The sequence below is a fragment of the Pteronotus mesoamericanus genome, unplaced genomic scaffold (genome assembly GCF_021234165.1).
Source record: "Pteronotus mesoamericanus isolate MK-2021 breed Mesoamerican mustached bat unplaced genomic scaffold, CSHL_Meso_final scaffold_54, whole genome shotgun sequence".
NCBI classification, from domain to species: Eukaryota; Metazoa; Chordata; class Mammalia; order Chiroptera; family Mormoopidae; genus Pteronotus; species Pteronotus mesoamericanus.
The window spans coordinates 66,132,371-66,376,163 of record NW_026555321.1 but is presented as its reverse complement, the minus strand read 5'-3'; the positions used below and the strand labels follow the sequence as shown (position 1 = coordinate 66,376,163).

Sequence of the window (243,793 nt, the reverse complement as noted above, 5' to 3'; positions counted from 1 at the left end):
AAATCAACACTTTCAGGGGAATGGCATCACTAGATCCCACCAAGTCCCATTTACAAGGACCACTGAACACTCATTGACTTGTTCACAAAGTCCTCATGCGGTCTTGCACTGAAGCTCTGCGATTACAGCTCGGTCATCATCTCAGAACAGTTACTTCATGCATCAGACCCCAGCACTGCCTATGGATATTATGGTTGCTGAAGAGAGTGCAAGAAAATGGCCCCACATGAGAATGAGCGCTGCTTCCGCTACCTGGTGGGGTCACCTTGCTGTGGTCCTATCCTGGCTCACGTGGCTCGTGTCGCTTTTGGCCAGATCACGTCTCCAACACCCGAGACACCTGTTTACATCTCCTCTTGTGAGGCTGAATTTATAGTGAGGCACATGGATAATAAAACTATTTAAAATACCACTGCTCCTCAGCTAGAAGAATTATGGAAATGATTTAAAATATGAATTTATTCATTAGAAAAACTAAATGAGGGCAACTTAAGAAGGTTTTCTGATAATTACCAAATAAAAATTATTGGAGAATTGTTTCTGTTTTGTTTTTATTATGATAGTCTTCATGCTAGTAAAATAAATATTCAAAATACTTAATAGAATAATAGGATATGTCCTAATTAAGCACCAGAACACACACATATATATGTATATTGTATATCTATGTGTATATGTGTGTGCATGTGTGTGTATATATACATATACATACACATGTGTGTGTGTGTGTGTGTGTGTGTGTATAGTTTTGTTATTGGTTAAAGTGAGTAAATGCTCTAATTAGAAAAATGAAGATACAATATGAGAAACAAAGACAGTGACATGCCAAGGTTAAGTGTTATTTCCTGATGTTGCCTACCTACTGTTAATTAGCTCTCAATTTGAATTAATGCTTGAATTTTGAGGGTAAATAAATCAGTAATTTGCCTTTTTCCCAAAAAGGAGAGCTTCAAAAGCTTTCCTAGAACTAATGATGTAATTTAGTGCAGGGCAGGAATGAAAATTACTCTACAAAAATTACTTTTTTTCAAATTTAAAATTTCCTCAAACATTTCACATGAAACAGATTATACTTTCCTGCTGACTATATTTGGAAAATAGTAAAAGCAGCAGAAAAAATTCTCCTAAGCTTTAAAAATATTTGAACAAAGACCAAGATCCTTCTTTTAGGCAAGGTAAGTTTATAATTCTGATTTATAAGATAAAAAAAATATTTCCTAAAGCTTATTTTTATCCTTTTGTATAATTTCACTAACCTAAGTTATTATAATGGAATGTATAATACAGATGTTGGATGTCAAAACTGATTTTTAAAAATTTTCTGGCTATACTGCACAACCTGCATTTCAACACTTCTGAGGGGAAACTCTGATAATGGGATTTCAAGAGGACATTATTATTTATAAAGAGCTTCTGTCTTTAGATGGCTTTACACTTTAGAGAGGATACTCACTTCCCTAGCAATAAATAAGACATCATGAAATACAATAAAGTTTTGAGCAGTCAAGGTGCTCATGAAGGACATGATGCTGCAGGCATAGTGCTAGGAGGACCCAGGACAGGGCTAACACCACACACTGAAAGAACACCATGACACAGAGGCAGCTGGGTCAAACTCATTAATACTAAGCAGCGAAAAGCACCAGGCAAAACAGTGCTTACGTAGGATGTAAATTCTGAGGGCAAGGGTCTTGCACCATCCAGATAACTCCCTAATCTAAGGGAATTCTGCCATTATCTTCTAATCAATGGTGACTGTGCTCATGTGCATGGAGTCCTGAAGTGAGCGACCAGGCTGATTGAAAAATGACAACTAGTTTGCCTGAAGAGAGCTCATTTTATGATGTCAGAAACGTATTACAGAGCAGTCACAAATCAAGCTGTGATTGCGAGGAACGGACAACACCTTGCTGAGTGTAAGTGAGCTGGTCCCTACACTTTTCAAATGCTTCCCCCTCCCAATTGCATTCTTTGTCATAATGAGTGACAATAGCAAGATGATGCAATCTGAAAAGTCACAGGTGTCCCAGCAGTGTAGAATAATTGCTCGTCTCTCTGTTTTCCCTGTAACAGTGCAGGACAGCTCCCTTGCTGTAGCCCATACTGCATAATGACCAGGTTCCTTTTAAAATGAAAAGTGAATAACCTTCCCAAAGTTGGCCTTATAAAATCTAAAGAGATGATTAAATTCAAACCAGGCTCATATTCACTCTGAGTTACTACAAACACTGATTTTTGTAAAATGAAGGGGAAAAAAAATTCCAATACACGATTTGCATTTGCAAGTACTGGACTACAGAATTCATCATTGTTTTCTTCAAAATGTAACCAAACCTTAAGAGTTTTACCTTTATGAATAATTCACAGTCACCCTTAGTTATATTTTGTTCTTTCCATTTTTACCACTTCAAATTTTTCAATATTTCCCATCACAAACCAGTGAAAACTACCATTTATGATTATTCCACTGATTTCTCTGGGAGCTAGATGATTTTGATCAAGAGCTCCAAGTACCGTCTGACAAGTCTGAGTCTTTAAAAACCTTCAATGTTTTAAACACTTGCTTAGAAAAATGATAATGAATACTTGTAACTACCTAGTTTATGTGCTTTGTGGTGTCTTTTCAAAATGAAAGTATAAATCATTGTACATAAAATCAAAGTAGTTAATATACATTTTTTCTGGTGCTTTCTAGAAATTAGGCATTAAACATAAAACATCTTATAAATTTATATAACAAAAATAGATGTTTATATTTTAATCTAAGCTAGATTACCATAGGGCAGCACTTAACTTATGGAACTCATGCTGCTGGTGTGGCCTCACAGATCATCAGAAACACAGTCTAATCCACAGCCCGTCAGAGGCGGCCATCATGGGCTGCCCAGACGTGATGTCTGCGTCCCAACATGGACATTAAGGCTCTCTGTTTCGGAGGAGTGGGCCCTGGGCTAAAACAAGTACAGAAGTACCACAGCGTTCACCACAAATACTTCAAAGGTTCTGAAGTTTCAAATACTGGGAGGAAAATTGTTTTGACTAGAAAAATAAAATAAAGCATCTAAAAATGACTTCAAGTCCTTTGGAAGAAGCTGCTGATGTGGAGTGTCTGTATCAGAAGGCATGAAGACTCAAGACCCTTGAGGGGGGATCTGCCAGTACCAGCAACCATGGTTTCTTACCATCTGAAAACACCTATATTGAAGGCAAAGGCCAAGCCCTGTGGGTGAATTTACCCAGAATGAACCAGTAGAAATGGGGAGATTTCAAGGGGAAAAATAGCAGACAGCAACAAAAGAAGGAAGGAAGGAAACCTGGCTCTTCGGAATGGCAGTATTTAGCTGGGTGGAGTCGTGGTGCCTCCACTGATAGCCAGGATCTGTCCTGAGGACATGGGGACATGAGGACATGTGCTTGGGTGTGGCAGTGCCCGGCAGCCAGGTGTGCACCTTCCTGTTCATGAACTGTCCGGACAGCTTCACTGTCCTCAGTCACCAAAGTAGAGTGTAAAGTAGAAGGGATGCTGCTCCTTGTCTTCTTGTCCCTGACCAGCTGGTCCTAGGCTGTCAGGGACTGTCTTCTGAGCTTCTAGAGCCTGGTGACATCTCTGCATTGCTGCAAGTCCCCAATGCTCTCGTAGTCATTCTCCTTTGGGAAGGGGCCATGGCGACCACTGGTCTCCAGGGTGGCCTTTTCATCCTCTCTGCTCAGAGTCTGGATTGCCTCGTAGTCAGGCTCGGGCTCCTCCTGGGGTCTCCCGGCCGGTGGGAGTGTGCTGATGCTGTTGGGTGTTTTCTCAAAGTCTTTAACAGTTGCATAGAGATCATTACAGGAAGACAGGGGCCTTTGAGCAGCTCCTAAGCTGGACTCTGATACTTTAAGTGACTGTCCTGATTTATTCCCATGTTGTCCAGGTTTATTTACAGATGAATACATGGCCGAGATCTAGAAAACAAAAGTTGAATCAAATAAAAAAGCTTCAAGCTTGATCTCCCCTCCCACCTTTCAGTGATAAGCTAGATACTTAGCACTTCAGTGTATGTGTGTCCCTTTAAGGATTTTGTCCTGATTCCCCCACCCCTGGTTTCATTGAGATATGATTAACATACAACATAGGTAAGCTTAAGGTATACAACATTACGATTTGATACACATCTATACTGTCAAATAATTACCACAATAAGGTTAGTTAACACCTCCATTACCATGTTATCATTTTTGGTGTGTGGTGATAACATTTAAGCTGTAGTCTCAACAATTTTGAGTATATAATATAGTACAGGATCATTAACTCTAGCCCCATGCCGGACATTAGCTCCAAAAACTTGTTCATCTTACAGTAGGAAGTTTGTACCCTTTGACCAACATCTCCCCATCTCTCTCCCACCCCCCAGCCCCTGGCCACCACCAGCTTACCCTCTGTTTCTACAAGATCAGCTTTTTATTAGATTCCACATATGTTTGAGTGCATAAGTATCTGTCTTTCCCTGTATGGCTAATTTCACTTGGCATAATGCTCTCAGGGGTACAACAGACAGGACTTCCTCCTTTTAATGGCTAAATAATATTCCATCGTGTATGTACTATGAGGTCTGTTCAGATAAAGTCCAGCCACTGTTAATATAATGAGAATGGTTTGCATGACTTCGATGTAACCTGGCAGCCAAGGAGAGTGGACTAGAATGCATAGGTGTGAACAATGATGACTTCACGGTACTGGTCAGTGAGGGTGGTAGATGCTCTTTAAGTAAGTGTGTGTACTGTGTGGCCATCACATTCAAAATGACTGAGTAAGTAGAGCAACGAATCTGTATCAAATTTTGTGGTAGGCTTGACCATTCCTCTGTGGAAACTATTCGGATGATTAAGAAGGCTTTTGGGGACAATGCAATGAGTGCAGTGCAAATAAAAGTGCAGCACAAATGCTTCAAAGATGGCCTCTGTTGAAAGTGACCCACATTCTGGAAGGCCCAGAACAAACAGAACACCTGAGAATGTTGAACGTGTACAGGCTGCAATCAACAAAGATGAGAGACTGACAGTGCAAGAACTAGAAACTGACCTGGGGATTCCAAAAACTGTAAGTACTATGTCCAAGGTTTTGATGCAGGATCTTGGCATGAAACGTGGCAAAATTCATTTTGTGGCTTCTGTTACCAGAGCAGAAGGACCATCATGCTGCAGTTACTAATGACTTGATTCAAATCGTTACCAATGAACCAGATTTCCTCAATAAGATCATAATTGGAGATGAATAGTGAGTCAACGGCAATGGTCCGGAAACGAAGGCCCAGTTGTCCCAATGGAAGTCACCTGTTTCTCCATGCCCGAAGAAGGTGCAGCAAAGTTGCAGCAAGATCAAGACCATGTTAATTGTGTTTTTTTGATTGGGAAGGTACTGTTCATCATGAGTACGCCCCTGCAGGCCAAACAATTAATAAAGAGTACTACCTCAATGTTCTTGGTTGGCTGAGAGATGCAATATGATGAAAACAGCCGCAGCTATGGGCAACTGGTGACTGGCAGCTTCATCATGACAGTGAGCCCACTCATGTGTCACATCTCGTGCACAGATTTTGTGTGAAACATCAGATCACCCAGGTGACTCAGCCCCCCTATGGCCCAGATTTGGCGCCCTGAGACTTCTGGTTTTTCACAAAACTAAAATCACCTTTGAATGGGAAGAGATTTCAGACCATCAATGAAATTCAGGAAAACACAATGGGGCAGCTGATGATGAGTCCAACAAAGGATTTTGCAGAGTGTTTTGAACAGTGGAAGAGATGCTGGGAGAATTGTGCGAGGTCCAAGGTGCCTACTTTGAAGGGGACTGACGCGTCATTGTCCTATGTACAATGTTTCTTGAATCTTACATCTTCTTCAATAAATATTTGTTTTCCATAATATGTATGTATTTTGCACACATGTAAAATCACATTTTCCTTATCCACTCATCTGTCGACAGACACTGAGGTTGCTTCCAAATATTGGCTGTAGTGAATAATGCTGCAATGCACATGGGGCTGCAGGCTGAGAAAGTGATTTTATTACCCTCAGATAAATGCCCAAATTGGGTTCTTTATTGTCTGCACTAATCCTGTAGTACATTACTAGAGAGCTATTTTGTAGATTATCTTCAACTTTGTAAGTAGACCAGTCCTGTCAGCATAATTCCATGAAAACCTGGTTTTCTCTCGTTGGCTGAGGGTATGAGAGTGGGCAGGCGGGCAGCTCCGGGCCACCAGGACCAGACCGCAGCATCGTGTTTCATTTTATTTCTGTATTAGAAGGGTATTTCACCTGACAAGGGGCTCTATTGCTTTATTAAAAAAAGGCAGAAAATATGTACTAGATGAGTGATTTTCAAACTGTGGGCTTTGAACCAGGAGCAGCAGGATCTGGAAATTTATGAGAAAGGCAAATTCTGATCCCAAACCACTGAGTCAGAAATCCTGGGGCAGGGGCCCAGATTCTGTTGCTCATGTGACAACCACTGAACTGGACTTTGAAGCAGAGTCCTGGATTCTGTTCGGCAGTACACATACTTTTGTAAGAGTGTGGTCTTATTATTTTTTATTTAATCACATGCTGTTGGTTAAGTAATCATTTACAACAGGACTAAGTTTCTTTAGTGGGAAAATTCATTCTTATTTACAACTCAGAAATGAAACTGGAGACAATCCATTATGGAATGCTCTTTCCTACATGAGGAGCAGGGTGTTTTCTAAGCATACCTATTCAGTGTCACTAATATGTCCTACATATTCTCTAAAATAGAAAGTGATTTAATTTTCATTGGTAATGCTAGAGCAGATGTACTGGTTACGAGATTATCTGGGGAATTATTTTATTGTTAAAAATCATGGTTTAAATAAGTAAACATAGTCTTCATTACCTGTACGTATCTTGGCCACAGTGACTGACTTATGCAAACACCCAGGAAATAAATGAACATGCCTCCTGATAGATGCTCAGCTTTGCAAGCATGGAGCAAGCTTTCCCTTTTTCCACACTGCCACATGCTGTGGATGGAGCTCCAGCTGGGCTCACCAGCTCCAGTTTCTTAAGGCCGGCCTGCTGCGTGGGAGCTGGTCATTTGCACGAGGATGGCTTACCACAGGCTGGTGGCTCACTGTTGCCAGGCCATGATGATCCAAAGGTTTAGTGACAGAAATAATCTTTGGGCAACTCTGGCCATGGTGATCTGACCATTCTGATGACTATTTGATTAACATTTTCACCTTAGAGGTTTTAATGAAAAATGACTCTCAGAATGAAGCCATAATTTCTTTAAATTTAGGAAGAATAAAAAAATTGTCTGCTTTTCATAATGAAGTGCTAACATATAGAACTTTTTTTATCAAAATATTAGTCCAAGCCAAAATGTGGACAGATTATAAAGGGGTGAACCATGGCTGACAGTGGCGAGGGGCCAGCACAGCAGATGTTCATTCTCACCCTCAGCACCACATAGGACAACAGACCCAGCTCTACTGGGATTGTAAAGGTGTGGGCTGGCCCTTCACCGCTGGTTCTGTTTTTCTCCTCAAGTTCCTTCCCCCTGGGACAAATACTCTTTCTAAAAAAAATTACAGGCTCTTCCATTAACTTGCAACTTAATATTACCTCTGGGCAGGAACTTAATGTGCAGAGGGTGTCATTGTAAATTCTCTTATAAAAATTTCTCAAGTCTCCTGATATCCATTTTGAATATCTGTCTTCTAAGACTACTGTTTCTATTTTGTATACAAGTTTCTCTTCAAGCCCTTTGAATTTTCTCTCTCTAAAATTTATTTGGCTTTGCAATTTTTCTCTTTAAAATCTTTCATTTTTATTACTCAGTCTGTAAATTGTTACGTTCTCATAAATTATTCTCTTCCTAGTTCCCATTTCTCTGCTTTTGATAATCAATCCTTTCCCATAATTCTCTTAAATTGGGGTGACAGTACTTCAAACTTGGGTCTCAGTTTCAGTCTGAACTACGTAACATTACACAAAAACAGAAATAAATGATTTTCATGTTTATTTTTCTTAAATCTTCTTCCTCAAATGAATACACTTGAATCGCAGTTATTTCAGATTAAAAATTCATCAGTATAACTAGGTCCTATTTTCAAAAGCCACAAACAAATGTAAGAGAAGAAGAAAAGTAATTTAAAGTTTTGCATGGCCTTGGTTTATTTTACATAGGATTTGTTTCCAGAACTCCTATATATTCCGTTTTCTTGTCCCCATAGTGGTGGCTCTGGCACAGTGTGGAAAACACTGGAGGACGACGAGGGAGCCATCCTGGGCCCTGGTAGGAGGGCACTGTGGGATGGAGACGGGGATGCATGAAAACCACTGTCTGGAGGTGGAACTGAAGAGGCGGGGCTACTGGCTGTATCTGTGGGTGGTGAGGAAAATGGGGTGTCAAGGATGACTCCTACGGTTGTGGCTTGTGCAACCAGGAGGCTAGATGGCAAGTCCATTCCCTGGGGAGGACCCCTGGAGGGTGGCCGAGAGCACTCATGACAAACACTTCTGCTCCTTGAACTTTCCGCGTGGAGATGCAGTGTCTGCATATTTCAGGCCCCCACTCAGAGCCCCATACAGGATGTGATGCATCTGCAAATGTACATCGCTCTTGTACATGGACAAAATTTACTGTGCTAAGGATTCTACCCAGAAGCTACTTGCAGCCAGATCAATGAAGGCACCCAGCTCTATGTTTAAGCCTAGCTTGATATAATAACATATGTAATGGTTTTTACAATATTCATACTCCACTGAAGTTTAACCAGTGATTTTTCAGACCTGGTGCTTGGGAGAACCGGCAATCCTTTCTTGCTGGCTGTACGTCAGGCCCAGCCTGGAACTGCGTGTCCTGAAGTTCCCTGCTCTTTGCCTCTGGCATCCCCTGAGGAGAAGGGCTGCCTCAGTCTTCTGGCCTAGGTCAACACCTTCCCTTCCTTATTCCAGTTTCCTGGATTTTCCAGCCCACGATGAACTTCTTCCTCACATGGAGTTTCAGAGGGCTGACTAAACTCCCATATCTAAATTCCTATCTTCTCATTCCTCTTTCCTCCTCTCCCCTCTCGATTTTTTCCTGCTCCTTTTTTCCCACCCATTCTCCTTTATGTAGCTGACCTGTCCATCCCATCTTCCAGTTACTCCATCTGAGCCATTACAGAGCCAACGTCCGAACCCTGAATGACAGACAGGGGCTTCAGAGAGCATTTTAGCTTTTTCAGATAAAGGGTCATGTGACAGTGTGTTTATTCAAAGAGAGATGCTCTGTTTTTATTATAGGAGCTTTCTGGTGCTAAAGAAGCTACAAGACTCACCTCTTCTTCTGTGAGAGTAGGGTCTTCTTCGCGGGACTTGTATGAACTAAATCTCTGTTAGAAAAACAGAACCGAGGGAAGGTGGTGTAAAGTCAATATTCAAATTTTCTTTTGTGTATGTTTTGATGCACCTGTCTATTAAAAGTTTTCAGACGACTTTTAAGAAATAAATTATTTTCTACAATAAAGTTAAGCAGAGCACCAGAGGAATAAACACATAAACATGTATTGTGTGTTGTTTTGGAATACCCAGCAGTAGTTGAGAAATTTCTTCTTTTTATATTTGAATCTATAGGAATAAATAAATCAAGTAAACTACTGTTTATTTTTTTAATTTTTTTCTTTCACATACATTTGTCTCTGCCTACCCCCCCCCACTTTCCCTTGCCCCCTCCCTCCTATAATAAATAAATCAAATAAACTACTGTTTAAATTCCTGATTGTAACTGACTGATCATCAATGAAGAACCGATGATAAAATAAATTGTGTTTCCTTATAGAGTACCTGAATTTTGTACTTTTACAGTTTGCATGAGTCATCAGGAAGATTCTTAAGTCATCTCGAAACTTTTCAGAGTAATAGAGAAATCCACTCACATTCTGAGGTCTGCTCCCGGCCCCATTTCTCAGTGATTCTTGCTCCTGGCGCACTGATTGATTCTCTCTCTAACACATCTCCTGTCTAAATTAAAGTCTTCTTGATTTCAACAAATGTGAATCCTTTCAAACCTTGACCTTTAGATCCCAGACCTCCCTGCACTGCGTCCTCCACCTATACCCTCACTGCTCGTCTCCGGGCCACTGCCTGGACCTTGTTGTACCCTAAACAATAGCCCACAGCTGCTCCACTGTCTCAACTCCTCACAACCCTTTCAGACCAACTGTCAGCCTTCACACTCACTCCTTCCAGAACCCAGTTCCCACAATCCTTCCACACTGTTGGCTCCAACTCCCTTTTTTGATGTCTGCTTCTCCTGTGTCTCTCCTTTCTGTCCTATGGAGCATAGACTCCAGAACCAGCATCATAATCCCACTGTAAGCACCCAGCTCCCTTCCTGGTCACTGGAGAACTTGGCCCTCATGGAATAAAGCTTTAACAGCTTTAGGCAGCATAAATGTCCCATTTGTTTTATTATCTTTGGTTATATGAGGGCAAAAAATCAAACTTGTGTTTTCATATTTTACTTTCACTTTCATTGTTGAAACAACAGCTGATTTTATTGATAAGTGAAAAGAGGAAATACTACAAAGAATGACTTACTTGCTGTAATCCATATAATCATAGCCAGGGGTCACCTTTTGACCATGAACTCCAGACAGTTCTAAAGGCTACTATTGACAGACTAATACTTACTTGGCCTTCCTACCAAAACCTGAGAAGCAACCTTGCTTTTTTCTGTGTAGAAAATAGAGATTAGATATTAGTGGCCTAAAGAAGACTGAGCCTTGTTAAATCCCAAGGAAACAGACAGCTGGAGATGAGAATTTCAAGCTACTGTAGCTCTTGCATTGCATCATCGGACACAGAGAAGGCTCACGAACTGTTAACACATTTGAGCTTGGTTGACTATCTAAACTTGAGACACAGGTTGTTGTTTAGAAATTGTTGCAAAATAAAATCTCTTACTTGATTTATATAAGAGCTTATGCTTAACCAGATACAACCAGTGACACCTATGAGTTGCTTTCCTTGTGTATGCTCTTTGCTTTGATGTCTGGGGTCTGGAGTGGATAGGGGTCATCTCGCCATTGGAGGTGACAGCAAAGAGAAGAGACTAAATGAGTGGCTAAGAGTCTAGTCTACTTAATTATCATTCTTCAGAAGAAAAAAAAAGCAACATGTGGCCCCAATTTGACATGATGTAAAAACTGAAAAATATTCAGGTAAGCTGCCCAGAGAGAAACATTTTATAAACATGAATGTTCAGTCTTTTACTACCTGGATGGGAAAAAGTCGAACACAGCTTATGCCAACATAGCTTTCAACATTCACTGAATTCGAACCTGTTTTCATGAATTTCCCCAAACAATGTGCCTGAAAAAAACCCAGGTTTGCTAGATTCCTACTGTGACAAGAGCACATGAAACAACATCGGAACTCACCTTGTTGGTGTCACTGGTCTCTTCTGGGGTGCTTTCTTCTCCTGCCTTTCTGTCTTCCTTCTCTCGAAGATTCTCATTCTCATCCAGAAGTTTAATGGGGACGGGCGGTGGGGCCTCCTCCTCTAGATCATGGGAAGGTTCCAGAACATTGTCTGCATTCACGCTTTGTCGACACTTTTTGTTCCTGTCCACAGAGGCATATTCAGCAAAGTCGGCTCGGCCTTCGGCAGGGAGCTCCCTCAAAGCAGGGGTCACCTTGAACTGCCCACTGGGGCCTTTGCCCGCGGGGTCAGCTGCAGCTACTTCCTTGATTTCCTTCACGGTTTCATACAAGCAGTCCTCCACCATGTTCTCCTGGGATGAGCTGTCCTTGAGCACTTCATATGGCCCTTCTGTCCCCACCCCTGGGTCCCCATCCATGCTCCTCACACTGGCCATCGTGCCCACTGTGCTGTCAGGAGGAATTCTGGGTAGTTCCCGGCTCTGGTGACACTTGGGCTTCCCTGTACTGTCCTGGGAGTCCAACAGGTCGGAAGCTGAGGTCTGGACCTCCTCATAATGTTGCATGCAGGTCACAGTGCTGTCTTCTGAGACAACTAGAGCAGAAGAATTAAGGGGACAAAGACAATTCCTGGAATAATTATTTCAGGGACTCGGATCATGTCTAACACCAATAGGCTTATCTGTGTTTGACTCTCAGCTGCAAGTTACAGGTATTCTGAGTGTTAGTCGACATTCTTATTTCAATCACATCTTTCCAACACAATATTTAATAAGCTGTTTTGGCTATAGATTTGGTTCCTGGTTGCTTTCACTACCTGATGTTCCTCCTGATGGCACCCTCACAGGCAGAGATCTTCTGTGACCAGGGCATGAGAGTGACATTCACGGGGTTGCACAGTGAAAGGCCTGGCACCCCAAAGATGGGGGTGTCTGGTGGCCACTCTCCCTGGCCCTACTGACCCCCCATTTGGAGGAAATAATTACTGGCCATCCCCTTTCAAAGGTCAGGTTGTTTGGCAGACATCACAGGAATGATGGGGCAAAAATGCGCCCTCGACCAGTGTCATAAAGAGACCTTTAAAGGTTTCCCCACTCCCCATTTCCACCTCAAATTAGAAAACCCAAATGTGAAATCCTTCACTGGCCACAGAAATGTTGTGTATGGAGCCATGCGGTCATCCCTTTACGGAAGGCTTCAGAGCCCGCTGTGGCCTGGATGTACTGGAGGTCCACCAGCCAGCAGGGTCCGGCCCTCCTGGCGCTAACCCAGAAAGGGACGTCACTAAGTGCTGTGCCTCCATTACACAGACTTGATATTTAGGTATGAAAAGTGTGAGGGTAATTAAGTATAGATGCATGTTTTAATATGTATTTATGCCTCTATACTCATGCATGTGTTCATCTTGTATGCTCTTTATCTAGCATATTCCTTGCATATGATATATGGTCTTTGTGTGTGTGTGTGTGTATGTGTGTGTGTGTTTATAACTTGCCCATTATTTTTACTGGCTAGACTGAGACTCTATGAGACTGCTGGGGCCCAGGGAGTATTTAACACGTGGGAGGCACCATGATATGTTTTTGCCTGAAAAACTAAGTGAGAGAATGAATGAATACAGTGCTCAACTCTTATTTTGAAAACAAAGCAAAACAAAACAACAAAACTGTGTCTGCCTTTGTCGGGATTAGAAATAGTATCCCAAAGGGGTATCTGAAAAAAAATGATGATGGGCTCTGGCCTTTTGAACTTACCAGCCCAGCGTTCTAAATGCTAAGTCATCACGGTGGGAGGGGGGACTTTGGCCTCCTGGGTATAGTCATTTGTGTCGTGGTGGATGGACAGCAGGCACTGGAGTGAAGACTAGAGTCAATACTGAGCGCCTAGTTTCCTTATCAGTGAGGGTGCTGACAACCTCCTAGCTTTGGTGAGTGCCTTTGTAAACCAGAACATGCCAAACAAACATAGGAGCTCCTTTTGTCTGGGGAGCAACCCGTGGGTGGGGCAGCCAGCTGGTAGGGTGGTCCTAAAGGTGTGCCTGCAATGCAGATTGTCGGGTTCAGACAAAGACCCCCAGTGCACTGACTGTGTAGTCTCAGGCAAATGGCTAGCCTCTGTGTTGGAGGCAAAATAATGGCCCCCAGAGGGTCCACATCCCAATCCCTGGAGCCTGTGTGTGACGTTAGGGGGCATGGGAGGAACTAAATACACAGGCAGAACTGTCAGCTGAGATGAGATGGCCAGATCCGCCCGGAGTACCCAGGTGGGTCAAGTTCATTTCCAGGTGGGCCGGTGTCATTATGAGACAGGGAGGCAGGACAGTGGGGGAGAGAAAGGCAGGGACAAGGAATGCTGGAGCCTCAGAGGCTGGATCAGGCTAGGAGACAGATTTCCCCAGAGCCTCCAGGAGAAACACAATCCTGCCGACACTGATTAATAATAGTTAAGTTCCTTCATTTATGTCATTCTAAAGAGCTAAGTTTGTGGTCATCTGCTGCAGTAGCCATGAGCCACTCACTGCAAACCGTGCACAATAATACTGCTTATACTTCATATTCATCACAGGGAGGGGTAACAGCAACCTGACAGTGTGGCTGTGAGGAAAAATGAGTGACCATACATCTTGGAGCAATGCCACACAGAAGCCAATCAATACACTGTAGCTTGTCAACCAAATCAAATGACTTTTGATAAAACTGGTACAATAATTGAGCTAGAACACACTTCCTAGTCTCTGAACTACACTTTCTTCTTCTTTTTTAATCCTTACCCAAGGACTTTTTTTTTTTATTACTTTAGAGAGAGAGAAAGGGAGAGAGGAAAGGAGAGAGAAAAACATTGATGTGAGAGAGAAACATCGATTGGTTGCCTCCCCGATGTGCCCTGATTGGGGATCGTATGCACCTGGATCAGGAATCGTATGCATGTGGACTGTGTGGACCAGGGATCAAACATGCAACCCAGGTATGTGCCCTGACTGGAAATTGAACCTGTAACTTTTCAGTTATGGGACAATGCTCCAACCAACTGAGCCATGCTGGCAGGGCTGAGCTACACTTTCTCTGGTGATGAGTTCTGCGTGGAAAGCCAATGTTTGCAGGACTTACTATCCCCATTGGTGAGTGCCCCATTCTGCTCACTGCTGGCAGGGACATCTGTGGCCAGACTGGTCACTGAACGGCTGGTCACTTCCTTGTCCGAAGGCTGCAAGACAGACACACTACACGAGTCAGATTGCTTGGGAGAGGGAAGTACCTTCACCTTCTTCTAAAAATTAAAACAGCAACAACAAAAACCCAAGTCCAATACTTTGGTTTAAATAAAAGGAAATTAAATAAACTTCAGTTGCTCAGTTGTGCTCAGCACATTTCAAGTGCTCTGTAGCCACAAGTAGCTGGTGGCTCCTGTGTCACCCAGATCAGGACACGTTCATCCTGATGGGAAGTTCTTCTGGCCAGGGCTGTCTTAGCATTATCAGGGCATTGTGGATCCTCCCACCTGAGTCGTCAGGGGATCAGTCCCCTCGGTCCAGGCAAGGAGGGGACCATAAGCCCCATGCTGCTCATCACAATCGACACCAGCACAGCCTCATCCTTGTCTCCCAGGTGCCGTGAAATGCTATGTCTAAAAGGTGAGCCATGCCATGCAAAATGCAGAAAGGCATCCCCTGTTGTCACCTGACAGGAAGAGACTTAAATCTATCTGTTAATGATAAATAATGTCATCAATTGCTGAGACTGTTTCATAACCAGCCAAGTCTCTGTTTCAAGGTTCACAAAACAATCAGATGCAAAAAAGCAGGTCTGCAAACTTTTCTTATTCTCACAAATTCAGGGCACTTGGAGAGAAGGATGGCCTTGGAGACTGAAGGTTTTCTGCTGGACTTGAATGTGCAGGTACTACATAGACTAATATGCCAGGTCAAGCTATAGCTATGGGTAGTCAGCAAGTCGGTAGTTCCTGTACTTCTTCAAACACTGAGCCGGTCCCATGTGGCAGCCTGAACCACCTCTCACAGGCTCTGTCCCCTACTCATTCTTAGACATTGCTGATGGGACGCACACTGGAAGCTCAGCCTCTCGGCCTCACACATCCCAGCTCTGGATGGGGAGCCACATGACAGCAGAGAGCACATGGCTCATGCTGTCATGATCCAAAACCTCATGAGAGTCAGCTGTTCTATTCAGTGAAGGGTGTCTATGAGATAGATCACTGTGTTAGGTGGCCAGGAACTTGAGAAACAGATGCTAATATCATAGAAGGGATGTCATACCTGAGCAGGTGTCAGGTGTGAGGGAGGAAGTCTCCCAGGTAGGCCCCTACGAGCCTAATAACCTATCCCAGCTGAATTACCATAGCCTGGGCTCTATCTACCATCTCTACTCTTAGATTCTAGGAGAAAACGCCCATGGGAACCAGACAACCAGAGACTGTGATGGGGGTGAGGGGTGGTGCTGAGAGCCCAGGACAGCAGCAGGTGCACCAGAGCTGGAGGGGAGGGAATCCCCAGCCGCTGGAATGATTCAGCAGGTCAAGAGCATGCACCTGAGTGGAGAGCACAAGGCAGAACCAATACACAAGGGACCAGGCCACTCAGGCTGCTTCTCACCTGGTTGACCTGACACCCTTAGGCTGGTCAGGACCCATAAGGCACTGAGGGCTCGGAAACCCAGCAAGGCCAGGTCACATCTAGAGTGTGGGGGCTCCCAGGCTCTGGTTGGCTTGATGGTCAGCTGTTATGGGGTGAATTTTATGGTTTCCAAATTCCTATGCTGAAGTCTTATGCCCTGATACCTTAGGATGTGACCTTATTTGGAAACAGGGTCATTGCAGATGAAACTTGTTAAGATGAGGTCATGCTGGAATCCCTATAAAAAAGGGGAAACTTGGACAGAGACAGCACACAGGGCAGGGAGGATGCCATGTGACCATGGAGGCACAGAGGACACCAAAGATGGCCAGCAAGCCTCTAGTAGCTGGGAGAATGGCCAGAAAAATCTGCCCTCTGAACCAACCTCGCTGACACCTTGATCTTGGATTTCCAGCCTCCAGAGCTGTGGGACAATAAATTTGATATTTAAGGCACTTAGTTTGTGGTCCCTTGTTACAATAGCCCTAGTTAATGAATACACGGGCTAGAGCTAGGAGGATGCAAAAAAGAGACATCCCTGCTGTAGGCTGGAGCTCTCACAGGATCTTCCTGGATGAGCACAACTGCACCAGTGTCAGACACCCTCCCAGCAACCTGGCTGCATGTTCTAGCCTCCAGCCTCAGCGAGTCTGCACCTGCAGGGAGGACCCAGCCCAGGCACCCTGTGAACTCAGGTGCACACACACCGCACATGGGCTCACCACGTTCATCAGGTTCTCATGGTCTCCGCTGTACTGTCTTGGCTTCTTTTCTCTGAAATGGAAAATGAGACATTACTGTGATATCAAGCGTGCCATCTAAAATCAAACATGCACGTCCTTTCCTATCCTAATGTTTATCAACATTGACATCTCTTTTAAAAACCAAGTTTAGCTGCCAAGAAAACCAAGGCCGGACAGGCATTCATCACTCTTTCACTGCCAGAGGGTCTGAAGGGCCGAGTCACAGCAGGGACCTGTCACTTCCTGCTCTTCCCTTCTTCTGGAGTAGAAATTACAGGTTCTCAACAAGCGGACAGAGGCCAAATCCTGAGTAAAAACTGATCGTATCTAGTATACTGGGAGAGTGATGCCTTTAAAAAAAAAAATCCAGACATCTTTTCACTTAACTTGGAATCTTTGCAAAGTCACACTGCAGTGGGGCACAGAAAATAATCAAACAAAATACAGATTTTGGCACATTGGGAGGGGTGCATACTCTCAGGATGAGTCATATGTACTTCCAGTCTATGGAAAAGTCCGTAGGGTAAAAACAGAATTTATTTTTACTCCAGACATTCTTAAGGAAGCCAACAGTTCTGGAGTTCGTTTCCCATAGATGCATGAGGCAATAGCACCACCTGGTGGGAGACCCAATAACTACAGAGGCAGGTCCTCATCCCTGCCCCCCTCCCACCATTGCTCCCCCCCCCCCCCCGCCCCCACCACACCCCCGCCCCACCCCTCCCCTGCCTCCCCAGGGCAACCCCACTGCCCAGGGAACAAAGGTTCTCTTTCCTCCCAGCCACACTGTCTCAGCCCTGAGGCCTGGTAGGTAGGTAGGAGGAGGCTCTTGGGTTCAGAGAGTCCAGGGTTTCCCCCCTTGACAGAGAAATTAGGGTAGCCATATCAAGGCTCTTAAGTAACACTTGAGTCTCTTCTAAGGTTACTGGAAGGGGACTGGGGGTCTGCAGAGGCTCCCAGCAGCAGCCAACCAATCAGGAGTCGCACATACTGTGACAGTGTCTGGACACCTTGAAAATCACTCCTGGTTAGAAAGAACCTTGCTTCTCTTTGAGCAATGATCTCTTTTCTGAGGGTACATTTTATATGAGTGAGACATAAAGGAAGATGGGGGTGCAGAAAGAGGGAGAATTATAAGAAAGACAAGATGATTATTTCATAAACAGCATATATCTCTTATAGGAAAACTAGTCTGTTTCTTTAGAAACTGCAGCAGCCCTAGATTACAAATTTGTAATAAAATGGTCCCTCCAAAGCCAGGTAACAGCAGACACTCTCAGGAATTCTCAAGTAGTAGCAAAAAGCATATCTTCAATCCTTATCACACTTGGTTTTCTAAATGCGCACAGAAAAAGACAATGGAAACTTTGACCAGTGCTCAAAAGAGCAGCAGGGATGTCATTCTGGGAAGATTCATCCATAGGGCTCTTCCCGTTACTTCCTGGCAAAGTCATATAATATAGATTTCACCCAACAAAACAATGCCAGGATCCTCAGCAGCAGAGAAGTCAGTTAACCTGAACACAGGAATTTCTGTGGCCCCCTGTCTGTGCAGTGGGATCCGCTTACAACAGGCTTTTCTGCAGAGTCCACTGAGGGCGGGACCATGTCACTTTAACATTCCAGCAGATACACATGGCTCTCACCTGTTACAGCTGGAGCACAGGAAGATGAGGAAGGTGATGAGGAAGAAAGTGGTGGCAGCTGCCAAACTTCCCAAAAGGACAAGCTGCATGTGCTCACTGCCGAGCAGGCTCCCAGAAGGTCCCATGGTGGGAAAAGGAGGTGTCACTGGGTTGGTAAGTAGCTCAGTCCTTCAGAGCTGGTGTCACTGGGTGAGGGCTGCGTCCGTCCGTGGTCTGCCTGCAGAGAGACCAATCTGTTTGAAACGATGTCACAGGTGATAACAAGCCAGCATCCTGTTGGGAGGATGACTTTGCAGAGCAAGGGAGGCGAGTGCTCTGGATTCAACTGGACCTTTGTCCCCTCACTGTCGAGGACTTTTTGTCTCCTCACATCAAAAGATAAACTAGGTATGTACAAATGCTGCACAGTGTGTGAGGTGATGAGTGTTTGATCATTCTGGAATGTTTGGGGATAAATTTCTTATTGCTTTCAAATAAGGTAGGACTCCAGGTGCTCCACAGCAAACAAATAAATGTGTACCTGGATTCTTTTTTCCCAGGCAGTATAGAGCATTTATTAAATTTGCATCTCCCCAACTTGTCTCCCTAGCTCCCCAAACCCACTTATCTTCCATAAGGTTTAAGGTCAGTGCTATTAAAGAAAGAGAATGTCTTTACATTCACCTCGTTAATGGTTGTCTATTCCGGGTATATGACTATTTACTTTCAGGGCCTGCTTTCATAACGCTTCTATGAACATTCAGTAAGTACATTTTCAGGTGAATGGATGAAAGTCGTTGCTAAGAAACATCACCAGCAGTAAACAAGAAATTATGAACAACAACAAATGAAGGATAAGAGCTGTACCAAATATATATCACCACTTGGTAATGTACCTGGGCCTCTGCTAAATGTTTTCATTTAATCACTGCCCCAGCCTGTGAAGAAGGTACTAACTGACAATCCCTGCTTTTTTTTCAGACAAGAAAGTTGAACGGCAGAGATACTGAGTAAGTTCCCCTCAAGGTGTCTCAGGTGAGGGTAAGCTTGGTCTCTGACTCCAAAGCCTCTGGTCTCCACCCTTAGAAGGCGCTCTACTCTCTTCTTGCTACATTGTTTCTAACTGCACATAGATTAAGTTTTCTGAACTATTTCAAGTTATAGATTTTGAGAAATGGAGTAGTATAATCAAATTAATGATCTCTTGTCAGTGAGCTTGCATTTAAAGAACATTTGCTTTGATCAATTCTAGAACATTCTAACTTATAATGAATAGCCTCTAACTTAATCTCAAGTTTCACAAATAAGGTAAGCAGATAAATATTTTTGTCTTATAATAATGAGCCAAAGTTCAAAAAACTTACCTTCTTGAAAAAAACTGTCTATGTTTCCATTCTTGTTTGTTCCCTGAAAAGAGGTGTCACTGTTTTGCCATCATGGTGAGCCCGTCTAGCCAACACTTGGTGGCTTTGTGACACACAGGAGAGCACAGAGAAATGGAGGTACAAAAACCATTTCTGTAAAGGTGTTTCAACAAGACCAAATTTTCTCCATGTGAAATATTTCCCATATATTTGAGTATTTAAGGTGGAGGAATAATGAATGACAAAAAGCTGGAGAAAAAGAAAAAAATGCTATGTACACCTGCAATGTACACAGAGAATCCTAGAAGGCAAGGTAATTGTTTTCCTTGGCCCTTGAATCAACAGGGACACTTCTCAATTCTCTCTAAATACTTCCTGTGTACAAGGGGAATACTTCCTTCGTCCCTTGGTGATTTGTGAGTACCCCAAGCTCAGTCGCGGGTGATCAGCACCCCGGCTCGGCTGCCCTGGGCGGCTCTAACTGAATGAATGTCACCACCTTAGGACTTGTTGAAAGCATGATTGATTCACTTTAAATGTAGACGACAAACTGGCCCCACAGTAAGTTATTAAACAACATTCAAGCAAGCACATTATCATGGCAGCCTATGAATACCCATGGGATAAAGTTTAATGAACGGGTCCAAAGCACAACATATATAATCTGTGGTGCAGGCATCTGCTTGCTTCCTCCTTCATTCCCTCATTCACACACACAGCAGAGTTAATTAGTGTCTGTTAATGAACTGCCAGGTTCTGAGAAAACTGCTTGTGAATTATTCCAAAGCCAGATAGATATGCATCCAACAGTTATGGTGGGGGCTCTCCATTTCAGTACATTTCTCTTCTTACTCTTTCTACATGGGGGAGGCTGATAGAATATAATAAAATATGTGAGTTGCTGGCTGACAAAAACAATGTAGGGAAACAGACGATGAAAGCTGATCAGTATGAGCTTCTGAATAAAGCTGTAATTCAGAAAAAAATGTGTCTGAACTCCTGGCTCACACCCCTTCAGCTAGAATTGGCTGAAAAGCTACTAAAAGAAATACTTCTTCCAAAAGTTCTCATTGTGGACAAAAACCTCACAGTGAAAAAAATTGTCATTATCTGGCACATGTTTCTGAGTCAGATATATTGTAATCTCCAAGGCCAAGGGTGCTTCTACCTCCCAGAAGCCTCTGGTGTGGCTGGACAGTCAAGCAGGGATGGGGATGGGCAGGGGCAACTGCCCTGGGAGGTGCCACATGCACAGGACTTTGAGCTCACAGCACACCTCCAGCGGGATTAGTCCTGTTTTAGAGGAAGTGTGTGCCCGTTACTCTTCTCTCCGGCTCTCTTTTTCGGGACTCCTGTTTCCATACTTCTCTAGTCCATTCCTTCTGTGGGCATTGACTACTTAATTTTGGTGGCTTACCTACAACTGAGACAGATCTGTCCTCCCCCATGTGTGTGGCTGGACTTTCCTTCCCCCATGTGAGTAGACAGACTTATCTCCATGTGTGTCCCTCTCCAATTATGTGTAGACAGACTGACCTCATTTGTAGATGCACATATGTGGCTTCCACGTTCGTTCTTCTTGGTGGGGATGAGACTTGAGGCCTCCTGTGAATGGTCCAGGGCTTTCCTAGAAGTGCAATGGCCTTTTTCCCAAGGCTGGGGCCCTCGTGCAGTGGGGTCACTGAGATTAGACACAGTGCTCTGGGTCCTACTTTTGGTTTATTTTGAGCAGTGTGGGGGATCAATGTGTTTCTCCATGGCTGGAAGGCTTCTCTCAGGATTAGCGGTAGAGGGGGAAAAATAAGACAGGAGGCACAGTGTCTGGGAAATAAATAACCCTGAAAGGAAGGGCCCACCACATGAGGTGTGTTCCAGACCACACACTGCGCCCTTTATCAACTGGTGCCCTGCAGAAAAGATAACCTAAGGCTGCTAAATCAGTGATACTGTTACTGCCCTGAGGACCATCATGTCTTCTGCTAATTCCTATATCAAATAAGGTATTTTCTGAGTCTCCAGAATGAATCCATACCAGCAGAGATATGTGAGCAATTTGGGGATATTCCTCCTGCTGTGTTCATGCCTGTTTCTCTCAATCCTGTTCTTACCTGTCTCAATGAAATTGCATTCGATAACAGAATATTATTTCTTCAAAGTACAAAAAATACTCCAATGTCAGGCAACATGTGTAAATATGCAATGGGTTATTCACCACAGCGCAAAGGGGCGCTGCGCACTGCACTCGCACTTGCAGTTACACAGCACCAACACCCCACGAAGATGAGCTGCCGAAGGTGGGAATTCTTTTGTTTTAGGACAGACTCCATCATTGGCTGCACTGCTGTACAATCATGACCAAGACTACAATTCAATACTAATGTGTGATATTGCTGTAAAAGAGGCAATATGCCCCCCACCCCAATTTTATATAATTTTAGACTACAGTGGGACCTCGTACTGGGCTCTGAGCAAGGCCAGTGCATGAGGTTGCAAGACTTCTGTTGGGGATCCTTTGAAAAATTGTTCTGGAAAATCATTTTGGACTAAAATATTTTGGATGAAATTATTTTGCTCCATAACATCTTATTTTTTCATATCCATTCATTTCATGACTTTAATCAATATGTGACGCAGTGAGTAGAAAAACTGATGGTCTTTTGCTTTAAAAGCAGATGCATTTTAACCATAAGGTGGCAGTATAACATCATCCTCCGCCCTAATCCTCAGGCTCTTCAAAGCAGATGTTTTTGCTGTGTGTGCTGTTTGAGCTGTTTGTCATTTTAATAGCCTCCATCAGGCTAAACTATCAGCCTCCAAAATCCATTGCAACTGGAGAGAAAACAGACACAGACAACATTAACAAAAGGTGCAGCCCTTTCTGCACCTATTAACTGCAGCTATTTGTTTTTTTTATCCAACTATGGTTTTTTTAGACTAACTGCAGCTATTTGTTTTTTTTAGCTAAACACTCTTTAACAGGTAGGTGCTCTGATCATGGGAAATTCTGTAAATACCAATTTGGTGGAGTGGGATGGATGGATTGATGTCAGTGATGACTCATTCCCATCGCACAGCTGTCCTGGCTGACCCAGAATTACGCATGAGAGAAACCACCTCGCTGTGACCACACTGATGGTCCCAGCTCCTCTTTCCTGGTCATGACCAGGTGTGGGAACCACACAGTGAAATGACACTCTGAGCAACAGAGTTCCCAAGCACAGTTAACAGGGAGAGGAGCCGGATGCTCGGCTGGGCTCCCGTCCTGTGAGGCATGCCGGCCCGGCACAGGCCAGGCTACACTGGCCTCCCAACAGAACCCGCCAGTTTCCGAAGGGGTTTTAAGATAAAGTATTCAAATTCAGGCAGATCTCTCTTCAGATCAAAGGCAAACCTGCTGCACTGAACTTGGTGACTGAACAGGGCTGCTGTCAACACAGGAATCACCCAAGCAAATGTTCAGTCCATCCTGCGAAGGCGCAACGATTTTCTGCCAAATAAGCTCGTTACACGGATCTCCCCAATGCCCTTCTTCTCTGAGTCGGGGGAAAGACACCGAAGAGCAGAGGGGAGTAAGGACTCCAGGGTAAGAGTTTTTCATTCACGGTTTCTTCCATCATTTTGTAACATCACTAGGGAGCAGGGTCTTGACAATTCTCTGTGCAGCAGCTTCAGAGAAACACAGGACAAAGGCACCTGGAGAGCTTTAATGTCACCAAACTGACTCTGTTAGGGAGGCAACTAGAGGCAGAGGGAGCCGGCTTCCACCTGCGAGACATAAATCCTTGAGGCTGCTGTCAGCGTAATCTGATTACCCTCCACACAGACCAAACCTATCGATCCGCACAGGAAATGCGATGTTGGCCCTTGCAGGGTGGGGTGGGGGTGGGGAGGGCTCTGTGTGGCTGCCACTTGTCTTCAAAACCACATTGAACTTTTACTACAGAAGCCACATGGTTTACTGCCGATAAAGCCCTGCCACCACGTTGCTTCCACCTCAGAAAATCCAAGAGGTGAGCGGCTGTGATGGGTAAGGAGTGACTTCCAATGTGGCTTCTGCTCCTACCCTGACCTGAAAAATAATTCCTAAGTTTCACATTTTATTTTTAATGGCAAATCTCCAGAGAGAGGGAAGGAAGGAGGTGGGAGATACTGGTTGATTCTGAGTAACACAGGTAGGGGATTCCTTTTGCCTCAGCAGGTCTACTCAGGGGTTTCAGAGAGCGTGCGGTTTGGCTTCTGAGCCCCTTTCTTCCTGCCTTGTACGTCTGCCCATCTGATCTAAACAAAAAGTTCCTCAAGGGCAGGGATGAGTCCATCCCATTTCCCACCAGAGTCTCTGCATCTACGTGAGGTGCGAACTTGGAGCCAGCCAGGAAATTTTTGTTGAATACTTGTTCCTGTGGGAAGAATGATGAGTACACCCCCAAGCTGACTAATTTATAATGTAAGGGAGAGGAGGACACAAGAGATGAGCACGTCAAACTAATGATTAAAAAATAAGCCAAATATGTCTGAAGGCCCAACCTTAACTCTGGAATGAACACAATACCTGGTCTCTGTGTCTTGTCACCAAGCTGCTGACCATTTCCTGGGAAAAGTCAACACTGCACATGTCCATTTTTCTGTATAGAATCCTCACCAACTGCAGGCCTCCCAGCACTGGCAATCTGTGTCCCCAAGCTCAGTGTTGCTCTGACCCCTTCTAGGCATGACATCTCACGCTTTCACCATCCCCTAGGAGCCCTGACGCACACCCTTCCCCTCCCGTCACGGGGGGCTAGGCCTCCATTTCTCAGAGGAAAGAGGAACTGTAATCATTCTTGGCCTCCTCCCCACATTTTTGTCTAATGAAAGCCTTAACAACCTTTAGGTCTCCCTTTATATGTCATTTCCTCAGAGAAGCTTTCCTGATACTGTATCCCTAGTGTGTGGCACACAGTAGGCACTTAATAAATAAACTGAATGAATTAATAGGTGAATGAGCTAACAGTTCAGAGGAGTTAAAGCACCCAAGAGGAAGTGGATTTTGCCAAGTCTTCGGAGATTTTAAGAGTGAGAAGAAACTTTTTCTTTCTCAAATGACACTGAAATTCTACAGGGACACAGGAGTTACACAAATCTGCTTGTCCATTAGCTGGTAGACAGACCTCCAGGATGGCCTCCATCCTGCATGAGACCCACCTGAAGCCACTGGTTCTCCCAGGGTCCTGAACAGGTCACCGTACGCAGTTCTGACTCAAAGGCTTGAAATGGAAAACACTGAGAAACCCTAAAGGAGTAAATACTGTGTGCCAGCCACGTTTCCATACGTTATGTTATTTAATCCTCAGGCCCCTCTGATGTAGGTGCTGTTGTATCTACTTATGGATGAAGCTCACAGTCAAGTGCATTGTCTAGGGCCACACAGCCACAGGTGTCCTGACACTTTTTACTCCAGCATACCGCCCAGCAATGTGCTGCACTGAGGGGGACAGCATGTTTACAACCCCCAGGTGTCCAGGTGAGGTCATGGGCTCCTCACTCCCGGCCGCATGCCCATCACGGACCCTCCTCTAAGGGATGTTAACACTCAGAGCCCTTGCCCCATTGGCTTCATGTGAGTCCTGCGGGATGTGGTGTGCCCACAGTTGTTTACTGATAAGCCGGGGACAGTCACACTCTGGTGAGGAATGCTTTGCACTGTTTTTAGTTGGTTTCTTACTCATGGTGATTCAGCCACTTTTTTTTTGTTAATAGTGAAAGACTTAACCAAAAGCAAACTTCAGTTTGTTTGCTGAGAGGTTCAGAAACTTACCATTTGATATAAATGCCTCTCAAATCTTCTACTCAAGGCTCACGACATATAAAAGATCAGATTCACATTAACACTTGGTTGGACTGTGTGTGGTGGACAGCAGTTACAAATGCTCCAGTATCTGTCACACTTCAATTAGCTTCCCTCAAGACATTCCCCTAACTGCTGAGACCACGCACCCACCAATGCTCATTCTGGGAAAAGTGAACTCTCGAATGTAAGAGTTAGGTGGCACTGTAAGCCCCTCACACCAGAGGAAGGCTAACCTGTATCCCTGGTTTCATGAGCTAGGGCACAGCGGGGCAGGGTGGGATGTCTCTGCCATGCCATCTGGCATAACTCCTACATCACATGGATGCGCCGCTGCCAAGAACGCAGCTCAATTCATCACCCAGTGCTTAACTGTCAAGGGCATCTTTAACTCTCATCTTTACTGTATTTTAAAAGCATTAAGAATTCTTTATACTCTAGAATTGGCAGACAAAAATACTTTTTATTGGCTCCTAAAAACAGAATCAAAATCCTCAAAAAGCATTTCTGCAAGTTACTTGCTGGTGCCACTGGGAACAATATAGGGCTGGGAGATGCCACAGAGTGACCACGTTGATTAGACTAAGTCAGACGTTGTATTTGAAAATACATTTCCAGGGCTCACTTTCAAGGCTTTCTGCTGGGAGGGGCACAGGTGACTCAAGAGTGTGACTCCAGTGCCTTCCTTGTAGAGAAAGCAACAGGGCCCTAGTTCCTATGCAGCAAAGATTCTCAAAAGTGTCCTGGGCCAAATGCTTTAGCACCATCTGGAAACCTGGTAAAAATGCAGAATTCCAGGCCCTCCTGAGGCTTAGGAATCAGAGTCTGGGCTTGGGCCTGGTCCTCTCCTCCAGGAGACGGTGATGCATTGGGAAATTTGAAAAGACTGTTCCAGAACAGAACTTCCATCTGCCTGCAGATTCCTGGTGATCCTGTTAAGGTGCAGACTCTGAATTCTGCGTTTCTCACCAGCTCCCAGGTGGGGTCCAGGCTGCTGGTCTGAGGACCACATTGGAGTGGTACTGCTGTAGCTGTTCATCTTCCTTCCATCCAGGGTTGAAGGCTCATCTAGCCAGGCCCCTGGTGCTGAAACTTGGTCTTCATCTCATTTAAAGTTGTGTGAAGAGCAGGTCAGAGCTCTGTGTCTTAGGGGCTTTCTGGATTCCCATGTAAGTATTCAAACATAAGGTGTCTCTTCACAGACCAGAGTCTGATGACAGGGTAGTCCATGGACATGTCCCTAGTACGTGGAGGAACTGCCTGGCTTCTGATCTGTTCCTGTCCTCCCATGCCTCAGTTTCTCCTTCTGAAAAAGGAGGTCATTAATTCTCCTGAAAAATGGGTCATTTATAAGGTTTCTTTCCAGTTCTGAGGTTCTATTATTTTATAAAAGTAGCTGGGTATTCCTAAGGTTTAAAACAGAAATTCAGAACTTTCAGTCAAGGCAAATGTTGACCCAGCAAGAACCTGAAATTCACAGTGTGATCAACAGTTTGAACTCCCCAGAAAGCCTTAGGAAAGCCTGATGAGGTCATGCCAGTGACAGGAATGTTAGCACGTGAAATCAGTGTCCAGTGCCGGGAATCAGTCCCGAGAGCCTCCCCAGAATGCTACCCGCAATTCGACAGCCTCCCCCGAGTGCAACGCCACCAGAGCACTCTGACTCAGCGCTGGCTTAGGAGTCTCCACATTTTCATTAATGTCAAGTTGGTATACAAGTCACATTTATAACAGCTTTTCAGCACAATTTAAGGATGAACCAAAATATACAGACCGGCATGCCCTGGTAACACAGAGAGAGAATGCTGCAGCTGCGGCATGCTTCTGAGGCTATTTAAAGGCACATGCCCAAGTTTAGGTAAATCTTACAGAGAGAGCAACTCTGAAAGGGGTCCATCTAATTTCTAGTCTTAAGTACTTGATACACCTGAGGAGGTTCCAAATGTGACAGAACATTCTGGACACTTTCTCTGTCTGTTATTAAAGATGGTCAGCTCTTGCCCTGGCTAGTGTGGCTTGGCTGGCCTTTGAACTGAAAGGTCACTGGTTCAGTTACTGGTCAGGGCACATGCCTGGGTTGAGGGCTGACCCCAGTCAGGGTGTGTGTGGAAGACAACCAATTGATGTTTCTCTCCGTCTCATTCTCCCTCCCTTCCCCTTTCTCTAAAAAAACAAACAAACAAAAAAACCCAAACAAAAAACCCCATAAAATATTAAAAAAAGAAAAGATGGTCAGTTCTTTGGGTTGGTTTCATTAGTATCTTGACTAATACTTCTGATAATACTTTTTACTTTTTGACTCTAAGATATGAAGTGTGCATTAATCTTTGAAAATGTAATTCATTAAACAAATAATAGCTCAGTATGTCCTGTGTGTCAAGCACTATTTCATCATTTTAAAAATATATATTTTATTGATTATGCTATTAAAGTTGTCCCAATTTTTCCCCTTCATCCCGCTCCACCCGGTACCCCCACTCCCTCAGCAATCCCCCCTTGGTTCATGGCCATGGGTCATGCATATAAGTTCTTTGACTACTCTATTTCCTGTGCTGTTCTTAACATCCCCCTGTTTATTTTGTACTTACCAATTTGTACTTCTTAATCCCTGGACTTTCCCTCCCCATTCTCCTCTTCCCTTCCAGCTGATAACCCTCCAAATGATCTCCATAGTTATGACTCTGTTCCTGTTCTGCTTGTTTGCTTAGTTTGTTTTTTAGATTTAGTTGTTGATAATTGTGAATTTGTTGCCATTTAAATGTTCACAGTTATGATCATTTTCTTAAATAAGTCCTTTTAACATTTCATGTAATAATGGCTTGGTGATCATGAAATCTTTTTTACTTTGTCTGGGAAGCACTTATCTGCCCTTCCATTCTAAATGATAGCTTTGCTGGATAGAATAATCTAGGTTGGAGGTCCTTGCTCTTTAGCACTTTAAAAACTTCATGCCAGTCCCTTTTGCCTGCAAAGTATCTTTTGAGAAATCAGCTGACAGTCTTATGGGAACTCCTTTGTAGGTAACTCTCTGCTTTTCTCTTGTTGCTTTTAAGATTCTCTCTTTACCTTTACCCTTTGGCAATTTAATTATGATGTGTCTTGGTGTGGTCGTCTTTGTGTCCAACTTGTTTGGGACTCTATGTGCTTCCTGGACTTACTGTAAGTCTATTTCCTTTGCCAAGTTAGGGAAGTTTTCTTTCATTATTTTTTCAAATAAATTTTCAATTTCTTGCTCTTCCTCTTCTCCTTCTGGCTCCCCTATGATTTGGATGCTGGTATGTCTGGATATGTCCCAGAGGCTCCTTATTCTATTCTTGGTTTTTTTTTTGTTTTTTTTTTAATTTCTTTTTTCTTCTTGCTGTTCTGATTGAATGCTTTTTTTCTTTTTCATGTTCCAAGTGGTTGATTTGATTCTCAGCTTCATCTCTTCCACTGTTGGTTCCCTGTAGATTTTTTATTTCATTTAACGTAAACTTCATTTCTGCCTGGGTCTTTCTTATGCTGTTGCAGTACCCAATGATTTCTTTGAGCATTCTAATAACCAGTGTTTTGAACTCTGCATCTGATAGGTTGTTATCTCCACTTCATTTAGTTCTTTTCCTGGAGTTTTGTTCTGTTCTTTCATTTGGGCCATGTTTCTTTGTCTCCTCAATTTGGTAGCCTTCCTCTGTCTGTTTCTGTGTATTAGGTAGAACTGCTTTGACTCCATCTTAGCAGCATGGCCTACTGTAGGAAAGGCACCTGTAAATTGTGTGGGGCAGAGCTTTAGGTAATCACGCAAGTGGGGCAAACCTGTTTTGCTGCTTTGTGGCTCTGTGTGGGGAAGAGCTCAGAGAGCAGACAATGCCACTGCCTGGCCTCTGGAGACTGCCTGGGAGGAAGCTGTCTTCTGGCACTCGCCCTGTTGCCAGTCACTTACCTGTCTCCTCATATGCCACTTGTGCCCTTCCGGCTGTTGCCCTGGTATTGAATTCTGGCAGGGGGTGGGGATCTGTGTGAGCCCTAAATCTGCTGTAAACCCTTTAGAAGGAGTCTCTTAAGAATCCTACAGTTTCTTCCACTGCCCCAACTCCCACTGGTTTTTTACATCTAGGAGTTAAGGGGACTTATCTTCCTGGTGCTGGAACCCTGGACTGGGTGGTCTGGTCTGGGGCTGGGATCGCTCAGTCCCGAGGTATTCCTCTGAATTTTTATCCACCACACGTGAGGTGGGACCACCTGTTCTGCCATCTCTCCATGACACTTCGCTTCTCTATTCCTCCTAACCATCTGGATGAATGTGGCTTTTTTAAATTCTTGGTTGTCGGACTTCCATATAGCTTGATTTTTTGAAGAATTGGGGTGATATCTGTTCTGTAGTTTAGTTGTAATTTTTATTACAGTTGTGTGTGGAGGCGAGTCATGTTTACCTATACCTCCATCTTGACCAGAAGTCCTGCTTCATCTTGAATATGAGATTACCCTCCTCTGCTGCAATTCAGTTGCAAAATTCATTTTGCTAGAGGTGAGAAATATTTAGAATTAAGTTCCCAATGAGAATATATATTTTGATCAAAGATGAAAAACCCTTTACTGTTGAATTCCGAGTGTGTGGAAGCAGAACAAAACCCAAAAGCCACAAGCCTTTCACTCCCACTATTTTCATTAGAAACCACATTTGGTCACAACTGTAGCCTGATTCTGTTCACAGGGTGTAGCCATGATGCTGGATATAGCAGCTGCAGGTCTCTTGGACTGATGTGGTTTCAAGCTGAGAACTGGCCTCAATGTGTCCAGTGGATTCGAAAGACAGTCTGTGTTCATTCACAGGGTGGAAAGGACCGCCTGTCATGCGGACACTGCTTGTAGTGAGGGTCAACCTGCCACCAAGAGAGGACCCGTTGGATGCCAAGGACCTGGGAAGGCACTTGAGAGAATCCCCCATCCATCCTGAGTGGGAAGAACTGCGTTCACATTACAGTTAGAGCAAAACTTGAAAAAGCAGCTATTTGGGTGCATAGGGCAGAGAGGTAAAGGCAGTCACACGCATGGTGATGGAAGAAAACAAGATGGCCAATTATAATGTGGTGCACCTGAAATTTATATAATGTTATTAACTAATGTCACCCTAATAAATTTAATTAAAAAAACAAGGATTCATGGAAGAGCTGGCATGTGCATTTAAAATCCTACTAAGGCAAACATGACTGGGAAAAGTCATGTGGTGAGGAAATGGGAGGGAAGGAGAGGACGAAAGGGCTGGGGTCAGTGTGCAGGGTGTGTGTGCCTGAGGCAAGAAGGGCAGCAGACATGGGGGATTTTAATGATCATGTTTTTCTGCCTTTCCACTTTGTCTGTAGCTGGACTTAATCCATGGGTACCTTGTGAATTTAAGAATGACGCATAAATGTATGTCTCTACGTACTTTAATAAATTTATTTTCCTCTCCTCTACCCAATCCAGGGAAGATAAAACTCCACTGATGGGCAAGATGGGTGAATCAGTGTAGCAATACTTGTGAGGAGTCTGTTTGCATAAGCTCTGCCATGACTAAATGTGGAGCTCAACAGTCAGAACCAGTCACATTCTGTGGAAGAGGTCCATGTTCATTACAAAGGCTATGAATATCACAGAAAGCCAAAAAGACTTTGGACTAGATATAAAAGGCAACATGGAGTTAACTGTAGGGTCTCAAGTAGCCACACGGCAATAGGGTAGAATAGCATTTCACTTCTAAGCAAGAGAGTATTTTCTCAACTTCAGTGCATGAGTGTTTTGACTGTTCCCCTACCAAACAACTAGTCTTGATTTGCATCAAAGTGTATGGCCTCCAAAACCCTCCATCCATCAGCCCATGGGTTTCCTTCCTTTTTTCCCAGGCCATATGAGCATATCTGCCACAGCTCAGCCACCCTCCAGCGTCCCCTCAAGTCCTGCTCACAACACCTGGGTACACCTGGTATAATGCTGATAACCAGGCCTGACAGGCCTGAAAAATGTACCCTAAGTGATTCTGAGGTAAGTAGTTCACCAAAACCCTTGTGCTTAAAATTTGTTAGGAGCCCAGTTGGAACCCTGGTGAGGCAGGATTTTCTCATTTTACCAAGCTCTGAGAAGTGCAGAATTAGTCAGAGTTGAGATAGCATTTGACCAGGAGATTCACTGGAAAAGGAACCAGGAAAGGGTGGGAGGAAACACTGGGGTAAACTTGGTTTCTGCATGCTGTCTGTTTTCATCGGTTCATCCCGTGAAAGGAAAAACTGAATCCCTTATGGTGTCCCAGTGGGCAGAGGAAGTGAGACGGCAGGAAGTCCACAGGAGGTCCCACAGGGCCTCTCTTCTCCTCACAATGCCACATGCTAATGTGATGGCAAGACCTAATAGACTGAAACTAATGCCATTTTGAAAGTCTTCAAAGCTAATGAAAATCACATTTTCTCCCCCAAGACTTCCCATTTCTTCTATTTGTAAGTCAAGAATAAAATGGAAGTTATGTGACAGTTAAGGCTGTGTGTATGAAAATCCTAGTGTAACTTGGAGAATTTTAGTATGTGCTGAATGTCACAGTGGCTTTAAAGGATCACAACCGGGACTCACATTATTTGCCACAGTATTAAGAGCATTTTTGGAGAGACCTAGACTATGGATTCATAACACTGATATTTTAAAGACAGGCTTTTCCCCTGAGCTCAAACACTTTGTATGTTAGGTAGTAGTGTAGTCACTCTACACCAATTTCCATGTTCTTTGGAAAGCAGAGAACAAGAGTGTCTTCAGATTGCCCAGTGACAGCTAATGTCAGGGTATGGCCTTGACGCCCCCCACTCCTCCCTTCTCCATGCTATGTTTTCACCTCTTTTGGGAAAGGCACATTTTCAAAGGCCAATTTCAATTACATTGAGAGGCCGGGGGTGACCTTTGGTGGAGTGGCAAGCTTCACAGCGCAGGAGAGGCACTTCTTAGAGATGCATTGTGCTAAGCTCAGGAAAAACGTGCCAACCTCATCTTCCTGGGTGTCCAAGTTACTCAATGTTCATTTTCATTTATTAATAAAAGAAACAGATATTTATGCAGTATAAGTAAGACTATTAAGAATTTTAAAACTAGGCCAAGGGAACTCAATTTTACACAGGGAGTCAGGGATGGGAGGTCACTCTTCTCTGCCATTGAGGCTTCAAGTAGCTCTGGCTCTAAGAGCAGACAATGACATGTGAGTGGCGCCCCCTAGAGAAGTGGGTGTGCACTGCGGAGCTGCAACAGGCATCCACTATGGGAGGTACCGCAGTGGGGTTTGATCTTGAAAGAAGCACTTTAATAATTTCTCATGCCTCCAATACAAAAAAAAACCAAAACTTCAAAAAAATACACTTACAAAATGGAACAACAAGGTGTGTTTTCAGGACAAAATATTAATTTTATTAAAACTCCTGTTTTAATTCACTGGATTACTGTATTTTGCCATGTGTAATATACACCCACTTTTTTGTGCACATTATACATGGGATTATTTATACCCACGGTATATAATCATTATATTCATGTATAATGTGCATCCTTATTTCTCCCTCAAAAATTTGGGCAAAAGAGTGTGCCTTATACATGCAAAATATAGTAAATAATCTAAGCCAAGTGGCTTCATTCCAGTTCTTTTTGCAAGCCATTATTTATAAAGGTTATGTGATTTCTCAATATTAATTGTAAAAATATATTATTATACCTTAAATTTAAAGAAAATGATTTAGTCTTTCTTATGATTCAGTTACTTTTCTTAGGTCTTTCTCCAAACTCTTTGAAACCCTACTTCAATGCATCAGGAATAAGCAAATGTGAAGAACAACTGGTCCATTAGCAGTCATTGATGCACTGTTTCATCTGAGAACATGATTAAGAACAATCTTAGACATCCTGGAACATTCACTAAGCTGTCTTTTATTCTGTAGGCAGGACCCATCTAGGTACCAGGGTGTATGATTTAAGTATGGTCCCCAAACTGTTAATATTCTCCTGCAGACTGTGCCGTAATAATACTATCACTTGATAATTTAAAAGGGTAGGTATAGGACAAAAGATCAAATTCCAGTCTTTGGTGTTTTTTAGCATAACTGTAATCTGATATATTTCCTCCTAATTTATTACTGGGAATGTCTTTCAGATGAACTGAGGCTGACACTTCTCCCACTGCCACCTGGAATACTATCATCTCCGTGTGTGGCTGACACTGTCCTATCATCATGAGCAAGAGGCTATATTAAATAGCAGCTTAGCCCACTGACTAATTAATGTCATAAAAGGTGACTTTTATGAAATATTAATATAAGAAACTGTCATGATTTGTTTACCTGCTTTTTTTTTGTAAAACTATTAGTTACAATGTTCTATTGTGTAGTACATAAAGCTTTGTGTGTCTGAGTGATAAACTCGGAGATTTTAGTGCTTGGAAGGGGTATTTTTTAATCCTGACAAATTAGTTTGCTTTTTTTTTTTTCAAATAACAACTAAACTGTACATACGAATATCATATTTTCTTTTCCCTGCTCATATGCGAGGCTGGAAGCTCAAAGCTATAATGTCCTTCAATTATAGCGATTACTGTAGGCCACATCTTTCTTCCATTTCTCTGCACCAACCCCAACTACAAGTGTTTGATTTCATACCTTTTGAAGAGTCTTATATGTGTCTTTACCATAAAATCTAAATATTTCTTAGAATTAGGTTTTAATTTCTAAATATGGCATACATGAAGCTTTACATTTAATTACATGAACTATTCCTTCATAGTTTTAAAAGTTCTCATGACACATGAGATTAGGCTTCAGAGGAAGATACATTTTTGAAAGAGCAAAGGATGAGAAAAGGAAAAAGGAGGAAAGGAAGGAAGGTTAAAAAAAAAAAAAAAAGACTTTCCTGCTGAATTAACCTTTGGGAGCATATGTCCTGATCTCTAGTGAAATAATAAAAGTAGTATCCAGACGATGTGAGATGCAAAGACTATAAGATGATTAAAGCCAAACCAACTTTATCCTAAAGAATACTGAGAATTATTAAACTTCTTTGAATGAGACTAGGGTTAGAATCACTTGGGAAACTTTTTACAATAAACCAATGCCCGGGCCTAATCCCAGTAACTGGCTTAATTGGGCTGGGATAAGGGTCTGGACATTGATACTTGTAAATGTGTCCCCAGAGCATTTAAGAATCTCTCAGCTTGACTAGTCATTCATATTTCTAAATGCTTAACTGGCCAATGCTACTTCTTACAGTACTGGAACATGGCATGTTGAGGATGTGACAACATAAAACAGACACAGCTCCACACATAGTGTTGTTGGGAACCACAGAAACTAAGCTTTCTGCACACACATATCCTTAGAACCCTGGTCAAAACAAGGTAGGTATGGCGCCTACTTCAGAAGGTGGTGTCTGGGCTTATAGCAGAAAGACTCAGACTCAGAATCCATGAACATTGAGTCATGTTTTTGTCGGCTATGTTATCTCTACATTTTTTTCTGTATCTCTCAAAATGTTAAAGTGAAAGTTGTATGGCTAAACATAATTGATTAGATAAGCTAAAATAGCATTATTTTCAAATATAAAGATTTCAACAAAAGATATAAAAAAAAATCTCTGGTCTGTTATTGGTTCTCATGTACCACTATTTTTAGGTTGCATGTTGAAGCTGATCTAAAATATACTCACTTTGATCTAAAATGCATACATTGCAAAACAATTCATAATTCGTAAGATAAAGAGTGTTCTAGAAATCCATACATTATTATCACCATACTTTTCTCTATGCTTTAGAATACTTAAGCTTTTCTCTTGATCTTCATTGCTTACATGGACACAAAACAATGACATACATTTATTGAAGGACTACCATGGGCTAGGTGGGCCCAACCTCTCAAGCCTCAGCTGATTTCTTTGTTTCCTTGGCAATGACCTTTCAAACCCATGGGCGTTTTCCTTCTAGCTCTTGAACATATCGAGTTTGTCCTCACCCTGGATCTTTCATACTTGCTGTTTATCTTTAGCTCACCACACAGCTGGTTCCACTTTCATTTCTTCTGTTCTGTTCAAACATCATGGTCTCAGAGAAGCTTTCACTGACCAACCATTCTAAAGTCCTCCCGTCCACCCCCAACTCAGCCTTGACCCCAGTACCCCCTCTTCCTTTTCTGTCATCCCTACTCAAAAGCATCTTATTTATTGGTCTTTGTGCTTGTGGTTGCACGATGGCCTTCATAATATAACCTCTGTGAACATAGGCAGTCAGTCTTTGTCTATAGCATCTACAGAAGCAGCAGGTATACAAATTTAACACAGGGAATGAATGCGTATCTTTGCAGTCTTACTGAGAATAGTTCTGAATATAGTCTTGTATTCTTCAAGGTTGAAACTACGATGTTAATAGGTAAAAAATGAGTGTGCATGTTGCAATTTTAGCTTCTAGTCCTCCATGCAAATGCACATGTTGGGATTTTAATTAAACCCACAGAGCCAGCCACTTTGCAAGAAAGCAATTTGCACCCCATACCTCCCTGACCTCTGACTGGCTCTCAGCTTCTGCCAGAGAAAGCTTCTCCATTTGCAGATCTTGCAATCTTGGCTGTTCCTTTCAGTTCCCAGCAGGAAGCAGCTAGACATTACTATTTGACATTGCACTTCTAACCTCCTGTTGAGGTTTCTGTGGATTACCTTATGGTGTGTGTGGCGGGATCGGGGAGGGTGGGGGTCAGGGGGAGGTAACACCACATTTATTTGGTTTAGGATCCTCACTCTACCATAGAAAGGTTTGGGGGTCTCTTGCACTGTTCATTCCCGTGCCTGTCTGGCTTGGGAGGGGAGTTACATTGCAAAAGGCATCCACTTAATGTTGGTGGATTTACTAAAGCCTGGAAGCTTTGGTTAATAATCTTACCCTAGCATTATTATCACATGATACTAACAGTACTGGCCAGCTGTACTGTAATGGCTTGGGGGCAAATCCTACTGACAGCTGGAATTGACAGCTGGACACTACCTCTGTTTTGAAGTGCTTCTGTTTGGTCTAGCACTTCAAGGCATATTGATACCATACCCTGCCAGCTTCCAAATGTGTGCCTATGTTTGCATGCCAGATCCATCCAGTGTCTTCAGTATTTCAGTGACCCATCCAGTGTAGAGAAGGATATCTGATATCACCATCAAAATCTGCTACATTTGTATCTTGTGAAACATGCAGAGTTCAGTTCCCTTGCCCAGAAGAGACACCCACCTAATATAAGTTCCTTCTCTGCTTTCCTTGCTCTTTTAACCAAAACTTACTTTATTCAAAAATGTGCTTAAAGAAGAGCCTGTACTTTCTAAAAACTCGGTGTAGCTAAAGCATTCAAATGTACAGCTAATACCTGATTATTTGTCTTTGTTAGTTCATTGGAACCAACAGAGTCAAGAGGGAAGGGGGTGCGGGGAAAGGGAAGGGAAGGGTCAAGTCAAGGAACATGTATAAAGGACCCCTGGACAAAGCCAAAGTGGGGAAGGATTGAGGGAGGGAGGTGGGGGAGGGGGGAGGGGAAAGTGGTGGCAGGAAGGTAGAGACAAATGTATTTGAACAAAAAATAAAAATTAAAAGAAAAAAAAGAACTACATTAAATTCAAATGATGAATTGCCATCAATATCAATTCAGAATCAGTTGCTTTAAATGCAGGTAATGCATGACAGCATGAAGTTCTGAGATATGGTAGACCTTGCTTTAATCAAATCCAATGTAAATTTTTACTTATAAAAGAATGGTATTATGAAATAATGTAGATGTTTTATACAATTATTTTAAAAGATGATCAATTGAAATTCATTTAAAATATATTCAATTTTAAAGAGACTTATAGAAATGTATAGGAACCTATGTAATGCATCGAGTAGGCTGTAAACAGTCACAAACCCAACTCAGAGCCAATAATTATTTCTCAGTCATGACTGTCCAAGACTGTTCAAACTATCAGGTTGGGCTGAAGGGAAAGTGTGTAGTGGGTGAGTCAGGATGAGGTCACCCGAGGAATCTTAGTGCCATGAAAAGAGGTACAGACATGGGGTCATGTGACACAGGTGGACGCATTGATTGTAAAATCTTCTTGCTAAAAATGTGAACCTGAACTGATTAAGCCTCTATATAGAACCACCAGGCTTTATTTTTTTTAATTTAAATTTGTTTTTAATTGTTCAAATACATTTGTCTCCATTTTCCCACCACCACTTTTCCCTGCCCCACCCACCCCCAACTCCCACCCTCAATCTTTCCCCACTTTGGCTTTGTCCGTGGGTCCTTTATACAGGTGTCTTGATTCAATCCTTCCCCTTCTTTTCCCCATTACCCCCATCCCTCCTTCCTTCTCGTTACTGCTGGTTTCTTTTTTCTTTCAGTGTTGCTGGTTATATTTTCTTTGCTTGTTTGTTTTGTTGATTAGGTTCCATTTATAGGTGAGAGCATATGGTATTTGTCTTTCGCCCCCTGGCTTATTTCACTTAGCGTAATGCTCTCCAGTTACATCCATGCTATCATGAAAGGTAGTAGCTCTTTCTTTCTTTATGCTGAATAGTATTCCATTGTGTAAATGTACCACAGTTTTTTGATCCACTCATTAACTGATGGACACTTAGGCTACTTCCAGCACTTGGCTACTGTAAATTGTGCTGCTATGAACTTTGGGGTGCATAGGTTCTTTTGAATTGGTGTTTTGGGATCCTTAGGGTATAATCCCAGCAGTAGAACTGCTGGGTCAAAAGGTAGTTCCATTGTTAGCTTTTTGAGGAAATTCCAAACTGGTTTCCACAGTGGCTGCACCAGTCTGCATTCCCATCAACAGTGTACTGGGGTTCCCTTTTCTCCACAGCCTCGCCAGCACCCATTGTTTGTTGATCTGTTTATGATGGCTATTCTTACCGGTGTGAAGTGGTATCTCACTGTGGTTTTAATTTGCATTTCTCTAATGGCTAATTATGATGAGCATGCTTTCATATGTCTCTGGGCCCTGTGTATGTCCTCCATGGAAGAAGTATCTGTTCCGGTCCTTTGCCCATTTAACCTGTATTACTTACATGATCAAATAATAATCAAGGATTTTGTCTACCCATGTCAGTTAACTCATATTCACAAGACTGTGAGGTTCCTAAGTTTCTGTATGTGTCTGAGCAAAAAAGAAAAAGCAGAACACATTTTCTATGTGAAACTTGTATTAACTATCCATCCATGTGTCAATGAAAATGTCACCATGTCCTATGTAAGGAAATGAAAATGACAAACCATGGTGGTAACCACACATTTGAGAGGACACACCCAGAGCTCCGCTCTTCCTGGTTGTGAGGTATTGTGAGCTTTGTTCTTTGAGGTTCAGTCTAAAGCCCTTTTCTTAATTTGCAGCATATTTTCATGCTGTGTCTTACCTACACCATGAGCTCAGTTCCCTCAGAGTTGCCTTGATCCTCATTTGTATCTCTCCCCAAGCCTCTATTCTGAGGTCTCAATCTCATGCCTCGCTGCCATCTGACCCTCCCCCAGGACGGCTCCAGGCCCTCTCCACCTTCTCTGTGCACCAGACCAGACAATCTATTTTCCCCTGCACAGAGTCCTCTTCCAGGGCCCCTCTCTCTGTGAATGATGCCTCCCTTACTAATTGCACAAGGTCATACCCAAGTCCCCCGCATCTAATCTGATGCACTGAGCCCTCTTGATCTATTAGATGACTTTCAAATCCATCTCTTCAGTTAGTCCTTATCTCTGTATCCCCAGAGTCAGCCCCCTCATCCACAAAACCAGCATCTCCTGTCTTGGTGACCATGTTCACATGGCTGCCCTTGTCCCTTTGTAAACCCCAGCCAGAGGGGGTCTTCTCAAATGGCAAATATGATTACATCAAACCCTCTGCTTTAAACCCTTTAATGGTTTCCCACTGTTCAAAGGATAAAGAAAGTGAAGTTATATAAAATAGCCCACTACTTCCTGCAAGGTCTGCCTTTGACCTCCCCAGCCTCATCTCACTCTCCTCTCTCGCGGCTCCATCCCACTCACCTCCTCCTTACCTGGGACCTCTTTGCCTAGCTCAGCTCCCCCGCATCCAATGTCACTGCTCCTGGCTATGTGTGTTTCTCTTTCACAACACCTCATTTTTCTACGTCCACTTATTTGTGTGACAAATTTGACTAATGTCTGCCATACCTATGAGACTGTTGGTAACCCCTACTATAAAATCATACCTTAGCTAGTGGTCAGCAGACATTCTAGTCTGTCATCAGTGGTAATGGGGTGATCTCTCCTCCAGTTACATTTGGATGATCTTGCAGGATCTGGACATCCTGGCCTAGATTGTTTGTGCTTGTTTTTGTTTCCATAGTAAGTTGTGAAGTACGAGGACAGATTTAAGGGAGGGCATTCTTTGTTCCTACAAAAGCCCATTACTATAAATCATCACATAATTGTTTCAATTGTCTATGATAGTGCCATTTAATTTATGAACTTTCAAGTTCAAAGTCATACAAAACTAAAATAGCACAAGATATTAACTAATGTGTATGTGAAAAAGCATATTATATCAGTCTGACTTAGCCCTTTTATAGCAGACAAAAGAAAAAGGCAATAACGACAACATTGTAACAACAGTGGATGTGCCCCGACCCGAGTCTGACAGGTGCTGGATAAATCCCACTCTGTGGTGTATCACCCAGATCTGGGCTAACCTCCTAATCTTAAGGCCTCAGCCCTTCTGAAAACACCTGAGAGCCTTCTCCATCCTCCCTCACCCCATGGATTCAGACTAGTTGCTACTGTTACCTTACTTTTGTGTATTATTTCTGAGTTTATCAAACATTTTCACAGATACCACTTTCTGAGTAGCCTAAAGATATTGTTAGAATTTTAAGGTAGTGTTTTCAAAAAATTTTTTTAAATATGATTACTGGCGTTTAACAAATGAGAAAACAATAGGACAGAGAAAGGAAGTAGCTGCCCGAGACCCAGCCTAACCTAGGAAACAGCAGAGCCCTGCCTTCTACTCAAAATCTTACATTATTTCTTCACTGAACATCATATTATAAAAAAATGTGGTTCCATACAAAGTGAAGGTCTCAGCCACAAGCCAGGACAGCAAAGGCCATACAGCAGCCACAGTGAAAAACTGACGCCACAGGGGCCTGGCGAGGGCTGCGAACACCGAGGCGGCCAGCGGGGCATTAACCACAGGGAAATAGTTTCTCTTTCTCAAAGAAACACCAATGCTTCTCATTTTTCTTTAAAGACATGACTTGCTCATTCTATCTTCTGTTTTGATTTAAAAAAAAAAAAAACTCTACCTAAATTAAACCATGACACAAAAACAATGAGAAACGGTGATCCACACTCAACTTGATGGTTGGGGTAATACACACAGCGTGGCAACCGAGGCAAACTACTATTCCACATCTGCCAAGTGCGTGTCAGTTGAAATTCTTTTATAAAAATATGGCACCTTCAACAAGAAACAAAGTTCTAAAGTCTTAAAATGTGAGAGAAGAGGGCCCATTAATCATAGTCAACCTGTGAGAACTTGTTTAAATATACTACAGTTGTATGAGAAACTAGTATTCAAAGTTAACTAATCATCTAAAGTTTGAGGGGTGAAAAAGGTTATGCTTACTAAATTTGTGGGTGGCTTTCATTTGAATAAAGTTTCCAACAGCATTTAAGACATGCGCTTAATATAAAATGTTTAATATATCATACATTCTTTGCAGACTCAATATTAAAATCCTTAGAATGTCCAGGGGTCTTTGAGGTCTGGTCCACCGTAACTTGCACTTAATTTTTATATATTAAAAAAATTATTGCAGTAATGTAAGATCTCTTGCAAGGGTAAAATTCTCTTATCTTCAGTGCAGAAAGCTGTATACAACTTTTAGTTTGGCAAACAAGTGTCAAAAAAATATGGAATTCCCCACTAAAGACATTATGTCTAAATAGAGTCATCCAATTTAGAAAAGCAAGCCCCAGATGGTCTATCAGTATCAACAAAACCCACTTTCTTGCCAACATGACTTTCATAAAGCAGAAGTCATTCTCGGGCAAGCCGACTTAGACATATCAAGTCTGTGAATACTTATTACCACCATATGCTCGGTACCAGGTTAAGTACTTTATTACATGGCTCATAAAACATTATTTTAAAAACAAACACTGATTGTTCAAAATGAACCATTTATTCTTTGTGGTAAAGGCACTGAAAAGCACTCTTTATGGAACAAGTGACCTGTATGTGTGTTTTAGAGTGAAATAGGGTGGTGATTATAGATGTGACCCATGGGTTTTTAAACAGAAGCAGGGCCATCGGCCAGCCCATTTGTGTTGGGCTACCTTGAACATTTTAACTTTTGGTCCCCTTTTTCTTCTGATAACCTAAATTTCTGGGATTCAATATTTGTGTGGTTGTTAATAACATAATGACTACAAATGTGATGGAACTGATGCGTAAACAAGTGTCTTTGTATCATTATTGACAAAATAAGGAACTGAGGCTTACAGAGTTTCAGTGGCTATCTTCCAACCCCACCTCCATCACTCAGAGATGGAGAAAGTGACAAAGATGAGATGGGAGCCACAGGTCTTAATCACTCTACCACCAGGACTTTCTGTGACCAGAAAAAGATAGAAGGATAATGGAAAGTCAGTGCTTGAAAACTCTGTGAGAGCAGGTGTCCTTGGTCTTTTGGAGGCCTTGGTGATACTTTCCAGTTTGGAGGCAGAGCCTAGTGACCATGTGAGGTCCCTGTATGGAGCTTAAAAGTTCCGCAGTGGTAGAAAACACATAGTTAATACATATTTGCCACATTTCTATACTACACATTCTTGAATAACCTTTGATATTCTATGTTTTCAAAGAGGAGCACTGACCTGCTGATCCACCCATCCACACACCCACTGGCTAACTCCTGCGTGCATTCCAGCTGGGGATCAAACCTGCAACCCTGATGCACTGAGATGACTTTCCAGCAAACTGAGCTTCCTGGCCAGGGCACTGGTGTTCTCCTTGAGTTGACCCTTCAAGTTAATCAAGTGGGTCTTTCTCCTGCACAATGGGAAGACAGCTGGCTGCCAGTGGCAGGCTTTGTAAGCCCCATCAGGTGACGGCACCTGGATTCTGTGTCTATGGATTCACTCACAGACAGTGAACTTTCCCTACTTGCATGACCTTTCACAACAGGGAAAGAATGTACAGCATTTAATCCTTTGTGAATACCACTTGGAGGATCATCTGCTACTCTTTAAAAGTAGCAATTAAAGAGTGTGGCTGAAAAATCTGACTTCTAACATAAGAAAATCATAAACAATGTGGTCAATAGCTTCCACTTATTGAACACCCACTACTTCTCAGGTATTTTCTAACTTGGAGCCTCACCTAGAAAAATCAAGTTACATTTCACATTTTCTTCATAAAATTGTTGTGAACTTTAGTATAGTAGGTGTAAATGGTCACAATTCTTCTTCTCTCTGTATCCTCACTCCTTCGAACATGACTTTGTAGGTCCTTCTGGCAAGAAATGCCTATCTTCTACCTTTAATTCTTGGCTAGACTTGCGACTCACTTCGTCCCCTGGACTATAGTGGAAGCAACAGTGTGTCCACCCTGAACCTTGACCATAAACTTTGCATGCTTCTGCTCTCACTCTTGGGATCCAGACTAGCCTGCTGATTGACAGACATGGGGCCCCAGCGTCCTCACTGTCTTCCAATAGTCAGCCAACTGCCAAAAGGAGAGCCCCCTCGCCGACTGCCAGCTAACCACAGACACACACCGGAGGCCACCTGAAACCACAAAGTGCCAGGCCGGGCCAGCTCACCTAGAAACCCACGGAAGTTAAGTCGATGGCTGCTGTTGTAAGCTGTTAAGTGGTGGGATAGTTTGTTAAGCAGCAAAATCTAACTGATACAAAAGGCATTATTCCCATCGTCAGGAAAGAGACGTGCAGAAAGGTCAGTAGCCTGTCCAAGGTCACTCAGCGGGTAACACTGTCAGGTTACCACAGCTGCCTGTGGGCCCACATTCCTCATCACTACACTGTAATGACTCTTTTTGATATAAATGGGAAAGGACATGTTGAGTGCTGGACTTGCTATACTTCCTACATTCAGGAAACTTACAATCTCCATTTTGTTTTTTGCTAAGGAAGCTGCAATTTGATAGTTTTGCTCATGTAGCTGCTTTCTACTAAAGATGTTAAAAATGCATTTTGAACTCATTTTCCATCTTTCAAAACTTCCTTAGTGTCCTAAGAAAGAATTAGAGTTTCCCACATGTGGTTGATGGCAAAAATAACCACAATTACCCTTTCCTTTATTCTCACTCTTTGTAATATGACTTTTCTTCACCACGTATCGAGAGGTAAAATCTGTTTTCCTACTCCTGGAATCTAGACTGGACTTGTGACTTGCTTTGGCCAAGAAATGTGGCAGAAGGGATGGTGTAGCAGTTCTGAGGCTTCAGGTGCCTCGTGTACTTCCATCCCTTCTTTAGGTAACCGTAACTCCATCAGGTAAACCAGACAAGGCTAGCCCTGTGAAGGACGAGAGATAACATGGACCACAGCTCCAGGATGTCCCAGTTGAAGCCCTAGCTACGTGAGAGCCCAGCCAGGAACAGTAAAGCCAAACTGCAGCTGAGCTTTGTTGCATGTGGAAGCCCAGGTGACACAAGAGGAAATGCCCAGCTGAGTCTAGCCTAAACTGCCGATTACAAAATCACGAGCCAATAAGCTTGTTTGTGAAGCAAAAGAAAATGAATACAGATCTTTTTTACTCTGGCATCTTAGAACTGTCTTTGGAATGGAGCATATATTTGCTAAATTTTATCAAATAAATCAATGAATGAATGGTTAAATATTCAATTACAGTGAGATAGTATTTCCCTAACAAATAGACCTCTGATTTTTTATTTTAAAATGAATAAATTCTATCGTACCTGGCTGTGAGACAGAATGATGTGTAGCACAGGGCCTGAGGCTTACCAGGTGTGCTCCAAAAATGTTAGCTCTTGTTGATCCTGTATATGAACTAAAATACCTCCCAACCCCCCAAAACAAAAGCCAAAGCAAACACTGGAGCACTGAGGCCCGTGCGGGATTTTTCCTAAATCTTTTCAAAGTCAGGAAAAAAACTCCTGGTGAAATGGAGATTTAGGCCAAGGGACATGCTTTTTCTTTCTTAATATTGGTGAATTTCCTCTTTGAAAGTATATCCCATTTAATTGGCCCACAGCAACTCAAGTCACCCAATGCCAAGGAGTGGGAGAATTCTGCCACAGAAAGACTAGCACAGGAGGCATTCCCCACTTGTCCTCCAATTTGGCTGCATATCAGAAGCACTGGGGAGTTTTAAAAAGTGCCTCCAGAGATGGGCTTAATTAGTTTGGGTACAAACTGCACACGGGGACTTTTAAAAACCCTTGGAGTAATTTTATTGAATAGTCAAACTTGAGAACCACCATTCAATCCTCCCCAGAGTGTTTCCACCAGTCAAGTGGTTATTATTGGGATTAACTTTCAAGGCAGACATTTATTTTTTTAAAAATATATACCTCTAATCAAAACACAGCACTGAGATACTATAGCTAGGAAATGTAAAAAATATAAACATACTATAACTTCTTATAATGGACAATGGCTGGCTCAAACAGAATTAAAAAGTACATCTGAACTAATAAAATATTGTATGTTAATGGTAATTAAAAATAAAATAAATTTTTATTTTAATTTTCTATTTTTAAATTTAATCTTTATTGTATATTTTTCCATCACCATTTAGTCTCCTTCCACCCTCTCCCCCCAACAATCACCACACTCTTGTCCATGCCCATGAGGCCTTTTTCCTTCTTGCTCAATCCCTCCACTCCCGAACGTACCCCCTCCTCATACAAAAGGCATTATTCTCATTGTTGTCAGGAAAGAGAGGTGCGAAAACGTCAGTAGCCTGTCCAAGGTCACTCAGCCGGTAACGGGTCACACTGTCAGGTTACCACGGCTGCCTGTGGGCCCATGCTCCTTGTTGCTACACTGTAATGACTCTTTTTGATATAAATGATGATCGTAGCTGTCACCTGCTCTCCATCTATGAGTCTGTCTCTGTTCTGCTTGTAAATAAAAAGTTTTTAAAAGAAATTAAGAAATAATTACCAGATGAATAATTTTCTGATGATTAACTCAGCAAGCTAATACAAACATGTGGTAGGGTCTTAAATGTCTCAAAGACCTTAAGCATAATTAGATATTCAAAATTTTATTGTCTCAAATTAAATACCACATAACACTGTAAATTACATTAAATAATAAATTCAAACTAAATGGTATTTGTGAATAATCTAATAGTACATTCACCTAAAATCTTTGAAAATGTACCTTATGTGAATAATAACTTTATCATAAATTAAGGTATAATTTAATATTTTAATATGATTTTTAGTTCAGATTTAGTATGGGTAATTAAGAAATTGTGGTCTTGTCTTAATGTGTAAACGGCTCTCACATGGCAACACTATTAGTTTCAGGGACTATTTCTTTTTTGGCTGAGTTCGAAAGTGCTGAAAAATGAATAATCTTATGCTATAAACTATACAATCATACCAAATGTTTTAGTGCCAAAATTTCATCCTCGATAAATACCATAGCTGCAATCACGGACCTAAAACACATATTTGAAAAGTCAGAATTGTCCAAACCACAGATTCCCTGTGAGAAAAATGTGGTTTGCCCCTCTGATTTCATAAAAATGGAAAATGAAGCTCAGGAAGCTTTAACAAGTCAAGCAAAGCCCCCAACATCCAATGGCTGGAAACTGAGCCCAGGACTTCTGACTCCTGGCCTCCCCTCTCTGGAGGTGGGCACAGGGTGAGGACAGCAATACGTGCTCAAGCTTCACACAAACACTGGCTGGCGTATCGGCCCCATATTTTGCCAACCTCTGCTATGGGTGGCTGTGTTCATAGAGCACCCTAGCAACGGGAGAAATGATCACTTTCTACTTCAATTCTTGTCACAGAACAGATGGAATCCATTCTAGCCATTTAATACGTTAGTTATAAATAAAGTTTTTATATTTTTTCTAGTCTATCTATTATTAACTTTTTACACTAACATGGTAACATTTGTTATAATAATGAACCCATGTTGGTATATTATTATTAATTAAAGTCCATACTTAATTCAGATTTCCTTAATTTTACCTAATGTCATTTTTGTTTGTTTGTTTTAGGATGTCATCTAGGATATCTAGGATACCACATTACACGTAGCTCTCTTTTCACTAGTTTGACACTGTGTGTGTGTATGTGAGAGAGAGAGACAGAGAGAATATAAACATCTCTCTTTCTTTCAGCCAATTAAGGGCAAACTCCTACAAATTATTGTTCTCATATTCTCTAATGTAAAAGAAAAGGGTATATGTTAATAAAGTAAATCAAAGTTTTAATTACGAGAAAAACACTGTGGGTAAGAGGAAGGTTAAGTTTAAAAAATTTGACATTTGGAAGGACCTAGAAACACAGTCTCTGATTTGTGGATTAATTAAATTTAACAAGCAAAGAGTGGGGCAGAGTCATGTGAGAAGGCAGTACTCATAGAACTATAGCAATGCAGAAGAAGAAAGTAATATTGTACAATTTGTCATCATTTATGTTAGGGGAGTTGTCATTTTTAAAATCTATAGAAATGCAGTTAGTATTTCCTTGCTAATATTTGTACAAAACATTTTCCAAACAAGACTGATTCATCTTACTCTGAAATGAATTGTTAGATCACAACAGAATGTTAAAGAGTTTGCATCCCTTATAGACATGCCAAACGTTAGACTATGCCTGATGCAGTACTATAAATATGAAAATTAAAATGTTAAAAATGTCCTCCAAGTTGCCAAACATAGTATTTAGCATCTACTTCCTAGTCCAAATGATTCAGTCTTCCCAAGTTTGAAAGTGAAAGCTACAATTCACAAAGCAATGCTGTAGTGTACACCAACTGATTAAATGGAAAAGATATTTCATTTATGTATATTTCTTTGTCCTGAGATCATATCCACTGAAATGTCTCCTTAGACTTTCATTGAAGTTTTATGAAAGATGGGCTGGATTGAATGGAATGATCCCAAAGGTAGCTTATTGATTTTTTCCTTGATACGCGACTGCCTGCTACGACATTAGGTTCTCTTGACTCTCCTTTTCTTAAGACAGCACTACTCAAGGGATGTTGGTAGACATTTTTCCTTACCTATCAAGGAACCTACATTCTACATGTAGTTTTGGAGAGTCGCAAGAAAATTCTGAGAAAACTGCAATAAGCAAATCAATTTAGTTTTGTTTAACCCATGTCTCCCTAACGTACCTGACCATAAGTAAAACCTTTTTCCTCTTTTAGGGGCATGGTGGAGGGGAGCTGTACCCATGAACACCCCCTGAGCACACTGTGGGAAGTGCTGGGTTAAGACAAGGCCTCCAGAAGGCAGCTGCCTCCATCCCATGACAGGCGGGAGGGAAGGATGGTCAAACATCCATCTCACTGTCACATCAGCCTGAAGAGTGGCCTCTGCCAATGTTGGCAAGTCAGGCAACACAACTGTCCTCAGGACCATCATAGGTCAAGAGGTTCAGGGCCCACCCAGTGAAAAAGGTATCGAAGAAAGGGCCAGCAATCAATCACCCTTGGCCTTTCTGCAGTCTTACTGGGGTGACCTGACACAGGCATGCCACCCAGCACAGCTGACCCTACAGCCAGGGGGTGCCATGCCTGGGATCCTGTGTTCACCACGCAGCAGTAACCTGCACTTGCTCTGAGTTCTAACAGGGCGGAAATTACAAAATCTGCTTCTGTTGACAAACTGACAATATAACATGGCATGTATACCTGTGTGGGGATGGCAGGGTGTTTCTAGACCCTAAAGGGAGGTTGCAGTCAGGCAAGCTCTGGTGTGATGCAGGAGATCCCTGGCGTTGGGCACAGGAAGCTTTAGCCCTTGACTCTGATGCAGAAGTTCCTGTGCCAATGCTGTCTGCCTTAACCACCTGTGGGACCTTGCACACCTTACCCTCTCTGAGCTCACTCCCTCTTCAGAAAAAAAAAATAATAGTAGTAGTAGGGTAAATGATTTAATATTTGCAAAGTGCTCAGGCCAGTGTTTGCCTCAAAGTAAGTACAATATAAGTGTCTGTTAAATGAAACTGTGCTGTTACTGTTTACTCCAGTTTCCCTCTATTGCTACACGTTTCCTTAAAGATGATGTGACACCAGGGAGACAGACCCTCTCACTCCCCACTTTCAGATGCCAGGCCTGACGCAGTTAGAAGGATACAAATGCCCAGACCGGGCACTCTGCTTTTAGAGGCAGGTGTGTGGTGACTCAGGGGGAGCCTAGGAGCTCCGTACTGCTTCCTGGAGGGCTATGGTCACATGCTATGGGGATCCAGCTTGTCACTCACACATGCTAACTATCAGGCCTCATGGACAGTGGTTACTATGGGTTCCAGAATAACAGGAACGAGAAGACAGGACAGGGGCAGGGCTGCCGGAGTCACAGATGGGCCAGCCACCACTCTGCACACTGTCTCCAGGGCTTCCAAGGAGCCCCTGGCAGGAGAGGCAAACATTGACCCCATCTCCACGTTACCTGTCTCCTAGCTCTTAACTTGGTTGTTAAATGTAATCAAATAAAAGCCATTTTAAAGTCAGACAAAATAAATGTACCAAATAGATTGAAAATAAAGAGAAAGAGTTCTGTAATACCTTGGAAATTTTTTTTTTGTGTTTGTGTTTACTTGAAAATATCATCCTATAAATATATTTTATACATTTTTTAAAAGGTTACACAAATACATCTTTAAAAATGTTGTCAAATACATTAGAAAAGACTGAGAAATTGAAAAACAAGGCAGCAGATATGTACATGGATGTCACCGAGATGCACTAAAAGACCTGCTTTAGGCACAGAAGACTCATCTTCCCACAGGGTGCACACAAAGCTGAGAAGGGTGTGCAATATTCGATGACCTACTGTACACTGACACCATAACTGTCATTTTATAAATGTCATACTCTATGTGAATAATTCTTGTAAAAATAGGCAGGGAGTTCTTACAAATACAGGCCAGAATTGAGGAAAATGATAAATCTCTCAGCATAAGGACGAGAGGCCCTTGAACTTGGCTGGTAATGGCCACAGCGCACCTGCTCTGGGGCAGTCCTGGCCTTCAGCTCACATGCCCTGTCTGTGAACACAGCAGCCTGCAGCCTGGCAACAGCTTCTTCTGCTCCACTAAGGAACATACATGCATGCACAAGTGCACACATGCACAGGAAGTCCCCAGAGACCTGTGGCCATCAGGGACCATGGCACCTTGCGGTTCCTGTGCTGGGGACGGCAGGCAGCGGGGTAAAGGCAGAACCCTACGCAGCAGAAACATGGGCTTCAGCCTTGGTTTCCACTGCTGCTGGTGAAGTTTCCAAGGCTGGTTTGCACAGGGCTTTGAACCTTTGCTAATATACTTGCTGCCTTTCAAGTGCTAAGCACCTTGGGCATGGCACCTCCCACACTATCCCTAGCAGTGCAGGTCTCACCTGAAGGTACCTCCTGTCATGTGTCTTTTTCTTCTGTCACAGGCAGCCCACACTTGCCTCTGTGAATCACCAAATGACAGGCGTTGGGCAGTTTTCATTTATACCAAAACGAATGTGATGGCACAGGTAGCAATCACAAAGCCAATCTAGTGAGTTTATAAAGTATTTCTACACAGTCATGATTCTAATTTTGTAACTGCAGGATTAAGATAGGCACACTGTTACCTTAAAGACTTTTTTCATGTTAGACATGCATAATACAATGTGAAGAAAACTGTCACTTAAAGGACAACTATTTCCCCCAAATTAGAACTTGCATCTACAGTAATGAGAGCCTGTTAAAATATCTCTTTGAAAAACCCTCTCAGCTGATGCAGAGCTGAGTATTTTGAGGCTCCTTGCTGCTCTGCTCTTTCCGCTTGTGCTGTGCATAGCACAGATCTGCCAGCAGTTACAGTGAACAACACCTTTTCTGTCAGAACAGAGAACGACCACATCACGAACCCCCTCAAGTGTCCAGCCTCCATCCCCACCACCCCCTGAGAAAAGGATGGCCAGGCTGAGGAGGAATCCCTTTCCCCGCAATCTGAGATGGCCTTCCAGCAAGTTGGAGACCCAGGCATGGCAACTGTATGTTAACTGCTAAACAGAGAAAGTTAACCAGTTTACTTTCTTTTAAATTGGAGCATATATTTTTGCATTTCTTTGTGTGCATGGATAGCTTTATCAGGGAGGAAGAAGGCGTTTCATTAGGCATAATTCAGGGCTGAGCAAAAACTGCTTTTAGCTACAGACTGAGCAACCCCAGGGGAACTTCACAGAAATGACACAGCAATTTGTGTTAGAATATTGGCAGCTAATTCATGAATGCTGGAGCTAACTCTGAATTCAGCTGCTTCTGTTCAGCTTTTATTCCCGCTGAGCTCATGATTCATAAAGAAAGCGCCTGGAGTTACTCTTCAGAAACATACAGTATGATGCTAACAGACTTCTCTTTGGTGTGTCTGCCTGTCTGTCTGTCTGTCTTTCTCACACCCACACACGCCCTCCTTTTTCCTCCAAAAAGGGAATTAAAATATGATCTTCAAAACATAAACTTCACGGAACATTTGTTACTAACCAATGAAAAGTATTTTCACTAAAGAACACTGATGTTTTTCAAGTCTTTCATATTTGCAAGTCTTAGCTGGTGTAAAATATTATAATTCGAGTTTTTTCCCCCTTGTGACATGACTAGAGCATGTATTTTATCTTACCCTCTAAAGGGACTCACTCAGCTCTTTCCTCATAAAAGAAGAAATGCTATTTTAATAATCAAACCGCATTGGCTTTTGTTTTTATAAATATTTGGGACAGCTCCCCCTCTCCCCTTTCCCCCTGCACATTTTCAGCCCAGCTCAGTGAACATCCAGATTCAGATGGCATTCTCCTGGCAACAGCGCAGGGCACCTGACAGCCCTGCTTTCTTCGCTCTCCCCCACCACTCTGCTTCCTGTTAGACTGAACAGTGGAGTCTTTGTGCATTCCCACTGCAACTGGCCAGCTCTAATGAGGTGTCCCCTTATTGGTACAAGGGTAATATTTACCTTGGAGAAAACTTTGTCCAAATAACTATTCACAATTCTGGCAATGTCATCCCTCTGAAATGTGGTGGTAAGAGTTCTCTCTTCCTTCTTGGCCTACAACCAAAAAGAAAGAGAGTTAGAAAAAAAGGCAGATGGATAAAGACTGTGACAGACACTTGTCCAGTTTACTGTAAAACTGCTAGCAAATTTAGGCCAAAATGCTGAGCTGTATATTCCTTCCTGCAAAGTAGGAGTAAACCGAGTCGTGCATAAATCAAGTTTTTTCCAAAATAACAGCCAACTCAGTCTCATCAAATACACATTAATTACTTGTTCATTCTATGTTTCCTAGTTTTATGGCAAAGATATCTATGTTGCTGTAATAATAGCAAAATTCAAATAACTGTTATCTGGGTATGAGGCAAAACTAGTGATTTATTTGAATAGAGAGTATGCTTTATGCTTTTTGGTAAGGCAAACTGTGATTTCATTTTGAAATGTCTTATTAAAAGAAGAGTCTTGGGTACAGCATGAGCCATGTGACCTGAAGGACATGCAGATCTCTTAGTCCTGAGTCGCTCCTTCATCCATTCCACTGAGGAAATGGGAGAAATGTGATGAATGGGGGAGACTCAGGATGTCTTCCCTTTATCGCCCTCCTAACCCGTTGGTGCCCTGTGGTCCCATCCTGCCACCTGTGACTCTGCTCTGTTCTCAGTGCCCAGCCAGTCCTCCACCCCCTTTCCTCTCCAGTTCTTGTCCTGTCCTCTAATAAATATGTCTTGCGTTGAACCACCATGTAAAACACCATGATAGGTGCCATGTGAAAGAGAGAAGAGGAGGGGGTGGAATGAATGAATGTGTTTATATTCTAAGGAGAACTTCCTCACTGTTGACTGAGATCCAGAACTTTTCAATTATTTTAAGAGACTGAGATACAGATCCTGATTTGCAATACAAAACACTGAGCAGATCATGAGTCATCTAGATGTGCATCCCTGATGTTCTTTGACTAGGACCACATATGATCGTCTCAGATTGAGTGCTGCCTTCTTCCGGAGTCAGCAGATTATTTGCATTATCCTGAGATACATCTGCTGTTTCCCTGACAGTTACCAAGTGAGAAATGACTGCTTTTGTTGGCCGATGCATTCAGCTGCATTATTTTCTTTTTGTTTTCAATAAATCTAAAAATATCAGAAAAAGACACAACTCTGGGTCTTTTTACTATCAGTTATGCAAACTAAGAGAGCAGGATCCTTACTGGGCAAAGAGCTTGACAGGCACAAGCCATCTTTCACTCTTTCATTAGATTTCAAGTCAACCCTCTCCTCCACCCCTGACATACAGAGATATTCACAGGTGGATTCCAGCGACAAACCTCTCTACTTCCTCACGTCATCATGTTCAATCCCAGAGGTGCTCCTGAATTCATTAGATATATGAGCAAGACTTTATTACCTAAATCAAACTGCTGCAGTAGAAAAATAAAATAAACTTAAAAAAATGCCAAGTCTTATTAATATGCATTAGAAATAATATGTTTGCTATTACTAGATAGGAGTAAAGACTCTGACTTAAGATATTGAACACATGATATGATAGTTAATTTAATAAACCTAAAGGTGGTACATAGTTTTGCATTTTCAAAATTGCATATCATTAATTAAAAATATTCCAAGGAAATAAGGTAATGAAGACATTGCAGTCCTAGCATGATAGATATATAAATCAATGGAGTGGAATTTAGCCCCAAGATTAAGCCCATACAACTATGGCCAATTTATTTTTGACAAAGATGCCAAGACTATTCAATGGGGAAATAAAGCCTTTTCAACAGAAGGTTCCGGAACAAGGTTCTTCTGCTACATGCAAAAGAATGAATCTGGATCTTAATTTCATTTTTAAAAGTTATGTAAAAATTTAATAAATTTGAAAACATTTATTCGTAAAGGTATATACACCCCCATGTTCATTGCAGCATTATTTCATGGTGCCCAAGACATGAAAAAAACTGAAGCATCCCTCAATAGATGATTGGAGAAAGAAGCTATGGTACATATATACAATAGAATACTACTTGGCGATAAGAAAAAATAAAATACTGCCATATGCGACAACATGGACAAATCTTGAGAAAATCGTGTTAAGAAAAACAAGTCAATGGAAAAGTCAAGAATATATGATATTACTCATATGTGGGATATAGAACTGAAAGTAGCAAGTGAACAAATAATAAAAACAAACAAACAAAAACTCATAGACACAGACAACAGCACGGTTGTTACCAGAGGGAAGGGAGGTGGGAGGGTAGTAAAGGGTAAAGGGGGACAGAAGATTTGACTTTGGGTGGTGGGGACACAATGCAATATACAGATAACGTATCATAGAAATGAACACTCGAAACCTATATGATTTTATTAACCGTCATTCCAATAAATTTAATTTTAAAAAGGTAGTATAAAGACCATATAAAATAGAGACCACATATGATAGAGACCACATTAAAATGTTACTCAAAATGGAGCAAATAAATTGAAGAGCTGAAACTAAAAAACTCTTAGAAGAAAACATAAGGGTAAATTTCATGAGTTAAGATTTGGAATTTTAAATATGACATTGAAAGCACAAGCAACCAAAGAAAAAACTGATATGCTGGACTTCATCAAAATTGAAAAGATGTGTACTTTAAAGGACACTATTAAGAATGCGAGAAGACAACCTAAATAATGTGAAAAATATGAGCAAATCATGCCTGATAAAGGCCTTTTATCTACAATATATAAAGAACTCTTAATAATAAGACAATCCAACCAAAAATAGGCATGGGATCTGAATATACATTTCTCCAAATATACTGGCTAATAAGCACATGAAAAGATGCTCAACACCATTATTTACCATGGAAATGCAGATCAAAATCACAATGAAATCCACTTCATACCTCCAGGATGGCTATAATCAAAAAGTTTAAGATAGTAACAAGTGTTGGCAAGGATGTGGAGAAATAGAACACTCATACCCTGCTGATGGGAATGTGAAATAATACAGTCACTTCAAGAACAGCCTGGTTGTTCCTCAAACAGTTCAATGCAGGAGTTACCACTGGACCCAGTATTTCCTCCCCTAGGTATATACCAAAAGAAATAAAAACATGTCCACACAAAAACTTGTACATGGATTTCATAGCAGCATTATTCCTAACAGCTCTTAAGTGGAAATAATACAAATGTCCATCAGCCGGTGAATGAAAAAACAAAATGTGGTATATCCATATAAAAGAATATCATTTGGCCGCAAAATAGAATGAGGAATTCATGTATGTCATAAAATGAATGAACCGGGAAAATATGCTGAGTGGAAGAAGTTAATCACAATGCCCCCTCTCACACACACATTATATGATTAAGTTTATTTGAAATGTCCAAAATGGGCAAATATATAGAGACAGAAAGTAGATTAGTGTTTGCTTAGGGCTGGGGAAGATGAAGATGATAGCAAAAGGGTGCGGGGTGTCTTTCTAACCTAAGGAACAGGTTCTAAAATTGACAGTAGTGATGGTTGCATTAACTCTGTGAATATACTAAAAAACATTAAATTGTACAATTTTCTTATATATATATTTTATTGATTATGCTATTACAGTTGTCTCATTTTTTTGTCCCCTTTATTCCCCTCCACGTTGCACCCTCCACCAACATCCCCCCCACTTTAGTTCATGTCCATGGGTCATACATATAAGTTCTTTGACTTCTCCATTACCTATATTATTCTTAACCTCCCCCTGTTTATTTTGTACCTATTATTTATGCTTCTTATTCCCTATACCTTTTTCCCCATTGTACCCCTCCCCCATCTCCATTTCTGTAATTTTGTTCCTGTTCTAGTTATTTGCATAGTTTGTTTTTATTTTTGTTTTTTGTTTTTTTAGGTTCAGTTGTTGGTAGTTGTGAGTTTGTTGTCATTTTGCTGTTCATAGTTTTTGATCTTCTTTTTCTTAAAGTCCCTTTAATGTTTCATATAATAAGGACTTGGTGATGATGAACACCTTTAACTTAACCTTATCTAGGAAGAACTTTATCTGCCCTTCCATTTTAAATGATGGCTTTGCTGGATAGAATAATCTTAGATGTAGGTCCTTGCCTTTCATGACTTTGAATACTTCTTTCCAGCTCTTTCTTGCCTGCAAGGTTTCTTTAGAGAAATCAGCTGATAGTCTTATGGGAACTCCTTTGTAGGTAATTGTCTCCTTTTCTCTTGCTGCTTTTAAGATTCTCTGCTTATCTTTAATCTTGGGTAATTTAATTATGATGTACCTTGGTGTGTGCCTCCTCGGGTTCAACTTCTTTGGGACTCTCTGAGCTTCCTGGATGTCCCAGAAATCTATTTCCTTGGCCAGATTGGGGAAGTTCTTCATTATTTTTTAAAATACATTTTCAATTCTTGGTTTTCCTCTTCTCCTTCTGGCACCCCTATGATTCAGATGCTGGATCGTTTAAAGTTGTCCCAAAGGTTCCTAAACCTCTCCTCATTTTTTTGAATTCTTGTTTCTTCATTCTGTTCTGGGTGAATGTTTACCTTTTTCTTCTGCTCCTAATCATAGATTTAAGTCCCAGTTTCCTTCCTCTCACTGTTGGTTCTCTGTGTATTTTTCTTTATTTCATTTTGCATAGTCTTTACTTTTTCCTCCACTTTGCGACCATACTCAACCATTTCTGTGAGCATCCTGATTACCAGTGTTTTGAACTATGCACCTGATAGGCTGGCTATCTCTTCATCACTTAGTTTTTTTTGGAGCTTTGATCTGTTCTTTCCTTTGGGCAATATTTCTTTGTCTCAGCGTATGTGTTATGTTGAAAGGGGCAGAGCCCTAGGTATTCACCAGGGCAGGGCAACCCAGGTCACTGCATTGTGGCACTGTATGTGTCGGAGGGGTCGGAGAGGGAACAAGGTCACTTACTTGGTTCTCCACTGGCTTTCAGTCACTTCCCCTGCTGCCCACAAGCAAATGGGGCCCTTCTAGTACTGATTCCTGGGTGGGTGGGTTTGTGTACATTCTAGGACCCTCTGGGTCCCTCCAACACACTCTTCTTTGAGGCTGGCAGTTTTTCCTGCTGCCACATCCTCCACAGATTTTGACAGTCAGAGGTTTTGAGGCTTTCTTTTCCCGCACTGGTACCCTGGATTGCACAGTCTGTTTTGCTCTCCAGCTGTTCCTCCCAGTTTATCCGCATGCAAATGTGGGAATTCTTGGTTCTGCAGTGCTACCCTGCCTGCTCGATTGTCCAGCCACTGTCTTGCTGAATGTCCTCTCAGCCCAGGCTGTCTATTCCATCCCTCCTACTGGTCTGGATGAATGTTTCTTCTTTAACTCCTTGGCTGTTGGACTTCGATACAGTTTGATTTTCTGGCAGTTCTGGTTATTTTTTGTTTTTAATTTGTTGTTGTCCTTTTGATTATGTGAGGAGGCAAAGTGTATCTACCTATGCCTCCATCTTGGCCGGAAGTCCAAATTGTACAATTTAAATGGGTGAATTATATGGTATGTGAGTTATAGCTCAATAAAGTTATCAGACAAATATTCCATGGCATGTGAAAATTTTAGTGCCAGTCATTTTGCACATCACTCTTGAAGACAGATACCAAATGCAAGTGTAATTTTAGCTGGAATCACTGGGTTCATTGCACAGACTCATGATCTCCTGCCTCCATCACAAACTGTCATGTTCTGACAGAGACGACTTGCATATAATTCTGCATGGATCAGGTACTCCTTCAGATCCCCTTTCATCTATGACCATCTATCTTTAAGTGTGGACAGCAGCTAGTCACTACAAATGAGTATTGATCCAATTAAAGAGAAATCCCATGCTTTCAATGTTGAAGTCTTTCTCTACTGAATGGAATGTTAGGACTTCTGACACCAGATATCTACTCAAATGTGGCTATCTCCCACTGCATAAATGAAGCCAGTGGGATGCCAAGCTCAGTGCTTTTTTTTAAATACCTATTTTTCTGACTGTCAGTTTTCATGAAGACTGTTTGTCAGGAGGCTCAAACAAGTGAACTCTGATAATTCATGACGCTGTTTTTTCCAACTAATCTGAAGGCTTGCTCTAGCCAAAGCCACTCAGAAGAACTGAAATAGAGTTCAATTTCTTGGTCACTGTGCCTCTGAAGGATGGGATTTGTACCTGACAGATGGCCTGGCCCAAGCTCAAGCTGGTGTTGTTGAGGAGTAGCCCCAGAAGAGGAGCGCTGTTTCAAAGTTATGCATTACAGTCCTTTCTGGTGAAGCAGATGTGATGTCCCTGCTGTCTGGGGAGATAAATATAGGGACTTGGTAGCGGAGACTCCAAATTCATGTTTGACTTTTTAAAACCATACTTGGAGGCAAGATATCCACTCAATATAAGATTAAAATCATGAAACTCAATGAACAATTCCCAAATTTCAAAGAAACTTAAAGGTGACCTATAAACCTATCCTACTTGATACTTGAACCCTTTCTACAATGTCTGTTACACCTGGTTTACAAGGGAAATGTCAAAAGGACTTGGTTCAACATATATGAACAATACTGATCACTGAATAAATCACGGTGCCTAATGTATAATAATCACTCAGTATTTATTCACTGATACAGTGAATTAATTTTTAAAAAATCAAAGTAGACTCAAGGATATTGCTATAATGAAGCTGTTTTCACTTGCAGTCCCTGAAGGCACAGAGAAATAGAATTACAGGTTGCTTATGATCAGTATATTACCTCAGCAAAATATCACACATGCAAATGCTGACCAAGTAAACACTTTCTTTTATCTGTGTTGCAATGGAAACAAACTAGTAAACCAAACTAAGAGCCTGAAGTGTTCCCAGGAGGAATTTCTGTTAGATTTGGGCTTGGGTAAGGAAGGTTCTTCTCTGCACCCTAGGGGATTGAGTCCTGGTTCTAACTTCTAGAGCCATGTAGAATAAGTCTGATAGTTTCCTTACATGGCTACCTTTCAAATACTTGAAGATATTTATTTTAAAAAGTCACCCTTCTCTTGTTTTTGACCTTCTCTTTCTTCATTTCAAAGAATACAGTCTTGATTGTCACCTACAATAACTCAAAGGAGCACAAATGCAGTAAGGAGAACTGGGCTGAGCCATGGCCAGGCCCACTCACAAGAGCACAGCAGATGGAGAGTCTGCTCCAGCTACAGAGCCCAACATAGGGATCAAGCACAACACCCATTGGACAAGGTAATCTTTACCTGATATAGGAGATGGTCCTTATCTGAGTTTTGGTGACGGCGGTGGGGAATTTTCCAGGTCCATGTATCGTAGAGAGGCAAAGCTATCAGCGAAAAGCAATAGGCTGGTGAAATCAGGACAGTGGTCCATTACTATCCTAGAGGTTTGGTCACAGCAACAGAATCTGGCCACTTGGCCATGACTCAGGGTAAGAGCCATAATTCTCAAGAAGATCTCCTGGCAAGACTAAGACAGATCATGGTACCAAAGCAGATACCCAGCTCCAGACACACAGGAAAAGGAAGAGCTGAAACTTGGAAGGTCAAGGAGTGAGTACTGTGGGAACCTGGAAGTTAATTCCTAGGATATTAGATTCTGCAACTGTGTGGCAATAAAGGCCATTGGAATGGAATAGTGCCCAGCCCAGTGGTCAGCAAGATGTTACTGTAAGGCACAGAGAGAATATTAGTGGTCTGTCCCAATGGACTAAGGGATGGTCTCAACATCTCAAGTACTTCCTGCTTTAGTGAAAATGAATTCAGACTTGGAGAGGGAAGATGATGTGTATAAGAGGAACATGTGGGGAGGGGACAGGAAAGGCAGGAGGAGAAATGCTGAGGGCTGACACATTCACTTGGTGATGGTTCTCTTCTAATGATTAAGGTCAAAGGCATTTCTCCAGATGAAGCAGCTCTTTTCGCAGCAAACAGCTGATAGGACACTTTCTTCAGTCCAGATACTATGTTTATTTAGAAAGTCTGAGATCATAGAAGCTTTTTCCACCAGCTACATTACGCTATTGCTGTACATGAATCTTATACTTGAGTAGTGAAAATCTAAATTTCTTCCATATATGATGAAGGTCAGCCACTTCTCCCCTCACTGCATTTTTGTGATTTAATTGGTGGTCATGGTGCTTATATCATCTCTGTGCCATTTCTGCCTCTTGGAGTTGAGGCATTGCATTAATTGTAAAGATGTTCTAGAGCTCTGTTTCTCTTACATGTTATTACATCAGCCATCTCTTCCAGTTTTGGGCTGTGATGTATTTTCCCCAAGTGGGGTCTAATGTTGACTAGGACAGGGTTAGGTTCAACTGTGAAAGTCTTCCTCCAGGAAGGAGCAATCAGTTCCCTCTGTATATACTTACCAACCAGTTATTAATCCAGCACATCATACACATCCCCTCTTTGTCCAAATAATAAATGTTAGCAATTTAATACTAAAAATCAAACTTATCTATAAAGTAATGCATGTATTTCTTATTAATCCATCTGAATTCTATGATAGGTTTAATAAATTGTCAATATAATAGAGATCAACCTCAAAACAGAGACATTCCCTTCCATTAAAATTTCAATATTTATCCCTTCAGAGTAATTATGCAAGAAAATGATATTAAATATACTCAGTAGTACTGCAATTATAGCAGCAGGAAGGCAATGGGTATGGGCTATGACATACCTGGCAATATGGAAAAACATTAGTCGACACCTCCCCCCTCCTCCTGCTGATGTTCTTATGTCGCTCAGGCTGCACTTCTCTCACTGATAAGCTCCCTTGTAGGTAGTTTCTGGTGTTTTTCCTGGCTGGTTCTCCCACTTGCTGTCATTCACATGTCTATCCTTCCCAGTATTCCCTGTGTTAACAGTTCTTCCTGCCACTGATGACTCCTGCTTCATTTCTCACACTCCAACAGCTGCAACTTCCAATGTATGCAAAACAACAGTCCAATGAGAAAATAATGTTTTCTGGGTATTCAAAATTTCCTTATTGTGAACAGAAAAGTGGAAGACGCAAGAAAGGATAGCCCTGGGATGCCAAGGAGAGGCCAGTATGAAGCTAAAATGAAGGCAAAATATTTAAGCATCAAAAAAATTATGACACTGGAGAAATAATTCCCCTGAAATTATTTTCAATGGTGCAGCTGAATGAAAAGAATCTCCTTTCCAAGAAGAACATATTTTTCTCAAGACCAAGGAGCAAGAAACACAGGAGCAGGAGCAGCTTCCTCACTGAAGAACTATATTTTTTTTCTGTCTGCCATCAACACATATTGCCATGGTAATCATCCTGCAGTTGAGAAGTAGTAGAGGTAAGAAAATCTATACAAAAGACCACAGTGGGGAAAATAAGAAAAGTGTGCAAAACTAACCTCAGACCTAAGAGAATGAACCTGAGACTGGCTGGCTACTTGTCAGGTGTTGATGTTTGAGTAACACACTTCAGGGGACAGAAGCAAGGTCCTCAAAGAGCCAGACAACTCCCAGTGGTGTCTCAATTTACCTTAGGTGATGACTTATATTCATCCCTCCCATGTGTATAGTTTAGCTTTTTGATGACTTTAGGGGGAGAGTTGCCATTGTGTACTCTTATGTCTGGAAACTTCTAGAAAGTGAAGGTATATTACTGAATGGCTTCCTTACTTTATTTCTACCTCCATCAGGTAGAAAATTTAGTCACAATTTCTCTGATTTCTTCCTTCAGATGCAGAAGCTAGGCTTTGCATCTTTGCATGTTATGAATTAGTGAAATAGTTAATAGCTTCTTCTTCCTGTCAACAAATATAGTAAAAATCTATAGCCCTGGTACTGGAAAGAACTTTGGAGCCTGGCTAGGATCAGAACCCCATTGGTCCTACCTCCATTGCTTACAGCTTACCATATTATACCATGTATTTAGCATCCAAATATATTAGCATCATGAATGACAAGATAATAATGATCATTTCAGAAATCAAATTTTGCATTCTTACATTGTAAGCTATTTGTTGGTGCCTCCGCCTACCAAAGAACACACTCCATCCCCTTATTTACCCAGCATTTCATTGTTATTCAAAGGACCACTCCAGTGCTGACTTCTGAAGCATATATACTAAAATTGGAATGATTCAGAGAAGATTAGCATGGCTCCTGCACAAGGATAACACAAAAATTAGTGAAGTGTTCGATATTTTTAACTACATCAGTATGAAAAACAACATAGAAACTATGAATAAGGACCAGGTGGAAATAAAGAATACAACATCTGAAATGAAGAATACAACAGAAGTAATTAAAAGCCGGCAAATGAAGCAGAGGACTGAATCAGAGAGTTGAAAGACAAGGTAGGAAAAAAAACACCTAGTCAGAACAACAAAATGAAAAAAGACTAAAAAAACAAAGATAGTTTAAGGGAGCTACAGGACAACATGAAATACATGAAATGTAACAATATTTGTATCATAGGGATACCAGAAATAACAGAATAGGAGCAAGGGACAGAAATACCTGTTTGAAAAAATAATGACAGAAAAGTTTCCTAAGTTGGTGAGGGAAGAACCTACCCAAATTCAGGAGCCACATAGAGTCCCAATCAAGACAAATCCAAAGAGGCCTACTCCAAGACACATCACAAATAAAATGGAAAAACTTAAAGACAAAAAGAATCTTAAAGGCAGCAAGGGAGAAATAGCTAGTAACATATAAGGGAGCTCTGATAAGGCTATCAACAGATTTCTGAACAGAAACACTACAAGCCAGAAAGGACAGGCATGAAATATTCCAAGTAATGAAAAGCAAAGACTGGCAATTGAGACTACTCTATCCATCAAGGCATTCACTTAAAATGGAAGGCAAAATAAAGAACTCTCCAGACCAAAAAGAAAAGGCTAAAAGAGTGGACCTCCAACAAATCAGCATCGAAAGAGATGCTAAAGGGACTGCTTTAAGAAGATATACACACACATACATTTTATACATACATATACACACACACACATATACCTAGATGTGTATGTGTGTGTGTATATACATATACATATATACATATATATGTATGTGTGTATGTGTGTGTGTATATATATATATATAGATCTATAGAGCTATATATATATATGAGAGAGAGAGAGGGAGGGGGGAGAGAGAGAGAGGAACATGGGTAAAAAGGAAAAAAAGGCAATGAATAAGTATATATCAATAATAACCTTAAATGTAAATGGATTGAATGCTCCAATCAGAAGACACAGGGTAGCTGAATAGATTAAATACTCCAATCAAAAGACACAGGGAATCTGAATAGATTAGAAAACACAATCTGCGTATATACTGTCTACAAGAGACCCCTCTCAAAACAGAAGATCTATATGGGCTGAAAATGAAAGGATGGAAAAAATATTCCAAGCAGATGGACATAAAAAAAGCTGGGGTAGCAATAGTTATATCAGACAAAATAGACTGCAAAACAAAGGCCATAACAAGAGACAAAGAAAGTCACTACATAATACTTAAGAGAGCAGTCCAACAAGAGGATATAACCCTGGTAAACATATATGCACCCAACATAGGAGCCTTAACATATATAAGGAAAATCTTGGAGGACTTTAAGAAAGAGAGCAACAGTGATCCAGTCATCATAGGGGATTTTAACACCCCACTATCAACAATGGATAGATCTTCCAAACAAAAAATCAATAAGAATACTGTGGCATTGAATGACACTCTAGATCAAATGGCCTTAATTGATATTTACAGAACATTTCACCACAAAGAAGCAAAACATACATTGTTTTCAAATGCACATGGATTATTTTCAATGATAGACTACATGGTAGGACACAAAACAAGCCTTAACAAATTCAAGAAAACTGAAATAACATCAAGCATCATCCTAGATCATAAAGGCTTGAAACTAGAAACCAACCTCAAGGAAAAAAACCCCTCAAAAACATTCAAATACATGGAGACTGAATAATGAATGGGTTAACAATGAGATCAAGAAAGAAATCAAGAAGTGTCTAGAGCAAATGAAAATGAACACACAACAAACCAAAACCTATGGGGCACAGTGAAAGCAGTCCTGAGAGGGAAGCAATACAGCAATACAGGCCTACATAAAGAACATAGAAAAATCTCAAAAACAAAAGAAATCTAACCCTACATCTAAAGTAACCAGAGGAACAACAAATAAACAAAACCCAGAGTGAGTAGAAGGAAATAATATCAGAGCAGAATTAAATGACAATAGAAATAAGTAAGTAAGTAAGTAAATCAATAAATAAGTAAATAAAGCAATCCAAAGGATTAATGAGTCCAGGACCTGATTCTTAAAAAAGATAATCAAAATTGACTAGACTTTAATCAGACTCATCAAGGAAAAAAGAGGACCCATATAAATAAAATTAGAAACAAAAAAGAAGTAACTGATACCACACAAATACAAAGGAGTGTAAGAAATTACAATGAACAAATATATTCCAAGAAATTGGACAACTTGTGTGCAATGAATAAATTTCTAGAAACAGTTTGCCAAAAATGAATGAAGAAGCAGCAGAAAGACTGAACAGACCAATAACCACTAGAGAAATTGAAGCACTAGTCAAAATACTCCTGGCACACAAAAGCCCTGGAATAGATGCCTTCTCAGGCAAATTTTACCAATCATTCAAAGAAAACCTAACACCCACCTTGTCTTACACTTCCACAATATTCAACATGAGGGAATATTTCCAGACTCTCTTCACCAGTCCAGTATTATTCTAATTCCAAAACCAGGTAAAGACACAACAAAGAAGAAAATTACAGGCCAGTATCGCTGATGAACACAGATGCTAAAATCTTGAACAAAGTACTGGCAATCCTGATCCATCAATACATTAAAATAGATCACACACGACGATCAAGTGGGATTTATCCCAGTGATGCAAGGATGGTACAATATTCACAAATTAATAAATATTAATATACCACATAAACAAAATGAAGGTAAAAAATCACATGATCATATCAATAGATACTAACAAAGCATTTGATAAAATCCATTTATGATAAAAATACTCAGCAAAGTGGGTATAGAGATAGAGCATACCTCAACATGATAAAGGCCATATACTAGAAACCTACAACCAACATCATACTGAATGGGCAAAAACTAAAAGCATTTCCCTTAAGATCAGGAACAAGACAAGGGTGGCCATTTTTACGACTCTTATTCAACATAGCACTGGAAGTTCTAGCCACAGAAATTAGACAAGAAAAATAAATAAAAGGCATCCAAATGGAAAAGGAGAAAATAAAACTGTCATTATCTTCAGATAACATGACACAGAAAATCCTATAGTCTACATGAAAACATTACTTGACCTAATAAGTGAATTTGGCAAAGTAGTGGAATACAAAGTCAATTCAGAAACCAATGGAATTTTTGTACACTAACAATGAACTATCAGAAAAAGAAACTAAGGAAAAAAAAACATTTACTATGGCAAAAAGAAAAACAAAGTACCCAGGAATAAATTTAACCAAGGATGTAAAAGACCTGTACTCAGAAAACTACAGAACACTGAAGAAAGAAACTGAGGAAGATACAAATAAATGGAAGCATATACTGTGTTCATAGATTGGAAGAATTAACATCATTAAAATGTCCATGTTACCCAAAGCAATCTATAGATTCAGCACAATTCCTATCAAAATACTAATGGCATATTTCACAGATCTAGAACAAGTATTTCAAAAATAAATGGAACCAAAAATATCTCAAATAGCCTCAGCAATCCTGAGAAAGAAGAAAAAAGTTGGAGAGATCGTAATACCTGATATCAAACTAAACTACAAGATCTCTGTAATCGAAATAGTCTAGTACTGGCATAAGAACAGACACATATATCAGTGGAACAGAACAGAGAGCCCAGAAATAAACCCATGTCTCCACAGTCAATTAATACATGACAAAGGCGTCAGGAGCATAAAAGGGAGTAAAAACAGTCTTTTAAATAAATGGTGTTGGAAGAACTGGACTGGTACATGCAAAAAAATGAAACTAGAAAACTAACTCACAATGTACACCAAAATAAACTCCAAATGGATAAAAGACTTAAATATAAGTCACGACACCATAAAAGTCCTAGCAGAAAACATAGGCAGTAAAATTTCAGATATCCCATGTAGCAATATTTTTGCCAATATATCTCCTAGGGCAAAGAAAATAAAGAAAAAATAAACAAGTGGGACTACATCAAATTAAAAAGCTTTGGCATGGCTAAAGAAACCATCAGCGAAATGAAAAGGGAACCAACTGTATGGGAGAACATATTTGCCAATGATACATCGGACAAAGGTTTTATTTCCAAAATATGTAAAGAACTCATATGACTCAACACCAGGAAGAGAGACGATCTGATTAAAAAATGGGCAAAGGACTTGAATAGATAATTCTGCAAGGAAGACATACAGATGACCCATAGACATATGAAAGGATGCTCAACACCACTAGCCATCACAGAGATGAAAATTAAAACCACAATGACATATCATACCTGTCAGACTGGCTGTCATGAATAAATCAACGAACAAGTGCTGGTGAGGATGTGAAGAAAAGGGAACCCTAATGCACCGTTGGTGAGAATGCAGACTGTTGCAGGCACTGTGGAAAGCAGTATGGAATTTCCTCAAAAAATTAAAAATGGATCTGCCATATGACCCAGTGATTCCACTGCTGGGAATATACCCTAAGAATCCTGAAACACCAATTCAATGCACCTCAATGTTCACAGCAGAATTATTTATAATAGCCAAGTGTTGAAAACAGACTAAGTGCCCATCAGTAGATGAGTGGATTAAAAGATTGTGGTACATTTAGACAATGGAATACTATGCAGCAGGAAAAAAGGAAGGAACTCCTACCTTTTGCTATAGCATGGATTGACCTGGAGACAATTATACTAAGTGAAATAAGCCAGTTGGTGAAAGATAAATACCATATGATCTCACTTATAACTGCAATCTAATGAACAAAATAACTAACAAGCAAAATAAAACCAGAGATATGGAAACATGGAACAGACTGACAACTGTAAGAGGGGAGGTAGGGTCAGGGGAATAGCAGAAGAAAGGGGAAGGGATTAGTCAAGGAACATGTATGAATGACCTGTGTACATAGACAGTGGAGTGGGGATTGACTGAGGGAGTGAAGGGTGGGCTGAGTGGAGCTGGAGAAAGGGGAAAAAATTGGGACAACTGCAATAGAATAAACAATAAAAAACAAGCAATAAAAAGGGACTATTCCACTCAGTAAATAATAGGGATTAACATATTTTTCTAACTTCTGTGACTCTTCCAAGTTAGGATGTCTGACAAACAACTTTTTGAAGAATAAAGTCTGCAACGTTTGGCCTGAGAGACAAGTCAGTGTTGTAACAGGGATATCCTGCTAATGCCAAGTGGTCATTAGTGTTGTACAAATGACAGCTGAGGAGTCAGCAGGCGTGGCTCTGAAACCTGGGCCTCAGTGTCCCATTCTGTAAAGATCAGGAATCACTGGCTCTTTCAAAGGGTTGATATGAGGCTGAAATGAGATAATGCGTATGATTGCATTTTGTTCACAAAGAGTAAAATGCTAGGCAATTAAAAGCTAATATTGGAAATATTATTATCACTTGTTTTGCAAGCTTTCTGCTATGTTAATGTTACCAGATTCACATTTTTGATGAGAAGTGGGCCACAAAACTCTCACATGTCATTGGTAGAAAAATCTGTCCTTGTCATCATTTGAAGGTGCTTATCTGATCTGGATGTCATTGTCTTCTGTTAGTTCCTTTTCTTGACACTTTGTTTTCAGGTTGGCAGATTTGTATCACAGGAATGGGAATGTGTGTGCATGTGCACATGTGCAGAAGAGGAAGAGGGTGAATGGAGGGAAGAGAGAAAGAAGGTCAGAGAAGGAAGAAGGAGAGGAACAAATGAGTTATCAAGTGGAAAAGCTTTTCCCTCCCATTCCACAGATATGTCCCTATTCTTGAGAGTGTTTATTTTATGTGCTACATGTAGATTACAGCAATAAATTATTGGTGGCTTTGTACACTCTTCAGCTGAAGCAATTCTGAGGAGGAAACTAATTCTGCAACTGACTGTCACTCATGGTGCTCTGTTTCTCCATTTTCGTGCTGAAAAGGTTTGCTGATTATTGTTGAAGATGCATAAATCCTTCAGTTTCTCAAACTAAAATCCACAGATCTCTATTTCAGTACATACACACCTATCTTTTTTGTTGGCTTGTGTTAAAAAATAGCTCCTTCTTTAAAATGTTGCCCTTTGGCTTGTGAGTGTTCTGAATTTGTGCCTTGCCTGTTCATCTCTGTAATTCTGCCCCATTTCCCTTCCCTACCTCACTGCTCATTACATTCACCGGGTAGCCAAGCCTCATGGGTTCTACCTCCTTAAATGTTTGTTACAATAAGTTTCCAGTTTTGTTACAATGCATGCTTATTGAAAAAGTTCACAGAATGCAGAAAATATGTTATTAAAAAATAAAGGTTCTTTTTCACCTTGCTGCTCCAATTCCTTTCTTCCCTGACAGGTTATCACAGTTAGAGGTAAGTACAGTGTTTTTTCAAGGTCTGGAAAGATACAGAAACTGAGAGGTAATTCTTTTCTTTCTCTGTTACATACACGGTGCCCTACAGTTGGCATTCTTCAACACTTTTATTGAATTCATTTATTGTATATTAGAGAAGTTTCCATGTTAGTATATATATAGAGAGCTGTCTCATTCCTTTAAATAACTAGAGAGCATTCAATGGTATGGATGTACCTACCAATGCCCAAATATTGATGCACCAATTAATATTTAGATGGTGTTTTGGTTTTCTTTAATTAGAAACAATATGTACAATGATTACGCTTGTACATCTATCTCTGCTGCCTAAGGCAAGGCCCATCTCTAGATACCAGAACTAGAATAGTCAAGGAAGGATCCCTCCAACAGGTTTCAGAGGGCACATGGTCCTGCCAACACCTTGCTTTGGAGTTCTAACCCCCACAACTGTGAGACAGTACATTTCTGTTGTTCTAAGCCACCAGTTTGTGGTGCTTTTTTACAGCAGTCCCAGGAAATTAACACAGTGTATGAAGTCCCACCTATTAGGCATCTCATGTGGAACCTTTCACACAGTGGCTCGCTGCTCTCAGTATTCTCATTACCTGTCCCATGAATACACTACTGTTTGCGTGTATCCAAAGGCACTCAGATGCTTCCTTTATGAGCTCCTTCCGACATTCCCCTTCCCAACCTGTTTCCCCAAGAATAACAGACTGCCTTTGCGAGCCCCGTCTGTGCTGCACCTAGAGTATTTTGACATTATTTTGTATCTATTGTTTGTACACACCCCCCCGCCTGCTGTGCTGTGAGCTCATTGATGGTACAGCCATTCAAGGTTTCCTAGCAAAGTCCCTGCAGACAGAATGTCTGAAATGGAATTGTGCTGGGTGAACAGTGCAGTGCCAAGAACTAAAAGCAATTCATCTTAGGCTTTATTGAGCATCTCTCATGCAGAGGTGAAGTACAGTAGGTCAGGGCTGACTGCATGTGGCGGATACACACACTTGACAATGGCTGAGCAGGACTTTCCACACCAAATTGTGGGTACTTTCAGCTTGCCATTATTTTGATTAGATTTATTCTTCTAATCAGTCACACTTAGAAACATTAGCCTTTTCCATCAGATACTGTAAACTCTAACAGCTCCAACCACGAAAGGTAAGTGGTTAGTTTCCACTTGAACCCTGGTGTCTACTGACTGTGTCCTTCATCGGAGTGGTTCATTAGACAGAAGGAAGACCGTAGGTTGTCCAGTGCTGGAGGGAGCGGTGGGTGGAGAAATTAGGAAGGAGGTGGTGACAGCTAAGGAGGGTGGGGTTTCCTTTCGGAGTTACAAGAATGTTCTAAAATTGTGATGATGGTTGCAAAACCCTGTGAATACTGAAAGCCATTGAACTGTACACTTTAAAAGAGTGAATTGTGTGGTATATGAATTATAACTCAATAAAGCTGTTTAACAAAAAACAGCACAGTTCATTTAATCCAATCTAGTCCACAAGAATTGCTCTTAGAACAAGTCAACTTTTCAGTAGCCAAACATCCACACAGATAAAATAAAATGAACCTTGTGCACTAATGAAAAAGAAAAACAAAAACATAACCATATCCTGTAATTTTAAAGCATCCTTAAGAAAATGACAGACACTGGGACATTTCACAGCAAGCCTGTTTGCTCTGCCACCCTGTGGCCTAGAAACAGCAGCACAAACAGGTCCCAGAACTTTTCCTTAAAGCATCTGATTCTTTTTCCTTTCTCTGTGTGTCACATTAGTTACACTTAATTCAGAAAATGTGAGAGCTAGGAGGGAACTGAGAGAAAATGACAAGAAGGGAATTCTTAAAATATATAAAGTTTTAGATGGTGGGGGGGGGTGTCAGTTGCAGGGTGAACCAATGACCTCTGGTGATTCAAGGCTGTAGCATGTGTCTGGGTGTCAGGCAAAGGGACACAACACCATTATCATTTGCTGAAATGTTCAATGACAGAGGTGATCAAGGATTAAGAGCAGACACCCTTGCGCTAATTAATGGATGGTTTGTATTGAGCACCTATCATGTGGGTGCTTGCCACATCTCCTCAACTAAATGTCAAACTCAAAGACAGGGGAAATAGCTAACAGGTTTCTCTCTTCCAGCGCTCCATACCCAAAGCATTCAGTAAAGAGCTAACAACTGCTTCATGAGGTACAGGATACACCCTACTTAGTTTCTGTACTAAAGAGATATGTTCCCTTTTTAGCAATATTATTTTGGAGCAAACATGATTTAAAGCCTGGAATAACAAAATCTATGTAGTAAACCATTCCATAGTTGATTGTTACTGTTCTTTGAAGTCCCATTTCCCAGGGAGAAATGTATGCTATAATCATTTACACAACAGAAGAAGCTGTCAAAATCAATAGACTGTTGGATTATAAACTATCTGAACATGACTCAGTGAGGAGAATTCCACTGGGTCTGCCCAGATGGACACATGTGATAAACTTCAGTTTTGAAATCTATCTCAGAATTTAATCTTTTTTATTTTTTTTCTTCTTCTTTTTTTTTTTCCTCCACTAGTGCTGGAGAGCCCATTTTTTTCCCCCAAGTAATTTCTTTTTTGGGCAGACATCCTGGGGTTATTCAATCAGCTACTCTAATGATTATGTGGTTATCTGTTCCTTGCTGCTCTATCCCTCCACCCCCTTTCTATGCTGCCTTCTACATTTGTACCTGCCCCCCAGCCCCAGTATTCACTTTAGGTCTTTGCCCACTTCAGGCACAGTTATAATGGCTATCTGCCTTCACCACCATCATCTTCCTTCATAAGACAAATGTATTGAGCAGGGTAACTTAATGATCATAATCACCTGTTTCCAAATTGGAGTGGACTAACCCAGTAAATGCTATTTCTCCCTCATATTACAGTCCAATGCAGGTTGTCAGGGTGTATGAGTGAACCCTGGTTTCATAGTCATTCAGGGTCCAGCCTCCTTTATTTTTTAGGTTCTACACGTCTCTGGCTCTGTGACATTCTCTCCCTGTTACATGGAGGGTTTCATGGACCAGTTCTAAAGTGGGGCATGTCACTTCTGCCCACATTGATTAGCCATACTCTTGTCACTTGGCCTCACCTAATTAATCACAAAGGAGCCTGGAAAAAGAGTCCCCAGAGAGAAAAGGAAAATACTTGGTGAACAAGTAGCCAGTTTACACAGCAATGAATATTATATTATGTTGTATAAAATAGTACATAAGGTAGGATATGATCTGACAATACTGATGATTTTTAAATTGTGTATCATCCATATTCTTGGGTATATTTTGAGATCTTTTAGAACAAGAATTTTGTAATATTTTTTCTAGAACAGTCTCTGACACTTAAGAGTAGTTGTCAAATAAACGTTTGATGAATGAATTGTGGTATGTTGAAACTAAGAGTCCTTAGAGATTTTCTAATCTAAACCCTTCATTTTAAATGTAATGAATTAGAAATCTCGATACTTAACACTTTGTCCAAGTTCACTGGCGGGTCTGGGGCCCATTTTAAATCTTTTTTAGAGGTAATTTTCAATGTAACCACAAACAAGATTTTTATCATGAAAAGGGAGGAATAATTCCTCTCTGCAATCTATTCTTCCACAGGTCACACACTCCAAAAACTACAGACTCTTTGCTATTTTAACCTGATTAGTCACTGAGTTCCATAATAACTGGAAAGGCTATAATTAAATGTAATTAGTCAAGATAAATTATAGAAGAAACCATGAAAATATATGGAAAAAAAAACCTCTTGGAGTTCAATATGCAAGGATGCAATAAAGAAAGAAAATCGCCTATTTAAACACATTCATAAAGCAATACTCAAGAGTGCCACTTAGGAAGCATCTTGCAAGAATGGAGCTCCCTGGTTCCTACAGCAGGGACTTCCAGCCTCTGTAACCTGATCTGCCAGCCCCAGCCCCTTTTCAACTCACATGCACCTTCTTTGCCTGTGGAATGTTCACCCGTTTCTCCCCGATCACTTAGCTAGTTCCGACGGCCCTTCTTTGTGAGGCTCACTCTTTGCCTTCTGTCCTTAGATTCTGCTCGGTTCATCTGACACCAAATATTACCTAACTTATCCTATACTGGAGTGAATCCTTTTTTTTCTGACACGGTTCAAACAGATTAACACTTGTAGCTCCTCCCACCTCTTCATTTATTCCATTCAAGGGGAAGTGCAGTGACTCACTGCACGGGCAATGTTGGGGTGCATGAGCTAGCGCACTGGGTGCAGCTCCTCCCTCTGGGATGTGAGCTCTTCTCTGACTCTTCATTATTTGAGTTGACCCTTTGGGCCCGTAGAGAGGGCTGTCCCAGTCAGAGCAACTTGTGCTTAATTTCAGAGTTCCATATCAGAACAACAAATCACCCCTGTCCTCCCACCTGACCTTTACTAAGAATAAAGGTGATATTTGAACATTATCTGCCAATTCTTTTGCATCTTAATTTTTTCCTTCCAGAATGTGGGAAGATCAGGGGTGTCATTATTGTGGTTTTCATCAAAGATTTCAGCATCATTCATATATGTAAGCATCCATATGTCAATTAGATGGCTTTCCAAACTGATGTGAGATTGTCCCTCATCTCTCTGTTTGGTCATAATTTTGGGTCATGTCTCATAAGTCTTTGATAACCAGGTCTTCACCACAATGTCCAATGTATAATAAAAATAAACTCAATAGTTTTAATCATGAATACATCATCTAATTACTAAATATAAAATTAAAACCAAAACAAAATTTAGGACGATAACATTTGTGATTCCAGCCAATGGTTATGACTTATGACTGTATTTTTGGTGTCATTTAGCAGCAGTGTTAGCATAAAGTTAATATAGCTAGGGTGAGTATAAAATTAGTATATGCTACACATGTTGATCCTGCAGAGTGAATTTAACTGCACACTGAGCAAAAGGAAAGAATAAAAGATAAGGCATATGCTGATTGATTTTCTTCATCAGAACCCACAAGTCTCATTTCAACAAATCCTGCTGTTACATTTACAGCATATAGAAGAGTGAATTTTATGTGACATATATCCAAATCTAACTTCCAACGCAGTGATGGCAATCTAACATAAGCCAAGTTTTTGTCTACCTACATCTTTTTAAAAAAAAATCCTTACCTGAGGATATGTTTACTGATTTTTTAGAGAGAGGGAGAGACAGACAAGCAGACAGTCATTGATATAAGAAACATTGATCATTAGCCTTCTGTACGTGTCCTGATTGGGGATTAAACCCACAATCTAGGTCTGTGTGCTGACCAGGTATTGAACTCAAAATCTTTTGGTACACAGGACAATGCTCCAACCAACTGAGCCTCCTGATCAGGGCTTATTTACCTACATCTTAAACCTTCAAATTATATGCCACATTATCCTTTGCTCACATTTACATAAAAAAAAACTTTGCATGTACCTGAAAAGCTATTCATGTGAAGTGTTGCTGAAAAATAATGATTCAGTTGTCTAAATACATATTTTTGAGTATCCCCTACCCTGGAAAAAACAAAAATTAAATACAGAAAGGATTACAATTATGTCAAAATAAGCACTGTATTTCAAAAAAACTTTAGAGGTCAATCAATATGATAAACTACTAATTTTTCTTTAATTTTATTTTCAGCTCATTACCTTTTTTAACTTAAGTATGCACTTGTTGAATGTTAACTGAATAATAATACTAACATATGGTACAGAGAGCAATACATAACTGCACAACAGTAATATTACAACAGTAACGATTGCTTATGTAAAGCCCTTTTCGGTTTTCAAAGACATGTCACACTTTTTTCCTTTGACATTCACAGTCTCTAATTAAAACAACAAAGCAAATATTGTTATACCTGCTTTAGACATGGAGAAACTGGGGTTTAGGCAGGTTTGGTTTTATCCTGAGGACTGGCAGGGCTGGTACTCCAGTGCAGACTGCTGATTCAAAGCAGGTAATCATTCATTTGGGATTCAATGAATAGTTACTGAGCACCTGTAATGTAACATCTTGGGCTGGGGATAGAGGTGTGCCTACCTTCCTGATCTCTCCCTCTGGTCATTCTATTTGTCAGACAAACGGTCATCAACATCCATATGGCATGTTCAATGTATTGTATTATTTTATATATGGATAAAATAAAAAATAAGTTTATAAATATTTTTTCTATAAAAGCAAAACTAGGGAAGACTGCCTTAAATGAGTACGGTTTAATCATTTACTTTAGGCATTAAAAAATGTTTCATTGTTACTCTTCAATGCTCAAATTAGAATGACAGTGTTTCAATTAAAATTAAAGCTCCAAATTAAAAGTAGCCTTTGGCATTCTTTCAATGGAACCTTTAATTTTCTATCAAATAAATGAAAATTTAACCACATAAATTAGTCTATCTCATTCATGCACAAAAATGTCATAATTTATCTACTAAAATAAGCTTAGACTTAAACATTTACAGCAACAGTGATGATAATGTTGTTGGAGAACATTTTTGCAATTGAGTTTTGAGTTTCATGTATTTATAATCACAGGGATCTGAGGTCCCAGCACCGTTCTGCAGTTCTCAAGCCACAATGTTAATATGAGGTTGCTCCGTCATAAGCGTAGTTGTCATAAAGCATAATAAAACCGAGGAGACTATCAGCTGATTTCTCAAAGAACCTTTGCAGGCAGGAAGAGGCTGGCAGGAAGTATTCAAAGTCTTGAAAGACAAGGACTTACATCCAAGATCACTCTATCCAGCAAAGCTATCATTTAGAATGGAAGGGCAGACAAAGTCCTTCCCAGACAAGGTAAAGTTAAAGGAGTTAATCATCACCAAACGCTTATTATATGAAATGTTAAAGGGATTTATCTAAGAAAAAGAAGAAGATCAAAACTATGAACATTAAAATGGCAACACACTCACAATTATCAACTGAAACTAAAAAACAAAAACAAACTAAGCAAACAACTGGAACAGGAATAGAAACATGGATATAGAGGTCATTTGGAGGGTTATCAGCTGGGAGGCGGAAGGGGGAGCATGGGGGAAAAGGTGCAGGGATTTAGAAGTATAATTGGGTAGGTAAAGAATAGACAAGGGGATGTTTAGAACAGCATAGGCAATGAACAAGACTAAGAACTTACATGCATAACTCATGAACATGAACTAAGGTGGGGGACAGTAGGAGGGAAGAGGAGAACTGGGCAGAGGGGAGCAAGGCGGGGGGGACCTGGGACAATTGTAATAGCATATCAATAAGCTACACTTGAAAAAAAAAAGAACCTGGCAGAGAAAAAAACCCAGACCTGGTCCTGAAATGAAAAGGAATGGCACACACATTGCTTTTACTTAGCTTTGCCCACAGGTTGATTCATGAGTAGTCAATTCATTTGGATTTAAGGCAGGTTTCCTTCCAGGTAGGAAAACAGAAAGACTAGTAAATGTGATGTAGAGACACCCAATGAGAAAAGTAGGTGCTGGAGTCAATCCCCAGTGAGTTGACACCCTAGTCCCAGCTTCACGCTCTGTAACACAATAGAGCATGTGCTCATTACTAATGAAACTTCCCTCACTGTTGGGTCAAGTTGTTTCCAAATTTTCATTTTTTAAAAACACCCCAAGCCAGAAGGGGAAGGGAAGAAAAATTCCAAGTAGTGAAAAGCAAAGGCCTGCAACCAAGACTGCACTACCCAGCAAGGCTCTCAATTAAAATGGAAGGCGAACTAAGGAGTTTCCCAGACAAAAGAAGGCTTAAAGAATACACCTCCACGAAACCAGCATTACAAGATATGCAAAAGGGACTGCTTTAAGAAGATGAAAAAAAGAGTGAGAAAGAGAGGAACACGAGTACAAAGGGAAAAAATGAATAAGTACCTATCAATAATAACTTTAAATGTAATTGGATTAAATGCTTCAATCAAAAGACAGAGAATGGCTGAATGGATAAGGAAATATGACTCACACATATGCTGCCTATAAGAGATTCACTTCAAAACAAAAGACAAACACAGACTGAAAGTAAAGGGAGGGAAAAAATTATTCCAAGCAAATGGACAGGGAAAAAAAATCTGGGGTAGCAATACTTCTATCAGACAAAGTAGATTTCAAAACAAATGCCATAAAGAGAGACCCAGAAGGACACTTCATAATACTCAAAGGAAGAATCCAACAAGAAGATATGAACATTGTAAACCTATATCCACCCAACATAGGAGTACCCAAATATATAAGCAAAATCTTGGGGGACTTCAAGAAAGATATAGACAGCAACACACTGAGAGTAGGGGATTTTAACACCCCACTGTCAACAATGGACGGATATTCCAAACAAAACATCAACAAGCGTATTGTGGAGCTGAACGACGCATTAGATCAAATGGATATAACTGACATATATAGAGCCTTTCATCCCAAAGAAGCAAAATACAGTTTCTTTTCAAGGAACACTTCCAAAGATAGACCGCATGATAGGACACAAAACAAGCCTCAACATATTCAAGGAAATTGAAATCTTAAGCATTTTCTTGGACAACAAGGGCTTGAAACTAGAAATCAACCTCAAGGGAAAAACTCAAAAACACTGAAACTCATGGAGACTGAATAGCACGCTATTAAATAATGAATGGGTCATAAATGAGATCAAAGAAGAAATAAAAAGGTTTCTGGAAACAAATAAAAATGAACACACAACAGTCCAAAACCTATGGGACACTGCGAAGGCAGTCCTGAGAGGGAAGTGCATAGCAATTCAGGCCTAAAAATGGATAGAAACATTTCAAATAAACAACCTAAGCCTCCAGCTTCAAGAACTGCAGAAACAACAACAAAGCTCAGAACAAGTAGAAGAAAGGAAACAATCAAGATCAGAGCAGAATTGAATGACATAGAGACTAAAAGAACAATTCAAAGGATCAACAAATCCAGGAGCTGGTTCTTTGAAAAGAAAAACAAAATCAACAAGCCTTTAAGCAGACTCATCAAGAAAAAAAGGGAGAAGACCCAAATAAATAATATAAGAAATGAAAAAGGGGAAATAACAACGGATACCACAGAAACACAAAGGATTGTAAGAAATCATTATGAACAATTGTATGCCAAGAAATTTGAAAACCTGAGTGAAATGAACAAATTTCTAGGAAAATATAACTTTCCAACATTGAATGAAGCAGCAGCAGAAAGCCCGAACAGATCAATAACAGCTGATGAAATTGAAGAGGTCATCAAAAAACTCCCAGCACACAAAGGCCCTGGACCAGATGGTTGCACAGGAGAATTTTACGAAACATTTAAGGAAGAGCTAACACCTGTCCTCCTCAGATTATTCCAAAGAACCCAATAAGAGGGAAGACTCCCAAACTTTTTATCAGGCCCAAATCATCCTAATCCCAATACCAGATAAAGAGACAACCAAGAAAGAAAACTACAGGCCAATATCACTGATGAACACAGACGCTAAAATCCTTAACAAAATATTGGCATATTGTATCCAGCAATACATTAAAAAGATCATCCACCATGATCAAGTGGTATTCTTCCCAGGGATGCAGGGATGGTTCAGTATTCACCAATCAGTAAATATAATATATCACATAAACAAAAGAAAAGACAAAAACCACAAGATCATATCAGTAGATGCAGAAGAAGCATTAGGTAAGGTACAGCACCCATTCATGATAAAAACTCAGCAAAGTGGGAACAAAGGGGCCTTCTTCAACATAATAAAGGCCATATATGAAAAACTTACAGCCAACATCATACTCCACAGGCAAAAACTAAAAGCTTTCCCTCTAACATTGGGAACAAGACTAGGTTGTACGCTATCACCAGTCCTATTCAACATAGTATTGGAAGTCCTAGTCACAGTAATCAGACAAGAAAAAGAAATAAAAGGCACCCAAATTGGAAAGGAGGAAGTAAAACCATCATTGTTTGCAGATGACATGATAGTGTACACAGAAAACTCCATAGACTTCATGAGAAAACTACTCGACCTAATAAGTGAATTTGACAAAACAGTAGGATACAAAGTCAATATCCAGAAATTGAAGGCATTTTTGTACACCAATACTGAAATATCACAAACAGGAATCAGGAAAAAAATCCCATTTGCAATAGCAATAAGAAAAATAAAGTACTTAGGAATGAACTTAACCAAGGAGGTAAAAGACCTGTATGCAGAAAACTACACAACACTGCAGAAAGAAATTAAGGAAGACACAAATAAATGGAAGTATATACCGTGTTCAAGAATTGGAAGAATTAACATAATCAAAATGTCCACACACCCAGAGCAATTTATAGATTCAATGCAATTCCTATTAAAATACCAATGACGTATTTCACAGACATAAAACAAACATTTCAAAAATTTATATGGAACCATAATCGACCCTGAATAGCCACAGCAATTTTGAGAAAGAAGAACAAAGTAGGAGGGATCATAATACCTGATATCAAACTATATTACAAGGCCACTGGAATCAAAACAGTCTGGTACTGACATAAGAACAGACACATAGATCAATGGAACAGAAGAGAGAGCTCATAAATAAACCCATGTCTCCATGGTCAATTAATATTCAACAAAGGGTGCAGAAGTATAAAATGGAGTAAAAATAGCCTCTTCAACAAATGGTGTTGGGAGAGCTGGACAGCTACATGCAAAATATTGAAATTCAACCCCCAACTTACACCACACACAAAAATAAACTCAAGATGGGTAAAAGACTTCAATATAAGTCGCGACACCATAAAAGTCCTAGAGGAGAATATAGTCAGGAAACTCTTGGATATCCCACACAGCAGTATTTTCACCCATATGTCACCTAGAGCAAGGGACATAAAGGAAAGAATAAACAAATGGGACTTCATCAAAATAAGAAGCTTCTGCATGACTAAAGAAAACATCAGCAAAATGAAAAGGGAACCACCCGTATGGGAAAACATATTTGCCAATGATATCTCAGGGGTTTGATCTCCAAAATATATAAAGAACTCACACGACTCCACTCCAGGGAGACAAACAATCCAATTAAAAAATAGGCAAAGGACCTGAACAGACACTTCTCCAAGGAGAACATACACAGGGCCCAGAGACATATGAAAGGATGCTCAGCATCGCTTGCTAACAGAGAAATGCAAATTAAAACCACAATGAGATACCAGGTCACACAGGTCAGAATGGCTATCAAAAACAGTCATAAACAGATCAACAAACAACGGGTGCTGGTGAGGTTGTGGAGAATAGGGAATCGTACACAGTACATTGTTGGTGGGAATGCAGACTGGTGCGGCCACTGTGGAAAACAATGTGGAATTTTCTCAAAAAGCTAAAAATGGAACTGCCTTTTGACCCAGCGATTCCACTGCAGGGATTATACCCTAAGAATCCCAAAACACCAATTTAAAAGAACCTATGCACCCCAATGTTCATAGCAGCTCCATTTACAATAGCCAAGTGCTGGAAGCAACCTAAGTTCCCATCAGTAAATGAGTGGATCAAAAAACTATGGTCCATTTACACAATGGAATACTATGCAGCAGAAAGAAAGAAAGAGCTACTACCCTTCGAAACAGCATGGATGGAGCTGGAGAGCATTATGCTAAGTGAAATAAGCCAGGTGGTGAAAGACAAATACCATATGATCTCACCTATAAGTGGAACCTAATCAACAAAACAAACAAGTAAGGAAAATATAACCAACAACATTGAAAGAAAAATGAAACCAACAGAAACAAGAAGGAGGGAGGGGTGTAGCAGGGAAAGGAAAGGGAAGGGTCAAGTCAAGGAACATGAATGAAGGACACATGCATGGAGCAGAGGTGGGGAGGGATTGAGGGAGGGAGGTGGGGTGGGAGGGGCAAGAGAAAGGGGTGGCAGGCAAATGGAGGCAAATGTATTTGAATAAAAATAAAAAAAAGCAAAGAAAATATATAAAAAGTAAATAAAAATAAAAAAATTTTTTTAATGTGCCATCGTGATGACTATTGCCCATTTTTCTTAAGGTCACCAAGTCATGATCTCATATGACAGAAAACATGGCATTCTAGAAGAGCCCTTTATTTATCAAGACTGAGATCACTCTTCCTATACTTGGCTAACAGAGCACCTCTAAGTGACAAGGACAACTTCAGAAAACTGAACAGAAATGTTGAATATTTAACAAGCATAATGCGGCAAATATGGTGATGATGATGATGATGATGATTACATCAATAATCACTACCACCATAATTCACAAGCATCTGCCACCTTCCAGGTACTTCGCAAATATTATTTCTGTTCTTTACAACTTTTATAAATTAGGGGTTATTTTTCCCATTCTGCACATGAAGAGGGGTTGGGGACTCATCTGAGGCTACATGCTCTCCATCAGAGCCATCCTTGCACCTCTTTGTTCTGCCCCAAACTGCTGAGTTCTTAGAAAAAGATCACTGGCTGGGGCTATTGACCTGCAGAAATCTATTCACTGAAACTTGAAAGTAACTTTTATGTGAGACCTTGTAATGGGACTTCACATGCCAGCCCCCCCAGCGTAGGTGGTAGGTCTGCTGGGGCGCTGCCACCAGCAGCAGATGGAACAGTGAAATCAATGCTCAGAGCAGTAGCCATCTCTATTGCAAAAGGTTGGCTGACCAACAGGATACTGAAGCAATTTTTAGCTTAACATCCTCAACCACTTTTTCCCTAAGTATTTCAGGTATTTGAAATCTGATAGTGAGTGGCATTTTTCTCTAAATCAGAAAGTAAAATCATCCTTAATTTGACATTAACTGAGCTACATTGCTTCTTTACATGTGTGATCAAAATATAGCTTTGAAAGTCTACAGATAATTAAAATCTCAGAAAGTATTTTGAGAAGCTTATTAATGTATTATATAATCACTAACCAAAGGAAAATATTAATCTTTAAGATCACCTTTGAGTACCAGGAACTATTATTCTTGGGATTACTTTGTATGAACAAACCCAAATCCTTACGTTACACAAAGGCTAACGTCTTTACTCAGAAGATTAGAATTAATTTATGACCTCTGCTTTTGACTTAAACACTATAAACATCTCTGGTGTTCTTGAAAAGAAACCAACAGAGACAAGAGGGAAGGAGGGAGCGGGGACAGGGGAAAAGGAAGAGAAGGGGAAAGTCAAGGAACATATAGCAAGGACTCATGGACAAAACCAAAGGGGAAGAGTTGAGGGAGGGAGGGGGCAAGGGAAAGTGGTGGGGAGTAGGCAGAGACAAATGTATTTGAAAAAAATAAATTAATTAATTAAAAAAAAAAAGAAAACAAAGGTTGCTCCTGCATAACTTTTCAGAAAGAGAAACTGAAATTAAAATACTAGGCAAATATTTACTGGATGAAACAAATGCCAAGAACAAAAGTACTCTAAGACACTGAGTGTCTTATTATCCCTACTAATCCTTTTGGATTTCAAAGTTTATTTATTATCTTCTATGATAATCATCAGTTATCATAACATAATTTTAAGTTCATAAGAGTGAATTCAGAGCTAATAATATCATGAGGTTTAAAGTAATATTCAAGTAATACTTGATGAGGATAAACATACATTTGTTATCTGAATATGGTTTTTTGGATGAGCCAGGTAATCTAAAATTATTTTAACTCCCCATTCCCCTGCCAATGAGGCCCTGCACAAGAACAGAGATTTAATTTTAAAACATCAATGATGAATAGTTTTACAGTGGCATCTCAATAAATCAGTCATGCTGTCTTCAGTATATTCAAAAAATGAAAGTACAGATCTGACAATAATCTGACTTACGAGCATGTCTAAATTCCTACTTGTGTGGCAGAATCTAAAGGTAAAAAATGGATCCATCTCTCCATGGCTTACTTGATGGAGACATACCAATACTTATTTCTCATTAAATATACTTCATGGCAACTTCTAAGGGACTGTAAAAGTAGCTTCTGGCCTAATTGCAGGTGGGCACTGAGAAAATGAGAGTGATAAACATTGGTTATTTAAAAGCTGAGATTGCTGTCTTCAAGGTGTTCATGTACTTTTGGTGGTCAATGGACCATCCTGTTAACAGGTCATACATGAGGAATATAAATGAGAGAGGCACTCTGGGCACATGGTGGTGCCATTAACTAGGATGGAAACTCAGAAAGAGGAACTGAGTAAGGTTGGAAATAAACATAGGGAAGAACTTAGGGTTTGGTAAATGTTGATTTTAAGGTGGATGTGGGGAATGGAGGTAAAGACATCTGATGGGTGGTTATATTTAGGAATAAAAATCTCAGGAGAAAGGTTGGAAGTAATGAGTAAGACCAGGGCATGCAAACACTTTCTGTAACAAGCCAGAGAGTAAATATTTTAGGCTCCGAGAGCCATATGATCCATCACAACTATTCAGTTCCAGCATTGTAGCAAATGGCTGCCACACATAACAGCTGAAGATTAAGTGTGCCTGTGTTCCAATAAAACTTTATTTACAAAAACAGGTGTCAGAATGCATTTACTTACAGGTTACAATTTGCCCACCCTTGAAGAAGATGACAAATGAAGCCCTGGGAAAGCAGAAGTCTTCTGGGAAGGACGTATGGAAGTCAAAATAGTAGGATAAGAAGTTAGAAAACATGAAATTCTGAACTTCTGTTCCATTCAGTTGAGGACATATACTATATACAAGGCTTGCAGTCAGACAGATGGTTGAGGACACTGGCTCTGGTTCTGTGTGTGAAACTGAACAAGTTGGTTAACCTCTGAGCCTTAGTCCCCTTGATTGCAAAACAACAATGGTAATCACAGCTAACACTAGGCATGGTGCTAAAGAACATATTCACATATGTACCTAGCCTCAGAATTGGTACTATTATAGCCTCCTTTTATAACTGAGGGCAGTCAGATGTCAACCCCTTGCTCTTAATCACATCTACACCCCAAAAGGTCATGATGAGGATTAGAGGAGGCAATGAAACCTTTTATCACTGAACTTGGTACATAGAAAGGACCCAATCAATGGTGGCCATTATTATTATTATTATCCTGAATGAGGTGAATAGGCCAAGGACATAAAAATGACTAGGCTAAGGCCAGTCTTATCCAAGACACTTATCTTTACTGAATATCCAACACACCAGCTCTAAAAAGACTGTCAAATTCAGCAAGTCAAATATGTCTACGGAGCTATGCTAATGCCAGGGATTAAATATCAGTATTTACTGCACAAACAGTTAACATAGCCCCTATTTGGATGGTGTGAGTCAGGCTTTCTTTCCCTGGGGTGCTATGGATACATACCAAAGGTTCTTTGGCCTACCTTGGTTGGGGGGGGGGGGGGGAGGGGGAGGGGTCTGTAAACTACCTGCAATTATATGCTGAGCTTTCTAGGCATGTGTCCTTCTGAGAGCAGCCTAGAACTGTCTTAAATTTCTGAAGGAGTCTGTTACTCACCAAAGCTATTGAACTGTGAACAGGCCTTACTACAGCACACTTATCTGCTTTAAAAAGCCTAAGTATATTTTTAACTTCTTATTTTTGAAAAGAATAAAGGCCTAGATAAAAAAAAAAGTAAATATTTGTGTTTCTGCTCTGAGTGCTGGCATTAGATCCAAACTCAAAATTTTGTCCATTAATAAGCAGCTATGTTCCTTTTCCACTATTTCCCCAGGGAAACTTATCCTTAACAGATGTTCTAAACAGGTCAGTATTTTCAGGGATCTAAAAGCTAAGCACTTCTGAAATGCTTGACTATTAATGAATATATCTTATCTTTACTGGGTAGAGTTAACTCTATTTAACAGGTCAAAAAACAGAGCAGTACAAGAATATTTTTCTCACAGGTTGATTATTTTTTGAAGTAAATCACAACAAGTTGCTGGCAAAATTAAAGAACTGAGAATTCCCTCTATTCCATCCATAGGCTATAATCCATCTCATAAATAAACGACACTTTAGCATCTCTTGGGAAAGAAATCTATTCATTCCAGAACAAAATAAATTTCTCTCAAGGATTAGATTTTGTAGCACTTACCAAAGGCTTTTGATAATATTCCTCTGACAACCTAATTTTCTGCCTTTTTTCTGCTAATAGCCAGAACCAACTTGGAACACTTTTTTCCCATAGTATTGGAACTCAGTGAACAGGAGGTCATTAATGCTTTCAGGCCATGAAGATTAAGAGGTTACTACTTCAAAGTATAAAATAAAAGAGGGTCAAAAATTAGTTGACCTTCCTAATTAGGAATTATGTAGCAAAGACCCTGAGATTCAAAGGCTGTTTTCTGTTTTCCTGAAATAGCCCAATACACATGACCTCTGATGACTGCAGAATCAGTATCTCCTTGTGTTAACCTGACATGCGGGACCATAATGTCGTATTCAGGCTCTAGGGCAGCTTTCTCCACTCTCTAAAAGAACAGTTTGATTCATACACGTTCCAATTTATATCTGTTTTTCATAAATGAAGCAGACTTGTAGAAAAGACTAGATTCATTACCACGGAAAATACAGGCATTAACAGAAAAATCTAGCAACTATATTCCCAGGCATGACAAGATCAGACTTGGGTTTCTGGGCTGGAGTTGGGAAATGAGAGGGGGGTGTGTTCCTCAAATAAGAGAGCTTTCCTTTTGAAAGTTACACATAGATTTACATGAAATGATAATAATACAGGAAAGGGCACTAGGCCAGGCCATTCCTGGAGTCCACCATCACAGCAGACATTTAATTCAATAGACCTTAGTGTTAACACCACTATATGGGTCATTCTTAGATGTGTATGTGTTTCTCTCTCAAAATCTTTTATAAACTATCTATAGTTGGAAAATTTAAGAGGACTCACTTGCCTCAATGCCTTCTGTGTTAACACACAGAGATGTGTTGTCACCATGCTCATCAGATACCATCCATACCAGGAAGTAACCACTGGGTCATGACAGATAGAGAGCATAAAGTAACACAGACTCAACAGCAAGGGGAGGTGACAGCAAAACTTGATTCTGGGCAGTGATGATGGAATGGTCTCAGCATGGGCAAGAGGGGAAGATGCAGAGAAGAAAGACAACAAATGGCTGGAACATCTGAGTCTTCCTGAATACCAGGACTGTGCAGGCACTGAGGATACAGGGAGGACAGAGCAGAGGGGACTTGGTCCACCAACCTGGAGGTGAAGACTGACCAAAATATCAGCTATGAAGAGGAAATTAGAAAGGAGAAAGGCATGATAGAGAACTTTGGGGGAGATCCCTGAGCCACAGATGCTGGAGGAAGTCCTTTCTGAGGAGGGGACATTAAAGCTGAGCTCTGAATGACAAGAAGGAAGCATCTTTGATTCCTTCAAAGTATAAACACTATCTTTTATGGGAAAATGATGACAGATGGCAAAGTGGAAAGAAGTGATTGGTCTCAAAATTAATAGTAATTTATGTTAAAAGAAATTTATATTTATAGGCTGTGCCACTGGATCCTACAGGACACCTACTAAATTAGGCCACACTATTAAGACAGGGAGTTATAACAGCACTACCTAATACATACACACAAACACAGGGAGGCTACCAAAATGAGGAGACAAAGAAACATGGCCCAAATGAAAGCACAGATCAAAACTCCAGAAAAAGAACTAGACAAAATGTAGATAACCAATCTATCAGATGCAGAGTTCAAAATACTGTTTATAAGGATGCTCAAAGAACTTAATGAGGACCTCAAGAGCATAAAAAGATAGTCAGAAACAAAGGATTCACTAATTGAAATAAAGAACAATTTACAGGGAAACAACAGTATCGTGGATGAAGCCAAGAATCAAATCAATGATTGGCAACATAAGGAACCAAAGAATAATGAATCAAGACAAGAAGAGAATCCAAAAAAAAAAAAAAAATGAGGAGAGTGTAAGAAGCCTCTAGGACAACTTTAAGGATTCTAACACTCTCACCATAAGGGTGCCAGAAACAGAAGAGAAAGAGCGAGAAACTGGAAATCTATTTGAGAAAATAAGGAACAAAAATTTCCCTAATTTGGTGAAGGAAATAGACATAAAGTTCAGAAAGCACAGAGACGCCCAAACACCAAACAAGACAGATGCGCAAAAGTCCACTCCAAGACACATCATAATTAAAATACCAAAGGTTAAAGATAAAGAATCTTAAAAGCAGCAAGAGAAAAGCAGATAATTACTTACAAAGGAGTTCTTGTAAGACTGTCAGCTGATTTCTCAAAAGAAACTTAGCAGGCTAGCAGGGATTGGCAAGAAGTATTCAAGGTGATGAAAAGCAGGTACCTACAAGCTGGATGCTCTATCCAGCAATGCTATCATTTAGAATCGGAGGTCAGATAAAGTGTTTCCAAATAAGGTAAAGCTAAAGGAGTTCATCATCATTGAACCATTATTATTTGAAATGTTCAAAGGACTAATATAAGAAAAAGATAAAAACTATGAATATTAAAATGGCAATAAATACATAACTATCAATAATTAAATCTAAAAAAACTAAGCAAGCAAGTAGAACAGAAATAGAATCACAGCTATGAAGAACATTGGGATAGTGGTCAGTGAGGAGGGAGGTCTGGGGGAACAGGGGAAAAGGTGAAGGGATTAAGAAGAACAAATTGGTAGTTACAGAAAAGCTGGGGGATGTTAAGAGCAAGTATAGGAAATGGAGGTGCCAAAGAACTTATACATATGACCCATGGACATGAACAAAGGAGGAGGGACTGCCAGAGGGAGGGGGGGTTTCTGAGTAGAGTGGGGCAAAGAGGAAAAAATTGGGACAACTGTAATAGTATAATTAATACAAAATACAAATAAAATAAAATGTAATTTATTCTAAAAGAAAATAAAAAATGCACATATACCAACAAATAATGAACTCTTTTAGATTATATGTGACTTAGACAGCCTTGCTGCTCAGAGAGCTGCTATATATACTTAAACACGTCACTCCAAAATGAAGGAAGTATCCTCAAATGAGCACACTCGTCTTAACTGCCCTTCGGGTAGGAAAGCCCCCACTCTGGGCTCTGTGCATGATGAGGCAAAGCCACAAGGTTCAGATCCACAAGGGCCAGTGCATCTTTCGAGAGAGCTGGCAGACCTGGTGTCACCACTGAAACTTTGATTCTACCCAGCCTGATGTTCCAACTTCAGTTATACTTCACTGAGGTCCATCTGAAAAGTGGCATAGAAAACAGGGAGATGAAACTTGACCATATGCTGAAATTTTCCTTTTTCTCTTGGAAGCACACTGAATGCACTCTTTGCAGGCTTACGAGGTTCCCCTCTGGCCTCAGAACATTGATTTCCGGGTCTCACAAAAGCTTTTCCCATTATGCCCACAGCACAGACTTACGCTGCTCCAACTCCTGTCAGACATGATCTTAACTTTATGAATAAATAAAAAATGCTCTAGGGTAGCATAGATTTAAAAGGAAAAATCAATACCCATATAGCAGGTGATAGATTTGGGCTTTAAGGTAATTTATTCCCAAAGTACAATGTAATACTAGGTATAAACCCATACTTTTTGCTTCTTAATAAAAGCTAAGCTAGCGTCTATGAAATTGGCAGGAAAATGCTTGTTCTCAATTTATCAGCATTCCTGTCCTCCGTTAAAGTAGTTGGTTGATACTTCAAAAAAAGGGAATAAAAAGGAAAAGAGAAAAAGGGGATGGATGTATCATTGGTGGCAAAATATTGATAACTTGTGAATATAGATTGGGAGTATATGAGAACTCACTGCATAATATATTCTGCCATGTGTGAGAATTTTTTCATTTCAAAGGTTTAAAAGTATGTATGTTTTTAAAAACTCTATAAGGCTAATACCAAGCAAAATGTTGACAATGGTTTTCTTTTGGTAATGATCTCATAGGGAAATGTTTTGCTTGGGAGTTTTGTATTTTCCAACTTTCTGTATATGTATATTGCTTTTATAAACCAGAAATCAGACATACAATAAATGAGGGAAAGACAGAAAAAAAAAAGATAAAGATTCATTGGACTGATTGCAATGTATTTTACTGACTACTAGCCTGGAAGTTGTTAGGGCTTACATCTTCACCCTCATTTATATTCAACTCTTTCTTGCTACTCTTGAACATTTTTTCAGGGCACAAGCTGGTTGCTATTAAAATTTACTGATTAAAAAAGCAGCTAACAGCTTATGCTGAAATTAATAAAAGCTGACTAGTCATCATAGCTCCACATCACCTTATACCCTGAGCCTACTGTTACATGTAGACAGTTGTTAGAAGTCTGACAGGCCTGAGGTAACCTCTGATGATGAAGCCACCCCTGAAATCTATGGCTCTTGCTTTCTTGCTCAGAATTGGTAGGAATTCAAAACAAATCCCTTTATTTTCCTCCAGCTCCTCAAAGATGGGGATCCACTGCTAATTGTGTCAATTGTGGCCTCTGAGGGGAAAAAAAACTAATTTGTTGATTTGGATGGGGGCTAATGTGTCGCCAGCTCATTCCTGATGTTGTCTGTTTTCATTCATTGCTTATCTTTCCAAAAAGTGCGAAGAACAACCCTGGACAAGCAACCCTTGAAGCACACTTCCAAGACAGGCACAGTAGGAGCCTGCAAATGGGTGGAGGTAATTTAAATTGTTAATCTTCAAATGAAAACATCATAAAAGCAACTAGTATCATCACCAAAGTTGGTGAGGAATTGGCCAAATTTGTTTCTAAGGTGGAAGGATTCACAATTACAGGTTCCCAAGCCTGTAGCCATCGTGCTAGGATTGACATTAGCAGAAAAGGGGAAGAGCCATCACTGGTTTTGGTGGCTCTGCTTTAATGTATGGATTCTTAAACCAAAATAGAAAGCAAAACATTATTGCTGAGAAAAATGTTTTTATATATATATCAGAGAAAAGCACAGCTTGAGATTATTTTTCACAAATACTATCCTGCTCCTCATTACAGTTTCAGAGATAAATTCATTTAAGGCAACTGGATCACCCACTGTGTCTTACTGGCACATAAGGCATATATTCAATGTTGTAGATGTAAAAATAGTGAGATCCGAATCTTACACTCCATACTGGTGTGTAGAGGAGGGTCAGATGTCCAAATGGATAATTAAATGTGATGTGATCAGAGCCATGACTGAAGAACTGTGGGAGCCCAGCCAGATGAAGGGGAGTCAGGGAGGGCTGCTAAGCACATATGGGAACAGACAGACCTTGAAGGACGCACTGGAATTTATAAGAAAAAAAGGGCAAGTACATTCTTGGAAGTGAGAACAGCACCCGCAAAGGACGGGATGTGTTGGAAAACCCCGTGAAGTTCGGTGCTAGTGAAACACAGACTGCAAAGGTGGGACAGTAGGAAGGGCAGTGGGGGGCAGGTTGTGAGGCCCACATCCAGGTGTGTGGACCTGCTCTCAAGGTAACAGTGTCCACAGAAGTCACTGAGTGGGAAATCTTGTTATAAGTTTGTAATGAGAGTGGGACTGTCTGTGGAAAAGAACTAACGATATGTATAGTTTATTCCAGCACCAGGCTGGTGCAGAGCTGACAAAGGCCAGAATGAAAGCAGTGTCCATGAGAGGCAGGAGAGGCAGATTGCAAAGACAGTTACAGTCAACACTGTGAGCAGGTAATGGACGTCTGACATCACCAAGTGCTAGTCACTGCTCTTGCAATGCTCATACATTATTTTAAATCCAGTATCTGCTGTGCACTGAATGCAGAGGGTGAAGCAAGGTCAGGATGGAGATTTCTGGCTTGAGTTATGGGGTCAGCATGACGCCTTTAATTGAAATATTGATTCTAGGAGAAGGAATCAGTTGTAAGTAGAGGATGAGTGAGAGGTTAGGGGAAGACACTTTCATTGTATACACATTAATTTTGAGAGCTGCTTGGGATACACAAATGAAGATAACTGAAACACTGGGCTCAGGAGTTTGGCAGAGGGCAAACTGAAAATTCTGGTTAAATTTCTTTATAAAGTCAGAAAAATATCCTCAGTAAAATTTATGCAATCAGCCACATACCAGAAAGTAGCACAGATTAGAGTGCTTTCCAGAAATTTCAGAGGACAGTGATTCCACTACAGACACACCTGAGACCTCTTCTAAAATACATGAACTCTTGTGTCTACTCTTAGTCCCCTCAGCTGCAAAGTGCTTTACATTTCAACACGCAGACAAAATGTGGAAGGCAAGCAGCGCTGGTGGAAATGGAAGTGCATTGGAAAAACAAAACAAAACAGTATTTAGTCCCCGAATCAAGATTCTTGTCAAGTGTTGAGAGGTCAGAGAAAGGCATTTCTGGAGTGTGGATAAGCAAAACTATTAATGCATTGATTCCTTAGTGCAAGTTAACTAACAGAGGGCAGGCTGTTTTTTAGGGTCTGCAGGAATATTTAGACAGGCCTTATAGGGAATCAAAAATGACCCTGCAATAGTGCTGCTGAGAGTAAGAACTTCTCAAGTTGAAGGAAAGATTTAATTAAAAGAAAATGGCCTATTTTACAAGATTCCTTCTGGGAAGAGACGGGGACTATTCAGGCCAGATGCACCCCTTCCTGGGAGAAGAAGCAGGAAATGGACAGGGGGCAGTCAGGTCACAGTGCTTGAGGTCTGTAAGTCTTTTAGGGTGTGCACAGCACTTCAAAGTCTAAGATTCATTATAAAGATTGATAACTGTGCAATACATGAGTCACTAAAATCCAATGTAAAATGTCTTTGTATTAACTTGTTCATTCAGCTTGAATGATTTTTTTCTGGATTTGGTTCTGTTCAAAGATGACCCAAAGTGGTTAAGGAATTTTGATATATAACTTTATTGAGAGCACTAAATGAGATCACTGACAACAATAGAAAGACACAGCTTCATGTATTTTTGTTAGTGGTAGTATGGTGAGCATTGTTTGGAACTGGAAGTCCATGAGGCTACCCAGTTATCTCCATCTCAAAGACAAGGAAGGAAACTGACAGAGGGCAGAAACGGTGCCCAATTTTACATGGGTATTACAAGGCAGAGAGAGTGCCCATCACTGACCAAGGAAACCCCACGGTGCGCGAGGCAGGCCATTGGTTTCCTGGGCTCTGTGAAGAAGATGCACTGTGCTGAAATCAGCACTGGACTAACTGATAATACCCTTGAGATTTTTCACTTTCAAAGCTGTGTGCTGAGTCTTACATCTCATCTCAGAGTTCCCAAATAAATTACTGATGCTGGACAAAGGTAAGCTAGAAGCAAGCATTAATAAGTGAGAATGTAGAATAAACCAGATAAATAAGCACCTTGAAATCACTGTTTCCCAGCTCTGAAGTTCACTCAATTGTTAAAAGAAGAGAGTGGATTTTGTGTTTTCTGGAAGGGACACAGAGCAGGAAACAATTTCAAACCTGATTTGGATTAAAACTGCTATTACTAGGGGTGATATGCTTATCTCTTCATTTACTTATTAAAGTTCTGAGCAATAAATAAAGCAACTAACAAATATTTACTTAACTTTTAGTACTTTAATACTATAAAAGAAGAATATTGAAAAACCAAAGCTAGAGCTTGCTCTTAAAATAGTCACAAACTATATATTATGCCCAATTTCATACATGTGAAATGATGGCATGGATCACTTGTGCTTTCAATGGCTGGTAATTATACCTATGCCTGTGGCTGGTAATTATACCTATGCTTTGTTTTCACTCATTGACTCTCCCAGATCCTGATGATAACCATAGATTAACACATCTAAACTCAGACCCTTTGAGTTGTGCAAGGTGCATGTATTAAAACAAAACCAAAAACAGTTGCATGCCTTAAGAAGGAAACAGCCTTGTCAGAACAAAGATAACACAAATCAAACTTCAGGGAACTGTGTGATAATTGTTACAATAGATCGAGCCACATTATTTTGTCTTTATCTTGAAACATGCTATATTTTTGTTAGCATCGTTTCCTATGATTAAGATAAAACTGTATCATTTACAGAGATCACTTCCTCCAAGAGGATGTGAGGTTCAAGTTTGAGAAGCATAATTTCAGATCTAAAAATTTGTTTTTGTAGTCTGTGAAATCTAAAGAGGCATCTTTAAATATGCTAAGTGGAAGTAAAAGGCATTGGAGCCGAATGTCCTCAGGAAAAAATGTCCACTGAGGTAAACCTTGAATTTTGTTCCCTTTTCTTTGGGTGAAGTTTAAAGTGGGGTGGGGTTGGGGGAGACCTATTTCTTGGGAAGAAAGAAAAAGTAAAATAATGCTAGATAGAAAGGCCAAATAGTAAAGCTCATAAGCAAGGCGGTGATCCATCCTTGATCTGTCTGCCACATCACACTCTCCAGCAGCCAGAAAGACAAGAGCTCTCAGCCCCGCTCCATCTAATGGGGCTTTTGCCTGAGTGGTCAGAGCCTCCTGGCTGTAAGCTCCAAGAGAGACATGGAGTAGAAAGTAAGAGAGAGTTACAAGTCAGGGGAGGGGGAACGGGGTAAAGGTAATGTTCGCCGAGAATCTACCTCCTACAAAGAAAGGCAATTTTCCTTTTGCTGGGATTCCCCCACCACCATTATTCTGAACTATGAAGCATCACACCTTAACAATACTAAGGGCTCTGAAAGGTCTCCAGCCCACCCTGAAAATGAACCATTTAAAAAACCAGGAAGATGCATTTCAAGCTCTAAACAAGTACATCAGAAACAAGAGTTTGGGAACAGCACCTGTCCAAAAGTGGAGAAATAACTATTTTCTGAGATGCTGTTAAATCTCTCTCAAAAACACTTACTGATAACCCTCTGTGCTATACAAACATAAAGGTGATAAGGATCAGTTCAGTAGACCAAGTTACCAATATACACAGCATAGAGAGACACAAGCAGTGATAAATACACATATAACAGGCAGTGACTACAGTACAGAAAAGAGCAGAGGACTCCATATGTGCAGCCCTCTAGGGCTCCAGATCCCAAGCTCCCAGCCATGGCGCCCACCAGCCTGCCTGTGCTGTCTGTTCTCATCTCTCTCATCCTCACTACTCATCCTAAGTTCTGTGTCTCTGCTATACTATTTGTTCCCTTTTTTTTAAACGCTAAACAACTAATATAGAAATGAATATCTAATAAAGCATTTAATTTTAAACTGGAAACCATATGCACTGTGTTTATTAAGGGGAAGTGGATCCTGTTAGCTAGTAGATGAGTCCTCCAACTTGTCCCAATCTGAGTGGTCAGCCTATCACATCTTTCTCAATCTTCTCTTTTCACTTAGAGTAGAATGAAGAAATAAACTGTAAACACCAGTATAAAGTATAGAGCACTGCCATTTGGGGTCTGGGTAAATCTTTATTTGAGGGGCTAGCATTCCCTGACCCCACAGCTGTGAAAACCAAAAATGTCCCCAGACTTTGACAAATATCCCCTAAAGGGAAAAGTGCTCCTCAGTTGAGAATCACGGGTCTAAAATTAATGATGATTTGTTAAGACAATATTCATCTATATCTTAACTTTCATATTATGGAAAAAGACAGCAATTTGGATGGGGACTGTCAGGAAGGGAACAGAGGAGACGGGAGGGAGAAAGGAACACGTACTGGGCACCTATTGTATTCTAGGCACTGAGTGATGTCAATCCTCCTGTTTAACACTTGGACCTCCCCTCAGACCTGCTGAATCACAATCTATACTTTACCAAATGATTGACATGCACACTAAATTTGAGGACGAGTTGGTTTACATTTTAACCAAGTTGGCTCAACCTCCATGTGACCATAAGGTACAGTACCCTATGAAAAGGTGCTGCTGAATAGCTTTGTGAGATTAGGGACTTCCCTGGGGCTCTGCCTCCCATCTTCCACTCAGAACCGCTCATTTTGGCTTCTTGGTTTCCACCCAGTGGCCTCAAACCCTGCTTCTGTCCCACCTGCAGCCTCACCCTACAGGCAGGCTGCAGATTCCACTCACCCAAGAACTCTGCCTTGCTCCCTCCCCCCACACCTCATTCACATTCCCATCCTGTCTGTAGGCAAATGGCAGCCATGCTTCCCAAGACCACCTTCCACATATCCCAAGTGCCCCCGATCCAGCCTGCATAATCCCATGTGCTACACAGATCTGTGACTAGGCACTCGTGCGAAATAAAGAGTATTGCCATTGCAACTTTTTAAAAAGGCTTAGCTACCTGCTATAGTAATTACTCAGGGTTTTATATATTCTTCAACAGGAGCAGACTGCCTTCATTCTTTATAGTTAATGTTATAAAACAAGGAAAACAACCGATATATAAGACACTACACAATGAGGATGAGGTTGAGCCTAATTAACGCAGGTTTTGTTTCAATAACAGCCTTATTCCTAATAAACAGACCATGATATTTTCATTAACTCAGATACAAACTCCTATACAAATAGCCATATACGATATAATATAAAAATACCAAATTTAGAATCTCTTGCCCTCTTTTAAGACCCGAATGATTTCAGATGCTGTCACCTGTAATAGTTTTATTGTAATTACTAAAAATCACCAGTTTTGAGTCTCACTATTTGCAGACATTACAGGTTCCATACAGATCCATATATCATGGCCTGCTAATGAGAATTCTGTGGCATCTGGATTATTGGATGCTGCTTCTACAGATAAGGAAACTAAGGCTTGGAAAGGTTAACACCACCAGTGAGTGGTGAACACACTCCTGACTCCAAACCCTCACTCATACAAACCACTTTGCAGTTGTCACCTTAGTGTGTGGCTGTGTGGAGTCCTTTCTGCCTCTTTGCACCCCTAAGCACACACACAGTCACTAATGAATGTCACATGTGTGTACTTAAACCAAGAGTGTATAAACCAATGGTCTCTAATCCCATTATTAGCAAATATTTGATACAGACACCCTTGGTTAGATGTGGTTTTTTTCCTACACCTGTGATAATTCTTTTAGCTCTTTCTCAGCTGGAAGAAATCAGTGGACTGAGCCAATCTGGCATCACTCTGCTAAACGGTAATATGGTTATAACAAACCTGCTCATCACCACAGGTACCTGAATGCATTTTCTGGCGGGTCGATGACCCAGCCTCCAGGAACAGGGCCTGTTCTGCTATGAGGAGATGATGTTGGTGGAGACCACTCATCTGGTCCCTTCCTCCACCAAGGCCACAAGCCCTCTGGTCAGTTTAGCAAGTGCATAGGAGAGAGAGAACTGAACCCAAACCTCCCTGTGTGAGTAAATTACCACAAGATTTGAACACACCAGCTTCCTTCTCTGCATCACTTAACCACTCACAATTCAGAGATAAAAATGGCCCAGCCTCCTCTTCTTCCCAAGGACTTGATGGGCGCAAGGCCCTGGGTTGGAAGAGCTGAAGTTAATGAACCCGTGTTCACACACTCAGGATCAAGCAACACAAAATCAGACCAGGGCACCAGCATGTGCTAATCGGAGTTAGGCATGTGGGGCTGATAACACTTCTGAGGTTAGTGAAGCCAGAATAAATAAAACAATAATGATAACAAAAGAAGCCTCAGAAACTGACCTTCCCATTCTCCAACTCCCATCTGTAAAATAGAACAGAAGCCTCTTGTTTTTCAGTAAAACTGACAGGCAACCTTTGCAGTTTCTCAGATTTTAAAAGGAATGAAAGCTGTAAGAAAACAAATATCCTAAGGCCTCTGCTTACATAACCTTTCTATTTTAATATCTGGATGAATACTCATCATCTCATATTTATTACTGCCTCAATATTTATTATTGTCTCTGTGCATATTTATCTATCTCTTAGATTGTTAAGTGTGGTAAGGTAGACCCGAATCTAGTTCATTCTTTTTGTGTAAAGCATGTGTAACTGTTATTCATAATTGGGCACTTACAGGGTTTTAGGAATGATGACTGTGAAGAATGAGAAGAGTTAATACCATGGTAGGCACATTTCCTGAAACCTCCCCATCTTTCTGAAATGTCAGATGATCACCATCTCATAGGTTATAGAGCTAACGTGGGCCTGGGCTCTGAGCTCATGCCGAGCAAGCTAAAGACATGCTCTGAGCCCAGCAGCATCAGCATCTCCTAGAAGCTGTTGGAAAGCAAACTTTGGGCCCCACCCAAGGCCCACTAAATCAGAATCTGCAATTTAACAGGATGTCCAGGCAATCTGTATGCACATCAGAGGCTGAGCAGCACAGACTAGAAAGCCATCTCGGTCAACAGCTTCACTTGCAGGTGAAATCCAGAAAGGTTCAATGACCCATGAACAAGTGACAGATCCTGAACTGGGCCTACTAGTTTCCCATGCAGGCTTCCACCTCCTTGTGCTCCTTTAGGAGTGTTCCTCCTTAGAGTACTCTTCTGTGGGTCTACAAATAAACAATCTGCAGCTTGCCAAGAACACTGTTTTTTCTGCTTCACAGACATTATTCTTTAGACGTTCTGAATACATGTACAAGATGCGAGAAACAGATCTAGAAAACCATCTCAGAGCAGCAGTCCTGTACACTGCTCTCCGCCAGAGGTGAAAGGCCACATGCGGCAGTGTGTGCACTGGACTCCCTGCTTCTTGGTGGAGACCTGGATCCCACATGTTTGCACATCTCCAGATCAGCAATTCAGCTGCGACTGCCACTCACCTGCCATCCCTACTGCTTCCTTTGCTGAATGCTCCTATGTCCTAACTTACACAGGCTCAAACTCTGAAGGAAAAAAGAAGAAAAAAACAGCAGTATTTGAAAACTCTTAAACACTCTTTGAGCTGTTGTTGCTATGTTGGCTCATCCTTGCATCTTTGAAACCAGTTCCCTCCATACCATCCCTGTTTGGCCGTATTACAGACTTCCTAGAACAGGTTTGGTGCCTTGTCTTTCTACGCAGGGGAATTTTATTGTGGTGTTTCTCCTGAGAAAACCACGAAAAGTGGTTAGTGAACAGTATTTAAAAATACTCCAATTCCACCACTTTGCACCACTAGTATTTTCCAAATGGATGGGAAGCACCGACATGCCCTGCAGTCAGACCTGTCCAGGGCCACATCTGCTCTGACTCATATGTGAATGCCAACTGGCATCCTGCCAACATGTGGTGACTTTTCTGCAAAAAATATTAATTTTTTCAGGTATGAAAATATGGGCTATATATTTTTTCCAAAACTATTTAGTTTTTTCTGCATATTTAGAAATTAGAAAGGAATGTGTTGGTGATGAAAAAAAAACACTATGACAAAGAAGGCATGTTTTAAAGACATAAAAGATTAACTGAATCAAAAACTCAAGGTTTGGAGTAAAGGTTTGAAAGAACGTGAAAGCTTTGCTGAAAGCAAATGTTTAGATTGACTGGAGGTAAAAACTGACAGATGTTGTGGGTACCACTTCTAAATAAACCTTGAGAGACACCACCAAACCAGATAGAGCCAGAGGGTGTAGGCCTGCTTTAGAAGCAGCATCTTCTCTCTCAAGGCAATGTCCTTCAGAAGAGAACATCATCCTGTCATCTGGGGTACAAAGTACCCCAGAAAATAATCATAAAAGATGAAGGAAAAAAGTACAAGAGAAGATACCTGCACATGCCAAGAAACCCATCATGAATTGGCTGAAGTTTAGGTTTGAGAAAATCCTTACTAAATCTTTAAGGTTGTATTAAATCAACATATTAAGCACTGAGAACACGACTGAATGAGTATGTGGTAAGTGGAATATAAATTCTATCAGCACATCCTTCATAATTCCAAATTCTCAAAAAGCAGCAACTGAATCAGCCCATTTAATTGTTGTCCTGTGGATGTACCAAGTGTTTCCCGTTTGCCACAGTCCTCACCCCTCCCCTCAATGTCCCGGATGCTGTAGCCAGATGCTTTTGATCATTGTGGGGCTCTGTTGTTCTTAAAGTAGACTTAAAGAACAGGGGTATAGTTTTCCTGTAGTTTACCTCCCTACCAAATCACTGACCCCTGAGAGGACTTTGGGATCCTCCAGTTCACTGCGCTAACTTAGGGTGCCCATCTGAGCTTGTGACTCTTGCCCTGGATAATGCTACCCGAGTCATTACCTCTGCGGGGGCTATGTCCTCTCCTTTCCCACCTGCCCAATTAGAATTCATTTGCAAGGCTTTGCAGTCTTTCTGACCTCATCTGTGAGAATCTACTGTGTACTAAAATTTTAGAACAAGTTAGTTCTCTGGACTACAGATTATTGTGGGTCAATGGCTGTATCTTCTGATCTTCCCCTTAAAAATTTCAAGGGTTTCCATCATATAGATACTTCTCTCCAACCTCCTTTCTATTGGAGCCCACCATCTACACACACACACACACACACACACACACACACTCCTCAGCAAGGATCTACACTGTGTGTGTGTGGGTCCTGCTGGGAGGGAGGAAGAGAGGAAGGAGGAAGGTACGAAGGACCAAGGAGGTGTTTGTAGGTCTTCTCATTTGGACCTCCCTCCCATCCCCACACACCTGTAAAGAAGCAGAGTAAGGGGTAAAGATACCAGAGAAGCTCCAGCATTTCTGAAACCCACCTTGTCCAGCTTCCACTCTGCAATGGAGCAGGCAAGTCAGATCCATGTGACAAGGATCGAGAGTGAGAAGGAGGAGGGAAGAGATAGGAGAAGCTCCCCATGTGTGTTCCTTGTGACTTCCTAACCCACTGCCTACAATTCCCCCCGCCCCCTGCCCCATGTCAGAGATGGCATCTATGGTTCCTAAAGGAGTAGGAAAGAGAGAAGATATTGGAGAATTAGAGGCAGTCAGATCTCCTCCCACTGCTCTCCTGACATCTCAAAAGTCTTTTGATGTCCTTCACTCCTGTGATCGCTTTTCATCCCAAACTTCTCCTTGGCAAGGTGAAGGCTGCTTCCCACAATGCACTCAGTGCCTCTCCATTCCTGAGTCCATGCAAAGGAGCCACTGCTGGGGCGGGAGAGGCAGCTCCTGTCCAGCTGTTGTACAACCATGTCCACCACTTCCTGGCCACATGGATCAGGCCCACATGAATGGACCTGGATCAGTGACAAACCTAGAATTCAAAAATACTTCTTATAGGGTCATTGCTATAAATGTTACTCAGCAAACCTCTTGACATGTAGAAGTAGGAAAAATACCGAATGCATCTCCTAGTTTCTTTCTTTCAATGCCAAAGTTTCTGAGTTCAAATAACTATTGCCTGGTATTTCTGATATTCTTGTTACTTGAGTAAAGGGGGGTACACTTTTAACCTGTTTAATAAAATCAACTGCAAAAAATATTTGAATCTATTACTAAGGATACTTTAAAAACAAGTACCTTTAAAAAATTGAGGTCAATCCACTTTGTTGTAACATGAAGGTTTTTCTGCTGCAGTCCTTAGGAAAGAGGGGATGAGAATAAAGGCCTTTTCCAACAAGACCAAAGATCATCCTAACACTTTACAAGTCATAAATATATGCACTTTGGAAATGAGCACATATTTGGGTTTAGTGCAAAGATTAAACATCTGAGGTGAAACATCTTAGATGAAAAAAAAAAAATCTGAGGTTAGAGACAGGTTCCTCAAAGTGACGTCTGGAAATGCCCACATGTGAAGAAGGATCCCCAAAGCATCTGTGGCCCTGCCTGCCCTTACTTATCTTTCCTTATTTTATTGAAATTATTTACCAGACTCCTGACTCATGACATTAAAAGACAGATTATTTCAGAGGGCCTTGCAGGTACAGAATAAAAAGAGCAATTGACAAAGAAGGAAAAAATGTACAGTGCAGAGATGTTGCTATTTATGAAAGGAAACACTGAGTGTTTGGTGCAGGAGAGAGCACACCTGTCTTCTGCCCTTGCCCTGTGCCTTCCTTCCCAGAACAGCAAATACCAACAGGTGCTGGCAACAGTCCAGACTCTCTTCTATTCATTTGTCATATTACAACAACCCAATGAGGGGAATACAATTTATTACCTGCATTTTACAGATGAGGAGACTAAAATACAAAGTTAGTTATTCGCTCAAACTCACACAGTTGGTAGGGGCTGGGAGGCAGACACAGTGCAGCAAATAGCATGGCCCAGGGCACAAGCTCTTACCCTCCCAGCCTTTACTCTATTTTGCATCCTTCTGCTCATCTCTATTATCTCCCCTCTGTCTTACAAATGCTCGCGTTTCACCCAGAGCAGCATTATAAGTTGAGAAGAAGCTGATCTGGTCTGGTGAAACCCTAGCAAGGTCTCAGCCTTGTCAGACCTTCCCTTCAAATAAAGATAACATGGATTCACAGCAATATGTGCCAGGAGAGTCCACAGGGGGATCTCAAGCAGGTTTTCCATTCCTATAATCCAACTACAACCGCCCCTCCCATCTTCTATTAGCACTACTCACATGCCCAGCCTGGAAGGGTTGTCATCTTCGTGGGACACAATTTGAGCAAATGAGCAGCCTTCTGTCATCTACTCCATGATCAGAAAAAAAAAAAAAACAGACCCACAACAAAATACCCAAACAACTTGGGAGTTCAGTACCAGACATAATCCGTTCACTTCTGAATGTCTGTAACGAAAATGTGCTAAGAACTACAAAGTCTACCAATATGAGTAACTTACTAATCCTTTCCTCATGGCAAATTCCCTTCTGTAAGATTCCTTTACTTCCATACTAGGTCAACTATTTCAGACTGAGTGTTTGTGAATCAGGAGACTCACTCAGATGTAGACAAAATATTATCTCTTACAATGTATGTTAACGCACCGTGGATTTGATGTGCCCACTGCTCACTTCCCCCAATGGTAAATTCTTGAAATATACTAGTACGATATTACAACCAGGGTACCACCAGTGATACAATGAAGATACAGAACATTTCAGTCACCACAAGGGTTACTTCTGTTGCTCTTCTGTAGTCAAACCCACTTCCTTCCTGCCCCTACCACATCCTTAACCCTTGTCAACTGCTAATCTGGTCTCTTTTTCTATAATATGTCATTTTTAATAACATTATATAATATGTTACCATATAGGATTGATTTTATTCACTTAGCACAATTCCCTGGAAATTCATGCAAATTGTTGCATATACCAATAAGTGGTTTATTTTACTGCTGAGTAGTATTCCATGGTGTAGACATACCACAGTCTGTTTAGCCATCCATCCACTGAAGGACATCTGAGTTGTTTCCAGTTTTGACTGTTACAAATAAAGATACTACAAATATCCATGCATAGATTTTTGTGAGAACATAAGTATTAATTTGTCTGGGGTGAATGCCCAGGAGGGCAATTACTGGGTCATATAGTTGTTACATGTTTAATTTTCAAAGAAATTGCCAACTGTTTTCCAGAGTGGCAGTAACATTTTGCATTTTCACCAGCAATATATTAGTGATCCGGTTTTTGCACATCCTCACCAGCATTTGTTTCACTATTTTTAAATTTCAGCCATTCTGATAAGTGTGTAGTGATATTTCAATTTTGTTTTAATATGCAGTTTCCTAATTGCTAGCAATGCTGTCATGTGTTTATTTGCCCCCTGTATACCCTCCTAGTGCAAGGTCTATTTCTTTTGTCCATTTTCTAATAGCATGCTTTGTTTCCTTTTATTGTTGAGTTTTACTAGTCCTTTGTTAGACACAAATGGTTTGCAAATATCTTTTCCCCACTTCTTAGCTTGCCTGCCTTTTCATCCTCTTAGCAGGGTCTTGCACACAGCAAAAGTTTTAAATTTTGGTTATGTCCAATTTATCAGTTTTTTCTTTCATGCATTGTGCTTTTGGTGTCAAGTCTAAGAAGTTTTTACATACCTTCAGATCCTAAAGATTTGCTCCCATAAAACTCCCAAGAGTTTTATAGTTTTATGTTTTACATTGAAGTCTATGATCCATTTTTTAGTTAATTTTTGTAAAAGATGTGAGATAGGTCAAAGATATTTTTATTTTTTAGCATATGGATGTATAATGGTTCTAGCACTACTTACTGAAAAGCCTAATTTTCTTGTACTGAATTGCTTCTGTATCTCTGTCAAAAATCAGAACCCCTTTCTGTGGTTTATAAGTCACACAATCAATGGTATTCTGCTACAGCAGCCCAAAGGGATTAAGACTGTAACTTAAAATATCTCACATTTATAATCTTGCAGATCTGGAAGCTAGAAGACCCATCCATCCCATGTGGAAGCACCTGGGAATAATTCATTTCTTTGCCTTTTCCAGCCTCCTGAGGCCCCTGCAAACCCTGGCCTATGACTCTGCATCACATGCCTTCCCAGTCTGCTTCCACATCACACGTTGTCTGATCCTTCCTGCCTAGAACTCTTGTGATTATGCTGGGCCCACCCAGATCACTCAGGGTACTCTATCCATCTCAAAATCCTTAAATGAATCACCTCTGCAAAGTCCCTTTCCCTGAGTAAAACAATGCATTTACAGGTTCTTGGAATTATACTGTGGATATCATTACAGGCTACTATTCGGCCTGCCATACTTCGCATTTTGTATCTGTACACATACCTTTTGCCAAATTGGCAAGTTTGCAGCCCCTCCCTCTTCTTCCTCCTCTCCTGGGCCTCCTAAGACACAAGTAATAGGTCTTTAGGTATAGCCCCACAGGTTCCAGAGGCTGTGTTCATGGTTCCTCCTGTCTAGTTCAGATTAGCTCAGATTGGGAAATTTCTATTGTTCTTTCTTCCAGGGCACTAATTCTTCCTCTCCCCCTCCATCCTTATGCTCAGCCCATCCACTGAGATTTTTATCTTGGTTGTTGTCTTTTCCAGTCTAAGATATCCACCAGGTTCTTCATTATTCCTTATTTATTTGCTGAGACTTCCAGTTTTTCAGTGCTGTCTAGCATGTTTGGAATCGCTCAGTGAAGCACTTTATGATGGCTCCTTTGAAGTTTTCGTCAGGCAACTCTAACACCTCTGTCCTCTTGATGTTGGTCTATACTGAGAGCCATTTCCCCATTCAGGTGTGATCTGCCTGGTTCTTGGCTGGACAAGCGATTTCTTTTTTATTGAAACCTAAACATTTGGGGTAGTACGAGACTCTAGGTCTTATTTAAACCTCCTATTTAAGCTGCCTTCCTCTGATACCACAGTAGTGAGGGAAAAGGGAGGCTCTGCCATTATCCCCAGGTTCCCTACCACACCCCCACTGACACCTGAGAGAGGGCTTCCTCCTTCCTTCTGGGCAGGCAAGTGCTGGCTCTCCGCTAGATCCTCACTGATACCTTCCTGGCTGGGAGGTGCGTGTGCTGCTTCCTAGGGATTTCCACTGACCCCACCACTGTGCCATGGTTGGGAGGGGAAATGAAGACTCTCGTGTGGTTTCCTTACACAGAGATGGTAGTGGCAGGTTTTCTTACTACCCAGCAGAAATCAGAGTCCTGGCTCTCTGCTTCTCAGCCTCCTGTGCTGGAGCTGAGTACTTTGCCACAGCCTGGCAGTGGGGATGTCTAGGCTTTCCATTAGCCTTTGCTGGCAGCGGGGACCACAGTTTTTTCTGTGATGTTTGGCTAGAGTATAGCAGTTGTTGTTTACCTGTCCTGTCTTAACTAGGTCCGCCTTTTCTTGTCCTTTGTTGTTGTCATTGTTTATGTGTTTCTGTTGGTGTTTCCTGACTGCCAATCTCCCCAACTCCAAATCTGAAGTATGTGAGGTGAAAGAAAACCCAAGTCACTAATACCATTGCACCATTCCTTGAGGTCTACACATGCTCTGACTTTTCTGCCACATTCAGTCTTATGTTTGGTTCACAGAACAGGTCCAGGGTGTTTGGCTGTACTTTGTGGAAACAGCAGGGACTAGCACATGTACTCCATCTGCCCAGAAGCAGAAGTGGTCTTTTCTTCCATTTTGAGGTTAAAATTAGAAACCTTATCAAGCAAGGAACTTACATTTACTATGTTGAAAAAGCTCCATAAAGTACTGGCAAAACTTTACATGAAACAAATTTCAAATACTTATCAAGTAACCTTAAGGAAAACTTTAAAAATATGCCACTGCAGTTAACTGCAAAAAAACCACAATTTACAAAGGATATGTTTTAATGTTCTCAAGAAATACCAAATGATTTTATGTCAAGATAATACAAGAAAAAGAAAAAACCAGAATTGTTCTGTGTGGGTGATGTTTTGCAATAAATTATCTAAAATACTGAGGTTTTTAGTTTTTTCCCTACTCCTGTAATTATCTGAAGGCATCTGTAACAAATAGCTTCACAGGTCTTGTGTATGATTTTTACTGATATAATCTGAAAGATTTTCTCCCGCATGTCCCCTTTTTAGGACTTAAGAGAACTGAATGCATGTGAAAGGGCAGCAGTCATCATTACAGACAGGACAAGGTCCCAATATAACTTCAGTTTTCCTAAGGGTTGATCAAGCCTTAATTCAGATGAACAGAGCAGCAAAAGCACAGCTAAAATACATTGAGGTGAAGTCTGTTTTCAACAGAAATCCTTTTTCGCAGGGTTCAATATGAAAGGTTACCCTTAAGACAAATTTAGTTAAAAAGATGTCAAAATCTAATAAGATACAGCAAGTAGTAAGAAATATGTAAATGAGAATAAACTTCAAATTGATAAAGGCACTTTAAAACAACCTAAGGTAGCTCTGAGTTAGGATATTTGGGCATTTACAGGATTTAGTCTGGGAAAATCAGGGTTCTGTATTTACTGCATTTGCCAATTGGAAGCCCAAGGCAATTCCTCAGAGTAGACTCTAAATTCCCCCTATTATTGCTTCCCAGGCATTTTCTCCTTGTTGGGTGAACAGAAGGAAACCACATGGTATAGTACTCTGTGAAATGTAAAATAAGGATTAACAAACCATTCTGCAGATTTAGCAAAATTAAGCTTCATCAGCCAGCTTGACTTACAGCCAACCCAGCAGAAAGCATCTTAGCAAGAAGACTAACAATGAAATGACAAGTAGCACAAAAAACTAACTCACAGAAGTATGAAAATCATGAAAAGGTGCATTGTGTTCTGTGAGCAACCAAGTCCATTGCTCAAACAACAGTGCATTCTGCACGCAGTATGCCAAGCCAAAACAACCTGCTGGTCCTTGTAAAGTCTGCTCAGGAAACAGAGCACATGACCCTACCTGTTCCCACAGAAGAGAATTTATCAATGAACAGAAAGGCAATGGTGTTGAGATTTACTTTTCCTTTATGAGTAACCCTACAGAGCTGAGGTGTGGCAAAGCCATCTCCAGCTGCCTGAAACCTAGAGGACTGAATAAATTTGGGGTCTGTTTAGCATTAAGTCTTTCATATGCAAAACTGAATTGTTAATACAGCAGGTAAACTTAAATATACAGTTAATATTTGAAGGCTTTGAATGCGTAACACTAAAGCATGAATTTTGCCCAATTATGTTTCTTTGTTTTATGATTTTTTAAATATATGATTCTAATTCCTATAGCAGGGAACTAGAATTTAATCTGGCTGGTTTCTCTGGGCTATTGAATAACAAGATTTTGTCCTATTTTATAATGATTACATATCCTAAATCAGAATTTAGAGTTGAGAATAGTGTGAAAAGTCATCTAGTTCATTTTCCAACTTCAGGCAGGACTATGTTAAAGTAGTTCAGGACCAAATGAATGGTTCTTATTCTCAATGAGAGGGAAGAAAAAAAATAATGTATATGCGTGTGTGTATGTGAGTGTGTGTGTTTACTTATGCTTACTTCCAAGTGTATATATTTCATAATCTAGGAAAAAATCACCAGCATCTTCCTTTAAAATGCCTGAATACTATTATTAACAATACTAGAGAAAGTGGTTAGTTATATAATTATTAGGTCCTACCTCACACCATATATAATTTCACATCGATTTCTGAAAAATCAAACATTTAAATATAAAAAGCAAAATCATAAAACTTTAAGACAAAACTAAGAATTCTTAAAACCTTTGGGTCAGAAGGATTTCTGAAGATACAAAAAGATATAATGTCTATTCTTTTACATATATAATATATAAAACATATATTCTTTAAAATACATTTTATTCTTTTATATTAAGAAACTGCTAAATTGAACTACATTAAAGTTAAGATGTTTTTTGAGAGTATAATAAAATCACTGTATTGTACACTTTAAAAGGGAAAATGAGATACACAAAGAGAATCCGCTCTCAATGGCCCTGCTCTAGGAGACAGGAAGATGGCGGAGGAGTGAATGGGAGTCACGCTGACCTCCTCCTCCCAATACCAAACTGTAATTGCAAATAAATAGTGGAGTAATCACCTGGAAAACAATGGAATGATAGTGGGAGAGGAGCCTTGGAGCCGTGGACAGACAGTGGATTCAACTCTCACACATCCCAATGGGTGAGAAGGGCGGTGGAGGCTCGAGAGGGTGGGCTGGGTGCCCACAGGCACCAGCACCAGAGGGACATTGAAACGGCCAGTTGGATCCCCCCGAGAAGAACGGGGTCTAAATCATAAACAGGGACCTCTAAACTACAGCAGCTAAAACCAGGAAAATACAGACAAAACGCAGCCCCGAAAAGCTTAGGGGCGCTCTCTGTCAGAGACAGGTGTCTGGGGATGCAGAGAGACATTTAAAGGGCCAAGGCAAAAATTGCAGTGGAAGCCGCCCTCCTTGATCTCTGGGTAGAGGCAGCAGCAGAGTGGGCTGGTGCCTGGGAAAAGACTGGTGAGGAAAACTTTGTGAAGAGAACTGAGATGGCGGCTGGTGGAGCCCCGATGATAACACACCTCCCACTCTGCAGCTACCATCTTGCTCAGGCATAAAGGTATCAATTAACCTGCCTTTTGTGCGCTCAGCACACAGCTTGTGCGCCTGTGAGCTGGGGGGCTAAGTGCAGACTGGCTGGAAGAAATAGAGGATCCCTGGCCAAAGGGGTCACACAGCTGCATTGAGAGCCTTGAGGAGAGACTGGAGACAGAGGCGTTGTGGAAAGAATGGGAGGAGGAACCGGGGAGTCCCTACTCCCTCCCCGTTCGGTAGTCTATTTTAGGTAGGCAGGGCGCACCCGCAAAGAGGCAGAAAGGGGGCGCACAAACCAGACTGCCCGCGATTGAAACGCTGTCCGCACAAATAGTGGATCCTTGGCCAAAGGGGTCACAGAACTGGCCAGAGACCCATAAGGAGAGACTGGAAACAAAGGCGCTGGGGAAAGAATGGGAGGAGGAACTGGGGAGTCCCGATTCCCTCCCCATTCTGTAGTCTCCATTCTGGGCAGGAAGGGCACGCCCCCAAAGAGGGAGAAACGGGGCGCGAACGAACCAGACTGCCCGTGATTGCAACGCCATCTGCACGAATACTGGATCCTTGGCCGAAGGGGTCACAGAAATGCACAGAGACCCCTGAGGAAAGGCTGGAGACAGAGGTGATAGGGAAAGAACGGGAGGAGGAACGGGGGAGTCCTGACTCCTTATCCTTTTCGTAGTCTCCATTGTGCGGGAAGAGGCCACACCCCCAAAGAGCCAAAAGCTAAAAAGCACACAATAGACAGTCCAAAACCACCCAGTGCAGGTGTGCACACCTGCGCCCGAGTGGCCGGCGAGGGTTGTCAAGCGTGTGTGTGGACCCACACGGGCTGGCGAGGGCTCGCCCGGGCTGGCAAGGCCTCCCACAGATTGGCACCGATGGGGCCTGTGAGGGAGTGCGCACATCGGAGAGGGCAGGTATAAATCGACCCGCAAGGCCCGCGAGTGCAGAGCGGTCCGCAGAAATAGTGGATGCCAGGCCAAAAGGGTCACAGAGTTGCCCAGAGTCCCTGGAGGAGAGACTGGAGACAGGATTAACCGTAGAGTCCTGGAGCTGACTTCCTCCAATTTCCGTAGTCTCCATTTGGGAAGGCCAGGCAACGCATCCAAAGAGCCAAAAGCGGGGAAAGCACACAATAGAGGACCCTAAACTGACCAGTGCCAGGGTGCCTGCCGGCCTGGGGGGCCAGACCAGTACACCAGGTCACGAATAAGCCCCCTGGGCTGGGGCAAGCACGCATGAGCCCAGGCAGGTGGGGGATCCTGCCGGGTCACAGAGCGCGTTCAAGGAGCCTGCAAGAGCGTGCAGAGTGATCCACAGAAATAGTCGATCCCTGGCCAAAGGGGTCACAGAGCTGCCCAAAGCAGGAGTCAGACACAGACAGTAGACTCCTGGAAGGCTCAAACAAACGACCCAAGGCCATATAGGGTTAACAACTGACATCATCAGAGGCAGGCCCAGAAAGAAAAGTAAAGGAAATAAATGCCTAAATAAATACATAAATAAATAAATAAATAAATAAAAAGACCCCCTACTAACATAGAGGTTTAATACACAGAGTCAGGAAATCTACATGCCCCAATTGAAGCAGAAGCAAAAATCAATCAATCAATCAATCAATCAATCAATTACTTAACAGACTCTCACAAAAATGGGAAGAAAAAGAAGTTCCCCCCAAATCAGTGGAAAAGGGGACTCCCCACAGAGAGAGCTAAATGAAATAGAGGCAAGGGAACTTTCAGATATTGAATTCAAAACAATGGTTCTAAGGAAGCTCAATGAGCTCAGCCAGCTCAAAGAAAACTATGAGATACTGCAGAAAAACTATCAGGATCTTACAATGAACTATATCAACCTGGAAAAGGACATAGAAACTATCAAGAAAACATAAGAGGATATGAAGAATACCATTTCTGAATTGAAGAACACAGCAGAAGGATCCAAAGCAGGCTAGATGAAGCTAAGGGTCGAATCAGTGAGATGGAGGATAAGGTAGAAAAAAGCTCCCAGAAAGAACAAGAAATGGAATAAAGACTCAAAAAGAATGAAGAGACATTTAGGGAAATGCAGGACAACCTGAAACACAATAATATCTGTATAATAGGGATCCCAGAAGGAGAAGAAGAGGAGCAAGGGATAGAGAACCTCCTTGAAAAAGTAATGATGGAAAATTTCCCTAATTTGAGGAGAGAAAGGGTCTCATGAACCCAGGAGGCACAGAGGACCCCACTTAAGAGGGTCCACTCCAAGACACATCATCATTAAAATGGCAACTATCAAAGACAAAGAGAATCCTCAAGGCAGCAAGGGAGAAGGAGAAAGTAACATACAAGTGGTCCCCGATACGCCTAGGAGCTGACTTTTCAACAGAAACACTACAAGCCAGAAGGGAATGGTAAGAAATATTCCAAGTCATAAAAAGCAAGGGCCTACAGCCAAGGCTTCTCTACCCAGCAAGGCTCTCAATTAAAATATAAGGGGAAATAAGGAGTTTCCCAGACAAGAGAAGGCTAAAAGAATACATCTCTACCAAACCAGCACTCCAAAATATGCTAAAGGGACTGGTTTAAGATGAAGGAAAAGAGTGAGAAAGAGAAAAACACAGGTACAAAGAGAAAATATGAATAAGTTTCTATCAGTAATATCTCTCAATGTAAATGGACTAAATGCCCCAATCAAAAGACACAGGGTTGCTGCATAAGAAAACATGACCCACACATATGCTGCCTATAAGAGACCCACCTCAGAAAAAAAGACCTACACAGATTGAAAGTAAAGGAATGGAAAAAAATATTCCAAGCAAATGGGCAAGAGAAAAAGGCCGGGATTGCCATACTTGTATCAAATAAAGTAGATTTCAAAACAAAGGCCGTAAAAAGAGACCCAGAGGGGCACTTTATCATACTTAAAGGAAGAATCTATCAAGAAGACATGAACATTGTAAACATATATGCTCCCAATATAGGAGCCCCCAAGTATATAAGGAAATTGTTGGATGACTTCAAAAAAGATATAGGCAGCAACACACTGATAGTAGGGGATTTCAACACCCCACTGTCAAAAATGGACATATCTTCCAAACAAAACATCAACAAAGATATTATGGAGCTGAATGACGCACTGAATCAAATAGACTTAACTGACATATATAGAACCTTACATCCCAAAGAAAAATACACATTCTTTTCAAATGCTCATGGAAGTTTTTCAAAGATAGACCACATGATAGGACACAAAGCAAACCTCAGCAAGTTCAGGGAAATTGAAATAATACCAAACTTTTTCTTGGACCACAAGGTCTTGAAACTGGAAATCAACCTCAAAGAGAAACTTCAAAAACTTGCAAACTCATGGAGACTGAACAGTACACTATTAAACAATGCATGGGTCAATAATGAGATAAGAGAAGAAATCAAAAAATTTCTGGAAACAAATGAAAATGAATAGACAACAGTCTAAAACCTATGGGACACAGCAAAGGCGGTCCTGAGAGGGAAGTTCATAGCAATACGGGCTTACCTAAAAAAGATAGAAACATTTCAAATAAAAGATCTAACACTACAACTTCAAGAACTGGAGAAACAACAACAAATAAATCCCAGAGCAAGGAGAAGGAAGGAAATAGTCAAGATTAGAGCAGAACTGAATGACATAGAGACGAAAAGAACAATTTAAAGCATCAGCCAATCCAGAAGCTGGTTCTTTGAAAAGATAAATAAAATTGACAAGCCTTTAAGCAGACTCATCAAGACAAAAAGGGAGAGGACCCAAATTAATAATATCAGAAATGAAAGAGGAGAAATAACAACTGATACCACAGAAATACAAAGGATTGTCAGAAACTACTATGAACAATTATATGCCAAGAAATTTGAAAATCTTGATGAAATGGACAAATTTTAAGAAAAGTATAATCTTCCAACACTGAAGGAGGAAGAAACGGAAAGCTTGAACAGACTGAAAGCAGCTGGGGAAATTGAAGCCAGTAATCAAGAAACTCCCGGCACACAAAAGCCCAGGGCCGGACGGTTTCCCAGGAGAATTTTACAAAACATTTAAGGAAGAGCTAACCCCTGTCCTTCTCAGACTATTCCAAAACATCCAAGAGGAGGGAAGACTCCCAGACTCTTTTTATGAGGCCAGCATCACCCTAATCCCAAAATCATATAAAGACCCTACAAAGAAAGAAAACTACAGGCCAATTTCGCTGATGAACATAGATGCCAAAATCCTCAACAAAATATTGGCAAACCGCATCCAGCGATACATTCAAAAGATTATCCAGCACAATCAAGTGGGATTCATGCCAGGGATGCAGGGATGGTTCAATACATGCAAGTCAATAAACGTAATACATCACATAAATAAAAGAAAAGACAAAACCACATGATCATCTCGATAGATGCAGAAAAAGCATTCGATAAGGTACAGTACCCATTTATGATCAAAACACTCAGCAAAATGGGAATAAATGGGGCATTCCTCAACATAATAAAGGCCATATATGAAAAACCTACAGCCCACATCATACTCAACGGGCAAAAACTGAAAGCTTTCCCACTAAGATCGGGAACACGATAAGGATGTCCGCTCTCACCACTTCTTTTCAACATGGTATTGGACACTAGCCACAGCGGTCAGAAAAGAAAAAGAGATAAAAGGCATCCAAATAGGAAAGGAGGAAGTAAAGCTATCATTGTTTGCAGATGACATGATAGTGTACATAGAAACCCTGTAGACTCTACCAAAAAACTCCACAACCTAATAAGTGAATTTGGCAAAACAACAGGATACAAAGTCAACATTGAGAAATCAAAGGCATTTTTATACACCAGCAATGAAATAGAAGAAGAAGAAATCAGAAAAAAAATACCATTCGATACAGCAAGAAGAAAAATAAAGTACCTAGGAATAAATTTAACCAAAGAGGTAAAAGACCTGTATGCAGAAAACTATACAACATTGAAGAAAGAAATTAAGGAAGACACAAATAAATGGAAGCATAGACCGTGCTCATGGATTGGAAGAATTAATGTCATCAAAATGTCCATACTACCCAAAATAATTTATAGATTCAACGCAATCCCTATTAAGATACCAATGACATATTTCACAGAAATAGAACAGACATTTCAAAAATTTATATGGAACCATAAACGACCCCGAATAGCCGCAGCAATTTTGAGAAAGAAACACAAAGTAGGAGGGATCACAATACCGGACATCGAACTATACTACAAAGTCACTATACTCAAAACAATCTGGTACTGGCACAAAGATCCATAGACCAGTGGAACAGAATACAAAGCCCAGAAATAAGCCCTGGTCTATATGGGCAACTAATATTTGACAAAGGGGGCAGAAGCATAAAATGGAGCAATAATAGCCTCTTCAACAAATGGTTTTGGGAGAGCTGGATGGCTACATGCAAAAAATTGAAATTGGATTATCAGCTGACACCATACACAAAAATAAACTCAAGATGGATAAAAGACTTAAAAATAAGTCGCAACACTATAAAAGTCCTAGAGGAGAATATTGGCAGGAAACTCTCAGATATCCCACACAGCAATTTATTCACTGATATGTCTCCTAAAACAAGGGACATAAAGGAAAGAATAACCAAGTGGGACCTCATCAAAATAAGAAGCTTCTGCAAGGCTAAAGAAAACATCAGCAAAATGAAAAGGGAGCCAACCCTATGGGAAAATATATTCGCTAAGGATACATCAGATAGAGGTTTGATCTCCAAGATATATAAAGAACTCCCTCGACTCCACTCCAAGAAGACAAACGATCCAATCAAAAAATGGGCAAAGGACCTGGGCAGATGCTTTTCCAAGGAGGAGACACAGAGGGCCCAGAGGCATTTGAAAGGATGCTCAGCATCACTAGCCATCAGAGAAATGCAGATCCAAAACACAATGAGGTACCACCTCACACCGGTCAGAGTGGCCATCATAAACAGATCCACAAACAACAGGCGCTGGTGAGGCTGTGGAGAAAAGGGAACCCTAGTACACTGTTGGTGGGAATGCAGACTGGTGCAGCCACTGTGGAAAGCAGTGTGGAATTTCCTCAAAAAGCTGAAAATGAAACTGCCTTTGGATCCAGTGATTCCCCTGCTGGGACTATACCTTAAGAATCCCAAAATGCCAATTCAAAAGAACCTATGCACCCCAATGTTCATAGCAGCACAATTTACAATAGCCATGTGTTGGAAGCAACCTAAATGCCCATCAGTAGGTGATTGGATCAAAAATTATGATACATTTACACAGTGGAATACTACGCAGCAGAAAGAAAAAAAGAACTACTAAACTTCGCAACAGCATGAATGGAACTGGAGAGCATTATGGTAAACGAAATAAGCCGGGGGGGGGGGGAAGACAAATACCATATGATCTCACGTATAAGTGGAACCTAACCAACAATACAAAGATGCAAGGAAAATAAGCCCAGCAACACTGAAAGGAAAAGAAACCAACAGAGAGAAGAGAGAAGGAGGGAGGGGTGGGCGTGGAAAAAGGAAGGGAAGGGGCAAGTCAAGGAACATAGCAAGACAAAACCAAAGGGGAAGAATTGAGGGAGGGGGCAAGGGAAAGTGGTGGGGGGTAGGCAGAGACAAATGTATTTGAAAAAAAATAATTTTTAAAAGAAAAAGAAAGAGAAATACCGTATGATCTCGCTTATGAGAGCATTCTAATCAACAAAATAAACTTAGAAGCAAAATAGGACCAGAGACATGGAAACATGTAACAGACTGACAGCAACCAAAGGGGAGGGAGGATTGGGGAAATAAGGGAAAGGAGAAAGGACTAGTCAGAGAACACGTAGGAATGATCCACGGATATGGACAATAGTGTGGTGGTTGACTATGGGAGCAGGGGGTAGGCTGGGCGGAGGAGGGCAAAGGGGGAGAAATTGGGACAACTGTAATGAGTAACAATTAAAAAATAAAAAATAAAGATAAAAAAATAAAGTTATTCGTGAAAATGAAAAATGTATTTTACTTTTATGGGAAAAAACATACGGACTTTTTGGCTAACCCTACAGTAAAAGCAAGCATTTGTGCCTGGATTTGAAAGAAGGGTCATGTTCACTCATAAGCCATGTGAACCTACAGAGATTTTCTGAATTTGTAAATATCTTCCCATCACAAAGGATGGCTACCTACAAAAAGGGACACTTGGCCAGTCACCAGTGCTGTGACCCTAGGTCAGATGTCAATCACACTATCCCGTTTCCCAATCTGCAATCTGTAGAGAACACATTCCTCTCCCTGGGTGGCTGAAAATGAAACAGGATACTGAATTAATAGCCCAGTCTTTTGAGACAATATTTCTCTAAAACTGGTCCATGGACTCTACCTCAGAGACCTGGAGGCTTAATGAAGACTTGAGTCTTGCTCCATGTCACTAGACCAGGACGGGGTCTGGAAATGAGCATTTTAAAAGGTGTCTTAACAAGTAAATTAAGGTGGGTGTCCTCGACGGTCTGCGAGGTCCAGTCTGGGTCAGGATGGAAGCCAGAGCAAAGCTCAAAGTCAGCATGTTCATATGCAGTCAGTGCACTGCCTCTCTGCTCTTGGAAGGCTACCTGGTTCCAGGACATAGGTCCAGCCTGAGGCCCCACTGCTCCTGTCCCTGGTTCCAGTTCACCTCTTGTCCTGGTCCGAAGCAATAATCCTAAATACCAACCTGGCCATGCTGCTCCCTGTTCCCAATCCCAACCACAACTCTGCTCTCCTGGTGTCCTGGAAGGCCGGAGTCTGCTCTGTCCAGGCTGGTCTCTCAGCTTTGGCTGGCTCTGAGTGTTTCATTCACATGTTACCTTAAATGCCACCTCCTCAGAGGAACTCTCCTAATTGCCTAGCCACTCCCAATAATGTAAATAGAGCTTACTTCTCTGCCTAGAACCTAACACTCAGTGATACTTCCTTGTTGAGGTGGTTGTCTCCTTCCAATGGGAAGTCTGTGTAGGAAGCTCTTGTCCCTGCCTGGAAGGTGCATGGCACACAGGGGGAATTCTGTAACAGTGTGCTGATGGACGAACACACTGGTGAATTATTGGCCTGCACACCAGCTTGGCAAGTTTCCCACACTGTGCATGAGGCCAACAGGTGGAGAGGCTGCATTTACCTGGACCAGGACAACTGGGGCAGAATTGCTTTGTACAATGTCTGTGCTCAGGGGAGGGCGCCACAGGAAGGTGGTATTTAAAGCATTCCTATAGTCCACAGTAGTTTGTAAAGTGAAGCATTGCTTCTTTTAATTACTTATTTTTTGTACAACTAGATTTTCCATAAATTTTACATGGGATGTCGTTAAAACAATCAGCTATGCATTCTTGTTATCAATACCAAAATCACCTCACTTAAATGTTCTTACTTACTGACAAAAATAAAAGTATTATCTTTGGGACAAAATACCCATTAACAATAAAGCAGTAGGGTCTGGAGAGAACTGGAAACCCATTTGTGTTCCAACCTCCTAAGTCTGGTTAGAAACTGTGGGACAATGTGTGCACACGAGGCTCCCTTGTATGGTTCTGGAAAATGGACATGTGTTCTGGCCTCAGAAAGCTGACAGGAGAGGCTTGGTAAAGGGGCTATTTGAAGGCACTGCACACAACTCTTGGACTCCACTGTGTAAGGAAAGACGTCAGAAACCTAGAGGTGTACTAAGAATAAAAGGAAGCTATAAAAAGATGACAGTTCAGTTTCAATAGTGGCCTCCCTGGTCCTGCTCATTCAGAAAAATTACATTCTACACAACAGTTTCCCAGAAAGACCCCATAGCCCATCTTTATCTCCAGGAAAAAGCAACATGAAGACCTCCACATGGAAAGTTTACTTGGTTCTCCTGCATGTGTCATTGTTAGTGTCGAACTAAGCCAATGAGGGAGGAGGGCATGTGAGTTTGGTTTACAGAGAGTTACACATAGGAAAAATGGGAACAGTTGGTTTCAAGTGAGGAGGCTGAAGTTATGCAAGGGACATTCCCAAATGCATTGTGGCCTGTTAGGGGCTCAGGGCCACCCTGACCACCCAGGATTTACTGATGGGAACACAGTCCCAGGGGAAGATGGTGTCATGCCAGCAGGTGGGTACAGGTGCCACAGAAGTAAACAGAGGGATGAGGAAGTGTTGTTGTTCAATCTCTTCCCCTCCTTCTTCTAACTTTCCTGTGCCTCCTTCCATAATGGTTTACTATCTACAACAATGGACAGGTGGACAGGTGTCATGGCCTCTACACTGCTGGCTCTGCATTATCTGGAAGTTCTCAAAAGCCACCAAGCCTGTGGCCTCAAGGTCACGTTAATCACAATGATGGGGTGGGCCTGCGCATCACTATGTATTAAAGCTGCCAGGCAAGGGTCTCAGTGGCCCGGATGGAAAAAGTACTGTGAAGGCAGCTGGAGAGAAAGAGGAAGAGACACAAAGGGGAGAGGGATTATGTGTTGCCCCACCCCAAAGGAGGGAAGCAGAAGGGCCCAGAGAGGGTGGGGGGCACTGTAAACAAGAAAGAAAGTGCTGCAGTGAAGGAGGCCACTGTGGGCTGTTGGGTCTTTAACAACAGGAAATGTGGTAACAAGAAGAAATGTCTGCAAACTCAGGAAGACACTTGGCAAGGGAAGACAGGTGCAAAACCAAGAAAGGGCCATTTTGCTCTTTTAAGTTTGGATATAGGGGAGAAAATGATCCTTGCAAAGGGGACACTGCCAGCTGCCACAGCAGTAGGAGGTGGTTGTCAACCGAGAAGCCCAAGGTGAAGTCCGTGGTAGGAAAGGTGGGTATGGACTTCAATGGCCAAAGGACGAGCAAATGTCTTTAGATAGAAATTTTAGTGTCACACTTAAAGTGACTGAGAAGCTTCAATGTCATCCCTGGAACCGCTCCTGAGTGCCTGTTAAAACATCCAGAACCACCATCTCCTGCACTTCCTTGACCTTTAGTTTACAGGCTCTTTAATAACTTAACTGCCTTGATGATGTTCTGAGGCCTCCTAAGGCAAAATGCTTGGATGTCCCTATAAACGCACAATTTTTCTTTGATTCTGGTGTGATACCACTCTGCAATTTCCTCCAATTTGTAGAAATTGTGTCCCTTTGCTTGTAAATGGGTCCCACAATCTGCAGTACGTTCTGCCTAAGTAATATTGCCATAAGAGCATGAATACTCATATGCAACAAAAGCAAATTTCACACATTGGTTGAAATATTCACTCCCACTCTTAATGGATCTGTAGCTACTTAGGAGTCTGTGGAAAACCAGTTAAAACCCACAGCCACCATTATAATTTCCTAAGTATCTCCAACAGAATCTGAAAATTAATGGAGATACGAAATTTATGGTGAAGACTAACGAGGCTTGCTGAACACCGCTAGATGAATTATATAACATGATCAGGCAGATTTTTTAACAATTAGGAACAACTCTGAAATGTTTTGCTTTGAGTGGGGGCCTGCTTCTAAGTTGTGAACCCAGTGAAGAACTCCATGTCATTTTCTTCCTTATCTGCCTTTCTTAAATTCTAAATATCTTCATCTCTAGACAATTTACTCTCACGGAGTCTCTACTTTGGTTTTTCTCTCTCTCTATAGCTGTTTAATCTCACTGCCCAAGGTTCTGTGACAGGCATGAAGGTTACAAAGCATGAGTCTGGGGCCACCTGGAATAAAAGCTGCCACTGTTACTTTAGGAATTTTCTTCGATGACATTTGATCCAACAAAACCATCTTCCTCTTCCAAGGCCCTAGGCCTGTGGGGCTGGGGTAAATGAACATGGCTACAGTCCAGACCTATAGCAGGGAGGGGAAACCACAAACCACAAGGGAATGCAGGCCTGGTGGCCATCACATTCATACCTGGCTTTCATCCACTGAAACTGAACAGCTAACTTGGCATTTTGTCAAGTCTGATGGGAAGTTAATGATGTGAAAAAAAGACAAGTCCACCCATGGCTAAGTTGTATGAAGTGTATGTGGGGCAGAGGAGATGTGAGGGCTGGATCTGGGAAGAGGACAGGATCATTGCTGGAAATAAAATACCTTGAGATAAATTGGGACAGGTTCACAAACCTTTCACCACAATTTTGAAATGCAAAATTTTCTGAAAAGTTTTTTTGTTCCTGTGCTAACAAATAAATTTGTGCCCCCAAATTGGCCTGAATTGACATCAGGCTATTTGATCTTTTTTTGTCCAACAAAATGTGAATATTCATCCACTTTGTTACAGAAATTACTGTGTTTCCTGAATCCTGTGGGAGTATTACCTAATGTACGGTAAATGAACTGTATTGCCCTCCTAAAAGCTGAATTCTGAAAGACATTTGGCCACAAAGGGTTTGCTTTTGGCTAAAGGATTTTTGACCCACACAACTGCCTAGACAGGTGTGTTCTCTGGATTTAATCCTTCTTTACTTTCCCCACATCATGCTAGTATTCACCTGACCTCAGCTCTACAGTAATTTCCATAAATTTATCTTAGTAGACAGATTCACCAGGAATAAAACAGGACAAAGATGAAGAACAGGCTTTTATTAATACCACATACATGTAAGGCAGCACTTATGCTGCAGAAAACACATGTCCCTTTCTTCTCTTTCCCACATTTTCACTTTATTCATCCTCCAGTTCTGGTGACTAAGTGTGTCCAGCCAGCACTGTAGCTTGGCTATGGCACAGGTAACATGAAAAAATATAAACATGATACTGATATTCAGTAAGAAGATATCAAACTATATTTTAATTGTAAAAATTAAATGTTCCAAATGAAATGTCCAGAGATTTTCTGAAAGACAAATCTATAGAGATCGAAAGTGAGTCATAAAAGAGACTCACTTTTGTCTCAAATGTTGCCTGGGGCTGGCAGTGGGAATCAGAGTGACCACACACGGCACAACACTGGATTGTGATGGCAGTTTCATAATTCTGTAAGTTTATTAAAAATCGGTGAATTATACACTTCGAACAGGAGACTTAAGGCATATGTTATACCTCAATGAAGATGTTTAAAAAAACAAATATGCTAAATTTCTAAAGTAACACTCTCTTGTCTACATTTTCTGGTATTTTCCTGACATTTCAAATTAATACTAGTTGAAATGGGGAGGTGGGCAAGAAATGGGACCTATTAGTAATTAAGGGAAAATGAGCAATTTCACCCACAAATGACTAATATTACATCTAGACAGAAAACATGATTTATTCCAGATATTCCCCTATACCTAGGAAATAAAATCTCTATTTCTATTTTAACATATGATACAGGCCCCTCTAATCACAGGATTTATGGTATCAAACAGTAGTATTTTATTTACCAGTCATCTTGCAAAGAGAGTATAATCTCCTGGGCTCTGGGGCTATGTCACAGTCTTCACAATAGTAGTTTCAGGGCCCAGTAGGCATTCAGTAAATGATTGTATTGAATGCAATAATTTTTTTCCACCAGAACCATCTATTACATTTCCATCTGTCTAAACAATATAAAGCAAATTTAACAGATATACCCTACATTCTAGATCAGGGTTTTTCGACCTCAACACTTTGGGGTCAGATTCTTCCCTTAGGAGCCAGTTTTGTGCACCATGGAATGGAGAGCAGCACCCCTGGCCTCTACCTATCAAAGCCAGTAGTACCCCCTCCCTGTTGTGACAACTGAAAATGTCTTCAGAAAGGGCCCAATGTCCCTAGGGGGCAAAGTTGCCCATGGATGAGAACCACAGCTCTAAATAGAGTATAAAACAGAATTAACCAAACTGATGTGTTCACACTTCAACAATGTCTTTCATGTTTTCACTTCCTGAAGCTAGTGAGAACATGGAAAAAGAAAAGCAAATGTGAGCATATGTTAGCAAATGATGATTCTGTGACCACAGGCCTTGTCACATTATGGGGAGTCCTGCAGGGGAGAAAAGGTTTTTATTGTCCTTTGTAACTCTGAGATGCAAAAGGCTTCTTCTCATCCAAGGCGGACAATTTTTAAGACATGAGGAACTTGGAAAATACATAAGAGAAGGGACCACATGCCAAATGGCCTGTGGCTATCAAACAGCAGAGAAGAAACGCTGGGCTGTTTATTACAAATCGTATCTAGGAGAACAATTTTGAAAATGCTACTGAATATTTGTTAAAAGAAAAGATGTATAATAATTCAGTTCCTGACCTGCTACTATTAGCATATAACTCAACCAGTTGGAAGGTTAAGAACTGTGGAGGCAGAAACCATTAAACTAAGTGTAAGTTTAATACTCAGTGTTTTATTTTTCTCAGCAGCCACAGGGGTTAGCAATCCTGTTTCAAATGTGCCAGCACAGGTGGGTAACCTGAAAAGCTGTTACCCACATTGTATGCTTTTCACAAGACTCCAAATTTTTAGTTTCAATTCTACTTTGGCAATATTGAGCATTTCACACTGATGCTAAAGTTCAAGAGGTACATTTTGGGTAGAGTGACTATTATATAATAAAGCAAAGATAAAATATTCTTGACACTATCCAGGTATGTGTAAATATGTATCAAGATGCATAATACTTTACTCCAAAGCATCTTTATTTTTTCCTTAGGAAAAAAAAGGCATACACTTCTAATGTCAAAACCAACCACTTGGGCACATAAGAGAAAGCTGCAGCAGACAGGTAGTGTCACTTCCTAACATGTGAAAAGGAAGCGTATCTTTTTAAACTGTTTGTAAAAATATTTACATTTTTCTCTGCATGTCTATTGGTAAACAAAAGCAGGTTTAGGACTCTGAAATATTAAATTAAGCACGTAATTCCTAAATCCACTAAGAGCTAAAATGCAAAAGCTCTCTATTCAATCAAGCCCTCACTGCACACATAATTATGGTATTCAAATTAGATGACTAATTTGGACATGTTCTATCATGTCAAGTATATATAACATAAAAATGTCTGAATAAACTTCAATAGAAAGAAAAAAGAGGTAAAGACAATTTAGTCTTTTTAGAAAATGAGAACTAGAACATAATATTAAAATACATACTCATGGAAAGATTAGTAGGAAATGCAGCTTAAGTTTTCATCTTGGTACTGAGTAGTGTAAGGACAGTAATGTCAAATCATCTCAACAAAATACTAACTCTAAGCCCTGGATTATTATATTTATATTTGGATGAAACTGGGGCACATGAAGCATGAAATGACCAAGTTAATTTTTATTTTACTTTGAGTTTCTTCACATATTATTATAAATATAAAATCATATATAAAATACCATATTATATTGTTATTTAAACTTCCATATGCCTATATTGTGATTTCTAAACTACATTGAACAAGGCTAGCACAATATACCATGTGTAATGATAATTAGTAGAACTCTGATAGTCACCTAAAATTTTCATAAAACTTTCAAAAACATACAAATGTATGGCTACTTTTAAAAATCAGCACTAATCACAAAAGGTCAACCCACTGAATATCACAAATGCATAAGCTCTTTTAGATTCAATGTTTTTCTACTAAAGCTAAAATGTAAAATTGGCACCACAAAACTTGAAATTGAGATTTAAGGATAAGTGCTGGTACCAGCATTTTGCTACTCGCTAGAAATCACTTTCATCTGTAAATTGCCATTTAGCACAGCTCATAGATTTTTTTTGTGAAATAAATAAAATATAAAAATAAAGAAGCAAAATATAAATTTAAAATAAATAAATAAAATGTAGCATCATAAACTTTTCAGTCGTAAAATTCCAGTTACATTTTATGATTCTAACACTACGGAATATGAATAGCTAATATCTGTTTTAACAGTAGCAACATTACTCATTACTTAAATCATAATTATAGAATATCAGGAACCAAAATACATGTTGTAAAACTAAAATAAACCCTTTAGATTTACCCTGCATCATTTTACACTGCTTAAGGAAAAGGCAAATGCTTTAATTCATTGACATTAAATGGGTAACATGATAGCTGCTTTGGCAAGATAAATCAAGCTAGATCACTTAATGCATTTGGAGAATCCATGCATAATATAAAAGGAGAGCCAAAAGATTAAACTTAATTTGGCTGATTTTTATTTCATATACATGTACACACAGAATGCTTCTCACACACAACAGCCATTGCAACAACTAAAAAATAAATTTCATTTGTAGTGCAAACAGCAAGTTTAGCTACGATAACTCTGCAGTTTAAAATATTGAACCCTTTTATTTATAAGTCAGATGCTTTTTTAAAGCTTTTAAGATAATGGAAAAAAAGATATTCATTTGTGAAAAAAGATTTTTCCATAGTCTGACTTAATCACATACATTTGCATAAATAACCTGTGGTCCATCAAATACAAATGTTGGTGCATTGAGCAGACTAATAAAAAATTCTCTTAAATATGCCACCTGTTAATTTTTCTTGAGCAGCTATTCACAAAGACACGGGCAATGTGATGGAGTGGCAAGAACCCAGAATTTGAAGTCAGAACACCTAGTCTGGGGTCCTAAGAGTTCTACCATTTAGTAGAGGTGTTATCTCTACGCAGTCATCTGAATCCTGTATCTCAGTTCCCTCATCTCTTTAATGGGAGTAATTCTGCCTTAAGTCAAAATTAAAGGACAAAATGGGCAAGGACTGAAAAGCATAGTATTAACTCAGACACACAGTGATCATTTCCAGTATCCTTAAATGCTCCACTCTGCCTATAATGTAATGAGGTCTCTTTTTATAAGACAAGTGAAAAGTATAGGAAATAGCACTCAATCTCTCTCAAATAAACCAATGAGCCAAAAAGCTCATTAATAACTATAAAAGGATTGGTTCAAAAGTCCAAATGCTCTAAAGATGCTGTGGCCATGATAAAAGCTTAGTTTCTGTAAACTGTGAAATAATGTCATTTATCACTTTCCCTTTCGGGGTGTTTATTCATGCATAAGATGTGCCTGCTTTGGAGAACCAAGCACTCTGGGCACCAAGGAAGTGATTCTTTCATTCTTCCCAGTTTCCCAAGTGCCCATATTTCTCCACGGAGGAGAAAAATGAATGAAAAAGGAAGACAAGAAATGACAATTCTATCCCATAAGTGGCTTAAAATACAAGATAATGTTTTAGTCATGATTTTATTGCTTATTCCTTTCCTTTACCCCATTCCCACTCTCCTTCCACATAGTAGGTCCTAATGTTTATTGTCAGGCACTAACATCCACATGAGAAACAGCCACTGTCATCTGTGGGGACAAAGCAAGTAACAGTCCAACCTATCCCTCTGCTCCCTGCCTATTCTTTCCACTTCATCCCTTTTGTCGCCAGCTTCCATCCCATCAGACCCTTATCCTGCCTTGCCTCTGGCTTCTGCCACTTTGTGTCCAAACACTTGTCAGAAACTTCTCTCACTTAATCTTACTGTCCCATCTCCTTTTCATCCCGTGCATTCTCCCAGGCACATCACAATCTCAACAACATCCAAATGCAAGCCTGTATTTCCAGCTCAGCCTGAGTCCTGGTTTCCCGAATCACAGACTGGTTCCACTGCCTGAATCTCGGCCCTGGAGCCTCCCATCACACCCACCCACAAATGAATTTATCATCTCCCTCTGAAAGTGCTTCATCCTCTGTATTCACTGTTGTGACCAGTGGCCCCTCTGACCATCTAATTACCCAAGCCAGAAACCTGGGAGTCACCCCTAATGTCATCATCCCCTCCTCCTCCTCCTTACCCACTCCTGTCAGTCTTAGTTTAGACCTTAAACCTGCATTAGGATTCCACAGCTTCTTTATAGGCTTCTCTTTGCACCCCCACCCCATCCCCATCTGTTCTCTACAAAACAGAGTGACCATTCTAAATGAATAACCTAAAGTGCTCAAATTCATCTGGGCCAAATGTGGCCCATAAGCCCCTTCAGAAAGTGACTGCAGCCTCACTCTCCACCTCCAGCCTTGTCCACCACATGCCATGTGCCCAGTCACATGGATGGACAGCTGCTGCAGAATCAGCTGCCCTCTCTGGCACCTTCACGCCACTGTACTCTGTTCCCTCTGCTCAGAATCGTTTCTGCCATCCCACTCACATCCTCAGCTGCCTGGTCCCCTCCGCCTCAGACCCAGCCCGATGTCCTCGAGGAAAGTCCCTCTATGGTGTCAGGGACCCCTGCAGAGTTAGTGTCTTTTATGCCCTGGTTCCAGCTGCTGCTCTGGTCATCTCCCCTGGTAAGACTGAGATTCTTGAGGGCAGTGATAGGAATCTTCTCACGTGTGAGGTTGCTTCATCCAATCACACGTCTGGTGTCAGATCAATATGGACCTGGTGCGGGCAGAAATTAGTACACATCACTCCCGCTAAATTTGACTCCAACATTCCAAGTTGCTAGTGACCGATTATGGGAATTGGAGGTTCACAGCCCTCCTCAGGTGTCAGGGAAAATAGTAAGGCCAAGCTGGATGCAGTTCCCAACTGCTGAATACAGGGGTTGTGGTATTCTGTGTGTGGGGTTATGTTACAGGCTGGGTTTTTTGTTAATTAAAAAAAAAAAATCACTGTCTTGTGTGCTTTTATTGCCTCTGACTGATAACAAAAGCTGCCTTGACATCAGTTTCCCCACAGTCTCCGCATGTTTGATCCCAGGGGGGCCGATGCAGGGAAGAGTCCAGTTAGGGGTGAAGGGCAGGAATGAGCAGAAGCAGTGTGAACAGTATGACTGCTCACAAATAGTGAGACCAGATGCCCTAGGACTCATCTGATCAGGCAAGACTTAGAGAATAAATTTCTCAGACAATAAATTCACGGAAAGGCTTCTGTATGCATGAATTCTGGGGCTCCCAAAAGAGTAAAATAGATGATGGCCATGCTGACTGAGTCACACATTTTAGCACTTTTAGAAAATCAATTGAAGCTGATCACTTGCAAACAAATAAATGACATGATACATGGGAACTAGGTCCTATGAAATTGAAGAGGAAGATACAAGGCTGCCACTGATCAATTAAAAAAATCTTTTTTTTTTACTTGCCTACTCCATAAGGTTTCAAAGGCTCTGTTTTAAGTAAAGGACCCCAGCTAGGCCAATCTGCCCTGTCCTCTAAATAAAGTCTACATTTAGGAAGTTGAATTTTTCATAAGTTTTTAGTCACTCACAGGTTTAAAAACTGGACAGTCCTAAAAAATCAAAGGGGAGTGGATGAGATAGCAACAAAATATGCTAAAATATTATAAAAACAAAACAACTCAAACTCCAAGGATATGAAGAACCTACTGAATGAATGTTTGCTCCTGAAGTAAAATCAAGAAAAAAGTGAGCAGGTGGGGCTCAGGACAAGAGTTTTGAAAATATTGCAAGTTGGATTTTTAAATTCTAGAATGTAGTGCGAGAGTCTATACTGCACACAGAGTTGATGCAATGTTCTCATTCCATGACAACACTCTTGAATCTTACCTGTTAGAGATAAGTATTCATTCACTTTAAAAACCTTAGTCTCAGTGTGGATGACACATGACACTATTATGTATAGTATGTTCATTACTGATACTTTTTTTGATTTACATAACTTTTTTTTTTTAATCACCCAAGAAAATCTCAGGTCTCTACACTTCTTTCTTTAAGAATAATGATGCAAGGATATGACCCCAAACACAGATAAAGTTAACATGCCTCTCCAGTGTGTCCCATTATCAGCTGAAGGCTTAGTACTTCCTACTTCACAATCCAAACTTCTGGTTTTCTTTTCTGAGCTCATTGCGTGAGCTAAACTTAAGCTCTTCCTCCATGAAGATATGGAGATGACTGTCAATGGCAGACATTGGCAGTGGGCAAGAAGGAAGGCACATGCTTTCCAACATCCCTTTAGCCCTATCTCAGAGTCACGTCAGGGACCCAGGGATAGTGTAGGATTATTTTGAGAGGCACAACAGAGGACCCCTCGGCAACATAGTTTAACTACCATGAAGGCTCCAAAACTGGAGGCAGTAGGTGCCCTGTAAGGAGCCCATGCCTCATCACACAGCCCAGACTCTGTGCACTGACCTTTCTGGTCCTCAGTTTCCACTTTTGCAACAGAGGATAATAAAGTAACTACTACATAAGGTTACTTTGAGGATTAAAATAAATAATATATGTAGAATTCTTAGCATGGCAGCCAGCATGCATTAAGTCCTTTGTGTTAGTGATTCATTCCAATTCTTATCCAGAAGGCATGGCCAGTAAGGACTAGAAATGTGGCAGATAAATCATATTCAGAGCTGTCTTCCTCCCACACCCACTCTGTGCTCTTGAACTCAGCAATGTCCCAGGCTTGAGGGACTGTCTATGCCATACACATATGAAGTGCATAACCAGAAATTTGCGTAACCCCCCAACGCATAGCTCAGAGATGTACGAGGCAAGAGTTCCAAAAACATAATCAGCTCCTGACTCTCCAAGTCCAAAGTAAAAATAATTCAAAATCATAGGTAACAGAAGAGAATAACTAATCCTCATGCACTTATGTCCATATTAAAAGTAGTTTGCATTTATTCTCCATGTTGAGAACCGGAGAAAACCAGAAGTCAGAGAAAAGTGACTTGGAAATTTGGAGGTGGCCACAGATAAGCCTGTAAGTAGGTGACATAGACAAGAAATATAACAGAACTAAATGTAAACTCTGAAGAATTGTTAGATGTGTATTATGGACCCAGCTGAAGTCACAAAGGGGGTCGGGGAAGGTTTTACTATGGAATAACGTAGAACAGAGGAGCATTTGAAACCTAAGTATTGACTGAATAAAAGGGGAATCTCTGTACTTTGAAAAAGAAGGCTAGACGTAAAGCAGGAGATAATTCAGAGATACGGAGAGCTTCCACTGCTGTCAGCCATGGGCTCTCTTTGGGACACTGTATCTGTGATGGGGTGTCCCCAAGCACATGGAGCCATCCTCCTGGAAGCTCCCTCTCGGAGAGATTTTATTTTATCTTATTTTTTATTTTTAAATTGGGATATAATTGGCATATATCATTATATTAATTTCATGTGTACAACCTAATGAATCGATATTTGTATATATTGAGAACTATTCACCATAATAAGTATAGTTAACATACAAACAGTTACAGATTTCTTTTTTGTTCTTGTGATGAGAACCTGTGAGGTCTATTCTCTTAGCAACTTTCAAATATACAACACAGTATTATTAACTACAGTCACCATACAGTGAGTTTTGATTTTTGAAGAAGTCAACTTGGAACATCTGTCTTGAAGTGCTCCCACTGCAGGATGCATTAACTCACAGGTGTAATTAAATATTAAATCAGTTTGTGAGTGGTCTGTTGTCTATGTGCCTTATACAGCAATATGATTTTAATATCTAGGAAAGAGAGTCAATATTTACCAAGGCCCAGAACATTATGTAATGCCTGGATAGTAATCCAAGAAAGCCACAAAAACACTGGCTTATCAACCATTCCCAGCCTCTGGCAGTGAGGTGAGATGGCCAACAGGCTATGGACTCAGTTTTGAGAGTGCCACTTGCACAGGCCCCTGACACTGCTCCTCATGACAGAGATATGAAGGCCGAGAGGAAACATGCTTATTTAAGGTAAAGTACAAATTAATTCCAGTTCTGAACAGACAGTACAATGTGCAGCGAAGTGCCACAGCTCTTTCCCTGTCTGTCCCTGGGAGTTCTCCAGCTGGGACTAAAGCCACACTCAGGGATGACATGACTGTTTGGGAGCCATCCTCCACTTTGAGTTGTAACCTCATACCAATTTTATTTTCTTGACTTGCTGAACAAACCAATAAGGAAGTAAAAAGCCACAAAGTCATTTCAAACTGAAGGGGAGCACTCCGGCACCTGCTGGGGCCTCACCCGCCTGCACGAGTGGGTGAGTCATTAAATATTAATTATGATAATAGCAATTGCACCCCATTGCAGAGAATGACGTTGTGAGTGCTGTTAGCACTTTGCTTACTTTAATATGTAACTTGATGTCCTCATCTGTAAATTGAAGATAATATTGCACCTATTTCATTATGCTCTTATGAGGATGAGAGGAGGAGAGATAGAGACAGCACTGGGCAAGTTGAGACAGCAGGGTTTAATGGAACAGGGTTTGAAACAACAGACACAGGTTAAGATCCCAACTCTGATTTCTACTGTTTGATCTTGCTGAGCTTCAGTTTCCCAATCTCCAAAGTGGGCATGGAGTCACCTACCTCACTGAGGAACTGCAGGAAATGGGAAGTCAGACACCACCCAGTGTCTGCATCCCTGGGAGCTGTCTAGTAAATGCTTATACCATGTGCACCGATTCTGTTCACCTCTATCAGCCTGTCATCCATAGTGTCCATTTCCTCTCCTATCAATGATCATTTTACCCAGTTTTGTGTGCCAGACACTGGTTCAACAGCTTCACACTAACTTAATCCTCAGTACAATCCAATGAGGGAGGTGCTCCTGTCACCCCCATTTCATAGATCATGACACTGAGGCACAGAGTTTAGGTACCTGCCCAAATTCAAACAGATGGTAACGGGAACACCAGCCCAGCTCCCCAGTCTGCCCTCCTGACAACAATGCAGCAGTGCTTTGGAGGGGCAGGGAGGGAGAGCTGACCTGCTTGAGTTCCCAAGCCTGGATATAATCTCTTTTAGGGATAAGCCATGGATACGCTCATGAACCATAAGGTGTTGACTAGACTAACTTTTCAATCTTTGAAAAATATTTTGTATATTTTCTAAGAATTCTTTTAAAAAACTACATGTTTTTAAATGAGGTTCATATAACTAGTTCATCTTGTTCTATATGCTGGAATACCATAAATAAATGTTCCCCCCCAAAAAAAGATTACCTAAATTAAGTCCTACATTAAAATGTACCCATGAATTTTGATGTAAACAATTATTACAAGTCCAAATCAAATATATATATCTGTATATATATGCAGCTTTAATGCTGTTTGGCTAAACTAATGACTTCTATATTAAATAATCTGAATAATCTCCTTATTTCTAATGTTCACTGTCTTAGCCACCACCATACTAAATGGTATTTCAAAACATCCTTTTACAAATTTAATCAACTTAAATATTAAACATCAATGATGATAATCTACTGGTCTGCTTAAAAGGAATCCCTAGGGCAGAGATGAGAAAGAAAGGTTAAAAAATTCTATTCTTCAAACTAGACAGGGCAGCTACCTATAAATCATGTTCTTTGTTTATTAAGATAATTAAGCCTATCAGTGCACTTAACTTTCAGACTCAACAATTGTCTGGCATGACCAATTTCCACTTTTTCTAAAACAAAGGGGATGTGTTCAAAGGGATCTTCTGCAAGCTCTCTGCACAATGCATGCTATTTTAAAACATGACTGTGTGTCTAATTCCTGGAACTGTCTTGAAAATATACTGGTTTTTTCTTCGCATGCTCTCTATTAGGAGAAGACACTCCAATATGAAGAGTGCACTCGGCTTCAGACTGCAGGCCGCTATATTATGTCAGCATTTTCATTAACTAACTACTGTTCAAGTTGGACCTTAAACAAATGGAATGGAGAGTCACAGCGGCAGCCGCTGCAGAGACAGTTATCCAGACCTTACATAAGAATCGCACATCAGCGTGAAAACTCAAGTGTCATCCGTATTCTATTTCTTTGAGACTTGCCCACATTCTTAAAGTGTGTGAAACCACATATATAGATTGGATTTCTCATGTTATTTGCCTTATAGCACAAAACGCTGGACTGACATATAAGTTGTTGTTTTATTTGTTGTTGTTTGTTTTTTTCCTAAAGGACTGGGTAACCTCAATCATGGGGACGTTGGCAACTTCTGCCTAAGGGAAGAGTGAAGTGAGATGCGCGGGAAGCCTGGAGGCTTGGCTTCCATCCTCAAAGATCTATGGTCCCCAGGAATATTACAGGAGGCGCTCCCCCAAGGACCTAAGACAGAGGTGACCAGACCTTGCGACCCCCGCCCACTTCCACCGCACGCACAGTCGAGACGCACGGAATCTGCCATTGGCAGCGGGCGCAATGCCCTAAGAGCACCTGTCCTCGCACTGCACGTTTCCAGCTGGCACGCCCGCTGAGGCTGGAGCCAGCCAGCTGGACCGCGGCCTCTCCCGCGTGCGTGTCCGCTTCTGGCACCCTGACCTCCCCAAGCTGGCGCCCAGCTAACAAGAGGTGCCACCCCAGCTTCCCAGAACACGAAGATAATAAAAACCAACCTCTCCTCCACACAGCTCCCTGCAACTTCAGAAACTGCAGTCAACTCGCTGGGACGCAACAGACAAGGCGCCTTCTTGGGGACCGCGCTCGGCTGCGCGCGGCCGGTGGCCCGGCTCTGCACCAGCCGCCTCAGCTCCGCGGTGCCTCGGGGGCTGCGGCGGCGGCGGCGGCGGCGGCGGCGGCGGCTTCACCGGGCCCGGAGGGCGCGCTCCGAGTCCCTGGTGCGTGTCTCCCGCTCCGAGCGAATCGCGGTTCCGCGGGGGACGCGGCCAGACAGAAGCACAGGCGCCGCTGCCGCAGAGCCACCAGCCCGCTCCCAAGCTTGGTCACATCTTGAGCTTGCCGGCCGGCCGCGGAGGACGAGAGGAGGGAGGGAGAGAGGAGGGAGGGAGAGAGGAGGGAAGAAAGCGCAGTCTGCACCGGCCCCGGCGCAGCCGAGAATGACAGCGTCGAGGTGGAGCGGCTGGGAGGCACGGGTGCGAGTGCGCATGAGCCGGGCCCGCGGCGGCGCGTCACCAGGGGGGCGGGTGGGGGCGGAGTGAGCCGGGAGGGGCGGGGCGATTTGGGGAGGGGGAGGGGCAGTGGTTGGGGTAGGCTGGGGTTGGGGGGGCGCTGGAGCACACCAAGCTTGGCGTCCCGCCTGCTTGCCAATGGTACCGAAAGTTTCTCGCCTCGGATATGGTGAGCTTAAAACTGTGGTTGAACTCGTTCGTGTCCCAAGCCTATTGTCCCTTAAAAAGCACTGTTTAATTGGTCCTTAGGGATTGGGCAAACCCACAAAAGCCAATATAACTGAAGTTATAGCTTAATCTTAAGAAGCTGAAATTTAGGAACGCGTGAAAAAGATGATAGGATTATGAAGTACAAATTGGTAGTTACGAAATAGACACAGGTCTGTAAACTGCAGCAAAGGGAATATAGTCAGTAATATCGTAATAACTATATATGCTGTCAGGTACTAAATTTATCGAGGTTATAACTTAGTAAGTTATATAATGTCTAATCACTGGGTTGTACATCTGAAACTAATATAATACTGTATGTCAACCATAACTGAAAATTAAAAATTATTTAAAGTCCACAAAAACTGGAACTTAGAGGACAATGGTGGTCTATCTTGGCTGTACATTATAATAACTTGGGAAGCTTGTAAGAGCCCTTTGCCCTGGCCACACCCCTAGAATCTGTGAGGGGGGCCCGATATCAGAGGAATGTAAAGCTTCCCAGGTGATACAACAGAGTAACTGAAACCTTTAATATGTGACAGAATCTCCTGAGGACTTGCTTAAATTGCAGGTTCTGGTTCAGCAGGCCTGGGTGTAAGGGGAAAGTCTTCAGCTGTAACACGCTCTCAGATGATGTCAGCACTGCAGCTCAGGACCACCCCATCCTTGCTTCTGAAGTGTGGTCTGGAATCTGGAGCAGAACTTCTGAAACACTGGTCTGTGGAAGATCACCTGAGTAGCTTTTTAAAAATGCAGAGCACATGCCCAGGCCTTACCCACAGTGGTTGTGGTTCAGACTCTGGGCAAAGGTGGGGCTCTGGAATTCCATTCTAGGTGAGTCTGATATGGGTGTTTTTTGGACCAAACTTCAGGATATGAGATCAGCTACCTGGCCTTGGGAATAGACTTTTGCGGTGAATAGAGTCAAGCCAGGTGTAGAACTAAGAACATTTGACCACGTCCAAGTCCAATGAGTGCTTTATCTGGCTAGTCAAAATTTTCTACAATTATTATATATTACTTAGTAGAAATATACATAAATTTTGTTAAACATACATCTATTCATTACACATATCATTAAAGGGAGCTTAAAGTTGGCTAGGGAAGAAGGCTGACTAGGAGAGGGATGGAGTAGTGCTGTCGATGGCCTGTTGGACAGTGTGCAATGCAGAGAGAAGGGTATGTAAGAAGAAACAAAGCTTGGACTCCACCTGGAGCCTAGAAAGATGTCTTGGAGAAGAAGATCCAGAGACCAGGCTGGGCCTTTTCCTCTTAGCACAGGGTAAAACTCTGGTGTCCAAGAGCTTATGAATATATGGCATGTCACATACATTACCTCAGTGAAATCTCACGATAGTCTTATAAATTGGATAAAAAAAGATATCATGCCCATTTTACAGATCTAAAAAAGAATGCTCTGGACATTAGTTGACTTGCCCAGACAGTGGAACTTGTACAGGAGTGCAGATCTGGATGTTGGGCATGGCTTCTATAAGTAAGGGAAACAGTGACTTAGATCTTAAAAAGAGAATGATTTCTGTGCCTATTTTATTCACATCCTTAAAGGATGTGCCTATATTTTGAGTGAGAAAGGCTTTCATTTTTATAGGGAGGAAATGCATTTTGTGTCCACCCCAGTTTTGCAGGTCCATGAATTGAGGTGCAAAATGTGATTCTAAGAGCATCCCAGTCCTAGGACGTCCTAGTGCAGGCTTCGCCAAGAGGTTCAGAGAGCAGCACTCACATTTTTCTGGTGTCAAGTGTAATTAATCAGCATCCTCATTTGATCCCAGCCCAGAGAAGCCAAGTGATTTGGACAAAAATGCAGACAAAAATCTCTGGCCTCCATCCTTTTCCTCTGCTCCCCCTTCCCCAAATGACTTTCTAAAGACTGTTTCACTTTCCCAAACTTCTCATACCAAGGTTTGCCATTAGTAAATTAGAACCAAATGTACTTCAAAGCTTCCCCTTGATGCAGAAGAGGAATGTGAGAAACAATTCTTGTGCGTGCGGTAAATGCCATGGACTCTATCCCAATTTGAGTAAAGTTTTGGAAGAAAGTGTGTGATGTTTCTATGCAATCTCCCAATCGAGAGGTTTGTCTGGGAATGTTGTACTATGAACTATGCCCTGCCTACATTTACTGTTATGTCCAGTGTAACTCTTCCATTAGAGCTGTTCTTCCCTGTGATTATGAAATAAAAAAAATAAATGAATGAATGCCTAATTGAAAGAATCTGTGTAGATGAGGGAACAGGTTGTGGAATTTCATTAGTTTTTAATAAGAAAAAAAATAAAAGCAGTGGTAATGTAATAGACCTGCTGGGGCTTTTGGGAGAATAATTGAGCCTGTTTGCTTAGGTATTAGAAACTCCAATGAGAATATTTGTCTGTACAGTATATTAATTCGTTTGCATATTGACTTTAAGAGATCCAGGATTGAACTATATAAAAAGTGAATTAGTATGTCCCACTGCCATTGTATTTTGAGTCACTATTATTTGTGTTAAACACATGAAATGTATACTATTAAATTCATTTTGACTTTGTCAATATTGATTGTGTTTGATTTAGAATTTGTTTCTCATTAGTCACTATATTGTCTGGCAGGAACAGTAGCTACATTTTTTTTCCCCTCTGAGGTCTATGTTGCTTGTGGGTCAGCAAAGCCTGCTCTTAGGCTGAGAATTTCTTCATTCAGTGCCTCTGAAAGTCCCAGGGTAAGAATTTTAGTTATACAAATGCTAATCACTCCATTGAATCTATCCTCTGTTCATTCAGGAAGCTGTACCTAGAAGAGATTTTTATTAAACTCTGCTGAATGTCACAGGCTTATCACTGAATGGAGAATTTTCAGCCTCCAAATTCTCCGTATTTGTTAATTACATTTATTCATCCATTTCACCCAAAAAGATTCTTTGTCATGAAAATCTCCCAACCTCTGCCTACTTTATAGTTACAACCCACATAAGAGAACTGTGGGGAGTCCAAGGTGATTGGCAAGGCCAAGACAGAAGTGGGAACACAGAATTATACCAGGGAAAAAATAAGGTTTCCCTAAAAATTAATACAAGTTGTGCTTGGTTTTGGACTTGGTGTATTACAAAGTGTGCCTTGTTTGGACGCAGGCAGCTGCCAGTAACTTCACATAACCAAATCCAAGGTGGGACGTGGGGTGGGGTTAGGAGGACAGGGAGGTTGACTTTCTGTCTTTTTCTTCTGGGAGACTTTTGAACACTATTGGAAAGCCCAGTTCCTAGTACCCTAATATAGGATACTTACAAAGTACCTGAATTTCAAATGTTAACTTCTAAATTGTTTTAAATAATTTGTTTAGAACTTAGAGCAAGTCAATATAATAAATGATGTGGATTTTCAGGCTAGATCCAAAATATTTTTAAAAACCCACAAGTTAATATAGTGTTCACTGTAACTCCAAGCCTGCAAAGAAATAGGTGCTGAGGAGGATTGCAGCCTAATGGCAAGAGTAGGTTTGGGGTCGAAAAGATAGAATTTAGGGTCTGAAGAGGAAGACTGGCTGAGAAGCAGAGGCTGCGGAAGACTGGGTATTAGTAATCTCTGAGAGAAGATTGGGAGAAACATGGGCCAATGACAAAGATGAGAAATAGCAGTTAAAACTATGCCTGTCTTCTTAGCACTTGCCTGTGCTTAGAGCAGACTTAAAGCATTAAGTGCCCTATGTCTGACTTAATCTATAGGAAAGAATCATCAGAAATTAATAGACAATAAATCCCTTATAAATAGAAAAATGCTTTTAAAAACTCCTACAGAAGTGTACATTCACTATTAATCTCTGTGGATTATCTACCCCTCTCTTCCAACCAAGTTACCCACTAACGGAAGAAGGTACTGGCCGCGTGCACACAGTGGGAACCACTCAGAATTGTCTGGCTCAGCTCCCAGCATCTCCGTCTGTCCAGGAATCACATGGCTGATGTTTTGATTACCTAACATAGACTGACAGTAGCTTCAAGCACATAGTAGATTCCAAATAAATGCTAGCTTTTCAGGTAGCTTTTTTTTCTCTCCTAGAGTTAAAATCTGCAGCTAGATGTCACCTGATGTTCATTTGATCATTGTCATATACGCAACAACTCCGTGTAGTTTTTAAGAGAGTGGTTTCCTTTCCAGAGAGAAGACTTAAGAATGACTTTAGAGCTCCTCCGGGAATGGGGGATCGTGTAGAAAAGGCTTTTAAAGGAGATCAAGACAAAGCCTGCTAATGTTACTCTGTGGCTTCACACTGTACTGCGGAGGAAAGGCAAGACTTACGATATGACACTTCCAGATCTTTCTCCTGGGAAGAGAAAGAAATTATGGTGGGAAGACAGACAGACAGTACTTACAAAAGTAAAAACAAAGAGTGTTTAAGGAAATCTCTTTATGTCGCAGACTGAAGAATGGATATGCCCATTCTCCTTTGTCATTGTGACCTTACACATCCCTTACATTTGTACCCTGACATCATCACTCACGATGTGGTTGTGCAATTGCTGTGCATATTCATACTGTGGACAGAGATTCCACAGGCTCACTTTTGAATTTTTCTACCTTTATCATTCCCATATAATACGATCCTTACAAACTAAAGTTTTAAGTAAACATCCGAAAACTGTGTGTATGATTAGCCATGAATAATTTACCAGCTAACAAATCAAAATTCAAGATCAAGAGAGGAAGATGTATAAGGTTAACAAGAGTTTCACCTATAAGAGAAACAGATTGCACAGTCTCCAAAGTTAGGAAGATCTGAAAGAATCTAGTGGTTAAAGCATTTCTGCCATTTCTTGCCCATTGTACATACACCTTCTTCCTCCATTCCCACCTTCTCAGCACTTTTTCAGCAAATAGAGTTTTCTGCTCTAAGTCCTGTGCCTTCCCAGGAGGGAAAGCCATCTCTCGTTATAGAGGAACAAAAGATGACAGGCAGAGGAAATTCAGAGTGCTGTGGCTTTCTCTGTGAACAAGCCCTTTTAGAAGTGGGGGAATAGACATTGTTTTCATGTATTCTTCCTCAGTCTGCATAAGGCTTCTTACCTGGAAAATGGGGATGATAGTAGTAACTATTATATTTCTGAAAGAGTCAGCTATTAAATTATTCCTACTTCCCTATGAAGAAGCATTCAGTTTCTGCTGAACTCTCTTTCTTTTTCTACTCCGCCAAAAGAACACTTTCTGGAGAGGGACAATGACTGACTTTAGTGAGGGCTGGTGACTGCACAAGTTTCCACACACTTGGCAGTGGCCAAATCTCCTGCTCTGAAAAGGCGACAAAAACTCCTAGCATTTGAGATGTTACTTATGTAGATGGTGATCAGAGGCTTTGTGGATCTCAAACGTAGCCTTCAGGGAAGGAATAAAAGCACAATCCTGGAAAAGCAGGGGGCCTTGAAATTTCACAGCAACTCACATAAGAGAAAAATTCCTGGAGGTGAAAGCCATCAAGTAAACCACCACTCCAAGATGTCTTGTAAAAAACAAGTTGGTTTTAGAAATATTTAATCCCAAATTCTACTAAAGTGCACAAGGTATTTCCTGTTTCTGGAAAAGCAGAGGAAAATTAAGCTCTGGTTGGAAAAAAGCAAGCAAAGCCAGATGTTGGCGTTGGTAATGATCTCCAGAGCCGAGCGCCCCTGCGGCGGCCATGCAGGACAGCTGTCTGAAGCCGCGGGGGCCTAATTTCTCTGGCAAGGAAAGAAACAAAGTGCTGAGGCTGTTTTGTTTATATATACAAAGGGACAGCTGAGTCCAAGGGACATTATTTTGGTTTGTAGAGCCAGTAACAGCAATTTAAAATATTACTTATATTCCTTTGACATACTTTGTCCAAATCACATGTTCAAGGAATGTTCACTATCCAACCAACTACAGTACCATTCTAAAGGTTGTTTTGTTTTGTATTTTTGACAAAATATTTGATTACAACATTGTGAAACCAGTTACAGGCAGTGTGAAAATAGTTTGCTTTGTCCATGTTAATTTGAAGTTTTTGAAAATACATGACTGGATTTTTTAATTAAAGGAGACTTGGGTAATTGAGAGTGATGATTATTTGCATTATCTTTCATTATATCCTACTCTGAATCTCCCTCTTTGATCAAAATGGTTCCTCTTCATTGCTTCATTATCCTTTGTACTTTCTTAAATTTTGCACTTCACTGTTGTTTTTTAACTCAAGTTCTCCACTCATCTCTGTTGTTCAAATACCAGCCATACTTTAATGCTTACGTCATACCTCATCAAGTTCAGGAATTTGACCTTGATGGTCCTAGCTCCCCCACTGGAGGAGTCTCTCCTCCTGTGAGCTTTTGTAATGCCTACAGTCTATATCATTCACATGGCACTGCTCCTACACTGTCCCTGGTCCCTGGCACAGACCTTCAAACACCCTTAGGATTTCTTGAGTGATAGCTGTGTCTCATGATATTCATAACAAATGAGTTTGGGCCATACCCGAGTTTATGCTAATTACAAATGGAGAGGAACCAACCATGTGAGTAGAAGGTTGGAGCTTTCAGCCCTACCCCCTGACATCCAAGGCAGCGAAGGGGGACTGGAGATTGAGTTCAGTCATGGGGGCAATGATTTAATCAATTGTGCCTACATAGTGGAACCCCAATGGCCCAGGACACCAAGGCTTGGGGAGCTTCCTGGTTGGTGAACATGTCAGTCAGTGTACACGACAGGTGGTACACCTGACTCCACAGGGACAGAAGTTCCTGCATTCAGCACTCTTCTAGACCTCACCCTTTGGACATCCTCATGTGGCTCCTTTGTATCCTTTACATCAAACAGTAACTGTAAGTACAGTGCTTTCCTGAGTTCTGTGAGTCATTCTAGCAAACCATTGAATCTGAAGGATTGTCCTGGGAACCTCTGAATTTGTAGCCAAGTCAGACAGAAGTGCATGAAGCTTGGGGACGTCACTTGCACCTGACATCTATTGTCAGGGCAGTCTTTGCTGACTTTGCCCTTTATCTTGTGAGATCTGACCCTAACTCCAGTTAGTTAGTATCAGGATTGAATTGTAGGACACCCAGTTGGTGTCAGAACAATATCATAGTGAATCTAAGAATAAACAAGTTTTTGTGTTGTTTCATTTATAGTGTTGTTAACATAGAGCAGAAATGACATCACTGTCTCAAGATGAAGAAGAGAATAATTATATTAGATGATTGTGTCCATATCAGTCAACCTGCATGTTGGTTGATGGTCAGTGAAGTAATCAACAGATTTTAGTTTGTGCATCCTATCTCTCCAGGTGGACTGTGGACGTTGGGAGTCAAGTCCACATTTTCTATATCTTTGTGTTTCAAACCATGCCCAGTAATTGTCTTAAAAATCCTAAGTACTAATGACTTGCTTTATGGTCAATATGATAATGTACAAATAACTACTTATTAATGGTAGCATTCACTTTGCATTTCATGCCTATTTAATAGTCTTACACTCTTTTTTGTCTCCTTATTCACAAATAGGAAAATATAAGCCATAGATAAACATCTTTCCTAGGGCCTCAGATCAAGTTAGGATCAGACCTGAAATTAGTCCATCTCACCTAGGTTTCTAAGCCTGTTACTTAACCTACAACATCCTCCCTAAGTATTAAGAGCTGCTGATCATGTCCAGTTCCAACCATTATATGGATGATAATAGACCGTCCATATAATGAACAGTCAGAATCAGGTTTATTATGACGTGTTTGTCATACATCTTAGAATTGTTCATTTACCTTATGCTTACACTAGCAATTAAACATGGTATCTTCTTGACAGATTAAGTCAATGAATAACTTATACTGATAAGAAATATTAGGAATTTAACAATTTAAGATATATACTCCTAAAAAGGAAAGGAATAAACCTCAAGTATTGGCAAAAAATAGAAACAAGAAACACTTAAAAAGATAAACTTCAAGAGTAAAAATGTAACTGTATTGCTTATCTAGCAGGTTAAAATTTAATTATCCCTATTGGGTGTAGCTGGACTCACTCTTTGAGCCTTCTTCATGCAATAAAACGTAATTTAAACAGAGGAGTTTCTAATGACTGTAGGGGATACCAGTCAACAATTTATTTCAGATTGGAGAACAGAGAGAAACCTCATTTCATTTTATCTGATTTAATGTAACTCTTCAGAAGTAATTACTTGCTTTTCTAACACACTGACTTTTACTTTATTACTAACAGAATATTTGAAAATGACAGTAAACGGAGTTAGGGAACAGTTATTACTGTAACATCCTATTTGCCAACATTAAGGGCTGTAAATTCCCCCCCAAACATGTGGTAGGAAACTTCCAACTTTATTTAACCCTGTGCTAAGTACATAACAAACCCAATGATAAACATGTCTTAATAGGCTGATATTCAGCACATTTCCCCAGGAACTTTACCTACATAGCAAATGCTGACACAAATGATACTTGTAACACTTTCTCAGAGACGGAGCAAATGATTTCAGTGGCCATTTAGCACTTGAGAAAGGTCCATGGTCCTTCTCTTGTAAGAGACTCCTGGATAAATAGTGATGTGCTCCTGACCCTCATTGTCTGTTTCATACAAATGTTTGTATGTACCTGTATATGCCCTTGATTGGGAGACGCCTGGGTGATATGACTTGTCAAGAGAAGGCTTCTGAGTTGGCCTGATGTTAGTTATTTCAACACTATTTAATTCAGGAGAAGTTAGATTGGTTCTCTTTTGAGATCCACTTACAGTAAATCCAAACTTTCAGAATTTCAGAGCAGTATCCGAGCTAACTAGACTTTCCTGAATCGGGGGTAATAGGGTCATATGGTCTCTGCTGCAGGCAGAGCTCCTGGTTCTGGCTGGAGAGTCTGTACCTGCTACAACAGGGACCCCAAAGCAGTTTTTCTTTTTTGTAGGGGACAGAACTGATCATGGGATTTAACCTCCACACAGTGGTTAGCAGCGTGGGCCTTGGGTGATTGTCCCCAGATTTACATTCCTCCACTTCCGGGGACTAGAAATTGGTCAAATCGCTTATTCTCTCTCTCATCTGTGGAATGTAGCAACAGCTTGTCTTAGTTAATATTTAATAACAAGATGAATAAATCTCATGGTTTTTAAACATTTAGCACAGTTGCTGAAATCTAGAAAGTGTTCAAATAACAACCAATATAAACAGTGCATACACATTGTATTTTATGTAGGTAACTCCTTTTAATGTTCACAAAGGCAGCGTGAGATCCTTCATTCCCATTTTACAGATGAAGAAACTGAGGCACACACAAACCATGTAACTTGTCCGAGATCACATAGCTCGCTAGTAAGTAGCAGATTACCTCTGCACGTCGAATACCAGGCCATGTCGCCCCAGAGTCCACACATTTTCTGCTACTTCTTCCATAAATTAATGTGAGGTTTTGTTATTTTCTTTCCTATAAGTCTTTCCAACTCTGTGACACAGGCATGAGCTTTGTTCCTTCAGGTCTTGTGTCTCAGGACAAGCAGGAGTTGGCTCCTCCTGTTGCCAAAGCACCGAAATCCATGACAAGCCACTTGTCACTTCAGGGTTCCCTGGGTGATAAAGAAATGGCAGCAGGAAGAGCTGAAAGGCCGCATCTGGGGAGCTATATTTCTGTTTGGATTCTGGCACTCTCCTGACTATGTAAACTTGAAGATCTTTTCAGGGTCTTAATCTCCTAAATTATAAAAGGACAGATTCAAACTGGAATATTTCCATGCATTTCCATATCTAGAATTTTACAGTAGTCTATTTACCTGAACTTAAATATTTGCTAAATAGTTACTATGTGTCCTTTGCTGTGTATAGAAAAAGAATTGAATATAGAGAAGCTATGATTCCAGCCACAAGTAACTTTTATCTAGCATGATAGACACCAGTATAAGTAACCAGGATTGAGAGAGCCTGCGTGAGTTGGGAAGACTTGGGTTCAAATACAATTGTCCTTTTCTATCTGTGTAGCACCTTAACAAATTATCTACATAAACTTTAATTTTCTCATTTGTAAAATAGGCTTGATAATAATTTTCTTACAAGATTTGGACCATTGCTGATACTCAAATGTTATTAAAAGCATTCAACAAATGTTTTGAATAAATACATTTAAAAAAAAAAAAAAAAGAATACAGGGATGCCAGCAGGAAAAATATATCGTGTGGTAAAAATTTTAAAAGTGTGTGTGGAATCATGGACTAGTTTAATTTCCATGCACTGTTTTCAAAATCAACTAAGAGGTTATATTCCAAAATGCACTGTAAAGTGGTAAGAATTTAACATCTAGACCCCAGGCATAACTTTACAGTGAGGGTCTCTTCTAGTTCATGATCTCCAGAAATGCCCTCACCCATGTTTCAGTGGGGCATTTGTGCTCATGTGGGTAGGGGTGTGCATCCTCTGTGGAGGTGACAACTGGATGCACAGGTTGTCTGCTGCCTCAAAGCCCAAATCTGTGTAAAAGGCAGCAACATGTGCAAACATAAGCAAAAAAACATGTTTTTCAGTAGGGGTCCGGAGCTCGTCTATCCCATTCTTGACATTTTCTTCCATGTAGAAGCAGTTCCACCCAGGGAGGGAGCATGACTCACCTGATTGGTGAGGCTGGAAGCAGAAGCGGAGGTGAACAGCCTGCCCTGCTCCTCTCTGTTAGATGCGAGCTTCCAGTAAGCAGTGAGGGCTTGTCCTCTGGTGTTTGTGCTACAGAGACTGGTCTGCTCCCAAAGAGGAACATGCTCCGGGGCCCACCACCCCTTGCAGCAGAGAGAGGGAACCCCTAATTCCAGAATGGAGGAGCCTGCTGTATTGAGATGCCTACTTGCCCATGGATGTGTTAAGTCACATCCTCTAATAACATCTTTTTCAGTCATGACTGTTCTGCTATGGCCTCCATCTAGCTAACTTCTCTATGCCTTAATTTATTTGGAACTCCAGTGAGGGGGGAAAGGGATGTTATTGAGTACCCTTGATCACCGACTTTCAAGAAGTGCTTGACCCTACTGCAGGGGCTTCTGGTTTCCTGCTCATAGACTGGTTTCTGTTGACTCACCCACATTGCTTTTGTTCACCACCCCTCTGATGGTGCCATGTATTTTTCAGGGTGACTGTGGACTAATGCAACTAATTCTCACATAGACTTTGAATACTCTAAAGCTCAGTCAGTGAGTGGGAGGAGTTTAATTTAATAATCATTTCATCCCTTGCATGCAAAATAAACTATGAAGAGATGTCAATGAATACTCTCATAATTATAAACATATAATTTTAATATATTACTTTTATACTAAATGTACTTATTACATTACATTACTGTAAGACATCTGATAAGAATAAAAATATGTATTAAGATTAAACACATGTCTAGGCACCATGAGACACATGCCATTTAATAAATTTATAAATAAAGAAAAAATGAAATGGAAGGAGATTGAGTTCATGCACACGCTGCCCACGTTGGTCAAGCACAGGATGCAGGTGGCATGTTCCTGAATGTCCTAGTTATGCCCTGACTCTAGGGTTCTACCTAAACTTTGTAAGCATAGCTTACACATTGACCACTTAAATTCAGGGCCCCCATAGTAGCGTCCCTGTTTGGCTCAATTCAGCATGCGTTTATATGACTTAAACTTTCTATATGCCACACTCTGTGCTCTGTTTGGGCAAAAGAGTAAGGAACCAGAAAATATGGACCCGCTCTCGTGGAGACCAATGAAAACAACCCAATTATATTTGTTAGCAAAGAAATAGTCTCTAAAAATAAAAGTGCCACTAATTAAATACATATATACATATATATATATATACACTCTTATTTTTATTGTTTTGTTTCTTACAACAGGAGAAAATAAAGAAAAAATCCTGAATGTCCATCTGTAAGAGATGATAAGTTACTGTCCTTCCATTCCATGGAATATTATGCAGTTATTTGATATAATGAGGTAGATCTATATGGAGAGAGTTGACAAATGTAATGATACATTGTTATAAAAGTTAGTTATGTGTACCATTCTAGTTTTGTAAAAACAGCAATAGTGGCAATGATATTTATATGTATTGTGTTTCTTTTGGTTTAGCAAAGGAACAAGTAAGGAAAGCCATATCAAATTTTTAACAGTGGTTACATCAGTTGGGCAAATTTTCAAATTGTAATGGAGAGAAGTAGTACCTTTAATTAGGAGCATTGAAACACAGCCTTTACGGGCGAAAAATATGTAATGTTAAGTGGAAAAATCTAGACTTCATCTCAACTAAGAAAAATAAACAGGAGTATTATGGAGATGAAAGTTTCAGGATGCTAACATTATTTGTCTCAGGATAGACTAATGATCATTATAAGTAAATTTTTTTCTCTCCCTCTGGACATTCTTATGTACTTTATTTTCTACAGAAGCATACCTTAATGTAATAGGAAAAACTTAAGCTTATAAAGAAGATGTTTGTGCCCTTTGACTTATTAATTCCACTCATAGGTTTCTTTTTAAAAATAGAACATACTAGAAGAATCCAAATGAAATAATTTCTTTTAAAGTAATTATAAGGTGAGACTCTGCCCTTATTCCAGAAACAATTATTTGAAACAGCTTTTGGAACTTGCTTGGGATTTTCCAGTGCATTCAGAATCATTAGAATAGTATACTCACTCCAATTAAGCAGAGTTTATCTTTGAGCTCATCTTGATGTGCTAGCCAAATTTCTGTCATTTTGGGTAAGACCCACTCCACATTAATCTGTGGGTATCTTGGTGTAAATTCATAGAAAAACACTACATCTCTCAGAATTTCACAAGACTTTCCCCTCTAGCTATTAAGCACTTAAAAAGAAGCATGTTCTAAAGCCAATCCAAAAATAATACTTCTTAAGTAGAAATACTTCTACATAATAGAATACTTCTTATGTAGAAATTTATCTTCTGGAAACTGAGGAGCTTGAAGCTTAAATAATTGCTTACATGTGGTGTGAGAATAATGTAGACAGTCCATTTGACAGCCATTATTGACTGCCCATGATGGTTTGTGGTCTTATCTTTAGGATGAGCTGTGGCAGACATAAAAGGAAATTACACCAGGTATGGGTGATGGTTGGCCAGGCCACCATGAGGCACTAGGCAAGGCACCAAGGAGCAAGAATGGAGAGAGGGAAGAGCAAGCCTTAGTTCCTATCTGGAAAATCTGTGCTGTTAAAAGCTGGACATGCAACAGGAAGTCCTGAGGTGGAATGCTATCTCTGTCAAGTTTTCAAACTTAAACATATCAGTTAACCTCCAAGCAGTGAATCTCTGATTTGATCTGTGCTGAATTGAAAAAAAGTGACAAAAAATATGCAAGTGCTTTACAAAGTTATTGTGACACTTAGAGGAGATAATTGTGCAAAAGTATACTTTATAAAGTGTGAAGTTCAACTCATAGACTGGGTATAAAATAAACAGGCATGTGTATATACTTTGGGACCCATAGTACAATGTCTTCCACTTGGTCACCACTCATTAAATATTGATTAAATTTATTTGTGAGACAGGATATATATTTATGATGAAATGATGTGTTAGTTTTGGCAGCTATTTTCATTAGAAAAACCAAGGTTCCCTTGGTAATATAAAATTAAAAAGGACAGTTGTCACACTGTGCATAGATGCAGAGTACCTAACATCAAGAAATATTACAGTAGTAGAATACAGTGTGGTCATGTGATTCAACTGTCTATTGGTGGCTGGTGTTTTCTCATCTGTCCTTCCCTGGAGTACCAATTTATTGATTCAATGTGAGTCATTGATTCAACTATTCAGAACTGATCATGAGAACAGTTATTGAAAACTGATTATGTTTTAGACACACAGTAAGAGCCATTGATACCATGGTGAAAAACTGACATTACAGAGGTTACAACACAGTGTAGGAGAAAGATAATTGTCAGGTAATCACACAAACCATTGTAACCATGACAACCGCTTAGAAAGAGAGAGATGCAATTTCACAGGAACCAATAGCTCCTTTGTTTGAGTTAGTCAGAAAGGTCAGGGAAGGCTTCTGGTAGTGGCCAGAACATGAAGAGGAGAGAGGAGAACATTCTAGGCAGAGGGGACAGCTTGTGCAAAAGCCCTGTGGCAAGAGGGAGCTTGGCAGTATGAGTAATTGAAGATAGGCCAAGGAGGCTGAACTACAGGGTTAAGTGCTGAGACTGGAGAGGTTCATGGGAAGTGAACACCAGGAAGGCTATGTTCAGGAGTCTGCAGTGTTCTCAGTAGTAAGATGCTTATTAATGGTTATATCTTGACCAGATCTGTATTCTGGAAAAAAGATAATAATTCTCAGTGTGATTAGAATAAGAAGTGGGTCAGGGTTGATGTATTAGTTTTCTATTGCTGCTGAAACAAATTTCCATAAATTGAGCAGTTGAAACAACATCACATTTTCCATATATCAGATGTCTGGGCACAGCATGACTCAGCGGGGCTCTCTGTATGCATCTCATGAACTAGAAAGCATGGTATCACTGGCTCTGAGGTTCCCATCTCAGGCTCATGGGTTGGCAAAATTTATTTCTTTCTCTTGCTTTGTGCATGGCCTCTCCCATCTTCAGTGCCTCCAGATTCAGTCCTTCTCATGCTTCTAATCTCTGCTGACTTACTCTTACTTCCTCCTCTCCTGCCTTCAGCAGGCAATCAGCTCTGCTTCTAAGCATCCATGTGATGACTGTGGGCTTCCCCAGAGAATGCAGAACAATTTCTCTGTTTTTGAGTCAAACTCATTAATAACCTTCATTGCATTTACAAAGGCCTTTTTGCCATGTAACATAAGTTAGTCACAGGTGTGATACCAGGGCAAAGATGATGGGGGCTAAAATTCTGCTCACCAGGTGACATAGGGATACCAATTAGAGAGTTATTCTACTAGTTCAAGCAGGACAGGATGGTCACCTGGACCGGAATGGGGTTGGAAAAGATGGAGAAAATTGCATGTGTTAGAGGAATCTTGGGGAGTGAGGGAGAGAGACATGTAAAAGCACACTCTGAGGTCTCCTGTTTGCACAGTTGGCTGAATGAGGAGTTTGCTAGCCCACAATGCAGCTTGTGCCATTTGGACAGTTCTCATCATGTCTTCTTTTTCCCTGAATCTCCAGTCTTCCAGCCCCATTTCCAGCCCCTGTGCTGCATTTCAAACTGACTCTGCTTCTTTGTTTCTGTGTAGAGCCTTCCCCCACCCACCTCCCTCAGAGGCTCCTGTTTATTGGAAACACCTACCAGAGAAGATCTATTTCTTCAGCACTTTGTTTCTGATCATAAATATTATATATGCACATATTATAGAAGTCCATACATTTCTGTTATCTAAATCTAAGAGAGTAAGAGTCCCAATCTCAGAACTAACCAGAGTTTACAAGTTTGAGTTTTTTTGATTTTTTTACATGCCATCATATATAGATTTTTCTGGTTCTTTTAAAGTGGCATAATGTTCTCTTTTTAAATGGGTGTTCCATGATTTATTTAACATCATATTAGTAGTCGTGTAGCTGTTCTCAGTTTTTGCTGTTATAAGCAATGCTCTAATCCACAGCGAGGTCCAGATGTCTTTGGCCACTTGTATGATACATCTCAGGGACAACTTTCTACAAGTGGAATTGCTGGATGAAAATTTATAAACATTTAAAATTTTAATTGTTGTTATAAAACTCTCCTTCAAAAATCACTGTTGCAATGTTCCTTTGACCTAACTGGACCAAAGAAAACTCTCTCATTGTAAAACCTGAGATGAGACCACAGCTATCTCTTACAGCAGTCTGGACAATGTCAGATTTAACAAAGATGAAACATGTGCCCTATGCTTCGGGACGACTTTAGGTACTGGGAGCAGTGTGATGGTACTGGGGTAATTCAGAGACTAGAAATTGAGCTACTTTCTCAAGGATTCCTTGATGTAGTTGGAAATGTGACGGTGGTACAAAGCATTAAAGGAGTGGGGTTGCGGGGGTGGGGATTAGGTGATGAGTTTGGGCAAAGTTTCTCATATAAGCTGAATGATTTTGATGAGCAGGATTTTGGAGGGAAAGAGTTTTTGTGTCCATCATTAAACAGCCCCATGGGTTTGCAGAATGGTAAGTAGATTTTTGTCACTAGAGGTATTAGGTACAAGAAGTGATCTCAGTCTGCTTCAGAAAGGAATGCTTTTTGTTGATAGTGACAAGAAGGGGATTACAATGGCTTGAACAAATAGGAATTCATTTTTTCTCACTAAATGTAGAAGGCTTGGGGAATGAGTTCAGAGGCAAACGGTGACAGGGCCAGTGTCTCTGTAGTTCCCTCACCCTTTGTCTCATGGTGGCAGAGTGGCAGCCTCCATCTCTGATTCCACATTTGCCTTTCAAGCCACTAGGAGGAAGAAAGGGGGCATCAGCACATCTGTCCCTTATCACAGGAAAACAAAATCTCTGCTTGCTGCTGAAGAAGCTGAAAGTGTGCAGAGCACAAGGTCTTAACTGGCTTATCCAGTGACAGTGACCATAGCTGGGAAATGGGCAGACAGGTTCCCAAACAAAACCAGGGCACTCATAAGCAAGGAGATAGCTGTCAGGAGATGATGAAAACTACCTCCATGTGATAGGTTTTGAAGGGCCACACTCTGCTGGAATAAGGACTTGTTGGTGTTCCAAAGGCAACCGACCATACAACTTTCCATACAGTTTAGAAAGTCTGCTCGGAGTGACTGTACTTTCTGAAAAAAATCACAAGTATCTGGACTTAGTGGAAAATTATTTCAGAGTGACAGCTGCTGATCAAATGAACATCTCTCCTTATTTACTTTATAATAGGAAAAGACAAGATGGTGATATCTCTTTCATCGGCAAAGCTTTCCTTGACTTCAAAAAGAATACTATAAACAGAAGTAGTTCACAGGATGTGGAGATGAAAATAAGCTAGTAAACCAATTTGTATGCCATAGTTTAGGAAGAATCATAAGGGATAAATGAAAAAGCCCTTTATAGTTTCAAAAAAGGTGTATTTACACAGAAATGTATAATTACTATCAAGTTGTTATTGAAACATTTAGTTAGGTTGTCACATAGTCAGCTCAAATGTGCCCTAGTTTTTATGGTTCCACATAGTTTTTCTTAAATATAAAATAATTTTTTGTTCTCATAAAATCAGAATAGCTGAGAATTGCTAAACACTGCATGTTGTTTACCTATAAATTCATATTATTTCACTCTGATTGTGATGTTTATATTTAGTAGAGAAACAAATGGGAACATAAAAGATCAGAATAGGGAGTCTAATATGAACACTACATAGTTCAGATATTAAAAGTAACCTGTTAAAAACTTACAGAGAATGTTTGGAAAATAATGAACTGGCCTTATATATTGTAGTCACTATTATATTATTAAAAATTAACAGTATTCTGGGATAAGAGACTAGGCTTATTTCCTTAAATTATTGCTTTTGTTTAAAACTAAACACTATTATAAAGATATGATTTTTTTAAAGCTATGATCTCTCATGTGAAAATATTAGTAGAAAGATTGCAAGTCTAACTGCATTCTCCATGACTCTCTTCAGGGTTATGCTCCATAGCATATGAATAAATGGATTTTAGCGTTTTTCAATTAGAAAATTTTCATCATATGAAATGTTATTTCCTGTTGCTGTTGATATAAATAAGAGGACATAAATGTTTCCAACTTTCAAAACAAACACTTCTTGATACAAAAGGGAAAATAACGCACGCAATGCTCAGCAGTGACAGAAACACCAATATATATCCATCCACCAGAAGTGACAATATATCGATGAGTGATTTCAAATCTTAAGCACAATTTCCTCTCCCACAAGGATATTGCAGATGCTGAAGCAAATCCTGCTCTTTTTTTGTCATAAAAAGTCTTCCCTCCCTTTTCTGTTCTCCCTTCTGCCCATATGGTACATTTCATTCCGAGCCAACCTGGATATTACCCCTAAAATGGGTACGGGCTGGTCATCGTCATCCTTCTTGTCCTCTGGGAAGCAGAAGCAAGTGTGTATGTGGCTGATTTGGGGCATTGTCTGTGGAGAACACAGAAGAGGGAGCAGGAGGGGATGGGGGAAGCTTCACACTGCCCGGCAGACCTGACACCTGGGAAGGTGAAAGAGAAGGAAGAAAAGTCTTGGGGAAGATGGGAAAATTTCACACTGAGGATTTTCCCTGATGGACAGGAAGGACAGCCTGGAGGTGTTCACCAATGAGGTGAACCCAAAGGCGTCACTGCTGGAGACAGTCAATCATCTCTGCTCCCTAAGAGATTCTCACCTGTGACTACCACACCGTTATTCTGGCCCAGCTCAGGTCACTCCCCCCATCTCCAAGTCTGCAGCAGCTCCTTGTTAGCTACAGAATAATTTCCAGCATGCATTGAAAGCTTTTGAAACCTTGACATGGGATTTATTTACACTGTCTGCTTTTATGGACCTCCTTCTGGTTCCTGCTGTGCAGCCAGAAAGCTTCGCACCATCCCCTTCTGAGTTCCAGTGCAGGTGTGCCTCTGAGCTTTTGTTCCAGCTGGTCCTGCACCACCATCCTCTCCTCCTCTGCCTCTCAAAATGCTACTCACATTTCCATGTCCATGTAGACTCCTCTGAAACATCTTTCTTGAGCCATCTATTCAGCACACATAACCTTTCCTTCTACTCAAACCTGACATGGTGTTTTGTTTTGTGTCTTTTCTTTAAAGATCTAGGGGAAAGGAACTATATCTCTAGGACCTTTTTGGGCTATTGTGCCTAGCCATCATAATTTGATAAAATTTACTGAAAAGATACAAACCCAAATGCATGCAAGGACATTTGTTTGTCAAGGGAGTAGATTGGGGAACAAAAATGAAATTATCTAAGTAACCTTAAAGACATGTCTGTGCACATGTCCAATGTCTTCTCTGTGGCTGTCCTCAAGATATTAAGGATCCCTTTTGCTGAAACTTGAAGCATATCATGTCTACAAAAGTTGAGAGATAAGGAGCTGGGAGATGGGTACAGCTTCCTATTTGTGCAGCGAATGAAATCTGTGTTTCCTTGTGTAATCAATTCTTCCCTCTCTTTCTTTCATGTATCCAGGATTTTCCCACCTGGTTCCTAGATGAAGACTAGATGCCAAAGTTTCTCCTGACTCTTTGTGTTTACCTTGGGTTCTCATCACCCAGCAGAGGGCCTGGTAGAGAGTGAACAGATGCAGCAAACAAAGGAAGTGGGCTCTCCCAGAAGCAGAGGTCTCATCAACAGGGGGTAATTGCCAAGAAATCACAGAGAAAATTGCAGAAAGCAGAAACATAGCAGGAGGTGAAGGGACAGAAGGAAACATGCAGGAAAAAACCAGGGGCTTTGAGACAGTTGGATCTGACTATTGGTGGCCCCACAGTAGAAGAAAAAATCCTAATTGAATTCAGGTTAACAAGTCTTTCTCTTGTGCTCATTTTTTACAAAGGGCCATTCTGATTTCTGTAGTTGAGACAAAAAAAATAGACTATAACTGATTTCTGGCTGCAAAGTATACATAATCTACTTGAAAACATGTGCACAAATGCACATTAATGAGCTTAATCATGACATGTTAGAGAGAATATGCATTTGAGATTCTTTTCCCCTTCCATTGATTTTTCCCGTAACTCCTGATGACTTAACTTGCAAAATATATTCCAAATCTGTTAACTTCTCCCCTCTTCACTATGCAACCTTAGTCCAAACATCACTTGTCCCCTGGACCTGCAACAACCTCCTAACTGGTCCTCCTCACTCTAATTTTGTACCCTCATGGTCCATGGTCTAAAAAACACAGATCATAGCTTGTCTTCTCCCTAAATCCCTCTGTGAGTTTTTAGGAGGCACTCAGTTTAGGGTTGAAGCCCGTCCGTGATGGAGCGCCAGTCTACTTCTCAGCTCCTTCTCTACCAAGCATACTCTGCTCACCACCCTTTGTCACACCACACCCCTTTCTACCCGTGGAAACTGCCATGCATGTCCCTCCTTAGGACCTTCTGCCAGAGCCACTTTGCACCCTGGCTTTGCATGGCTGGCTCCTCCTCTTATGTCAGGCCTCAGCTCAGATGTTATCTCCTCACTGGAACCTTACCAGACCCACAGTCAAAGCTGTCAATTCCCCCCCCCATGTCACCCCGTTATAGACCTTCATAGAATTTAGCAGCATCTAAAATAATCCTGTACTGTGTGTTTACTGTCTACCCTTCCCCCAGAAGATGAAATCTCCCTGAGAGTAGAGATTGTAGTTGTCTTCATTACCCTATTTCCAGTGCCCAGCACAATGCCTTGTGTGTGATCAGTTCTTATTAAATAGATGCTAAAGGAATGAATGAATGAATGAAAATCTGAGCTTTTGGAAGACAAACAAAGAAGACTGTAGCTCAGAGTGGTTGGGGAAAGTTCTTGGAGGAAGAAAGATTAGTTAGCTGTGAAGAATTGGGTGGGCAGGAGACTTAGAGGTAGGAAGGTGACAAAGGCAGGAGCCTGGCCTTGTTGGCAAAGAAGGAACAGAGGCAAAGCTGGGGTAGATACCATATCAGTCAAAAGAAAGTCATCACACCACCAAATAGTAGTAAGTATTTTGCCTCAGGTGGCAAAACATTGAAATTGCACAAGGCACCCAAGAGCTAGGATACTTATTTATCATCTTATTCCAATTTCAACAAATGTGGAACAAATTACAGTCCCTGAATTGTGCACATAATGAAAAAAATTTAGTAAACCCCATATAGTTCATATTTATACTAGTGATGATGATTTTATTTTAGTTTTGGCTCCTCTGTTTCTCGCAAAGTGGTTTACTATTTTGATAAAGCAGCTCCCTGAGTAATTCCATCTAGGAATCTTTTTCATTTATGTGACTTTTTATTTTCTCTCAGGAAGGGCTCTCATAGACTATGGATTTCTTTTTCTTGAATGAAATAATATACATGAAATTACTTTACAAACCATCGGGCATGTCCAAAATGGAGGATGGAAGGATCATTACGTATAAAGCTCTTCAGAGATATGAGCTATTGGAAAAACCAGCCCCACAGCCTGGGTTTCCTTGCTTTTTATTGCAATAAGATGCACTGTTTTGTTACACCAGAGATTATTTCTTGCTACAGTCAGGAAGCAAACATGTTTTTCTGTACATTGCCCATGTCCTCATGTTAAGAAGATGATTGAAACCCAAGTGTTTCTGAGAGGAATCTTAGATGAACAGTCAATCATGTAGCATATTGTTTGCCCAGAAGAAAAAAGGAATTAAAATCCTGCTGATTTAAAGAGCAGTTATTTCTCATTTCCCCCACTTGACTCTTTCCTTCTTGGCATGGAAGATTTCCATGCAGTCAAGACCAAGAGCAATTTCTGGGAGCTTCTAAGACTGCAGTGGCCAACAGCAGAGATTGGAAGACTTCATTCAGTTCCGTGTTCTAATTAACATTGAAATGCTTCTCTTACAGATTTTAAGGAACATACTCCAAATATGACAATATTTTCCAAAATGGGATCCATCTCTCTCTGTACAGTCCATAAATCGCTTAATCATGGTTCCTGGGTATAATATTTCTGTGGTCACATTAATGCTTTCTGTGAAATTAATACTTTTTTAATGTCCATTTATAGATACCATAGGAGAAACAAATTCTATGGTTCTATCTCCAGTAAAAAGCAAGACTCAGTAAAAATGGAGGCAGAGGATGGATGGACGACAATGAATGGAATGGTTCTGACTTCTGGATAGAATTCCAGTGGAATGAGCTGCACTGGATGAGCACGGGTAGGGAGGGAGCTGCTCCACCCAAATAGGGACCTAGACAAGAGTTTTTCAGTGAAGAAAGGCAAAGAAAATCACAGCTTTTTGGGTGAAGAAGTCAATGGAATGTAGGAGCAAATACAAACTTCTATGAGAACAGGGGAGTCAGGATACTACCTGGTTTAAGAATGGACTGGAATTAAATATATCCAATGGGCCAGATAAATCTGGACTTTGGAGGCAACATAATAACAACTAATGCATCATGAGCTTCCTATGTAACAGTTACTATACTAAGCATTTTCATGAGTTATTTTGCATTGTCTCATTAATCCTTACAACTTCATGAAATAAGAACTAAGCTTATCATTATTTTATAGCTGTAAGAACAAAGGTTTAGGATATCTAAAGATCATGAAGTGATGGGTCCAGGATCCAAACATGCCTGTTTGACTCCAGCACTCACTATACGTGTACTTCTCAAGACTTAATATGGGGTTTGTGATATATTCCTGTATTCAAATTGACAAACATAGAGAAGCACATACAAAAAAGTTAAAATCAACTTTAATTTTACCATGTGAAAATAATGTAACGTAACTACCATTCCTAAAGCTAACCACTGTTAACTGTAGTTTGTATAGTTCCTATATATGTATAGTCACTAGTTTAGTGTACATATCCCTTTCTTAACGTAGATTATGTTATAATGTTCTGCAACTTTTTATATTAAATGTATATTACAGAAAATCCTTTAAAAAAGCAATACCTTCCCATATTTGTGCATCTTCTCCCCCTGAGGAAAATAGTGCTACAAAATATGTACATATGCTTGTGTACATATATACACACACATGGATATATGATATATGCATATATATACACAAATCCACACAATATTTACATTTTTAAGTAGATACTACCAATAGGGAATTGTACCAATTTTTATTTTTACTGATGTATAATATAAAATCCAAAGTTTTGTGAAAACTAGTTATTAATTTTAAACAATTTCATGATTCTGATACTGGGGAACTATCTCATTTGTTTGCAATTTTTTGGTTATGATTGAGAAACATTTCTTGCATATCTAATAACCTCAACATAAATATGTTTCTTAAACATGTCAGCATAAATATCCTTTTCTCTTAACTACTATAGTGCTTTCTGAATACCTGTAGTTGACCTATGTACCTAATACGTAATGTGGGAACTAGAGGTGGATAGCGTTGGGGGAAAAAATGAGTGTGGAGGAGGTAGGGGTTGGTACCATGGGAAGGGGACATTGGGATAGTACTTGACTGCTTTACAGAGCTGTCCCTTAAATATTTCATGGTTAAGGCCACTGGAAAGGAAAGCTAATGTTGAAATGGTAACAAAAAAATGTTCCAAAGCACCATGTTTGATCTCTGCTCATTTATACTCTCCAATTATGAAGTTTTTACCTATATCTAAATATCTGATTTCTACTTTTTAAAATGAGCATAAAAATTTCTTTTTCTTTCAAAAGGATATCATGAACACTGAAAAGAAAGACATGAAGGCACTTTGAAAACATCACTACTCCATAGCATGGTAATTACTTCCATTTTTTTAAATCCATGATATCCTCTCAAATCTGATCTAACTCATTTCAAATCCACCCACACAGTCTTTTTCTATCCCTCTTTTAAAAACACTTTTATAAATAATGACAACAACGTCTTTTCCATCCATTTGGATTGCCATTAATTGTTTTTCAGGCTTAAGGAAGGATGTTTTATTCTAATGTCAAGATTGAAAATTATCTGAGTTATCTTCTAATTAAGGACTGAGAGTACTTAGTTAAGGATTTCTAGTTAAGGAAAGTCTTATAAAGAAAAGTAAGGCTCTGGAATTTTGCTTTCTTTTGATTCAGAAAAGTCTAAACTTGTTATCCTTCAGTACATGACACAGAGCACATTCATTAAATCAAGATTTTCCTCATAAAAATCGACATGGGCTCTCTTGACAATCTAACCTATTTGAATTCTGGTGGACTGCTACCCATATGCCTGGAGGTCCATCAAAGAATGAATATTATAAATCAAATTTTAAAAGTTCACTTGGCAGTATTAAAATTGTTTTTCATGATCAATTAGAAATAATCCCCCAAATCTTCATCTAATCAAATGCAGTTTTATTAACTACCATACATTTTTAATAGCCAACCAGCTCTATTCTTTGTAATTCAAGGTCATGCCTCCACTGCCATCATAAATCACTTGTTATGCTCTATTGCTTTACAATACTAGCATAACCTTTTGCTGTATCTTGCTGTCAAACCATTGCCATTCGAATTGATACACTTTTATTCCACATGTGTGCGTCTCTCTGTAACCTACTGAACGGGAGAAATAATTTACCACTTCTGAGTTTTTTCTCCAAACACCTGTCATAATTAAAACTCTGTCAATGGAAAATTCTTGACAATCATGTTCATTCTTATGAGCTTCTATTCATGGGCAGAGCAAACAAGATATGGACTGTGTACAATGGCTGGTGTATGATGTATGAATAATGGAAGCTTTATTTTCTCAGCAGTCCACGATCCCGTTGGAGAGCCAGCTAAAACATGACTCATTGAACCCATCCATAGTTCCTATACCAGTGGCAGATTAGTGTGAAGACCTGCATTTCCAGAACTACAGAAATGGTGGTCCTTAAATTGCCTGAAACCAGATGCCATCCCACTTTCCATAAAGATTGCACATGTACATTGATTTTTCCCTGGCTGTTTTGTAAGACATAGATGTTTTCCAGATGCATCTGGAAAATAGGTGTTCAATTCAAAGCATCCCTAGCATCCACACCAATTGCTGTCAGGGAAATAATCTGAGATGCATAAAAACCGAATGTGTCATAAGGATCTAACTAATGGTGCCGTCTTTTTTTTCTCTTATCTGACACTTGAAACACAATACAATATATTTTGGCTGAGAAATGTCTTCTTTCTGTTTTTTACATACATGCTTTCAGAGAGGGACACAGGAAATCTATGACAGCCCAACCTAAACTGTTCTGAGATGAGACTACAAATTAGGTTTCTAGCAGGAAACCACATGTGCTTTGAAATCCAGTCTGACATGCAACCAAACCATCCTTCCTCTTCTCCACCCTATAACAATAGTCATTATGTTATTTTACCATAGAAATGGGCTCTCTGCCTTTTCTCTTGTTCAGGGGATAGGTACATGAAGTAGGTTTATAATGAAATGGACTGAAATATGTGCTCTCCTGACATGTCTTCCCCACATCCAATTCTTTGGAGGGGGGGGGGGGACTCTTAATTTTTCTTTTAATATCCCTCATATGGATATAAAGAGATTTCATTATTTTCTTTACCTATAGTGTCCTTAGCCATATCTCAGATGCAGCCCAGGAACCAATCCTTTAAAAATAAAAAAGGATTTAAAGTCTTTTAAAGCATCTAGGAGAGTGATGCACTGTTGTTATGGAAGCAAGTGTGGGAGAGAGAGGATTGCAGCTTGACTCGGACTGTCCCAGTGAGGAGGGCAGGCAGTGCTTGGGCCTGGGGCAAATGATGGAGCTGCAGTGCACGGGACCCAATGGAAGATTTCATGAGACTGATCACTTGAGTTAGAGTGGACAGCAGAGGTGACAAACAGGTTGGTTTAAGTTAAGAGGAAAATCTAACGGTGTGTTATAGGAGACGAGAATGGATGGAGAGCTCTGTAAAGTCTGTTCTTTGCAAGTTCAAGTCATTGAGCTTGTGAAGTGGACAGATTGGGAGATCCCACACATAAAGTCACAAGGAATTTGGCTATTGTGTTGAGATGAGCAGGGTGGAGAAGAAGCGAAGAAACTGGAATGAGTAGCCTGAAGCTGTGGTGATAAAAATAATGTTGGAAAGAAAACAGCTGAGAAACATTGCAGAAAGTTGGTAGCTCACCGGTTGTGCTAAAACATGACCAAAACAACTGCTCCCTGTCTCTAACACAGAGAAAAATCATGTAAACCTGGCTGGTTTCAAAGCGTCGTATAGACCAAACTGCCAGTGCGTCAACTGTATTTCCCACATTTTAGCTATTTATTTTTATACTACAGACACAAACTTTTTCAGAGCTTGAATGTAATGACTGAAGCAAGGGGAAAAGAAATCGGACTTGATTTGAAAATTGGTGTCAAATTAGTGGGGACACAAATGCAGAGTGGCCAGGAGATCCTAACCATAGGCAGAAAAAGGAAACAGACCAACACAGTTATCTGAACCAGTGAAAGGATTTCATTGCATGTGGTGGCTAATTAAAAACCTCTACCTTTGGCTTAGAAAATGTTTTTATGTTTTCATAAGAGGAAGATTATATAAATATAATGAATTAATAGAGTGCAAATCTGGCTACTTCCCATCATTGATTCTGTTACTCTGTGGATTCTTCTGGAAAAATGATATTTCTTGAGCCTTCCCAGGAAGATTATTGGTAGAAGCTATGCGTTATGTTTAATATCATGAAAAATAAGGAGTTGAGAGGTCAGAAAAACTCTGATTAAGCGTATTCATTGGTTCACTTCACACATGTAAGTTACACTCCAGTCCGGAAGTATGAAATAGATATTCAGAACTCTTTGAGGTCAGTTACTATATCCAATATATCTTTCTATCCCTCACAACACTTAGCACCAGTTTGTGAATTAAATGAGTCTGACAAAGACAACAGTGATTGTGGCTGGAGTGTTAAAAAACCCCAAAACAACCCTTGGACAAAGAAGAATTTTAACTTGTCCTTGAGCAGAGGAATAGTCTATCTAGAAATTTTAAAAGGTGGGGAGTTATAGCTATTCATAAATTTGGAAGTTATATTTCCCTCCTAATCCAAATGTGGGCAAACAGACTTAGACCATTCATCCATCATCCATCCATCCATCCATCCATCCAATAATTCATTTAGAACCCACTCTGTTCTAGAAATTATGCCACATATTAAGTATGCTTTAAAAAATAAATTACTGGATTGGCCAAAAAGTCTGTATGGTTTTTTCCTTAAAAGACACATTTTTCATTTTCACCAATAACTTTATTGATTTGGATATTTCGAGTATGTCGGCTATCTTCCACATGGTATAACATTGATTATTCTCAATTAATGTCTCAATTTGATTACTATAAACCCCAGCTGGTCTACCTGACTGTGGAGCATCGTCCAGTGAAAAATCCCCAGCAGGAAACTTCACAAACCACTTTTGACATGTTTGATCAGTCACAGCACCTTCTCCATATACTGCACACATCTTTTTTTGCTCAGTTGCATTTTTACTTTTCTTGAAATAATGAAGGATAAGATACTGAAAATGTGCATTTTCTTCCATCTTCAATAAAAAATGGCTGCTTCACAAAAATTCGCCAGTTTTGATAAGTCTTTTTTTAATGCATGTTCATATGACAGCTGTCACAATACAATCTAGCAAAATTGTTTTGAATGAAGTTAGACAACTAAGTGCTACTAGACCCATTGGACAGAAAAAAAAATGAACTTTTTTGCTAACCCAATATTTACAGTCTCTGCCCTAATGAAACTTAAGAGTCTAGTGGGAAGAGATAAATAATAAACAAGTAAATAAATAGCTGAGTTGAGAAAGAAAAACAAACTAAAGAAACCTTTTTGCTTATAATGAGAACTCTTAAGATCTACACTCTTGGCAACCTTCAAATATGCAATACAGTATTGTCAACCATAGTTGCCATGCTGCACATCACATCCTCAGGACTTATTTATTTTATAACTGGAAGTGTGTATCTTTCATTACAAAAATTTTGTGACTGTGTACAGTGATGGGTGTTAACTAGACTTATTGTGGTGATCCTTTCACAGTATACACACATAGCCAATCATTATGTTGTGCACCTGAAACTAACAGAATGTTATATGAAAAGGAGAAAAAAATCTAGATTGTTCTGATAGAAAATAATGAGAGATTGGTTGATCAGGGTAATAAGGAAGTTTTTTCTGAGGAATGACACTGAATTTGGATTAGAAGCCACCAGCCATCCTAAGAGTAGATAATTTGGTGAGGGAAGGATAGCATTGTGCTGGTTGATGTTCAGGCGGAGGGAACTACATGCAAAAAATTTGAGATGAAAACCACCTTGGCTCTTTTGGGAACTGAAAGGAAGGTTTGTGACTCAATTTTTGAGAGTGAATTTTGAATACAAATGGGATATTTGAGTGGAGATCTCCTAGAATAAGGAGGAAATTTGCAGCTTAGAAGGGAGTGAAATGTCATGGATAACACTCATTTATTTCATAAATATGCATGGTCATTCCGAGCATTGGGGAGATAGAAGTAGGAAGCTTTCACTTCAGGTGGAGAAGAAAATCAGAAAACAAGTAACTCAATAAACAATCTAAGTTCTGATCATGATATGGTGCTATGCAGCTGTCACAGTATCATGGGGGCGATAATGATGCTTTAAATAGGGAAGTCAGAGAAGGCTCTGGACAAAATAGCAGTTGCATAGCCTGGAGAGAGCATTTTAACAGAGCATGTGACAAGGTCCTGATCTGAGCTGCTGTGCAGCTTTTCAAAGTGTCACAAAGTCTGGGGATATTCTCATGATCTCTGTGTCCCACAGCATGCAAGCACACCTCACCTGTGTCCAGAGGCAGCCCATCACTTTGGGAAAGCCAAGGTCATCTCTGCACGCTGCATCTCCTCTCTCTGCTTGACTTCTCTCTCTTTCTCCCCACCCCCCACCACCTTATCTTTCTGCACCTTTATGTGCAGCCTATCTATACTGCCTCCTCCTTCTTGAGGTGGCTGATGTAAGCTGGGAGGAGCCCCAAGTAGCCAAGAGCAGGAACTTAGTATGGCCATAGGGGCAGGACCAGGAAATAGGATGGGTGCCTGTAATGTGAGGGTGGACATGGTTCACTAACCAGTGAGGTTCACCTCAACCACCTGGCCCCAAGTTCCTGCTGTGGAGGCTCTGGGCCGAGTGCCTGCATCTTCCTAACACATGTACAGATGTTTGGCTGAGAGAATGTGAGCTCGCAATGTGGAAGCAAATGCATGGATGTCTAAGTACAAGATCAGAATAAAGTGGAGAACACTTGAGCGTATGCTCTCAAAGACAAACTGAGACTTTACCAAGTTGCACTTGAAGATCAACTGAGATGTTACCAAGTTGCTATCTAATGAGAAACTAGATATATAGATATACAAATGCATTTTCTTCATAGAATTAAGCCACCCAAGAATCAGATTCAACAGATATTAATTGACCACCTATTATATACCACGTACTCTGAAAATTTAATTCCTACAGTGGCCCTTTGCTGTAAGTCCAATTTTCCCCATTTTACCTGCAAGAATGAGGGAACAGTCTAACACACTGGAAAGAGAACAACAGGATCTTCTGACGACAGATTCTGAGTTACTTCATGAGACACCAACTGCCTGCTCAGCATGAAGACAGCATGTTGGGGGCAGCCTGGGATCAGTCAAGAGCAGTGATGGTTACTCCAGGTTAAGAGCATGAGTTAGAATCTCAGTGTTAATTTTTTTGTAGCCATGTGAGCATGGACCAGCAACTTACCTTCTTCAACCTCAGTCTCATGATCTCTAAAATGGGAATCGTGATAAAGCCTATCTTGCAGTACTGCTGAAGGATTAAAGGAGCTTCTGATATCATGTATCCAGCATCACACCCAGCATATTGTCACTCAAGAAATGTGAGCTACCTGTCATCTGAGAGGAGAGAACTTAAGGTGCTTGGTCACATGCTCATCCTATCCTCCCAGAGTGGAGGAGTGGCTCACATGCAGCTAGTTAATGGAGGGCAGGAGACACGGATGTAACAGGGTCTCAAGACAGGTGCTCCTGGCTCTGCAGCCATCTTCATGGAAAAGGAACCCCCAGTGGCCCTCATCAAAGCACAGGTGACCCACTACCCAGCCTCTCACATCTGTACCCAGGGGCAGAAGTATCAGGGGGACAAGAGTGGCAGCATGACACTCTGGTATCTCAAGGCATATTCACAACCCCAAGTTTCTCAGAGAACATTCAGGTTCCCAACACTGAAGAACCTCAGTTTAAATCAAAATGCTGCCTTTTTAACATAATCACTGCTCCTTGAGCCTTCTAGATGCCTGAGTAGGATGATTTACATAAATATTTGCACCCCAAATGTAAGTGTTTGAATTGGGCTCTTACAAGAAGAAATTTACTTCTAATTTAACTTAAATGTGTGTGGAGGAGGAAGGAGTTGTGTGTTTACCCCATCAAATATCCTGCCTAATAAGTTATGTAAAAAAAGTTAAAAATAAGTGAAGTCACATGACTTTTGGTGTTACAAAGTAAATCAGAAGGAAAAAAAAGGGGAAGTGAATTGTCCTAAGTACACCAGAAAGGCCTGATGTATTCAGAAACTCCTTTACTTTTCTTCAGATCAATATGCAGCACTCAGTGCAGAGAACAACCAGAGAACTAATGAATAGAAAGCACAGGGATAGCAGCAATGATTACAACACGTGACTGTGCAGCTGGGAGGTTCCCCTCCCCCTCTGTCATATTGGTTGCTATGTTAACATTTGAGGCTTAAAGGACCAGAATTAATGCACTCTGTTTTGTCTCTGATGTGTTGTTATACCCTCAAAAATCCTTGACAGATTTAACAGCCAGTGAGCCAGGGTGACTGGAAATAGAGGGGTGACACCTTGTGAGCCCTTTGCCACATGGTCATCTCCTACTTGGATGCAGGGCCCTGGCACAATAACCCCTCCCCCCCATTCTTCTACCGGGTAACAATTTTCAGCTGTGAATAGGCCACTAATTTTTTTCCTCTCAGTAATGAATGTGGGGAATGATTTACCTCCACTTTAATGAACAACAAAAATCAGATGAAATCTGGGAAGGTCACTGGGGGAGGTGTTACAAAGCCCCTAAAAATGACAGAATTTAACTTAAAGACTGTATGGCCTGATCATTTTACTGCTGCTTTTTAAAATGATGATGTAGTGTTTTCTATTATTATAGAGATCCTATGAAATAGACAAAGATCTTCTGGAGAACGTTCCAGTTCATTCAGTAAAAATAGAGAAGTGTATGGTGGAAGGCGGAAGAAACAGGAAGTTGACATCTGGACATGAGAATGAAACTGTAGTGTTTTCAGGGAGTCCCAGCCTCGGCCCCTGCTCTCCTCCAGCTCCCCTTTGCCCTCCGATGCCTTCACCCTTGAGCAGGAATGTGGAGGAAGGGACAAGAGAAAATTTATGACCTTTCTTTTTCACTATTACTCAAGAACAGTTGAGAATTCAGAGTCCTGCTGCTGTCAGTGGCTACAATTCTTAATCCAGACCTACTTCTTGTTTCTAATCCACAGTCAGTTACCTCAATACAGCTTTCTCAACTTGCCTCTGGGAAATTTATTTGAACCCTGAAAGGACTTCCAGAGGGTGAAAATGCTACCATGCAGCATTCTGGTATCAAGGCTTGTGACCACTGTGTATTTGATGGTGATTTTGGAGCTCAGGAGGAGAAGGCCACATTGTAGGCCACCTCTAACCTGCACCTCCAAAGGCATTAGGTTTTGCCATGAGCAGCTTTCTGAGGTCAGCGGAGGATGCCAGCAATGAAGCATCAGTAGCAAGGTGCCTTCAAAAAGAGGGTAAGCTGGTAGGACAGGAAGGTGAGAAGCAGATAAAATTGAAGAAGACAGATTATCTCTATTATTTCTTCTTAAATCAGCGGAGGTTGGTTAGCAATGAGGAAGGGAAATATTTAGTATGTCACTTACAAAGCTGGTGTTGTAAATTATCAAACTGTCTGGAGCAGAAGTCCTAGGAAATACACCACCCACTCTTAGGTGGTTTCCCCTTGCCCTTCAAAATGGCTTACGATAAAGATGTTGAGTAATACCTATGCTTTACAGAAACCTATTACAGATTTCCCAATGCCCAGCACTGTCACAGAGCACCAAGCCTGTTTGCCCTGATTTACAGCTCCATAACTATACACGTAAATCTTTTCTCCCATCCATTGTCTAAAATTTTCGCTTCTCTAAAGAGTGGAGAAGATTAATTTTAATGTTATTAAATTAGTTAGAATAAAACCTAAGACTAGGCAGCTTTGAACATTTGGTAGAATGTACTTTGTCTCTCATTAGCAGAATAGCAACTAAGCTCCCCTCCTCATCCAGCTGTTCCTGAAACTTTAAAAGGAAAATAAGCCATTAAATGAAAAGCATTAATTGAATTATCCTCTAATAGGACTGACTAAATTTAATCAGAAATATTCTGGATCACGTTGTAGTGACTATACAATTCTGTAAGTTTTTTTCATTTGATTTTTAAATATGTTACATAAATTTTGACCCTAGGAACAAATTGTGTCTTGTTGGACAGTGTTTGGGGTTATATCAGATGCAACTAGATTTTATTCCAATCCTTTGCACTTAAGTTAACTCTTAATTGTAGGACTACCAGTCTTCTGTAGGCTCTTAGGTTCCGGGGCAAAATCCTGGGTGCCCACGTGCATGTATGATCATTCAGAATCATTTTGAAAAATAATTTTCCCTATAAAAAGTCCTTTTATGGTAATAGAGAGCATTTACATGTTAAAACATTTTTTCAGTGGATTTGTTTTTTTGAAGTATGGCTTAAAGTGTTTGAAATGATGACAGCAACAATAACAAAAAAGATAACAGGCTTCCAATTCTGGTTCATCATAATCCTCATCTTAAGGAATATTTGGAGAACTGTAGCACCAGTATCATTACAATGGTGAGTCCTTTGATCTTCTCCTTTATTTAAAAAAATCTAAAAGATAGTAAAACTGGTAACAGTAAAAAGATATTCCCAAGATATTGCTTACTGGAGCAATATTGTGGACCCAAATTTTTGAATAAAGAAATTCATATGTGTAAAAATAAACCACTCATTTTATAAAATAATTAATTCTACAAACTTTTAGTCAAGAGAATTAAATTAACCCACTGTATTTCATTCAAATTGAGAATGACTAGGTCCTGGAGGGAAAAGATGATCTCTACAGAGGCAGAATTGCTGCGGATACATCATAATGTGTTCTAAGTATGAGAATCTCGCAGATGGGACTTAGGGTAGCAGCACAGGCCCCTGGGAGCAATTTAGCACTGAGACCCCCAGAGCACAGTGCAGGGAAAGACAAATAATGAAATAATGGCTGTACAGGATGTGTTCTTCTTGAGTCCATCAAAGGTAACCATAAAAAATATCTTAGATAAAGGACTGATTATCTCGTTAGGGTTAGGGTGAAATACTGCTTTTATTAAAACATCTTTAAAATATCTATTTTTATAAATGTTTCTGTATAGATCTAGTGAAGATATGCTCAAAAAATTTTCTTAACTGATGGAAGACAAAAAATTCTGAAACCAATTCTTCAAAAGGATTTAATATTAAAATTATTCCACTTGGTGGAACATCTAAAAGCATGCTTTTCCTTTTCACAATCACAAACTTTGAAAGAAAAAATATCCTAGACAATGAAAAAGAAACTTACAGCAAAGAATATCATTGATAATTTGGTTTATAGTGTCATTCACAACAGTCTTATTGATATAACTCCTGGAGACTTTTTAAATGCGTGAACTTTTAACATTGGTTTTACAAGTCATGTTTAAACCCTTAAGTTGCGGGGAAAAAGACTAAGTATGAAGGGAAAAAATTATTTGGCAGGTCATTTAGCTAATGAACAAAGTCATTTTAATTTTTGCTCATAATCTGACTCAAAGTCTATGAATTCTTTTTAAGGCTCAGGAATCGGATCCCAGGTAAGCTAGCGGAACCTACCTGTGTTCAAGAGTCCACACTGATTTTGATTTGGTTTTCTCTCACTCATTTTTTATCTTGTTCTGTGTTCCCCACGGTGAATTCTTTTAGGGTAGGTAGACTAATTTTATCATTTGACTCAAACGTTGCAAGAGGTGATGCACCTCAGTGATCTCTTGAAATCTACTCACAGCAGGAAGAGATCTTGTTTCAGAAAAGAAATTCACTCACAGAAAGTAGATAGGCTTCCAATAATTAAAAAGGAAAATCAGGTTAAAAGATTTAATGAGGTTTTATCTTCATAATTAGTCACATTGTTTTGTTAAAACAAACAAACAAACAAGAAGACTCCAGTGAGCCTTCTGTGCTGTAATAACTCAGATTTGTAGGGTATGTTACAGTTTACAAAGCTTTATCACAGATCCTTTCATTTTAATTTACATAGTGCCTGCTTATTTTTCTGTCAGGCTTTAGGAGGAATCTGCTGTGATCATTTATAATCTGGATTGCAGGGCTGGCTGGCTAAACACACAACCAGGGCACCTGTGGTGAGGTGTCTGGGATAATGCATAACAGAGGCCCAGAATGGAAGCCCCCGAAGGCTTTACACACTATTCTATCTCTAGCAGGATGTTAGAGTCAAAGATAACATCCTTGTGAGACTCTACTGTCCTTAATTTGCTTTTTTATTATGTAAAATCATTTCCTGGGAGACCACAGTCTTACTTCAGCTTAGTTTTTAAAAGCATTTCATCCTCACCACTGTTTTCGTTAAGCTCTCCAGGTAGAATTTTTACAGAGAAGCCTCTTTGCAGTCAACACTCAGAAATGAAACAGAGACCATTGATCTACATCAGCAATTTTCAACTGGTATGCCACAAGAATTTTTAAAACACACAATTCTTGACTCTTTTCCCTTAGATTCCCAAATTTAAATAATGACAAGAGCCATCTTGTGTAATAAAATATAATGACAAATGAATGAATAAAAATTATACCGATTTTTGTCATATTGGCAAAAAATACATTTTTTGGTGCGTCACAGAATTGTAGTAGTTTATGTGTGCCGTGACATTAAAAAGATTGTAAATCACTGATCTAGATAGATTTGCTTTTGAAATATTGATAAATGAAGGCAAAACCAAATGCTTCTTATGGTAAAAATAGCTAACATCTTATTTGTGAAATTCAAATAAGCATTTCCTAACTATTTTGGTAGATTCCAGTTCACTTCATAATTTCCAGACTGCCACCTGGACATGTTGCAGGCTGTTTCAGGCTGTTCTGGGACACAGCTGAGCTAGTTTTGAGGGTCCCTCTTTGTTTGAGGGCTTCTTCTCTTTTCTCCCCCTAAGACTCTACCTCAAATCATTTTATCTAAAGCTATGTTTGAACATCAATAGACAAATGGAGAACTGAGGCAATTATACAAGTAATATAAGCAGAAAAACAACAGAACAATACTTTGCCTGAGTTATCTGGAAATTCCTGGCAAACATCATTTTATGTTTCAATGATCTGGAAGTTGGTCTAACTTCTTTACTTTGGGGGTATAGATACAGTCTATGTCACATGGCTCTGAGCATCTCAGGGTCTACACTTGATTGCCTCATTTCCTGCTGCTTCAGACTGAGTCTATTCTAGGGAGGCTATACCATGAGAGGAAGGTTCAGTGGTTCTGAGGTGCAGTACTCACAACGCTTTGGCTGATATTTTAAGTTCTTAACTGATTTTGGGGCCTGGTACACCAGGCATGGTGAGCTAACCTGGCTGACACTTTCATTCACTGATTCTCTCACTTGCCATTTCTTGAGTGCTTGCTTTGTGGTAAGTCCTGAGAGTAGGAAAATGACAATGTCTCAGCATTAGCACTTAAAGAGTTGGAAGACATGTGAAAAAGTAGTTGATATACAATACAGTCAGATTGAACAATGATTCCATTGTGGGCAAAAAGACACACCCTCTAGAAGTTTCAGACCCATAGGAGCAGAGTGACAGAACAATTTCTCATGAATATACTTTTCATGCTTATCTTGTTTTATTTTTCTCCTACAATCCCTTAAGGGAGAGATAAACCCATATCTCTGGGGATTCGTTTGCTGCCTCTCAAAGATATTCAATATCTGGGAGTCCTGGCATGACATTGTCAACCGATGAGGGTTGAGCAGAGGTTTGTCAAGTATCTTTGCCAATGGCTCTCGCTGGCAGATGGCAACAGCTGCTTGGACTGAGTCTAAGACAGTCCAGGAAGAACCCATGCAAAATGTCCTCTTTATTACATGAATGACTTTTTCTGAGAATGGTTTTCCATGGTACTGGGGCATAATTCTATTTGCTAATGCATTTGCTCAGATCATACAGAAATTTAATTACTCTACATAATGAATCACTAACAATTTCCTTAAATTCATCTCAATGTTTGCATGCTGGTATTCAGTATATGCTAATAAGTCTAAATATTCATGCCTTTAAGAATGTGATTACAGATTATGTTTTAAAATTTTGTTTTAGTAAATGTGCATTTTAAATCTGCATTTGGTAGAACACTGAAGTGTAAATGCTGCAAGATTAGTCTCAAGTACAGTATTCTCATGTTCTATTCACTTTTTAAACAGAGTTCTTTGATTTTCGTCACATTCTGCATTCACCTAGCTTCAACAAAATGACACATAGTCATGTTTAACTTGAGAGCATTAATTGGTGTTTGGTAATGGAAGAACATCAAAGTGATTGATGTGAACCTTTTCCATTTTGATTTGTTCACATTGAGATGCAGTCTCTGATCTATTTGCTGAAACAGATATTAGAAATAAGTACCTTATTATCATTGTCTTTAATAAAAGAAGGGAAAATGAACCTTGAATTTGAGCCATAAAAATACACACAGTAAAGTACAGAAGCCTCCTACATTACTCTCAGTGTTAGTGTTGTCATTATTAGGCATACACGGTGTGTCAGGGATTCTGCTCAGTGCTTGGTGTTCACCATCTCATTTAACTCCCTGATGGAGCCCACGGGGTCAGTACTATTTTATCCTCATTTCATAGATAGGAAACTGAGATTTACAGAAGTGAAGCTATGGTCTCAGTTGAAGGTGATATTTCCCCCCTGTGAATGTTCAACAGTGTTTGGAGACGTTCCTCATTGTCACTGCTGGGCAGTAGGCAATGGCACCTAGTGAGGAAAGGCTGACCATCCTGCCATGCACAGGGCAGCCCCAGAACAGAGGATCATCTGGTCCCAAATCACACCAGTCCTGCAGTTCAGAAAACATGGGCAGCAGCTGCATGTGATGCCTGAGTCACAGCATCTTGGGAAACTGATTTCAGAACAGCAGTGGGGGACAGCGGTGAAGAACAGTGGTGAGAAACAGTGGTGGGAACAGCAGTGGTGAGGAGACTGGTGGGGGACAGCAGTAGGGAAAGCAGTAAGGGACAGCTTTGGGGTACAGCTGTGGGAGGCTGTGGGAGACAGTGTTAGTGGTGGGCACAGTGGGTGGGGGTCAGTGGCTGCAATGGCCAGTGGCTTACCACCACATAATGCCGTGGTTCATTGCTTTTCTGCCTCACATCTTGCTCTGAATCACCTGTGCAGGTGCAGCCGGGGATGGTGTGGGCATTGATGGCTGAGGCAACCCTTCACCTGTGTGCAACCTCTCTTTTAACTGATGGGACAGTAACAAGGGCATTGTCCATAGTTCCTCTGTGTGTCTCAGAGGGACCAAGTCTCCGTTGCTCACACTGGTCCCCAACTGGTCCAGTGGGTACCCACTGACCTAGTGCCATCTCCCACTGGTAAAGGGTTGCCCAGGGCTGTTGACCCCTCTGCAATGCCAGGCTGCATCTGCTACTGGGCTTCAGAGAAAGCTTTGGGGAAGAGAGACAGAAACCACCCCCTGAGCTTGAGCTGGGTGCTGGTAAGTACATGAAACTACAGTGAAGTCAGTAACACACACAATGGAGGTTCATTACTTCCCCATCTTACTCTAGGCACACTGTTTTCTCCCTAGATATGCCTCCCAAATAAACTATCTGTACTCAAGTGCTTATTTTAAGTTCTGTTTTTAATGGAACTCAAACTAAGGTGCAAGCTAAAAAGTCTGCTCTGTTAAAGTGCAAAATCCAAGTGAACAGAACCAAAAGCCACCATGTCACTGTACAAGGAAGATAGTCTGTTCATCAGTGCCCTGTCGACTACAATTCCTTCTCCAGTTTAAATTCTAGGCAATGATTTAATATTACTTTATCAGGACCCAAGTTCTCTCTCTACATTATCTTTCCCCCAAAGTCAACAACTTGTCCCCAAGCTGGGAACCCTGTTATCATTGTCTGTGCAGGAGTCGTGTGGCTTGACCTGACCTATTGCAGGTTTATGCTGAGAACTTCAACTTGGCCTTTGCTACTGTTTGGAAATCTGTCATGCATTTTTTAGTGACTTTCTCACATTTGACTCATTCCCTTTTAGCCCCAAGCCTGGCTGTCAGCACTCTTGCTTCATGACCTCTTTGTATTAGCTGGCTCTTCCTGAAATCTTTTCTCCTTTCAGTTTCCTTGATTATACTGCATTCACTGCTCCTTGGATCCTTTTGACAGCTCTTTTTAAAATATCCTCTAGCACCTCTTTTCCCTCCTGCCTTCAATCTGAGGACAAGCCTTACTATCAGTCCATTTCTACAATATATTCACCCTCTGGGTGAGCTCACGCACCTCTGTATGGATGACATCTAAATTTCTTTTTCCAGCTCTAATATTTCACCCAGGTTCCAGGGTCATTCCTCACTATGCACTTGATTAACCTATCAGCTGATGCCCTTGTAGGTAGCCCATATGAACCACCTCCCAAGTCCAGGAATGCACCAGAATGCTTTAGGGAGGATCTCAGTGCCTTGTGGGCAGATGCCATCGCATACAAATCTCTCTCTCTCTCTCTCTCTCTCTCTCTCTCTCTCTCTCTTCAGGTACAGCACTTACTCTGATTTTATCTATTTCTTACTGGACTACAGGGAATGATACATACAAAGCTGATACTAACTGTGGTTAAAGACTGATTTTTGTTTTAAAGACTTAGCATAATGTAGGTGGTGTAAATAAATATTGGCTTACTACTAATAATAGCAAGAGGCATAAAATGTCTTGATTGAAATGAATACCTGCCTTTAGTTAAAAAGGGTTCATATTGCCATCACTTTGTCCATTCTCTTAAACTCATATGTAATAGAATTTTTAAAATATTGTCAAATAAATGAAAAGTTTATTTTCTTAATCTTAACATAACCTCAACTTTCTAATACTTATTTACATTTTCTTATAAATTTTGTCCATGTGTAGTTGATTGGTTTAAAAAATAATAATATTGAATATATAGTCATTGTCATATATTTTATTCACTGAGACTTATAAATACATTTCAATGTTTCTATCTAATTATCAGTTATCATTTTAACAGCCGCATAATTGTCCGTCAGATTTCCTGATGGTTTCTTCCTTTTTTGCTGGACAATTTGTTTCTCATTCATGAATTCTCTATGGTGTTTCTGAAGCCTAGTCTTTCTGCCATGGATTTTTTTCATCCTCTATTAAATACTGCCCCCACCACCCTTGGATTATTATCTGCTTTCTTGGTTTATGACTATTGTGATTTATAAATGCATGCTATCATCAGTTTACCTATCTGCCTAGCTCTTGTCCATACTTGCTTGATTCTTGCAAATTTCCTCCAATATGTATATTCCTAGCTCCCAACAGCTGGTGTTTCTGATCCCTGGTGCTCAAGGACATGGGAGAGCATGAGACATGTGTGGCGGGGCATATGCCAGAATAATTGAAACTTTTAGGAGATACAAGCCACATATTTCTTTTCTCAATAAAGTTCTGAATTATATTAATAAATCTGCTGCCAGGATACATATGGATTACTTGATAATAATACAAATAACAGCTGGATATTACTTTCAGTTCTGAAGAAGAGCAGACAAATCAACAACAATCATAACATTTCTTCATATCTCTGAACTAGGATGGAATGGTGCTTTCACAGACGATAAGATCTGGGTGCAGATCACACCAGCTGTGAAATGGAACAGATTGCTATCACCCTTGATTTCAAGGAACATTAAATCTATCAGTACAGACACAGGTCAGATTCCATGACAAAAACTCAGAGCTTAATCAAAATAAGGTAATGTAGAAAGATTTTGTGTAAGCAATCTACAGAAATCAATTTTATGTATTTCATAAAAGGGGAAACAACTTTAATTCAACAAGAAAGATAAAATATTAAGGAATATGAGGTCCATATAAAGAACATTTTATGAGACTGATGTGCTACCTACTGTGCTAACAAGGCACCTAGAACATTTTAAAACATATTAAAATTACTTTTCAATACATTGCTTTTGTTTTCTCCTTAAATTGGTCAGGGTTGATTTCTGTTGCTTGCAACTCAGAACTTTGCTTCATCCATTTTTGCTCCACATATTTCAGTGAATTATTTATGAGCTAACGTTGAGTAACCGTGTAATGAATGAATTATTGAACCTCGTTTCTGACTTCCACCAGCAAGCAATCTGTGATGGGAGAAAGAACTCATAAAGTGAAAAAGTTCCATGATACCATCTTTTGGGGTTGTATAAATTGTAAATTACTTCATGAGGTGCTCTCTGGGCCTTGGTTCATGTTGTGTGTTGGTTCTGTTAGAGAAATACTATAATGTGGGTTTGGCTCTTAGAGCTATCATTTAAAGGATTTCAGAGACATATTAAACTATTTTAATTTTAAGAGAAAGATAGCAGTGCTCCGTCTTATGGATATTGATAAAGTGTTGTATAGGAAGTAGCCACTATCTTTTTATATTTTAAATTATAGTAGTTTTACTCTGACCTAATTATCTTGGCATGATTTGGTTAGAACTGGTTTATTAATGACAAACATTGATTCGTAATTCCAGGGAGAATTATGGAATGCCCAGCAGTTTCTAATAATGTCATTCTATTTCAACTTACTGTTGCTGAGCTAGATCTTGACATGAAAGTACAGGGTATATATTATTTATTTCTAAATGCATGCACCATGTAGCAAATATAATGGAACTGTTATAGATGGCTTCACTCTGTTTTAATTCCTGACAAATATTACCTATATATTCATTGTACCCTTAAATACATATGCTGACAACATTTTGTGAACCAGAGAGACCAGGGAAAAAACCATTAGAGATATGAGACTTGAGCGGGGTTGTGACTCATGACAAAGATTTAGGCAATATACCTCTGCAGAGAAACTAATGAGGTCCTTAATGAGTGCAAGGTACATGGAAGAGGAACTGTATTTGTCATGTTCAGGTAGTAGTAAAATTCCAGCTCTGCTGAGGAGTACTAATGTAGTAACTAGAGAAGGGGTTGGGGGAAATAAAATTGAAGATAAGGTCTTGCCATCAACAATTTGTGAATGGAGAAGGAATGGATATTGTATCTAGAAAGCTTATTTGACAGTCACATGCATGGTGAGTGGAAGTGAGGAGCTGTTGGGTCAAGCACAGCAGGTAGGATGGTGAATGGGTTACTGTATTCTCAGCTTACAAGGATCTGGTGGTGAGTCAAGTAATAGGAATGGAAAGAAGTAAGGAATTTTAAAGATGTTATGAAGCATGAATTCACAAAATTTAAAGATAGGACAGGGAGTTAAGGGAAAAAATGAATGAAGAATTTGTCTGATGGTTTATTAAAGGTGTGTAGAATATATACACTTATACAGGTGCAGTCAGAAAAGGACAGTCAATTTTATTTTTTTAAGACTATTTATTTCTTTATTATTTTTAGAGACACAGGAGAAAGAGAGGGAATGAAATGTCAAATGGTTGCCTCTCTGCACACCTCTGACTGGAGACCTTGCCCACAACCCATGGATGTGCCCTGACTAGGAGTTGAACCTGTGACCCTTTGGTTCACAGGCCAGAGTTCAGTCCACTGAGCCACAACAGCCAGGGTTGAGGACAATAATTTTAAGGATGGCAAAACCCAGTTGAATTTAGGAATGTAGAAAAAGATTTGACAATCATCCTCATAAAGAGGATGGTTTGATAGAAAATGAATGAACGAATGAGGATGGAAAGTAGATTTCTGGAAATGGAAATGTATAAGCCATAGGAGAAGAAAGAAGAAAGCGAAAGGGGACTGAGAAGGAGCTACCTCAAAAAACGGTGGAAAAGAGAAAATGGAACCTGGATTTGGGGGGCTAAGTGAGGATAGAGTAACAATATCAAATTCTGTCGCAGCATTTTGCAAACATTGGGATTATTGCATTTACATCCGTATTAATTATCTATTGCTATGTAACAAAATATCCTAAAAGAAAAATACACATTTGCTGTGTCACCGTATTTGCAACGTCTGGTTTAGGGTCTCGTGAGGTGGCAAACACAATGGCGGCTGAGGTTCAGTTATCTGACAGGTTGGCTGGGCTGGAGGCTTTGCTCCTAAGATGGCTTGCTCACATGAGTAGAAAATTGGCACTGGCTGCTGGCAGGAGGCCTCAGTTCTTCCCCGCATGGGTCTTTCCATGAAGTACTTAAGCATCCCTCCAGCATGGTCTCTTTCAGAGTAAGTGATCCAAGAGCGACAACACAAGGAAACCGCAAGGCCTTTTATAACCTGGCCTTAGAAATCCCACTCCATCATTTTCAAAATATCCTACAGTTCAGACACACCAGTCCTATTCAGTGTCAGAGGGGGCAGACAACGGTGTGAATACCGGAAGGTGAGGAGCACTGGGAGCATCTCAGATGTGGGCTAGCACAGCACGCCTCTTCCTGCCGTCAATTAGGAACTTACAGGTAATTAGCCCTTCCTATAAGTTACTGAATTCTAAGAAATCAAACTGATGGAAAATTTTCTGAAATAATTGAAATAACCTATATTCTATAATGAATTTTTTCTTCTTCCTGGTCCATTAAATTTCATTGTCAATACAGGCTCTGAATCTGTAACTTAGATTGCAGTATTATTTGGTTTCCCAGGGCTGCCCTGACCTAGTACCACACACAAGATGGTTCAACCAACAGAGATGAATTGTCTTGCACTTCTGGGCTGAAGTCTGAGATCAAGGTGCCAGCATGTTTGTTCCTTCCCAGGGCCTCATGGAAGGATATTTTGCAGGCCTCTCTCCTTGGCTTGGAGACGCTGTCTCCTCCCTGTGCCTCCACACCATCTTCCTCTTTACAGTCTGTGTCTGAATTTCGTCTTCTTATCAGGACACCAGTCCTATTGGATTAAAGGCCACCCTGATGACCCCATTTTGACTTGGTTAACTCTGTAAAGACCCAATCTCTGATTCAGATTTAAGGTACTGGGACTTAGGACTTCAACAAAGGAATTTTGGGAAGGAAACTGTTCAACCAATAACCTGTAACTTTCTAAAACTCACCTTGTAAGGTCTTATTTTATTTACAGGCTTGGGGATTGCGATTGTGGGTGTCTAATGAGTAGGCTTAGAATAAGGCACACACACAAACACACAACAAAGCAAAGATGGGCAAAGACAGCTCTTCCCACAGATAGCTTTTGCAATAAAGCTTTTTAAAATTTTAAGTGGGTGTGGTAGCGGACTTGGCATAGTGAACAACATAAAGCAGTGAAGAATCTTGTCTCTGCCCTGGAAGGGCTGCACTCACAGGGGCCCACAAGAGATAAATGTGGGGGAGAGAAATGGAATAACAATGCACAAACGCCTGCCAGCTGAACTGAGTTAAGCTCAGTGTGACTAGATGAGTTGGGTGCCGTGTGGGTGTAGCCCAGAGGAGGAGCTGAAAAATGGTGCCTATAAATAGCTTATCACTGCTCACTTGTGTTTCAGGAAGACATTATGTGAAATCAGTAAGAATGGGTACAACAAAGAAAGACAAGACCAATAGAGCATGTTTGTCTAGAGCTGCTTCTCTTGTTTATAATCTTAAGCAATAAGAATGATCAGCTTCACCTTTTCAGTAAATCACATTATAAAATTTTCCTCTTGATATTATTTCCTTTGATGCCTTATTTATTTATTTATTTTTTGCATTGTCATATTACTGCGCATCATTTTGTAAGTAGTCTCAAATATCTTTTGGGACAAGATGAGATTTAAATACAATATAGGGCTCTGAGGGACTTATCCTGCTTTATTTGTTTGCCATAAGGAAAATGCTTTTCTAAGTCAAACCTGCTTTTGAAAGCTTAAAACTATAAACAAAAAATATGAGTTAAGGGAAAGTCAAATAATGGGTAAAACTAGATGTAATTTGGACAGGATGGCTTTTTTTCTTTTTAACAAGAGAGTGGGATTGTGTCAATTTAGTCAATTGTAGGTTTAATACGAGAAAAGGTCTCAGATCCTTAGCTACACGTATTTCATGTAATAAACTAAGAAACAGAATTGAATAATGGTGATTTATAGAATTCCTCTGGATATGACATTTCATTATATTTATACAGAAATAGCATTTCTAGTGTACATTTCTAGTATTATGTTTCCTTACCTTGCTCTGAAATAGTACATATACTGCAAAGGACCATCCCATTTTTAGTTTTCTGACTTCCATTGGGAAAATTATTGTAAACAAGGTCCTTGCTCTATTTTCGGTTGAGTTTCTCCACAAGTCTTTCTCAAGGTATGAAAAGGATGGCACAAATATGAAAACTGAGACTGAAAAGTTACATCTTACAAGTTATACCATTTTAACATACATATGTAACACACAAATATGTAAACATATACACAAATACAAACTAATTAGTATATGCTATTTTACAAGAAATAACAAAATTAAAATAAGGCTTTATTCTTTCCTTCAACTAAGAACTTTTATGTAAAATAATTATGATTTGAACCAATACAATTACTTAAGAACTAGAAAACAAAGCTTCATTTGTGGCAAGATATTAATATGGTTCTCTTCATTGCCTACCAGGTTTTTGTTGTTGTTGTTTAATATAGAAGTTTGTCATAAGTGGCACAGGCACAGACTTTAAAAAGGATGAAGTGTTTGTTGTGTGTGGCAAAATCCGTGGCTGTGCATTATGATTTGGCTAAAATCTCATCATGTGGCCATGACTCTGACCTCTAGTACACTACTTCTGGGTAGGGATAGCGTAGTTGGATTGGACCTGGGCTTATGTCTCTGCTTTGACACCAAGTTGGAGGAGCACCTTTACTTTTCTAAGTCTCAGTTTCTCCATCTGTAAAATGGAGAGGATGATACCCACTTAATAATATTTTTAGGAGGATAAATCGAGATAATGTATGTGATAAATATTAGGCATCACTTCTCGTACCACTCACTTTCCAAGGATGGTTCAAAGGTTAATTGAATAAAATCAGAGTTTTTAAAAATAAGAATAATAGAAAATTAGGCTTAAAGGGAATAGTGGAGACTGGTTTGGTCAATGTCCTCTCCAAGTAAACATCCCTGACTTTATAGTCTCTGCTTGAAGATTGTTGTTAAAGGGATGTTCACCATCTGCTGTGGTAGTTGGCTCCACAATGAACAGTTTTAACTGCTATGTCACTTTAAGCATAAAATATTGACACACTACCTCAAAACTAACATTGCAAAAGTAAAGAACCATATTAAAGTACAAGGTTTGGGGACTTTACATATGTAATGAGTATGCCTCACGTGGCCAAAAAAAAAAAAATGCAGCCACACTGTAATATCTAAATGAAATACAGCTTTCCTGGGAGTGTATCCTTTAGAAAACAGAATGTTCTTTTTTGCAAACAAAATATGATTATGGTGTTTTTCATGCAAGAAATCATACTGTCTAATTATAAGAATCATTCTAGTTGTAGCTGTTTTGGAGAGCAAAGCTTTTTCAAATCAGTAGAGAAATTTCCTAATCTTGATTCTATATAATTGAGAAAAATGAAATACATGTAAAATATCTTTTTATAAATACCATTATGATGCCCAGATATGTGTCATAAGACTAGAGGCAAGTTCAGATACATGACCCATTATCACTGCATTCTTCTTATTTAGCATCAATATATACTATTGACCAATATATACTATTGACTATTAGCATAATTGATGCTATGTTTACCAGGCCCTATCTCTTTAAGAGTTCATTTCGATAAATGTTGCTTTGACGTTTATCATTTATTATTGTAACTTGACTTCAATGCAATGGAACACTCCTTTAAACTTTGGCAGATGTGAGGAAAGAAGGGCAATCCTTGGTTTTGGAGAGGGTATAGAGATAAGGTAGAGTAGCAAAGTCACTGGGGAGAAAAGGGAAAATGAAGAAGTCTCTGAGCTAGGTATCTTTTGCTGAAAATAAATATCCTCTATCTCAGTGACCCTCATTTTTCCCAGGAGGATTTAGAAATGTCTGGAAGTATTTCTTGTTGACAAAACTCAGGGACAGGTGCTATTGGCATGTAGTGGTTAGAAAGAAAACACGCTGCTAACCATCCTTCAAGTCAGCCCCCTCCCCCACAACAAATAGTGATCTGTCCCAAAATATCACTAGTGCTGAGATTGAGAACCCTGCAATCTGAGAGTCTGAATTACATCCCCTTATGTACATTTTTTCAATAGACATTATCTATATAAGTGGTGGCATAATAAGGTAATTCTTATATCCTATCAGCTTCATTCATATCCTATATTCCATATTTTAAAAAATAGCTACAACCTAAGAATCCCAAAACATGAATTTGAAAGACTATATGAACCCCTATGTTTATTGCAGCATAATTTACAAGAGCCAAGATCTGGAAACAGCCCAAGTGCCCATCAGTAGATGAGTGGATTAAAAAAATTACAGTACTTTTACACAATGGAATACTACTTGGCTGTAAAAAAAAATAGAAAGATTACCTTTTGCAATAGCAAGTATAGACCTGAAAATTATTATGCTAAGTGAAATTAGCCAGTCAGAGAAAGACAAATACCATATGATCTCACTTATATGTGAAATCTAATGAAGAAAATAAACTGATGAACAAAATAGAAAGAGGCATAGATACATGGAACAGGCTGACAGCTGTCAGAAGGGATGGGGGAAGGGAGGCTGGATGAAAGAAGAAGGGTTTAAGGAAAAAAAACCCATATATATAACATATAGACACAGGCAACAGTGTGGTGATAGCCAGAGGGAAAGAGGGATGGGGTAGGTAGAGATGGGCAATGGGGAGGAAAATGGGGGCTAAAAGAGACTGCTTGGGGCAGTGGGTGAACAATGCAGTGTGATGATGTTGTATTCAGTTGTACACCTGAAACCTGCATAGTTCTGCAAATCAATGTCACCCCAATAAATTCAATAAAAAATAGTTATTTTCTGAATGTTACATGAAAATAAGATTTTCACAGTGATAAACCTATTGTCCTAAACAAATAGTGACCTCAGAACTGTCTTTCTCTATGTGTAGCAGAAGAAAAAAAAATGTGCAGAGAGCAAATCTGTAAATGCCTTAACCCATTTACTTTCTTGGTGATTCTATGGATTACTCTGAGAATTAGCAGAAAAAGCCAATAATGTGGGATACAGTGGTTATGATAATTGAGGTTATAAATATTGGAGCATAGAAATAAAAATTTCTCTCTAAACTGAGAGAAAAATTAGAGAAATGGGTGGGTGCCAGAACAAATCAGTTAGGGGGGAATTAAGGCTCGTGAGTTAAAAATAGGAAAAGCAGCTCAGGAAATAGATCAGGCAGAAAATCAACCATCTTCAGGCCTTCCCATGGCCTGAACTCTTCAGAATTCTCAAGTTTGGTAGGTTATGACTGTGCAAGCACAAAATCTCAATGTAATTCAACAGTGTTTATTTTTCATGGGTCAGCTGTTGGTGGGAGTTGGCTGATCTACATAGACTCAGCTGGGTGGCTCTGCTTTGAGCTGCAGGCCTGGCTCTGTTTGGCTCCACTTGTCTTTCTAGCGGGGAAAACAAGTAGGCAGAGGAGTTGATTTCCATGGCAGAGGTCCAAGATGACAATTGCATGAGCACATTTCAAGCTTTTGCTGATAGCATAGCTGCCAACAGCCCATTGGTCAAAACAAGTCACATGGGCAAGCCCAGAGTCTAAAGGCAGGGAAGAGTACTTCTATGGAGATAGGGAGGTAGATGAATATTTTCATAAACACTAATGTAACCTACTGGTGCCCAGATTTTCTGAGGAAATATAACTTTCATGTATTCAACTGCAATATCATATTTTTCACTCTCAGAGGGAAAAAAATGGTCCAGGTAATGAGTAATGCGGCAGGATTTCCAGGTTGTGAATATTATTCCCCTTCTTCTACCAATGTGAGTAGCTGAGCATATTGGTTTTTCTGCAGAATCTCATTCCTACCGTCTGCTATATGTAGATAACTTATGCTGTTGACTTACTATTCTGTCTTCCAAGAAACCACATAAAAACTTGTTATTTGCTAGGAAATCCTTAGTGGAAGGCAGGAAAGAAGGAGTAATCATTACTTAATTGTTTTACCTCAATAATTTTTCTCTAGTTCCTTTGAGGCTATTTAGAATATTTTCATAATGGAGAAAAGATTTGTCCATACAGGCATTTAAGGCTTTTCCTCATCTTTCTGTCCAAGGGACACTACTTCAAATTTGTTTAGCCTTTTAGTAAATCCATTAACCTTTCACCCTAGACTTAGAAAATAGATTTTGATGCTTTAATTCTGTTCCTTGAGGAATCTATAACCACATCATAAGCTGCATCACTTGAAGAATTAATTGTAAGGCATTTTCAAACCAAGTTCAGAATTACGATAATGGAAGCATGGTAAATACGTGCTGGAGAAAGCCACAGAAATTTGTCAGTCTTGGCTCTTGCTAATTTTGGCATAGTTGGGTTAATTCCTACTGATGGAAGTGATATATACTAACAAAGGAGCTAAACCAATAACTGGATTTTAAAAAATATCCACTTAAAATAAGCTTGTTCCCTTTCTTGTGTGAGATTGCCACCCTAATCCTTTACTTAACCTTTGACAAGTCTTTTAAGTACTCTTGGTGTCTCCAGATGCTGTGGTGTGCATGGTTTGGAAATAAAAGAAATAACCTAGAAGGAAGACTCAGTTTCTGAGAAGGAAGGGCCAGTTGTGAAAGCCAGTCAATCTTTGCTTTTCTATGCTTCTATGCCTCCTTTCACTTCCTGAATCAATCCTGAAAAGCAGGAAATATGTCATAGCATCTCCAGGTTACTGTGAGGGGAGGAAAAAGAGTTAGGCTGTGTTTTCTTTACTTCCCACACAGATGTGGTTATTGCAAGGAATGGACATCACAGTAGAGCAGTGCCTGCCTTGTGCCTGATCTTCTTCTTGCTCTCCAGCACTTGCATAGTAGGCCCCTCCCAAGAGATTTGACCACTCAGGATGCCTGTGTCTCATCTGAGATATCCAGTCCCTTTCCTCTACTACCTGACTTTATAGAAGTTCATCTTGTAACCAGGTTAATTTCCTTCACATTTCTTGTGTTTTATAAAGGGTGTCTCTCCTGTCCAATTTCCAATATTATTGAGGTACCAAAGGACCTTATCTAATTAAGATATTACATTTTAGATGAGTAATAACTTTAAGAAAAGGAAAAATGTGGATACAAATTCCAGCATTATCCACAGTAGTTATTTTATGAAAACAGCATTTATTAGAAGGCTTTAAGAAATCATTGGCTAAATAAGGATTTATTATATTGTAAGGTAGAAATGAGTGAGAGAATAGATGATTAGTGATAATATAGGGTCCGTACTATTAAATCATAGTGGTCTTCCATCAAAAGGTACTGTAGTACATGGTATTTGTCTACTGGGTAATAACAGGAAAAAAGTTTGGTCAGAGAGCTATTATTTACATAAAACCTGAGCTACTGGTATTCCATTTGAATTGGAGTAATAGTTTGTAATTTTCTAAATAATATTCACCTTTTTCCATATGTTGTCTATGATTCTCTTGCTTTTCTAATTCTTTTAGATGTCTATGATTTTACTTCATTTCTTATTTATAATGCTATTTACTTCTGTTGACTGTCCATTTTTACTTGATTTGACTTGCTGGGGCTTTATCTTCTTCATTCCCTTCATTTCATAAATATTTTGAGCACCTGCTTTAAGTGATTGATTCTAAATTTTGTTTGTTTTCTAACCCATTAGTTTTTGCCTTTCCCATTATTAGTCCTGTTTGCCACTTTCCTTGGGCTTGGATTTTTATTGATGCATTCTGCTTTACATTTCTTTATTTGACTGTGAATTCTTTTACCACTTTAATGAAGATGTTCATTCAGAGATTTCCTCTTTTTAAAACAATAATATCAGTTAATTTCTGATTCCAGCCCCATTCTATATGTTTAGAGATGGAAATGGCATGTTGGTCCCTTGTCCTTTACTGCATATTCCCCTGCACAACCTTTAATGAGCAGGACCATGAGTCCCTGAAGTCCCATGATTGGTCACATGGGACCCAATCAGTCCCCAAAGATTGGATGGGAATGGACATGTCATACAACTGGACCAATCAGGTTTTTCTTTCCTTGAAGATCAGATTTGGGGGAAAAAATGACTCCAGTCTGTCTGCTGAATTCCAACTGGATTATAAGAAAAAGTCAGAACTGGAGCTACCATGTCTAATCCACGATCAACTTGAAGGAAAAGGGAAGCTACAGGTAAGCCTATGCACAGAGGTGGGAAAAACCAGAAGACAGAGAAAGTGGTTACCTTGATTTTTGCAAGATGTCCTTTTTCTTCTGCAGTGTGGCTTATCTGCTAGCCTCTGATTTCCTTTTTATTTAAGCTAGCCAGAGTTGTTTGTTTTCCTGCAACAAAATAATTTCTATCACAGAAGTTCTTTCATTTTATTTTTAAAATGTTTTTATTACATTTTCGACATTATTTTAAACTTGGTTTTTTTAAAACAATTTAAAATAGTGAGTTTAATTCATATATTAGCCTGTGGGAAAACTAGCCAGTTTTCCCACATTTCTCTGCACCACAGTTTACCTGGTCACAGGTAACAGTAACTTAAATTTTCATTAGAGTTCTTGAATTTCTGCGCTTCTTTTAATAACACTCATGATTATTTTAAAGGAAGAAAGCTGTTCAAATGGAAAGAGCATATACTGATTTTCTATTGGTGCTGCAACAAATTAACATGACCGTGATGGCTGAAGACAATTTATTATCTTACATTTCTGGAGATCACAAATTTGAAATGAGCTTTAAAATCAGGGTATTGGCAAGGGTTTATTCCTTCCAGAGGCTTTCAGGAGAGTTACTGTCTTGCCTCTTCTAGATTCCCAAGGCCACTGTGTCTCTTGGCTGTGGCCCCTCCCTCCATCTTCAATGCACATGGTTCTGAGCTTTGCTTCCATCAGAATGCACATGTATTTTCAGCTCCTGACCCTTCCATCCTCTTCTCAGGACACTTGGGATTACACTGGACCCACCCAGATAAACCAGTGTGATCTCTGCATGTCATAATACCTAACTTCATATCTGCAAAGGTTCTTTTAACATTTAAGGTAACATATTCACTCACAGGTTCTTAGGGTTATGATGTAGGGATCTTCAGGTGGCCATCACTCAGCAGAGCACAGATCATCAGATTAGGGTTACTGATTGATTCACATGTCATTTCTATACCTGATTGATCTGAAGCAAGCCGCCTAAATTCTCTGCTTTAGTTTCCACATCTGTAAAATAAGGGACTTACACTGATAACTTAAAAAATAAACTCCCTTCCTAGCCCTAAATTCTTTTTCTTACTCACCATAAATAGCATGTAAAATAACACTAAATTGCCAATTTAATTTTGTAGATGGTAACTTTTTTCAAGAATATTTTACTAATTTTAACTACTGGATTTCTTTTTTTAATAAATCAGAAATGTTTTTTAAAATATTTTATTTATTTATTTATTTTTTAAAGAGAAGGGAGGGATGGAGTAAGAGAGGAAGAGAAACATTGATGTTAGGGAGAAAAATATTGATGTGAGAGGGAGAAACATGATTCCCTGCTTGGGAATTGAACCAGCAACCTTTTGCTTTGCAGGATAACACCCAACCAACTGAGCTATACCAGCCAGGGCAACTATTGGGTTTCTTAATTTCAGGCAAGCATGTAAATGTTTCTTTTTATTTGACAAATACAGTGTTCTGCTTCATTGTATGTAATTATTTTGTCCTTTCTTAATGACATTGATCCTTGTTCTTATTCAACACTTTCCTTTCCTTCTAAGGAGTCTTCTTACTCCTTCTCACTCATACTACCCACCTCCTAATTCTCTTGCTTTAAAAAAAAGCTTGTAAGACTAATTAATGTATACTGGCTTTTAAGGAAACTTATTTTAAATTAATATCCCATGGTTTTTTATTCACTTTTCCAAAAATATAGAAGAAAAATCTGAGCCCAGCATATTATCACTATCATGACCTGTTCTCTATCCTCCCCTGTGTTACCAAGGAGATATGAGTAATAAAAAATTTTATTTTTATTTTTTAAGTAATTAAAACAGCATTGGATTAAAGCATGTCATGCTTTAATTGTAGTTAAAATATATAACATTAAAGAGATAACATATTAGGTTATTATTAGTAATTAAAAGATTTTCTCATAATGAGTCAATTAGGTGAGCCAGATTCCTGTCCAGTACTAAGGGAACAAGAAGATAAAGCAGGCACAAGTCAGGGGAGGTAGGCTACACAGTATTCAGATGAGCACAGTCTGGAATGGAATATCACAATGGGAGATTCTCGGAGAGAGCCTTAGAATCAGAAGAGGGTCTGACTATGATCTCTGAACAAATTTCCTCATGCCCCAATTTTGCTTAAAGTTGCTGGAAATATTCTGTCTTATTTCTTCTTCATGGTTTCCCAGGGAGTCTCTGAAGAAAAGCAGGCCTATAAACCTCAGATTTTCCTACTTTAAAGTTTGAGTGTAAACTAGGTAATCTCTAAGACTCCTTCCAGCTCTTAAATTACTGGGTTTTTTTTTTTAAAAAAAAAACCCAACACAAATATATTGAGTTTCAATATAATCTGGCAACACAGGAGGCTCCTAAGCTCACCTCCTCCCACAGACATAGCCAATCCACAGGTACACAATGAGCAAGTCCCTCTAACAGGAACCTAGAAATCAGTTGAGTGACTCTTATATTATGAGGAAATACCTGCTTTTTGAAACCCTTGAATGATCCTTGACGGTATGATGTTAAGGGGAATGAGCCAGACAGAAAGACAACTATGGTATCACTTACATGTGGAAAGAAAGAACAAGGAAGGAAGGAAGGAAGGAAGGAAGGAAGGAAGGAAGGAAAGGGGGAGGGAGGAAGGGAAAGGAAGAAAGAAAGAGAGAGAAAGAGGAGAAGAAAAGAAAAGGAAAAAGAAAAGACTCATAGAAACAGAATCTATAGAACTGGTTTCCAAGGGTTGGGTGGGGGTGGAAATACTCGCACATTAGTGAAATTATATACACTTTCAGCTATAAGGTTTGAGGATCTAATGTGAAGCCTGGTAACAAGAGTTGATAACATTGTATTGTATAGTTTAAATTTGCTAAGAGAGTGGAACTTAAAGGTTACCTGCCCCTTATACATACACATACCAAATATAAATATGTGAGGGGATAGATGTGTTAATTAACTTGATGAGGGGAATCCTGTCACAGTGTAAATGTATATCAATTTACCACAAAGTGCACTTTAAGTATCTTCTATTTTATATCAGTTATGCCTTAATAAAGCTGAAATAAAAAATTATTAAGCTTGTATGAATAGCTTGTTTAAATATTTATGTATTTACCATTTTTTAAATATTTTTACTTGTTTTACTATTTACTATTTTGGCTTCTAAGTAGTCTCTTAATTTAGAGTTTCTCAGTTCTGTTAGTCACAGTGGCAATTCCTTGGAAGGACAAATGTCTGAATCATTCACCCCCTTTACTCTTTCTTTAGATGAGGACCTATTCCTCACCATAGAAATGTCCCGACTTCTGGTCAAGATGGAGGCATAAGTAGATACACTTTGCCTCCTTGCACAACCAAAAGAAGGACAACAACGAATTTAAAAGCAAAAAATAACCAGAACTGCCAGAAAATCAGAACTGTTAGGAAGTCTGACTACCAAGGAGTTAAAGAAGAAACATTCATTTAGACTGGTAGTAGCGACAGAATAGACAGCCTGGGCTGAGGGGACACTCAGCAAGGCAGTGGCTGGAGGACCGGGCAGACAAGGTGGCACTGCAGGACTGAGCAGTCCCACATTTGTGTGCAGGTAAACTGGGAGGAACAACTGGAAAGCAAGATAGACTGTGCAATCCAGGGTTCCAGTGTGGGAAAAGAAAGCCTCAAAACCTCTGTCTATAAAAATCTGTAGAGGATGTGGCTGCAGGAGAAACTCCCAGCCTCAGAGGAGAGTTCATAGGAGGGACCCACAGGATCCTAGAATGTACACAAACCCACTCACCCAGGAGTCAGCACTAGAAGTGTCCAATTTGCTTGTGGGTAGTGGGGGAAATGACTGAAAGCTGGCAGAGAGCCAAGTAAGTGGCATTGTTCCCTCTTGGACCCCTCACTCACATATAGCATTATAAGGAAGCAACTTGGGTTGCCCTGCCATGGTAAACACCAAGGGCTCCTCCCCTTGCAACATAACAGGTATGCTGAAACAAAGAAATGTGGCACAAATGAAAGAACAGATCAAAGCTCCAAAAATAGAACTAAGTGATGAAGAGAGAGCCAACCTATCAGGTGCACAGTTCAAAACACTGGTAATCTGGATGCTGACAGAAATGGTTAAGTGTAGTTGCAAAATGGACGAAAAAGTGAAGGCTATACAAAGTGAAATAAAGAAAAATTTATAGGGAACCAATAGTGAAGGGAGGAAACTGGGGCTCAAATCAATGATTTGGAGCAGAAGAAAGAGATAAACATTCAACCAGAAGATAATGAAGAATCAATAATTCAAAACAATGAGGAAAGGTTTAGGAACATCTGGCACAACTTTAAACAATCCAACATCTGAATCATAGTGGTGCCAGAAGGAGAAGAGGAAGACCAAGAATTGAAAACTTATTTGAAAAAATAATGAAGGAGATCTTCCCCAATTTGGCCAAGGAAACAGACTTCCAGGAGATCCAGGAAGCGCAGAGAGTCCCAAAGAAGCTGAACCCAAGGAGGCACACACCAAGGCACATCATAATTACATTACCCAAGATTAAAGATAAGGAGAGAATCTTAAAAGCAGTAAGAGAAAAGGAGATAGTTATCTACAAAGGAGTTCCCATAAGACTATCAGCTGATTTCTCCAAAGAAACCTTGCAGTCAAGAGAAAGCTGGAAAGAAGTATTCAAAGTCATGAAAGGCAAGGACCTACATCTAAGATTATTCTATCCAGCAAAGCTATTATTTAGAATGGAAGGACAGATAAAGTTCTTCCCAGATAAAGTCAAGTAAAAGGAGTTCCTCATCACCAAGCCCTTATTATATGAAATGTTAAAGGGACTTATCTAAGAAAAAGAAGATCAAAAACTATGAATGGTAAAATGACAACAAACTCACAACTATCAACAACTGAACCTAAATTAAAAAAACAAAAACAAACTAAGCGAACAACTAGAACAGGAAGAGAATCACAGAAATGGAGATGAGAAGGGAGGGGGGAGGAGAGAATGGGGGAAAAGGTACAGGGAATAAGAAGCATAAATCGTAGGTACAAGATAGACAGGGGGAGGTTAAGAAGTATAGGAAATGGAGAAGGCAAAGAAATTATATGTACAACCCATGTACAGGAACTATGTGGGTGGGGGGGAATGCTGGTGCGGGAGTACAGGTGGAGGGCAATGAAGGGAAGAGTGCAAAGAAAAAAGCAATAAAAAAAAAGATTTAAAAAAAAAGAAAGAAGAAAATGTAGTCTAGTATAAAGGGAGGCATAGCTTGTTATTAGTCATTGAATTAGTGACCTGCCCAGACAGACCAAGTAAAATCCAGAAGGGTTTATTTAGTATTCATACCGAATGATATTTATATTGATCTCCTGGATTTGCGAGTACAAAATATAGAATTTATGGATTAGGAAAGTTGCTAACTCTCTAGGAATTTGCAAGAATTCAAAGTACAATAAGAAGCAAGAAAAGTGGGTGAATTAAGTTGTAGATGAAACCCTTGATTAAAATGGCACTTAAAAAGAAAAAGTGTAATGAAATGTAAATCATATATCTAGAGCAAAAATATGGTAATACCTAAGCATTCTGACACTTTGTTGCTATAAATTAGAAATGAGACTTGAAAAAAAAATCTTTTCCTCACTGTTGGTTTATTTATTTATCTATTTATCTATTTATTTACTTAATCCTTGCTTGAAGACATGCTTATTAATCTTAGAAAGAGGGGAAGAGAGAGCGAGGAAGAGAAACACTGATGTGAGAGAGAAGCAAGGATTGGTTGCCTCCCATATGCTCCCTGGCAGGGAACTGAACCTGAAGCCTAGGCATGTGCCCTGGCTGGGAACTGAACCTGTGGAAGATGCTCCAGTCAACTGAGCCACATCTGCCACGGCCTCACCAATCTTTATGGAAAGTGATTTTCTTAAGCTTCTTAAAAATTTTACCATGATGAACATGTTAACCTAGAATGTGTCATCCAGACTGTGAACCAGGAAGAAACCTATGCTGTATTTACTGTTGCCATTCAATATGGTATCCCCATTCAACTCAAGTGCAAGACCAGTGAGCGATGAAAATATTGGTCTTTAAATATCAGAATTTATGGCTCAATAAAAGGAAGGTATCATTAAGTAAATAAAGCTAAAAAATTAGGGTAAAAAGCATACATATTGCAGCTGCTCGCTCTTTAGAAATGTGTCTTTTCTTGAGGACAAGGCTCTCTTGTAGCCACTGACAGAATCAAGTGTCTGCATCTCATTGCCAAACACCTCACACATGACCTTGTTTTGAGGGGGAAACTCAAGTGATTCTACAGCATGAATAAACTATTCCCACTACACTGTCCAGATGCTACTTCACAACTGTAATATCCATACAAATTTTCCAAGATATTTTCTTAAGAAAATCCTGAGAACTTAACAGAACTTACGTAGCTAATTAATTCTGAAATTAGTAACAATCTGGCTCAATATTTTCTCTTGACTACATTTACAATTGATAGTTTTGACTGAGTCTAATTTTTAAGCCATGCAAATTACAGAAGCCTTCATAAGGCCAATAATAGCATGCTGGGGTTAATTATTGACTCAGAAGGGAGAATGCCAACTACTGAATCATCCATAAAGCTCTTGCCACACCTGGGGTTTCCTCTGGATGACTTCCATTCGTGTGTTGACTAGACTTGACCTTGGATAGTTACTAAGATTTGTTGGGACTATGGCCAAAGGTGCTTACATGCCAGTAGGACAGGCTCTATGTTCATTAACCAGGTTATTCAGCTCCACATATAGCAAAAACTGTACATTTTGAGTTTTCCACATTAATGCTGATTGAAAGCTTCCAGGCAGATTGGCTCTTACTATTATAGCCCCATGCAGTGTCCTAGATCCTGTCCTAGTGGGAACCTTAGAGTGGAATCAAGTCAAAAGACCAAGGCCTGACAATGGTCACCTAGAAAGGACAAACATGTTCATTTATTACAGTTAAAATTCAGGCCCACAGCTGGAATACTACATTATATTTTCTGAATGCTTCTGGCAGCAATCCCAGCCAGTGGACCCCACCTGTTGCTCCTAGTATGCCTGGGGAAGGGAACTCAACCTAGAGTCTCTCATTTCTCCTTGGAACATAAAGTCATTAAGTAACTGACCTTGAAGTTACTGAACAATGATTACATTTATATACATCTTACTAAGGAATGTAAGTATTGTTGACTACTAAGAAATATATTAACATAATCTACAATATCAAAGACGAAAAAGAGGATAAACCTGATAGAGCTGAGGAGATATTTGAAAGGATTCAAAATCAATTTCTGAACAAAAGCATTGTTATTTTAAAATAGAAGGATTCTTTCTTAACATGGCACAGAATATTATCTCAAATTCAGAGAAGGATCTTTCAATATGCCAATTAATTATGTATTTAGAGAACAAAAGAATTTGATTCTTAGTATTTGCAAAACACCTACTGAAGTAGTCACATGGAGAAAACAGAAATGTTGAATTTCTCAACAGTATCTTTACAGTTTAATGCTGTTTCTGTTGTGAAGTACATACTGAATTTCAGGATTATACGTTTTTTCATACTTAAAGCTTCTATTTGTTTTTATCTGGCTCTGTTCAAACAGTAGCCCACCTCATTCTTAATAAAGGTTGCATAATGCCTAAACAATTAGCATTCCTATGAAAGTAAATAACAAAACAATGATGGCCATTATCATTTGTATTTTAATTGTTCTGTCAATGTAGTAAGGCAAGAAAAATAAATAAGAGATACAACTGTGAGATTCAAGGAGGTAAAATCATTTTCTGCTAAGGATATGGCTGTTTACTTTGACATTGCAAGAAAACAATAACAAAAAATTATTAGATATAGTGAAAAAGTTCATTAAGGTGATTGATTATAAGATAAATGTATCAAATCACTCATTTCTCTATTTACCTGTAAGTTTGAAAACAACAGGAAGATAATCTCAATTATAATAACAAACAAAATTATAAATCATCTTGGCACAAATCTAACCAAAAAAGGGCTTATGTTAGTAAAGTTAGTAAAGTTATGTATTTCTTTCCTTAAAGACATAAGAATATAGAATAAATGAAGGCATATGCCATAATCCTGAATAAGAAGATTCAAAATTTTACAGATTGTTAATTACAACAAATTATTGGTATAAATTCTATGTTAATTCAATTACAATATGGCTAATTATTATATATCTGGAAGAATTAAATCTGAATGGATTAACTCTTTAAAATAATAAAGCAATTAAAATTTGTGGAGGTCCTTCAAATAAAGTAGGAAATCTAGAAACGTCATAAAGAAAGAATAAAATATTTTGACTACAAAAAATTTTTAAATATTTTATGGCAAATTATGTCTAAAAAATAAAAAGTTATGGGGAAAGAGTATTTCCAATGCACATTATTGGTAAAGGGTTAAAACTTACAATATTCAAAGGGCATTTATAAAAAAAATAAACAAGTTATATAAATAGGCAAAACAAATTATAAATGAACAATTCATAGAAAAAGAAATACAAGTGACTTGAACAATGTACATGTTTAAAGATGATCAATTCTAGCTGTGACCGGTATGATTTGGTTGGACATTGACCTGCAAAGGAAAAGTTTGCCAGCTTGATACCTGGTCAGAGCACATACCTGGGTTTGGCCCCTAGTCGGGGCACATACAGAACGCACCCAATCGATGTTTCTATCCCTCTCTTTCTCCCTCTCTTCCCCTCTCTCTAAAATCAAAAATAAAAATTTAAAAAATTTTTAAAAAGTTTATCAATTATAGCCATAAAGTATTAATTCTTATTCATGCCTGGAAGGATCTGATGCAAAAGAGTATTACCATACACTTCTGGTGGAAATGTGAATTGTAACACCCTCTTTTGGAGGAAGCAACCTGGTAATATCTATTTCCAGACATTACCCTTAAATCTAGAAATTCTATTTCTGTGAACATACATAGAGACAAAGTTCTGATACCTAGAATGTATGCTCAAAGAAGTATTTTTCTGCAGAATTGTTTGTAGAAGAAAAAGGTCAGCAAGGCCAGTGATTGCTCATCAATAGGAAATAATTGAATATGGTGTGGAACATTCATGCATGGATTTTATACAACATGAGAAAGAGTAAGTTAAATCTCTATCCATTGAGCTAAATTTGCATTATTCAGTGAGAAAATTAAGATGCAGAGAAATTCTTACAGAATGACTCCACTTCTGTAGAACAAAAGTTGATTTTAAAAAACCCTATATATTAGAGTGTGGGTATATAGATATTTGCAATGATTGTGTGAGCATTGATAAAGAGGGGAAGGATATTTACAGCTGCCAGTGGATCATGTTCAAGGTGTAAGAAGAGGAAGAAAAGGAAGACGAGAAGTAAAAGTCTATAGTATACTAGAAAAATAGATATGATTTATGGAAACTAAAATTTAATCTACATTATTGGTTCACACGCTAAAAATTAAATGTATACATGAACTGGAAGATAATGTGAATGGATTAAAACATGGATTTGCCCAGACCTGTTATTTCAAATTACAGACATTTTGAATAAAGAAAAAAAAATTCAGTGAAAAGTGCCAGGAAGATGGAAATGACAATAAGGAATGAAAAATTCTTACAGCTTGTTAATGAAAATATGCTTGTGCTGATAGATTCTTCAGATTTAAGTTATCTCAGCTGGCAAAGACAAAAAAGAAATGACCTCTGAAGTCCTTCCGGTTATCTAAAATGTTGCTTGTTACTACTCGGGATAGAGAAGGGCTTTGTCCCACTGAGTACGCAGGATCCGAGTGTTCTCCATGCTCAGCTGCATCTCTGACTCTTTTTCTATTTCAGGAGAATAAGCCGAGATCTTATTCTCTGAGTGGGTGGATCAATCGTGTTTAGAGTGTGGCTGGGAGCCAAAGTGAGAACAATTCCTCAGGAACAAGTAGACAGGGATCCATTGGGGAGGCCCAGGAACAGCTGATCTGTTTTCAGCCTTTTTGGAGAAATATTATACTTCATTCTTAATTCCCATTCATATGCTAACATAAAAGTTCTTGTGCCCAGAGGAAGTCCACCATGACACTGCCTCCCCTGGAAGATTCCTCCTGCCTCCCCACACCTGCATTCTTCACTGGCATCCCCTCAAAATGCCCATTCATTCCATTATAGAAATAGGGCTGCATGCATTGCCATGCCTGTGTACAGACGTGTGTTCCCAAATCAGCTAAGTCTTGAGCTTTAGAGGGGGTTGCTGGTCACTAATGGCCATGTCATTCTAGTGCAAGATGTTTAGCATTTGGGGAGAGGGAAAAGGGAGGGGATGGGTGCCCTTCTTCTGCCTAAATCTGAACCCAACCCAAGATAAATAGGTGATTGGAAAGATAGGCTGATAACATGTCTTCAAATAAGCTATTGCTCGTCTGATTTATTTCAGCAAAGTCTTCTCAAAGTAAAATGGCATCTCTCAAATTTATCTCCTTTATGAAATGTACTAAATACTTTTGTATATTTCATGCTTTATGATACATAGTTTTTTCTTACAGCCAAATTTTATGCATTCCAAGTTTTACACTCTTCATAAATATTTTGATTCAAATAAAGTAGATTTTGAAGTGTTATGTTTTTCCCAAGACCAAAAATATAACTACCAATCATTTCTGACTTTATTAGTATTCTCTAAATATCATAAACAAAATTAATATTATAAATCTTGGACCAGGCTGTTAATTTTTAAAATGGCCTTATATTATATTTGAGAAACTTTTAAAATTATCTGAAAATATTTGGAAACATAGTTAATTTTATCTGAAAATTGCATCTCCAATTGTGTATCTCTATTCTATCTGATATTTTCCTCACACCCTAACTGCTTCATTTATCATCTGTGCCTTGTCACAACTGGTCACTTCAAATATCACTCTTTTGTTTCACCAATTAGAAATGCTTCTTCTGATTCTAAAGCCAACTATCCCTTCTAGGGAAAGGTGCAAGTAAGAGGATCACAGAATGAAAAAAATTGTGGATTTTTTTCCTTTTTTTCCACTTTGGCTGGGAGATATGTACACTTAACTAGGGTCATAAATTTTGTTTCCCTCAGAAAGACCAATCAAGAAGGGAACATTAGTAAAATTACTCTGTGTGCAATACTCCAAATTTTGCAAGACCATCTTGAATTTATTCTTGCGAGCAGAAAAGTGTGTGTGTTTGTGTGTGTGTGATTAAACAACTGAAAAGACTCTTTAGTAAAACAATCGAGTTACTGCTTATCGAGTCTTGCTCCTGTTCACTCAATCGCTGATTTTAGAAACCGAATATAAGAGTTTTCCTTCTATTACCTCTGGGCATTTGGAACTTGTTTTCAGAAGGGAATATTAAGAGGCTATGCTGAATGCTAAAGTTATAATTATCTTCTATGTTCCACCCCATAATTTTTTAACCAAAAAACCTTATTTGATAATTAATATGTTTTAGTAAAATTATAACAAATAAATTGAACTCTCACATGAATTCTAATATGGTAGTTCATTAGAAAATACATCTACTGATCTAACATCTTCAAAACTATGCATATTGTTGGATACAAATTATGAAATACTTCAATGTATGTCACATCATTTCATCCTTTGCCACCTTAAGTGGACTAGTTGGCATCATAATTAGATGTCTTGTTTCTGTCCCAAAGAGCTACTTTAGTTTAGAAACAGTCTTAAACCCCCTGGCTTCTCAACTTACTGATTCTTCATTCCATAAACATATTTTTTTTCTTTAGAGGGAAACAATTCCTTTTTCTATGTCTCCAACTTTTCCTCAGATTAAGATGTTAGTGACAATGGAGGGCACCTCATTGACTCAACATATTTATCTTCTCTTCTTGAGTCACTCATGATAAGCGTTAATTGGGTACCCACTCCTGGATACTGCTGTGTAGGGAATTCAAGATAGTTTTAATGACTCAAATGTAATTTTTTCACGAATTCTTCACAAAAAGAGTTAAAGACTAATAAACTATATAAAGTCATGTCTGTGAATATTACACAAGCAAGAAAGTGTCAAGGACATTAGAAAGGGACACGTGAAATCTTTAGTGTCAGAGGAGGAGCAACTCAGCAGAAGAACCGGGAACAGTTCCCAGGAGGTGAGCATCAACTGTCTCCTGCAGTAAAACAAACTGCACATGTCCACAAATTCACACAAAAGTCCCAATAGTGCATTCCTTTTAGTTGATCCCCTAATGTTCTCCTCCCCATAATCAAGCTGATACTTACAAATCATGAACCCATTGCAGCCAGTGAAGACAGGTTTGCCTTTACCTCTGTACGAATGGCTCCGTCCAAATGCCGCCTGGTGCCCTAACTGTTACTATCACTAAAACATTTTTAACTCTTGATTTCATTGGATCTCTGTCTCTCTCTCTCTCTCTGGAGACATTGTTGGCCATTTCTTTCCTCCTTGACTTCCTGAATAGCACCCTCTCTTGAGTCTATTACCCCTCTGAGCACTGTTCCTTGGGCTTTTTCGTTAGCTTTTCATCCCCTAACAACTTACTTAAAAGTTGGTACATTTGAAGGTTCTGTGATTCTCCTAGTTACTCTCTGTGTGCCTCCCTGAGTGAGCTCATCAGTCCAATGGTGTCAGCTAACACTTCCAAACCAAATTCATCCATCTGTTTTGGGCTCAGTTGCTACAGGGCATTTCTACTTCAGTCAACCTAAAGTGTTATTGTAGGTTGGGGTCCCTGAAAAAGTGCATGAAGAATTTGCAAGTACTGTGTTTGTCAGGAGTGCTCTTGGGAACAACATCTTTAGAAGAAGAAAGCAGCATTTCAGATGGAAGGAAAAGTTAGGCTGTGATGCATCCAGAAAGCCTCAAGTAACTTCACAATACTCTCTTAATCAGAAGAGTCCGTCAGTATTGTCCCTGGTTGGGGTGAAGGGGTTGCACTGATCAGCCTTCAATGCAGGCTGCCCCTAGGAAGGGGGCTGGACTTGGGCGAGAACCCTGAAGGGGAATATGGGCAGCCCAGCATAGTGTTAAGACAGGCACCTAGTGTATCTGTAGAACTGTATCCATTTTTTTTCTATAAATATGTTACTTATCTTGCATTTCTACATTTGTTGGATTGCTGTCCTATCTAGGAACCCATTTTATATCCTAGAGGATCAGTGAATCTCTTCACTTAGTCCTCACTTGCAGCTGATCTAAAACCCAAATCTCCCCACCCTCCATCCTGACTTTTCATTCATCTTTTCCTTCTGTCCCACCTTGTCAGTAGGGGCCTACCGCAGACACCCCCTCTCTCAGTTAAACATCTTCAATGATCTCTTAACTTTCTTCTATTCTCACCAGAGGACACTATTTTTTTTTTTTTTTTGCTTTGCTTTTTGAGAGAGAGGAAGGAAGAGAAAGAAACATTGATTAGTTGTCTCCAATCAACATGCCTGGACCAGGGATTATAGGTGCCCAGACAGGGGATTGAACCTGCAACCTAGGCATGTGCTCTGACGAGAATCAAACCCATAACCTTTCGGTTAAGGGACAATGTTCCAACAAACTGAACCACACCAATCAGGGCTGCACTGGTCTCTTAATTGCTACCACAGGCTCATGTCTTGTCTCCCTCCTGTCTATCCTTCCCTTCACCTCCAAAACAGTATTTCTACAACGTAAAACTAACCACATCAGTCTTCTGCAAAGTCACTGGCTCCCCACTGCATGACAATTAAATTTCTTATCACATTGCCCCGGCTGATGTGACTCTGTTGGTTGGAGTGTTGACCTGTACCCTAAAGATTGCAGGTTCAATTCCCAGTCAGGGCACATACCCGGGTTGTGGATTTGATCCCCAGTCTGGGTGCATTTGGAAGGCAACTGATCAATGTTCCTTTCTTGTACCAGTGTTTCTATCTCTCCTTTCCTCTCTCTCTAATGAAATAATGATCTTAGGTGAGGTTAAAAAAATTTCTTATCAAGGCATGAAATTTCTTCAGCCTCCTCTGGAGTCTACAGTTAACCCACAGGGAAATGCTTGCATGCCTCCGAATATGTTGGTTGTTTCCTATCTCCCTGCATTTGGTGGTGATGCCCCTCTGCCTGGAAGATCTCTCCATCACACTCCTTTGCCACTGGAGATGTCTACTCATCTTTCACATCTTTCCTGCTCGTTCATCTCTCTTGAATTGTCCCCTTCTTTATTTATAACCCCACATGCCCCAACATCCTGCTATTTATATCTGCAATTCTTTCTTTTTTCCATTACATTTATCCTCCCACACCCTCTCCCTGCAATCACCACACTGTTGTCCATATCCATGAGTTATATCTGTAATTCTTAATTGTACTTTTCATATGCATGACTACCTGCCCTGCTATTTGTATTCCCCTGGAAGACAGAAATTATATCTGATTTATTTCTGAGGTGCCTGGAAGACAGCACATTATTTAATGATGAAGGCAAGATTGGTAGGTAGAGGGTAAGCAGAGCCAGTGGCTAACAGTTTGAATCTGAAAAACAAGGAACAAGACAGACAAGCATGGTTTTATGACTTTTTAAACTGATGCTCAACAGCCTCATGGTAGAAGGAGAAGAGATAATATGAAGGATTCAGGGTGAAGGATGAAAAAATTGTGTTTAATGGAAAGGCACTGTACAAAAGGGATTAAGGTTTCTACTGAGAGCTTCACTGAAAGGGTGGCCCTTAGGGAAAAGTATGGAAGGGAGGGAAATGAGCCTACAGTCTGCTGGGTGGGCTGTTCCAAGGGGGTGGCCCAGGAGCTGGAGGGCAAAACAGTAACAATAATAACAGTGATGCAGTGGAAAGAGAAGGGGGAAAGAAAAATTAAGGAGCTCAGAATTTTGAAGATGAAGCAGTTTTGGCTGATAAGAAGAAAGTTCCAGTCTTAAATTAGGTAGCTTAAGGGGAGGGCAATAAAGAGGAAGTTAAAAATCTTTGAGTTCAGGGCACTAAGTGGGTTACATTACAATGACCATATACCCTGCTTTCCTTGGGTCCATCTTGGGTTGTGCCCCCGTTCCAGGATAATTATTAAAAGCATTTCTCTCACTCACAAAAGTGTACTGGTTTGCATGATAAATTATATAATCACTCTAGTTGTTATTAACTTGCAAAAACAGCATGATAATATCTAGTGTTCCTGAGGTAGCTTTCTGGACTTTGGGAGAAAAATTGGGCTTTCAAAATTAGATTTAAAACATAGTAGGGTTAAAAAATAGTTATTGCAATTTATAATGAGATGATAATAATAATAAAGGCATATTTAATTATAACATACATCACAAATAGAATTTTTAAATTTTATATTTAGACCAAAAATCTTAGGTTTTCTATAGTATGGCTTTTTATGTTTTTATGTTTACTGTGGCTTGTAAGTGAAAAAAGAGTATAGTATGGCTTGTTATCATTTTATGTTTTTAGAATAAAGTGCATTAAAACAAATTAACACAGCCTAACACATGGTTAAATAACTTATACTTAAAGAGGAGCCTGCCAACTTAGAGACATTTAAAATATAATTGCTGCATTGAATAGAGTAGAAAACACAAGAGGAAAACCAGAGTTCATAGCTCAGCTTCTTACCAGTTAACATGAAAATAACTAATTTAATTGTCCTCGCTAAGCCTGTTTCCTCACTGGTAAAAAGGGATGATAATAGTCACCTGGTCTTTCAAAAGGGTTGTGGTGAGGACCAAAGTAAATATTGGAACACTCTTTTAAAACCAATATAAATAGGAAAGAGCAAGATGGTGGAGGAGTGAATGGAAATCACACTTACCTCCTTCTAGGACCAATCTGGAATTACAACTAAACTGTGGAGAAATTACCTGGAACAAACAACTGAACCATAGTGAGAAAGGAGCCTTGTAACCTTGGACAGAGAAATCAGCTTTGGCACAACCTGATTAGTAAGGATTATGGTAGAGACTCAAGAAGATGGGCTGGGCACCCACAAGGGGCAGTGCCAGAGGGATATTTAAATGACCATTTGGATCTCCCTGAGATGAGTGGGATTTAAACTATAAGCAGGGAACCCCAGCTTGCAGCAGCAGAGCCCAAAAAGTACACAGTAAACAGCCAGTTGTGAAAAGTGTCACAGTTGCTCTCTGCCAGAGATGGGTGGCTAGAGACACAAAGAGCCATTTAAAGGGCCAAAACACATAAATTTTTATTTGCATCCACTTACCCTGGGCCCTTGCAAAGGTGTGGGCAGAGTGGGCTAGAGACGCCTGATGAAAGACTGGGAAGGGAGGCTTTGTGGAGAGAACTGAGGGAATAGCAAAGAAGATCCTGGTGCTGAGTCTTAACCCCCTTTGGCAGCACCAATCTTGCTCAGGCAGACCAATCCCCTGAGTGGCAGCAGCATGAGAGAAAGCAATAGCCCTGCCCCCAGGAGGCTCTACCCTGACCAAGTGGTGCTGAAGCCTGACTACTGAGTACAGAGTGGCAGTCACTGATAGTAGAGCCATGGATAAACGGGGCACAGAGTGGTCTAGAGACACTTGAGGAGAGACTGGAGATGAAGGCTTTGGGGAGAGAACGGAGAGAGTAGCCGGTGGGGTCTTGGTGCTGACTCCTCCCCCATATAGCAGTAGCCATCTTGCTCATGCAAACCACTCCCCTGAGTGGCAGCAGTCTGAGAGGACACACTAAACCAGACATGAGGAGGGACTCTGCCCTGCCCTGTGGTGCATCAACCTGACTGCTAAGTGCAGAGTGACTAGATTAACAACTGAAGGAGACAGCCACGGACAATAGATTCATGGAAGTCTCAAACAGACTGCCTAAGGTCAGAAGGGGCCAATAGCTAACATCATCAGAGGAAGATCCAGAAAGAAAAAAACATCGGTCTGCTACCATAGAAGATCACACCACAAAGTCAGGAAGTCAAGACAGATTAATTTAAGAAGCAGAAGTGAAAAAAGAAGAGTCTCAGAAATAATGCAAAGATAAAGAAATACAACCCCCCACCCTGCCCCGAGTTGAAGGGAAAGGAGGCATCCCCACAAAGAGAACTAGATAAAATAAGGCAAGTAAACTATCAGATATTGAGTTCAAAACAATGGTCCTAAAGAAGTTCAATGAGCTCAATGAGTTTGAGGGAATTACAAAACTCTACAGGGAAACTATGAGGAACGTACTGCAAACTATACCAGCATGAAAAAAGACAAAGAAACTATCAATAAGAGAAAGGAAAAGTGAAGAATACAATTTCTGAATTGAAGAACACACTAGAAGGAATCAAAAGCAGGCTAGATGAAGGAGAGGCTTGAATCAGTAAACTGGAAAATAAGGTAGAAAAAACCTCCCAGAAAGAGTAAGAAAATGAAAAAAGATTCTAAAAGAATGAAGAGGCATTTAGGGAAACTCAAGACAATCTGGAATGTAGTAATATCCATATAATAGAATACTGGAAGGAGCAGAATAGGAAGAAGGGGTAGAAAACCTTTCTGAAAAAGTAATGATGGAACACCTCCCTAATTGGAGGAGAGAAAATGTCACACAAGTCCAGGAAGCACAGAGGGTCCCATTCAAGAGGAACCCAATGAGGCCCACTCCAAGACACATCATCTTTAAAATGGCAAATATCAAAGACAAACAGAGAATCCTAAACCAAGCAAGGGAGGAGCAGGTAGTAACATACAAGGGAGCACCAAACCAGCAAGTAGCTGATTTCTCAACAGAAACACTGAAAGCCAGAAGGGAATATAAGAAATATTCCAGGTAATGAAAAGCAAAAGCTTGCAACCAAGACTACTCTACCCAGCAAGGCTCTCAATTAAAATGGAAGGCGAAATAAGAAGTTTCCCAGACAAAAGAAGGCTAAAAGAATACACCTCCACCAAACGAGCACTACAAGATATGCTAACGGGACTACTCTAAGAAGATGGAAAAAAAAAGAGTGAGAGAAACACAGGTACAAAAGGGAAAAATGAGTAAGTACCTATCAATAATAGCTTTAAATGTAAATGGAATAAATGCCCCAATCAAAAGACATAGGGTAGCTGAATTGATAACAAAACATGACCCACACATATGCTGCCTACAAGAGACCCACCTCAGAACAAAGGACCTACACAGACTGAAAATAAAGGGATGGAAAAAACTATTTCAAGCAAATAGACAGGAAAAAAAAAATCAGGGGTAGGAATACTTATACCAGACAAAATAGATTTCAAAACAAAGGCCATAAAAAGAGACAAGAAGGACACTTTATAATACTCAAAGGAAGAATACAAGACATAAATATTGTAAACTTATATGCACCCAACATAGGAGCAAATATATAAGCAAAATCTTGGAGGACTTCGAGAAAGATATAGACTGGAACACACTGTTAGTAGAGGGCTTTATCACCCCACTGTCAACAATGGATAGATCTTCCAAATGAAACATCAACAAGGATATTGTGGAACTGAACAATGCATTAGATCAGATGGACTTAACTGACATATATATAACCTTTCATCTCAAAGAAGCAAAATACACATTCTTTTCAAATGCACACAGCACATTTTCAAAGATAGACCACATGATAGGACACAAAACTAGCCTCAATAAATTCAAGAAAATTGAAATCGTAACAAGCATTTTCTTGGACCACAAGGGATTGAAACTAGAAACCAACCTCAAGTAAAAATTCAAAAACATATGGAGACTGAATAGCATGCTATTAAATAATGAATGTGTCAATAACGAGATCAAAGAAAAAAATCAAAAAGTTTTTGGAAACAAATGAGAATGAACACACGACAGTTCACAACCTATGGGACACAGTGAAGGCAGTCCTGGGAGGGAAGTACATAGCAATACAGGCCCACCTAAAAAAGATAGAAACATTTCAAATAAATGACCTAACCCTACAGCTTCAAGAACCGGAGAAACAACAGCAAACAAAGCCCAGAGCAAGTAATAGGAAGGAAATAATCAAGATCAGAGCAGAACTGAATGTAATAGAGACTAAAAGAACATTTCAAAGGATCAACAAATTCAGGAGCTGGTTCTTTGAAAAGAAAAACAAAATTGACAAGCCTTGAAGCAGACTCATCAAGAAAAAAAGAGAGAGGACCCAAATAAATCATATCAGAAATGAAAGAAGAGAAATTGTAACTAATACCACAGAAATACAAAGAATTGTAACAAATTACTATGAACAATTATATGCCAAGAAATTTGAAAACCTCGATGAAATGGACAAATTTCTAGAAAAACATAACCTTCCAACTCTGAAAGAAGAAGCAGCAGAAAGCCTGAACATATTGATAACAGCTGGTGAAATTGAAGCAGTCATCAAAAAACTCCCAGCACATAAAAGCCCTGGACTGGATGGTTTCCCAGGAGAATTTTACAAAACATTTAAGGAAGAGCTAACCCCTGTCCTCAAACTATTCCAAAGAATCCAAGAAGAGGGAAGACTCCCAGACTCTTTTTATGAGGCTAGCATCATCCTATTCCCAAAACCAGATAAAGACACAACCAAGAAAGAAAACTACAGGCCAATATCGCTGATGAATAGACACTAAAATCCTCAACAAAATATTGGCAAACCGCATCCAGCAATACATTAAAAAGATCATCCACCATGATCAAGTGGGATTCATCCCAGGGATGCAGGGATTGTTCAATATTTGCAAATCAGTAAATGTAATACATCACATAAACAAAAGGTAAGACAAAAACCACTTGATCATATCAATAGATGTGGAAAAAGCATTTGATAACATACAGCACCCATTTATGATAAAAACACTCAGCAAAGTGGGAATAAAGGAAGCATACATCAATATAATAAGTGCCATATATGAAAAACCTACAGCCAACCTCATACTCAATGGACAAAAATTAAAAGCTTTCCCACTCAGATTGGGAATAAGACAAGGATGTCCGCTTTCACCATTTCTATTCAAGATAGTATTGGAATTCCTAGCCACAGCGGTCTGACAAGAAAAAGAAATAAAAGGCATCCAAATTGGAAAGGAGAATGTAAAACTGTCATTGTTCACAGGTGACATGATAGTGTACATAGAAAATCCCATAGACTCCACCAAAAACTACTCAACCTAATAAATGAATTTGGCAAAACAGTGGGATACAAAGCCAGTATTCAGAAATTGAAGGCATTTATTACACCAATAATGAAAATCAGAAACAGAAATCAGGGAAAAAATCCCATTTGCTATAGCAACAAGGAAAATAAAGTAACTAGGAATAAACTTAACGAAGGAGGTAAAAGACCTATACTCAGAAAACTACACAACATTGCAGAAAGAAATTAAGGAAGACACAAATAAATGGAAACATATACCATGTTCATGGGTTGGAAGAATTAACATCATCAAAATGTTTATACTACCCAAAGTAATTTATAGATTCAGTACAATCCCTATTAAAATATGAATGACGTATTTCACAAACATAGAACAAGCATTTCAAAAATTTATATGGAACCATAAATGATCCTGAATAGCTGCAGCAATTTGGGAAAGAATAACAAAGTAGGAGGGATCACAATACCTGGCATCAAACTACATTACAAGGGCACTGGAATCAAAACAGTCTGGTACTGGCATAAGAACAGACATATAGATACATGGAACAGGATAGAGAGCCTAGAAATAAACCCATATATCTATGGTCAATTAATATTTGACAAAAGGGGCAGAAGTTTAAAATGGAGTAAGAGATAGCCTCTTTAATAAGTGGTGTTGGGAGAGCTGGACAGCTACATGCAAAAAGTTGAAATTCGATCACCAACTTACACCATACACAAAAATAAACTCAAGATGGATAAAAGACTTCAATGTAAGTCGTGACACCATAAAAGTCCTAGAGGAGAACATAGGCAAGAGACTCTCAAATATTCCACACAGCAATATTTTCACCAATATGTCCCCTAGAGCAAGGGACATAAAGGAAAGAATAAACAAATGGGACTTCACCAAAATAAGGAGCTTCTTCACAACTAAAGAAAAAACATCAGCAAAATGAAAAGGGAACTAACTATATGGGAAAATATACAGTGATACCTATGATACCTAGGACAAGGATTTGATTTCCAAAATATATAAAGAACTCCCATGACTCCATCCAGGAAGACAAACAATATAATTAAAAGAATGGGCAAAGGACCTGAACGGACACTTCTCCAACGAGGACATGCACAGGGCTCAGAGACATATGAAAATATGCTCAGCATCACCAACCATCAGAGAGATGCAAATTAAAACCACAGTGAGATACTACTTCACACTGGTCAGAATGGCCATCATAAACAAATCAATAAACAACAAGGGCTGGCAAGATTATGGAGAAAAGGGAACCCTAATACATTATTGGTGGGAATATGGTCAGGTGTAGCCACTGTGGAAAACAGTTCAGAATTTCCCCAAAAAGTTAAAAATGGAACTGCCAGCGATTCCACTGATGGATCATACCCTAAGAATCCCAAAACACCAATTCAAAAGAACCTATGCACCCCAGTGTTCATAGCAATACAATTTACAATAGCCAAGTGCTGGGGAAAACCTAAGTGCCCATCAATAAATGAGTAAATCAAATCCTATGGGACATTTACACTATGGAATACTATGCAGCAGAAAGAAAGGAAGAGCTACTACCCTTCATGATAGCATGGATGGAACTGGATAGCATTATGCTAATGAAATAAGCCAGGGGTGAAAGACAAATACCATATGATCGCACCTATAAGTGGAACCTAATCAAGAAAACAAACAAAAAAAATATAACTAGCAACAGTGAAAGAAAAAACAATCTGACAGTAACAAGAGGGAAGTAGGGAGGAGAGTAATGGAGAAAAAGAGGTGAATGGTCAAATCAAGGAACCTATATAAGGGCCCATGGACAAAGCCAAAGTGGGGAAGGATTGACGGCAGGAGATGCAGGTGGGTGGGGGCAGGGGAAAGTGGTGGTAGAAAAATGGAGATAAATATATTTGAACAATAAAAAATAAATAAATAAAATCTATATAAATGTAATTATACCAAATGTCCTTTCTGAAAACAAAGTAAAAACAAAATCAAGAAAAGAAAAAAGAAAAAAAGATTCCAGGTGCATTATTAACATATTTTTACGAATATTTGTATGCAAATATAGAGTTACTAAATAAATATGTCACTGTTAACATATAAATGGATGAATTGTTTATGATTTAAAAGCTCATTTTATAAACTAGAATTTAAGATGAATACTGGAAAAACAAAGTTATCCTGTAAGAAATCTGTCTTCTCATTTTACATGAAAATGCAGGGTAATCGGGAACCAGAGGCTTATGAGTAAATGAGTTAATTTCTGGAGGCCAAAATATCCAATTCATTCTTTTATAAGGGGTTTACCTATTAAAAGCTCCCAACGTTGCCATCAATAGGTCAACTATTTTGTAGATTAATTCATTCCACCAGTGTCAGGGGTTAGGGACTCTCTGGTGAGAATATCTGTGGTCATCTGTCTTTCCACATCAAAGATTCAGGAAGATTCTTTAGTAAATTAAGAATGAAATTAGAACCTGATATAAAGAAAATGTGAACCATGACCCCAGACTCCCTATAATTAAGGTAGAAAATAATAAAAATTAATTGAAAAATCTGACTGGTGATAAAACATATAAGACTACTGGTTTGTTTGTTGGTTTTTTTTTTTTAGATTGTGCTTAGTGCATTTTATTCTAAGCTTGCAAGTATGTCAAAAATAATATGTGAACTACCACATGTAAATTTATATGGGAAAATTATTTCTCATGCAAAATATAGATTTTTTTCAGAGAGCAAACTCAACTTTAACTATTAAACAGAGGCAAGTTCATTCTTACACACAGTTTGCAGTAAGTTCCTAGAGTGATAGGAAAAGAACATAACACTTCTGAAAATGAATATACTTTTATAAGTAAATAGATATACTTTAAATTCCAACTATGGTTTATCATTTGTGCTAGGCGTATGATGTGGATTATGGCATTTAATTCCATAGCAATAAATAAGGTAGGGGTAATCCCCACACTTACTCTTATAAAGGGGAGATAAGTTACAGCAAGGTTAAGTGAGAAGCCAGGGTAGGCATGTTCTAAAGATTCTCCCGCACCACCTGGGTTTAGAGCCGGTTATTTAATCAGACACTAATCTAGGTAGGGCAGTGAAGGGATTTTGCAGTTGTAATTACAGTCCCAAGTCAGTTGACTTTAAGACATGGAGATTATCCAGATGGGCCTGATCTAATCACATGAGTCTTTAAAAGACAGGTTCAGAAATCTAGAGAGAATTGAAGTGTGAGGACTCAGGTTTGCTTTTGTAGCTTTGAAGATGGAGGGACCATGTAAGTATGGGCAGCCCCTACGAACAGAGTAGATCCTGGCTAAGAGCCAGCAAGTAAACAGAGATCTCAATCAAGCAACCACAGAAAATGAATTCTCCCTAGCCTCATCAGAGAAAAGCCCAGACTGAATTACCCCTGGATTTTGACCTCGAGAGACCCTAAGCAGATGACCCAGACTTCTGAACTACAGACCTGTGAGATAATAAGTGGCTGTCTTTTAAGTTGCTAAGCTTTTGGTATAAATCTTATACAGAAACTGAGTCATAACAAAAATAAACAGTAGATCTTAGATTTAATCCATTCATCATGAAATATTGTGATGAAAATATAGATGAGGAAGACCAGCAGGTTTATTTGAAGAAATTTTATTCATTTAATCATTCATTCAATTACCAAAAAATGTTTGATTGCCTTTTTTTGTCAGGTTTATCTCTTGGGTCTACAGAGATTTAAAAAAAAAACAAACCACTCCTTTATCTCAAAGAGCTCACAATTTAATGATTGGGGTAGAAAAGCAAATGGATCAATGAAGTACTGCGTGTCTCTTAAGTGCTATATAAAGGTAGTCTAAAGATCAGAGTAAAACAGATGCTTATAATCTGATATTTTGCCATTGTGCTTGTGGTAAGCAGGATAATGACCCCCAAAGATGTCCTTGCTAGGAATATATGTATGGCAAGGAAAAATTAAGAATGCAGATAGAATTAAGGTCATTAATCAGCTGACTTTAATGTAGTGGGGTAATTTGGATTATCCAAGGTAGGTCCAATGTATTCATAAATATCCTTACAAGTGGAAGAGAGTGTTGGGAGATGTCAGAGTGATTTGCTGTGAAAAAGACTAGAAAGGTCATTGCCAGCTTAGAAGATGGAGTAAGATACCATAAACCAAGGCACATGGGAGACTCTGGAAGCTGGAAATGACCACAAATTGTAGCTTTCTTGGAGTCTAGAGACAGGCGCTCAGCCCTGCTGACACCTTCATTTTAGCCCATTTTGAACTTCTGATCTCCAGAATTAGAAAATAAAAAATTTGCACTGCTATAAGGCAACCAATTAATGGGAATACGTTATAACTGCAAGAAAAAGGCAAAATATTGCCTCAATTTTCTTGAGGTAAATTAAATGAGGTAAGTTAAAACAGGAATTGAGATGATTTGAAACATTGCTAGCCTATAATAACTGGGTTAATTTATGTAACAAAAAAGTTAAATAAATAAATAAGTAAATAAGTAAATAAATGTCTATTGTTTATTCAAAAAAAAGAAAAGAAAGAAAGAAAGAAAAGAAAAGAAATGAAATGAAATAAAATAGTAATAGAGAAGGAGAATGCATTAGGGCTGTTTTGTTTTAGCTAATATTCAAGAGAGAATCTTTAGGCACTGAGAGCATATGGAAAAAGAAAATGAGTGCAGAAAGTATAAATCATAGGAGAAAAAAATCAATCAATTAAATTTCATCAAATTAAAAATTTTTGTTCTTGTAAAGAAACTTAAAAAAATTTTTAAAACTCTCGGGCTGAAAGCAAATATGTCCAGATATCTGATAAAGGACTTGTACCCAAAATATGTAGAACTCTTACAAATCAATAATAAGAAGGCAAACAATGCACTTAAAATGGACAAAATTTTTCAAGAGATATTTCAGCAAAGAAGGTACATAAATAACCAACCAGCACGTGAAAATATGCCTAACATCATTGGCACTGGAAAAATGCAAATTAAAACCACCGTGAGATGCTACTATGTACCTAGAATGCCTAAAATGAAAAAAAAAATGATAATGATAAGTGAGAGTGAGGATGTCAAGCAACTGTGATTCTCATTCATTGCTGGTGCATAAATACAGAATGGTATAACCACTTTGGACAGAGTGGTTATACCATTCTACACTTTGGACAATGGTTTCTCAGTTTCTTATAAATTGAACATACACTTACCACTTGACCAAGCAATTCTATGCCTAGGTATTTAACCAAGAAAAATAAATTCATATGTCTAAACAAAGTTCTGGATGCGAAGTTTATAGCAATTTCATTCATAATTGCCTGAGCTGGAGACAACCCATCAACTAGTGCCTGGATGGTCAGTGAAGGACATCTTTACGGAATGCCACTCAGTAAGCAAAAGGAATGAACTGATACATGCCACAATGTGGGTGAATTTCACGAATATTGTGCTGAGTGAAAGAAGCTAGATTTAGATGACTATATATCATATGTTCCCATGTGACATTCTAGAAGAGGTGAAACAATAATTATGCAAAGCAGAAAGGTGGTTGCCAGGGCCTGGGGTGGGGATGTGATTGCAGAGGGCCATGAGAGAACTTTGGGGGATGAGAAAAGTATTACCTATTTTGTCAGTGGTGGTGGTAACATCACTCTATACACATTTATAAAAATTCTTTGATCTGTATAGTTAAAAGGAAAAAATTTATGGTATATAAAGTATGCCTCAGCAAAACTGATTCAACTCCTTCCTCCTCCAAAATAAAATAAGTATAAAGCACATGGTTTAAACAAGGGCCTGACCAATCTCCCAAATGTAATCTTTCTTAAGAAAATATGGCTTCTTAAATATACAAGGGCAGAAAACCCACATAGCTGCAAAGTTTTACAACTATTGCTCATGCATTAAAATTCAACTGTGGTGTATATTTCCTTGTTTGGTCTACTTAATCAATGAAAAACTTTTAAAAAGGATATTTTAATTAATTATAAGAATTCAGAGATTAAAGTAACCTGAAAGCAAAACAGGAAACATTCTAGTCATCTTTGTTAAAAAAAATGTGCTTGGATAAACAGTTTGATGCATGGTAAATAGAATATAGAGAATTACACAAGAGCTTGCTGAAAGGTGTGTGATTTATCTCACTCAGCATTCAGAAGTAGACTTTTAAAGGGCTCTTTTGCTAAAAAGAGAAACATTTCCATGCTTGTAAAGTGCGTGGAGCTCCTCAGAGAACAATACTAAGCACAGGGTATCATTATTTCATGAGCTTTGGGCTGACTTCAATAGCCATTAGTGTTGGGCCATTTACAATTTCTGAGATTGCCTCCAAAAAGTGAATCTTCTGTGCATGCATTCATAATTCGTTAGAAGCACACACTAATTTATTTTGGGAAATGCCATTTCAGAGATATGCACATTGAACTGGTGAGAAGGTGATGCTTTTGCCCAAATCACTTGTGCTCTTTAAGGCACAGAAGGGGTCAGCACCCATGAGGGCCTTAGGATTGTGTATTCTGTCTCCCCCAGGTGCCCAGGAACTCTGCCTGCGTTATTTACATGAAAGAGGTTCCTGAGAATTTTATCTTGTGGACAGTTTCTTAGAGGATATACTTGGGCAAGGAGCTATGAGTTTTGCCTTTTGTCCCACAAAGGAGACTGAAGATTATGCTAACAGGAAAATCATTAGCTAAGAGAAACATTATTTTATTTTATTTAAATTTTATAGTCAGGAGGGAGGGGGCAAGGGAAAGTGGTAGGGGATAGGCAGAGACAAATGTATTTGAAAAAATAAATTAATTAATTTTAAAAAATCAATGAAAAGCAAAAATAAATAAATAAATAAATAAATAAATAAATAAAAACAGACCTATAGTAGAAATGCTACAGAAAAATAAATAAATAAATAAATAAATAAATAAATAAATAAATTTTATAGTAAAAAATGAGAGGGAAGCCAATCCAATTCTTTCTTACTAGACTTCAGTTGCAAAGTATTTCATTTGGAAATGCAGTGTGATTCTTGCTGTTTTAATAAGTATTTCTTCCTCTTTCCTTGGGGACTTGTGGTCATGTCAATAGCTTTAAACTGTAAAGATGTGACAGGATATTTCATCTCACTACCCTGCCAGGATTCCTTCATCCTCTTTCTTAAATCCAATTTGTGCTCCACAAATATGACCTTTAAGATCTTTGTTGTTTGCAAATACATTTCATGTCCCAAGGGTACAAAATTAAGTGGGTCACATGCTTCATATTGCATATTAGGACTTTGCTTTCAACATGCATTTCCTCTATTCTACTGTGGGAAAATTCTCTTTCTCATAAGACATTCTTGGATAAGTAGTTGACACTCCATTGGCACTTTGCACAGAAGAAATGCCCTTGATATATTGTGGGAACACTTAAGGTCATTTGGGATTTCATCAGTCATGAGAATAATTTGTCTCCCATTCTTTTAGAGAGGGGGGAAGGGAGGAAGAAAGAGAGGAAGAGAACCATTTAGGTGCCAGAGAAACATCAATCGGTTTTCTCTCACACATTCCCACCTGGGAACCTGGCCCACAACCCAGGCATGTGCTCTGATTGGGAACTGAACCAGCGACCTTTCAGTTTGCAGGCTGGTACTCAGTATACTGAGTCATACCAGCCAGGGAGGTCTTCTTTTTTTTAAAGAATAGAATCTACTCCCACTAATTGTAGTATTGCCTTAGGCTTGTGCTAGCGATCTAAAGGAGCTCTCAAGGGTGTTGGTTGGGGTTGTACTCTTTGCCAATTAAAGTATGTCTATAATTTTTGAATACTGCTATCCAAGAAATATCACAGAAAACATTTAAAATGTATTTTGATAATTCTTGACATTAATATATTGGTTTGCACAAATGCATAGGTACCTGCTAGAGTTTCTACTATTTCCTCTTGGAAGCTGTATTAACTATGCATGCCATAGGATTTTCCAATCAAATAAATAAATATGCATACTGTAATAATTTACAATTTTTCTTTTATAACTTCAAAAACTGTGAATTTTTAGCAACAACATAAAATTTCATTTTGATGGCTGCAATTATTGAATAGTAAGAGATTTAAAAATATTTAGTGCAAGTAGATTATGAAGAAAATCAGGACTACCAGCTCTGCCCCTCCCAGTCACATTCACAATCTTTTATCCTTTGCACATCAAGTATGTTCTATCCACCCAGGAAATCAACTAGATTAATCCTAGAGGAATCATTTCTGTCCTAATTAATAGGCCTACTTAATTAAGTCAGATTACATGACTAGTGACATGCTCCTGCTAATGATGCCAATAAAGAGATACCAACATAAGACAACTGAGTTTCCCCACAATGATCATGTTAAAAAATTAATAGATGAAATGGTGGCAAGGAAGACAGGACCCTGTAGAACGGTGATGCTCAGAATAAACGTGCATGAAAATCAGCTGGTGAACTTATTGAAACAGGGATTCTGCTTCAGTTGCTCTTAGGTGGGGTCTGAGGTTTATAATTTCTAAACAGCCTTCAGGAGATGGTGATGCTGCTGCTGTGAAGGGCCATGTCTTGAATACAAGTTTATAGCATCACTAAATTACTGTTTGGGCTTTGTATCAGTGCCATTGGTTGGTGCATGGTTCCCTGGCCCTTCTCAAAGTCAAGCTGCTTTCCTTTGTTGAGCCCAAGGAAATTGGAGCAGTGCCCTAGGACACAAAATACACCTTTTGAGCTAAAATATACCAGTTTGCCTTCCCTTTCTTTTATTCCACTGCCAGAACTATCCTGGACTGCAGCTAATTTACCCTGAAATGTATTTTTGGTTGGAGGACAGTGACAGTGGAATGTGTGGGCCTACATGTGCTGTGGACACAGTCAGAAAGGGTAATTTATGTTAGGGTGAGGGGGTATGGGGTATTGTACCAGACTGTTCATGTTTGTGTGTGTCCATATGCAGACTTCCGCTCTTAAATGATTGGAATCATACTGTAGCGAGCTTCTTTCTTCCATTTTTTTCTTTAGACCATGTGCTGAAGCTTTCATTTCCAATCTTACTGAATATAAACACCTCCTTTTTAATACAAATGAAATTAAAGAATTTTATTGTTTTTTTTAAAAATTCATAAACAAAACCTTTAAATTGATCTGTCTTTAATTAATCTTAAGATTATCTACATAAGCCCTGGTTGATGTGGCTCAGTGGATTGAGCGCTGGCCTGCGAACCAAAGGGTCACTGGTTCGACTCCCATTCAAGGCACATGCTTGAATTGTAGGCCAGGTCCCTCGTAGGGAGCACGCAAGAGGCAACCACATAGCAATGTTTTCTCCCTTTCTTTTCTTTTTTTTTTTTCTTTAAATTTTATTTTAATTTATTTTTTCAAATACATTTGTCTCTGCCTCCCCTGCACCACTTTCCCTTGCCCCCTCCCTCCTTCCCTCCCTCAGCTCTTCCCCTTTGGTTTTGTCCATGAGTCCTTGTTATATGTTCCTTGACTTTCCCCTTCCCTTCCTTTTCCCCGCCCCCCTCCCTCCTTCCCTCTTGTCTCTGTCTCCCTTTCTTTCTACCTTCCTTCCCCTCTCTCTAAAAATAAATAAATAAAATCTTTAAAAAGAAAACCCAAATGTTAAACTGTTAAAATTAAAAAAGATTATGTGCATAAATTAGAGGGGGAAATCCAACAAAATGAAACCAGGACACCTCTGAAGACATATTATTGGTTCAACCTGTAGACTATAGTTTTCTGGGCAGCCATGGTTTTGGAGACTTAACTAAGACTATCTGGCTGATGAACCTGGAACTTCATTTCACCACATTTAGGTCTCCTCTGTAGTTCTCCAGATGACTGGTTTCCTATGAAGAGCAGGAAGACTGGAGATGGTGAACATACACAAAATCCAGATCTACAGGGTCCCAGAAAATTAATATTTGCAAATAGGATGTAAGGGATGTTTAACATTTCCTTAACATAATAGTTGATGAACTGACAAAAGAATTCAGATTCCATTTAAAACATTCTTATGAGTGTTTCAAGATATTTTTCGATTTCTTTTTATTATCTTCACCTGGGTTATGTTTTCTTATAAATTAAAAAAAATAGTATATACAAAAAGTAATCACCAAGATTCTACCAACATCAGAGATTCCCATGTTTCAGTCTGTGATGGGTTGTCTACAACCCATTCATTTTCTTTCCTTCTAGGCACATGACTCTGTCTCACCCCCACTCGTAACTGGCCATGTGACTGAAAAATGTGTTCCCTTTCTAAGATTGTCATAAAAACTCCCTGCAAGTCTACCTGAGCTCTTTCCTTTCTTGTGACTGATGGGAAAGGACAAGAGACTGAGAGAGGGAGAAGCCACTGATGGAAAGAACATTGGTCTGTGAACGACCACGTAGAATGTAATCTGAAAAAGAAACCCAACATTGGGCTATAAAGTTAGAGAAAAAACAAAACCTCTGTTGTTGGGAGGCATTATACATTTTGGATTTATTTGTAATGCAATAAGCCTACCCTAAATAACATGGGTGGAAAATAGGAAATTAAGTCCAGTTTTGATGTCCACTCTCTTCACTGAGAACAGAGACTGAGTCTTCATCTTTGAATATTTGGCAGTTTGCCTTGTACTATTAGCTGCTCTATAAACATTTGCTGGAAAGAATTGAATTGGGTGCTGCTCTCAAGATCCTGCTCCTTTTCCTGGAACAGTGACGCAGAAGAGGATAGTCCAAGAGCCCATATCCCGCTCAGACCTATATCCAGAAGTCACTGGAGCCATTCCATTTTTAAAACTCTTTGCCTATAACTGTTGCAAAAGAACTTTGTAAATTAGGGGGTCTCAATGAACTCACTTGTTAATATTTCTTTTTTATTCAATGATCTTGTGTTGTAATCTAAAAGACATTTTTATTTAGCAGCAAGGAAAGGCTGATGACACTTATTTGGGAATAGCATCTGTTTACTGTCTAGGAGTCAGGAAAAAAGGATTCCTTATATATTGTAAAACATACATCAGGTTAAGCTTTTATCTGCAAGGAATTATTACTTTCTGGGAGCGAAGAGAGAATTATCTTTCTATAATTATTTCCAAAATCTGCTCTTTGTACTGAAAAAGTCATAGTAACCTATGATTTTTTCTGTTTCTTGGGAGACTACTCTCTAGGCTGGGTGGGCTACATACATCAGAACTTTTTCTTTGAAAGCATTTTTTCACACATCATATAGTTTTCAACAAATATTTAAATTCCTGATTAATTGTATAGACACCTAAGAAGACAGTACATAGATACTCAAATAGAAGTGGTTCCTGCTTTTTGTCAGTCTATTCTTTAGACAGACAGAAGCTACTAATGTGTACTTAAGAAGAGAGTAAAACCATAGTGCTGGACATAGAGTAGATATGGTAACACTTAAAAGGAAAAAAAAAAAAGACAAAGAATATTCCAAAGAGAAGAGACATCCTTCTTTAGACCAGCTATTGTTCTTCAAGGACTCTTAAGCCAGGCACTTTTTTGGCTCTGGGCGCCTGTGTCATTACCACTGCCTGTGTACATGAGATGTTAACATCAGGGTGACCTTTACTGAACAGAGTATGTGGCAACTCGATTCTTCCCGTTAATCATGTCTAAAACTGTAGAGTCTCCCCATGTTCTTTTGTTCTCTCACACCCCATATCCAGTCTCTGGAAATCTGGAAGTTTCTACCTTTAAAACATATCTCTCACCTATGACTCTTCCTACCTGTCTGCTGCAGGCCTGGGCCAAGTCACTGTCAGCTCTGGTTTTCTTCCTGCAGAAATTTCCCTCCTGGTCTCCCTGCTCTAGCACATACTCCTCTACGCTCTGGTTTTGTTTCCAGTATAGCGCTTTAAACTTTTATCACTACTCAGTTAAACTCTGCAATGGCTTCTAAATTTATGACAGTCTACAGTGACCTGTTGTGATACAGATTGTAGGTCTTGGCCCTCTGACCTCATCTTCTGACACTTTCCTCATTGCCCACTCCATTCCAGCCACACTGGGTACCCTACTGTTCTTTTAAAACACCGAGCACCATGGAATCAGGACTTTGTGCCTGCTGCCTTAATGCTCTTCCCCATGTGTCTTCCATAAGGAATGATAGCTGCTGAAATGAATAGATTCAACATTTTATAAAGCCACAAACACGGTGGCCAGTTTCTTCCTCATTGAAATGCTGGGCAGGTGAGCAGCTCAGAGGAGAGTGGCTTTTCTATGTTGACATTCTGAAACCCAGGCTAAAGAAGATTCTGCTACGTTCAGCATGAGGTTTCCAATGTTGCTGTGGAGGGTGCACTTTCACAATGAACCGAAGGGGTTCATGTGAAAGCTTTTTGATGGACAAGCTGAACCTGGTTGTTATCACCTCCACTCATGTTACATTGGGAAATGTGGTTCAGTATGGGCCAGGGGAATGAAAGATTCTGGTAAGCAGCTAATCTTCTCTGCCATACCATGGTGACCACACAGATTTTTCTGTCACTTTCTTCAAGTCTCTTCTTAAGAATCACCTTCTCAGTGTCACCTTCCAGTCCTTATTCAATACAATACCCCAGCCTTGTCATCTGATAATTAAGTTAAGTATCTTGAAATGAGATGGTCTTGGATTACCTGGGTGGGTCCTGACTCCAATGATGTGTTCTCAAGGGAGAAAGATACTCAGAGACAGGCCATGTGAAGGAGGAGACAGATACTGGAGTTATGTAGCAACAGCCAAGGACATTCCTCTAGAGCCTTCAGAGGGAGCGTGGCCCTCACGACACCTTGATTTTGGACTTCTGGCCTCCAGAACTGTGAAAAAAATAGATTTCTGTTGATGTAAACCACCCACTTTGTGCTAAGTTGTTATGACAGCCTTAGAAACTAACATATCTCCCTAACGTGAACTCATGGAGAGTAGAGACTCTGTCCTGTTTGTTTCTGTAGTTTTCTGTGAATAGAGCAGTGTCTGGTGCTCAAGAAATACATGCTGAGGAGATAGGGGAAAGATGGTGGAGGAGTGAATGGGAGTCACGCTGACCTCCTCCCAAAACCAAACTGGAATTGCAACTAAATAGTGGAGTAATCACCTGGAAAGCAGTGGAGCGATAGTGGGAGAGGAGCCTTGGTGCCGCGGACAGTGGATTCTACTCTCACACATCCCAACGGGTGAGAATTGCGGTGGAGGCTTGAGAGGGTGGGCTGGGTGCCCACGGGCACTGGCACCAGAGGGACATTGAAACGGCCAGTTAGCTCCCCCTGAGAGGAACGGGGTCTGAATGATAAACAGGAACCCTTAAACTACAGCAGCTAAAGCCGAGAAAGTACAGACAAAATGCAACCCCAAAAAGCTTAGGGGCTCTCTCTGCCAGAGACAGGTGGCTGGGGATGCAAAAAGACATTTAAAGGGCAAACGCAAAAGTTGCAGCGGCAGCCACTCTCCTTGATCGCTGGGTAGAGGCGGCAGCAGGGTGGGCTGGTGCCTGGGAAAAGACTGGTGAGGAAAACTTTGTGAAGAGAACTGACACGGCGGCCGCTGGAGCCCGGGTGATAACGCACTTACCACTCTGCAGCTACCATCTCTCTCAGGCATAAGGGAATCAGTTAACCTGCCTTTTGTGCGCTCTGCACACAGCTTGTATGCGTGTGAGCTGCGGGGCTGAGTGCAGACTGGCTGGGAGAGCCTTGAGGAGAGACTGGAGATGGAGGCTTTGGGGAAAGAATGGGAGGAGGAACCGGGGAGTCCTAACTCCCTCCCCATTCGGTAGTCTCCATTGTGGGCTGGAAAGGCGCGATCCCAAAGAGGCAGAAGCAGGGCGCGCATGAACCAGACTGCCCGCGATTGAAATGCAGTCCGCACAGGGGTTGGATCCTTGGCCGAAGGGGTCACAGAACTGCCCAGAGGCCCCTGAGGGGAGACTAGAAACGGAGGCATTGGAGAAAGAATGGGAGGAGGAACCGGGAGTCCCGACTCCTTCTCCTTTCCGTAGCCTCCATTGCGCGGGAAGAGGCCACACCCCCAAAGAGCCAAAAGCTGAAAAGCAAACATAGACACCCCCAAAACACCCAGAGCAGGTGCGCACACTTGCGCCGAGTGACCGAGTGACCGGCGAGGGCTGGCGAGCGTGTGTGTGACCCACGCGGGCTGGCGAACGCTTGCACCTGCCGTCAAGGCCTCACACAGACTGGCACCCATACGGCCTGTGAGGGAGTGCACAGAGGGGCAAGGGCAGGCGTAAACTGACCTGCCCGCCGCGATTGCGGAGCGGTCCACAAAATAAGTAGAGCTGCCCAGAGTCCCTGGAGGAGAGACCAGAAACAGGATTAACCGGAGAGTCCTAGAGCTGATTTCCTCCCATTTCCATAGTCCCCATTTGGCGAGGGCAAGCAACACATCCAAAGAGCGAAAAGCTGGGAAAATACACAATAGAAGACTCTAAACTGACCAGTGCCACGGAGCTCACCGGCCAGGGGGGCCAGATGAGTATGCACAGTCGCGAATAAGCCCCCTGGTCTGGGGCAAGCACATGTGAGCCCAGGCAGGTGGGGGACGCTGCCGTGCAGGGAACGCATTCAAGGAGCCCGTGTGAGAGCGCAGAGAGATCCCAAAAAATAGCCCAGCCCTGACAGAAGGGGTCACAGAGCTGCTCCAAGCAGGAGTCAGACACAGGTATTAGACTCCTGAAAGGCTCAAACAACCCAAGGCCCTATAAGGTCAACAACTGACATCATCAGAGGCAAGCCCAGAAAGAAAAGTAAAGGACAAAAATACTTAACAGACTCTCACAAAAATGGGAAGAAAAAGAAGTTCTCCTCAAATGAGTGGAAAAGGGGACTCCCCACAGAGAGAGCTAAATGAAATAGAGGCAAGGGAACTATCAGATATGGAATTCAAAACAATGGTTCTAAGGAAGCTCAATGAGCTCAGTCACCTCAAAGATAACTATGAGAAACTGCAGAGAAAGTATCAGGATCTTACAACAAACTATATCAGCCTGGAAAAGGACATAGAAACTATCAAGAAGACACAAGAGGATATGAAGAATACCATTTCTGAATTGAAGAACACAGTAGAAGGAATCCAAAGCAGGCTGGATGAAGCCGAGGATCGAATCAGTGAGATGGAGGACAAGGTAGAAAAAAGCTCCCAGAAAGAACAAGAAATGGAAAAATGGCTCAAAAAGAATGAAGAGGCATTTAGGGAAATGCAGGACAACCTGAAACTCAATAATATCCGTATAATAGGGATTCCAGAAGGAGAAGAAGAGGAGCAAGGGATAGAGAACGTCCTCGAAAAAGTAATGATGAAAAATTTCCCTAATTTGAGGAGAGAAAGGCTCTCATGGATCCAGGAGGCACAGAGGACCCCACTCAAGAAGGACCCAAGGAGGTCCACTCCAAGACACATCATCATTAAAATGGCAAATGTCAAAGACAAAGAGAGAATCCTGAAGGCAGCAAGGGAGAAGGAGAAAGTAACATACAAGGGGGCCCCGATACGCCTAGGAGCTGACTTCTCAACAGAAACACTCGAAGCCAGAAGGGAATGGCAACAAATATTTCCAGTCATGAAAAGCAAGGGCCTACAGCCAAGGCTGCTCTACCCAGCTAGGCTCTCCATTAAAATAGAAGGAGAAATACGGAGTTTCCCAGACAAAAGAAGGCTAAAAGAATACATCTCTACCAGACCAGCACTCCAAGATATGCTAAGGGGACTGGTTTAAGCAGATGAAGGAAAAGAATGAGACAGAGAGGAACACAAGTACAAAGAGAAAAAATGAGTAAGTTTCTATCAGTAATATCTCTCAATGTGAATGGACTAAATGCCCCAATCAAAAGACACAGGGTAGCTGAATGGATAAGAAATCATGATCCACACATATGCTGCCTACAAGAAACCCACCTCAGAGCAAGAGACCTACACAGATTGAAAGTAAAGGGATGGAAAATAATATTCCAAGCAAATGGGCATGAGAAAAAGGCTGGTGTTGCCATACTTGTATCAGACAAAGTAGATTTCAAAGCAAAGGCCATAAAGAGAGACCCAGAGGGGCACTTTATCATACTTAAAGGAAGAATCTATCAAGAAGACATCAACATTGTAAACTTATATGCTCCCAATATAGGAGCCCTCAAGTATATAAGGAAAGTGTTGGATGACTTCAAAAAAGATATAGACAGCAACACACTGATAGTAGGGGATTTCAACACCCCACTGTCAAAAATGGACAGATCTTCCAAACAAAACATTAATAAACATATCGTGGTGCTGAATGACACACTGAATCAAAGAGACTTAACGGACATATATAGAACCTTCCATCCCAAAGAAGAAAAATACACATTCTTTTCAAATGCTCATGGAAGTTTTTCAAAGATAGACCACATGATAGGACACAAAGCAAGCCTCAGCAAGTTCAGGGAAATTGAAATAATACCAAACTTTTTCTCAGACCACAAGGCCTTGAAACTGGAAATCAACCTCAAAGAGAAACTTCAAAAACTTGCAAACTCATGGAGACTGAACAGTACACTATTAAACAATGAATGGGTCAATAATGAGATAAGAGAAGAAATCAAAAAATTTCTGGAAACAAATGAAAATGAACAGACAACTATCCAAAACCTATGGGACACAGCAAAGGCGGTCCTGAGAGGGAAGTTCATAGCAATACAGGCTTACCTAAAAGAGATAGAAACATTTCAAATAAAAGACCTAACACTACAACTTCAAGAACTGGAGAAACAACAACAAATAAATCCCAGAGCAAGGAGAAGGAAGGAAATACTCAAGATTAGAGCATAACTGAATGACATATTGACAAAAAGAACAATTCAGAGGATCACCCAATCCAGAAGCTGGTTCTTTGAAAAGATAAATAAAATTGACAAGCCTTTAAGCAGACTCATCAAGAAAAAAAGGGAGAGGACCCAAATTAATAATATCAGAAATGAAAGAGGAGAAATAACAACTGATACCACAGAAATACAAATGATCATCAGAAACTATTATGAACAATTATATGCCAAGAAATTTGAAAATCTTGATGAAATGGACAAATTTTAAGAAAAGTATAATCTTCCAACACTGAAGGAGGAAGAAACAGAAAGCTTGAACAGACCGGTAACAGCTGGGGAAATTGAAGGAGTAATCAAGAAACTCCCCGCACACAAAAGCCCAGGGCCGGACGGTTTCCCAGGAGAATTTTGCAAAACATTTAAGGAAGAGCTAACCCCTGTCCTTCTCAGACTATTCCAAAAAATCCAAGAGGAGGGAAGGCTCCCAGACTCTTTCTATGAGGCCAGCATTACCCTGATCCCAAAACCAGATAAAGACCCTACAAAGAAAGAAAACTACAGGCCAGTTTCGCTGATGAACATAGATGCCAAAATCCTCAACAAAATATTGGCAAACCGCATCCAGCAATACATCAAGAAGATTATCCACCACGATCAAGTGGGATTCATCCCAGGGATGCAGGGATGGTTCAATATACGCAAAACAGTAAACGTGATACATCACATAAATAAAAGAAAAGACAAAAACCTCATGATCATCTCGATAGAGGCAGAAAAAGCATTTGATAAGGTACAGTACCCATTTATGATCAAAACACTCAGCAAAATGGGAATAAATGGGGCATTCCTCAACGTAATAAAGGCCATATATGAAAAACCTACAGCTAATATCATCCTCAACGGGCAAAAACTGAAAGCTTTCCCACTAAGATCGGGAACACGACAAGGATGTCCGCTCTCACCGCTTCTTTTCAACATCGTATTGGAAGTCCTAGCCACAGTGGTCAGACAAGAGAAAGAGATAAAAGGCATCCAAATAGGAAAGAAGGAAGTAAAGCTATCATTGTTTGCAGATGACATGATAGTGTACATAGAGAACCCTGTAGCCTCTACCAAAAAACTCCTCAACGTAATAAGTGAATTTGGCAAAACAGCAGGATACAAAGTCAACATTCAGAAATCAAAGGCGTTTTTGTACACCAGCAATGCAATAGAAGAAGAAATCAGAAAAAAAATACCATTTGAGATAGCAAGAAAAAAGATAAAGTACCTAGGCATAAATTTAACCAAAGACACAAAAGACCTGTATGCAGAAAACTGTACAACATTGAAAAAAGAAATTAAGGAAGACACAAATAAATAGAAGCATATACTGTGCTCATGGATTGGAAGAATTAATATCATCAAAATGTCCATACTACCCAAAGCATTTATAGATTCAACGCAATCCCTATTAAGATACCAATGACGTATTTCACAGAAATAGAACAGACATTTCAAAAATTTATATGGAACCATAAACGACCCCGAATAGCCGCAGCAATTTTGAGAAAGAAACACAAAGTAGGAGGGATCACAATACCGGACATCAAACTCTACTACAAAGCCACCATACTCAAAACAATCTGGTACTGGCACAAGAACAGACCCGTAGACCAGTGGAACAGAATAGAAAGCCCAGAAATAAGCCCAGGTCTCTATGGACATCTAATATTCGACAAAGGGGGCAGAAGCATAAAATGGGGCAATAACAGCCTCTTCAACAAATGGTGTTGGAGAGCTGGATGGCTACATGCAAAAAATTGAAATTGGATCATCAGCTGACACCGTACACAAAAATAAACTCAAGATGGATAAAAGACTTAAATATAAGTCGCAACACCATCAAAGTCCTAGAGGAGAACATTGGCAGGAAACTCTCAGATATCCCACGCAGCCATTTTTTCACTGATATGTCTCCTAAAGCAAGGGACATAAAGGAAAGAATAAACAAGTGGGACCTCATAAAAATAAGAAGCTTCTGCACGGCGGAAGAAAACATCAGCAAAATGAAAAGGGAGCCAACCTTATGGGAAAATATATTTGCTAATGATACATCAGATAGAGGTTTGATCTCCAAGATATATAAAGAACTCACTCGACTCCACTCCAAGAAGACAAACGATCCAATCAAAAAATGGGCAAAGGACCTGGGCAGATGCTTTTCTAAGGAGAAGATACAGAGGGCCCAGAGGCATTTGAAAGGATGCTCAGCATCACTAGCCATCAGAGAAATGCAGATCAAAACCACCATGAGGTATCACCTCACACTGGTCAGAATGGCCATCATAAACTGATCCACAAACAACAGGTGCTGGCGAGGCTGTGGAGAAAAGGGAACCCTACTACACTGTTGGTGGGAATGCAGACTGGTACAGCCACTGTGGAAAGCAGTGTGGAATTTCCACAGAAAGCTGAAAATGGAACTGCCTTTTGATCCAGCGATTCCCCTGCTGGGACTATACCCTGAGAACACCAAAACGCCAATACCAAAGAACCTATGCACCCCAATGTTCATAGCAGCACAATTTACAATAGCCAAGTCTTGGAAGCAACCTAAATGCCCATCAGTAGATGATTGGATCAAAAAATCATGGTACATATACACAATGGAATACTATGCAGCAGAAAGAAAAAAAGAAGTACTAAACTTTGCGACAGCATAGATGGAACTGGAGAGCATCATGCTAAGCGAAATAATCATGGGGCGAAAGACCAATACCATATGATCTCACCTATAAGCGGAACCTAACCAACAATGCAAAGATGCAAGGAAAATATGACCAGCAACACTGAAAGGAAAAGAAATCAATAGAGACAAGAGGGAAGGGGGGGGCGGGGAAAGGATAGGGAAGGGGAAAGTCAAGGAAGATATAGCATGGACTCATGGACAAAACCAAAGGGGAAGAGCTGAGGGAGGGAAGAAGGGAGGGGGCAAGGAAAAGAGGTGGGGGGGAGGCAGAGACAAATGTATTTAAAAAGTAAATAAATTTAAAAAATGAAAAAAAAAAGAGATGAATGTGGTCATTGTATCCATAGTAGTGTCTAGGGGACAGAGAAAAGAAATAGGTGACCCTGAACCTCTTTTTTTCACCCCATCTTAGTTTAAAGAAGTTTAGGGAACGAAACAATTAAATTTATCTACTCTCTTGTTTTGTCTGTGTTCTCATCAAGTAACTTTCTGATTAATTTGGCTTCCAGAACAAATGTTTTCAAATAAGACAGTAATAGTTGATCAGCCAACATGAGCATCCCCAGCTGTTTGAGGGTTATATTTTCTCTGGAATTAAACAAAAGAAAAACAAAATAAAACAAAACTTTGTATTAAAAAAGAAAAAAGAAAAAAGAAAGAAATACATGCTGAATGACAGAGCCATTAGAAATAGAGAACTGTACCTCCAGGCTATTCAGAAGGTACAATTTCCTTCTTGACTAAAGTAATAGTCATTATGCAATGATCTGCTCAGAGAACTATTTTTTGGTTTGTCCTCATTCTGAGACACTAGTGTGTGGAGGTTAAGAACTGAGGCTCTGAACTTTGACAACTTGGGTAAAAGCTCTGGACATGGATTCACTGAAAAATGTGACATTGGACAAGTAAATTAATATTTCTAAGCTTCAATTTCTACATAAGATTGTTGGGAAAATTAAACAATATATATCATTTATTATATTATATATAATTACTTAGTGATATATAATTAAATACATGTTATTATTTATTATATAATTATATATTATGTTATTCATACAATATTATTCATATATTAATATTATATTATTAATATAATGATATAGTATTATATGCAATATATATACTACAAATATTTCTAGTATAATGCTTGACTAATTAAGTTTATAGGAAATCATTATAATAATTATTATAATTAGTTGGGATAATTAATAATAAAATTATACAGACTCAATTACCTTTTAATTTTAAATTCCTTTGAAATGACATCCATATATTATAACATTTCTCTACTAAGAATTTCAATCAAGTAAGCCCTTCTAAGCAGAAAATTCCCTACTAAAATATAATATTTGCAGATTGATTTCCATGGGCCACATATAAGCCATGATAATTTTATATTAAAATATGTGCCAGTTGCTGGGTGTGCCAACTTGTAAAATAAAATCAGCCTCCTCTGAGCAGCTGGCTCCACTCACTTTCTCAACGAGACTGGACAAGACCTTTGGCTTACTACCCTGTAAAAGTAAGTCACCTCTGTGCTGTTTATGTTGTGAGTTAGTGCAAATTTTCAAAAGCATAATTATTTATTTTCATAAATTAGCATAAAATTGGAGTATGGACAAAAATTCATGAGCTACTCCATCAGCACTGCAAATAAAATAAAAGTAAATAAAAGTAAACCTGACAGAAGATATTAGAATTTGAGGAATTGACTGGGTAATAAAATTGTGGAGTGGTGTTGAAGAAGAGGGCAAGAAAAATGATGTCTTAGAAGGCAAGACAAGTGTTCTTGATCTGTTTTATTGTTTTGTTCATCAAACATAAAAATATTCATTAAACTTTCTTAAATTCATTCTTAATCTCAATCCTTTTAACTTCAATTTTCTTCTAAGGTCTTGTGTTTCTCAGTTGCGAGGTAAATAATCCTGGCTTTGAAGACAGCATATATAGTACATATTGTATGAAATCGCAACTTCTTACCCTGACAGAGATCTTGCCTACTGCACCTCACACACGCTCCCTTTTCCCTTTTCAGCCCAGGATCTGTGCAGCAGCATGGTGTCCTTTGTCCTCGGAGGACACTTTCCTGGATCTGCATATGGCTGGCTTCTTTAGAGAGGCTTCCCCAAATCCCTGTACAGCATCCTGGTTTTATTTTTTGCCCGACATCAATATTTTTCTTGATGTGCGTGTTTGTGTGTTAGCCCATTTATAGAGGGATAAACTGGTCATCTCCTCATCCCATTAAAAAATAAGCTCCATGAAAACAAGACCTTGCCTGTTTTGTTCATGGCTGTATATCCAGTGCCTAGAACAGTTTTCAGGATAACATAGTAGATGCTAAGAAATTAATAGTAAATATAATCAAGCCCATAGCTTCTTATACATTTGTTCCATTGTTGGCTTCTCTTCTCAGTCCTAGCTATTCCAAATTCTGATTTCCAAATTCTGAACTCAGCCTGAGATATTCCAGATTCTAATATCTGGAACTACAGGATGGTAGTAGTTCTCATGTGCATGTAATATTTAGGCACTGAATGCTAATATGTGCATTGTTAGCCACTGAGGTCATGAGGGGTGTACTTGAAGAGCCCATGGCTGGGGATCCAGTACTGTAAATGTTCCTTCTGCCTTGATGTTTGCTTGGGGGAAACACTGACAGAGTGAAGCCCAAGGCAGCTTTATTTTGAGTAGTTCTGGCACTGGGAATCCCAGGGCAGAGTTGCTGGTAAAGTGCAGGGGAGCCAGAGACTTCAGGTCTTGGGTTGGGACAGTGAAGGAGAGGGAGCATTTGACAGCTTTATCTTCTTGGGCTCAGATCTAAATCTGGAAACCTTACCACTCTCTGGCCAACAACAAGATGTGAACAACAGCAAATGTCCTCTGACTCTCCAGGGACAGACACTGTCTCCTCTATGTGGAAGAGGTCCTTTGCTCTAGGACATTCCAGGCATGTGGGTTCAGAATGAAGAGCTACCTAACCTTCTACATCCCTGTCTACACTGTGGCTGAGATGCTTAAAAAGTTACACATTTACCAGATGACCTAGGAATCTTACTCATTGAATACACCCAAGACAAATGAAAATGTGATCACACAGGCCTGTGTCTGAATGATCCCAGCAGCTCTACTCAAACTAGCTAAAAACTAAAAACAATCCCACAGACATAGACAACAGTATGAAAGTTACCAGACAGGAGAGGGTAGGAGGAGGAGGAAGAGGGTACAAGTGGTCAAATATATGGTGATGGAAGGAGATTTGACTTTGGGTAGTGAACATGCAATGTAATATACACATGAGGTATTGTAGAATTCTACAGCTGGAACTTATACAGTGTTATTAACCAATGTCACTCTAATATACTTAATTAAAAAAAGAACATGTTTGGCATTGGTGAATGGATAAACAAATTGTAGTATGTTCACATAATGAAATATACATGGCAATAAAAAAACTCCATAGATAAATCCAATATCACAGATGAATCTTTAAAATATATTGAGTGAGAGAGCCAGGTAAAAAAGACCACACGTGGTATTGAGGCAGGAGATAGCTGGGAAGCAGGAAACTCCAGAGGTGCCCCAGGGCTAAGATAAAGAACAGGGAGAAAGGGCAGAGACCCTGCTCTAAGATTGGTAGTTTCTGCATCTGGAAAAGCATTGAATCCTAGTGGATCAGGAATGCACCTGTGCAGAAGATGCTACCTGACCCCTGCTTCATTATGATAGCATTATAATAAGTTAGCATCGTGGGACCCCCTTTCCGGTAGCCAGTCAAGGAAATCATGGGAGACCTATCCTAAGGAATAAAAGTCCGAGCCCCTGAGTTCGGGGCTCCTGCTGTTAGGCTCTTCTCCCCTCTTCTTTGCTCCTCTCTACTTAGAGTCGGCCTGCTCCCGTGTTCTGTGTGGCTTAATAAATCTGCTTTTTCTCGCTTTCTGCTATAAACTCTGTGTGTTCGGTTCAATTTTTTGTCTGTCATCACCAAGTACCTGGTTACCTGTGCCCACCTGTGACAGTATTATTTCATTGACATGATAGCTATAAAAAGAAGCACTATAGTGACAGAAAGCAGAGTATTTGTTATTAGGAGCTGAGGTGCTGGCAGAGGGGTGGGAGAAAGGCATTGTTTACACAGGAATGTGCAATTTTTGGAAATTGTCACAATACTGATGGTGGATTTATAATTATATGCATTTGTCTAAGCTCATCGAAGTGTAAACAATTTTATTTTAATCATACCTCAATAAGGCTGACAAATATTTATTAAATATATATGAATTCCTACAAATACTCTGGAATCTGATACAAAGATGTAAGTATCCCTTCCTTTTGAAGAAGAGGGAAGAAAGAGTAGGAGGGTGGCCCTTTGGTTCCCACTGGAAAGCACAGCCTCTGGGGCATGTGGAGCAAAACTACAATGGGTGACAGACTGTTTCATTCCAAATGGCTCTGAATGGTTCTTCTCATTTCACATTCTGGAATTACAAATTCTTTGTGTCCTTTGGTGACATGCTTTCTGACTAGGATTTTTTCCTCTTATGTAGGACTAGGGACAAGAAAAGGGAAGTGAGTTCCTGCAGGGTCATACTCTTTCTATGACACAGGAAATGGGGAGACAAGGGTTTTTATGGTTTGGGTGGGTCAGTTGTGATCTGAACATGATGTGCCTTGGCCTGACATGTCCCTTACATATTTAGATTGTCCCCGTCACAAATCCTTTGTTTTCACAGAAGTCCCACTACTGGCGATTTAGGTACAGGCCTGTGTTTCATCCCAAGGATTATAGGAGCATCCTACACACTGATAAGTTGGGCAGGAAATCCTCTAATAGCGAATTTCATTGGGGTCAGTGCTATTAATAGATGTAATGATTGTAAGTCTTTGAACAACTGGTTGCTTGAGTTTTGGCTTCAACCAGACAAAAGAACTGAGTAATAGATGACAAATAACAGTTCGTTTCTGCCTCTTAAGTTTATTTTTTTGGACAATGTTTCTCTTTCATTATTCCTGTCATATATTTGTATCTATTTAACCTAAGCTAAATAGTTGTAAACCTGACAGGTGAAGGAAAAAATCAACACAGAATAGACAAATGGTGCCTGAGTCTGACTCTCAGCCCCTAAAAAGAGAGGTGTACCAGTCTACATTTACTGTGGCAGACAAAGCTATGGACATTTAAAACCAAGAGACGGCTTCAACTAAATAAACAATGCTGACAGTGGCTCCTTCCTCTGTGAAAGAAAAAATGGAAGACACATATCTTCTTCAGTTTTCTTTTGCAGATTATAGATTTTCAAATAAAGTAGGAAATACTTTGATTATATTTGTGATTCTTGATTTTGAAAGTGAAAACTTCCTTTTTAAAGGCTTCATTACATAAGAAAGAATATTATTTCTGTCCCAATCACCTTAATTTGAAGGGAGAGAGCTATTTCTAACTATTGCTGGGGACCCAGAACAACTTTCAAGACAAGATCGCTCCCAGTCCACACTCATGCAAACTGGGCTGGTTTTGCCATCTAGTGACCATCCTCCTGAACTACATTGTAGGGCCCTACCTAGACTCAAAGAGTTCATTTTAATAAATCATGTGATTCAAATCCTTTCATTCTTCCTTATTATCTGTGTGACCTTGGTAAAATTATTTTCTATTTCTATATTTCAGTTTACTCATCTGTTGAATGGGGATAACAACCAACCTCTTATAGGGGCTCTTGAGAGATAATATACTTGTACAGAAAATGCTTAACAGAGTGCCTGTTAAGGCACTCACAGGCCAATCTTGGAATGAAGAATTGCTGTTGTTGTTATATTTATAACTATAATTATGCAAGTTCAGAACTGAAAACAAAGAAACAGACCAGCGCTGGTAGGGTTGTTCTGTTGGTTGGAGCACTGTCCACGCACCAAAAGATTGTGGGTTAGGCTCCCAGGCAGGGCACATATGGCAGTCAACTGATCATTGATGTTTCTCTCTCATATTGATGTTTTTCTTTTTCTCTTCTTCTCCCTCTAAAGTCAATAAAAACATATCCTCTGGTGAGGGTTAAAAAAATATGCCAAAGTATAGGAAGTGGAATTATGGATCTTTGAGCACTTCAGAATAAATTAAGTATGTATTATTTAAAGGTTAGAAGAGAGTCAGGTTTAGTCAGGCTTTTTGTATACACTGCTAACAAGTGCATTACTGTAATCACACTTGTCCTCACCTCACGTTGACTATTCCCAAAACAGCAAACAACTCATTGCTCCACATGCATTTTAATGCCTTTCTTCCTCTTCTTGGAAGGTTGTCCATTACACTTGTACACTTCACAGTCCCTAACTCCCAATTCGGATGTTGCCTTCTGCACACACTCTTCCAGTGCTGTGAAGCAGAGCTCAGTCTCACGTGGTCCTCAACTCCAGTGTTGGTCAGACTATGGGACACCATTGGGAATTGGGGTGTGCAGTCATATGACTGGCCTGGTTGTGAGATACTACATTATCTCTGTGTCTTCTCTCGCCACCCCCATGCCTAATGTGAGGACACATTGAGTAGGTGTGCCACAGAAGCTTCCTGAATTGAAATGAAGCTTAGCAAGCATCTTAGAGCAACTTCTAAAGAAGTGTTCTCATGTACATTGGATTCAATTGGCATAATGGTTTCAGTTGGCAGAGTTAGTCCATTAAAATACACTTTTTAAAAAATTAACTAATATTTTTATAATAATAATAATAATAGATTTCACTGAAGAACATTTGAAAATGACTAAAAAGTAAAAACGAAAATCATGGATTCACTACCCAAAATATTATTTGATGTATTTTTTTGTATTCTGTTTACATATTGTTTTTATTATGTGGTTGTGATTCTACTTGTGGTTATATACCCTGATTTTTAAACCTAATATATTGTAAATATTTTCTCATTATGCCATATGTGCACTAAGAACATAATTCTAAAAAGCAAAATTTCACTGTATAAATGTGCTATAGTGTACTTGGCATCATTATAATTTAGGCATTTACCTTGTTTTTAGTTGTTTTTTAGATTCCATATATAAGTGAAATCATACAGTGTTTGTCTTTCTCTGACTTATTTCATTTAGCATACTACTCTGTAGGGATATCCATGTTATTACAAATGACAAGATTATTCTTTTTTCATGGCTGAGTAATAATTCCATTACATATATATGTACCACCACTTCTTTACCCAGTCACCTACTGATGGGCATTTCAGTTGCTTCCATATCTAGGCAATTGTAAATAATACCTCAGTGAACACTGGGATACATATATCTTTTTAAATTAGTGCTTTTGTTTTCTTTGGATAAATACCCAGAAGTGGAATCACTGGGTCATATAGTAATTCCATTTTTAATTTTTTGAGAAGACTCCATACTGTTTTCTATAGTGGCTGTACCAGCCTGCATTCCTACCAACAGTGATCTATGGTTCCCTTTTCTCCACATCCTTGCCAGCACTTGCTGTTTGTTGATTTATTGATGGTAGACATTCTGGCAGGTGTGAGGTAACATTTCATTGTGGTTTTAATATGCATTTCTCTGATGATTAGTGATGGTGAACATTTTTCCTATGCTTGTCAGCCATCTGTATGTCCTCTTTGGAGAAACATCTATTTAGACATTTTTCTTATTGAGAATTACTGGATCATATATTGTTTTGGGTCCTTACATCTCAAATATTATTAGTCATGATAGTTTAGCAACCAGAGCTGTTTTCCTAAGCTTCTGTCACCAGCAAACCTGACAAGAGTTTATTCCACATTATCTCTACCTCTGCCCCTCTGCCTTTTTATTTCACTCCAGAAATGCATAAAGCAAAGAATCACAACATAAAAATCATCACTTTCCCTGGCCTGACTGATTGGAACCTTTTTCCCAGGGCAGGCTGGGCGGGCACTCTCACTAGTTGCCTTCTGGCCCTATGCACTGGTCAGCGTGCTGCCCAGGCCATCTGTTCTTCGTCACAGCCAGCCATCTGGAAACTAATCCCCCACTTCCTGGGAAATGCCTTGCTTTTTTCTTCTGTGGGTTCTCTGCTTGGCTGCACTTGCCAGGTCTATGGAATGGAATGGTGCAAAAAATAGTTTCCTTCTCTTCCATCCCTGAGTCAATGACTTAAATTTTATTAGAAGAGCCTTTCGATCATACATCTTAACACTTAGGTTAAGTAATGACCAAACTACTTCAAGCCTTGTGACACTGTGACACATGATAAATAATGCAGAAGTCACAGTTTTTTAAAATTCTTTCCTACTACTGTCCCTGTTCTCTACAAAAGGAAAACTATTACATTTTTCTCTTCCTCTTTCTAGATACTTTAAGCTAAAATTATCTTCTACCCAGTTTAGAGTAGCAGGGCCAGCCATGCTGAGATGATGAGTTGTTAACTGTTGTGGGTTATTAGCTGCATAGAGAATGATACACAAACTGAAATAGGGCTTGACTCCTACTGTGATGATCTCGATGAGATTCACAAATAGCAATGCTTGTCTCTTTAAAAGGAGGAGCTTAAATTAAAACTTCATTAGTTTTCAAAAATAACTTCAGAAGATTTTGTCTAAGTAAATGAAAGTGTGGGCTTGTTTATTTAATAATTTTTTTCAATGGAACAGAAAAAAATTTTAATGGAATAGAGAGAAGACACATCTTAGCTAATTTTCAGCAAAATCATGAAGTGAGACAAATAAGTTTTCAGCTGCAGTGATGCCTTATCCTCCTCTCTGTGTTTTGTTCCCAGAATGGCCCCAAGACACTTACACAGAATATTTTTTTCTATCAGAAGAAAAAATAGATTAAAACACTAGGATGCACATATCAATTAATTAAAAATGTCAGGTCCCTGAAGATAAAGAATTACATGCTTTACAAAAGCACACCAGAGGAAGAAACAAGCAATTAACCTTCATTCTCACCTTGGGATAATTTCTCTCTTCCATTCCTTTTCTTAGGCAGTGATTTTACTCCAGTAAAAAAACAAGTCCTTGCCAGACCAATCAACATACTTACATTCTTTTAGCCTTGTCTGTTCCCAAACACTGGCCATATATTGCCACATAATATACTTATTTGAGTCCTGCTTAATGAGTTCAGATAAAAACCTCAACTAACTATGTCTTATTCTTTGGATACCAGTGCCAGGCACAATGCCTGGCTCTTCTACATGTGTTTTGCACTGGTCTCAGCCTATTCATAACCAACGTAGTGGCTGGATGAGCCCTGTGGTTCTTAATATGATTGCAAGACATTCTTCAACAATGACCATCAGGAAATGGAAAAGATGCAGGTTCATTATGTACAAGATCTGGAAATTACACAGCACACCTGGGGCCAGACACTGAAGCCATGATGGGAGGGAGGGAGAGAGAGAAGAAGGAGACAGAGACAGACAGACAACATGAGCCTGGGGTTCTGCTCTTACTGGGGTAGAAGGTGGGAGCCTAGGGTTTCTGTGGCCTCATTTTTTAATGGTAGGTTTAAGACATAAGAGCAGGATTTTAGAGCACTGGAAGAGAAGAAAATCAAGTAGTCCACATCGTCAGTTACTGAGATCAACCAAGATCTCTAAAAATGAAGTACTTCAGTGTGGGGGAAACAGTTTGAGTCAGTATCTAGTCATGTGGCTGGCAACGTGTTTATTTCGGATAGCTGGCTTTGAAGTGGGTGCTTCTTTGAAGTAGATGCCTCAGGTATCTGAGCTTAAGTCAGTCACTTGCATTACAAAAAGATAAGAAAACAAAATCAGGTTTAGAGAACAGTGTGTGATAAATAAAGTTGTGTTGGATGATGTTGTAAAATTCATTATTTATTGCAGAACAGAGAATGTTGCATGGACTGAAGTCATCTCTGTAACTAATTGCTCCAACAAAGTTAGATATTACATTGGAACTAAAAAGAGTTTCCTTATAGCTTTGTGGTTCTCACCTTTGATGTTTATACACACTTTGAAGTTCCTAAATTTTTGGTGGCCCGTTTTAAGGGGTTAATAAAACAAAACAGGCTAAGTAATTTAGCAACTTATACAGCTAATATTTTGCAGCAAGGCATCAAGGGGTCAGGGCAGACTCCTTGGGATGGCACGGGCCAGGAGGTGCTTGACCCCATTCTTCACCCCACACAGTTGTTATGAGCATCCTCCTTGCTGCAAGCCACCCCTAAAAACAGACAGTTTAAACAAAAGCTGCCTTTAGCTATACTGTTTACATGTCTCCTATCTTCACCTTTCCAGCAGATAAGCAACCTACATAGAAATTCGGTGGTCACCACGGGCCCATTGGGGATCCATTAATACCTGTTTCTTAATGTCTTAGCATTATGGTACTCTGCCTCACCGAAACTCTTTTATATTCTCAAGAGGCACTATCCTCTCATATTCTACCAAACACTTGTTCTTTGGCATGGACCATTGTGCTTGTCTCTTACCTGCAACCAGCTGCACTTTTGTCCTCTACCACACCACACACTCAGTTCACCGTTCGTACACAGCCGTTGTGTAACCACATTCAGTTGTAGCAAGTGTAGAGGAAGGGTAGGGAACCTGAGAAAGGCCCACCTAACCTGCAGGCCATAGGCTCTGTCTGGGTCAGCAGCTGTGAGGAGGAGCCAGCTGGCAGCTGACACTCTCCTTAGAAGTGAGACCTCTTAACTTCCTTCTCTTGATCCTCCGTATTTTGATTTTTCAGACCCCAGGGCAGATCCAGATTCTCTGAGCTTGAAACTTACACAGTTGGGGGGTCGGGGGGGAGGGAGATAATAAAATTGTGAGTACAGAATTAGCTACAAAAATGAATTTCAATTAGACAAAAGTCACAAAAAAATTACACATTTTAAAGAGCTGACTTATACCCCAAGCATCACAAAATTCACAAGATAATATAATTTAAGTTAATTAACTGTGATACAACTCTATAATAATTCTTTTCTACTATTTTTTGGCTGGATTCTCTTTGATTATTTTTAATTGAGGTATAATTGACATATAGCATTAGATTAACTTCAGATGCATAACATACTGATTTGATATTTGTATATATGATAAAATGATCATCACAATAACTTTAGTTAACATCTGTCACCACACATAGTTACAACATTTTTTCCTTATGATGAAAACTTTTAAGATTTACTCTCTTAGCTACTTTCAAATATGCAACACAGTATTGTTAACCATAGTCACCATGCTGTCTACATATCACATCCACAAGACTTAGTTTATAACTGCAAGTTTATACCTTTTGACCCTCCTTACTCATTTTTCCCACCCTACCCCTACCTCTAGCAACCACTAAGCTATTCTATGAGCTGATTTTCTTGTTTTTTAAAAATTCCACATTTAAGTAAGATCAAATAATATTTGTCTCTGTCTGACTTATTTCACTTAACATAACGCCCTCAAAGCTTATCCATGCTTTTGCAAATGGCAAGATTCCATTTTTTATGGCTGAATAATATTCCATTATGCATATATATATTTTATATATATATATATATATATATATCTCATCTTTATCTATTCATCTATCAATGGACATTTAGGTTATTTCCCTATCTGGGCTATTGTAGGAAAATTGCATATATCCTTTCAAGTTAATGTTTTTTTGGGGGGGGAGGGTGAATATCCAAAAGTTGGAACTGCTGGATTATATAATATTTCTGTTTTTAATTTTTTGAGAAACTCCATACTGTTTTCCATAGTGGCTGCATCAATTTACTTTCCCACAAACAGTGCACAAGGTTTCCCTTTTCTCTCCACATCTTCACCAACACTTGTTTATTCTCTCTCTCTCTCTCTCTCTCTTTTTTTTTTTTTTTTGCTAACAGCCATTCTAACCAATATGAGGGGATGTTTCATTATGGTTTTGATTTGCATTTCCATGATGATTAGTGATGTTGAGCATCTTTTATGTACTTGTTGGAAAAAATCTATTCATAGTCTTTATTTTTTAATTTGATTGTTTGGTTTTTTGCTGTTGAGTCATATGAGCTCTTCATATATTTTGGATATTAACCCCCTAGCTGATAAAAGACTTGCAAATATTTTCTCCCATTCAGTAAGTCACATTTTTATTTTGTTGATTGTTTGCTTTTCTGCCAGAAGATTTTTAATTTGTGTAGTCCCACTTACCTATTTTTGCTTTTTTTGGCTTTGCTTTTGGAGTCAGATCTTAAAAAAAAAAATCATCACTCAGACTGATGTCAAGAAACTTACTGCCTGTGTTTTCTTCTAAGAGATTGATGATTTCAGGTCTTACGTTCAAGTCTTTATTTTGAGTTAATTTTTGCATATGGTGTAAGAGAGTATTTTGGTTTCACTAGTTTGCACATGGCTGTCCATTTTCCCAAACACCATTTACTGAAAAGACTGTTCTTTCCCCATTGTATAGTCATGGCTCCTTTAGTAACTTCTTTACATGACAAATGGTAAGATTTCTGGGCATTCCCACTTTACTCAAATAGTGACCAACTCAAATACTCTTGTATTGACAACATTCATTCCCCAGTTTTCTATCAATGAACTCTTTGTAGTAGCATATTATGAATCTTATGTTATCTTAATCAACGTTGGTATTTCCTATAAAATTAGCAAGAAATTTATGTCTTCTTTTGGTGTCTTGATATAATTTACTCCTCTCAACTAATTTCAAATAACCCAAAAGCTTATTACCTACTTCTTTTCAAAATTTACTTCTTCATTTTAATTAATTTTGGCTCTTTGTATGATCTGAAAATTTTTAAAAATTATAAGCATCTAAGTGTCAGAATATTTCTCATTTTGTTGCCTTTGTTTCATATTTCATTAATTTTTATGTGAATTTTATCTGTATTTTTGCATAAATAAATGTTAGGATAATAAAGTACTCTTCATATTCATCTATTTCAGGAGTCTATAATTTTTTACTATTCTATTGAAGCATTTTCAAAGATGGCATGTGCAAACTTTATGAACTTTTTGAGGAAATTTAGTGTGTTGAAGTTTTTTTCTAAGCCTCCAAAAGCTGTACTTTGGATTTCAAAAGTATAAGATTATTGTTTCCATGTTCTAAGACTTCAGTAACTTTACAATGAGCATATTATCCCTCATTTAGGGTTGTTAAAGAAACACACATATTGTTAAAAAGAAATCCAAGTCACATGTGTCTTTAAAATGCTCCACCTACAAAGGGTATAAACAAAAACCCAAAACATATTGCAAAATTTGCAGTAGGCAACAGTTTCAAGTACTGGTAAGGGAAGTATTTTTAGGATGAAAAGGTATATTCAAATCCTACTTTTATAAAAGAAACAACTAGCCATTTAGATAAAGAGAATTAAGCTCATTTCACAGTTGTCTTTGTATCTTTGTCCTTTCCTCTACTTGATATAGAAATGAAAGTAACTGCCTGATGCTTTTTTTTTCTTCTTTAATCATAAAACTATTCTCTGGAGAGTTTAGAGCAGTTGAGTTTGGATTTGAAAAAAATTAGAGAAGTAATAAAGGAGAAGAATCTGCTCTTCTCAGAGGTTCTAATTTTCTTCCGTAATGAGTTTCCTGCTTAAATGTGCCTGCAGTTTGTCCTCTTTCTTTATGTTACATACAAGCAGCAACAACTTTTCAGAAGCCAAGTTCCCTCATAGCTCTGTGTGTGCTGTTGGTGAAAAATATATACAATTCATATTGGCCTGACCGTCATGTAAGACACACTTGGAAAAACATGGAAGATATTGTTGAAAATAAGAATAGATGAGAGAATTTAATTTTTCTCTGAGGGACTTAAAAGGAAATCACAAATACCTAATAAAAAAAGACTACAAGAGAAATTGATGGCTGAAATTATTTCTCAAAGTCTGGTTTGCTGACCACCTGAACCAAAATTTTCTCAGGTGCTTGTTAAAAATATAAGTACTAGGTCTAACCCTAGAAATACTGAAACAGAAACTGTGAGAGGTAAAATTACATTAAAAAACAATAAACACACATTCTAAGCCAAAAGTTAATGAACTGTGACCAGTGGACCAAATCCAATCCACTGCTTGTTTTTGCAAATAAAATTTTATTGGCACAAAGCCACACTCAGTCTATGGCTGCTTTTTTGTTAAGAGGCAGAGTTGAGCAGTCAAGGCAGAGACTGTAGGGTCTGTAAAGCTTAAAATGTTTACTCTCTAGCTCTTTGCTGAAAAAATTGAAAGGCTAGATGCCTCTTACCCTTAAATGTGCATACAGATTACTCAGGAATTATTTCAGAAAGAAAATTCTGAATTAGCAAGCACGGTGGGCATGAGATTTCAGTCTCTCCAATCTTCTGGTTAAAGCTCATATTCTTGTTTGGTAGATCGCACTTAGTAGCATAGTTCAGAGTAGTGGTTCTCAGAATAAGATAAATGCAAATTCTTGGTTCCAACACAGACCTACTGGATCAAAAATGCTGCGGGCTGGAGCCAGACACTCATTTGTACTTAGCCCTCCAGGTGATTCCTGGTGCGCACCAAAGCTGCAGAGCTACTTGCTCAGATTATCTTTATGCAGACTGAAGTTTGTTAACCATTATCTTCAAAGGGCCTGAAGTCATATGTTTATGTTAAAACCTAATATTGATTCTCCTAAACACAGGATTTTTTTTTATCATAATAATCAACAAGGAAGGAGATACTCTATGAAATTGCCACTCAGTACTATATGATTTCTTTCTTTCTTATATATTCAGAATGGCAGACTTGGATAGATAAAGTTTCAAATGAATCTTCATTAGTTCATTCTAGTTTAATCAATATTTTACTTTGCGGAGGTTATTCTATTTGTGTGGCTGCTCCAAATACAGTGAAACCTCAGTTCTTGAACTTAATACATTCTGGAACGCTGTTGGACATACATACGCCAGGTGACTGATCATACAGGTATCAGCATGAAAGGGTTGTTGCGTCAAGAGCTGAAATTTTTTTGGACAATTGAGACATTTTTTCCAAGAACAACTTGGCAGAGAACAAAAATGTTTGAGATTAGAGATTTTTGAGAACTGAAGGTTTGACTCTTAACTTCAAGTGTCATGCCATTTCTAAAGTGATCAACAGAGGGAGCTGGTGTTATAATCATTATCCTTAAAATTCAAGGGAATTTTTCCTCCTTGGCTGAATCAAAGAAAGGATGGCCTCTTGACTTATCCTTCAGTAAAATGTTATTGTTTGCATGTATAGTCCCTACTGTCCATGTTATATACAGTTCTAATGCCAAAAACAGCAATATGATATGTTTGAAATGCATATAACCTGTGAGCAATTTGATTCTATTACTTTCAACATTCACAGACCCCCTAATATGTTCAAACAGTGTTGAAGGCAACCAAGATGACTAAAACACAGATTCTGTTCTCATTAAATATAAGCTTCTGGGGAGAAGAGGTGTTAACAAACGCATGTAAATACATCCAATGATATGGAATGAATCCTTTCACAAGATTGATAGGAACTGAGACCAACAGATAGATACTTTGGTGAATTTCCTAGAATTGGCCTTTTGGGTACATGACAATCCTTCCCTTGGGAAGGACTGAGTCATATGTCACTGAGCTGAATGATGTCACTTGTTATAGTTCCAAGAGAAGTACAGACTGTTAATCATAACTGTCTAGTTTGTCAGCAGGAGAGACATGTTTACAAAACATAATGGAACATGTTCTCAGGCTGAAGGACCATCACACAGATGGCAAGTAGACTATATTAGACCCTTGCCTTCATCCCAGGAAGATATAAATGGATTTTGGGTGACCTAGACTCAGAACTTGGCTTTGCTTATCTAGTCATACAACTTCATGTTAGTAATATACTAAAGTATTGAAACAAAAAAGGCTATATCAATGTGTCCCACAAAGTGACATTTTTCCTTATTAAGGCAACCAATTTTATGATACATCCTGTACAATACAGGCCAAGTAAATATTGTCTTTGAGAGTCAATAAAAGTTCATTGATGTATGAAAAGATGAACAGAGAACTGAATGGCTGGTTGGATTGACAGAATAAGGAGACAGTCAAGGTCTGATGAGAGCACTATCAGTGAATATAACAGAAAAAGACAAACCAGAGAAACATTGTATGGGTACACTCTCAGTGTTTGATAATTATTTGGACACAGTGGTATAGAAACCAGTGGATATAAAAATAACTGGGGACTGGGGGATGATAAGATCTTAAGCATGAATTAAAAAATTAGAAGGGTAATTGAGATGGGAGTTGGGGAGGGTGAGTATCCAGAGATGAGGTTAACTTTAGATCATTTGAGTTGGAGGCCATTCAGAATGAGATGAACAAGAGGAATTGCAAGTTTATGGTTTGGAAGAAGGGTTTGGAATAAAAATGAAGAGTGGAGTTATCTTTACAGAGATCTTGGAATAGCTTAGATATCTGATCGAAAGGAAATATTCAGTCACAAATGTATTGATCCATTCAATAGCATTTATCAAAGACCTAATGTATGCTAAGCTTTGGGCTGCAGGCTGAGGAGGAAAATAACCATGATTTTTGGAGTAATGTAGAACTCACACAACTCCACTCCAGGAAGATAAACAATCCAATTAAAAAATAGGCAACAGACCTGAATGAACACTTCTCCAAGGAGGACATAAACAGGACTCGGAGACATATGAAAGGATGCCAATTACCACTAGCCATCGGAAAAATGTAAATACCGGTAAGATACCAGTTCACACTGGTCAGAATGGCCATCATAAACAAATCAACAAACAATGGGTACTGGTGAAGATGTGGAGAAAAGGGAACCCTAGTACACTGCTGGTGGGAATGCAGACTGGTGCAGCCACTGTGGAAAACAGTTTGGGATTTCCTCAAAAAGGTAAAAATGGAACTGCCTTTTGACCCAGCAATTCCACTGCTGGGATTATACCCTAAGAATCCCAAAATACCAATTCAAAAGAACCTATGCACCCCAGTATTCATAGCAACACAATTTACAATAGCCAAGTGCTGGAAAGAACCTAAGTGCCCATCAATAAATGAGTGGGTCAAAAAATTATGGTACATTTACACAATGGAATACTATGCAGCAGAAAGAAAGAAAGAGCTACTACCTTTTGTGACAGCATGGATGGAACTGGAGAGCATTATGCTAAGTGAAATGAGCCAGGAGGTGAAAGACAAATACCATATGATCTCACCTATACATTGAACCTGATCAACAAATCAATCAAGCAAGGAAAATATAACCAGCAACACTGAAAGAAAAAACAAACTGACAGTAATGTGAGGGAGGGAGGGAGGGATGTAACAGGGAAGGAAGGGAAATGGTTAAATCAAGGAACATGTATAAAAGACCCATGGACAAAGCCAAAGTGGGAAAGGATTGAGGGAGGGAGGTGGGAGTGGGTGGGGCAGGGGAAACTGGGGGCAGGACAATGGAGACAAATGTATTTGAACAATAAAAAAAATTGTTTTAAGTGTAGGAAGGAGGATTTAAAAAAAAAATAAATAAATAAATGAAGAGTGATTAGGGAACTCCTCACTGAGAAAATCATATTTGTGCATAGACCAGATGCAGACAAAGGAGAAAGGTATGTGGGAGGCAAGAGCTCTGGGTAAAGCTGCAAGCAGCAGCAGGAGTACTGGGTGCAAAGGCCTGGATAGGCCCAGAGCCCTGGAGGAATGGCAGGAAACTCAGTGCATCAGTCAGATAAGTGAGGGAAACTAGAATGAAAGAGATCTGGGAGGCCACAGGGACCAGCTCACACAGAATATACAGGCTGCTGACATGACCTTGGCTTTCACTGAGACCCAGAGCAGAACCTTTAGGAGGGGTTTAGTGGGAAAGCAACATGAATGACATGACATAGTCCAATAGTATCACTCCAGCTTCTACTGGAGAAGATAACTAACAAGGCAAGAAGAGAAGAACTTAGAAGGCTAATTCAGGCCAGCAATGACAGTGGTGAGGGCCAGGTCCATTGGAGTGGATGTGGAGAGCAGTGGCTGTACTCTGGATCTATTTTGAAAGTAGAGCCAACAGGGCTTGTTGATTGATTGATTGTGGGGTACAAGAGAAAAGGAGAATAAAAGATGACCTGACATTTTTGCTCTGAGCAATTGGGAGCCTGGTGCCATCACCAGCTGGGGAGGAAAAGATGGAGATGGGGGGATAGTCTGTGGGACAGGGCAGGTGTCAATTCTGTTTACACCTGTTACCTGTGAGATGCCCATCAGACAAGAAGGTGAAGTCACCAGGAGGCTACCTGATGAAGGCTCTAAGGAGAAGGAACTGGGGTAAGACGACAAAAAACATAGTGAATGAATAGGTGGAGGTCAAGAAGGTAAAAGTGACAGAGATTGGTCACTGATAGGATGTGAATAGTGAGGAAAAAGGAAAAATAGGAATGACTCCCAGGTTTTCAGTTTGTTACTGGTTAGCCAAGAAGGAATATTGGAGGAAGAACACATGTCTTTACAGAAAAATACTTGAGTTGTGTTACTGTTGGGACTGAGTACTTCTGATGTTCAGGCTAAGATGATCGGGCACTGGAGGTGGAACATGGAAGGCAAGATAATGCATGGATGTGACCTCAGGAGAAGAATCCAGGCTGGACACGCAGATTCGGAGCCAGCATCACAGAGTGCTTGTGGAGTCACAAAATTAGAGGGGATGTCTCAGGAAGGGTGTATAAAATGAGAAATCTAAAACAGAGCCCTGAAGCATCAACCCTTGGCAAAGAGGTGGCTTAGAAGGAGACAAAAATGGTGACATAGAAGGAACAAGAAAGAGCGTCTTCTTAGAAGCCAAGGAAAGGAAGATATCCAGGAGGATAAGGACTACAGACCCAGCACTGCATACAGAAAGATCAAGGGAAACCAGAACAAAGAGATTTCCTTAGATTTGGCAATTAGGAGATGGTCAGCTCCTCACCATGTCAGTGAAGTGGAGAAAGCAGGAGGCTAACTCCAAAAGGTGAAGCTGACACAGGGGGTGCTCCTCCCACACCCCTTGGCATGCACCATTCCCACTGCAAGCCTTTGTTGCCAGCAGCAGCCCAGCTTTGTCTTGTAGCTGGCTGGAAAAGCCAGAGAGTTAGCACCCCTAAAAGCAGCCCTCAGTAATGCAGGATGAGAATTGATGGTTAAAGACTCTAGTATTCCAATACAAAGGATTGTAAGAAACTACTATGAACAATTATATGCCAAGAAATTTGAAAACCTCGATGAAATGGACAAATTTTAAGAAAAGTATAATCTTCCAACACTGAAGGAGAAAGAAACAGAAAGCTTGAACAGATCGGTAACAGCTGGGGAAATTGAAGCAGTAATCAAGAAACTCCCAGCACACAAAAGCCCAGGGCCAGACGGTATCCCAGGAGAATTTTACAGAACATTTAAGGAAGAGCTAACCCCTGTCCTTCTCAGACTATTCCAAAACATCCAAGAGGAGGGAAGACTCCCAGACTCCTTCTATGAGGCCAGCATCACCCTAATCCCAAAACCAGATAAAGACCCTACAAAGAAAGAAAACTACAGGCCAGTTTCGCTGATGAACATAGATGCCAAAATCCTCAACAAAATATTGGCAAACCGCATCCAGCAATACATTCAAAAGATTATCTACCACGATCAAGTGGGATTCATGCCAGGGATGCAGGGATGGTTCAATATATGCAAATCATAAACGTAATACATCACATAAACAAAAGAAAAGACAAAAACCACATGATCATCTTGATAGACGCAGAAAAAGCATTTGATAAGGTACAGCACCCATTTATGATCAAAACACTCAGCAAAATGGGAATAAATGGGGCATTCCTCAATGTAATAATGGCCATATATGGAAAACCTACAGCCAACATCATACTCAATGGGCAAAAACTAAAAGATTTCCTACTATGATCGGGAACACGAGAAGGATGTCCACTTTCACCACTTCTTTTCAACATGGTATTGGAAGTCCTAGCCACAGCAGTCAGACAAGAAAAAGAAATAAAAGGCATCCAAATAGGAAAGGAGGAAGTAAAACTATCATTGTTTGCAGATGACATGATAGTGTACATAGTAAACCCTGTAGACTCCACCCAAAAAACTCCTCAACCTAATAAGTGAATTTGGCAAAACCGCAGGATACAAAGTCAACATTCAGAAATCAAAGGCGTTTTTGTACACCAGCAATGCAATAGAAGAAGAAATCAGAACAAAATACCATTCGATATAGCGACAAGAAAAATAAAGTACCTAGGAATAAATTTAATCAAGGAGGTAAAAGACCTGTACACAAAAAACTACACAACATTGAAGAAAAGAATGAAGGAAGACACAAATAAATGGAAGCATATACCGTGCTCATGGATTGGAAGAATTAATATCATCAAAATGTCCATAGTACCCAAAGCAATTTTTAGCTTCAATGCAATCCCTATTAAGATACCAATGACATATTTCACAGATATCGAACAGACATTTCAAAAATTTGTATGGAACCATAAATGACCCCGAGTAGCCACAGCAATTTTGAGAAAGAAACACAAAGTAGGAGGGATCACAAACCGGACATCAAACTATATTACAAAGCCACCATACTCAAAACAATCTGGTACTGGTACAAGAACAGACCCATAGACCAGTGGAACAGAATAGAAAGCCCAGAAATAAACCCAGGTCTATATGGGCAACTAATATTTGACAAAGTTGGCAGAAGCATAAAGTGGAGTAATAAGAGCCTCTTGAACAAATGGTGTTGGGAGAGCTGGACAACTACATGCAAAAAATTGAAATTTGATCATCAGCTGACACCATACACAAAAATAAACTCAAGATGGATAAAAGACTTAAATATAAGTCGCAACACCATAAAAATCTTAGAGGAGAACATTGGCAGGAAACTCTCAGATATCCCATGCAACAATTTCTTCACTGATATGTCTCCTAAAGCAAGAGACATAAAGAAAGAATAACCAAGTGGGACCTCATCAAAATAAGAAGCTTCTGCACGGCTAAAGAAAACATCAGCAAAATGAAAAGGGAGCCAACCCTATGGGAAAATATATTCGCTAATGATACATTAGATAGAGGTTTGATGTCCAAGATATATAAAGAACTCACTTGACTCCACTCCAAGAAGACAAACGATCCAATCAAATAATGGACCAAGGACCTGGGCAGACGCTTTTCCAAGGAGGAGATACAGAGGGCCCAGAGGCATTTGAAAGGATGCTCAGCATCACTAGCCATCAGAGAAATGCAGATCAAAACTACCATGAGGTACCACCTCCCACCGGTCAGAATGGCCATCATAAACAGATCCACAAACAGCAGGTGCTGGCGAGGCTGTGGAGAAAAGGGAACCCTAGTCCACTGTTGGTGGGAATGCAGACTGGTGCAGCCACTGTGGAAAGCAGTGTGCAATTTCCTCAAAAAGCTGAAAATGGAACTGCCTTTGGATCCAGTGATTCCCCTGCTGGGACTATACCCTAAGAATTCCAAAACGCCAATTCAAAAGAACCTATGCACCCCAATGTTCATAGCAGCACAATTTACAATAGCCATGTGTTGGAAGCAACCTAAATGCCCATCAGTAGATGATTGGATCAAAAAATTATGGTACATTTACACAGTGGAATACTACACAGCAGAAAGAAAAAAAGAACTACTACACTTTGCGACAGTGTGGATGGAACGAGAGAGGTTTATGCTAAGCGAAATAAGCCAGGGGGTGAAAGACAAATACCATATGATCTCATGTATAAGTGGAACCTAACCAACAATACAAAGATGCAAGGAAAATAAGACCAGCAACACTGAAAGGAAAAGAAACCAACAGAGACAAGAGGGAAGGAGGGAGGGGTGGGTGGGGGAAAAGGAAGGGAAGGGGAAAGTCAAGGAACATATAGGAAGGACTCATGGACAAAACCAAAGTGGGGAAGGATTGAGGGACCAGGGGAAAGTGGTGGGGGAAAGGCAGAGACAAATGTATTTGGAAAAATAAATTAATGAATTAAAAAAAAAAAGACTCTAGTATTCCCACCTTGAGGGAGGAAACTCCAAGGGAGCATCTACATAGTTTCTCAAGTTTCCCAATGAGATTCAAATCAGTTTCCTACAGTAGTAGTCACTGCATTGACTCATCCTATACCTGCTCTGTCCCTGCCCTGACTCATGTCCCCATTCTCTTAGCTGGGATTCGTCCAAATAGGTGACTCCCATTCAAGTTCTTATCAGAGTCTGCTTCTGGACATGCCAACCTAAGACATTAGGTAATGAAAGTCATAAGAAGTGAAGATAAAAATTTAGACCATCTAAGCTTTATTCTGAAAGAAAAAAAGAGAGATAGGACAGTAGCTAAAGGGTGACATAAAAGGTCAAGAGATTATTTTCTTTATATCATAGGAGAAAAATCAAGCAATTTAAATATACTGACAGGATAAAGCCTTTAAGGAATGGGTTGAGTGTGCAGAGAAATGTCGAGCTAATGGAGCAATGTCTGTGGGATAGTTGGCAGGCAGGTGATCGCACAAGGTGGGATTAATGGTAGAGGAAGAAGACACCTCTCAAATGAGTAGGAGAATAAGAGACGGTGGTGGCAGTGACAAGGAAGAGTATAGCCACGTGTGAATGTCCCAGTGCCATAACGCAGGAAGGAATCATTTGCTAAGGGTGAAGGAGATTAGGGTGAAATTACAAGCTACTGAGCAATTAAAAAGAAAGTGAAGACAAATAGAATGCCTTTATTTAGGTGATGGATGTAAGAGAAAATGTTGAGATAAGTCAATAAACAAGTACGGTAGTCACAAGGACATGAAACAAGGAACGCTTTTAAAGGAGAAAGTGGACACATCGTCCAAGGCAGTAGATGAGGCAATAGGAAAAGATTGTTGGATTTGGTAGTTTCCTGGTGTGGTCATCAGTGATTTTGGAGAGAGGAGTTTTTGTTGGGTGGATATAATAGAAGAGTGTACTCAAAGGGTAAAGGGGAAAGACAAGGAACAGTAAGCAGATGAGCTTTGGGTCAGATGATAGCTACAAAGTATGTACTCACATCAGTTTAATGGAGGAAGAGCTCCATGATGTTTTCAGGGATACCAAGATGCCTGTTTTGAAAACCCATCAGCTGTTTGAATGTAGGATATGAAATTGCCTGGATTTGACCATTTTTGACATACAAATATGGCAGTTTCATATGATTCAACCAAATATTAAAAAATATCATGGGTTAGATTTACCACTGACTAG

General features: G+C 39.9%; 1 protein-coding gene and 1 non-coding gene across 3 annotated transcripts; one reads left to right on the top strand and one right to left on the bottom strand.

Moving 5' to 3' along the window:
* Window positions 1–661: 661 nt before the first annotated feature.
* On the bottom strand, window positions 662–130,571 carry PAG1 (phosphoprotein membrane anchor with glycosphingolipid microdomains 1). Of its 2 annotated transcripts, none has more exons than XM_054595694.1 (8): window positions 130,110–130,571; window positions 51,777–51,869; window positions 18,450–18,666; window positions 16,783–16,834; window positions 14,538–14,634; window positions 11,430–12,025; window positions 9,327–9,380; window positions 662–3,945 (listed from the first exon to the last, which is right to left on the bottom strand). In XM_054595694.1, the coding sequence occupies exons 3-8, from the start codon at window positions 18,572–18,574 to the stop codon at window positions 3,589–3,591; spliced, it is 1,281 nt and encodes a 426-aa protein (XP_054451669.1). In that variant the 5' UTR covers window positions 18,575–18,666; window positions 51,777–51,869; window positions 130,110–130,571; the 3' UTR covers window positions 662–3,588. The 2 variants fall into 2 exon arrangements, with proteins under 2 accessions (XP_054451669.1, XP_054451670.1); XM_054595695.1 differs by lacking the exon at window positions 662–3,945 and adding an exon at window positions 8,173–8,386.
* Window positions 61,845–61,951, top strand: LOC129061165 (U6 spliceosomal RNA). The gene has a single exon (XR_008528115.1). It is a non-coding gene; the product is annotated as a U6 spliceosomal RNA (small nuclear RNA).
* Window positions 130,572–243,793: the final 113,222 nt, after the last annotated feature.

Excerpts from the sequence above, each read along its gene's own strand:
- PAG1 (XM_054595694.1), bottom strand. The coding sequence starts at position 18,574 with ATGGGACCTTCTGGGAGCCTGCTCGGCAGTGAGCACATGCAGCTTGTC. Across the intron at positions 16,835-18,449 it reads CTGTGCTCCAGCTGTAACAG|AGAAAAGAAGCCAAGACAGT; the intron begins GTGAGAGCCATG and ends TTTCCATTTCAG. Across the intron at positions 9,381-11,429 it reads AGACCAGTGACACCAACAAG|AGATTTAGTTCATACAAGTC; the intron begins GTGAGTTCCGAT and ends TTTTTCTAACAG.